General features: G+C 41.4%; 3 long non-coding RNA genes across 13 annotated transcripts; all 3 read left to right on the top strand.

Moving 5' to 3' along the window:
- The first annotated feature begins 60,434 nt into the window (after positions 1–60,434).
- LOC115485599 (uncharacterized) lies at positions 60,435–124,940 on the top strand. 11 transcript variants are annotated; one of them, XR_007778004.1, is made up of 14 exons: positions 60,449–60,636; positions 71,784–71,917; positions 74,538–74,662; positions 77,884–80,858; positions 92,799–92,917; positions 97,333–97,401; positions 97,861–98,079; positions 102,364–102,444; positions 103,707–103,809; positions 104,981–105,159; positions 106,322–106,477; positions 106,612–106,781; positions 114,048–114,327; positions 118,754–124,940. It is a non-coding gene; the product is annotated as an uncharacterized LOC115485599 (long non-coding RNA). The 11 variants fall into 11 exon arrangements; XR_007778003.1 differs by adding an exon at positions 70,203–70,262 and having other exon boundaries at positions 106,322–106,781; XR_007778007.1 differs by having other exon boundaries at positions 106,322–106,781; positions 118,754–118,958; positions 124,629–124,937.
- A 160-nt stretch (positions 124,941–125,100) lies between these two features.
- LOC108961682 (uncharacterized) lies at positions 125,101–191,897 on the top strand. The gene is made up of 13 exons (XR_007778015.1): positions 125,101–125,558; positions 127,172–127,340; positions 148,381–148,495; positions 150,664–150,807; positions 164,015–164,100; positions 165,504–165,616; positions 166,210–166,376; positions 167,778–167,844; positions 173,754–173,862; positions 180,476–180,618; positions 182,476–182,670; positions 184,521–184,710; positions 187,691–191,897. It is a non-coding gene; the product is annotated as an uncharacterized LOC108961682 (long non-coding RNA).
- Positions 191,898–244,677: 52,780 nt separating this feature from the next.
- Positions 244,678–247,794, top strand: LOC127059794 (uncharacterized). Its single transcript, XR_007777942.1, has 3 exons — positions 244,678–244,752; positions 247,173–247,232; positions 247,731–247,794. It is a non-coding gene; the product is annotated as an uncharacterized LOC127059794 (long non-coding RNA).
- Positions 247,795–288,358: the final 40,564 nt, after the last annotated feature.

Here is a 288,358-nt window from a genome sequence, read left to right as displayed (position 1 = left end):
GACAAACCCAACAAGAACAACAACTCAAAGCCCTCATTTTGAGCCTTCATTTGGTTGTGACAGGCAGCACTCATGTCTCTTCCCTCTGAGGATGTGAAGTGCAGGCAGCCAGGAACGTATACGAGGTAACCATTATGTTTAAGTCAACACAAGAACATGCCAGGAATGTTGCTGATGCTTTAAGAATGCACCTAATTAATTTAAAACTACTTCTGTGGGTATTATTCTCTAACCTAACCCTGAAAGCAATTGCCATTTCCTTTTTAACAGAGGTAAAGCAAAGCAGGGCTGCTCTATTTAGGTGGGAGAGCTGCCTGATTTTCAGGGCAGGTAAGGCAGATTAATAACAGGCCACTCATAAGAAGGTTTCAGATCTCACTGTCAGAGGGTAATAATTAATGATCAAATGTTAATGGAGATGCTGGGCTGTTGATGCCATTAATTCAGCTCAGTGGAGCCAGTCCTGCCCAGGACCTGCCACAGCTGTCACTGCATTTGCTTAATTATTCCGGGGCCTTCAGGCTCTTTTTCCCTTTTTCCTGCTAACTGCAGGACAGTATGTTTCCACTGAAGCAGAATTATGAAGAACGCCCCGATTCCCGGGCACTGCCTGCCCGGCTCCACACTCAGACCTACAGGCAACAGAGATGACCACAAAGTTAAACAAATAACCTCTCTCTGCCTCTCCACAAAGTCACTTTTTATTTTTTTTTTTTCCCCTAGAAAGAAGTGGGATGATTCAAAGTAGCTCAGGCTGAGAGGGTGGCAGGGCTGGGGGTGGCCTGGGTCAGTGGCTGGTGTTGTGGATGCTTTGCTGGCCTGGGGGCTTGGGAGTGCTGGTCCATACTGGCAGCTCATTTACAGATTTCTTCCTACCAGCTTAGACCAGCTAGTAAATTCCTAATTCCTTCCAGTTGAGAATTCCTACCTGCTGGTAGCCATCTGAGATATTCCCAGGGACAGTTATAATGAAGCATCAACCAGTTCTTTGTTGAATGTGAATGTTAAAGAGGGCAAGAGTGGCTGAATTCCAGTGAAGTCCCAAAATCTGGAGAGTGGTAATCCTTAGAGCAGCAGGCCAGGACTAGGGGTGAAAAATTGGTTATAAAAGGATGTTGTCATCAGACTTGGGGGTAGAGTACTGTGAGGTTTCAGTGTTTAACTCCACACACTCCTGTTAAAACTCAAGAAATATCCTTATCAGGCTTGCAAGAAATTTTTCAAACTTTCTTTTTAGTGTCTTGCCTCTTTTTCTGATGCAAACCCCCCTGATATTTCTCCCCATCCTTCCTAAAGGACATGCTACTTATTTTAATTGCCCTGCCTCTACCATCTCCCTAAGGAAAACCAAAACAAAAAATCCATGAATCCCCACAAAAAAAAAAAAAAAAACCCAAACAAACAAACAAAAAATAAAAAAACAGGCAGTTTTTTTTTTAAATTTCCAGTTTTAGGAGTGCTACATTTTAAAACCAGTCCAGTGTGTCTTGAGCTGCAAGGCTGGAATGCTTCTTGACTTGCTTCCAACCTGAAGTGCTTAAAAAAATGTGAAGCACTACAACAATTTTAAATCACTCTATACACTGCACATGGTGATTTAAAATAATTGAAGCTCTTCAAATTTTTATATGCCCTTGAATTTGGAAGTGATCAAGGTTCTGAGCATGTGCAATACACAATGATTTAAAATTATTAGAGCTCTTCAAATTTATCATAAGTGTTTCAGCTTGAAAGTGATAGGGAATCTGGACTTCAGCACTGTAAAGTGATTTAAAATTATCAGAGCACTACAGATGTTTTATAGGTGCTTTAATTTGGAACTGATCTCAGTCCTGGACTATACCAATGTATAGCATATTACTTTTAAAATCACTGAAGCAGTTTCATATTTTCCCAAACCGGTTTTCTTAAAGTCAAACATCTTTGATAATTTTAAAATACATTTTGTTGCAAGTGGCACTCTTTTAACAGAATATTTTACACTGTGTAATGGTAGCAGCAGTGATTGCAGTTGGGCTGCAGTTTGCCTCTGTGACTTTTTAAAAGGGATCAGAGGTTCACACACGGATGTTTTGTGGCTTTACCTTCCCAGCACATCTGCTGTGGAAGTGATGTAAACCCGGCATTGGAGATCCACACAGAACTTGTGCCCACAACCCAGAGAACACAGGTTCTGTCCATGTGGGCATAAATTAGGTGATAACCAGTGCAAATGGGTTTTTAAATGTGAAATTACCCAGTTTGGAGGTGTAAATACCCACCTGCTGCTGATCTCACCCGGATGATTCTGGTGTGCATCCTGGTGATTTCTTCTTGGATGTCTAAGGAGTCTTAGGAAAAGAGGATAAAGTAGTCTGGGATCTGAAATATGGAAAAATGAGTTTTTAGAAGAATTATTGCTGAATTCATAGCATCATAAAATCAAAGAATAGTTTGGGTTGGAAGAAACTTTACATATCTGCTTGTTTCACCCACCCTGTCAAAGACACAGACACCTCCCACAAGCTATGGGCTTTGCTCCAAGCATCTTCCAACCTGGCCTTGGACATTTCCAGGGATGGGGCAGCCACAGCTCCTTTGGGCAGCAAGGAGTGTGGACTAAGCTATTGCCTACAAGTTTAGGTAATTACATAACTTACATAAACCTACTCTTTCCAAGTAAAAATGCCATAATATTTGTACTTAAAATAGCGTTTGAAGCTATAAGTATATTATTGAATTGTTTGGAAGACTTTGGTGCTGAGGTCTTTGTGTAATGTTTTTGTATCACTTTTAGCCATACTTAGACTGGAGCTGAGTCTTTGGTGCTGGGGTGAAGATGGCAAGGGCTTCAGGACAGCCCCCTTTCCCTTTGGGATAGCTGCTGGAAGCATTTCTGAAATTGTTTTTGTTGTGAGAGCTATGGAGGAGCCTTGTTTGCTGAAGATGACATAGATGTTTCTGGAAACTCGAGGTTGCTGGTTGTGGAGCAGGGACTAAAACAATCAGTGATCACTGTCCCTTCAGCATGGTCAGTGCTCACTTGAGTGGTCATTGTCCTCCTTTTCCTGCTTCTCAAATATTCCCTAATTTTCACCTAAGGCTACGGTCACAGAGGCAAAATCTCTTTTTCTTTTTCTGTTGACTTCCTATTCTTGGCAAATATTTTAGTTTTGATTAAAGGGGAAAGAAAAAAAAAGTCGAGCAAATGAAAATTAACTCACACACAGAAAAGAACAACCTCCATTTGAATTAAAAATTTCTAACACAGAGGAGTCATTTGACCTGTGCTCTAGTTCTCTGACTCTCCAAGTCACTGTGAGAGTAGAAATTTAACAGGATTAGGAATAAAAGATTCTAATAATAGCAAGTATTTTACATTTAGGATTATGATGGAAGATACCATCATTAACCTTAGCCCTAGGACTTGTTCTAACACCATTAACATCCTGACCTAGAGCTTAACACCATCCTATTTTCCTGGGTTGGTGAAATACTTGGCTTTGTCTTAAGTTTTCCTTTTTTTTTCCTTATTACAAAAAGCAAGTGGAACAGTTTGTGTTTGCTTAATGTTTTAAGGTCTTTCTCTTTTGATGTTTCTCCTTTGGGATAAGAAGCTTATGATGAGAGGGGGAACAGCAGTCATCCTTTGCAGGTTTAGGAGAGGGATATTTAAATGCAGGAGGTTTAGTTAGGTGGCCTATTTCTGCTGCAGATCAATGGTGTTGAGGGCTTGGCTGCCCTTTGTACTTGGGAAATCTCTTGCTGGATGTGTGAAGTCGGGAGCACAAAGCCATACATGGGCAGCAAAGTAAATTGCTTCATATTAAAATATCCTCCGTGATTTTTGTCTGCAAAGGGGCTGATTTGGGGTTGACAAGCTATGGGTTTTGGAGCTAAACCAATGTTTTGAGTGGGGTATACTTCAATTCTGGGTTTTGCCTGATTTTTGGGGTTGAACCCAGACTCAGAGTCCACCTGCTTTGGGGTTAGAGCCTCTGCCTGCCTTTAAGGGGTAGGAAAGTTGAGGAGGGGGATGTGGGGAAGGCATTGCTGGGTAATGCAGTGCATCCAACACTTATTTCTACAGATTTTCTCATGCACCATTTCTGATAAAAACATATTTTAACATCAGTTCTGTCATATGGTACCACAAGGTAAAGCAAAGAGTTTGAGAGAAAGTTGTGTAATTTATGCTCTGTCAATATTTCAGCATTTCAAAGCAGCAAATCTAAGAGCTTTAATCACAGCATTCAAGAATATTTAAGTATTTAAATATTCTGGTATCAAGAATATTTAAGTCATGATGACCCTTTTGTACTTTTCCACTGGTTGCTGGGTTTGCCATACCAGGGTCTGTGTCTCTCTCTGGCAGAAGGTGTTAGAGCTTCTTGGATGGCACCAAATGCCAAGATTTTATTCCCAGCTGAAACGTGGTGTGACAGAGCAGGACAGGGTCCTTTCTTCCTCACCTCTGGCAAGCAGTGGCTCAGAGATAAAAGTCACTCTTGCAAGTTAAATCCACCACCCCCAAGACCCAGTATTGTCCCACATTACCTGTCATGGGCCAGGCTCACAAGTGCTTGGCTCAATCTAACTCAGGTCATGTTTGGAGCAGAATGAGCTCATCCAGGCTAAGAACCTGGCTATGCACAGTGTCCTTTTGTTGATCTCTAGGAATTGCTACAAAGATTTTGTTAACCTCAAGTTACTGGCCAAAAACTTTGGGTTTTTTTTTTTTTGCTGGTGGTGTTGACCCACTTGTCCCCACCTTGTGAGTACAGGGATGATGGGCAGTGGAGCAGAATAATTACACTTCAGGCATGTAATGTTGTGAATAATTTGTACTCCAAACTAGATCCTGCTTAGGGAGGATATAAAAGGAATTTTAATACACAAATCATCTTTAATGGATATTGTCAAAAAATAGTGAGAACTCAACTCCTCCCCCATATTCCTATTCCATTTACAAAGTGTATGAGAAATTACAGTCTTAATAAACACAGAAAAGTGACAAATTGTTGCAGCATGAAGTGAACGATGATATATGGATACCACAAATCCTTAATTAGGTAGGTTTTATTTAAAGTTGACATAAATTGCATTTTTCTAATTAATTTTTTACCTGTTCAAAGAACTTGTTTTCTTCTGCAGTTGAAAGGACATGTTACTTGGCCATTGCTTTTTTTTTTTTTTTTTAACAAAAAGAGAGTCCTAAAACAATATGAGGTACATTATTTTTTATATGCAGTGGTAACAGACTTGCACTTTTAATTTGACTGTGTTAAATGTTATGGAAGAAGCAGGTCACATGAGGGTGAACTGTCTTTATTGTTATCCTAATATGTTTAAAGGGAGACATTCAAGCCATACTAATTTGTGTGATAATAACACCCTCATCTGGGCGGTCCCAAGCCGAGGAAATCACTTCATCTCATTCAGCCTTTTGCTGAGTTATATTACATGTATTACCATGCATTAGCAGGCTATGTAAATTTGCTGTCCTCTGAATGACAGTTTATTATGGTGGTGCCTCATAGGTAGAGTGGTGCAGGCATCTTAAAGCAGGTTTTCCTCTTCAAAATATGCATGTTTTTTGAATTCGAAAACCGAAAAGTAATTATTTGAAAATGGCAATTCTTCCACTGGTGGGGGAAAGCTGTCAGTTGTTATTAAGAGGGCTCCAAAGGTCTGTGACAATTGGTTTTGTTTTCCAAGCTGAGCTCTGTTTCAAGCTGGTTTCAGTTGTGTGTGGAGGTTTTGCTTCCCCGAGAGAAGAGAAAGTGAGGAAATTCAGTCACTAGAGCCATTTTGCACGGTGAATGTGTATTTTCTCATGCAGCAGCTCCATCCCTGCAAGAATATGCTCATGGTGAAGTCAAACCACTGAGGTTTCCCTGAAAATTCAAGTTGAGTGAGGCTTTTCCCTGTGTGGGGAAAAAATGGTGCAGTGGTCGTGGATGGGCAGCATGTTGGTTCTTCTGCTTGGGTGAGGATGTCTGCCCAGAAATACCTGCAATCCAGTTAATTGTGGCATCCCTGGAAATCTTCTACAGCAGTTGTGTTTCTGACAAAGCATTTCCACCTGGCACAGCAGGGCTTGCTCATAAACTGAATTATTATCAGATGAAGACTGTTTATTTAACTTCATTTTTGATATTCTTTCTCCCTCCCTTAATTTATTCTTTTTGTAAGTGAAAACTTCAAAGGCTGCTGGGCATTGTGTTTCCATGAAAAACTCTGAATCTTTTCTGTAAGTTAACCTATTAAAAGCAAATAAAATAGTTAAAAAAATGCAAACCACCAACCAAAAACCCAAAAAAATCCCAACAAAACCCCTAAACTCCTTCACACCTTGTAAGCATCTTTAACAATTCATGCTTCAAAAAATGTCTATTAAATGGTGTTTTCATGGAACCCAAGTAATTTTGGTGACAGTTTTATAAAAGTTGCAGCTGTGTACTGTTATTTTAAGATTCTTCCAGAGGCTGATTATATCATAGCCTAGGTTAAAGAGATGTTGAATACATGCTTAGAGATTGGCAAAAAAATGAATTCACAGGTTAAAGTACTTAGGATGTGCATGAAAAGAATCTCAAAGATTCTTAGAAAATTGCAAACGCCGTTTAGTTTATTCAAATAAAAAATACTGTCCCAGGGAAGATTCAGTACCTGAAAATTGTCTTTATGTATAGAAAATTATAAACCTAAGTCAAAAAAACGGTGACCAATGGATGAATTTCCTAGAGGGTGTTATGATCTGGTTTGTAGGAAACATATCTATTTTTTGTTGAGTATTTTTATGGTGAGGATTTTTTTAAAAATAATGAAACGAAATTTGTTGTCTCTCAAGTGCGTGGCCCAAGGAAGCAGAGGACGAGCCAGTTGTGCCCTGCTGTGCCTCATGGGTTTCACAGCTCTGCCTGGCTCCTCTGTGTGTGTGTGTTGTGGCAAAAAGCCCATGAACAAGCTATGGATGGAGCATTTGCCTCCTGAATTTTTGTGCTTTTGTTGATTTGTCACATAAATGTTATATAAATGTAGCTTTCTATGTGTTAATATTACATACTGCTGAGGTGCTCGCAGTCCCCTCAGCATTCAGAAGGACTATTTAAAAATTAACTAAAAAGCAGGTTCCACCATTTTATGGCATTACCTGGTTTAACGTGAGCACATGAATTATTAACTGGCTGTCTCGTTAAGTACAAGATCAGTGCCTTTTCCTGTACATGGGGAGAAAAAAAAGCATGCAATGCAGGAGTACTCTGTAAAGCAGTAGGAAAATAAAATAATAATAATAATAAAACCCAACAAGTTCAAAAGTGAATATGTAGTGTGGGCCTTGTGTGACTTCTTGTGAGGCAGAGGGGCCTTGCCTCAAACCAGGTGAGCCCTCATTGCCAAAGTGCTCATCAAATAAAAGCTACAGAAGTTTGCATGTTTCCAAACTTATTTGGATGATGAGGAATTTGAGCTGAATAATTTATGTAGAGCAAATGCTGTGAATGCCTGTGAACTATATTTCTGCCCTACCTGTAGAAATCATTTAACCCCAGCATGGTGCATTGACAGTGGCTTTTGGAATTGCCTCTGCAAACACCTACAGTTCTTAGAGCTCATCACATCAACTGCCTCAAACAGAGGTGAGGGGCTCAGCTTTCCCATCAGATGATGCCTGGAAAACAGATATCTATCTCTGTTCCAGGGAAAGCACTCTCCTTTAAAATCTACAGTGTGAAACAGGCTCTACAGTGTGAAGCAGTGTTTTATTGTCAATCCCCTTGGAGTAAGAGAAATCAGCCTAAAACTGAAGAAACAGAAATATTCTAAAATCCATTTATAAGCAGATTGCCTCTTAGGTTCAAATTGTCTCCATATCATGAATAAATGTAGGTCTGTCACAAAACTGCTGTAATCCGGTACCTGAAGTGGGGAAGTCTAGGGGTTCATGACTGGCAAAGTCCTTAATATGTACTAGAAATCACTGGGCATTTCTACTTTTCTCATGATACTTGGAAATAGAGGAACCAGGGGCGTGATAAGTTTCTGCTTTCTGAAAATGAAATGCCAGCATCATTCCAGGAAGCCAAGTATGTTTTTAATATTCTGAAAAAACTGAGTTGAGAAGTCCTGTCTCTACACGGTGGTATTGGTACATTTGACCTGAGCAAATATTAACTAAAGAGCTGTTGAAGCAGTGGAGTTCAGAGGGAAATGAAAAGTGTTCCTGGAGGGTCATTCCCTGTCCCTCCTCAGCTCAGCCACTGCCCTTTCCCTTTATCTTCTGCTACCAAAGACTTGCACTGATCAGGGCCTGTGCACACGAGTTCCTGATGAAATGATAGCCCCCCTGTCCTCAATATTACTGTATTGGGTTTTGCTCTTGTCATTTCATCACTTCTGCCTACCCTATCCTTCCCTTTTTTTTTTTTTTTTTTTTTTTTTTTTTTTTTTAATTTTGTAAAGATTGCCTTAGAATCCCAGCTCTGTCAGAAATGGCCACTTCTTCCCCCATACCATTTAGAACTCACATGGAGCCAAAAATCTGCAGTATTTGTTCATCAGCTACAGGGAAGATGGAGAGCAGCTGTTTTTTTCTTGTGAAAGGCAGGAAAAAAGTGAGAGCAAAGCATTAACTTATTTCTTAACTGTATTTATATAATTGTGTGATTTTTTTTTGTTTATTTTTGGGGTGTTTTTCCTTTCAAGCTTTTTCCCTGTTCCGAGCTGTAATTTTTTTGTGGAGAAGATTCACTTTTCTTTTTCCTTAGACATTCTTAACCTGTGGCTTGTGCATGGGGCTCCTGGTTGTCTAGCTGATTTTAAACCTTTTTGAGTGTGGAGCAATATTTTGTTCCCAATGATCTGGATTGAACTAGGACATTCTCTATCCTCACATGAAATTCTGTGCTTAAATCACACCATATAAAATCTGCATCTCAGCAAAATCTTCGGGCTGCAGCAGTGCACAACTGCAAACTCCCCCAGGACCGAAGCATCCCCCAAATTGTGGCAAATTTCCCACAAAGTCCTGCAAATTGCAACAAAATTCATGGGAAAAGAGACAGGAAGTGATTTTCCCTGCCTGGGGAGAACTGTTGTAGAGGTCTGACCTGCAGGTTCTCACAAAAGTTGGAGGGGAAAAAAAAAAAAACATTTTAATGTTGCACCATGGAATATCCCTCTTTTTTCTATTCCCTATTTAGGGGTAAAGCACTAAAAATGTAGTATGTGTTTTAGATGTTTATTTTTCACTGGTGTGATGCAGCTACAGGTCCGTGTAATAGTACAGCAAAAGACAGGGGTCCTGGGTAACAGGACTGCTGCTGATTGTACCCCTCCTGTTCTACCTACAACTTGTCGGCTCCCCAAAGTGGCACTGCCTGAACCACTGCCATTTCAAATATTAGCAGAAAGCCACATACTCCTTCATGCTTCGGTTATAAAGGGAGTGCATAAATTATTTAACTGGGAGAAAGTATTGCATTAATATATTTACACTTCTAATGCATTTACAGAAACGTGCTCCTCCCTGGTGAGAATAATAAAGCATCGGTGTAAAGTTGCACCGGAGACACAACTGCGGATTGCGAGGAGTTCTACCCAGGGAAGCAGCCCCTTTTCATCCTCTTCTTGGAGGTGGTTGCTGCATTTTTAGAGCAAGACACAGCTGCCTGCTGTACCCTTGCTGGAGCTCTGCCAGAGCCTGCTTTTCCCTCAAGAAACATGTGGTTGTTATACATCCGTCTATTTTGCCTCGCTGCTCCCTTCATCTCAAGGGCAACTGCTCTCTGCAGATCACTCGTACCCTCCCAAACTGAGTTTGGGATAATGGCCCCGTGGATGCCATGTGTCTTAATCTGATTGCCAATGTCAACTCAAAGGAATGTGCTCCCCTAAAAGTCTTCTAATTTAAGTGCACCGAGGCTTTTGCACTAGTCTAGTTAAGTAGCACCCAGGCTTGTGATCTGCTTAAGCTTATGTTTCACAGGTACAGCTAGAATTCTGAAATATTTTAAACCATATGCCTGTTTGCCTCAAAGAAGAGGCTCTGTTTTTTAAATTTCATTTAATCCTTTCTGGTTTTACACTTTAAGGCAATGGATTCTCAGCTGCTGCAAAAGCATTGAAATTAGAGTCCAGATTAACCACAGATTTCAAGAATAGTATCAACGCTGAAAGTGGTTTTGAATGGGATGTGGGTGTTTACTGGGAATGTTCTGCTGCACCAAACCCACTCTTGGGCTGGATAGGGACTGAGTTAATAAAGCAGTGAGCCAAAATGATCAGGGAATACTGCAGGCTCATGTGTGTCCGGTGGCTGTGGTCTCAGTTTACTTGCCAGAACAGAAATGGGAGTAGGAAATGGCCACCCTGAATAGAGATCGTGTGTGCTGTCCACACTTTTTCACAGAGCCAGTGGAGTTACCTGGCAGGGTTATGTGAGTAGTGGGCAGTGGGCAGTGACAGCTTTCTGATGTGCTTTCCCATCCTCCTGTGACTGCAGCTCATGGAACTCCAGAGATAAGGATTTATAAAGAGATACCTTTAATGCATGTGTTGAGCCACTCCTGGCACGAGGCTTTGGTGGAAAGGAACTGGTGTGTCTGTTTCATCAGGAAAGGCTTCTCAGATACAGGTTAGGGGTTTGGATCAAAGCTGGGAAAGAGGAGGTTAAGGGACAGGGCTGGTGTAGCCAGGTTTGGTGTCCTGACCCGTTCGTGTGGGAATGGAGCCCACCACTGTGATTTCTGCTTTTGCTGCTGTGGGGTTGCAGAACTGCTCTGGTAGAATTTAGAGAAGACTGTTAATTTCTATTTATACTTTCACCAACATTTCTTGTCCTGTTCTTTACTTTCTTTGTGACTAGACCTGAACAGGTAAATAATGAATGTGTTTCAAGCGTGCTGCTGGCTGCAGGAAAATAACTCCACCTTCAATTTGTACTCTAAGTAGAATGAATTAATCTTCCAGTCTGAATTCCATTATATTTTTCTTTTTTAAGTCAGTACGTGAGAAACCAAGGCAAAGCCACTCTGAGTGTGGATTCACTGCTGAGAGTTGGAGACTTTCTCTTGCTGCCCTGACCTAGACTTTTGCTGTTGACCAAGCCCTGAGCAACCTGGTCTAGTGGAAGGTTTCCTTGCCCATGGCACGGTATGGAAAGAGAAGATCTTTAAGGTCCCTTTTAAACTAAGTCTTTCTGTGATTCTGTGAAAGTGCATCTATGTTAATACTTAAACTCTGAGGGGACTTGCCAACAGCTCTTGGCAATTTTGTTGTTAATGTTATTTTGATCATGCCCATATAGCACCAAAAAGTACATACATTTACTAAAAATATTAACGAATATCTAAAAAAAATCTAAAACAAATTAAGCCAAGCAAACCTTCTCTCTCTCAAGCCTGAAGTTCAATGGAAACATTTCTGATGCTTTCTTTTTAATAGGATAAAGATGTGCACTACAGTGCAACTGGATTTATGACAGAATGACCCTGTGTTCATTTACTGTTTCCAGGAGAGCAGCAGCCTTCAGCAGGCTCTTCCCAGCTTCCTGAAAGGTGTTACAGCTCTGCCTCAGAGGTCTCATATCCAGGATAACAGTGATTTACCTTATTTACTTGGAGCTGACCTCCCCTTTAGTACACTGCTCCTTCACTTAGTCAGCTCGATGGGTGCCAGATATTGTTCTCCTGCAGGAAGTTCTTCCTGGAATTCTGCAGCAAACCAAAGGCTGGGAGAGTGGGAAAATGAAAATAAGGTCAACTTTCCCTTAGGACTAGAGAATAGAAGAAATACAGACACCATTTGAGACCTCCTTCCCAGAAAAATAGAAGCTACAAAAATGGCCAGATTACACAAACTGATTCCAGTACATAACTAGTTCTTACCATTCCTTTTTTTTTTCCCCTAAGATGAATTTCACCTAGCCTGTGTTTTAAAGGAAAGAGTAAAATGATTTATGTCTAGAAAAAATGCATTTGGAGATTTTTGTCTGATTGTAGTATGTAGAAATATTAATATGTACTGAGTATTACTCAATACAATCAAGAATTTGCAAAATCAGGGGCACGGCAGATAGCTTGCGTAAGGCAGAGTAGCATTATTTATTTGTGCTAAGAATTGCACTTTTAGTCCAACTTCAAATAAGCAAATATTCCTGGCAGGTCTTAGCTAACACCCTCCTTGCTATCCAGGGAAAATGTGAGGCATCCCTGAGAAGTCCCACAGTTTGAGCCATGCTGAACATGCAGCAGTGACAGGCTGAATGAATATATAGATTTTTAGGATATTTATGGTTCCTTTCACCCCACTTGGCCCCAGTTTCCAGAAATTATGAATCATAGTTTTTGATAAAACAGAAAGTAGAAGCAGCGAGGAAAAAGACGTCGTCCATATTTCCTAGGAATTGTTGCTGAGCGTCGGTTTGTCAAACACGTCTCCTCTTCACATCTATCTTCACTTTCTCAAAGAGGGCCTGGAGAAAGCTTTGGGTCTGCTTTTTAAGATACAGAGGTTACTGACAAATTGCAGAACGGTGATAAAAACCCAAGATGACGATGAGGAGGACAGGAATACTGCAGAGTTTGGGCAATAAAAAGAGACAGAGTTGAAAAGTTACCAAGGAATGTTTCAGAGAAACAAAGGATGTGGTCTTGGGGTCTCCAGAGAGTGCAGCTATTTCATTATATTCTGGTCCTATTATCACTTTTGTTTCGTTCCAGGGAGATTTTCAGCAACTTAAGGAATAGATTTTGGGGCCAGCTATGCGTGCACTCAACTCCTCTTGAATTCCACTGGAGTTACTTGTGGGCAACAGAGGGCAAATGTGGCCTTTGGTGGAAGATTTCTGTAGCCAGCTTGCAGTGTCAATATATCCACACAAAAATGCAAGTATCCAAAAGCGACTGCTTTGACCTCTCATTAACATGAAAGGCTCTCAAAGTGATGGGGATGTGTTACTTACATTTTTTTTCTCAATAACTCCGATTTTGAGGCCCTTTCTATCCCTTATGTGTCATAATCATAACTTTTTTATTTATTTATTTTTTATTCATTGCACCAGCAAGCACACTCAGTCTCTGTAAAACTGCCACTAGAGTCCCTGTCAGGTACTGTTCCAATTTTACAGCAAATTTCCTGTTTTATGGATTCTTTTCTGAAAAACTCCTCATGGTATTTTCCAAAGAACATGAACTTTCCTTTAAAACACAAGCAACTGCTGTCCTGTAAATCACATTTTCCTTTAGCCCTGAGTTTGTCTTTATTTTTGATCTCAAAAATTGTTGGTATTATTTCTTAAATGTTTTATTTCTATTTTGTGTGTTTCTTGGTAGAGTTGTTATTTTGGAGTTTCTTGAAAATATATATTTTATTATGTTTATCTGATTACGTAGATGTTTTTAAGATATGAGAATAAATCTTATCTACAAACCCCTCCCTCTGCTCAGGCTGTAGTTAAGACACATGTACAGGATATCACAATTTGAAGTGTGCAAGGCATTTGTGTTTTAATTAGAATCTTAGAGGAGAAACTTGTTCACATGAATTACTAGCTGGATTTTTAGCGGGTTGTATAAATGGTGACAAATTAGATCTTTGTATTCAGGGAGAGTGTGGAGTTACTTGGTGAAAATCACTACATATGTTAAATCTTTTCAGTGTCTGCTATAAATATTGAAGATATGTGGGTATGAAATTGTATGAGCGCAAACGACCCAAGAGTAATTAAAATATTTGATCTGCTTCTGTTTGCTGCAAAAAGGAAAAAAAAAAATCTGATTTTTAGACTGCCTTTAAAAGAAAAAAAAATGTGAGGAGAAGATAAGAAACTTCCTCTTACAGCATCAAGGCTTGTGGTGAAATAGGGCAGGGCAGATAAGGTTCAAAGCAGTTAAGAGAAACCCTTGCAAACCCTGAAGGGCAGCACTTGGTTCATACCCTGATTTCAGTGGTGAGATACCTGAGACACTTTCCCTGTAAACACATGGATTTATCCCAGTGATTTCTGTGTATATTTGTTCCCTACGTTTACTTTATGTGCATATTTGTTTTATGCAAGAATCTGTCTAGCTGAAAATACTTAAAATATTCCTCCTCAAATAAGAGATACTGTTGGAGGTGGTTCTTGCAGGTGATGTGCTAAAATTTTGGGGTTGTGAAGGTCTGTGATGTCTTAGTAACTTGAACTAGAGCGCTGGAAGACTTGGTGTTTTTCCACCCAAAAAATGATTGCCTGTCTGTGTGTTTGGCCAGAGAAATTAAAGCTGCTGGCAAGAAAGTGGCTTTTGAGAAAAATAGTTCTTAGATTCGGTGGAATGTGCAAAGGACATTGCATTAGTTATTGGTGAACTGCTCATGCTTGGAAAAATACCCTAATATGTCTGTCTCGAGTACAAGTGCTCATCTTCAAAAATGACACCTCTATTAAATTAACTTATTTCTGCCAGCCTCTTGTTTACTTAGGGCTGCTTTTGCTGTTCCATAAAATGCCAATAATGGAGAAGACTTACGTCATCTCCTTTGACATGTGCTCTTTGATGTGTTTTTATCCCATATGTACAAGAAAGGATTTAGGTCTTCTGATTAGCTGAAAAGACTTGAGTTTTGCTTTTTGCTTGCATGTCCTTATGACCTCCAGCTCCAATGGTGCTGGATCTTTTCAGTGGCAAATTGAAGGGAAAAGCAGCAGCAGGTATCTGCTTGCTGGGAATCAGTATAGGTATGTAAGTGTGCATGAACCTATGGATGTATATTTATATATATATTCACAACATATAAATATATTATCTACTTTTAGTTTTTTAAGAGGGGTGGTATTAAAATAATAAATGTCCTTAAAGATTAATTTAATCCCTACAAGGCTGTTAAAGGTCTTCAAACAAACAGTGATATGACTCTTCTTGAAGGATATGGAGATTAGCTTCATTTCTAGGCATGAACTCAACAAGAGTTTCCACTGGTAAACTTTTATGGGAGTTGTTCCCAGGGCTTTGGACAAGTTTAGGCAGCAAATCTCTACTGCTTTAGCTGGCTCTTGAATAATTCTTGCTGTGCTGAAGTGCTGTATGCCCCATGTGTGGAGTTAGCTGTGAGTACACGGAAATTTACTTTGCTTATAATATATTATTTTTTTAATTTCATCCATGTCTCTCAGCTTATTCAGACTTCCCCTGGTCTGATGGACTGCTTTTAGTGAGGACTAAAACTTAAAGAGAGTGCTTTGCCAGTGCCCTAAAAAATCTTAGGTGGTAGTAGTGACATGTCCTTAAATATCAAATGACAATTTAGCAGGGACAATCTTTTCTTATTCATTTAAGCAACCTCACCTTGAGGGCAAAGGTGTTTGCCAAAATATGGATACTGATTTAACGCCATGGGCAGTGGAGGGAGGGCTGCAGCCTCCAGTGCGCACCCTGGATGCACACAGCAATTAGAGCAAGGAACTTTTTGACTGTAGGAGGCACTGAATTAATCCCAACACCAAAGGGATCTTCTCTAGTTTGCTCTCTCTTTTTAACTTATTGATCAATTTGTTCTTGTAAACCTACTTAAGGATTCTTGGTAAACCTAATTAGTGGTTCTTTTACCTTTTGCTTCTGATAAGCTTGCCCTCTGTGTTTTTAGCAAGTTTTGTTTTCTTCCACTATTTAGGAACGTTTCCTTATGTTCAAGAGTTGCATTCGGGAAGTAAATGAATTTACTCCAGTATTGTCTCAGGAGCTACTGAAATTCAAAATGCAGCACTCAGCAATAACTCTAGGAGAAAAAAGGAGTTAAACCTGGGAAGAACAAGTACCTTCCATTGTCTGTTCTGTAGGTACGACTCTGTAAGGTGTATATATATATTTTTTATTGTGGATAAATAACTCCTGAATATTTCCATAGCAATTCTCATTGCTTGAATAGGCCTCTTGACTGCTTTTCTGCTTTCTGGTTTGAGCGTTTACAGACAATCTTGGCAAAACCCCTCTCCTACACTGGCTCTCTATGAACATCTCCCTTCAAGTATCATGCAGATGAAGAAAAAAGAATTGGTGCCTGGGTTTGTTTGTTGTGGTTTGGGTCCCACGGCCGCTCGCGCTGAGCCAGCGCATGAGGTTCGTCACTCCTTGAGCGCCAGGAGAAAGGAAGCTGCTGCTGCAGGGAAATCCGGGAGCTTCCTCTTCCTGCTGGTCAGCCTCTTTCTTCCCAAGCTTGGCCCCTTTCCCAATGGGCTGCTAAGAGCTCAAAGCTCACTGGATGAAATCCTGGCCTAATTAAAACCGGTGCCAAACCTCCCATTGACTCCGAGGCTCTCGCCCAGCGCGTCATCGCATCCAAGGCGCGCCTCGCTCCATTGTTTATTGGATTGTTCCGATGGCTTTTCTTGGGCACTGCTCAAACGGCTCACAGCTCTCCTCCCCCACGGACAGGCAGCCAGTCCAAACCCAGCTCATCATCAGTTTTATCAGTTTTAGCACAATATCTTTGTAAATTAGGCCGAAACAAGTCCCAGATTCTCAGCGGTTCCTGCAGTCTGGAAGTGTGGACTTTTCTGGATTCATTTTGTTCTGCTTGTGTGGAGAGGCTGGGAGATCCCCGTGTGATGCCTCCTTGCACTGTAATTATACACGTGCAAATTTTGGCAATGGGAATACATTAAAGAGCTGGTGGACACGGTAGGGGGATGGAAAAGGAAAGGGTTGAGTCCAGAAAGTATCAGATGCAGCTTTGACAAAGCAAAAAGTATCCCAGTTCTCATATGGTACAGTACAGAGGCAATGTCCATGTTGATGTAAGAATTTTGTAGGAATTTACTCTTTGGAGTTGTTGATGTGAAAAGCAGTTAAACTTGAAGAAACTGATTATTAGTAACTGAAAATGTTGATTTCTTAGAGCATTAATTTTTTTCCCCTTTGACTTTCATAGTATATTTGTGTTGGTTTTGCTTTGGTTTCTTTTTTTGAGGAAAAGGAGCCTTTTCACTTGATTAAGCCATCTACTTGAACTTGTTTGGTGCCATGTGTTATAAAAACAGAAGCAGATATAAACATAAAACAAATGATTAAGCAAGTGAAAAGAATCCTGAAATAAAATATTCAGACTTGATTTGTGAGTGGGTCACTCTGTGGTCCCTCTGACCTCAAACACAACAGCAAAACATGTTCTTGGAAACCACTGGAAAGTAAATAGTGCTCTTGGCTGGTGGTGCTGAGGGACTGGGTCCTGCCTGTGTCCTGAGCATCTATGCTGACCTCTGCAGATCCCTTGTCAGGTTGTATTCCCAGGTTCTTCCTCCAGGAAAACGATTTGTAAACCATTCTGGAAATGCTTTCAATTGAAACTCTTTATATTTTTTTCCTACGACTGCTTTAGCAAAGATGGGATAAAGGTGTTTTATGTGGGGAATTTGATCTGCATCAGGAGTTGTATGTTGAGACACGTACAAGGAGTGCTTCCAAAAGAGACAAGACCAGGTCCTGCCTTCCTCAGGGGTGAGAATCTCTGATACAATTGATGGGCTTTGAGATGTGCATGAGGGGTAGTACTGGTAGTACAAACCACCAGCCCACTTGAGAGCTGGTGAGCCCTTTGGTTTTTGTGTAGGAGAGCATGGAATGCCTTTAATTTGTCATTTACTCTTGGTCCTACAGGATGAATCTGAGTATGCCACAGCTTTTGTTTGCAGAGTAATTTTTGAACCGTGTAGTGCAGAAAAGCAGGAGAAAGGAGACTGAAGCATCAGGAATTCCCCTGAAAATGAGCTTCTTATCTCCTTTAAAAAAAAAAGGCAAGTGAGAGAAATTATTTCATAGATTTAATAAACAGTTCAAAGTCTCCTGCAGGCCCTCTCATAGTATGCATGTTTTTCATTGTTCTTTAATGAGTAAATGACCCGTTAATGTGCATGAGAACATATCAGAAGCACATGGCAGTGAAGAAGCTTGGGTTGTAGTAGATTTGATCAAAGATTTTCAAATCTGACCCCAAGTATTTGATGAAAAAGATTAACATGGAGACAATTTAGCAAACAAATACGGCATTAAGAGCCAAGAGACAGGCTGAGGGAATTGAAGGCTCCAGATTGCCCACATAAAGAATATCATTAAACATAAAGAAAACAAAGCCAGGATAAATGTCTGCGATGTGGAGTCCCACGCAACAGGACTTGTGCTGTCAATTGATTTTTTTTTTTTTTTTTTTTTTATGCTATTTTCAATATAATATGTAATTCTTATCTTTTCTTCCCAAATAATAATAATAATAAAAAGTTCTTCCTGTGACCTGGGTTCTAACCATGTTACTCTAAGCATTTAAAAAGATTTCTGGAGCAGAATTGGTTAATTAGTGCTTTGTGTTACATATGACCCAACCAGAGATAAAAAGGTTTAAAGGTCTCTTGTAACCCTGCAATGCCATTTGTAACACAAAAATAACCCCCTTTCATTACTGGCATGCCACTGTAGCAGGCAGGTTATTTTTTCCCTTCGCTGCAATGAGGGCAGCTTTCGCATCAGAAGAATTCTTGGCAAATTAATGCGCTACCTCTTGGGCTAATTAAATTAGAAAGGATCAAAAATACAGAGCAGCTTTTGTGGTGGACACAATGTTGTGCTTCATGCATCTTGCTCAGAGAGGAATTTCTGCCATTTAGCCCCTTTTTGCCTCTAGCAGCGTTCTGGACTCTCTAACACAGTCAAGTTCCTAATTTGCCTCAATGAGAGAGAATTATTAACTGATAATAAGAAAAGGAGCATTCACAGCTCCAGGCTGGGCTGTGTGGAAAAGGGTGAACTACACAGCACCTGAAGCACATGCAATTTTTATTAATTCCTGCCTAAAACAACGCATTCAGGAGTAAAATTGCTGTGCAAATGACAAAAACAATTATAATTTTGATTCTTCGGTTCTGAAAATATGAACTGCTTTATCTTAAATATGACTAGATTAAACTAGTAATAAGTTCACCTCTCCTTGAGCCTGCACAGAGCAGTTTTGGTTGTGGCAAGTGCATTTCATTTTGAAGCTGGTTCCACTTAAATTGATTGTTCTTGTCTTTAGAAGTATTTTTGAGAGCGAGCGAGGTGCAGTTTTTCATTTATGCTGGCGACGCGAAAGGCAAAACTGCTTTTACTCATTGCAAATAGAAATTGTGCTGCTTGGAGAGAGCAATCTATACAATAAAAGGTATTAAAGTGGACCTAGGATAATGCAAAGCAATGCAGCAAGAGTGCCCGTAGATGGACATAAGGTTACAGTAGGATATTCTTGGGTTTTTTTATCCCAAGAGCCATTTCTTGTTTGCTGAGAGAGATGTTCCCTAACAGGCATTGCTGTCAGAGTTGGACTGGACTGTGCCCCTCTTCCAAATGCAATTAATGGCCATGACCAAGCAGGCCTTGCTCTGCCTGCTCTTAGGCAGGGGAAACATTTATTAAAGATAATGGGGGGAGTTGGCTGGACAGGGAGAAATGGCATGAAGACCCTTCATGTAAAGCTTAAAAACAAGTATTTGTCCAAGAACTACTAAAATTTCTTTGCTTTTGAGATGTTGAAACCTCTGCTTGCTGTTTTCCTATGCAGATACTATTTTTCTGTGGTCAGTATTTTTGCCCTTAATGGTTGCACTCGCTGCCGTACTGGAGTCTGCAAAACTTTCCAGGCTCATCTCTATCTGATTTATTTTTTGATTTCAAGCAAATGTGTTTTTATGTGTGTCTAAAAAAGATAAATTCCAAGATTTTGAAATAGTCAGGAGGGCAGGTATTGCAAGTTGCAGCAGCTTCAGGGTAGCAGCAGCCCTTCACTAATGATTCACATGGAGTTTGAAAATAGAGAGATTTAGATTTTCTTTTTCAGGAAAGCAAAACTGTGCTTTTTTAATAATTTTTATTTCATCAGCAAGCTCAGCATCTCCTCAAATGACTTTTGCATATATTTAATCTGGAGGGGGGAAAAGCACAAGTGAAAATCTGGAGTTTGGGTATTTTTTTGGGAACATCTGAAGCATGAACCAACGTGTGGCACATGAGGTTCATGTGACTTGTGACTCTGTCTGCATTTCTATAATAATTATTATATTAATAATAATGTTGCAATGAGAAACCACAGTTGTAAAGGCAGTCCCTGTACTGGAAAAACTTGGAAACTGAAAAATTGTGGAAGAGAAAACAGTAGAGGGAAGGGAGGGTTGTGGAAGAAACAGGCTTGGCTACAGGAAGCAGGAGGGAAGCAGTGGGGTGGGAGCAGGATAGAACCTGGTACCTAGTCCCACCACCTGTGCTCTGCTCCTGCTGCTCATCTAAAAACATAAAAATCTTTGGGCAGGCTTGAGGGAGGGGAAAAACCACTGTGAATGAGAGGATTTAAAAACTGATCTCATGTATTCCCTGTTTCCTTGAAGGTAAAAACCCTCAAAAACAAACAGTCCAAGAAACACTGCAGAGAGTCCAATTATTTCAGTTAATTACTTTTGAAATAAACTATTCTTGATATCTGTAAAGGTGGGAGATTGACGCATTTTACAGCTTTTTCATTTGTTTTCTTTTTCTTTTGTCTCTAACATTACAGTACTGATTAAACAAACCTTCATGGAACATTTAGGGCTGCCAAAGAACCTGGGGGTCTGTGATACTGTCCTGAGAGCACTGGGCTGTGTGCTGGGGTTGTGCCTGTTTATTTGTGAAGCTGTGAAGAGGAGGGGGAAATGAAACCCTGTGTTGTTTGGGGCTTGGAAGCCACCTGATCTAGTGGAAGGTGTCCCTGCCATGGGCAGGAGGTTTGGAATGAGGTGGCCTTTAAAGTCCCTTTAACCCAAACCATTCCATGATTTCCAGATGCTTAGTGAGGGATCAGTGAGGCTCTTGTGGTGCACTGTGGTGGAGTATAAGCATGAATAGAAGGCAAAATAAAATTATAGGAAAGTAATTTCTTGACTAGAACTGAAAAATATTTTAATCAAATCATTCAGGAGTGGGAATGATCTCTTACAAGTCTGTAGAAGTCTTTTGAAATATTATTTCCTGTACACTCATTAGAGCAATCTGTTAAAAGGAAATGATGATTATGCACATAATTTAGGAAAGAGAAGAAAAACTAGGATATTTCAAGCAAAGCTGAAAGGTTTGTACTAGTCAATCATTATGAAAAGAGAAACTCCTGACTCTGCATTTATATGTTTACATGAAATCATTTTGTGGAATAATCACTTTCTGATTCTAGATCCTTACCAGGAAAATTGGGAAGCTTGTGCCCAGTGATGACCAGACTGCAGTTAATTTTTAGCCTTATCTGAAGTTTACTTTCCAGGACCTTCCACAGCACTTGGATGCAGAGTTCTGTATCCAGGTGGCTCCCAGTACTGTAGGACTGGACAGGAAAATCTTCTCATGAAATGTCCCATGTACAGGCAGAAAAATGAAACCCTGGCTAGGTTCTGATTGCTTTTTATGGTTTGTGATGTGAAATGAGGCTTTTGGCAAAGAAACCATCCATGAATGGGATAGGGATAAAGGGATAGGGAGCCCACTGTACTGATCCTTTATTCCCAGGTCTCCTATGCTCGGTGCTGGCCCATTTTACATTTGGCTTGCACTGTAGCATCTTCTGGGATATTATTATTAATGTTTCAGTGATTTAAATAAAATAGTTTGCACATCAGATTACCACGTGGACAAAAAGTGAAGCAACCCCATGAAAGCTGCAAAAGTGCCACCTATATGCAAGCAATTGTCTCCATAATGGAAAATATGAGGGATATAAATAATGATAATAATGGAAGGGTATAGTGGTTTAAGTTAAATAAATTGAAGTTTTTCTGCTGCTACAACTGCATCTCCCAGTTAGCAAATTGCAATGAGATGCTTGGGATTGTAAATCCATCTTTCCTTGGGTCAGTCCTGTGAGAGAAGCAGCCTTGGGAGACTCAGGCAGGACCAAAGGGACTCAGCACTGCAGGGAGCCTGGATCTTCTTCCCCAGAGGTCACCTCCTTACCCCAAACATATGCACGCTTTCCTTGAGCAAATTTTGTTGATGTCTGTTTGCTAAACAAATGTTGTCCTAAATACACAAACTGTTGCATGGTTTCAAAGAAAAACCAGTTTGGTACTGATGATTCACTCCCTGAGGCTCTGCCCAGGCAGAGTGATTCCCTTCTGATTTTCTTTCTCTTTTTTTCTTTTCTTTTTTTTCCCCATGAAATTTCATTTCCTGGCAGTTGCAACATTTCTGAGCTGTATTGTTTGCAGTGGGGAATCCCTCTTTTAGAGGCATGCTAAAGTAGATTTAGCTGGTGGCTGGGTGTGATGGAGATGTGGGTTTAAATTTAAGTTTTCCTTAACTTGGAGGTCAGTAATGAAAAAATGTACTCTGAGTCTGAAAGGCTGGATCTCGTCCTGGGTGTGGGTTAATTGAGGGCTCTTCTGCTCTGCATGGGGAACTGAGGCCTTGGAATCTTGGAAAAAGGCCTGGCTGGATGGAATTCTGAGCAACCTGGTCTGGGGGAAAGTGTCCCTGCTCAAGATAGGGAGGTTGGAATGAGATAAGATTTCAGGCCCTTTCCAGAAGTTCTGTTTTGTTTCCAGTCCAAAGGCATTTTGGGATGATGTAAATTGCTGTAAAAGGAAATTCATTCCATAGTTCTGCTCTTGGATCCCACTGCAAGCTCAGGATTGTGTGAGGGCTTTGCATCTGTATCTGAGCCTTGTGTAGGGTTGTTCCAGCAAGGCACCAAAGAGGGATGCTGTCACTTTTTGGGCAAATGTTTGTCACAGGAATATTGTCCCTGCTGCTTTTTCTCATCTTTGGTATCCTTCTGGGAAATAAATCAGTTTGCAAGTGACACAAATTCTAGAGGAACTAAGGCAACAGAGAAAATTTTGGTGTCCTGACACCACATTTTGGGTTATTTTTGACTTTTTTTTTTTTTTTTGCTCTCCATCTCTGAAATTGCTAATAACAGATGCTTGAATTCTAGTCCAGTGAAAAATTCCAATTGATTTCAAAAGCAGTTGGATTGGATCCTAGCATCAGTTTGGCACCTATGAAAATACAAACATATGCAAGAGCCTCACTTTCAACTGCTCTCAAAAACAATACTAAAAAAACCCCAAATCAACAGTAAAAAATTTGAAAATACTGATTTAGAAGAAAATTCTTCGATATTTACAGACATTTCAGATAGGGAATGTAGGGTACTGATAACAGTTTTGGACAAAAATTTGAATAAAGGCTATATTGTCCATTAGTCATGGAATTGCCTTTGACCTCGTCATCCTACTTTTTTGTGGGTTTTATATTTAGGAGTCCTTGGTTCTGAAGGCATCACACTTTGGCTCAGATGTTTGATTTGGATTTACTCTTGGGGTGTTCTCTCTAGCTGGGCTCAAGCATATGGTTTGATTTTCAAGTGGAGTGACACCACTTCTTACAAATGCACATTACTCATTCCCCATGCAAGTTCAATAAAATCATGGCATCTTTTATTTTTTATTTAAAGCTGACAAAGAAGTCATACTTAAAAACCAATCTAGGAAATTACTTCATTGTCAAAATTATTTCCTCTGATCTTTTCCATGCTTTAATTTTTATATTATTCTTACTGTAGCTGTGGTGGTGGACTTTTACCACTGGAATGAATGGGAAAATGACATCATAGTAAAATGTCATGTTTTTTCAGCTCTTAAATGGCTGAACTACAATTAATCAAAATTGGTGTGATTTTTATGAAGTGATATGACAAATAATTTAGGATTTTAATTGCTACATGAAAAGCCTTATTTTTTTAAAGGCATAAACATTTAGGAATACCTTTTTTTAAGAAAATAAGAACTGCAGAAATTTGATGTTATCGAGCTATTCTAACATCAAATATTGCATGTATGGTGTGAAATGGTAAACACAATGTTGTTAAGAGATGTCTTATTTTCTTAGCCCTGTCTGGGAGGATGATGTGAATAACTCTCTGCAAAAGATATCTTGTTTGATGTGAAGTTGCACTGAGCAGTCTATGGGATGGCAGCCTGCCAATCAGTGATCCATTTTCTAGAAACCGAGTTTGAGGCCGTGCCAACCAGTCCCATACATCTTATCTCCAGCATCACAGTGCAGCCTCGTAATTCCTGCAAAATTATGTTTGACGTTAAATTATAAACCCTTAGTGTAATAATAAAAAAAATAAATAACCCTAAAAGCAAATTAAAAATTATGTTTTCACTGGAGCAGGTTATAAGCCCACTAGAAATGTGATCTGTAGTCACCAGTCTGTGGGCAAAATTCCATTTCTCAAGCAGTGTTTTTTTTTTTTTTTTTTTCCCCCTCTCTACCAAGCAAAAAAAAAGCTGTAATTCAGAAAATTAAGTTTTGGTTAGGGCAAAGAGGTATTTTTTTTAATTTGAAGTGATGGATATGAACCTTTTTAAAATTAAAATAACAAGTCAGATGTGATGCAAGAGGGTTATCTCTACCAGATCCCTACCTATCACTTTAGCTTTGTTCTAAAAAGTGGGGATTTTGCAGGAAAAAGTAGTGAAGAGGTAGAGCAAATGCTTTCCAGATGCTGTCCCAGGACCAAAATCTTGTTGTGTGACCTGTGCAGAGTCTAGTGCTGCCAGGGGCAGGTTTGGGGAGGCAGAGCTTCTTTCTGCCCCATGGATGTGATGGAAATGTCATTGTGAGCAAAAGCTCACAAACAAACTTCAACCTTCAGAGGCCGAGAGAGAGAAGGATTGGTTATAACTAAAGTTAACCATAGCCATAAGAAAAATTTTATTTATCGGTGTAAATTTCATAAATTATCCCAGGGTGTATTGTGACATCTTTGTAACAGGCTAGTTTTATATTTAAACTTAAAAATTTGATTTCCAACATAATTTAGGAGGATTACTTATTTTCAGAAATATTTTGAAATTAAGATTTCCAGGAAACATTTATACATCTCCTCTCATAACCAAAATTCTATGTCAGTTTCACACTTTTCCTGGTTTCCTGATATCATCTGGCAGGATGAGTTTGCAACATTAAAGGCTGGCAATATTAAAATTTTGGTGAACTTTCTGTACACAATTATAAAAGTTGGTCATATAAGCAAAAAAAGATAATTGGAATACTTCTGAACAGTCTAAGACTGTTGGCATGTAAAATTCTTCTCATTAACTAGAATTCAAGCTCCAGTGAGAATGGTTTTTAGGAGGCCTTCTGTGCCCAAACATATGAAAATTAATCCAAAATCACTTAAAATGTGACTTTAACTTGCTTTACAGAGCAGACTTCTCTTTAAGCTTGTACCTTGAAGATTTCTTAGCACCTCTAAGTTCATACTTATCACAAACCCAGCAAGGTGTTCATGTTTATTTATAAAGGCCTGAAAAGAGTTTATTCACTTTGAATTCATTCTTAATTTTTTTTAAATTTGTCCTTAAATTGTATCTTTGTGCAGCCATAATGAACAAATTGTGTTAACACCAATATTGGGAGCTCATCCATTTAAAGGCCCCATCCTGGTCCATGTCAGTCTTCTCCTTGCCTGGTGGTGCCCATCATTCCCCAAAAAAGGTCGGGATGAGCTCCATTCTCCAGGGCAGGCATGGGGCAGTGCAGATTTCCGTGGCAGTGGTGCTCCTGAGCCTCCATGAGGCAGCAGCAGGCGCCTCTTCCCTGCTGAGACCCAAGCTGAGACCTCAGGACCATTGCCAGGTAACCCCAAAGAGTGTGTGCGCATCTTCAAGTGCCAAATTAATTCCAGCAATGGAGATTAATTTCCTAGCGTGTTTTGGGGAGGAAGAGGTGAATTAATTGCTGTGGACACCACAACACCCTCCAAAGCCTACAGTCAGACCTGGGCTCAGATTAGCATGGAACCAGTTGTAATTGGGCTCTGCTTCTTTGTCATTCAAGAGCTCTTTTGCATGACAACAGGATACTCACATCTCCAAGGGATACCTTTGGCACTTCCACTGCTCTCATTTCTTTGCACACCCCTGATCATTACTGAAATCCTGGAAGCAAAGCAGGGTGTGGGGAGGTCTGTCTGTCTGCTTTATTTCACCTAAGCAAACTCTGCGCTCCCTCCTTGGCACAGGAAGCATTTACAAAAGTTGTTTAAAGAGCAATTGCTCTTCTTCACTGGGCATGCTGGTCTTTGCTTGGAATTTAAATCAGGTTTGTGGCTCAGGAGGGGAATGTGGGGCTTCTGAGCTGTGTTTATGAGCTCAGTGCTGCTGCTGGGCCTCAGAGAAGGAGGTCTCACTGGACTGGCTGTGTGTTTAGGCAGCTCTGTAGCCCCATATTGCTCTTCACCATTAAAATTGTGTGCAGAAGACAGAATTAGGAGGTTTAAAAATGCATAATGTCAATAAGCTCTGAATGCTGTCAAGTAAATACAATTGTATTGTTGAAAGTGGAGATCCTAGAACCACTCTGGTGCAGAAAGTGGGCCCTGTGTCTGTGGCAGAAAAGTTTAACTCAGACTGAAAGCCCCCAGTTGGGGTCTGCACTGCCTGCACTTGATTTTGTTGCTCCCTATATGTTTCCTGGGTGTTTTGCTATGAAGTCTCACTCTCTTTATCTGTCTTGACAGATGGAATCAGTAAATGTTACATTATCAAGTTTTATCTAAAAATGTCTCCCATTGATAGCGCATTTATATCGTGTCATAATAGCTCTTTGTACCAAAGCAGGGGGAGCTGGGAAAATCCTAACTAGTGAGTAAGCTTTCATTTTTGAAGTAGTAAAAAAGTTCTTTGTTCTACAGCATCCTATTTTTAGAGTGAACTTAATTAAAGTGAGTTAGGAATTTTGAAATCTGGAATAGGAAAAATTGGGTCATTATTAATTATTATGTATATAATAAATCCAGGGGCTGTGGTCTTTTTTCTTCACAATGCACGTATGTCTTCTCCTTCCTCACAGGCATTTTCCATTACCAGAGGAATCAACTTCCCTTCTCCAAGGCCCTGGCTTAGCAACTTGCTGAGCTGGGAATCGAGCTGTGAGCACACAAGGAGGACTTTTTTGGGGGGTTCACTCCAGACCTTGTCAAGGGCATTTCTGTGCTGAATTATACATAGCACCCTGTCAAAACCCAGTTTTTCTAATGCATCTCTGCAGCCACTTTCCCTCCTCCCAGTCCTTCAACACCTTCTCCCTTTCACCTGCTCCCTGTCAGTCTGCAGTCAAGGAATGCAGGTTTCTGTAAATGGGAAGGTGAAGCTCTCAGGACCACAGGGAGTAATAATGTCCCCAGCTCATATTATTTTCTGGTGGTGTTCATATCCCCTAATCAATATAATTCATGTTGGATTTCTCTCCCCTTTTTCTTCCTCTGACTCTTTTTCAGAGTCAGCATTCCTCTTGTCAACTCCTTTTTTATTCATGTTTTCTTTCTCCCCATCACCCCCAGCTCCTGAGCTCCCTTGTCACCTCTCTGACCTGGATCCTTTCCTGTAGATGCTTGGTCCTACTGTGAGCTCCCACCTGCCAAATCGCCACCTCTGCTGCTGCCACATGTGTACAGCAACGTTCACATCTGGACAGATGTGGCCTGTCCATGTCACCTGGGCTTTTCTTTGCTTCTGGATGCCTGGAGAAGGGAGCGCCCAGGTAAAGCGAGGCAGAATTGCCTCGATGCAAACAACTCATCTGCAGCTCCTGGGCTTGGAGAAGCAAATAGGATCTTTTCCAACTTGTGCCACAATTTCCATTCCTGTGTGAGCCATAAAACACTGAGGAAAGCTGAATTACTCTTTTTATAAATAGTTTCTAACAAGAAAATGGAAATGCCATTCTACCTTTATTTTTTGAGTGTAGTTTTAAAAACTCTCAAGGTTTTATTACATCATCTTTTGAGAAATGAGGAAACACTGGGATATCAGTGGTTTTTCTCTCCCCTTCTCTCAAACTTGTCTGTACTCTTCAGGTGGAGTTTAGTACTGTTTGAGCTTTCCACAAAGATTTCCTAAATAATTTGTTCTAACTATGCCATGTTGGTAAGAGATTCTTCTGGTTTTACAGGCATTGCTAAACTGCCAGGGCTGCACTGGTTTGTGCTATTCAATATCTGTTTTTACCCTCATAATTCTTGGATTATTCCCTGTGACATCTTGTCAAATCTCTTCAGTTTGGACTCTTGTAAATGATGCCCCTTGGGTTTCTCTGAGTGCCTACAAACAGACAGGAAATGTTCAGCAGTGATTAAAACCCATCAATATACTCTGTCAAGTAGCTGCTGTATTTAAAACTATAGCAGTGGGAAAAAGTGGGGAGGTAAAGTAATTCTGATGTTTATTTCTAGGCTACATAAGAGGACTCAAATACCTATACACATACACCTATAAATATATATGAAAAATAATGCACTTAGAAGAATGAAAAAATAAATACTAAGTAACTCACAATTTGTATTTTGACTTGTGAACCTCTGGTTTATTTTAATTGTAGGTAAATTGCTGTATGAATATTGGAGTGTAAAAGTAAATACAAAAAGAAAGAAAAGGAACATTAACTGCAGCCCATTTTTTTTTTTTTTCACTTGGATATTTATTTTCCATAGGTGATGTGCAGTTGGAATGAAATTATGGATAGAGAGATTACTGTTATTGCTATCAGCTTTCCAGTAACAGGTAAAGGGTAATTCTTTCCTAGGACAAATTTTCTCTGTGGCAAATATCAGTTTTGAACTGCTGCTCTGAGGCTTCAAATTTGTATCTGATGGATGGAGAGAAAAAGCTTTTAATCTGCTCTTACATGGCATTAGAAGGAATTCTTCTAAAGTTACACATGCAGATCAGCTGCATGTTGAGGAGGAAAATAGAAAAAATAAAATATAAGAAAAGGTTGTTTTTTCTCTCCAAACCATGCATAAATCTCTTGATAAATCCAGTGCTGAAGATCATGCTTTGCCCATGCAGTAACACACCCTCTGTATAATTTTTACAACCCATCAACAGATACGTTGCACGCTCTCAGGAAGTGTGTTGATTTAAGAATTTTGGTGCTGTGGGGGCAGATTTTCAAGGAAGATCATGTTGAGAAGTGCAAGGACTACCTCAGGGGCCATGCCTCTTGTTCACTTGTCTCTGCTTTTAGATCAAGAGGGTGCAGCTTATTTCGAAAAGATCCGAACTTTGCTTTGAATTGCCTGTCCAGGAATGATTTAGCCACAAGTTAGGTTTTTTTTCCTCACTCTGGAGGTTTTAAACATGAATGGAAAGGTGGTTGAAAGGTAAATCCTGTTGTATTTCAGGTTTCTAGAGCCTTCTGCAGCAAACCCTTCCAGCCACGTGTGTCAGCTCTGTGTTTGGGGCTGTTCATTAATTCAGCTTCAGAACCCCCAAACTGCTCTTAGAGGTGTTCATCTTTTCAGGAAGGAAGAGGGTGAGAGGACACAAACAAAGTGATTGCATCCAAATTTTAAAACCAGAGCCAAATTTCAGGAGCTATTAAATTCAAGGGATGTGACTTTAGGTGCCTGTTTATTTTAGAGAGAGTGGCAGACAAGGTTTAGATCACTGGTCACTCAGACTCCCAAACTTTGGGATCACAGCTTGGGTCTGGTCGGGAATTTAGTCCTCTCCTTTTCCTTGGTGCATTGCACATAAAGCCTGCCTTTTACTAAGGCCTTAACTACCTGCTGCAGACACTCCTTGCTGCCTGTAGACAGCAATATTCAGTTTGCCAACCTAGTACTTCCATCTAGACTTGACAATGACTGCTTAGATACATTTAAATAAAATGATAGACTAGAGTTCAACCAAGAAGTGTTGAGCTAATTCCATTCCATAAGGGAAGAAATAAGATTAAAATCCAGAAGGGACCCCCCCCCTCCCTCTCCCATTTCTCCAGAATTACCATCAGCCATGAGATTATCTCCAAGGTTTCCTGGAAATGCACAAGCCCAAAGCATGCCACGAACATCTACCCTTGAATGGAATGATCCATCACTCATTCAAACAAACAAAACCCCTTCTGAGCCTAATATCCTTAGTGTCATCGTTAATTATGATATGCAATCATAATCATTTTGGAGGTAGACCTGGGGTTAATTTGGCCAATCAACTGCTGATCATTAACAGTGGCCTATTGAAGTGCATGAAAATGATCCCCTGTAGTTGCTACACGTATGAGGGAAGGAATACATTGTGTTCTTTTTTCCTACAGGCTGTGTGCCAAAATATTCCTTTTCCCTGAGACTCCAATTCACAATTACTGGATACTTTTAGCCCTTATCGTTTTTTATGAACAGGTGGATAGGAAATTGTTTTGGCATAAAATAAACAGGGAGAGGTGCTGCAAAGGGTTGTCTCCGTTTTAAAGGCTTGTTGCCAGCCTTTTATTATTATTTTTTTTAATCTTTCCAGTTTTCTTTTTATGGCAGGCTTTGAAATAATATGCAGGTTTGTTTTGTCAGAAGCAAGAAGAAGGGGTCTTTTGTGGCATTCAGTTGTGTCACTCTCCTTCTACCTGTGCTGACACTGTGCTGCTCCTCAGGACCTTTGCTTCATTTGACTGGTGAAAACTGATCTGAGCAAAACCCCAGAAGTAGAAAAAGATGTGTCAAAATCTGAAATCTCTGCTTTTTGTGTTTGAGCATCCACAGAGCAGTTAAAGCCTGTTACCATATGTATGTATATGCTAATGTACCTGTAAAATGGAGAGGGATGTTTATTTGAAAATATCAATAAAGCCAAAATATTTTTCAGTTTCACAACATCACGGAGTATACAGTTGTGAAGGAAACAGTTTAAAATTACGAAAATTTGAAATATTCCTTTGGTATTTGAGTGGATAGGCCTGCAGGATCCATCTTAATTTAATTAATTGTGTGTCCTGCGATTTGATCACCTTGAGTGAAATCACAAAGTAAGTTGTTTATATATGAAGCTATAAATGAAAACAAGTGAATCCAAGAGGCTCCTTTCCACTGATAAATTAATAAGTGGTGGACAATGACTTTAATGTAAGAGCTGATTTTCAGATAGTGGGAGGCTGAATAAAATTAGATGTCTACAGCAAACATCTCTTTTTCCCACATCTAAAGAAGGATTTCCCAAATCAAGGCCACCAATCACAAGTTATGTTTTAACCACAGTGAATTGAAGTGGTTTAAAGTAACAGAAGGAAAAAAATTATATGAATGATCACATCAATTCTTTCTCTCCTCTGTTTCAGGATTAAAGGGAAAAGAGATGCTGTATCTGAAATGGAACAAGGGAGTGATATAGTGAAAGGCAAAAAAAAAAGCTACAGTTGGAGGATATTTTGATTATTTTAAAAACCATTTTTGCCCGTGTGCTAGTGCCGAGGAAACATGAATGGGCACCAGCGTCTATTTTTAATGAAAGAAAAGAGTTGATTCACTCTCAGGCAGCAGCAACGTAACTTATTTTCTAGCAGCAAGAGCCAAGCATATGGTATTCATCATTAGCAGTAGCAACAGAAGCCGTTTCTGCCGGGCTGGGGCTGCAGAGCCCCGCTCCAGCGGCGAGCCCTGCCTCCTGGGCTCCCACCTTCCTCTGGCAGCCCTGCCCTGGCACCACTCCTCCTTTCCTAGGGCTTCCCTAAACACAGAGCCCACACAAGATTGAGGGAATAAAAGTGGAAATATTTATTGAGGGGCCTTCAGGTACGTTAAGGGCAGATGAACCCTCCCTGAGGGGCTACACCCAAAAGGGACTGTGGGTCATGAGTTTCTCACACTTTTTAAGTTTGATCCATTTGCATAATGTGTGTCAATCTTCCAATTGCAGCTCCAGGTAATGAAGTCGTTTACCCCAAGTTTGCTTCTCCCCCAACTCACTTTATTTATACTTCTCCAGACCTGGACAGTGAGGTGTCCTCGATTCCCAGGCCTAGAGAGGAATTGCTTTGTCTAACCAATATGGGAAGGCAGTAGCTAACACTCCATATGGAGTTTGGAGTTATAAAGAATTGCAGGATTACAGATATATGGAAAATATAAAAGCTAAAATCCTACAGCATCACTATCAGTGCCCATGGCCCCAGAGTGTCATCCAAGATTCCAAACCCATGAGCTGCTCTTGTATTTGTGGCCTTCTCAGTGAAACCAAATCCATAATTAATGGTGTTCTACCTTTGTTTGCCCCTTTTTCGTGCAGCTGGTTGTGAGCTGTATTCATCTACAGGCCTATCAGGTCCATCTGAAGAAGCACTATGTGACAAGAAGAGCTTTTTATTTATTTTTCCCACCTCCTCTCTTAGTAATTGGCTGGGCAGCTTGGAGATGTGAATCAAAGCTGGAGCTGTCAGTGAGCAGCTTTTAAAATGTCCTTACCATTCCCCATTATCATTATGCTTACACACTACACCAGCAGCTAAGCTTTGGCTTGATAGCCACAGCCATCATCTCTATTCCTCTATAGCTTTCAAAATGTTCCTGTAAAACAGAAATTCCTGGCACTGCATCAGGATGGAGACAAATGTTTAATATCCATGTTACTAATGGTAAAACTGAGACACAGCTTGTTCTAAGTGGCCAAACCCAAGTGTGTCATGCAGTGAGAGATCTCCACGTGGCTAGCAGCTCTGCTGGGTCCCTGTCACACCAGCCCTTCTAGAACAGCCCAACTCCTGCCCCTGCAGACCCCTCAGTTCACTCATCAATGACCTTGGGTGTGCTCTCAGCAGCTACTGTGGCTCTGCATTATATTCTACTTGAGATGAGAGGAGGTTTATTCAGCTATCTGTATGCAGATATCAAGCTGGATGGCAAACTTTTTGCTGCCTTGCAGTGGGGTTTGGAGTGGGGAAAACTTGAGCTCTGGGCTTTATTGTATTTGCGGATACTGAGCGGTTTGGAGATGAGGTGCATGTAAATTGTTTATAAGAGTAGAGTTGTTAAAATTGCACATAAGCTACAAAAAAGGTGGGCTGAGGCCCTGGCACAAGCTGCCCAGAGAAGCTGTGGCTGCTTCATCCCTGGAAATGTCCGAGGCCAGGCTGGACAAAGCTTGGAGCAACCTGGGATAGGGGAAGGTGTCCCTGCCCATGGCAATGGGTGGAATGAAATGAGCTTTAAGGTGCTTTCCAATCTAACCTATTCAATGATTTTATAATAAATTGCAACCTTTATTGCCTGTTTACACTCTCCTTCACAACTTTTAGTCTTCTGAAAAGTCACTTATTCCTTAACATCAAGCTTTCTTCTGTTCCTTTCTGTATTCATTTAAACTGAGAGATGAATCCAACCACGAGTTGGCCTGGGAGCACTCTATTGTTGTTGTCCTCAAAATTCCAATTCAGTTTGTACTTTGTTTTTACAAAATCCCATGATATTGAGTAAAACATTGTTATGTTGTTGTGTTACTAGATTGTGTCAAATCAGGAAAATAATTGGAGGCTGCCATTCATCTCAGAATATTTTAATTAGTGGATTTCTTTCTCTGTCTTAAATAACAAACAACTTCCTCCTTGAAACTAGAAAAGTATGGAGAGCCTCATTAGTTCAGTCTCTGTGTTGCAATTGTGCACTGCTAGAAATTTAAATCTGTGACTGAAAGGTGAGTTTTGCTTTCAGTACCTTTATGTTCTTGTCTCCCCCTTCCTTCACCATCCTCCAGTTTTCCATGTGAAACACAATGCTTTTATCTTTGTGTTAAAAGCTGGTTTGGAATGATGGTAAGATTATGTGAATACCAATACAGGTATTTTGTTCTCTAAAGGGAAGGCAATGTCGGTTCTGGTCTTTAAATATGTACAACAGTTTATGACTTCCATGAAATATTGGAGGAATGCAGAGATGAGAAGTTTAGCAGTATGGTAAGAAAGCCAAAATCCAAACAATGCTTCAAAGGCTTTAAAAATAAATCTTTATGTTGGTGTTGACAAAACTGAAGTAGTGCCATTTGAGACAGATTTTTCCATTGAGAGGCAATTTCAAAAGAGCAATTATATTCATATTTGGCCAAAGTGGTGTCCTATCTGGGGCCACCTAGATGCAGAGCAAGAAGAATTAATGCACCAGCCTCTATCCAGAGCCAAGGGACCTCTGTTGCTTCCAAGGAAAATTCCCCTCTCACATGAAATCTTGTAGAAGAGCTGATGATTTATTCCATAGTAAAAAAACCTCCCAGATACTGTGAGATGAAAAAAAAATTCTGTATTTCTGCTTTGGACCATTTTGCTCACCAAAATTTGGGTGTCTGCTTGGCTGAGGCAAACCATTAGTCCTTGTTTGGTACCAAGGTCTGAAACTCATTAGTGCAACAAATTAATAGTTTAGGGCAAGCTTTAGGTGTGTGGGTTTTTTTTTTTCCTTTTTTTTAATGATATGCTATTTCTTCTTTGTTCCCTTTGAATCCTTTCAATCCTTGTGAATATTTGTAAGAGAACTGAATTGACTCAGTTTTTTTCTTGAAAAGGAAGATGTGATGGGTCCAGCCTCTGAGGTCAGGTGTTGTTGAATGGCCATCCAGGAAATCCTGTGATCCACTAAATAAGGTGGTAAATTTTATCTGCCAGTCTCAAAACTTGCAGAAAAGCAGAAGCAATTGAGATAGTCAATGAAATTGGAAGGAAAAAAAAATACAAACCAAAAAACTAGGGAAAAATGTGGAAAGCAGAGAATTTCCCTTGCAAATCTAAGGCTATAGATTTCCATCCTTACTTGCACCTCTTGGGGAGAGGAAGAGGAGGGGAATTAGATCAGGTGGCTCTGCTCTGCCCTGCCCTTTTATTCCCTGGGGAAGAGGGGATGCAGCATCCTGGACCTTCAGACTTATGGCTGTAAAGGGATGGTCTGAGCACTTTGGAGATTTGGTGGGAGCAGGCAAATTTTTACCAGTTTTTGTTGCCAAGCTACACACCACAAATGTGCCTGTAAGCCCTGAGAAATAAATATGACTGCAGCTTTGTTGTTTTTATGCCACTTATAAACAGACACAGCCAGTCAACCAGCTTTTATAAATTATAATTTTAAACTGAAAACATAATTTGAGGTCAAGGCTGCTGCTCTGATTTCCAGGAATATTTTTTTTCTTTTAATTCCCTGATTTTTTACCTCTTCCTCCATCATGAACTTGTACCCATGTTCAAATATTCGAAGCAGAAGTAAATGAGGAATAAGGAGTACTATTCTTAGAGGGTAAAAGATGAGGATTTCAAATTAAATTGTAGGGTGTTTGAGCTCTTTGAGCAACTTCATGTTTTCCTGAGGTAAAAGGTATGCAGCCCTTCAGATTTTGTTGCTGCATTTTGGGACTTCAGCTGCAGACATGTTTGTGTGCAGCCAAAATGGCCTTTGCAGCACATTGGGAACAAAGATTTCAAATCAGTTGTTTAAATTAAAAAGCTCCCTAAATTCCTAACAGCAATTCTGATACTGCTGTAAAATTCTCCCAAAATGAAAGGCATGGTGCTTGCATCCCTGATATTGGTAGTAGATATAAGAATTTGTAAGAACTTTTACTAATTAATCTCAACTGTTTATTTAAATTGAACAATATTTGCTTTTGTTGTTTATCATGCAGATGTCCTCCCTTTAGGGTTTTTTTTTTCCCTTTTAAGCTTTTAAGGCTTTTTATTGCTGCCTAATCCCTTCCAACGTACTGTATATCACATTTATGAAATGTATGGGTAGCAGAGAGCAGCAGACAACTTTGTTTTTAGACAAAGACCCCAGGATAAGGGGCAATGTTTTTCCCCTCACAGGTGATGGAGTACGTACAAAGAATGCAGCGGATAATGGCAGTCCTGTCCTCTGAACAGATGGTGATGGTCCTGTTGCTAGGATAAGGCCTGAAGAATTTAGTTTTTAATTCCACATTATTTGCCTCAGTGCCATGAATATCCCTAGGTTTCCTCGGGCAAAAATACAACAAATACACAGAAAGAGAAAGAGAAGTGACATGCGGATAGAAAAGGAGACAGAGCACGGGAAAGGACTGGAGCCAGGTCAATAGAAGCTTTTGGGAAAATGTCTGCTCAGCTGTCTGCAATCACCTGGGTTTGAAAGGCAGGCAGGAAGGAAGATTGGTTTGGCATGAGAACGAGGCCTTTGATGCTTTAGATACCACAGAGAAAAATACGCATTTCTTCCCATTAGAAGTCTGTTGACTTTCCTAATTAAGATAAACATGTTTCTGAAGAAGTTAGCTCTCACAGTACTACATTTGTAAAAACAACCATGCTTTTAAAATATATACACAGACAAGGACGTGTGCCAAGAACTAGTGCTGGTGTGGTCTTACAAATCACTTTACAGGAATATTTTTAAATCATTGCTTTATTTAAAAGTGAGTGGATTTCATTCCCTCCAGTCAATTAAATATCTAATTTCAACTCAAGTAGATAATAACCAAAGTATTTTTATATAAATGAATGAACAGTTAGAAAACTGTTAAACACACAGCCCTCAAGCATGAAAAATATATTCGTTTAACTGTTTTATTCTTTTATCACTAATTTACTACAGAGATTTTTGCACTTACATCATTTTCAGTTTTGGCACTGGGGGAAAGAAATCTTATTTAAAAAAATTAATTCAGATTGAAATTCTCAAAGATGCCTGTGCCACCTGAATTATTCCATCAAACATATTAAGGGATGTGGTGGATGGTGCTGGTGGAGTTGTGATTTTTCCACAATTGCAATTTTGAAAATAAAAACAAACAAACCAAAACTGTGAAAACTCCCAGTGACCCAGTTCCCACAACAAAGCACATGTTAAATGTTAAAGACCATGTTGAATTCATAAAAGGATACAGTGCCTGTAAAATGTCCAATACCTGGGGTTTGGGGGATTAATTGCAATATTCTCCCCTTTCTTGGTGCCTGCACAAAGCCAGTCTGCATTAAGTGATTTAAAGGAGCCCCATATCAGATGCTCTGGCATTGGTGAGTGTCTGGTTCAAATTGCTGATTTTTCCTCCATAGTGATTCTGGTAATTGGGATGTGATCCATGCCATCCTCAAAAATTGTCCTCAAAAATCGATAGAATTTAATTTTATCAATAATGGGTTGTAATGTTTCAGACAGGGTTTCAAAACCAGCTCATTTGGAACAGAAACTTTTCCTGGTCTTCAAGAAGTTTCTGTTTTCATTATCTTTCCAGAAATATTATTAAGTAATATAAAATGGATCAGAATTTATTGATATTCAATTCTCTATGCATCACATTGTCTGGGAACCTGATAATCACCAAACAAGCAAGAAAATAATCACAAACACACTCTCACTAATACATTCTATTTCCAAGCACTGCTTTATTTTTACCTCAATTTTTGGTGAAATTGATGATTTGTTCATAGAATTTCTTCTCCCTCATCTTCATCATCTTGAAAAATATTCAACCAGCTTGTTGAATATTTGTTTTCTTTCTTAGCACCTCTAGATGTTACCTGGCTGTTCTCAATTCTCATTTTTCAGGGCATAGTCACTTGTTCTACCACATTCAGAGGATTAATAGAATTTCGCTCAATATTAGATGTTCATCAGAGAGATGTCTTGGGCACAGATGACATCTGACTACCTGAGGGACACAACTCCAAACTCTGTGTTTTGGTGAGGCTGCTGAATAGATGCATTTTTCAGTTTATTGTATGAAATGATGGGGTGAATTTGGTTCACAGCCCTTCATGTGTAAATAAATAAAAATACCTCTGAAACTTGATCGGAGATGAAAGAAACCATTTCCGTCGGAGAGAGGCAGAAGTGGTTTCCCATGCCGTGTGCTTTGTGATACACACAGAAGCCTTTGTGGCTCATCTTGTTTATCCTTCCTATTCTGAGCAGGAGTCAGACACAAGCCTTAAAATGGGATAATGTGTCACTTCTGACATTGCTCTTTTGCTGTAGTTTGTGTTCTTTCCTTAAATATTGGCTGTTCTTTTAGAAGCCCGTTGTGACGGGAGATGTATGTGCTATTCTCCTCAATTTCTGGTTCTTATACTATCATACTCTGTGATGGTTTCAGATTGTTAGGATGGAACTCAGATTAGAAAATGTTTTATGTTTTAATCTCGTTACAATGGTACATGAATTTCCTCAAAAACCGAGTTTTCTTTGCTTTCTAATCTTAGACCAATTTTTTTTTTTTAATACAAAAGCAAAAGGTGCCAGTGGCACAGCTACCTCATGTAATGAAACACATAGATTTCTCTTCTACTTATTTTATTTCTTGCATTCATCATTCATATTTAATGCCACAGGCATTTGACTTCTTAATTCCCTGTATTGAATTGAAGAGGCATGCACAGCATGCACTCCAGTTTAATGACTGGTAATTTTTCTTCATTGATGACACACTTTTTCACCTGGAAAACTTGTGGTGCCAAACTTCCTCTCACATGTGTGTTGCAGTCAGTATCCTTAACAAGGTGGTGATGGCTGGAGAGAGGAATGACTGGAAAGTGTAAGGTCCTAACCTTAAATGCCTCTTGAACTGAGAGAACATTAGTCTAAGGGTTTTTGTGGTGATAGATATGTATATATTTAATATTTTTTTCTGCAGTTGAACCTCAGTTACTGTTTTCTCTCCTGCTGGCTCTAGGACATACCTCTTTGCTTATTCATTTTTTTTTGGTGAGCCAAAATTCAAGTAATACACAACTTTCCCGCCCTAAGATAATTAACATTAATCTGCTGAGTAGGTTTGGCAATAATATCTCCAACAAAAAGGTTTTGTAGACTTCAGCAGGACTAGAAGATCACATGAAGGATAAATTACAGTGTCTGACGTCAGTATTTTGGACAAAGATATGATGGACTAAGCACTATCCTGAACATTATTGTTTATTTACAGACATCTCACAGGACTGTTGTAGTTAGGGTTAGTTACTTGTAAAAACTCAAGCTTTGGAATAAAATATTCTGCAGAACTACAAAGCATTAAGGCCGTTATAAGAACATTGCACCTTTCCAGGTTTTCAAAGCACTTTAGAAGCATTTGCCAACCCTCATAGCACTGAAACATGGGAAGTCTTATCTTTTATTGATTTCCCAAGTGGGTTGACTGAGACGTTGAAGAGTCCTGGTTTGCTAACTGTGAGCACTCTGATAGCCAAATGCAACGTCTGAAGGAAAACAAAAAATGACACTGAACTTCCCCTCCAACTATTACAGGGAAACCTTTTGGAGAGCTTCCCCCAGGAAAAAGAGGGAAAGACACAGGGATGAAGTTGCTTGGTTATTCAGGCAGAGCATTCCAGCATGGGAGCAGGAGGATGTGGAGGGATTTTGCAATTAAAGTCAGCTCCAGAGTGGATATCCTTCTTTCAAAACTTGCCAAGGTGTGTGTTTTTCATGAGGATAGGTGGCATGTGGATGGATGGGGAGAGGATTTTTTTGGAAGAGGAGTGCTAGGTAAAAGAATAAGTCCAGTTTGGTTCCTTGTGCTCCAGGAAAGGTGGATGTTTCTGATCCTTTTCAATCTAACATCACTTTTTCAGCAAGCTCCAAGAAGTGAAAGTTATAGTTGAGTGAGTGCAGTGATCATGAGAAAATGAGTGTTATTCTATTCATCAGTGGTGATTTAACTGTAGTCTTGGTAATAGCCTTGAAATTTTCCTTTGGAATATATCCTAAAGGACTAAAAAATAATTTAATGGTACATGTTGGAAAAGATCTGCAAACATTTCAACATAGAAGTACAAAGCTAATGTCTGGGAGGGATTTCAGAGGTCATCTAGCTGCAACTCCTGTCCCAAGGCAGGAGCAGCTCTACCTAAAATGTGCTTTGGTTGTCAGGTGTTTTTTAGCCTTGGAAATTTTCCATTATTTTCATAAATTTCCAATAGTTCTCCCTTCCACCCCCCCACCCTTGAAGATCCTAATGTATTTAGTGTTCTGATTTCTCTTTAGCAGTTAGAAATGTCTCAGAAAGTGGTTATTAATAAATCATTAAAAGTTTGCATCTCATTTCATTTCCTTGCTGCCCTACTACTATTTATTTCCAGCCACAGTCCAAAGTCATTTTGAAAACAGGAGGAATCTTTCAAAACTGAATCAAGTCTAAATGATGGGTGTAAACCCAGAGAATTTTTTCCTTTTCCTGGAATGCTCTTTGTTATTCAAGCTATTTGCTTAGATTAAAGATTTCTTAGCCTGATCTTGTTTTATCTGGCATTGGTGAAGAAGAAATAATCTTGCATGCAAGGCTTTACAAGCTGCATATCTTGAACGTGGAGTCACTTCACCAGTAGGGCTTTCCTGGGAATAGGGAATAGCAAGGTTGAATATAAGGCTTGATAACTACAGATATTTTCAGTAGCACCAAAGGAGGTATGGGAAGTGATGAAAAAACTTATGAAAGGTAAACGGACTATAATTCATACTAAATATCTCCCCTTGTGCAGAAGCTCTTTTTAAATTACTCAGATAAATGAGCTCATTTATGGAATATTTTGTACTGCATGAACTTATATGGGCACCTGTCATGTATATATATTTTTAATACTGAACTCATATAGACGGCTTAAAGTCCCCCTTGCCCTTTAGTAAATTTAAATCTCCCACAAAGCTGCTGTACAGTAGTCATAAAGAAACATTTATGGTTCAACATAATTTCCCTTCATTTCTTTTTCTCTTTCTTTAAAAAAAAAAAGGCAGTTTAAAAGTAATAAAGCACTTCCTTCTGTAAATCTTTGATCTTTTTTCTTCCTAAGGGAAGATTAATTTGTAAATATGCTAATGGATTTGTATAATATGAAACCTTCATAAGAAAAACTACATTAGTTCATATGAATGAACACATCTATCTTATTCAATTTATAAACTAATGGCTGAGAGCATCAACAATGCATTCTGCTCAGTCTCATGTCCAAAATCACTGCCTGTGATTCAAAGACAGCACTGAATTTTGCAAAAAAATATAAGTTTGGCCAATTTTATTTTCCCTATTTTTTTTTTTTTAATTTGTTTGCAATAGTGAGATTTGCTGCTGCTCCAGCCAGGTGAGTACCCTGCTCTGAAGAAATCCTGTGTGGTGGGAGTTGCATTATGTGGATGTAATGCACCCAGCTGCATTCCTGATGAATCCTGGTGGTTTCCAGCAGGGTGCTGAGCCTGTAAGCACAGGGATCCCTCAGACAGGCACCCTCAGAAGCTGAATGGCAGCAAAGAGTTCATCCAGGTTGCTTACATAGCTGAGAAGCTGACTCTCACCGGCTCCTCCCTGGGACAGTGACCCTGCCACTTTCCTTCCAGCTGGAAGCCCTGGAGGATGTTGGTTCCAGCACTGCAGGCTGTGATCCTTGTAGATCCCTTCCAGCTCAGGACATTCTGTGTCTCTCTATTTCCCAAGCCACTGTGGCTGCACTGGGCCCAGACTGCCTTCCCTGCTCTGGGACAGGAGGAGATGGGACATGGGCAAGGACTTCATGGGGGATTCCACCCAAGCTGCACACAAGAGCAGCAAAAAGTGGTTCACTGGAAAGTTTTCATACTCTGTGTCCTGGGTGCCTCTAGGCAATGCAGAGCTCCTTCCTCATTCCCCTTTTCTCTCCCCAAGCCCACATTTCACCTCTTCCCATGTTTTTGCCTTTGATTTATTCTGGTGCTTGGCTGAGAAGCCATGAAGGGTTGAGGCTTACTCCAGCCCTGCCTGCCAGTGAGGCTGTGGCACCTCTTCTGGGACAGTGGGACAGTGGAGAGGACACAGAGTGGCTGGGACAGAACCTTCTGTGTCCATCATTTTCTTTCTGACCAGGTCTCTTTACTCTTTAATTTTCTCTGTGATCTTTTCCTCCTGGTGTTCCTCTCCTCTTTTCTCTTGTGAATGAAACAATCCGAATAGAAATGACATTATGAAGTGAATGTAAAAATCAGGGTCTGTGTGTTGATTCAGAGGGGCTGGGCTGTACGAGAGCGTGGTCCAGCCATGGCACCCCAGCCCACAGGGAAATGCTGCTCTTAACCATGGGCTCATCTCTCTGCCTCTCCACAAGAAAGAGATCCTCACACTTTGCTTTATTCCCTTCAATATTTTTAAATAAAAGTGTGTGTGGAGGATTTAAATTGACTTTGAATTTAGCCCTAATTTTGATCCAATTCTGTTTGTAGCATGGAGCTCAGTGCCGGAGGAGTCTGAGCGGTGCCCTTGTACCTCTAAGCACCTCTAAGCTTTACATGGTGATTTTTCAGGCCTGGTTTATTAAGGTAAGCACAGATATGTTGAACTTCAAGCCAGCATAGCCAATGAAGGATTGTTTGATGTGCTGGGGGTACTCAGTGCTGCCGTTGTTAGCAGCCTCTTTTCCCAAGGGCTGACAGATTTGTGTCCGGCTCCAGCCCGTGCCTTTCATCCTGCTGCCATAAACAAAAGGTGTGCATTTCTCCAGGCGTGGAGCTTACCCAGACTCCTTCCCTCATTTGATGCTATCGTGCTCTGGATAAGAATAGAATTGTAATGTGCACCTTGAGGCAGGAGAGAAGGAGCACAGGGAGGCGACCCACAGCTGATTCCTAATAGGGGTGGGTGGGAAGGAAGTGTCAAATGCTGCTCAGAATAGATGAATATTACAAAGGGGTCTGGAAAGATCAGAAATAAAAGCGATTCAGATCTTTTTTTTTCCCCCTTTCTTTTCTGTCCAGGACATTCTTTCCAGGGCTTCTCAATAAGAGTGGGGATGGAGGGTGAGCAGAGGGAAACTGGTGGGAGAGACGTCGCTGCTGTAATGAACAGAGCTGAGCCTGCAATGCCAGAGAGTCTGTTCTCTTTAAAAAAGAAAAGGCAGGGGGCTGGAGGGAGGTTCAGGCTTTTCTCTAGCAAACTTTTCTTCCCAACAGTCAAAAATAATAGAAAGTAGACATAGAAGAGATCTGTTAATTGATCTTGTCCATATCTTGCCCAACACAGGGTTATTCCCTGCAGCATATTTACTAGTGCTGAGTTCAGCTTTGTTTTTAAAACCTCCAGTGACAATCTCCCGAGGGAAGTGGTGAAAGCCTGACTCTACAGCCTACTACATCTCCTTGTCGATCTGTTTTGCAGAGGGAGACTCTCACAAACCAGGAAATATTTTCTGACGTTCAGCCTACACCCCTCTTTTTTTTTTTTCATTTCTGTCTTATTAATTCTATTTATACTCCTCTGTATCATGCACAATAATGTCCTTCCAGGAGCACATCACGAGTTCTACCACCAAAAGGTTATGTTCTTAAGAAAGAAGAGCTTTGCCTCATGTTTTCTTCTCAAAGTAAATGCATAATTTAATTCCCTAATCTATTGCTGGCTCATAGGTGGTTGTTAAACAACTGCAGGTAATTTTGGGTAAGCCTCTAAACTCAAGATATTCTACATAAAGAGCAACTAAATCAATAGGATGAATCCTTAACACTTTTTAAAATTTAATTTCTAATATCTTTTTTTTTTTTTTCTTGCTTCACTTCATCAGTAGAAGCCTTTCTGCAAAGCATGTCCTTTCTCATTGCCTTTCCCCCACTCCTAATCTTAGCACAAGATCATGATTTGGTCAAGGTCCTATTTAAATAGTTTTGGGGTTGCCAGCATGGTGTGTTCTGATATTCAGATCTCATAATCCAATTTTGAAATTAAAGAGCTTGGGGCAAAAACACTCGCACAACTGAAATGCATGTTTCTGAGCACTGCCAGTGTTTTCTTAAGGATAATATACCAAACCTCCCCTTTCTCTTCCCAATTAATACAACAAATGTCGTGCACAAAATCTCCCTTTTTAACTCGTGCCCCGTGTGAGCACGAGAAGCAGCGGAAATGTAAGCTGAGCTGTGATTTCAGGGAAGGTATCTGAATTCCAGCTGAATGCAGAAAATATGCAGAAGAGCAACTGATTTATAGCACCTCATTTGCTGTCTTAGCAGAACGATGTTCTCTGTATTCCCAACAATAAAAGCAACAGCAAGGAAAAAATAAGTCAGTGTGTTTCCCCCCATACCAAGGCTTTTCCTCCCCTCTGCCCAAGCCATTATTTCAAGTTTCTCAGTATTAAATCTAAAGGTTCATCAACTCACATCTTTACAGCTCTGTCTTTCTGTATACAGGACCCTGTCTGCCTGTTTCCTCTATTGCACTATTTTGTTTGTACTACTGTAATCATTTTGCTGGCCCAGATCTGTGTGGGTGTGCTGGCAGCTTTACAACAAAGTTACATGGGAACTGAGTTAAGGTTGAATATTTATTAGAAGAAGCCATCTGGCGTCAGGCTGTCTGTACAGGGGGGCTTATTTCTTTAGTAGTCTCTCCTTTTTCTTTCTAGCTCTTCCTCCCTCTCTCTCCGTTTCTCATTTACGTGCCGCATATATGTGAAAAGTGGAACACACATCTTGACATATTGATTTGATTCTTGATATTTATAGCAATTAACCCCGCTCATGTGATTATCCCTGTCGCCTCACCCCATACCTCTCTTTCTCCCCCGCTCTGTTCCCGTGGTGGGGGATGCTGGGGGTCTGTTCCCATGGTGGCAGCCCCCCGGATGCTGCAGGGCTCCCTTCCCTCTCGTGCTGCTTCCCACAGCTCCAGGCAGCTCCAGTTTTGCTTAAACATCTCCCTCCTGCTCCTTCCACACTTTCCCTCCTCCAGCTCGTGAGCTCATAAAAGAGTGCTGCGCTCCAAAAAACTCCCGGCTCACCATATTAAACAAACTGGCCAGCAGAAGGGTGTCCGTGCTATTTCACCATTTGTATGACATCGCCAGGCTTCAAAGTGCAGCCCTAAATTGCCAAAAGATGTTTACTTTACTTGCTTAAGAGCTCCTCGTAATTCAATTGTTCTCTCTCCCGCAGTAGAAACACACATGTATCCTGAGCCCTGCTCTTGTGAGCTCCCACTAGTTATTTACCCACGGGCTTTCCTCCGTTGTTTTCTACACAGTGCTTGACTTTTCTATTTTTTTATTTCTTTTTGCAGGGGCTTCTGTCTCAAGGTAATTTGTTTTTTCTGGGGTGCTCAACCACAAGGACCTTGAAACACGCAGCTGTCTGGCTGCCTTTTTCCCCCCCTCAGTGACAGACAATTAGTGTTTTTTCCAAAATAATAAATTTTTTCCTCTTTCTTTTTTTATTTTGTTTTTAAACATGCACAAAGTTGGACATCCAAAATTGTTGGTCACCTTGGAAAACCTTGACCTATTTTTCCTAGCAGGCCAGGGAAGCTGATGCAGTCAAGCTGGCAGCCCTTTCCCACCATTCCTGAATTTTGTAAGCTAATATTCCGGCCTCACAGCCTTGCATAACCTCCTTGCTCGTCGGTGTGGTGGTTTTGGTGGTGATGCCAGGTGGGAGAAGAGGAGCACTGGGCAGCAGAGATTCTTTCCACTGACACAAACAGTGAGTCACTACTGTCCTGTGATTATTCCCTGGCCTTCTTTTGCCAAATTTGCCTGTGGGGATGAAAGGAAAGTCCTTTCTCCATGACCTGTGCCGGGGGTTAGCAGCCTCCCAAGCTCTGGCACAGCCCAACACGTGGGCTGGTTTTGAGCGGGGCAAAGCAAGGAATGAGGGCTGGGAGCCATGGAGGCTCCAAGGATGTAAACTGGGAGATGTGGTGGCTCCCAGCCTCAGCCTCCCACTGCCTTTCTGCTGGTTGGGTGATTGGCAGCCTGTTGTCTCCTCCCCCAGGTAGTGTCTCTGGGCTTGTCATGTCTTGCTGTGTGTTTAATCTGGGAAAGAAAAAAATAAGGATTTTTCTGTGTGGTGCCATAGGATGGATGAGCAACAGCTCTGCTAGCGGGAAATGGAAGGGGAGGGGAGCAAGGAGTGGGAGCAATGCAAGGAGGAGAAGGTTGTGAGGGATGGGTGATGAAGGAGGATGGAGAGAGGAGCGGCTGAGTTCAGCTTCCTTCCTCTTTTCTGAGTTTAAGGGAAGGACACGGCTCATTTTCACTAGCCCGTGGTAATTCTTTATCTGTAATATGAAAGGGGGCCAAGACAAGTGCTCTGGTGAGCACCAGTGGTCTTAGCTCCTGATTCTCCATCAAAATGGGAGAGACTGAATCATGCAGGCTTTGTTTTCCATGTTTTCCATGCCTTGTGCACAAAGACATGAGGCAACCCTGGGTCTGGAGCCCACCAAATTTCCATTGCTCAGCATCCTGGAAGGGCTGTGCTTACATCAGTGGGCAACAGATATTGATGTTGCTGCTGCTGTTAATTCATTTGTCCTTAGGCAAATGAAGTCACCTTATGTCATCCTGCATAGTGGTGATGGTTTTCTACAAGTATTGCAAAGCAAAGGCTGCTGTTGGTAGTAGAATTCTGTGAGATGCTCAGAAGAAAAGTTGTGTAAAGGTTGTTCCTTTGCCAGGCCCACAAGTTTGGCAGTGATGCTTTCTCACTGGTATAAACCCTATTTTATGTACCAAAGAAGGGACAGAACTGCTCATTACTAGTGTGAACAAAATCTATAAAAAGAGAGTTGAGTTCAGGTTTGCTTTAAAGCTTTTTGCACTTATCAACTTCCCATGCTCTCTGGACAGGCAGCCTGAGTATTAATCTCTGGTGAAATATGTCAGTGCTTGCCCTGGGCTGGTGTTACACAGACCAGACCAGATCAGATAATGCCTGAGCAAGGACAGTGATGGGGCAGCAGCTTCTGACAGGGATGAGAAAGCAGCCCTGAGACAGGATGAGTGTTCAGGATGGAGCAGGGCACGGGGGAACCTCAGACTGAGTACTTTAGGCAGTGAGTACTGTCACCAATTAAAATAACCATAAAAAGCCAGACATTCCTCACTGGAATAACTCATAGCAGATCCCCAGCCCTGAGTTACCTTTCAGCAGAGCTTTGTGAGGGAGCCCTGGCTTCTGCAATGTGTAGATCTGATCAGGAAAGGGGGCAGAGAAAAGCTTTTTTCCCATCCCAGACCACACCATCTCATTAGTGTCACTCTGTGATGCCCCCCCCTTCTCAGGCTCTTTCCCCATTTCTGAATCCAGCACAGCTTTTCAGCAATCCATTTTTTAGTGTCCCAGGGAACAACCCTTCTGACTGATCTGGGGATAAACTCACAAAGCTGGTGACTGGCAGCATCACCTGTCAGCTCTCCTGTCCTATAAAAATTGGCCAAATTTGGCCCACTGTCTTCCAGGCACGGACTGGGAACTCCCCCAGAACAGAGGAAAGAGGACACAGAAATGCAGACCAAGAAAGCAGAACCAATGAACCCCCTCAGCCCTTTGCTAAAAAAAAAAAAAAATCACACTCAGAAATTCCCAGAGAAGTTAATCTAATGTGTAAGCACAAAGTAGGGGAATGTGTTTTAATGTGTGTCTTCGAGATGACAAGTAGCTTGATTTCCAGTACCAGAAGAGAGTAAATACTTTAGTTTTGTCTGTTCCCACCTTTCCAGGCAGTCATTAAAAAGTTTCTTTTGACCCTTTTTCCTGTTTGATCAAATTTGCCAAACTGTAGCTAAACTTACTACTTTTGTTTTTAAACACGTGAGTGTAAAGGTGCTGGCGTGCATTTGAATGAAAAATAAAAGTTTATTAATAATAGCAAAGTAAAATACAGACTTCAAAACATGAATCCAGGCCCTGTGATTTGTCTTGGAAGAGCTGAGGATCAGAGCTGTAGTAGGACCACGTGGCCCCTGTGGTGGAGCAAACCCTCCCAGCCCCACGGTTATTCAGGGAGAGAGCCAAGTGACACAGTTAAATAACAACTGTGCTAAAACCCTCCTTGCTTTAGTGCTTTGTGAAAAAAGATGAGGTTGTGACAAGAATGTGTCTATTTTGAATTTTTGTGTATGAAGTGTTTTGATACCAAACCCAGTCTGTGCAGTATCCATATTCTGTTCTAATGACGGTTTTTTACTGCAGTGAAACATCCTTGGGATCCTAAAACTTATTTTTTCAGATGTTAGAGTGCCCAAACAGGCCAGCTACAGATAAGACCCTTTTATTAGAGGGATTTTTCTTCATCCCCCATCCCTCAGAGCGCCCTGGCTGCTCCCATGGGGCTGCACCAGCCCCAGATCCTCCACTTATGAAACAGAGCGTGGTTTAAAACCCAAACTCTTCTCTCTACTGCTCGTTTAGTCCAACAAAATGTGTTTTATTGTTGTTTCTTGACTTTTTCTTTGCAGACACAATTCCTCTGGGCTATTGTTATTTCAACAAAAGAGGGGGAGGATAGGCTCAGAGAGTCACTCTGTGGCTTTCTGGTGAGGAATTAAGAAATACTCTAACAGTTTAATAATGATAATCTCCAAATAGTTCATAACGGCATTAGGGGTAATTAATGACATTTGAACAGTAAGAGTACTTAATCCCTAGGGAAATGTGATAACCACAATTTTATTTACATCTGAAGTTGTTTCAAAGGTAAAGGAAAAAGAGTAATCTGTTCTGAAAATGGTTTCGTACTTGCAGTCTTTCAGATTTTTTTTCCTTAATTTATTGTAAGCAAATAAAAATAATAGCTTTTTTTGCCAATAATAAAAGCTGCATTCCATGTTAGATACAGCATTAGGTTAAAAATAAAGAGGAACTCTTATATGTTTCCTGTGGGATTAAGATTTTCTGAAAATTATAAATCACCAGTGATACTGTGGTTTACAAAGAAGGATAACTTCTTCTAAAAAGACCCACATATTTACATTTTAAAAACATTTTTCATGGCCTTTAGAGCCATTAAAACAACTTAAATAATGTTGAGGATAAATGCTGCGTGCTACCTTTTATGTTTAAGCAGAACTTCTTATTTTCTCTCCACGCAGCTGACCTCCCTAAACCTTTGAACAACGCTGTTACATCCTTTTGCGCTTTCACATTTTTACAATGAGGGGAAAAAGAACTCCTGTGATAGTTTTGGAGATAATACTCGAAGCAGCCCTGATTCAGATGTTTAGCTTTGGAAAGTCAACAGAAGGAAAAGGCTTTCGTTGACCTTGGGTTTTGAGAATAAATAGGATAACACCTGATTCAAGGCAGGAAGCTTTGGTTGGGGTAAATATGCAGAGCAAAGCAGAGGGTGTCAATCCACTTTAGCATTTGAATGCAGCCTCTGCTCTTTTGGTTATGCTCTTGAGCCTGTTTCTACTTTTGGCTCTTGCATTCCACAGAACTTCTGTAAAATCAGCAGGGACAGTGCTAATAAATTTATAATGTTGTTTTGTATTTCTGAACATAGTACCTCAGTAATTAGGTGAAATATTTATGATGAATATAAAACAATGCAAATTCATTTGTTTGCCTGAAAGCCAGCTTGTTATTTATTTAGATTTATCTTTGAATGATTCTTAAATTGAATCACAGTATGAATGAGAGTGATATTTAAAGCAGAGAAAATTTGCTATAGTGTATTGATGCATTACACTGTATTAGCTAGTGTTAAAGCTATGCAGAAGATAATTTAAAAAAAACACAGGAACCAAAAAAACCCACTTTGATCTGAGAATAATTCCTTTTTTGTCTGATTTTTGGTAGGAATTCCACAAGCTGAATCAATTCCCCACGGATGAAATCTTTAATAGATCTTATGTTTCATTATAGCAAGCTCTACATATGTGAACTGGATCCTGAATTACAGGACAGGTGGGAGTAGGTTCAGCATAATGTGATCTAATTTTCACCTCAGCTGGCTGTGTTTTCCTTCATGGGCTACTACTTCCAGTAGTTTTTGTCATTTACTATTTTCAGTCCTCTAACTAATTCTAATCCAATGAATGTAGTGACCTATGAAAGGAAATGTCTGTGCAAAGAGTCCCTGTGTTGATGATTATGAACTAAATTGTTTACTTCGTTTGGATATTTTTTTCCCTTCCCTAAGTGAAAAATATCTTCCAAAAATAACTTCCTTTGCAAACATAATACTGTTGTTCTCCTCAGCTTTCTGCTTGACAGTCATCATGTTCATATCATGACTAAAGAAGGTTATCTTAAGGTAAAAAAAAAAGGAAAATACATGTATTTAGTTTGAAAAGGATGTTTTATTTTGAAGCCCTTTTGTGAGAAAGTGTGCATCCACTAATAGGAGCAGCTATAGATTTTTATGGTATTTTATCTGATTTTGGGTGGACTGCTAAGGTGCTGAAAAATTATAGAGGATCACAGCTGGGAAGACTTCACTAATAAGCACCTCAGCAGTGTGTGATATGAAAATATCTTCTGCTCCTCGCTTGGTCTTGGTTTTGGCAAAAAAACTCTGAGTAATCAAAGGTGACCAAATTTTTTTGGCAAAAAAACCCTGAGTAATCAAAGGTGACCAACTCTTACATGAGTTGACCAAATATACTTTCCATAAGGTTCTGTCTCACTGTCAACACCTGGGTGTTTGGAGAGCATATGGACATTACTTGGGAGCTTTATTTCTCAGTTTTATCATCATTTTATGTTTATTTTATGAGCGTATAAATAGATTTTAAAATAGCTTTGCCTCATTCCACGACGACATCTAGGCTGTGATGTTCAGACCGAGAGCAGGGCTCCTGGACAGAGGCAGGAATGAAGTTTTTACCTTATGGTGTCTTATGTTGCCACCAAATGTGCTGCCACCAGAGCACACGGACTGAGATACAGGAGCAGGTGGGGACAGGAATGAGCTCTGTGTGTCATCTGGGACATGCTCAGCCCAAGGTGGAGATGGGCACCTGCAAGGATTTGGCATTTCTGTATTTTGTTGGCTTCCCAATATCTTAAGAGGGCTAGAGAACACCTGGGGCCTCTCCATAAAGAAATGGGAAATCTGCTTACCTGGGATATGGAGAAGGCCGAGCTACTCCAGGACTTTTTTTGGCTGAGTTTTCACTGTGAAGTGCTCCAGTCACACCACCCAAAGTGCAGAAGGCAAAGGCAGGGACTGGGGGGATAGAGAACCACCCAGCACAGAAAATCAGGTGGGAGATCATCCAAAGGAGAAGCTGCACAAGCCATGGAACCTGAGGAGACACACTGGTGTGTGGCCTGAGGGAACTGGTGGATGGAGCTGTTGGGCCCCTGCCCATCGTGTTTGAGAAGCCATGGCAGTCCAGCAAAGATCCCACTGTCTGCAAAGGTGAAACAGAACCTCCATTTTTAAAAGGGGGAAAAAAGGGAGGTGCTCAGTGAGATGATGGAGGGGATCCTCCTGGAAACCATGCAGAGAAAAAGGAGGTGATTTGTGACAACCAGCATGGATTCACTACAGGCAAACAGTGCCTGATGTGATAGGGTTAGAGTGTTGTGGATAAGGAAAGAGTGACTGACTTCATCTACCCAGATCTGGGCAGAGGATTTGATGCTGTCCTGCAGGACATCCTTGTCTCTAAACTGGAGAGATTTAAAGGACTGCATTTTCAATAAATCACCCATGCCTGCTGCTCACTTTCTGGGCTCTTAAAAATTATCTGAAACATGCTGAAAACATAGAGGAGTGCTCAGTAAATTTAGTTGGCTTGAAATGTGCTACTGCGTGTTACTATGAGAATGCTGTTCGGAGTCTCTTGCTGCCACACGCGTCTTTGGGAAAACAATTTCCTTTTTGGAAATGCAAATCAGGCACTATGGTTTGATGCCATAGCAGTACTGGGAAGTTTGAGTCTGATACAGAAATATTAGTCACAGAAGAGGTAATTGAGTGCTGTGCTATGAAATTTATTACTGAAGAAATTTCATTTGTGATTCCGCCTTAGAAAATTAAAATCCACTCATGATGGGCAGTCCTTGTCCCTTTTCCTGTTCCTATGCTAAAAGGTCTTGCTAAATTTCCTTCTTTACAGGCATTCCCAGGAAAAAGATGAAGTTGTCAGCTTGAGTAAGTACAGCAATGCTCCTCCTCTTCAAACCCCAGTGGGATGAAATTTTCAGCTTTTTTTCATTTTTAAGATATAAAAAATTATTTCTCCTGGTGGATTGCCCATATGGAGAGATTTAAAGAAATATATGAGGCATATTCATAGCAAAGAACAAGCAAACATTCCCACTCTCTCCATTACTTTTGATTAAAAAAAAGGTATTTTTGAGCAAATCTCATCATTTCAGTGCTGTCTCAAAGCTTCAGCGCCCTGAGCTGGCAATGGCACAGAGGTGGGGGTGTGCTCTGGAATGGGATGGGAGGTGAAGTCCTGTGATCATTTTCAGAAAGGAGGCTAAAAAAACCCTCTTTGAAGGAATATTTTGGCTAATGTTATATTTCCTGATATTCCCGGATCACATGTGCTGTGGAGTCACAAGATTGTTCAAAAATCTAAAAATAGACCTCAAAATACTCAAAATAGGACCTCAGTGGTATAAATAACAATTTAAAGTAGGGTGCAGAAATAGCTTGTGTTATTTATTTCTGTGTCTCTGTGGTGGGGCAGTTTTGGCAGAGGTGCTCCAGCCCACGCTGTCGCTCCTTGGTCTGTGCTGCTCCTCTGGGCTCCCCCATCCCACTCCAGACCCCGAATCACCATGACACTCATGGCTGTGGTTGGACTTCAGGAGCATTGCATGGTTTGGGTTGGAGGGGACCCTGAAGATTGTCATTGCAACCCCCTGCCATGGGCAGGGACACCTTCCACTATCCCAGGCTGCTCCAAGCCCCATTACCTGGCCTTGGACACTTCCAGGAATGAGGCAGCCACAGCTTCTCTGGGCAATCTGTGCCATGGCCTCTCCATCCTCACAGTAAAGATTTTTTTCCTAATAACTAGTCTAAACCCATTCTCCTACAGTTTGGAGCCATTCCTCTTTGTCCTGTCACTCCAGCCTCTTGCAAATAGTCCCTTTCCATCTTTTCTGTAGGTTCCCTTCTGGTTCTGAAAGGCTGGAACTAGGTCACACTAAAGATTCTCTTCTCCAGGGTGAGCATTCCCAATGCTTTCAGCATTTCCTCGTAGATTTGCTCCATCTCTGGAATTTGCTCTGTGGTCTCCTCTAGACTCCCAACAGCTCCATGTCCTTCCTGTGCTGGGGATAGCAGAGCTGAAGGCAGCGCTGCCTGGACTCACCAGGCTGGAGGAGAGGGGCAGGATGACCTCCCCAACCATTTGCTCAGTATAAATAGAAATATTTTATTGAGCAGACACACCAACCTTTTGGCCTTGTTTTGCTGATGTCATTTTCAAAAAGTAGTTGGAAATGGCCCATGAGAAGTTAAAAGTGCATTTATTCTGAGAAAAAATAAAAAAGGAAAATTAACAATATTTTTTTTTTTTATAATAATGACTTGAAATGTCAGATGGGCTTTGCTATTAGGCCCTCAGCATGTTTTTAGTGAGGGGACTACTTGTTCTCCCTCCACCCCCACAAGAAATCCACCCCAAACCCACATTTATGTTGTTAATAGCATAACTGCCTCAGCCCTAAGATGTGATCCTCTGCTGTGGTTGACAGTGCTGGGGAAATAGCTGGCTAAGTGATTCTTGGATTTTAAACCACAAAATGCTGATCATGAGTCCAACGTTCACTTTTCAACTTTGGGAGGATCAGGATTTTGACCTCAGGAAAGGCACAGTGCCTGTACTCATTAACATCTTGTGGATATCTTTTTCTTTAAAGGAAGTTTTATAGGAATAGGCCATAAGACATAAAGGAAATAAAAGTCACAGACTATAAGCTAGTAGTGAAGTCATGGTAATAATGAAGAATGACAAAAAAGTAAAAAGGAGAACTCAGAAACAAAATTTTACCCAGAAATTGCACTGCAGATATTTTCACTGCTCTTATTGGCTTTCCAAAACTTGTGCTAACAGAGTTTTGTGTCCATAGATTTAAGTGGAGATCAGATACTATGCCAGTAGCAAAAATTTGCTTTAATTACAAGATGAAAATAATTTTTTAGTGGAAATTGAAGTCGTTTAGGTCTCAATCCTGCAAAGAGTTTTATGCTTGTGTTTAATTAGTGTTAATGTCTCTAAGTAGTCCCATGATGAATCCTATTGATGAAAATGGTGCTGCTCAGTTTGGGTACAGCTAAACATAAAAATATGTCTTTGCAGGGTTAAAGCTTGGTTTGCAATTGCACAGATTGATTTTTCACTCGAGGTCTTGAAAGCTTGAGTGCTGTGTTACAAATACATTTGGATTTTACTGTTTTATTGTCCTGGTCACTGAGATAAAGGCTGGGTGTAGTAACCTGTTGATTCAAGTACTCACAGTCCTTGCTCTTGTATTTAAGAAAAGGTTTTGAACCCTTTCCATTCCCCTGGTCTGATTTCCACCCTCTCTTAGCCTGCCATTCCCACCAAAGAAAGTATTTTCTCTGTCTCTCAGAGTAAAGCAAAGCAAAAGCAAATTATTCAGAGTAGCCACCTACTTCTGTAGTTTAGATCATGTAATCAAAGAACAAGAGCACTACAGAATGATGGAACATTCATTTCAGATAGCAAATGATTTATCAGATACTGAGAGGAACAGTGTCTTCAGTGTTTTGAGAAACAGTGATCCCTGCTTATCAGTTGGTTACAGTGAAAAGGTCAAATATTCTGAATTTTTGATTGCACGCTGCCTTTGCTGTAACTCAATACTTCTCCCAAATTAAAAAACAAATGAGGCCAGAAGATGTTTGTCCCATTAGCAATGTGTAAGTGAAAGTCTGCAAATAATTAGATATCTAGGATACAGTAAACTGGTAAACATCTTAAATTATTAAAGATATTAATAAGGAGCACTTATTTTTCCAACTAAGAAATGATTTTCTGATGAAAGGGAGAAAAATTATTCTGTGTCAGTGAAAAATTTCTACATGCTGATGCTAAAAAGCCCATGAAATTAAGTAAATTTCCAAGTGATAAAACTTGTTGTCCTGGAAGAACATATATTTATATATATATATATGTATATATATATATATTTGAGAGACACCTGTTCCCATCATCTCTCTGAAACTTTCAAATTTCTATTACAATTTTTCTTGAAATTCAGACTATCAAAGTGACTCCTTTCACTAGGATTGCACACCCAGGTTGAGAAGCTTTGGGTGGGGTTGTGTCTCTGGGGATAATTCATTATGAGTTATGCCAGACTAAAAATAGACTTTTTCCCTGCCTGGTGTTCTATCTGCCTTTGTTCTGCTGTGAACATAAGGAGAAATATTAACTCCCTTACATTAAAAAATGCCTGTATATTCTTGTTTTGCTGCATGATGAAGGCTGGAAAAAAAAGCTTTATTTTATTTATTTTCCTCTGAGCATCTTCCCAGTGCTATTTTACCATCAACCACTAATGTTGAATATTTTTAACTTCCTTCTCTCTCTTTTCCTCCCAACAGCACCACATCAACCAAATCTACAGGCGTTCTTCAGAATAAACCCTTTCAATCATGAACACCATTTCATATTTGAAATTACCCTCCTGATGGACCTGCCCCAAATCTCCTTTGTGGTGAGGAAAATATTTCCTTACAAAACTGCAGTCCTGCCACTGCACTTATTGCCAACATCTGGAGGCTTCCTTGCTTTTTCATGGGATTTTCCTGACCCAATGCAGCCTGTGGTGGTGCTGGAGAAGAAATGTGGATGTGCTGCAGAAACTCCTGCAGCTGAAAGAAGGAAAAGCAGGCGAAGAAATGGAGGGTGTCTTCATCAATAGAAAGCAAAACATAACTGGAATTAAATGCACATCTGCCAGTGATGGTGGAGGTAAGGCAAAATTATAAATATTGACAAGAGAGACCCTGTCCTGCCTGGGCTGGCAGGTGAAGTCACAGAGACAAGAGTTGTGTCATCACCTTTGGTTAAGATGTTTCAGTGAACCTGGTGAAAAGGAAGAGGTGAAACTTACTCCAGTGCTGAAGACAAACCTTTCTTACCTTCTCTGGTTACTGGTAGGTTGGAAAGGAAATTTCTTTTTTAGGTAACTTCATCTAAAGTGTGACATCATCTCTTATACTTTCTAAAATTTCCTTTGTGGTTAGAATAATATACTGTAAGCACGTTAGATCTGTACTTCACTCTCCATTGGTTTATATTAAAATACTGAGTTAAGCTGAAGACATCTGTGCTTTTCTTCAAAGTCTCCAACAAGATTTTAAACCAAAATCAAGGTTTCAAATCAAACTTTTAGACTGGATTCTTACACTTCATTAATCAGTGTTCTGTGGGCAATATAGAATAAGTTGGCTGAAAATAGTTTGCCTTGGTTGGCGGTTTTCTATGGTTTCTACAACCATGAAAAAAACCCCAAAAAACATAGAATATAATTTTTTTAGTGTTTAATTCCTCAAAGTGGTGAAAATAAGTACCCTTTTCATCAAGATATTTGAAAAGACAAATATCTTGAGTCTTGCTGGATATTAAGATCCTTAAGCAAATAACCAGTGTGTCTTCCGAGAGAATTTCTGTGAAAAGGCTTTATCTCTCTTGACCACTGCTCTCCTATCATATCCTACACATCCTGTCCTGCCTTTGCTGGCCACAAGGTGCTTGAAATGTTTTGGTTTTTTTTTTTTTTAAATCATTGCCTGACCAGTCTTCATTTGTTTGTATTTTCTGCAGGAAGACTCCCCACCAAGGGCTGAATTTGGTGCTTGGCAAGGTAAGGTGGAGGATTTGGAGAATCTCTGCTGAGATGATTTCCCTGTGAGCAGAGTGAAAATCAGGAATAATTCTGCAAGAAATTTGGGCTGATTTAAGGGAAAATTTGGGGGGATGAGAAGTGACCACCTGCGGGCTGCAGAGAGAGGAACAGAAGGGCAATGAGCAGGAGGGATAAAACATGAAATAACTGGGTCAGAACCATGATATCTCACAAGAGATTGTGTTTAGCCAGGCATATCAAAGGCTGTGTCTTCTCTAGCGTGATGTGTGCCTCTCCCTTCCCTCACCTGGTGTTTAGCCTTTCCCTGTGATGGTGCATGCACTGCTCCAGCTGTCACACACAGTGTGTCACCAAACCAGTGGCTGCTCCTCACCCTGTGTCCCCCAGCTCCTCCTGGCTTGGTGAGTTCACTCTGATCTCAATGTCTTCAGCTGCTGTCCTCCACACAGGGGACCCAGCCACTGCTGGATCAGGCCCGTGGAAATGCTGACCATCTTCAGTTTAGCTCCAGATTATCAGTCTGGGGTTTGGAGTGCAAGGTCTTTGATCCCCATGGAGGAGCAGGGCACATGACACATGCATGGGCAGCTGGAGGGCAGAGGGACCAGGAGAGGTTTCACCAGCAAAGGAGTTGAGAAATAGAGAAGAGGATTGTTGCACTGCTGGTTCTGAGAGAGAAAAAAACTCTCCAAAAGACAAAAAACCAAAGTTCTGCAGTTGATTTATATTTCTATTATGGGCTTATCCTGTTAACTTGTTCTTAGAGAAGAGCTGTTCCCTGAGGTACAATTTATCCTTTTTAGAAACTCTCCTCCCCCAAGGAGAGTTGCAACAGTGGAAAGAACAAAAGTTGGGACGGTGTTTGAAGGAGGAATCTAAGAAAAGTGATTGAGCAGCTGGATTCAAGGCTGCATGAAAAGGAAAACTCTTCTGGGTGCAGGCACTCAGTGTAAATAGTTGAGAAGCACTTGTTTCTCAAAGAGGATGGCTTCATAAGAGTTGTAATGGCCATTTTAGAGGTTTTCACCCAATTGCTGTTAAGGTGGTGTTTTGAGAACTACAAAAAAGAAAATGAGGAATGATTCTAACTATTCAGGTCGCTCTGGTTTGCATCTTCTCCATGGGGAACACAGAGGATGTCAACGTAGCAGGGGATTGGAGGGGTGCAGGGGATATGAAAGAGAAAGTTGAGTGAAGAGCTTGAAGGATACAGGAGACCTCTGCATCCACGAGGACACAGCTGCTGAGTCAGGCCCGTGGCTACGTGCACACTCAAGAAATTCACATGTGCTGATAGAAAACAGATTTAAAAGGTAATCGTGAAATTGCTTCAGAGCTCTGGATGTGTTTGGAAGGTTGTGACTGGTTGTCAGTGATGTCATAACCATATTTATTATAGCTCATAAATGGATGGGTCTGACTGTTTTCCTTATTTTAATGTATAAATTGCAGTTTATAATGGCAATAAAACACGCCAGGCTGTGCATTTCAGGGTGATTATTGCATTTCTCAGGTGGTTAAAGTTACTCTAACTGCCTTTTAGCTCAGATTTCAATAGTATTTGCCCAGTGTTCAGGCCATTTTTACTTGTATTTTTATGTACAAACCTCAAATTAAAGTGTTTTATTGCTTTTTAATTAAAATGTTGAAGTGTAAAGAAGGAATGGTCACAGGCAGATAGAAAGGCACAGCAGTAAGTGTTTAGATGTGTGAGAAGGGAGATGGGGAGAGGAGAGGCTGCAGAGCCTGTCACGGTTTTTGGGTATTTTACAGGTACCCACTACTGGTTCCAGTAAACACAAGGCTGAATGGAAACATTTGTGAGCCAAAGGCATCCGTGTCTGCCTCGTAAAATCTCAAACTGAGAAATGAGGGATTAAATGGCTGCGAACCTTTAATTAAGTGTTCAGCACCAACGTGCCCTCCTGCTGGGGCTGAGCCCTGCTGATTGTCCCCACACAGGAGCTTGTGGGGAGCTCAAGGTGTTCCTGATTTTCTAGACAGAGAGAAGTGCTGTGCTCTCCCTCTCTGAGACATCGAGATCCAAAACCAGGGGCAATGGTGGGTTTTTAGTGGAATGCAGTTATTCTGGGAGAAGCAAATTCCTGGGTATGTGAGTGAATTAATGCACCAGTTTGGGCAAGCGCAGGGTGAAAGATCTGCTCTTGAAATCCTTTTGGGTGATGTCACGTCTAAGAGTCTGCAAAGCACCAAAGTCCTGGTGTCACGTGTGTGTGTGTGTGGAGTGGTGGCCTCGGAGTGAAGGGAAGGACAGACACACCAGGACACTGGGACAGGCTGGAGATGGGCCCACCACCATTCCATTCCTCCACACCCTGACTGACACCACCTTGCTCTTCCTCTAACTCCAAGTCCTGGACCAACCCACCAGTGTAAAACTGGCAGTGCCAGGTTGGTCTCGATGACCTAAGAGGTCTTTTCCAGTCCAAATGATTCTGTGGGATGCTGAATTGCTGGAGGTGAGGCTCCTTCCTGCCTTGGTCCTGTGAGTTCCTCAGAGAGTGTTGAAAGTGTGTGGCACAGCAGGACAGAGGTTCCACAAGGCTCCTGCTCCTCTGCAAGGCTCTGAATCTGACAAAAGTTATGGCCATGTCTCAGGTTTGTGGTTCTATTTCAATTTTAGGAGTTTCCATCTTGAGGCAGGGCCATTGCAGCACTTTGGGTGTGTTGGGTTTTGCAGTCCATGATTGGTGAGGGGTTGGATATTTGTGTAGAGAGTTACAGAATCATTTAGGCTGGAAAAGATTTCCAAAACCATTGACCCAGCCTATGACCAATCCCCGACTTGTCACCCAGACCAGAGCACTGAGTACCACGTCCAGTTGTTCCTTGGACACCTTCAGGGATGGGGAATCCTCCACCATCTCTCTGGGGAGCCCCTTACAGTGTTTGGATGCTGCACACAGTCCAAGGTCTTTAATTGGGATTATCTCTTCTGGAATGGGTGTCAGAGGGCTCTAGTTTGTATCATATTGGTACAATTTTAAATAAATTAAGAACTAAAATCATGACTATTCACATGGGTAAGGGCATGAGTATTATAAATTTAAAATAGGGATTGAGTCTTTCATTAAAGAGAAAAAACCCTCCACCCAAGCAGACCAAAACCCAACTGGTCTTGCTGCCTAATTTTACACAAAAAATGTATGTAAAATAATTTTTACAAGCAGGTTTTTTTTTTCCCCCCACCATTGTTTCCCCTATCTTTATTTCTATTTCTCCTGTGCAAAATATCCCTCTTGCATACCTCCCCTTTCCTTCCCATGCAAGAATGGAAGAAATGCTTAATGGGAACCAAAGCACATTAGGAATATTAAGGAAAAATTACAGTATATACACTATGAAATGAAATGCATCTTTTGTGAATAAATCCCCCCAGAAATCTTATATTTCCAGGCATCCACTTACATACCTTCATGTAACAACTTATACATTCGTAAAACATTCATTGAAAGCAGCTCTGCAGTTTTATAGAAAACAACATGCCAGGGATGCAAGAATCTTGCCAGTTCTGTGAAAAATGACACCAATTAAAGCTTAAATTGCTTGTTTTCTCATAAGGTACATATTTTCATAACTTTGAAATCAAATAATTGCTGCTTTTATATTAAATACAATAAAACAAAAAGGATGCTAGTTTAGAGGAACTGCTACAAGCATTTTAATATAATTTTCCCACCATTTAAAGTCACAAAATATGGAAAACAAGTCAAGTATGCAAAGTTCCAAGGAGATAGAGAAACTCCTTCAGATTATTACATCATTTGTCTTTTGTGTCAGGAAATGTGTATGTGATTTCATTGTTTGATTAAATGCCAAAAAAAAAGGCATATTGCACTTATCTAACTGATTACAGATTTTATTCATCTGAAAAAGTATTTGTTCGTACTTTGACATTAGAAGGCAATATTTTTTTTAATGCTCCAAACAAGCATTTTCAAAAAAAAATTATAATCCTAACTTCCCAGGCTTGCTTTTTATTTTGTATTAACAATGCACTGTACTAAAATTTCCCATACTGGAACACAGTCCCCAGTGGTTTTCAAGCTATAAACTGAGTAAACAGTCCCTTTCTTATTGAGTGTCTGTGTGAGTGCATGTTGTTTCTGGAATACATCATATTCATTTGCAGAAACCCTGTGTATGGATCTTTAACACTTTTCCCCCCTTTTTTTTTCCGAGGTACCTAGAATAATGGCTTTTTAAGACAGTAATAAAGCCGTGTAACTTGTGGGGAAAAGCACACTGTGGCTCACAATCTGAATTAAACGTGTGTCATTGGGGGTAAGTTTCATTTAAAATACCTATTTCTGCTAATTATTCAAAATGCTAATGCTGTGCTGCTGTACTATCTCTGATTTGTGTTAGCATGTTTCTGGCAATGCTGCGCTAAGAATATAAGAAAATCAACTAAAAATATTTCTGCGTTGAGTTCCTTGGGTGTTTTTAGTGAGAGCAGGGAAAGGTGGCACTTATCGGTGACATTTTTTGGACTCTCACCATATCAGGGTTGACAAACTAAGATTTACATAATGAAGAAACCTTAAAAAAAACCTCAGCAGAAATAATTTGAGGAGAAACACGAAGCTTCATCTAGGGACTTCAAGGTCAGATACCATTGGCCTGGCCTCCATTAACCCCCACAGGAAATCTTCCAGAATCCTTATTTTATCTTGAGTGGGTGTTCCCAAACTATCAGTCTTTTTCTTTTTTTTTTTTTTTTTTTTTTTTTTTTCCCTCCACCAAAATAGAGACACAGTTTCCTTTAAAAGACATGAATTTCATCTGGTAGAACATTTTAACAATGTTTACATGCCACGGAGAAATTTGCAGGGAGAATGGTGATATTTTAAATTGCTCTATTAACAAAACTCTGCCTAAATTTGGAAGAGGGGAAAAAGATTTGAGAACTTAGTAAGCGATTAATAGTAAGATATTAAAAGACAGCTAAGCGTTCTCAGTCACTGGGGAAAATAAACTGGGATGGTATAATGAGATCCCTACAGTCTTGTGATCAATCCAAAGTAGCAAGAATGTAATACCAATGGGTTAACTAATTATTTGTATATATTTAAAAAGTCTCTCAGTAGTCTGAATCGTGTCCAGGGTGAATGCTGAGGAGTACATGCTCTATTATTAACCCATTAGTATTGTGCTTTCGGTGTTCTTTGGCAACAAAAAGCTCCAACAGGAATAAACTGTCTAAAATATGTGTCTTTTTAATAAAGTGGGTATTTTTTTTTTGGTGGGGAGGGAGAGTGTATCTTATTTATAGTGTCATTTTAAACTCAAGTTACAACGTCTTAGATTTAAGAGACGGGCCAGCAATGCAGGCAAGGGTGTCTCCTGCAAGGAGACAGAGATTAATGCCATGTGTACTGATGATTCTCCACCACAATTTAGGATTCTGGTGGCGCCATGACGCCCGTTTTTTATGGTGGTTTGCCAAGAGAAAATTACTTAAACCAATTGTGAATGCATTCCTGTTATACTTTTACACAACCACATTTCTGTACATAAATAGCATAATGAGTATTTTTTAAATGATCTCTCGTTCCAGATTCACCTACTTTGCATAAAACGTCAAGCACAGGATGAGGGGAGTTGAGGTTTTGTTTGTGCTTTTCTTTGACTTTTTTTCTTTTTCCTAACTGAGAAAGGTTTTCACATGGGAATATACTTTTTTTTTCCCCCCTCCTTCTTTCTCCATGACAACTGACCACAATTGAAGTAGATTCTTCTTAACATACTGTAATGTGAGAATTTTCTTCAGCTGGAGGGTGTTTTAGTTCCTAAATTGAAAAGCTGTTCTACTTCACTGCATAAAATGTGAACATGAGTGTTAGGATCAGTACCTTTGCCAGGTAGGAATTGGGACAGGGACAGCTTGAAGGCCCTCAAAACCAGAAGTTTTTAAGACTTTAAACACATCTGAGTTTGAAGGCTGACTTGTTCTAAGCTGAAATGTTCTAAGCCCAACACAACATCCTGATATTAAGGAGAGTGTACATCAGGCAAGCAGAATATTTTTTTTTTTTTAGAGTTTTTTCTAACTTCACAATTGTTTTTATCAATTTACTTGTTTCAAAATTTTGCAAAGAGTGCATTTTTTCTTTTTTGCCCCAGTCTATGAAGAGGGGCTTCTGGAGCTGTCTATTTCATGGTGTTATTTTTGTGAGCCTGCTGTAGGTCAATAAAGCAAGATTTATTGGTGGCTTATAGAAATGCTGGTATTCTAATCATTGCTGTATTTTTAGGAGTGAGTCTCTTTGTTGCCTGCGCCTCTCAATCTGTCTCCATGAGTTTGATTCCTGGTTGTGTTCCTATTTGAAGGCAATTCTCAAGTGCAAGTGTGTTCATGCTGGGTGAGGGAGCTCGCAGAGCTGCTCAATCCCTCTGAGGATTTTGAAAACTCCAAATGAAATGAAGTATCTGGAGTGATATTTAATGGGAGGAGGGCTGTGGGTGAGGATGATGGGCTTGGAGGCTGCCTCTGCTTCTGGTTTTGCTGTGCACTGAAAGATTTGTAATTCTTTTAAAGTCAGTGGCTTCCTACTGTGACTGTGAGAACTATGGTAATCAAGCCTGAAGCATTTGAATGACAATGTTGTCATGTTTAAATATTAATCTGAGTGGAGCAGATAGAGATATATTGCTGGGAGAGAACAATGTGTGTCTATAAATAAGGTCTTTGACCAAGGCCAGAATGAGCACTCTCCCCTCATCCTTAGGCATGGAAAGTTCTTCCTGGTCTGACAGAAGGCTTGGAGGGGTCTGATAAATAAAAATCTTTAGTCAGAGTTGTAGTTTTCATGGAGAAAATGTCAATGTGTGTGCTGAGGAGAGGGTTTTGTTTGCTTTCTTACAACCATTGCTACAAATAATGGAGTTCACACAAAACATGGCAAAGCAGCTGGTCTATCCATATTTCCATTTTTATGGAGCTCATGGTAGAGAGGTGTTTACTAAGCAGACCTCTACACAAAAAAAGGCAGTGTCCAACACCTCTGTGTGTTCTTTATCATAATATTTTGGTTTGGAAATTAGAGATTGATTTAAAATTGTGGCACTTGGAAAATAATTTCCTCTTGATGTGCAATTAAGTTTGGTGTTTAAGCATAACTTCAGTGTCAGAATAATAGATTTCTGCTGCTCTGTGTGGTTCCTGCAGTTAATACATCCAGTTGTATTAATATTGGCTGTTACTCTGGTGCAAATATGTGGGGTAGTCTTGGAAGTAAACTTGCTCTGAAAATTGGGGAAATATTCCAGGAAAAATGAAGGAGGAGGGCTAGGACACTAAACAGTTTGGTAGTCAGGGCAGAGGAAGAGGTTTTCCAGCAATTTAGGGGCAATTACTGGAAATTATGAAGGTCTAGCAGTGTGGAAGGAGAGGGAGGACTTTGGAAAAGAGATGGAAAGGCCAAGTACACAGGACAGAGAGGTCAAGAGGAAGATTGGCAGGACAGCCAAAGAGTTTTCCTCCAGAGAGAAGCAGAAAGGGATGACTTCCTAAAATAGAAAGCCCAAAGAGTATCATCAAAGGATTCAGCTGTGGGAAACCTGTCCAGCTAAAGAGGCAGCAAGTCTCAGATGTTTATTGTTTTTTGGAACTCTGCAAGATGTAAATCAGTCAATTTCAATTAAAATAAAATGTTTAGAATCAGAATAACAAATTTGCCTTTCAGATTTTCTTCAGGAAGCTTTTGCTACAGTTCAAAAAACCCAAGGTTATCTCAGGGTCTTAAAATGTCAGAAAATGGAGACTTGCAATAAGAAAAAGTTAGAATTTAAATTCTGAAATATAAACTGTAGCCCACTGTGACTCTTATCACTGGGTGACATTTTCAGGCTCACTCATTTCTTAACTGCTCAAGTACCTTTATGATCACCTGTCATATGTGTGTCACTAATGTCAGCTTGAAAAATCAGGGTTTGCAGTTAGGATTTTGCAGCAACAAGTAATATCTGTTACTTTTTTCAAGTGTTGGAGATAATAGAGTGTACATCAACTGCTGCTGCTGGAGAAACATTGACTTGTGGTGTAGCTATGCTTGATAGCTCAATTATTCATTGCTTTGTTACTTTTTGCTTTTATAAAATTGGTTTCTGTCAGGTTTGAAGTATGTCAGCTCAAGATCCAAACATGGATCATACTTGCAAAGTCAGCTGTACAAAAGTCTTCACTTAATGAACGTGTTTGCTTTACTTTTGTGCTTCTATAAATAATGAATAATGTAAATTTCCAAGGTCTAGGGTCCTTTTCCCAGAGGGGAGGTAGTTCTGGTGCAGGAATAGAGAAAGTTAAATCATTGCTGCTTCTGCTGAGGGCTCTGCAGCTTTATGTGAGATGTTCTCTGGAACACCTTACTCAAGGAAACTTACATTTTTGGCTGCCACATGTATGGAGAAGGCACATATATAATAAGGCAAGGCTTGGGTGTTTGTGGGAGTTATACCCATACCTATCACAAAGCCTTTTTCTACAGGCCTCTGGCTTAAGGGGAAACTAAAACATTCTGCCTCTAATGCATAAATGTTTGTTTGACACTTTTGTCATATTATCTGGGTAGCCCCAGAAAAACTTGATGCTGTGGTATTTATCGATTTTATATCCAGGATAAAGAGGAAGAAGCTACCATTTTGCCAAAATAGACATTCAAGCCTTCAGCCTTTTGGTGAGAGTTGAGACATTTCCACACTAGTACGTAAGCAGGAAAAGAAATCCAAAATGTCCTTGTAAGGAAGCATCTGTTTACTAACGATGCTTGGCTGTCCCAGTCAGCCCTGTGAACTGGGCTGATAGTAACAGGATTTCAGAGGAAAAGAGGCAGAGTATTTGGATGAATTTACATTAATTTAACAGTAGCAAATTTTAGTAGAGCAGACAGACCTGTGTCTGAGATTCTGAGAGCTGTGCTGCAGAACAATAATCCTAGAACAATGATACCTAGGTTGTTTTCAGTGGGACCAAAGCTCACATTTGGTCAATTAATCTACACTTTCTAGTTAACCACGAAGTTTTGCACACCATCTCCCCACCAATCCAATACTGGTTCTATCCCTAATTTGAAGAGCAGAGCTTTCAGGGAGGGCTCTGGGAAAGGAGCAACCAAGCCACACTGTCATGTTCAGCTGACACAGCTGTTTATTGTACAACCTCTCCTCCCTGCTGGGACTATTGCCACGGATGATTTAAGTGTGTTTGCACTCCTGGTGGGTGCAGGAGCCTTGCTGGGCCGTCTCTACTGGGACCAGTGACAGAACAGGGCATCAGTTGTGCTCGCTGCTTGGCACACCCATGCAATGCCAAGAGTGAGGAAATTAAAATCTAATGCTCCTCAAATGGGCAGCCTGACTCATAATGGAGATGGGGCAGCGAGCCTGGGTATGTCAGGAACATCATTTTAACCCGACAAGACACATGTAACCAGGCATGACACGCTGCCCTGCTGGCACGGGCGCCCCAGAAACAAAGGCAGTTTGCTGCAAATCAGATTCCCCTCACCCCAAACAAATTTCAGTTTGCAGGATTTCATGATTAACAGGCTTTCTAGGATATTTACAACTTTCTGGAGAGAAGGCCTTTTTTTTGTCTTTTTTTTTTTTTTTAGTAAGAATAAAAGTTAAATGGAACACACACATTGCCTTTGAAATGTAGCCATAGCAAGGTCATATATTTAGGTGTTACATATTAAAATATTGATTTTTTTAGAATATAAAACCCCTGCTTACAATAAATACAATGCAAGTCATAACCTTTATTATAAAAATATTCCAGTGTTCCACAGTAAAGGGTCATTAACATTGCTATACTGTAGGATTTGATCATTACTGGAGGATACTATGTTTTGTTTTTAATCAGGCAGTGATTTATATAGAAACTTATTAACAACCAAGATATGGCTCATTTCTGATCTCTGACACGCTTAAAAGATGTTGCAAATTAAGGGATTGATCCTGTAGATCTCTGAGCTGATAGGAAGAAATGTCAATAAGCAAAGTGCTCGCTCTGTCACTGGCCTGTACCTTGCACATCAGTAGATGTGCAGCACATACTGGGGGAAGCTGAGATGCTAGAGCTGTCCTGATCCCAGCCATTCCAAAGTCCCTGTACTTTAGAGGGACTTTACAAGCATATGATTCTTTCTTTTGTTTTAATTCTGGATGAACTCTGGTTGAGAGTTGCTTTTGCTTTGAAGTGGAGGAAGCCTCACCCCTAAGGATGCGTTGGGATGTTCTCACTTGAGGTGTTGGCTTTGCAAGCTCTGGTACTCAGTGTGTGTGGGCAGACATTGTGAAGGGGCACCTGGGGAATGGAGAGCTTTGGGAAGGGCTGGTGGTGAGCAAAGGTGGCTGGGGGGCATGGCTGTGAAGCTGAGAGACAGCAGGGAGATGGTGTCCATCCCACACAGATTCTCCAGCTCCTCCTAGTGAGGACAAGCTCCTCGTAGTAAGGAGCTCACAAGCCTCTTTAGTGGGGAAAGTAGACTTTGGTGGGGCTTCTTCCAACTCAAGATATGCTTGATTCTCTGTGCTGAAAATTCAGCCTCGTAGTGACAAGGGCAGTTCGTACAAACAGCTTGGTGTGATCACTTATCACGCCTTTAATTAATTAATTAATCAATTAAAATTATTCAGGTTGCATCACGTCACTCTCCTGGAGTAGTTCAGCCAGAAGGTTTGTGCTGGGTACTCTTGGCTCCTGCCAGCATCAGCAGTGCTCACAGAACTACTCTCAGGGACAAGAAATAGTGTCCCCACCCAGTATGACACAGCCCACCCTCCTGGAACGTGGATCCTCCTGCTGTGCTGGGACCTCCTTTGGGATGGCAACAGCAGAGCCAAGGGTGCTGAGGGCAGGGAAGTGCCACATGGCAGTTAAAATGACTGCTGGAAATGGAGAGTTCCTAGCTGAAAAAAACTTTCCATCATATAAGTCCCTTTATGTGAGGAAATCTGTGATGTCGAATGTTACCCAAGAAAATTTCATAGAGGGGAGCAAAATCTTCCTGTGCCAGAATGATCCTGCTACACATGCATTACTTATTAACATGGGTGAGTTTGGTTTGAGGGGTTTTTAAAATATTTTTTTTTTTTTTTTAGGTAGTGAATGTTTTCCATTATTTTAATTGGGAAAAGCCTGATAAAAGCAAATGTACACTTCACGTGTTGGAGAACACGCTACAGCTTTTTTTATTCTCATGTGAAACCTGCTTATATGTCACTTTATATGATTTTCTTTTTAAATTTTATTAGCTGAGTTTTAGTGCTCTTTAAAGTAAAAGTGATAGCAACCAGGTGCATTATGGGGTAGATGACACAACCCTGCCAACACACCTACGTGAATAATTCCCACATTTCCAGGCTCAGCCGTTTGTGCAGGACCAGGCAGATGTTTTGTGCTTCTGATGCGCAGAAGGCTCTCAGGCAGACACCACCAGTCTGATTTTGCAACCATAAACTATATTTCACTCTTCTAAAGTGAAATACAGCAATTAAAAAAAAAGGTTTGCTGATTTACATTTCTGTTCACATAATTTTTCTCTAATACTTTTTGGTTCTGATGAGAATTTTAAAAATTAAACAATATATCAAACCCCCCTACCTTACTTGCTTTCCATGGCTACTCAAATAGAGAGAATGCAAGCTTGCCTCTTGAACAACCAAAAATAAATGTATGAATTTTTGAGGATAATGAGAGGCACAAACTGCACCCCATGCAGTCACTGCTGCCTGTACCTACACGAGCCTGTTACTGCTTAAAATTTTATATGGTTATTTCTTTTTAAACACCTCAGCAGATTGAAGCAAAGACTTTTGCAACTTGAGTTTAAAGAAAAAAAAAAAAAAAAAAGAAAAAAATAAAGAAAAAGCCCTATATTCTTTTTTCTTCAAGCCTTTGATCCTGACTCTCCAGTCGTGGGAACCAGGAGAAGTCATCTCCTGTGAACTGTGAGTAGGAAGCTGCGAGGGAATCAGCAGATGAGTTTGAAGGTTAGGCCTTGTTTATGCTGGGGATTAAGTCATTTGTGGTCAGTACCCAACGCAGCTGGGCTGCTGCAGGCTCCCAGCTCCCATCAGATGACATTCCTGCAGGGAGAATCAGGGGCATTTCACTCCCCACCAGAACAGGGTGAATCCAGACCTGCTCCTGTCCTCGTGTTCCCGACGTGTCAGATTGGAGCAGAGCTCCTTGGATGAATGGAAAACTTCAGAGAATAAAAGGGTGCTGGAAGGGATTGATCAAAACCATAATTTTATGGGTGTAGCAATAAACAGCCAAGCCAAGCCCGAGCTGCAGAAAAGCTACTCTGTGTTTCTCAAAGTCCTGAAGGAAAAAACAAACAGCAGATAGGGAAGTGAAAGGGGAAAAAACCTCCTGAATTCCTGCAATGCTCTGCCTGTGGGACCATTTCAAATATCTGCCTGCATTTGGGAATGTCCTGGGTTGTGCTCTGAAAGTTTTAGAGGTTTTCCAAAGGTGGTTTTATTGTCAACCACTATTAGGGTAGATTTACTTTTTTCTAGCAGGCACATGGTTAACATCTTTCTGTGCTTCTAAATATAAACTCTCTTCCCAGTAGTATTATCCAGGTCTCATTCCTCCTCTATTTCTCTTCATTTTTTTTTTTTTTTCTGTTCCTCTCCCTCTTTCTCCCTCTGTCACTGTGGATTTGATGAGGCTCCAAGTTACAACTGGATGCTGTTGAGATCTGTGCCGAGTTGCACCAACACTCTCTGTAAAGTTTTACTTTCGTGGAGTGCTATACAGTGATTTTTTATGTGTCTAAGAAATGGAAACATTTTGTCTCGTATTAAAAAAAAAAAAAGAGAAAGAAATATTTTTATACTGTGCTCCATTCACAGACCACATCAGAGGTATTCTAAGAATAGAATAGATCAAATATATTTTATGGAAATATAATGAGAAAAGGATGTGTTCCCAAAACTCACTCTGAACAAAGGAATGCAACATAGTCAGGAATACTTTAATGCGCCTAACAATTTTCTCATGTGAAAGGCTGAAGGAACAGTCTTGGTTTGAAGAAATCTTCCAATTCTCCCCAGGCACCCTGAACTGGAAATCAGAACTAGGAAAGCTATATATTACAAAAAAAGAAAATGTATGGAAAAAGTGACTGAGGGCATTAACCATAAAAGACGTTTTGAAAAGAAAAATAACATCAATATGAAACATTTTGTCATGTTTCATTTCATTGATCATATATTTATTTTATGTGCTCTGGAGCGCTGAAGCTCAGATGTAACTACATTTCAGGAGCCTCATGTTAGACCTGTCATTTTCTTTGGGGTGAAAGCTAAATAGCAAGGAAAAAAAAAATAGAATAGATTGCAATTATTAGATTTGTGTTGGATTCCATTGGATTCTGCTTAAAAACTTCAAAAAAACAAAAAACAAACTAAAGCCTGGAAAAAGAGACATTACATTAACAGCTATTAAAGGCACTGCCTGTGGGACAGATAGAGAAGTAGGAGGTACACCTACAATGTAAAATAATGCATCTTTTCCACGGTAATGCAATATGTTCACCTTAAATAGGGTTGTAATTAAACCTGCCACTGTTGATTAGATCAACCATGTAGGAAAGATGCATTTGTATTAGTTCTAATTAAATCTCTTTTAGACAAGTTGGAGTTTTGGATTGGTTTTTCCACTCCCCAATACAATAAACATGTATTTCAAATGCTGCACATGGCTACCCTGTAGTAGATATCTGCTTAAAAGCCTTTTCTTAGCTGGTCTCTCATCCCATGTTTCTTCTGCCTCAGGACTGAACTTTCTTTCTAGGCAAAACCCTCAATGATTTAAATTTGGATTTTTACAGGAGCATGATGGATGGAATCAGGCCACTGTGAGCACCATAAAAAATTTTGCTTTAGCATTGGTAAGGAAAAATATTTATTATAACTCAGGTCTTTGAGTCTTAATGTGTTTTCCAAGAAACATAAGGTTGGTTCAGAAGTTCCTGGTGGAGAGAAGTGGGGTAGGGAAGGCCTGAGCTTGAGGAGCCCTGGCAGGTTGTGGCACACTCTTGCTGCTTTCTCCAGTGGTGGGTGGCATTACTCACACTCAGCATCTTTGAAGGCTGCTGGTCTAAAACCCAGTGAGAGCCACGGTGTTCTCAGAACCCCCTGCTGGAGTCTGACACCCTGTTAGATATATAAGCTGTACTCTCCTTGGACTTTCTGGAGTGAGGATTTTGGCACTAGATGGAAATTTTCAGGTATGTCAAGCAAGGCAATCTATAAATGCTAACGAGGTCCCACTGTGGTGGTAATCTCTCTGGGGGCATTTTGTGCAGTTCAGGGCTCTGAGCAGGCTTTCAGAGGTGTGAGTCCAGGGGAATATCACCAGCCTTCCTCTCAGTTCATCAGCCCTCCCCTCAGGGCAGAGCAGGTTGTAGGCACACAGTGAAAATGAAAGGATTGGAGACTTTGGGCTCCTTTCTGGTGCTGATGGGCTTTTGGGCTTTCTCCTTGCCAAGGTGCTGGTGGCTTTGTGTGGATACATGCCAAAACCCTTTCTCCAAGGCAGGATGAGTCTGGAGTGCAGAGGTCCATCCCTGGGACTGTCCCCAGGATGGGATGATGGCCAGAGATGCTGATTCACCTCTGGGCACAGCGTGGCTCTGCTCCTTTGGACTCCTCCCTTACTGCCAGCAGCCAAGTGGGTCAGGAATTGTGATCGTGGCTCTGTGGATGCCAAACTTTATTTCTGAAACAACCCAAGTGCACTGAAAACCTCCAGGAACCAAGGGTGCTCTGTTTTACATTGTAACACAACTGGAGAAAAAAAAATAGCTTGTGCTATGTTTTCATATTGATTTTCCTTCTCTCAGTGCAGCATTTTCATTTTAAATGGCAGCAGACTGAGGCACAGAATGGGAAGGAATGTTCTGAGCTCTGCAACTGGGAAAAGAGCCTGGTCTTCTGATTTTGTGTCCGTGTTATCCAATTAAATTTTGTCACTGTCCTGTGATTTTGTGTCCAGTGCAGTATTGCTTCCACAGAAAAGCTAATTACTAAATAAGTATGAAAGTGCCTATGTTTAATTATGACTATACAGTATAGTAGTAATTCAAGAGGAAGATATTTTTTTCCCTAAAATTTTTTTAGTCAATATGAAGGAAAAGTTTCTGCTGATTTTTATTTGTCACAAGATAGAAAGAAAATTATTTCATGAACTATATTTACTGCCATTGAAATAAATTTAACTTCTGTCTTTCTATCTTCAACAGAAAACTTGAAAATTAGTTTGTTGGGTTTTATTGCTTCTTTTTATCTCATAAGCATTTTCTTCAAGTACCATTAAATAATGTTACAATTTTCAGAATATCAGTTATCAGGTGGTAAAAGTTTAATTTTTGGTTTTATGTTGTGTGTTTTGTCCTCTTTGTATTTCTTAGCTGAGGGGGAAATTTTCTACCTTCAAGAAACCTGATATTTTGGACCAGATCCCTGTCTGAACAGGTTGTATGCTGCCCTTTTCAAAATCAAGCTATCAGAGGATGCCCTTCAGCTGAAGTGTTAAGAGGACTTGGTGAGCTTAACATGTTTCGCCTGCTTAATTTAATTTGGAAAAATTCAACCAGAAAATGAAGTTATTAACAGGTTGGTACATTCAGAGATAAGATGATGTCACAGGAAAGCAGTCAAGTGGGCAGCTTGTCAAAATATAAAATATGTATCTGTCAGAATCAAATGATAGATAAGCTGTGGCTGGGTGTAGGATGCAGTGAAAATAGTGTGCTAAAAATTGAAGCTGAATCCCACCAGTCTGGAGCACAAGTTTTAGTAACTATTGTGGTGAGCAGAAATACAACAATCCTGGGGACGTGAACTGTGCTGCTTGAACACATTGCTGTGAGCAATTTCTGGCCAGTAGCCTGAAATTCATCACCATGAGACCTCCAAGGGTCAGCAGGGACCTTGGAAGTGTGGCTGTTCCAACAGATGGGGACTGGGACCAGCCATGGGGTCCCCAATGTCAGAGGACCTGGAGCTGCTGGAGAGAGCCCAGAGGAGCCAGGAGCTGCTACAGGGTTGGAGCCCCTCTGGAGCCAGGCTGGGAGAGCTGGGAATGTTCCCCTGGAGAAGGGAAGGCTCCAGGGAGAGCTCAGTGCCCTTTCCAGGGCCTAAAGGGGCTCCAGGAGAGCTGGAGAGGGACTGGGGATAAGGGATGGAGGGACAGGACCCAGGGAATGGCTTCACACTGACAGTGAGTAGATTTAGATTAGAGATTAGGAAGAAATTCTTCCCTGTGAGGGCCTGGGGTGGTGCCCAGAGAAGCTGTGGCTGTCCTTGGATCCCTGGAAGCATCCAAGGCCAGGTTGGATGGAGCTTGGAGCAGCATGGGACAGTGATGATGTCCCTGCCTGTGACAGGAGAGTTGGAACAAGATGAGCCTCAATGCTCCCTTCCAACCAAACCATTCAATGATTCAATAACTGAAATTGAGACCCCCCCTTAGCTCAGATAGGCCAAAACGAGCATTAGTAAATCTTCCCTGGGTAACTTGGAAACTTTTGAGGACTTAAAATGTGAAGATAATCTGTCTGGCCAATGTAATGAGCATTTCTGAGTTGGAGAGGTCAGATGAAAGAGAGGAGTCTTCAGTGCATTCTCCAGGAACGTGTACGTGTCGTGTTCCATCACAGCGCCCTTCCTGCCTTCTGGCTTGTCATCTCAAAGAGCTGGCACCAGGAGGGTAAAGCTAATAAACTTGGGAATTTTGAATGGCAATTTGGAGTCTTGTATGAGCCAAACAGAATAGGCCACTTAGCAAGGAATGCAGTTGAGCTCCCAAATATTGTGATGGCAAAATGAAAGAAATACCATTACAATGAAAGTCAGCATTGTGTTATCATTGAATTTGAGAAAATGACCCTGTTTGTGTGGAACTTCATTCACTGCAAGTTGCAAAACTGAGCTTAAAGGCTGTAAACTCTTGGGGACAGCTCATGGAATGTGTCTGTTTGCTCGGGATCTTCCATGATGCAGAGTTTGTGATGGGAATTCTCAGGACTAACAGAATACAAAGAGTAGAAGCCCTAAATAAAATGCTGCTCTTATATTTAAAGGTCAGAAGGGACTGGTCTGACCCCTTGATCTATTTGCCATAGTGCTTTTTTCACTAATATCACCATGATATTTCCAATTTATGCTTCAGCTCAAATAGTTCCTAAAGTCTCAGCTTGAGATATATTCTTCCTTGGGAAAAATAACTAATAAGTTTTCCTATTGTAAATTTTTTTCATTATAGAAAATATTTCTCACTTAAATTTCTTTAGTCTTCTGACCTTCAGAATTTGATTCTTATTATTTATGCCTGAACAAAATTAACTTTTATCAAAATCCTTCTCTTTCATAAATAAAACAGGTGGAGTTTAAATCTGTAATGGCTCTTAAAAATTGTCAATTTTTATTTTGTTTTTTTTTCTCCCCGAGTTAATTCCAACCAGTTTTCTAGGCATTTTATTGTGTTATTTTCAGAACGAAGTATTTTTGGGTTTAGTTTGGTGAGGATTTTTTTTTGTTTTTTAATAGTTTCCCCGGTGCTGTATACTGGGGAGACAGCAACACTCTGCTGTTGTTATCCTCCATTTTATGTACTCAAGGATCACATTCTTCCTTTGGAACTTCAAGATGTTGGCATTTTATGTGCTATACTTAGTCTATATCATGCTAATTTTTTATTTAACAATAGTTGCAATGGTGATACAGAATGATGTATAGTACTGCTGTACAAATTTAAAACATTGTAGATATGTATAAACTCCAAAAGTGGAACATATAATGCATTTTTTGATTAAAATCTGAAAATAAATCACAAATATCCCAGCATGAGGAGCTCTGTTTTAGACTTCTGTAACGACAATGCTCTTGTAATTGAAAGAAAAAAAGAAAAAGGAAATTTGGGAGACTGTTAGTCTACATGTGGCATACGTCTTTTCCCTTGAATTGAAAAAAAAAAAAAAAAGCCCATTGACACATTTGGACCAAAAAACCCTTTTCTGCATATGTTTTATATATGTGGGTTTATTACACAGATCATGTGTCTTAATTAGGTAATTTATATTGTGTTATCCAAAGAAGATGTTCTTGTTCAACTGGATACACAATGAAAGTTTCAAGAGAACTCATTAATCCTGTGTTTACAGAGATCAGAGCATGGCCATGGAATAACAACAGCTACAAACATATCTCTGTGTGCTGAGGCAGTTACCCACGAGATGGTGTTCCCTGGATAATTGTGTTTGTAAATATAGATGGATACACAACACAGGTAGGGATGAATCATATCTTTAGTTGGAATTTTTCTTCTAATTCTCTTCCCAAAGCTAAATATATTAAATTTTATCCACTGTGCATCTTTTGAAGCAAAAATTTGATGACAAATCAAACTGATCTCAGAGAGGCAAGTTCAGTCACTTTGTTATCTCAGACAATTTGAGCACTGATGTTTCAGTGGGGTAATGGCAACTTGAATTTGAGCTCTCCTGACCTGTTTTTTCCTCCTTCCCACAGAACCTTGATACTTCCTAAATGAATATTTTGTTTCCTTGTACCAATCTGACACTGTTCACCCAGAAACTGAAGCTAGTTATCGCTGGTTAGGCTAATTAAGATTTCTTGGTTTCTCTCCCCCTTTGTCATTAAGCTGGATTTGAGCTTCACATACCCTTGCAATTACTTTGAAATTCCAAGTCTCCTTGCAAATACTTTGAGAAATCTGAAAGCTAAATGGTTCCCAAGTTTAAAATAGGATGTTCCCTAGTTGAAAGGCAAAAAAGCAATATTGTTATATTTGTATTCTGATGAAATTCATTATGTACAATATAATTTGTGTCTCCATAACAATCTACTCTTCTTCAATTAGGGATTAAGCTAGATACTGTATTTTCTCTAGATCTTTTTAGTTATTTTTTTTTTCATTGAAAATACAGAAGGAATTCGAAGTGTTTGTAACTGGCAGTAAAATATATGTTTGCAGAGTTTTTCTTCTGTTTATTGTAAATCAGCTACAGAACAGCAATCCATGGCATCAATCCAGGAAACTGAGAATATAAAGTTAGGCACTAAAAAAAGAGCAAAAAATCATGTTTATAAATCTCCATGAACATCTTCCTTGCTATGCAGTGAGGACCTGCTCCAGCTCTCTTTGAAGTCAGCAAGGAAACTCCCACCAACTTCCAGTGGGATTTGGCCCAGACCCTGATTTCCCACATTTGTGCCCAGTTTGGGCTGGGATGGTGCAGGCAGAGCGCTGTAACTGAAGGGGTTGGTGCAAGGACCAGTGCAGTGGGCAAGGAAGGTGAGGAGATAAAGGAGTTTATCACACCAATTCCATTATTCATGGGAACACGAGCCCTGGAAATGGTGCCACATTGGTGGCCAATTTGTGGATGTGCTGCAAGCCCTCACTGCTGTCCACAATTCCAGCCCTCTGAAGAACATCTGAAACGTAACCTAGGAGAAATCTGTTGTAATTTGCTCTCCTGCTCTCTGTATTTATAAGCCTACAATATTGTAAGTTTTTGCTGTGGGTGGACAAGCAACATCCACTCATATCAAAGCAGATACAAGTACAGATAAATATAACTTTATACATTCATTTTTATATAACTTATGCAAATGTATGCACAAGTTAGTCACAGTCCCCAGGCTGGCAGCAGCTCTGATGTGGCCATTGTTGTAGCTCATTTTGGACACCAGTGTTGGTGGACAGTCCTCCAAGCTTGTGTGAGTTTGTCTGCCTGAGCAAGGTTTGGCTGGATGGAGATGGCAGGATGGGACAGAGAAGGGCACAGTCAGGGCAGTTCTTCATCTCTCCAGCCAAGGTGTGGCTTAGGCAAACTGCATGTGAGGGATCCCGGTGTTTTTTCTCTTGAGGGCATTAGCAAGAAGGGTTGAATGAAAACTGAGGCCCAAGGAGCTGGCAGAAGCCCTCACTGGCATCTGTATATCCACAGAATGATTTGGGTTAAAGATGATCTCCCTTGCCACGGGCAGGGACATCTTCCACTAGACCAGGATGCTCAGAGCCCCATCCAACCCTCAGCTTCATCTCCTCATCAGCCACCTCCTGTGACAGCTAGAGCGTTGCTCTCCACCTTTTAAATTAAACAAAACATTATCTCTTACCCCATTACACCACTGGTTGCTCCAGAAAAGAGGAGTTTTCTTTAGCACTTGCTGTACTGACCATCTTCAAAAACAAATCAAAGATTATAGACGCAGCAGCTTATTGTTCTTTTCTGTATGAACTTATCTGTTCCCCAAAGACTAAACAGAACAAAAGGGACAGTTTTGGTATGCCGGGTTCAATTGTCAAAATTAGTATTCTTAATGTTCTTCCTTATTTTAAACACCCATGAATAACTTGGTCCCTACTGCTTAGATTATAGATTTTAGTGTATGAATTTTAATAATTCTAATTAATGGTGCTATCTTTATTATATTACTTTGTACTTGGGTTCACTCTTTCATCACAAGATCTCAAAGCACTCTATTAAGCTGCACCAAATCTTTGTAAAGTAGATGAATTTTAGCCTATTGAGTTTATGTATTGGGTAAGTGTAGTAAAGGGAATGAACAGTTTTTCCAAAGTTCATTTCAGAGCTTTGCATTGATTCTCTGCAATATTTAAACACCGGGAAAATTAGGCTCCAGAAAACTTGACTCCCACTTCTCCCACTAAATTATGGATCTCTTTACTCCCCATTTTGAATTTCAAGTAATCTTTGAAAAATTTGAATTCTTGAGTCTTCAAATATGAATAGTGATAATTATATCAATATTATTAATATGCACTATTAAAAGAAATCTGCATTTGCAAAGCTTTGATGTGCTTACAAAACCTGAACTTTTAAATGAAAGTGTGTTTTTAAATCACGTTATGTATTACAGAAATCTGTTAAGACAGTCTCACAAAGATCTGCATATGCTCAGAGCAATGATGCACGTGCTCCTGCAGCTATGCCCTGGGAGCATCACAGATATCTGATGGAATAGACCTGCTCAGCACCTCACAGGGTTTTCCTCAAACCACTTTTGTTGTGTTTGTTAATTATGATAATTTTAAGAATCTGTTTGATGTGTGTGTGTGTGTATATATATATAAAAATTACCACTTGAAGATTCTGTCTGCTAAATCCACACCAGATCCACACCAGATATCTGTGGTGGACTGTTATCTCTGATAATCTCACTCTTTAAATCCACCAATTACTGCTGATATTGTCGTACTTTTCTTAAAAGTTCTTCCTCTCCTTTCCCACTACTCTACACTAAGCTGAGAGCTGGTCATTCACCACATGGATTTCTTTCTTCTGAACGATTTTCATATTTAAGACTTGTTAAATAGTTCAAACTGCTACTTCATTACTCTTTCTTTTCCATTTGGGCATTTTAAGACACTTACTTAGCTGCTTTAAAAATAATAAAATTGTGACCTTTAGTTGACATTCCAAGCTCATGTTTTGATGGCTGTGCTTATATTTTCAGGCTGCTGCCTAGGAAAATCAAGACTAACTGAACTGACTAATTCTGAGTGCTTACCTCCTTTCAATGCTTTTTTGGGATGGGGAGTTTTAGTCTAAAGGAACATGTTTAAGAACCAGTCTCTGCCCAGGCTGCTGAAGGCAGAAGATGCCTGAGAGTGAAACAAAAATGTTTTGAAGAGCAGGATGGTACTCCCTGTCTCTTCTGCACTAACCACCAACAGCTGGAGAACAGGCTGCAAGAGGCAGGAGGACCACATCTCATGGACATGTGAGCAAAGGCTTGAGGCTTAGCAAAGTTTCCAGGGAAAGGTACAGGAGTTTTGTTACCTTTGCTTGATTGTACTTAAATATAATAGAACTTCTACAGATCTTTGCAAAATATGTAAGTTGCAGTCGGTGGACTTTCTATTTCAGGTAAGTGTGGCAATATGTGGGGTTTTTTTTAGTTTATGGCTATTTTTATGAAATTTCTGAACAATGCAGCTAAGCAGCAACAGGGGGAGGGCTTAGGTGGGAGGCGGAGATAAGAAAAATTGGGGGAAAGACAAAAGGATGTGTGTAGGTGTCCAGGGAGTCTTCAGACTTTTGCACTGTGACTTCAAACCCTGGCATCAGTGAGTTCTACCTATTCCAGCAGCAGTTTTGGTCAGGGCAGCTGTATATGGGAGGATGTCCCATTGCAATTTATGATTCCCAGTAGTGATGGCACAGTGCCTGTACCTATCTGGTTCCAGTTCATATGTGGTCAGAACATGTTTGATCTCCTTCAGAAGACAAGGAGCATCCCACTGCCACCTTAATGTCATCCACTCTGGCATCTGCTGACACATCTGGTGGTGGCTGGTGTTGGAGACATTACAGTGGACGTGTTGGGAAACCCATCTGGCTCAGGATGAGAGTTTTTCTGCTCCTCTGTGCTGCACAGCATTGGGGGATCTGGAAGTCCTTCATGCTCTGACCTTTTGGAAGTTGAAATTCTTGGTGCAGGGCTGTCACTGAAAAAACAGCACTTCCTGCTTAAAACTTTGTGAGGCATATTTTTATTTTAATTGTGTACTTATAACCACTTGTTAAAAATTGGGTATTTTTAACTATTACCTCAGACCATTGTATTTTAGTATAAAACCCACCCTTTGTTTGTCTGTGATACTCTTTTGCAGAACGTAGTTATGTGGGGATAGTGTTGACTAGTAATTATTTACTTGGTCAGACTGGTTAGTTTACCCTCAAACCATGCATTTTGTTTTAGCAGTGGCATCTTAAATAGTTATTTAGAGAAGAAGAGCTGCAGGAGACAGAAACTTCACAGAGGAGGGGAAGAAAAAAAAATCCAAATAAAAAAAAAAAAAAAACACCAACCAACCCACCACACACAAGTTGGAAGGGCTTAGAATAAATTATTGCATGTCATTCTGTGGGAAAATCTCCCCGTACGGATGCTGTGTTGTTCGCAATGTGAGTGCCAGATCCACTCAGCTCTGCTTTGCACTTCTGTCACCCTTATCACTCATGAGACAATCCTCTTCTACTGTAAGTGCTACCCCCAGCGGCATGTACTCATTTATAGGACTCGCATGCTCGTGCTGAAGTCAGGCACCCAGGAGGCACAGGATGAATTGACAGTATAGGCAGATGCTTTCAGCAAAGGAACCAGGATGTTAAAAGAGCTTCAGCGTGGTTATTGTTTTGCCAGGCAAATCCATGTACTTGTCATCAAGGTGTTCAGGAGTATTTCAGCCTCGTCGTACAAGCTGAATACAAGAGCTGTAATCAAGAGTTACATCATTTGGTGAGACAAGACCTTGAGGAATACAGCAAAGGGAAATGTGCATAATTAGAACAGTTCAGTTACAAGGGAAAGGGGCTTTGATAGTGTTAGAAATGCAGCTGAAACATGCAGCCTCCATTGCCCTGTCATCAGGCATTAGATGGTAGATGTCAACGGGCCAGGGGGATCTCAGGATCCAATGAAGGAGCCTGGGGTTCTCTCTTTCAACCTTTCCAACCCTCAGGAAAACATCTAAGGTGACCATCTGCTGAGCCACAAGGTCTCCTTCTCCGTTTGTGGGCAAGCACCAAACCAGAGATTAAAATAAGAGGCACTAACTGAAAAATGAAAAAATTAAAAAGCAGTTTGTTTTGATAGCTTTTCTCAGAAAAGAATGCTGAGAAATAGGAGCATGACCAATTCCTCTGCCACCTCAAAATTCCTGTAAGGGAAGAGGCTGACATGAAGAGGGGCCAGACATGGTGACAGGGAACACGTCGTAGGTCGTCAAATGCCTCGGGGCCAAAGCACTTCCCATGGTGATTTCCACACTAACAAAGTTGCCAAAATCCTTCCTAGAAATTGCAGTTGGGGGAATAAAAAAAAACAACAAAACAACTTTAGTGACACCCGTTCTAAGTATGCAACATCCAGCCTGCTTTATTTAGATTTTTCACAAAATATTTATCACTGCCATAGTGATATCTATCCTAAAAAAAGAGACGATGTTTCAAAGCAATTTGACCTTCTCTAGACCCTATCCAGAGACATCTCTATTCTTACACGTGTATTATTGGCAAATGTTTTGAATTTTTGAGTTTGTAGAGGAAAATGTTTAACATCTCAGGGATTCTTGAGCCATGGGAGACTGCTTTCCACCCACCACTGAGTAGGTTACCAGACAATACTTAATGTTTAGGTATCAAATATTTTGTAACTATCCCTGAATATTCAGTGAGTTAATTATGTTTCTTCTCTTTGCCTTTTCATTATTCTGTTTAATGAAAGGCAAATCTTGCTGGCGAGGCAGCGTGTCAGTGGGGCATTTCCAAGGAACCCCTCTAAAGGAGTGCTGGAGGAAGGATTTCAGCACTGATGCTCTTCCAAGACATCAGCACCAACTGGCATCACTGGCATTCATCTTTTGGGTGAGACTATGGCTGGAATCCTCTCTCTCTCAAATCAAACACTGCAGCAGGACCCTGCAGGTGAGTGCTTCTAAAATGTTCTGATTTTGTCATGATATAAAACTCAAGTTTAGAGCTTTTTTTCCTTGAGGCTGCTGGCTGAGCCCTGCTGGGTGCTGTGGAACGCCAGCAGTGCTATGAATATCAGGAATGCTAATAATGGGGTCCCATTTCTAACTTGGGAACAAAGGTTTCATTGCGTGCACATAACTTCCACGGGCAAGCATTCCTCTTGTCTTGCTGGATGTGGGGTGTGGCTCTGCGTGAATAACCCCAGTCCTTTAAAAGAGTACTGGAAGACAGTCAAAGAATTGTTTCTTTGCCAATAACCGTAGTGTGGGGAGGCGCCAGGCTCAGGTTTTAATCCTGCAAATGATTCCAATGCAGGGAAGGAGGTAAATATAGAGTGCAATCTGAGATCTTGGTCTTCGTTGGGTTTGGAGGTCTATGTACTGGGGGTTTTATTGCTGTGCTCTTGAGGGTTTTTTTAAATTTCATTTTTTAGGAGTTTAATTAATTTATCCTAATTTTCTCTGGACAATTAATAGTGTTGCTTGTTACTAATTGACTCCAGGGTGTTTGATACGTTTAAGCCAATGGCAGAGGTCAGAGGAAGGGTATCTAAAGACCGCATGGAGAGCATCTGCATACTTGATCTTGTTTGCACCAGATTCCTGGCTCTCGCTGTCTTAGGGATACCCAAGAGGGTCACAGTTGTCATAAGCATGTCTTAAGTGGGTGCTTCAGAATTGTCCTGGGATGGTATTGAGCCAATCCAGCAGCTTCCTCGCGTGAAGTATGCACAGCGGAAGAGGGAGCAAGGGAGGAGGAATGCGTGGCATTCCCCTCCGTCTCTCTGGCACAATTGTCCTGGTGGTCCTGTTTCAGCTGGTGGAATCCAGAACAGCCCTGTGGCTGTGCTAGGGCACGTGAAGCTCCTTTTTCTGACCCTTATATGGCACAGGATAGCAGCACGACTGGCGGGGTGGGTTTGCGGCTCCTTTTCCTCTCTGCTCAGCCACAACGAGCCCAAATGTGACGTGTTTAGGAATCTGGCCCTATATTTCCAAACTCCATGCAAATATGGTAATAATAGCTAAACTGACATTTGCTTTCACTTCTGTATAGTATGTCTTTAATATGATTACTACCCTTAACATTTAAAGGAACTTTGACAGTTATGTAATCCCTTCAACATTTAAGTACAACAGGAATTTATTATTAAGTGCAGTGGCTGGAAATGGAGCACTTTTTTCATTCACACTATAAACAGTTATGTTGGATTAGTAATCCTGCTTGTCAGAGTTGTTCACTGTTTGATATTAATCAGTAGGTTTATGAAAGGTGCAATAGAAGGCAAAAATGAGCAGTGGAGAAGTTGTAAACCTTGGTTCCATAAAATCAGACTCTATGTATTGCTCAGGTTTAGAACATTTCTTGCAGTGACCTCAGACTGAGGAGAAAGGAAAGGCTGCATTATGGTAGTGGTGCCTCTAACTGTCTTTTGGTAAACATATATTTAGTTCCTTGCTATAAAAATGCAATATCTGGTAGTGATAAAAGCCCAGTCTTTTGAGAACATTTTCAGGTTGTTTTGTAAAGAGCATGTTTTTCAGATTGTTGTGTAGATCAAGCATGATACAACCTAGCAAAACACTTAATGATCAAATATTACATGACAAAATGAATACCGTCTCCTTTTGGTGCTTATCCACTATTAAAATCATGTGCAAATCACTTCACCTGAATATTTCTACCTAATTTGTGGGTTGTTATCTTTGAGCTACATAATTAATTTCTGTATCTTGCAAACACTGTTGCACTGCAGGTTTGTTGTTGATTTTTTTTTCCTTTTCTTTTTGAACACTTCTGAGTCTCTAGTACATATTCATGCAGCACGTACAGAGGAGCCAGGTCCTGTGCTTGGAAATGTCATCCTGTGAGATCTTTAGATGATCAAAGTGACAATGACACCATTGTAATGCAACATGTCTTCAAACAGCGCATAATGAATTACCATGATTGGTTAATGAACATGCATGATTAATGAAACAAAATATAGACATATAATAAAGGTTTTTTGTAAATGTCAGTCATCTTCCTTGTTCAAATGCTTCTGGATATGTCCCTTATGCACCTTGCAGAACAGTTGACACGTATATATCTATAGGTAAACTGTAGTGAAATCAAGATACAATATATAACCTTTCACTTAGAAGTGAAAATAAGTTTGAATGGCATATTTGACAGGTTTCAATGCCTAGGTTTGTTTCAAGTTAATTTTCCCCCCGTTTCTGAAATCTTGCTTATTACAGCTTTGTTTTGGCATTGATAAAAAAGAAATCTTCATTGAATAACATTGGACTTTGTTAAACTATGTATATCTTTCGCTGATCGCTTTTAAAGCAACGTGGCATTAGCTTTTTAAATTCTTGGGGCTAAATTTAGCATTTACTTATGGTAGGATCAAAAGTGTCAGAAATCTGCATCACTGCCTCATTATCAATCACTGGGATATTTTGGGAGAAGCAGTTTGATTTGCATTGTCGGACCTCCTACCTAGCATCACAGAAGGCTGTGCATCAATAAAATTAACTTTTGTCACTCAAACTAAATTGGGCTGAGGCGCCCCTGCCAGAACAGCTCATGTGCGTGCAAGGAGCGCGACTGATCCCGGAAACGCTCGAACCTTGTTTGGGAAGGCAGAAAAAAATAATTAATCCCCTTCTGGGTGTTGTCCCAGAGCTTTTTTTATGTCTCAAAAGAAATCCAGCAGGAAGGTGATAGATCCCCCTCACACAGAGCCAGAAAAAGGAAAGGTCTGGATCCAACCAGTCCGGCAATGGGCTGGACCAGATCTGGCCTGCTCCATCGCGGTGTGCCGAGCCCTGCCCAGCTGTGCCTCACCTGTGGAAGCCTTGGAGCTGTGATTTACAGTGCAGCCGCCCTTTGCTCAGCTCCCTGTTGCTCTGGAGGAAGTTGCTGCAGCTCTTTGCAGAACAGAACATACCTCTCATCTCCTGCCAGCTCTGCAGAGCAGAGCAGTTCCCGACGGCAGGATCACCACCCTCGTCGCCTCCTCCATCGCTCGCCAAGCGGGAGACGCTGCTCTTCCAACATCTGGAGGTCTGGTCTGCAGCATGGGGTGCCTGGGGTTCACACGCTCCCCTTCTCCATGGATCTAGTTCCAGCCGTGCTGAGAGCCTTCCCCAGTGAAGCCCAGCATGGCTGGCTGTCCTTGCTGCCAGCAGGCCACGGCAGCAAGGCAATAAAAAGACAAAAAGTCACTGCCTTCAACATCTATTATTTTTTGCTGGAGGTTGTATGAGCCAGAGTGGAGGGAGGTGAATGTGTCCTGCCTGGCTGCATCCTGCCTTGCAGACAACCCACGCAAGAGACAGAGTTGACTTTTCTTGGGCCTTTTGGCAGAAGAAACAATTCTGTTAAGTCTTACCCATTCTGAAGCACTTTGTGTGGTTTCAAGACAAAAGTGAGCGTATGTTCCTAGGCATCAGCTTCTAAATAACAGACCATCATTCAGTTACTGCTTTTTTCACCTCTCCTCTCCAAAATTTCTTTCAGGTGCTCAGCACTGTGCTGTAATTATGCACGATATCAGCTGCTAAAGATATGTCCATAGTACATTCAGTCCTCCTTCCTCCTGTGAATTCATCCACAACCCACTGATAGGTCCTCATCCATGTTTACAGATAGATTTTGGTATTCTTTTGTTATTCATGATGAAGAATGGTAGTTTTCTGTGTTTCTGGGGTTTTGGTTGGTTTGTTTGGGATTTAAGTTGTTCCGTAGCTGCAGCTTACCCCAGGAACTGAAGAAATCACTGAGCTTTTTATCCCCTCAGGAAAAAGGTAACAATTTTTGGAGAGACTGCAAAAAGGCAGGATTAGGGGATTTCAGAAAATGTAAACCTTTTCCTTTTTGTGTTGTACAGGTCTTTCCAAGACGTCATTCCAAAGGAAAGTGTGCTACTGTAGTGTAGATGGATGAAAAGTTTAAATTTGAGTTTGAACAAAGTCACTACATGTGCACTCTTCGTCATTTAAATAATTGTTTCAGTATCATCTGTGAAGCAAATATTTAGACTTTGATCTACTTTGAAAACCAGATAGTTCTTGAAAATTTTCCTAAGCATTTTCCCATTTCCTGAGCCAAGGAAATGATTTTTCAAAGCCTAAGTCAGCTTGTTTTATCTCAGAGGAAATAATGTTATTTTAGTGTACCTGGTAGGGCCAACTGAAATATTAAGAAACCTCAAATGCTCACTTTTGTACAAAGGGTAAATCCAAACAGGACAAAATAATTTTTTTTAAACTCTTAAGCAAATGTAATTTACAGATTTGCACTGTCTTTTCAATAATATTCTTCAAATTCTAATTAACAAGTAAACCAGGCCACATGCAAATTCAAATAAAATTTTATTAAATTTTATCAAATTAATGGTATGGGACATGAAAGGAAATAATCTTAAAAATATCGGCAGAACACTCATTAGTAATAATCCTAATTGACTTCTCTTTGCTCTGTACTACTGTGGGGGCTTGGACAAATCAGTCAGAAATAAAGAGATGGACTCACAAGAATTGCACTCTGTGCTGGGTGAGAAATAGCTTCAAGAGGTTGAACTATTTCATGGCAAGATCTGAGCCAAAATATTAAGAAAGGCAACATTTGGTAAAATAGCTTTCACTTTTTCAATGCCTATTACAATCGAACTTCAGTTTGACATTACAAAATAACTCGTATTTTTCCAAACTTTTTAAAATTTAAAATTGCTTGTTAAAGTAATTGCAGGAAGAAAAGTGGGAGGCTCCATTAAAAAAACTGTTCACCTCTGACATATGTGGTCCTGGTGTAGGTCATTTTGACTAATCATGGGATGAGCTCTGCTGATGTTTCGAACCAAGTTCCAAAGATGAATTAGAGGCATCACTTGGAAACAGATTTTACAACTGGAAGTGAATAAATTGCAAAAAATCTAATCCTGAAGACAAAATTAATTAGTATGAGAGCAATCTATCAAAGCATCCATAAAAATAGAAAAGCTACCACTTGTTTGAAGCAGAGAGTCCCTTCCTTTCCCTTCACTGTTTATCCTTCAAAACAGAAGGTAATTTCTAATATTTGCACACAATGTTTTTTCTTTAAATTTATTCATTTGTAACTGACTCTAAGCAGTCTCTCTGTCTGAAAGGCATTTGTAACACCACCTAACTTCTTCCTACTGTTTTCTAGGTTAAGAGTATCCCTAGGTATCCATCCAGGGCATACTTATTCAATGGTTAGAAAGTGCACCAAACTGTTGTCTAGTGTAGACTTTATTTTAGGAGCAAACATAAACACGAAGAAACTATAATCCTGGTGTAATGTAGGAATCTAATTAAGACTAATGAGGCAACATTAAATTTAATGTATGATGCATTTTATATGCCTTACCATTAGAGCTGCAGCAAGCTGTTCATCAGAGCGTCGAACTTTGGTGAATAAGCCCCTCAAGGCATTGTTAAACAATATGGGCTCAGGCCTTCTCCTGCCCATTAGGTTGTGTTGGGCTTGGAAAAATTTAGATATAAATGGAAATTTGGGTAGGGGGGAAGAAAACGGGGGAGGCCTCAAGAAGTTCTGCCCATCTTTGAATGGCTCAGCAGGCTGATAAAAAGGGAAGATAAATGGATGGCTGCATGTGACACCCTCAAGGAGGTACCAGGCTGGGACAGAAGGGAGGAGGGCCGAGTGTAATGTGTGAACTGCTGTTTGAGAGGCACCTATAGCAACGGGAGTGGGAAAAGGCTCGGATTTAAGTGACACAGTTTATCAAGAAGAATTGGCCTGGTGATCATTGCCTAACAGCTAATTGACAGTACGGTTCTTTTTTTTCTTTCTTTGTTTTTTTTTAATTCTTATTAAATTCAAGAAGTTCAGTTAGTCCTTACATGTATTTAACTGTGCAGAAAAATAGAAGTATAGCTCCAGATATAGATTTCGCTCTCCAGAATTGAAATTGAAGACTACTCCAATAATACAAACAAAACTTTTGACAATGATTTTTCAGGTAATCCTTCATAGATTCCAAGTCCCCATTACTGGAGGGATTTAAGACTTGTAGATGTGGCACTTGGGGACATGGGTTAGTGTTGGCCTTGGCAGTGATGAGCTAACAGTTCGACTTGATCTCAGAGGGCTTTCCCAACCTAAATGATTTTGTATTTGCTTTAACATGTAGGGAAATATACAAGATATAATGAAGGTAAAGATGAGTTTGAATGAAGAATGCTGCTGAGGAATGGGGAGATTTTTGGAGGAACATGTAATGAGTTGACTTCATAGGTTTGCAGTATAAACTGATACTATGGTGATGGGTCGGAAGTGCAGGCAGAGCTGCAGCCTGGACAAGTTCATGGGCCCTGGTGTTAATTGGTGCTTGCCAGCTGCTGTGAGACTGGGCCAGCCATGGGAAGAAGGTGAGGTAAGGAGGATTTAGTTGGTGTGGGGAGAGGGGATGGGGAGGGCTGGTGTCAAAGTGCACTTCAACCCTGCTGCTCCAAAAGCTGAGTTTCAGTCTACTACATCCTGGAAATTCATTCCAGTTTATATTATTACATGTGTTAGTGATGGCTTGAGTGTTTGAGACTTTGAAGTATTTAATCTACACATGAAATTGGAATTTTTTTTTCTTTCTTTCTTTTCTTTTTTCCTGTGGAATATAGTCATGGAAACCTGTAGTCTGTGCTGGAAAATAAGTGACTGGGAATGTTCCTCAGTCACTAACTTGCTGCAAGACATTATTGTAAGTGCAAGCACCAAATTATACTTTTGACAACAAACAAATGTCATGTGCTAGGCTGGAATTAGAGATTCAGCAGTCAGGCTGGTCTGAGGAAAAAGAAGGAATGTCAGGGTCACTGGCAGTGGTGCTACAGGAAAATTGCAAAGGTACCTATTGCACAGGTTTGGGCTGGGGGAATGAGTTATTCCTTGCAGAAACATCAGAGAGCACCATGAAAGCTCAGCTGGGGCAAGAAAAGAAAACAATGCTGCCAGAGGGGCTTCGGGGGGGTGGGAAGGAGCGACGTGTTCACAAGTGTTTGGGGATTGACCTCACTCAGCTGCTATGGAAGTGTGGGTGGGGGGCACGACTTCAAGGCCAGCAGATGTAGGCTGATGCTGAGAGTTTTTACAGTCCCCTGGTGTGTGGGGGACATGCTGGGACCACCCCATCGTACCTGACCCAGCTGCCTGAGGGATGGAGAGAAAAAGCACAGGCAAGGGGGGGTGGTTTTCCCACCACAACCTGCTCTGCTCTTTCCCTTCCCAAAGGGAATGCCTTTGTGCCCCTACCTGTACAAACCTGAGTGAGGTTTACGCTGTTTTGTCTGTTCCTTGTTCAGTGCTGAGCTGAAGGTAGATGGAGAATGAATTCAAGCAGGGAGATGTGAAGGTTTATGGAAGCAGACATCTCCTGTGACCCCTCCATTCCTCTTCCCCTTGTGCTCTGTAGTCGTCTATCCATAGGAAAAAAAAAGCCCAGCAAACCTCAGAAAGTGCAAATTTATTGCTAAGGGAGTGATTATTTTAATTTTATTGTTCCTTCTCCAACATCCTTCTAATTTCATTAACAGCAATTCCTGATCTTTCTTGTGACAGAGCTAGAACTACGTACACTTTTTAAAGCACATGTGTAGGTCATATTTTTTCCCTTTAGGATTTTGTCTTTTCTTTGACCAAGTCACACTCTGCTCAGCTTTTGCCAGCTGGGTGCTCTCTTCCTGTGTTTGGATGCTGTGGATCAGAGTTCTGGCATGTCCTCCCAGCTTGGCTTCACTGATCTGGCCTCCAGGGCAGCCTGTGCCCCACTGGGGTTTGTAACACACAGGTTTAAACACATATTGCAACCAAATCAGGGCTAAGACATTTGCAAGCCTCCTTAAATCCCACCTCTTGTTGTTTAACTCAATTCTAGGGAAAATGTGATAGATAAACCTACCTGCCTTTCCTAGTTGTGTATGAGTGTTGTTTGGATTTAGGTCAAATTCCTTGAATGAGATAAACATCCTTTTTATCTCGGCGTCCTGTTGCAAATGGCTTTTCCTTTAGGAATGGATTCTCACCCTCCTCTGCAGCCAACTTCCTTCTGCTTTCCCACTGAAACAACCTTGGTATTACCATAGCTTGGGATTTCTGTCTGGGATGTTAGGACAAACAAGGATGGCATAAACTTTGGGAAGTGTTTGGTCTGCTAGAAAAGCATCAGATGAGCTCCAAATAGGATTCATAAATTGTTCAGGGATCTGGTGGTTGTCAGAACTCCTTAGTTCTATTTACTGCCAACGTGGCCACAATGCAGTGGGAACTGCTAACTTTCCTGGTGCAGTGTTTTTCCTGCTGGGGTGTGGGATGTGTTCTCAAAATCCATCTGGCCATTACTTGTTTCCCTGTCACAACAAGCAGTCAAGGTGGTTTTTACATAACCAGCCTTCTGATCGAAGAAAAGAGGTGATTCTTGCCCAAAACTGTTGCAGGGCTTCCTCCATCCCTGCCTCTTTGGCTGAGCTCAGCTCCTGCAGGCACTGAGCTGGCTCAGGGAAGGGTTAGTCTGTGTCTGCTCCCTTGAACCTCTTCCCTCTGTAGGGAGCCTCTTTTAAAAAGTAAATCACCAGCGATGATCTGGGAGAGACTGATCCTCCTCACCTCTTCAATAGGTAAATTGCCTTTTTAGAAGAGTGATCCATGCTCCTGTCCTCATTTTTCATATCTCACTTTAAAAAAAAAAAAAAAAAAAAAAAAAAAAAACAGAAAAGAAAAAATAATCTTCCAGGGACTTTGACTTAAGCAAAGGCACTTTAGAGTCTTTTTCTAATGTCATTCTAAAGTTAAAAAACAATTTGACTTCAAGGGAGATACAGCCCAATTTTTTAAAAACTTAATAGGATTAGTCATGGGAACTATTTTTAGCAAAAGTTCAACTTTATCCATGTATTTTAATGTGGGAAAAGTGTGTCCTTTTCCCTCTGCTAATGTTTGATGTATTCCAGCCCTCCTGTGAGTGTGTTTGAGTATCTTAGGGGCTCTGGAGTGGAGGAGAACTTCCTCTCGGATTCTCTCTGTTTTCTTTCGTGAAAATGACATTCCTAAGCTGTTTCACTTTCTGACAGGAAATGGAGCCTTGCCAAAAATGATTAAAGTCCAAGAAAGCATAACAGTTCCAAAGCTGCAGCAGTTCTTTAGGAGTCCCGAGTTTGACATTGTGTCAAACAAATGTGAAATATTGTTTAATAAATTTGAATAATACAGGGAAAGGGAAAAATGGTTCTTGGCTTATAATGCTGGTGCTCTTTATTAAGTCTGTAAAGGCCTGCCTAGCTCTAATAAATTGAAATATATACATAAATATACTTGTGCATGGATAACAGTTTAATATTGTAATATATAATGAACGGCCCACAGGCACCCCCCACATGCAGACATTGATTTATTCGTGCTATGGCCATATATATATTGATATGTGTGTGTAGACTCCCTCACAAGTTTGTATATATTTATACACGGAATTACCATTCGCAGGCAACTCCTGTGCCTGCTTCATATAAGAAATATCACAAGCATTATTTATAAGGTGTGATGTGACATTATGACTTTATAAAAATACTAATCTAATGCTAGATAAAATACAATTGTTAACGGTTTCTCAATGGTTTGTAATTCTGTGTTTGTTTAAAGGAATTATTTTGAGGCTTTTGCAAATGCTAAATTACCTTACCATGTAACTCCAGCGTTACTAGAAGGGCTGTGCTGAGGCTCAGGAAAGCGGTGGGAATTCTGTGGCACCCAAGAACCTGGCTCTGCCACCTCTACCCATTTAACAACTCTCTCTGCCAGGAGGGCTTCCAATCACTGAGAGTTTGACAGTTTTCAATATTAGGGTATTAACGCAACAGCTCTATCAAAATGAGCCAGACTTCTAAGAAATTCCTGTGCCGTCAAACCCAAGTGTGAAAAAGTCCTGCCAGGCTCCAGTAGTCCTAAGGTTACTTCTCAGAATCCACAAACACCCTTCAGCATTTGTAACTTGGCTTCCAATTTTTTTTTTGGATTTTGGTTGTACTGCACTCACAAAAACCACATTTTTAAGTTGCTTTCTGGCCACAAGACCAGGAATTTAGTTTCTTACTTTTTCTTCTTGATTTTAATTTAAAAGTTGGATTACATCATCACCAGATTTCAGGAGCTCTGAATTTTAAAATTAGTCTAATGACTTAAGGCTCAATAAAACTGGGACAGTTGGCAACTTTTCTAGAAAACATGAGAAGTTGCTTTGTTGGTTCTTGCAAGCAAACTTCACTTGTTTTCCCTCTATCAGATACATTACTCCTCCACCAAAATATATCAAATATTTAGGAACATATAAAATAATAAAAATATCCTCCTGACACGTCTCGAAGGCAAAACAATCTTTAAGTGAGGTGCGTTTCAAAGCAAAGCTGTGGGAAAGGTTTCTATTTTTCATCCTTTGTATGGAACAGTCGTGCTATTTGATTAAAAAGGAGTTCCTCTTTAATAGTTTTTCTAATGGCATTTGAGATTTCAGGTGGGTGAAGTTGAGCCGGGACCGTCGGTGCCACCATTCACCGAGGACAGCGATTCGTGGCCGCTTTTCAGCCGAGCTAAATTGATCAGACAAGTCAGTCAATGTCATTGAGCACTATTTGTCACTTCATAAGCAGCTACAATCTGCTGCTCTATAAATGCAGAAGGACCGTCGAATAAATCACATCAACCAGTGGGAGTAGATAGTATCCCTTCATCCATAATTGGAGCGGTCCTCTCCTGTCACATTCGCTCATTCCCCGCGATTCCGGCGCGGATTGACACTGACAAAGAAAGAGCAGCCGCTGTCAGAGGAGCTGGAGTCTGTCTGCTGCTCTGCTCTCCCCACTAATAGATATCTATCATAATATTGTATTAACATCACAAAAAATCAGACTTATAGCTCCGCTATCTGGGTGTATCCATGACATATGTAGGGGTTTCTCCTGGATTGCGGGGAAGGCTGATTGATGCAAAAGGAAAGCTCCTGATTAAAACCACTTACCAAATCCATCAGCCACAGGAATATTTACTGCTGTGTGTGCTGCTGGTTTCACAGACAAAAATATGATTAAAAAATAAATAAAATAACGAGAACGTGATTTGTTCTAAATAGACCTTCTAGAAATGTGTTAATTGTTATTTGCTGGTGCAGGGATATGTCGTGGAATTATTCCTATGAAGTGGTTTTATGGTTATATAGTTACCAAAATAATTAAGGAAATAGAACACCTTGAAAAAATATTATTGTCTGTTTAGAAAAAAAAAGGCCCCAAATTTCTCTCTGGTTCCTGGCTGTTTTCGCAAGTATGTATTTTCTAAGTGAACAGATGAAATCAGAAGAGAGTATTTATTACAAAGGTGTTCCAGGCTAGGAACTTTTTTTCCTGGAGAAACGCTGTATGGTTTTTACCAGGAATATGTTGGATTAATCAGCTCTCTCAGTCCTGGAGAGAAATCACAGTGGAATACCCAAACTGCTGTGTAGTCACATGTAAATCTCTCTGACAACCTGGAGGCACGGATCATTTGTTCAGCGTTTGGTTCCAACAACAAGCTCGTGGAGGAAAATACCTTGTTTGCTTAGAAAAAGATTGTAGCTGAATACGTAATTGCTGAGAACAGAGCACTGGGATCCCAGGTTTCCAGGATGAGGATCTGGATCCTTTATTTTGCAGGAGAAAAAGGCTTCAATCAGTTTTCCTGTGTGTAAACAAAGCTTCACGTTTCATGTCTTGTGGGAAAGTAGTGAAATTCTTTCTTTTTAAAGGTGCTCGGTGTAAATGTCATGTTCCTGGCTGGAGTCTTTCCTGGGCCCAAAGGCAAAGCCTAATATCAAATGTTTGCTACAATTTTCAGTCTGGAACGTCTCTTGACCCGTGTGCACAGATGATGAACAATTTCTCCTTTCTGGGTTGGCTTCTTTGCCTCTTGGTGCAGAAGTTGTCCTGAAAGCATGCCAGGAACCTAAGTCATAGGTAAGCAGTAGAAATTATTTTATCTATGAAAGATGCAGTTCTGTTAATATTCACATAAATTCCACTAGAAGTACAGTTCAAAAGAAAACTCAAAGCAGTAGATCACAAAAGTATTCATCATTAAATACAAGACTTTGACTTGTTTTTCGATTGAAATAACAGAAATGTTATGCTTAAAACCAAAATGTGAGACAAATCCACGTGCATTGGAGAACTGAACAGCATCCAGAGGAGGCAGCTTACACAGGAGCGCATTCATTGTCAACATCTGATACTGAAAAGGTCAATAGTTAATTAAATAATCCATCACCTTAGGATAGAGAGCCGTCCTCACTTCTGACAATCAATGGCAGAAGTATTAAAAGGTCAGAAAATGAGTTACTATATATTGTGTTTTCTTACTGTGTGTTATAAAGATGTGGCTTGTGTTGAATGGTTTGGGCATGAAGACAGGTGGGAAGAAATATTAGCTGTTGCCCAAATATTTTCTTAGATGCTCTTTTACCAGGCTTCTTTATGTGTGGGCTTCTGAATCGATGGACCTCAAAGATGTAGTAAACTTTTACCATGACAATTTAAGACTGCATCACAGAATTTATAACACCCTTTCTTTAATTATCAGTGTCTTTTCAGGAGCATTTTTCTCCTGTGCTGTTTGAGTATATGCTGGGTTAAACTGGGTGAGCGTGCTGATATTCAGATTTTGTTTAGCTACGGGGTAGAGTTACTTTGGGAGCCCAAGAAGGTTTTTTTTTGGGAGCCCAGCAGTTTTTTGGTGCTTATGTCCTAGATCTGGTGGGTATAGCAGGGTAAACAAAGTCTACTCAATGACAGCTGATTGTGTCGTTCTGCAAGGTTATGACGTGTACCTGGTCCCAGGGTTATCTTCATGAATAATTGCATTAATTATTAAAGGGTTATGTTTTTGAGCAATGAGTGTTTATAATTAATTTTAGTTTAAATTAATTAAAATACTGGTGTTGCTATAAAAATTTTTTGCTTTTTCTGATCATCTTTTGCAAAAAGCTTTCCCTCCCTGGTTTTGGGGCTATTCCTGCATTGTGTTTGTCAGATGATATGTGTGGGTGACTTGGTGCATTTTTCCATTCCTTTCTCAGGACAAGCTGAAGTTGTCTTGTTTTCTGAATGGAAACTGGGTTTCAACAACTGACTGATGTTTCTGTGCCCAGCACAGCTGGAAGGGGCTCCTTTGAGTGATGCCCTTCTCACCCTCTCCAACAAGCCCTTTATGTTGGGACCCTCCAAACTAGAGGAAGGGTTACAAATGCACCAGGACAGGGATGTGCTTCCCTCTTCTCCCACAGTGCAGGAACAATATGTATTTATTAATCCTCTCTCTGTTTCTAAATATTCTTAATTTTACTTTTGTTGTATGTAGCTTTTACTCTGAGTGTAAAAGTCACAGCGCTGAATTCGGACAACCATTATATGATTATTTTATCTCTCGCTATAAAGAGTTTTGAAAGACTTTGTATGAGAGGCAATATAAAAATAAATTGAATTGAACTATGGCTTCACCTCCCCACTTTTTTAGTGCAGAAACCTTTAGAGCAAAAACTGCAATATAAGGACAAAGGAGGAGATTAAGACTGTGTCATGAAAGAGGTGACGCTGGGTGACAGGTCCGACCCTGCCTGAGCAGTTGGGTGGGTTTGCACTCGGCTGTGTATTAATTAGATTTTAAGCATGTTCACAACTGGGGAAAAGCCTGTTTGTATTTTTAGTGGGAAGGTTATTTTAAGCCATGAGAAAGGTATTAGGTATTATCTACTGTGGTGCATTTATATAAACAAAGGTCTACCTGATGGCTGTGCAAACATCTGTTCTGTTCTTACCCAACATTGCACGGTTCATTAACACTTACCCTGTTGGCCTCTGAAAGGCCAGTTCTGGAAGCACATAATCTTACTTACAGATCCACAGTTGCAATAATTTGACTTTTAAAAGAAAATAGTCTTAGCTTGGGGGTAATGACAGGTTTCTTTGCTGTTTTTTGTTTGTTTAGTGTGTGTGAGTCCCACAGTAAAAATATGATTTTCTGTTTTACAATGCCAGCTCAATAAATTACATTAATAAATGGATCCTGGTTCATGAGAAGTGCTGTATTTTGACAATATCAGCCAACCTTACCATTTGTTTAAGCAGGAAAAGTGGGGAGCCAAAATAAAGCTGTTACAGAAGAAATCTCAAGAATGTTTATGAAACTTTGCTCTAGCTACATTTATTAGGAGTAGAAGAGTAGTCTTAATTTGTCATGCAGAATTCCAGGGGAGTGAGTAATTTCTAGAGCTTCTCTAAATGCCAGGACTTATTATTTTTCTGCAGTAATTTGTTTGTAAACACGGACTAAATTGTATAGGTTGCAATGTGACAAAAAGGTATCTAGGATTTGTCATCTTCTGCTAACAGCTGTTGGCTTCATTTTATAGCATCTCATGGGGTTTTTTGGATAAATGCTCTGCTGATGGCAAGCAAAAGCACCCTGAGGATCTCCAATGGTGGGCACACACAAAGTTTAACTGTAATAAGCTGTTTGCCAGGGATTTGCTCTCCAATGGATCTGCTCCCCCGGGTCGCAGCAATTCCCACCAGGGTGTCCATGTGTCACCTTCAGAGAAATCCACACTGAACAGGAGGCAAACTCCAGGCAAGATGGTAATCTCCCTTCTGGCAGGGAGAATTTTATGATGTGAAGAAGGGAATCAGAGCTTCCTAGGGAGGATTTTTAAGGGAATGGAGCTCATGAATTTTACTTGCCAGTTTCCCTGGTGCTGCAGGAACCCAGGATATTTTTTTTTGTCATCCCCAGCTCTCTTTCTTATCTTGTGACATACTGTAGTTGTGGGCTTTTGTCCTTTATTTGGTAGTCTGAGGAAACATCTTTCTTTGTGGTGCACCTGCAGAGCCTGCGTTCATGGTTGGACTCAATGACCTCAGAGGTCTTTCCCAACCTTAATGATCCTAGTGAGCAGTGGAGATGGAGCTGATGCTGAGGGCCTCAAATCAACCACATTTGTCTTTTGGGGCTAGCCTTGGACTGAGTGTCACCCCTGGCACTGATGGACTGCTTTGGGTTTGCCCTTGCTGTGCAGCAGCATTTTAGTGCCATTGCAAGGGCACTCAGCAAGTGGTTTCCAGACACCTCTCTGCAGTCAGATGGGCAGCAGGGACTGGGAGATGTCTTTCAGAAGTTCGCTCTTGACTCCGGAGAAAATTCCTGCACAAACACACACCTGAACATTAGACAATGTTTTGTGGCCTTCCCTTACATAGCATGATGAGCTGTGCCCTCAAAACTCTTCAATATGAGGTGTTTCTAGCTTGCTGAAAATCATTCCCATGCCTTCACTCAGTCTTTGTGCAGGAGGTGAATTTCTCCATAGGTGCCATCAGTGCATCCCTAGGCTGAATGTGAGCACAGCAGAAACCTCAGTAAATTCATGGAAACCACATTTTAGGCCCATTATTACCTCAGGAGGGACATGAGCCTGCCTGCACTGAACATGTGCTTTCTTGAATCCTTTCAGAGGTTTTTCATATGTGAGTAATGTGGCAGTGACTGAAGCAGCACATCAGTTCTCATGGTCCCCTGCTCCCCAGATCGATTACACCCTGTCACACCAGCGCAGCAGAAGTCATCGTCTGAGGGGAAAACCCACTCGTTTCTCACTGCATTCCCAGCCCCTTCAGAACCTCTGCCAGCACATGCTAGCTCTGATAACATTTTAAGATACTGCTCTGCTGAAATGAAAGCCTTGCTTGCAAGGCCACGCTGTCTGAAGTTCTCCCATCCCTCATTTAAATCCAGTGTAATTAGCCCGACTGCAGACCTTGTTGTTATACATGCTGAAGTATAATGGCTGCTATTATAGCAGCTTGCAGCAGCAAAGATATATGATTTTGAACGATATGTCAAGGAAAAATAAACATGTTTCATTTCTTCATTAGATAATGTTTATTTATAGCACAATATATATCTACCTCCACTGTACCATTAAAGTTTTGACTGCCTTTTAACTATAAAATTTGATATTGTTGTGGCAGCTGCACTACTCAAATGATTGCTATAGTACAGCTGTTATCAAAGAGTAAGATTTATAGCTGCCCTACATGGTGTAAAGATATGTACATATTTACTTTGTGTTTTACTACTTGTGTCCTATATTTTAATGACACAAGGTGAGATGAAATAGTGAAATAATAAACTCTTTTTGCTGCCTCAAAAGCAAATGGCGCTATTTGTTTAAAGTTTGGTGTTAAATTATCTATTGTGCCATGATAATTTTTTTTTCTCTCTGCTATTTTGGTTTATTTAAATATACTTTATATGTTAGTAGCAATCTTAGGGGTTTTTTTGTTTTGTTTTGGTTTTTTTTACTGTTTTCACTTTTCAGAGAAGTGCTCTGGCACTGGAGTGAGAACGACATGCTTGATGAAACATGTCAAGCTACATTATATTGTAGGTAAGGATCAATATTTTAACCCTTGGGTAGGTTGTTGGAGCACAGTGAGCAGCACCTTCCCTCATTGGTGCTTTTCTAGGAAAATCACATTTATGTGTGAATAGGGCACCAATATCCCCTTTTATGGGGCTGCTGTCCCACATGACCCTATTGCTGTTGCAGCAGGTCCCTGGGCAATGCACCACGTATGAAAAGAGGATCAGAAATTCTCTTGGTAAAGGAAGGGGTGAGAAACTCTGCCCAGCTCAATGGCCAGATCCTGACCATCAGCACAAATCATTTATAGCCAGGTCTGAGCTCTCCTGCCCTAACCCAAGGCTAGTTTCCATGAGATTCAGATTTTCTAACCACAGCATTTGCAGAGTAGGAACCTTTGGCTGCTGTTTTGATTTTTTTTAGTGACCAATGTCTTTTTACAGATCCTTCTTTTTTTTTTCCCCCCCACTGGTTGGATCTCAGTCAACAAGGACTGCCTAATCAAAAGGGCCTGCAAGCAGAATTGGGTTGTTTCGTGAAGGCTGAGGTCCTTCAGCAGAAATGTGACATAGATAGGATGCAGTGGATAGTCCTGTAATCCTGTAAATTCTCCTGTACAACAGGAGAATTTAAAATTCAAATGTTCTCTGAAACTCTGAAACCAGAAGGAAACAAAAGGAGAAATCCAACTACAGAGGAGAGGTGAGTGATAGACTTTACATTCTTATTTAATTTTAATGACCTGCTCTGTGCACCTTTACTTGGTTGATGTTGAGTCCAGTCCTGTCTGTGTGAAATTCAATTATGTTGCATTTTTTTGAGTAGGGAAGTGCATTTTTTTTTGTTTCCCCTTAAGAAAATCCATAAGGCAGTATTCCCCACTCTAGTCTGTGTTGAGTCAGCCATGCATTTGTGTTTCCTACCAAACTCTTTTATGTATTAAATCTATTAAATTTATCTTTTTCTTGCAATTTTTCTTTTTTTGAGAAACAGGAAAACATAAACTAGAGCAGTTTACTTATCTGCTCTCCTTTGAACTCACTTCTGCCTGTTGCCTTGAACATTTCCTATGCCTGCAGTAGGTACTTTTACCTCTCCACCATGTTTTTAATATATGAATGAAATTAAGAGAGGGTTTGAGATAACTCCAGCTGGAAGAGCTGAGCACTGGACAACTCCATGTCCACAGGTTCTTGCTGAAGATGCACACTGCATGTCATGGACTGGAATGTCAGGACTCTGCCAGGTTCTAATGCATGGTGCCACCTCTTTTGATTTGGTAGGGAAATAAATTCCTCATGTTTTATTGATTTTTAGCTTCTGTACCTTTATTTTTTTGCCACTGAGTATGGTTTGAAAGTCATGTAAAAATGTAGTGAAAACGGCTTTCTTATGAGGTCTCTTTTCCTTCTGGATTTTCTCATATCATAAATCCAAAAACAGACTTTTGTCTTGATATTTTGGTATTCCTATTTTTTTTTTCCTGACACAGACAAAAAAGTCTATGGCAAATTAAAACAGAAAAAAAAATAGAAGAAAAATGAGAACTTCATGTCTTGTAAAAGATTTGGCTCTACGTTTGAGAAAATCTCCATGCTTCCTATTATTTTACTCAGCCATGCCTACCATGAGATTACTTTGCCTTGGGGTGATGGCTTGCAGGATTTACTCAAGCATTACTTCTTATCAAAACTTTGACCAGCAACTTGGTGATCACTGGAGTCCCCAAGCACAGACTTTACAGGGAACTTACAGGCTCAGTTAAAATCCAAATTACTTTAAATTAGGCAAGCAAGCTACCAGTAAAGCAGATATGGCATGTGAGTTGACATCAGGTAAAGCAGAAGTGATAATTAATAACCCAACAATTTGGATGGGTCATTGGGCCAGCTCTGCTCGATCAATGGCTGCTGTCTCTGTGCATTTTGGCTGAAGCTGCACCAAGAAAAAGGGGCCCTTTTGTGAAAACCACTCTGCCCAGGCCAGACAGAGGTGCTACACCACATCTGTCCTACCAATTCCAAGCTTTTTGCAGAGGTAGGGCCAGCTCCATAGGTATGGAGACCAGTATTTTGGATTAATTCACCCTAAATGAGCTTAGTATTAGTTTTCAGTCCTTTCACTTCTTTTTTCTCTAAAACCCTGCCAGATATTACTGAAGATCAGATTTTGCAATTGCAGAGTAACCACATCCTAATCCAGGGTTTTCCTGCTAATCAGAAACAATTTTTCTCTTGTCGGTCGTGTTCACTTAATTCATTTTGTCTTAACTCTTTCACTACACTTAACAGAAGATAGGTGCCTAAAATTTTCACCTCTGCTCATATGGGGAGCTCTTACACTGACCAGACACCAACAGTAACTTTCATATTATGTTACAAAAATATTCTTTGAGCATCTTAAGCACATGATTCTTCGAGGTTCAGGAAACAGGAATGAAAACCAGTAGCTCTGCTATAAAGACTTCTGCATCATCTGTTGAGTCCATTTTCCTTATTTAAAGTAGACAGGGAAAAAAAAAAGAGAACCATAAAGAAGATAGAAAATAAGTAGCTGAAAAACCCACTGAAATAACACACCCACTAAAATAATGAAGTCATAAACACAAGGAAAATTTGTGTTAAGGCTACAAAAATACTTTACCTCAGTTCCCTCGGGGCTTGTCTTTACAAGACACAAGGCCCTTTTCACTTTGAGAAGAATCCAAGACGCTCAGCTGCATTTCCAAGGCTGGGCAATACTTAAAGAAAATACTGTAAGGCTGCAATGTCTGGTCTGAACCAGGACCCTGCTTGAAAAAGCTTTACAAATAAGCTAGAGCAGAGGTTTGACTTGAAGTATATCTGCCATCAGCTGATGGCCAATTAGCTGATTAATTATAGGGCTGATCCCTGAATGAGGGTCCATCATCCCAGAGCAACCTTTAAAAACTCAAATGTTGAGTGTCTCAACTGGGTGACTCTTTCTTTGAAGCTGAACAAAAGCAAAACTCATAGAGCAATATTTTGTTTATCCTTTCTCAGGCACTGTGTCACTGTTTTGTTCTTCATAAATATGTTCCTAACAGAGAAAGTTTTGGGTTGGAAAGGACCTAAAAGATCATCTAAACTAAAATCTCCCTCTTTCTCTCTGCCATCTCTTTGCTTCTGCATATTTCCAGAGGGATACAAGTCTCTTGCTCCCACACACTGATGAGGTGATGCCGTATTTGCAGAACTAGCACTGACTCTGGTTTGCATTCACTGAAGCTGTAGTGATACAGTCCTACATAGCTCTGTCTTTGCAATATCTATGCCATGGTTGTCTCCTAGGTCTTAGAAGTTCTTCCCGGTGTCACACAAAATCAGCATTTCCTGTGACCGGAGTCAATAAAATTATTTATGTGAGTAAATACTGCTGATTATGAAAAGCAATTGTGTATTTTAGTGATCATGGCCATACTTTGACCAGAAGTATTTCGACACTTCAGCAAAGTGCCAGATTTCCAGCAGGGTTTGTAACTCAGTGCCTTTGATTTTAAATCTTGTGGCCAGGTTTTTATTGTGCTGAACACCCAAGGAGCTCTGGGAGTGCTGAGCTCTGTGCTGGGGAGGGAAGGGAGGCCCTGGGGAAATCCTGCTCTGCCTTGGGCAGCGTGGCAGTGGCTGCTGGGGTGATCCCTCCCCAGGCTCCAGCCACATGCAGCTCTGTCCTGCAGTCATGACTGCACGTGTGGGTGGCACAAAGAGGAGCTTGGAATGTTTTTAGGGACGTTTCCTCTTTCTTCATGTGTCGCATTAGACAGGGTTGCAGCGTTATCTGATAAAACAAATCTCAGCATCTCTTTGAAGAAAATGCTTCTGTGAGAGGGTTTTTGCAGATACATAAAGCTGGACTTGTGTTTGAAACCACAGAGAGGGGGCTGGACACAGCTGTAGAGGTGGCACAGAAGTGATTTCACAAGGCCTCCATCTCCCCCTCCGTGTGACAGCCAGGATGTGTTGCACCAACAACATCCCTGTCCTCCTTCCCACAGAAAAGGTTTCACCTTTTTCTGACCTCATGGCAGGAAAGAACCTTTCTGACTAATATTCACTAAGGCAATGGTTCTCCTTAGAGATTCAAAATGAAAATAGTTTTGCCTTTTTAATCACCTTTTAACAATGCAGCAAAGCCATTGCTAAGTTGAACTGAAATTATTTTCTTATGGTGTATAAAAGAGGAGAAAAGTGTTCATATTGTCTTTGGACACTCTTACTTTAGTGACAGAATTGAATATATACTATTATGAAAAGACATTTATAATCTCTTAAATTCACCCTTTCTCTATCTGATCTGGCATTTGCTGCCTCTATGCTGGTGACCATATGTGTGTGCTATAGATCAGTGTGCATGTGTTATGTGGAAGGAGGAAGAGGGCTGACCGACTAAATCCATCAGAAACAAATATGATACAGCACCAATCTGCTGCAATGCTTTTCTCAGTGTCCAAAACCTCTCCTTTCCATCAGGGCCTCTCAGTTCTGCTGCATTTTCCAGAGCTCTGTTTCTGTTTTAAAAATTTTATTTTGTTTTATACATATATATCACTATATTCTAAAATTTTAAACTTTCGTTTTTTTACTACAAGATATTATATATTTTTCATTATATACTTTTATTTAATTATATACCTATAATTTTAGTTTTATAAATTAATTTTGGAAAGTTTTTTTAAGGCTTTAGGTTAAATGTAGTGTTTTCTTGGGGATTGGAGTTTGTTAGTAAAGAAAGTCTAAAATTTAGCATGTGTGACTCTAACACATTTCCACCCTGAAAAAGGGGTGGATGTAACAAGAAATACATTTTGTCAAGGCTGGTTTGGGAAATATTTTGGGGGTTGAGTTCAATTTTCTGTAAATTTTCTCTTTGTTCTGTTTTTGTTTCTGTTTTATTTGTTTATCTGTCTTTCTGCTTGTGGGGTTTGTTTGTTTGTGGGTTCTGTCTTGTTATGATTTTCTTCCATAGGTGAAACAGGACAGGAATTCTGTCTCAGCCATGGGAAATGTCCTTTCCAAGCACATGAGGAAGTCTGTTTTGCAGCAGCAGGTAAGATGATCCATTGCTTGACACTGCAAAACAACCCAGTATCACCCAGGTCAAGGGGCCGTGTGTCCAACTTGTAAAATTTCTCATCTGCTCCTTTTGCTCTGGAGGGAGAGGGACTTGGTGTTCATTGCCCCTTCTATCTGTAAGATTTCTGCTAGAGATTTAAAATATGCAACTTCTCTACTCCTACAGCAAAGCCCAGTGCAAATCTTATCTCAGAGATGTCTTCTGCAAAAAATAACGAGTAAAAAATCCTGCTATAAATGAAAGTCCCTTCCTAACACATAGCAGTGGCTGCATTCTCTTTACTGTTTCACTTTGATATTTCTGTCTGAAATGGCCACTCAAGCTAATGCATAAAAACCCCCAAAATCACATTTGTGTCAGTTTTCTGACTTGCTGTTCAGAGGTCTGCAGCTTTTCCATAGCACCTGGAGATAATTTAAGATGTTGGTCCTTTTCAGTAGGTGCAGGAAGTGTGGGTCAGTTGTCAGCATCTGTCGCTCTGTTAGGTACAAATGCCTCATTTCTGGGCATAGAAAATTCCCAGCAGTTTTTTTTTAGGTGAGACACAGGTGTAATTGTGAAATCATTAAGACTGGAAAAGACCTTTAAGACCCTTAAGTCCAGTCATCAACCCAGCACCACCACCATGTGATCCACTAAACCATTTCCCCATGTGCAATATCCACGTTATTTTTGAAAACTCCAAGGATGGTGATTCCATCCACACTTCCCTGGGAAGCCTGATCCAATACTTTTCAACCATTCCCATGAAAAACATTTTCCTAATACCTAACCTAAACCTCACCTGGTGCAATTTGAGGCTGTTTTGTCCCGTCCCTTGCTACCTTGGAGAGGAAACTGAGCCCACCTCACCAAAATCTTATTTCATAGGATTGTAGAGAGCTATAAATGTCCCCTGAGCTTCCTTTTCTGCAGCCTAAATAACCCCAGCTCCCCCAGCCACTCCTCATCAGACTTGTGTCCCAGACCCAAACCCCACTGTCTTAAATTAACATGTAAAAAAGGGAATTATATACTTTTCCACAATAGCTATCTCTTATTAAAAAGCACAGAATTTTCTAAATATTTCACGTGATTTCTCATGGAATTCAAAATAATCTGTTTCCTGTTTTTGCTGGGGTGATTTATTGTTCCTGGTCACGTGAGTTGCAGGGAATATGTAAACTGGAATTTGAAGCAAGGATGGTATAATGCATTTCAGGATACACCTTGACAGAGGCATTAATTCACTGCAGGTTCTCTCCACATGGAATCTCTGTACTTTTATGACATGTACAGTTGGTTGTAATGCCATACTGGGTATCATGTATAACATCAAAGAGCTAAGTGAGTATAAAGGTATGTTGTATTTCTTCAGTTCATGTCAACAAAATCCTTTTTAACCTTGGATACCTCTTGCTTAAAATCTTTAGCTGGTCTTGCACTTTTATTTGCAGCATATCTGTCCAAAAATAATATTTGTAACAGGAAAATGGAATGACTAGGATATCTTCCTTTTTTTTTTTTTTTTTTTGTTGTTTTTGTTACAGTCTTAAATTATTTAACTCTTAGGTGTCCTTGGAAGGCAGACAAAAGTCTACCAAATAAAGTTAAGTTCTTGGAGCTCATCAGCTTGCTTTCCACACTGTCATGAAATTGTTGTCTTAAATTGGGCTGCTTCCCAAACGAAATTTTCCTGCACTGAGATAACGTCCCACAGCAGATTTTCTGAAGCCCTCAGAGATTATTGCTGGGCCAGCATTGCAGGCTTTGCTGAGTGAACCAGCAGAGGGTTTCTTTGTGGACAGGACTAAGCAAGGCAGAGAAAAGCCAGGTGTGACCTGGGAGCTGTGGAGATGCTTTCACACAGAACGTGAACCCAGGGAGACAGATCCTCCTGAGGAGGAGGGATTGCTCTCAGGGGCATCCTCTGAGCAGTAATGTGGGTAGAATCACATAATCATAGAATGGTTTGGGTTGGAAGGGAACATAAAACTCATCTTGTTCCAATCCCTGTGTGGGCAGGGACGCCTTCCACCAGGCCAGGCTGCTCCAAGCCCTGTCCAACCTGGCCTTGGTAGTCTGAGCATCTGAATCCTTTAGGAACAGCCTAAGCAAAGGAGTCTGGATGGGAAAGCCCTCCTGAAGCTGGTGTTTGCTGAGCTGAGGTGTACATTCATGGGAAAGGTGTGGACAGGCCTGGATCAAACCCCTGTATTCTCTGCTTCCTTTGGAGGTGACCCTGAAATTCCCCAGACAGGAATGATCAGGCTGCCCTCCCCAAAAGAAGACAAAGGGGATGATTGTCCAACCTTTGCCCGTGCTGATGAGTAGTTACCATTAGCTGGCAAAATGTGTCAGGAGCTGGAAGAGATTTTGTTTGACCAAATAGTTTAAAATAGTGGTTGGAATTGAAACCAGCTGCTGCAGATACTGGCCTTTGCAGTAATGCAATTACAACAGTCTTTACACTTTCTATATCGCTGCTTTTAGCAAGGCAAATGACATTCAGGAATTTATTTTTGTGCAGTGTATCTGAGAAGTGCCCATCTCTGAGGTGGACAGATGCCAGTGGGGACATCACGTACCGTGTAACAGATTTCAGCTGGAGGCTCGGAAATGTCGCAGGATCCACAGAATCCTTGAAGAACAGAGAGGACCTGAGCTTCTGATGTGTCACTCAAAGGAGAGGCTGTACATGACACATAGGTTGCTTTATACCACTCTCTAACTCGGTGTGCTTATGCAAAGAAGTGCATGTGGGATCGATGGCATATGGTATATTAAGAAAGAATAACACCAGATTTTTAAAAAATGTATTCACCCATTAAATGGTGTAAATTAAAGTAAGCTGTCAAAATGACAGCACAATAATGCCATCTTTGCAACAGCACATACTGCAGCACAGTTAAATCATATCACTTTTGGGGAAGAATTACAGATGAGATCCAAGAAAAAATTGCTTTTGAAATGCAATTCTTTGTTAGTTAAGAATCATCATTGCTAGCCAGGATCCCCTATAAACACATAAAGCACACAGTCACTGTAATAAATCATGATAATTTATATCACAGCTAATTCTGGGGAAGTAGCATCAGGGGTTATACTTCAGATACACTTCATATTACTCAAACTGTAATTATTTTCATTAAAATATAAAATTGCTTACAGCCAAGTTACTTGAAACACACAGCATTGCACATTTAACCATGTACACAACAGTGCCACAAGAGTTCAAAATAAGTAAAGTCAAGTGTTAAATAACAGCACTTATACTTTTTAATTGCATATCTTTGCAGACACAATCAATGCACTTTTAATATTCCTTTTAGTGAAACGTTGGACTGGCTTTTTCAATCATCGTCATGTTGATTAAAAGTCAATGTCAAAATAAACTTGAGAAAATACTGTTAGGTGCTTGTAAGCACAGCCTCTCTAATGGTTTGTGCATGTCAAGAGGGCAGATTTTATTCCAGGAGGAGAAAGGGAAATGCTTCGTTTGTGCGAAGGCGAGCGGTGGAAGGCTGAAGAGTTTGAACGTTTTCAAGTGTAATAATTTATAAAACCACTCGCTCTCTAGTGCCTTTCTCTAACAATCTCAATGGGTTCTACAAACAGTAATTAATTACAGCCTCCAACACCTCTGAGAGGTAAATACAGGCAGTATGAGGTGCTCTTCATCTGTCTGTGGAACAGAGCAACCCTACAAATCTCTGGAAGATACAGGGGCTGCAGGAGACCTTTCCTCTTGGGAAGATATATCTATCTATCTATACCTTAGATATATCTATCTTCATTAAACTCAGTCAGAAAATGAGTAATGAAATGCATCCTAAAGACTGGTTTTTTTTTTTTTTTTTTTCCCTGAAAGATCATCCTCCATTCTCTGCAAAGGATGGGGTTTTATAGCAGGGTAGAATCAAAGCTGGGAGCTAAAAATGTCATCACCTGTTTGCTTCAAAAGTCAGGTGACAATGGCGAATGATGCAGAGAATTCCAGAAAAAGAAAAGAAGCATGTGCTTTCAGGTGTGCAAATGGCCCTTGAAGTGTGAGCATACAGAACTTGACTCTAGCCCCAGTTTTCAATAATTTCTTTATAAAATAATGGTATAAATCTCCTGGTGAACTTTTCTTGATGCAGGTCTTGTCCATTCCTGCAGATACCATCAAGATTCTGAAAATCTGCGGCACAGCGGAATCTTTTGGGTTCTGTAAGCAAACTGTGCGTTCAGCCTGGAAGAAGGGCCCAAGCAGGCTGACCAAGAACTCTTCTCTTGGAGGAGTTTTTCCAGATGGCCTTTCCAGCAACTGTTTCCCATGGCAATTCCAGGTGAGTTTTGAACCTGAGCCTGCCTCCTACATTTCACAGTTTTGTTGTCTTTGCTTTTGGTGTCTTTGACATATTGAACCTCTAATTTTCATTTAGGCTGAGCCATCTCCATCTTTTCTAAGTCAGGCAGTAGTGAGTCCTCAGTTTGCTTGATATCATAATCCTCATTTCTCCTGAAGTGGAACAGTCCAAGTTATTCTTATGATCAAAAAAAATGGAGGAGCTGGTTTTCTCAGTCCTTATTGTGTATTCTCACAAACTGGGGAGCACCAGGAGTGTTGGAATTAAGGAACTAAGACATGGAGATTAGGGCTAAATCTCAGCACTGAACTTTTTGACGTCTAACTGATGTCAGCAAAACTTTTTCCCAGCTTTCCCATGCCTGTTGTGCAACGTTACAGGGAGCTGAGGATGACATTCAGCAGTCTTCTCAGGAATTTCAGAGGAAGAGTGATCATTAGGAAAGAAAGATCGGGACAACTCTCTGGCTTTGTGGATTAAGATGTTTTCATGGAAGTAAAAATGCATATGAATTCAGCAGTGAGGGAAGGGATTTGGACTCTGGCATTTAGGCAGGGCAGTTGGTTGCCATCATTGTTTCCTGACTATGTGACAGTGAGCTTGAGCTGGAGAAGTTTCTTGTGCCATGTCCCTGAAGGGAAAATCCTAGTGGGTCCTGTATCCAATGCCTGAGGTGCTGCCCCAGTGAAAAACAACCTCGTGGAGAGTGCAAACATCTTTGTGCAGGAATGATACTTTCCTAGGAGAACCTGAAAGTCTCCAGGTAAATCCAAAATATAAAAATGTGAAAGCTCTCACAATGCTGAATGAATTTCCCAAGCACAACATCTCTGGAGAGAGCAAAGCAGATCTGCACCTCGTGTGTGGACATACTCTGTCCACATTTGATTTGGAGAATTTTTTGTCCATTTAGATTAGATATTAAGAAGAAATTAGGTGGTGAGGCTCTGGCAAAAATTTTCCAGAGAAGCTGTGGCTGCTTCCCATCTCTGGAAGTGTCCAAGGCCAGGTTGGATAGAGCTTGGAGAGACCTGGGACAGTGGAAGGTGTCCCTGACCATGGCAGGGGGTGGAACTGGATGAGATTTAAGGTCATTTCCGACCCAAACCAATTCTATGACTTGTCCTGTCACTTATATGTAAATAAAAAGTGCATTATTTCATCCCTTCCACCATTTGTTAATTTTAGAACCTTGACAATGAGAGACTAAAATAGAAGAAAACAGGTAAAGTGGTGGAAAGCAGCAGAATTATTTCAGATTGTATGAGATACCAGTAATCTCCCCAGGAATGTAACTTTTTTTAGTTCAAGTTGACATTTAAATTGCATTTTGTGCTGGAAAGAAAAGTCAGTGGGAGAAGAAGGATATCAAATGGAGTAGTGGCACATGTGGTGAGTCACATTTGCTATTATTTTGTAAGTATTATAAAAATATATCTGATTTTATTGGAATTGACAGAAAATTATTAAAAATTTGAGATAAAGTTTTCCTTTGGTAAACTGTGCCTTACAGATGGCACATCAGAGAAAATTCTCTTCTTGTTAAGAAATCAAAACAGTTCAGGGAACACGGCAGCATCAGGATAATAATAGTTGACAGGTACAGTGGCTGTGAACAAACACCCATATCATGGTATCTGAGATACCACATTTTCCCCACTAAAATTAAACCATGAGCTCTCTTTGACAATGCTCTGTTAATTATATGCCAACATTTGCTTCAGTTTGGCTTAATACTGATTTTATTCCCTGACTTGCAGGCCTTTTTGGAGTTCACCAGGGATGTTTGGTCAGAAAGCTCTTTCCACTCCTCAAATCTATCCCAAGTAGAGCTCCAGCAACTGCTGGACACAGATGGGAGAACCAAATCCAACATAACCCTGTAGTAACCCTGGCGCCTGACCCATGTGTTTGTGTTGAGCTGTGCAATTTTCACTGCATCTAAACTCAAATTATATTCTATGCCTAATGTGGCAATGGATTAAACATTTTTTAAACTGCATGGATTAGGACAAGAGTATTTTTATGATGATGATTTGCTGTTTCAGAATGAAATCAAACTGATAGTAAAATTGACAAAGTCCTAACATAAAATACTGACAAAAAAGGTAATCAGTCTATGGGTACATTTGTCAAACCCCTTGATTAAATTGGTGTTTAAAGCAATAACAGCTACTATTTATATAACAATATATTGCATTTTTATGCACAGTGGAGAATTAGACAAAATATCATGTGTCAATGAGTGCCACTTCAAGTAAGGTAATTAATTGCTTCAAGCAAGGTAATTAATTCTATAGTAAATAAATCTGTGGTATTAGACAATTTCAAAGTTAATGCAGTGCTTTTTTCTCCACATAAGGCCTGAATTATAGAGGAGTCTGTTCTCCTGCTGACTCTCAGTGTCTCCACCTCCCACAGGTGTTTTTAGGGGAAATAACTCCCCAGTTTTAGTTTGTCCCAAAAATATGTATCAAAATTATTGAGACCCCCTGATTCATTCAAGGAAGGATTCTGCATCTTGATGGGATCAGCCACTAAGGGTTAGGACTTGGATGTTACTTTTAGGCTTTCCAGTAATGCCAGAACTACCATGGCTTTCGGAGCATAACAGTCATTCCAAGAAAAAAAAAAAAAGGAGTTCTCTTCTACCCCCTCTTCTCCTTCTCTTGCCATGCCATTACAGGGGAAACCTGCATTCGTTCTGCTCAGCAGAGATAATTACAGTCTGATAGTCTTAATGAATGAGTTTATATAGAAATGTTATCACTGTGACAGTCGAGAACAGGCTGGAGCACATGTGTGGTGAGGAGACCAGAAGCTGTGCTTGAATATACATGAGAGCACGAGCAGCATCAAGCTTAATTCTTCTTAAACTCCTTAAATCGTAGCCTGGGATGCACAGGAAGCCTTGCAGTTGCTCTCTGCTTCCAAAACGTGAGGGGGAAGTGAAATTAGCATAGATAAAAGTAAACCTAAAAGATATGTATCTGTGCTGGCATGCAGAACGGCAGGGTCAGTGAAATCATTCAAACACTGGGCTTGGATTCAGCATATTCAGAAGGTAAAACATCAAAACTGGGGAGAAACAGGCCAGGGAGAAACGGTGCAGCAGGAAGAACAGAAATACTGAATAAACCCTGAAGCTTTTCAGAATTACTACTTCCAGTGAGGAGGAGTATCATGAGAACATGGGGAAAAAAAAGGCCTGCAGAGCCCTATTTTTGGTGGTGCTGATCACCACTGTGTTATCTCCCAGAGCTGTCTCCTTGCAGAGCTCCCACAAGATTTCACTCATCTTTTTATGCCACATGTAGGGCCCAGAGCAGCCAAGGGTGTTGGGGCACTGCCACCCCCAGCAGCAGCTTCTGCTCCAGGCAGCACAAATGGTTGAAGCACCATCAACCCTTCTCAGCCACTTCCTCTCTAACATCATCTTCCAGCCTCAGAAAACAAGATGTCATGAATGAAAGAAACCACCAAAGTAAGTTCTCTGAATGGCCCAGATAGAATTGCTGTCCTTACCAGTGAGAATGTTTCTTCAGTGAGATTTTCTCCATTACTGCGAAAATGGCACCAGAGAAATCAGAAAGCTCTATTTTCTCACTGATTTATCAAATATAAATCAGGCATTAGTGATCAGGTGGAAAGAAGGTGCCAGACCCAGAGTGTATGCCAGGCAATGAGATTCTTTCCACTGACTGGAGTGAATTTTGGATCAAACATTTGGAAGTATGGGCTGAAACACAGCACAATATAGAGGAGAAATGTCAAGTTTGATTGCTGCTGGAAGCATAAGAAAGCAGTGCTGCTGCTCCAGAGGCTGAGGCAGGAGCTGAGAAGATTAGCATGGAGTTGACAAGCTACCCTGGCTTGGGGGGTCCATTGGAAGTTTCTTCTTGTGGAATTCTTCAGATCCCAATCTCCTCTGTTATGCTGTCTCTATAGAACCTGGAAATTCCTAATAGAAAAAAAAGCTTTATTGTGGCTTTCTGCAGCAAATATAAAGGAAGGGAAACTGAAAAATAGAAATGAGAGGGAAAATCCAAGGAAAAGCAGCTCCAATCATCCTTTTCCTAGCCACCTGTGGTGTGTCCATGCTCCAGAGCAGGGCTCATGTAGATCAGAGATGGACCAAATCCAGAAAGGTTTGCTAAAGCCCAAATAAAAAGGGATAAGGATCTGACTCACCACTTCCTCTGGTATTTTGAAAAGCCTTAGCTACATGGCCATGGCTTTCCAAATCCAATCCAACCCTTCCTTCCCACCCGGCGCCTGCTCCGCCGCGCGTTCCGAGGCGAGCTGTTCTCATGACTCACGGGGACGGCTGACCACCATTCTCAACTGTGCTCCTTCTTACACATTTGGTACAAAGAAGGCAAAAAAAGAGATCCATATTCCAGTTTTATGGAGACACAAGCACATACACAGCAACGCTTGATCTGAAGCCAGCTAATGGAGAGGATATGTTGAAACCACCAGGCATATTGTTATGAGGAGAACAATAGATATTGGCAACATTGTTTGATCCGTGTGCCAAGGGTAAAATTAAAGCCGTATGTTCACCCCACCAGACACAGATTGTGGATGGATGTTTACGTAAACAAAGGGTTTGCTAAACTGTGTTATCATTTTCTTCCTTTGGCTCTCCAACTTCTAGGCCAGGTACATCAATAAACTCTTTTCTGGAAGAGTCTGGAAGAACCACATCAAGAGCAACAGTTGCACGAAGCCTTGGTTGATTACCATGTGGATATATAATAATTTCTTTTCTTCCCTTAACCTCTTAGAATAGCAGCAATCAGAGCCAACCCCTTTATTCTTGCAGGGAAAAAACCTCCTCTATGAGGATCCTAGAAGTTTTTCAAGAGAGCTGGGGGACCGGATCAAGAATAAGCTGTAGCAAAAGTTTTCCTATTTCCTACCTGTGCTACCCAGCATCCCAACCTGGCGTGGCTTGTGGCGTTGTTAAAGCAATTGGTAGAAAATGAATCTGGAAAATTTCCCGGAGTGTACAGCTGCCCTTTTAACTTACACCTCACCAACCCAGCCCAAGTCAAGGAACCGACATGTGGTGTGCGCTCCTGCGGGAGCCGCGGGAGCACAAATACAGCTGTGCAGATCTGGCACACGGGGTTTTTGATTTCATATTTGCTCCCTGGCCAGGCAGCAGTGAGCTTTCAGGGAAGAATTACCCATTACTGTCTTGTACAGAAAGAATAAGGCAGGGGGGGAAAAAAAGGAAAAATCTTTCTAGGGTTTATCAAGCGTTGTTGTCCAAAGCTCCAGGCTGGAATTTGCTACAAGTAGCTTGTGCATTACTCAGATGTGAACACAGAGCTCTTTTGGGGTGTGTGATTAATGTCGGTCTCCCAGGAATTTTATAGAAATTCCTGATAAATGTGGGTGCATTGAAAATCTCTCACTTTTTTTGGCTTTGGTTGCCTATCTATAAAATGACCAAAATTTCTCAATTTAAGGAGTTACAGGGGAAGCCTGGTGTATTTGCTTTTTTCATTATTTTTAAAGTTTTTTAAGAGTGGCTGCTATATTTTAATAACTTTATTAATTTATAATTAATTTTAAAAAGAATAAAAACTATAAAAAGGCTGTTGCCATCTGGTTCAGAGCATGAGTCTGGGACTATACACTACATTAACACAAAAATTCCTGATTGCTCTAAACCAGAATTAGATATTTATAAATGCCCGTATCTTCGATTTCTTTGTGGAAAACACCCAAGTCAAAGAAACTTTATTAAAAAACTTGCAGCGACAAATTTTCTCCCTTTCTGCCTGATATCAGCAGCTGCTCTGCTTCAGAAAATGCATACAGCAATTTTCAGGGTTATCTCTGTATTTCTGGCTGGCACCGACACTTTTGGCAGAGATTACTTGCAAGGAAGAGTCTGCTACATCTTATAGGTCCTACTTTGAAAACAGGCAGTCACTGAAAAGATATATCATCTTCATTCTACTCTGGCAGTTAGCAGGAGGACTGATCACTAAACTGGTCTAATTCAGCTCTTCTCAATCACTTGCAGAGATGAGAAAGTTGTTGGAGAGATATCACCTGGAGGCTCTGGGATTTTCTTCTGAAGTCATTCTGAATTAGCTGCTAATGGGGAGCTTTCTTTGATAGCTCTTTTATAATTAAATGCAGCTGGATGGAAATCAACCACAAAGGGAACTCAAGTTTGTTTATCATTACTTCTGACTTTGTTAGCAGATGTTTTCCGAGTACCGTGGTAGCTTGTTTAATTTGTCTCCGTGTAATGTGAAGCAGGTAAACTTTGATTAATAAACTGACAAGTACATTCCTTAATTTATTTTAGAAGTTTCCATCTATGTCTGTTATAGCACATGTGCCAAATCCCAAAAGGAAGAAAATAACTGTTTGTGTTTGACTTTTGCTGTTATTTCTAAGTCTAAGGCCAGATGAAAACGTGCTTGTTGGTAACACAGCCTTCACCTTTAACGGGCACAACCACCAGCAAACTTCTGCCATGTGTGAAAACTGCACGTCACATTTCCCACTGGGCTGTTCTGTGTTAATTTATGAACAAGAATTCACCTTGGTTTACAGGTTGTTTATTTTTCTATTAATTCCACTGGAAATACCCCTTATTTTTGGGCTTAGTATGTGCCCACCCTCACTAATTGTGGTAGATGACTGTATGCCCTCAGTTATGCATGTGTAGTTTATATTTGATGTTGTCAGTAAACAGTTGTCTTAGAAAAATGCTTAAATGCAAGTATAAACAACTCAACTTGAATGCTTAAATGCATTTTTTTCCTAAGTGAGACATCTATGTGTGAAATTCAAAATCTTGGCCAGAGCCTTTTTGCTGAGCAGATTTGAGTGTCCAGTGCTTTAACTGAATTATTTGAAAATCCTGCAGTGTTCCAAGCAGCATTTTAAATTAAATAGATGGTCCACTTCCTGCAAAGTGTTTCAGATTAACATCTTGGGGATAGTCACTAAAACTGCATAGGAAATACATATGCAGCAGTTGGTTCCCATACATAAGATGAACGGCTTCTTTCTTATCTTCCTTTCTGTACTGCATGTTTTCCTTCTTTCTCTCTCCCATTTATCTGCTTCTAATCTGCAAGAAAATTATTTCTGCCTCTGTCTAGCCTGATCTCCTACATTGCAGAGCTGACCCTACTTCAATTTGTAGCATTTATTCACTGCTCTTTTTTTTTTCTTCTTTTTTTTTTTTTAATCTGCCCTTTCTAACAGCGAGGACTCGGACATCTGCTTCCCATCAGGGTGTGAAGTGTGAAGCATCAGGTTTTTGTAGCTGTCCCACTATTAAGTGAAGGCTGCCCTCCTCACCCTGGCCCGTGTCAAGGCCACTTCCCTGGGCTCTGCACACCTGATCTGGGCACTGCTCTTTGCTGGCTGGGATTGTGGAAATGAGAGGTTTAGCAATGGAAGGATTGAGAGGAAAGCCAGCACTGGCTTCACAGACACAGGACTGCCAGGGGGTTGGGCAGAGCTGTGAGCACCTCACATTCAGGTGAGATAAAATTACCAACACCTCAACCCAGCTACCAGTTTGTGCTGTCACTCCTGCTGGTTATTTCTGGTCTTCAGTGACAACCTAGATATTTTCTGAATACTTGGTGACTCTCTCAATTTTTGTTACTTGAAACTCAACAGGTTTAACCTTACAACAGTTCTTTGTACTTGATATAAACAGCCTGTTTGTTGTTTCCTATTCTGCAGCTTTAGAAGTTGCTTTTCAGTAATTGCTTTGTAATTATTTTTTAACTATCCTTAATGAGTCAGAAATAGAACTGACAATAATTCTTGCTTTTTAGAGCAAACATGTTGAAATGACCCTTCCACAAGAGGAAAAGAAAATCCCCGTTACCTCACCTGCTACATTTTCTTGTGAGATTGTTTGTGCTTCAGAGGACTATTGAGGATCTTTGATAACAAAGTGAAATACAAGTTGCAGCAAACTAATAAGAGAGTCTTTTTGAAAGGACAATTAAATCTAATTCAGTGGACCTTGTCCTGATTTGTGGCTGTTTGGTAAAGTCAGCTGTGAACTACCACTACTTGTGTGCCTCCTGCCAACAAGGAGTGCCCAAAAAGCAGAATCACCCAGTAACTGCTGGGTGACTCTGGTTTCAGGGATTTGGATACCTGAGCTCACAGCCCTGAAACCTGATCACGGGGACACTGGCATGTGGGGCTGTCTTGCTGCAATAATGGGTTCTGTGGGCCTGAGCTAATATTTTAACTACAGGGAGACATTGGATAAGCAGAAGATGATGTGTGGAAAAAAGAAAAACCTTCCTGAGTCATCCTTTTTTCGAGCAGAACGAGACATGAAATAGTAAATAGTGGATATTTTACTCTGCCTTTACGTTTCCAAGACGGGGTAACGTTGCAAGCTCTCCTTACAAACCCAGAGTTAAGGGATTAGCAGAACCACAAGGTTTCCTCTATATTCACAATCCAAGAAGCAGATTAAAAAAAGGATATACCATTTGATCAGCAGCTTCCTGCATATGGAAATCCTAGGTCACCTTGCTGTTCCTTGATGTCTAAAGCCTGCTCTTAGGTTTCTGGGAGGAAAACGTGTGTTTTGCTACAGTTTTAAGGACAAAGACACTGGAATTTAGCAGTGCTGGGATAAGCCAAGAAGTCGAGCGCCAAGCCCACGCGGGTCACCAGGGAGGGTCACCACAGCCTGGTCAGGTGGTGGCTGCTGAGATGGTTCTGTTTGCAACATTTTCACACATATTTATTCAATAAGGCTTTGTTTTACTGAAGCTGAGAAACACTATGCAGCATTATCCTGATTTTGAAGTGACAGTGCCTAGGGGACTTCAGTAAAGGATTTGAAGGCAATTGAATCTGAAAAGTAAAGCTTTGTGATTGCTTAGTTATTTTTTGAAGCCGTGCTTACATTTAAGATTTACGTACAGAAACAGACTATATCAATAGTAGTGAAGTGGTTTCAGGCCAAGCCTTTTTCAAAGAAACTTATGAACAGAAGGTCATTTCAGAGTTCTTTCTTCTCTTGCAAAGAGACAAACACAAATCCCACCTCGCTGTATTTGTATAATATATAATACATTATTATGCTGCTGCATTTTAGTAAGTGCTTGTACTTCCACAAAAATATCTAGAGCTTCATTCTTGATTATAGTGCACTGCCAACTGCAAGTAAAAGCAATTGTTATCCTCAGAGTTTCAGTGACCTATTAGGAAGATATAAATTGTGACAAGATTTTTTTTTCCTCTCTGTAAACTTCTGAAGCCTCGTCTTACACTGTCTAAACCCCATCTTAAAAATACATAACACAGAGATTTTCCGAATCCTCTGATGATACTACGATATTGAATCATCTTTATATTATTATATAAAGTATCATTGTTTTCAGTATCTTTCATAAAAGCTGTTTTGACCTTCAGATTAAAGGATCCATATGGATTTCCAAATGCAAAAGTTGGAGCTCCTGTTTTAAAAACTGGAGCTCCGGTTCGGCACGCAGACATCAGATGTGCTTCCACTTGAAAAAACGCAATTGTAGCAGCCTATATCCCGTCTGAATTTTTCTCCTGGGTAAACTCTTATAAATGAGTGCATCGTGCATAATGAGGATTGGAGGTTAGCTGCTTCCAGTGAATTCCTTTTCAAAGTGCAAGAAAGAAGCAGCAAGGAGGAGAAATCCATTGGTATTTGAGCTCTGTAGGATGAAGAGGTTTGCTGCTGGGGGAAGATCAAGAGGAGGCAGTAGGAATATTTTGGGCACTTCTGAAGGAGAGATGGAGACCATCTGGTAGAGAGGATGCTTAAAGGAAGAATGCCAGGACAGAGATAAAAGTAAAGGGAAAGGAAATAGTGACTGAGTAACATCAAAGAGCCAGGCTGACTATAGAGCAGAAATGAAGTAGTAGCAGTGACCCAGCATAGGCAAATCACGATACGAACGGTGACACCGGGCGACCGATCCATAGGATTCTGCGAAGGCTCAGGGGAAAAGCTCAGTGTTTTAATTTCAGGAAAGTCTCCAGGAAAGTGGTGTTGACATCTTTGGAAGCCTTATAATTTAAAACTGATGCAGTAAGCAGGGTTCCTGCTGTTTCAGAAATACTGTCCTGGAGTCTAATCCAGATACTGTCACTGTAGCAGAATTTCAAATGGAGAGACGCCAGGAAGAATGTTTCTCCCCTCTTCAGCATCAGCATCTTTTCATTTGAATGATGTGAAGGGTATTAGAAGTTTCCGTTGAATTGCCTCCTAAGGCTCGTGTCCTGAAGCCATGGTTGGTGTGTGGTCCCTCCCTGTGTTGAGCTGGAGCTGATCTCATGTGAAAAAGGGAGATGCTGGTTTTGCTTTGCTTCTGCTGAAGCAGAATAGCTGTTGGCCAGCCCTTTTCTCTTGCCAAAGCCTGGAAAACCTTTCTGTCACTGGAATTCCATCCAGAGGGAAACTATGACAATCCCCATGGTTTCTTTGGGCAAAACAATGAAGAGTAAAGTCTGCTATTCCCTCGTGTCTTGGTTCTCCTTAGCATTGCTTCTCATCAGCCCTAAAGGCAGGGAGTCAGGGCAGGTGATAAATATAATTGTAAAGGCTGTGCTCCTGTCTCTCTCCACCTTCCTTCTTCCCATCTGCCTTTAGGAAGAAACTTTCAGCATCCTAGAGAAACTGTGCTTTTTGAGGCTAAATACCTCTGTGGATTCAAATTCAAGGCCTGAAATAATCTCTTGAGGTTTCCCCCCCACTTTTTTTTTTTTTTTTTTTTTTTTTTTTTTTTTTGTTAACAAAACTTGTGTGCTGCTTTTTAACTAAAGTCAGTCCAAGGAAAGAAAAAGAAGAAAGTACTTCCACAGAGTGATTAATCCCATCTTAAAACAAGTGTGTAAGACAGGTAGGATAAGTCTCTCTCTGAAAATGCCAATCTGTCACCACTATCTATAGAAGGAGCCTTCACGAGTAGCTTGGAGTAGGTGTTTGACTTTTACACAGTTAAATTTAGACAAGATGATTGCCACTTTATAAGTCAAAGTGTTTGTTTATCAATGATTAACCATAATAGAATGAAAAGTTATGAGAGATAACAAAAGCAAAAATATAATGCCATTGATGGAGATATCACATCATAAGAAATAGCAGTGACAAATGCAGATGGTTAACATTTACATCCCCATTGTTTTTATTTTACTGTTAAATCTTCCCAGATTTTAGATCTCGTTTGATCTGAAGAAGGAAAAATTCGCCTCTGCTTTGGCATAAGCAAAAACTGCTGAACACCAGTAGGGTAAAGAAGTGATTTGTCCTGGAAATGTCAATTCTTATGTGCAGGGTCATTAATCCATAAAATGAATTTGCAAACATTTATAAGTTTCCTTTGGTGTTGTTGGTGTCTCACTTGTCATGCTTCTGCCTGGGCTCTAAATGAAGATTGTACTCAGAAGATCCTGCAAGGCTTGTGCTGACAGGATTTGGTTTTGCATCTCTTGACCCAATGTACACAATCAGTTACACTGAAATAAACACTCTTGTCATTTAGGAGAATTAATCCTATTTCAGGCTGTTCCCCAAGGCCTCCGTTGCATATGATGCTTTCACCATTCATTACCATATTGCAGAAATAAATAGATAAAATTCATTTTTCCTTTACAAAAATTAATTCTTGACTATAGTGTAGTTTGCAAAGTTGGTAAAGCTTGCAAAAAAATCCTGCAACACCTCAGTAGTGCTCAGAAGCTTCAGCATATTGGGACGCTAAGAATTTTAAACAAAGTTGGGAAAAGCATATGGTATATATGGACGGGAAATCCTGTGGTAGTTTTGATTTCACAAAGAAAAAAAGTAACTGCTTAGGTTCATAAATCTGTTGTATGCAGTATTCAAATAGAAATATTCATGATCTTAGCTTTCCTCTTTTTTTTTTTTTTAATGTTGCTTTCAAGTACAGATGGGCCCATACCACAAGTTTGGGATCCAGATTTGGATTTGGACCTGACGTTTATCAGAGTTTGGGAACAGCTGAACCCAGCATCTGAGGTCAGGCTCTGGAGGAATTAACAGCCTGCTGCAAAGACCTGGATGGAGTGGAACTGCCCCACATTTCAAGGCATAGGTGTGGAAAATACAAGGACTTGGTTTGACCTGTCTCTAAGGTATTTCAATTTTAAAATGAAAGACTTTTAGTGAAGTGGGAGGCTGTGATTATTGTTGTGCCTGAAGGATGAAATTGCATATGGGGATCCGATTGACTGAGTGCTGTTGGAGATTGTAACAAGAGACAGGAACTGCCTAAAATGGTTTCAAGCTTAAATACTTGTCCAAGGTCAATAGGAGTATCTGTGAGAAAGTATTGAGATCCCTGATTTATTATCCAGTACTTTCACCACAAAAGGGTTGTCTCAGTGTAATTCTTGACTTGTTCTAGAAGAGGATAAAACACCTTAATAACACCATACACCTAGGTGCAGAAAGAGACATAGGTGCAAATGCTTCGAGTTCCTCTTCAGGCTACAAATCCCTCATATTACCAAGATTAATGGCTTCTAATCCGTTTTTAAATGTTCCATGTGGATAGTGAAGGCGTAACTATCAAAACACTGTAAAATCATAATGTCTGTGTAGCTATAAATTACTGTTTTCAAAATGAGCTGGAGGTCTCCAACTTATTCCTAAGTGCAAATTCTTAGATGGTATAAAATTGCTCCAAAAGATGACTAGGAGCAAGTTTTCTGGCTTTTGCCAAAGAGAAGCCAATTATGGGTCTACCTACTAGCTCTATAGCAGTGTCTGTCTTGGTGACACTGAAATTGTCCTAAACAGTATAAATTGGATAGATCAAAATAATTTCAGATCATTCTGAGATTGATTGAAAGGCATGAGGCTTTTTGCATATTTCTTTGATATGTTTTGTGCTTTCCATTTGTCAAGTTCTGAACTACTTTGTATGAGACTGATGATGAATTCAACTCATGTTAAAGTATGAGTTCCATGACAGATTGTTTTAAAAAAAAAGTTATATTGGCTTAGAGTATTTTCTTAAGTGGAATTAATACATGGCATTCCAGAAAACAGGTAAAAGAGAACTTTCAACTCATTATTATTTGATTTAAACACATATGCAATTATTACTTCTAAAGAAAATAAAAAAACCCCATGATTTAAAAGATCATTAGGATAGTCTTTTGTGGGGCACAGAAAAAACCTTTACAGATGTTATAGGCTCTTTGGGGTTATGCTTAAATAAAAATTTGGAGAAGTGCCTCATTTGAATTTATACTCCCTTTGTGGTCCATCAAAAAGGATTCATCTCTTATTCAAATGACGAGTCAATATGTTAGTCAGATCAAATACCATTAATAAGATGCTAAAAATGCTTCTGAGGAACAGGGGGATTTCTTTAACAAGCCATAAAGTGCTTTTTAATCCATTTTTGACTTGTTAAATTCTTTGTGATTCTCACAACTGTTCCATCGTGACGCAGTTTCAATCCTTTGTGCAGATGGAAAAAATCAAGGTGTAAATCAAGGGCAGTGCACGCATATTGCTTTCCCCTCCAACATTTCCCAAAACCACTGTGGTCCTCCTTGTGCTTTTCTATCTCCTGTCTATTTAAGACACTGCTGCTGGTCAGTGTTTTGGGTGGATAAAGCTGTATTTGATGAGATTGCCAAATCACAGACCCCAAAATTTGCTAAAGACACAAAACAACATAAAAGAATGAAACTCTGTCTCTTCCTTAGGACAGAGGTAGGAGACTTTGAAGAGAAGAGATGCTCCTGGTGTGCTGAGAGAAGGAAAACCTGGATTCTCAGCTTTGCCATCAGTGCTCTGCTCTGCAGAGCCATTTGCTGAGTTTTCTGTCTGTGGAAGGTGGCCCAGTATTGCAGTTTTGCTGCAGACACAGCTGCACGGGGCCCAGGGACGTAGGAGTTCTCCAGATATATCTCTCTATCAGTGGCAAGAAATGCTGAGTAGATGCAGATATTATGAAGAGGCTGATGAGGGGGTGCTTTTTTTGCATATCTTCCTGGTCACATCAGTAGAGAAATATTCTCCTTAGCTCTGAGTTCAAAGAATGATCCTTAACGTTCATCTGATGCCCAGGATATATTTTCCAACAGCTTGTTTTACTTCTATTTTGCTTATATTTTCCTCAGCCTGTTTTGTTTCAGTTGAAGGTTCATACCATTCCCTTTTTTTTTTTTTTTTCCTTTAGCTGAACATGTTAAAGTTTTGGGATGTGAACTACAATCAGAAACTAAAAAGCTGCTTAAAAGAAAAAAGTAAAAGTGGTTTTTTGATAAGCATTTTATTTTTCCTGACTTTTCTCACCTCTGAAGAGATCAGAATAAGTCAAAATTCAAAATTCACTAACAAATCTTTGTAGATTACCCTGAAAATGGCTTATGAAAAAATGGGTCATGACTTCTTTTATTTGCTGAAAGCAAATATGACCATCTGATGGTCAATATGACCATATGACCAATGCATCTGACCATCCCTATAATTTCTGACTGAATTTGTGGCTGATGACAAAGAGCATTGTGACAAGTTTATCTCTAAATTTTGCGTGGAACAGGGGGCACCAGCCCACAATGTACTTTATTCTATAAATGTAAATTAGTTCATTCATTAAAATAAATTTTTCAGGATTAGGTCTGTGACTATCAACTATTTGGGATGGGGAAAATAAATAGCAATATTTAATAAACACACAGTGCACTAAGATTGTATTTATTAGACTTCTGACATTTTTATAAAGAAGTCTTTGGAGCTGGGGCAACAACTGGTGCAGGTAAATTTCCTACATTGTGAAAAGATCTGGTATTTAGTTTATGGGAAGCAGGCCTGAGCAGATGTGAAAAGTTCAAATAAAGGAAGGCCAGATAAAACGCACTTTTGTGTCTGGAAAATCAAAACAGATGTTATTATTCAACCACAAAAAAATCTATTTGCACTTAAGTAGCATTAGGTGTCTGACTAGTTCCATTTCTTTTTTTTAGTGAAAACAACAAAATGATTATAAAATTATATAGGCTGATAAAGTGCCTTAAAATGTTACCAATGGACTGAATTGTTAGCTAATAGCAAAAACCAGAGCAGATCTTACAAGACCAATAGAAACATGAGTAAATCTGTTTTTGAAGGGAAAATTAAGGAAGAAGCAGCAAACTTGAATGGACTCTCCTCTCTGAACCCCTGATGTACATCAGAGAAATGGTGATTTAAGATGGGTGGATTTTACACTGCCCATAATATTTTCTGGAGGCCTGCCCATATGGAAAGGTTGATGCTGGCAGAGGATGACAGGTGCTGGAGATCCTCAGGAGCCCTTGACAACAAGAAAACACTTGCAGAGTGTGAATGTTGCCAAATAGTCTTGCAAATTATTTCTGATTAAAAGAAAATTCAATTTGGTTTCAGAAATGTACGTGTCAAAGGGACACCTAAAATAGTATAGGAGAACCAAAATGGGTATTTCTGTCTGTGAAAACCTGCTCATGTGGGCAACAGAAATAATATTTTTTTCTGGAAAGCTGATCTGATTTGTAGAGACTTTGTTGGCCTGACACGTTTCTGCTCTTGCTTGCTGGGACTCAGAGGTAAATTAAGAGTAGGTCCTGTTGGCTTGCTGGAGTTGGTAAAACTTGTCAGTAAATTTGGGACTTGCAGGCTGCTGCTTCCCTCTTCAATGGGAAATGGAGTCTAAGACATTTCTACCCCAAGAGTGGCAAAAGAGAGGACAGAGCTGCATTTTGTTGCAGTTGTTTGAGTTGCTGCAGGAGCACTGAGGGTTTGCATGGTTGGGAGGACGTTGTGTAACAACAGAGCTTTTTTTGTTTACACTGTTATTCAATGTTTGGTCGTTGCTCCTCCTCTTCCCTGTCTTCAGCACCACCAGCTCTGATTCCCATTAACCTCCTGTCTCACGTCCAGGCCACCCTTCCAGTTCTGATTCTTTTCCTAAGGTGGAGCTGCCCTGCAGTGGGAGATGGAGACTTGAGATGTCCTGGACATGAGGTCTCTCCCCAACCCTCCTTTGTTTCCTGTCACATTTAGGGGGAAAATTCACACAGATCTGCTCTGAAGAACTGGATTTCCAATGCAGAGATGAGTGGTAAAACCAAGGCTTGGCTATCCCACCTCATTTTTAGGGTTAGGGGCCTTGTTCAGTGAACCTGTAGCTCATTTATTCTCTGCCTGAATGTTCCTAGAGCCCATTATTGCTCTGCAGTCTCCTCTCTCACATTAAAATTATGGGGACCTACCTCTTATTTTAATTAAAGATTATTGCCACTGATTTGGGCTCTTCCCAGGTCTTAGAGCTCTGTGGTTAGTAGTCATCAGTGATAATTCCTCTCAATATCTGGGATTTTAGGAAAAAAAGCTTTGTATCTAGGTCACATGGGTCTTCTGCACTTTTCCTTTATTTAAAAATGAAGAGGTGCCAGAGGCCACACCTTGTGGAGAGGTGAGTGCTTAGCCATGATTCATATGTTTATGAACCTGTTGTTCTTGGGAAGAGTTCAAAACTGAAAAAAAACCCCACTCAAAAGTGAAAAAAACCCACTCAAAACATGATTAAATATTAATTCTAAAGGTGAATGCCTGGTTGGCTTTCAGGCAATGTCAGGTTCCTACAGTTGAAAATCAAAAGGTTTTTAAAGATCTGAAATTCCTATTAAAATCTGTGGTTTAGCAGCCTAAATCCAATTGAAATGCAGTGTAATTAAGACTTCCAAGGCACTTGAGGTTTGTTTCTAAGAAATTATGACCTGTAGGCAACTTGCAGCATTTTCAAGGGACTATGTAATTTTAAAACTATGAATACTGGTCATTTCTGTCAGGGACCTTAGAAAACCTCTGTAAAAATGCATATTCCTTAACAAAAAACTTATTTTTTGTGGTACCAACACCCAGCTAACACAGCTTCTCACTTGAACAGGTCCCTCATAGTTTCACAGAGATTGTTGTTGAGCTATTCCTGTGAAGGTGGAAAAAATATTATGTGAGAAAAGGCGGTGGAATCATTTGTCTTTGACTTCTTTCCTCATGGAGATGCTAAGTATCCCACTGATGCAAAAGGGTCGGAGAGAGCAAAATGTGCAAATAATTTAATAAAAAGAATTGTAAGACAGAAACTCACCAGAGTAAGGACAATAGAGTAGAAAATGCCATAAAAGATAATAGGCTTAGATGAATTGGCATGTGTTAGCGATTATGCAATCACTCATTTCCCACAGATTTCTTTTTATAGGAAACCTTGGAAAATCCCTGAAGAACTGACCGAGTCATTTAACCACAACAGGTTTCTTTTCAACATGGCTGGGAGTGGGCGAGGAATATTTTCACATATTTGTGCACTGCTGGCTTGTTTGGAAGGGCTGGAAGCAGCAGAGGACGACGGAGGACGGTGACTCAGCCCCGCGGCGAGCGGGGCCTCCTGCCACCCTCCACATGGGGACCAGCCAGCCCAGATCCAAGTGGGAACAATCTCATGTGATCAGGAGCTTTGAGGTTTGGTCCGTGGCTGATGAGATAGGTGCTGTAGAGGCTGAGGAGAGGGGTTTTTGCTCCCAGATCCGGGTTGGATGTGAATCCCTCTGGCTCGCAGGGAGCAGCTGAGCTCTCCTCAGTCACTGGCAGAAGCAGTCCTTTGCTTCCTTGCTGTCACAGGCTGTTTAAATACTTGTGTTTCTGACAGCAATTTTCCTTCACCACTGGGCTAAGGAAAACAAGACCTTGAGCTGCACTTCTGAGTTTCTTAAAGATTTGTTTTTCTCCTTTCTTTCTTTTTTTTTCTATTTTTTCTTTTCAAACAGGCTGTTTTCCTTGCATTCTTCAGAGCAGCTTCTCACAGCCTCAAAATGTCCCTGCTGCTTCGAGATGTGTCACTGGTGGAGTCACCCTTCACCCTTGCTCCAATCCCAGCCCCCTCGTGTGTGTGACGTCTCTCTCAGATTCTCTTTCTGCTGAAGCCTCCTGGTGCTGGACCCGATGATCCTGGAGAGTCCTTTCCAATTTGGGATGCTCCATGACTCCACCATTTGCTCTGCTCAGCCCAGTGGAACAAACATGCCCAAGCCACAATGGTGAAGGGAGGAAATGAACAAGTTTGTAGAGTTTCATGGAGATTCGTGGCCCTAAAAAACGGCACCCTGGATCAGGGAAGGTCAAATGGGGTTTAATCACATCCATTTCATAAGAACCTTCAAAGCATAAATTTGCTGGCATCACTGAAATGATCTTAGTTGGGTGCAAGGTTTTATTCTTTTTTCAATATAAGTAGCAATATGAAATGCTGAAAGGCTTTGCATTCCAAGTCATTTTAAAAGAATGAAAAATAAAATCATTTGGAGGATCTGGATCTCCCTCATGTTTTAGCTTTCAAATCCAGAATTCTGATGTCTGAGAGATGTAATAAATCAAAAGCATTCACCAGGTTACAGACATTTCTGAATATGAAGTAGTTTATTATTAGAAAAAAAAAAAACAAAACAAAAGAAAGCTGCCACTAAATCCTGCAAGTGATTAAAAATGGTCATTAAGAGCATTTGCAAATATTTATCTTAGCTTAAGTTAGATGGGCACAATTCTGACTGAGACATGATTTTTTCCCCCTTTTAGCTGCATTACTAAGCCAGCTATGAATAGCAATGTTTTCATTTTTTAAGAAACATTCTCTCTTCTCAGTTTCAGCTCTCTCCTGTTGGAATTTGACCTGCAGTACTTGGAAAAAAAAAATCAAACAGGTGAGGGGATATCCTAGAGAGTTTGATCAACCCCTTCTCAAAATACCAATACCTTACTAAACCTTTCCTCTTCCTTCAAAATATCAACAAACAACATCAAAACCAGCTTGCTGTCCTCTGCAGAAGGGTGGGCCCCTGATGGTGGGGCTCACCTGGTGGCTTCAGGTCACCCAAAATGGTCCAGAGTCGAGGGTTGTGCCTGAGTTTGTTTCTCCCACAGTATCTGAGCTGATCATGGTTGCATGAAATAAGAAAAGCAGTCAGCTCCAGTTGGCTCAGGGCAGAGCTTCTAAAAGAGAAAATTTCTTGACAGTCACACAATAAATTTTAAAAAGTTGTCATCAGTGAAAGCTGCGCATGATGGTTCTCACCTACGTTTGATCAAAAAAGGCTCATGATTTCAGGTTCCTTTGAATTGGTCACTGAAAATGGTGCTGCTATCTCTGCTCCTATTTTGGTTCTCTTAGAATCATAGAATGCTTTGGGTTGGAAGGGACCTTAAAGTTCATCTTATTCCAGCCTCCCTGCCAGGGACACCTCCCACTATCCCAGGTTGCTCCAAGCCCCATCCAACCTGGCCTTGGACACTCTCAGGGATCCAGGGGCAGCCACAGCTTCTCTGGGCACCCTCACAATCCTCACAGGGAACAATTTCCTCCTAAAATCTATCCTAAATCTACTCTTCTTCAGCCTAAAGGCATCCACCCTTGCCCAAAGTCCCTTTCCATTTCTCCTGGAACCCCTTTAGGCACTTGAAGTGTCTCTAAGGTCTTCCCAAAACCTTCTCCAGGCTGAGCAACTCCAACTATCTCAGTCTGTTGCCCCCCTTCAGTTTTTCCATGGTTTTTATCTGTGATTACAGTCTCTGTGCATGCCCTCAGTGGCCAGGATGCCAAGTTTTAAAGTCTTTTGAGAGTATTTCTGAAATATTTTTGCAGTTAGAAAAGGTAAACTGCGAGTTGCCCGTCGTGTTTCCTTCCACAGGACGTGGACACCAGCCGGAGTTCCTCTTGCAGCAGTGCACTGAACCAATCAATGCCTGTGATTCTGAAGCAGTGTTAATCTAAAGCAACGAGTTCTGAATAATGTTTATTAACTGTATTTTAATGACTTGTCAGTTTTCTAAAACACATGCTGAAGTATTTTAGAAATCACTTAGTAAATGCAGTTTTAATTCTGCTCCCATATTCACGGGCTGCTACTTACTTTGAAAAAAAAGAGAGATTAGAAGGTTCAGATTTAGAGCAGCAAATTGCTCTGCTAATCTGCAGGTATTTCTCTTCTTGATATGGCCACTAATGTCTAATCTTAGCAACGCAGGCTCCATCATTGTGCTTTTTCATTAGAGCTGCAGTGAACTGTGTGCCAGGGACTTGAACTCTGGTGACAAGCTGCTCCGAGCCTGCGAGCTTTCACAGGAAAATGTTCTGTGAGAGTCTAAAATGATCCTGTTAAGTTTGTGCAAAAGATGGGGAGTTCACCATATGAGCTCTGGAAGGAGCAGAGTGCGTGTGAACCCCTGGGCAGCGTGGGGTTAGGGCTGGCCACGGACAGGAGTCTGTGCCGTGAAAAATGCTCAAACCTTTTAATTCGTTTCCATTCTCATGAGACAGAAAAAAGAAAACCTTGGGAATTATATTCTCTTCGGCAAAATGTCGTGGAACAAGGCTATGGAGCACGTCTTTCCTTCTGGATGCTCTCAGCAATGTTGGGAATGTCTTCGGAGTTGGGATTTGGACCTGGACCCCCCGCCACCCCTTGGGCGTGTACATCAGGCTATGGGTGAGTCTGGATTGGCTTCTTCTGTCATTCCTCTGGCTATCCAAGCCCCTCATCCCAGACTTAAAATCCTGGCAATGACACTTGAGAAAAAGCTACATTTCTGTGAAAGTTTCAGTGCTATAATAATTTTTTGATCAGCTGGAGTTTTGGAGAACTCTTTTTGCTGGAGGTTTTAATGGTTGTGCCTGGTCTGTGACCTCAGTGTTATGATGTGCCCTTGTGTGACTCGCTGTCCCTCTCCTTGGAGCATGGAACAGACTGGTTTTGGTACAGAGCTCAGTAACGAGAGAGGGTCATTGATATTTATTTCCTTATAAACTGGGGTGCTGCTCTTGAAAGGGAGCAATTTGGAAATCCTCACCTAGAGGTGAGAAGTACTTCCAGGGGGTTATTCACCAGGTATTGCTTGTATTTTATTTTGTATTGCTTATATTGCCTGTTTTTCCAGTTTTTCCTGTTACTTGAACTTTGCCTTCCTATATTCCTTCATTGTTTCCAGTATTTCTGTGTTTCTGCAGCCAAGTGACCATGCAGGCTGCTCCCAAAATGCTCAGAGCTTATCCACTTCCCCGTAGAACAATCTCCTCTATCTTTGTGGTTTTCCTCTGTCTCTATACTCTCATAATTTCTTTTTCATAATCTTTCATCTTACTCATTCCAAGTATGTACTAGTTTTGATCCTCCCCTAGAAACTTATTTCTCAGTTCCTTTGCTCCTCAGACAAAGGGATTAAAGATATTCTTTTAAACCAGTGGTCATTTGACCATGGACTTTAAAGGCAGTGAAGCTCTTGAGGACCAAAATGGTGAATACAGCCCAAAATCAGCCTTGATTTATTATTTTTAAACTTTATAAGTCTAAACCTCTACTTTCTGTTTCTCTGCTTGGACCTTTGGCCCACTGCGTGAAGAATTCTGGGTGTGGGGGGCACTGAAAGAAATCACCATCACTTTCCAGAGCAGACTTCAAAGGAAAGCTCACTTTTCCCATTGCTTTTTATCTTTTTCCTATTCCTAGTGCTTACTCCTTTTTTTTTTCCCATGCTGCTGTTCTAATTTTTTTTCCCACTTTTAATTTTTCCCACTTTTTTTTTTCCTGCTTCAAACTTTAATTAGGCTCATGAGCTTGATCACCAGGTGGGTTTTCCCCAAGCTTCCACAGCAATGCTTTCCAATCAGCAGCAGACTTGCAAGGGAATTTTGTTAAGCTGCAGATAGGAGATGGGAGCCCAGCGTGACCGGTGTGCTCCATTGCTAAGTGGTTTTTATATCTGGTGCATTTGCCAAGAAGGATTTTATATTTAATTATTTTTAAGCAGGTGGGCTTGAAAGCCCCTGATCAGTAGGGTTACCAGAGGGTGAGTGAGAGAAGAGGGATGTGGTGTTAGCCAGGGGAATGATTCATACCTCTGAAGTTAACCAAATGCTCGTGTATCTCGAGGAGGCAGCTCTGCAGCTTCCAATTGCCTTTTCTGGGGAAAATGCAGTGTAGGGGAAAATAAAGGAGAAAAAAAAATATATATAAGAAAAAAAAAAAAAATCCCTGGATTCAATTCTGGAGAATTCCAGCAGATGTGAAGTTCAGAGCTAGGAAGGAAGATTGGCTCGCACCTTTTGGGAGTTTTGTGCATAGTTTTCCTGGGCAGGTTCTTACAGTGTAAGCTTTTCCTGTCTCAAATGCTAAGTAGCATAAAATATGAGCTATTGGGGTAAATTGCAGTTTTTGCAGCCTTTTCTTGGTGTATTTGCATATTCAGAATCTGCCTTGGGTTTTTCTCATTTTTATTCTTATTCTTTCAAAAGAACATTTACCTGGAGAAGGGCTTAGTTCTGAGTGCACAAAATAAGCATTTTCTCTGCAGTTGACTTTAATCCTAGCAAAAGAATTAGCACTCAGAGCAGAAAACCTTCTTTGGGTCCTACAGGGCATAAGAACATCTCAGGTACTGGCTGCTGGTTTAATAAAAGGATAGGATTTCCATTTACTTCAGGCAGGCTTAATGTATTGTTCTTGTAGTGAGACAGTCAGAATGAGTCAGGAGCCAAAGAATACACTTTATAGACACAAATAATCGTAAATTCAGAATGTCACCTTTAGGCAGAGGCATTTTTATTATTGTTAGTGGAGCTGCTGAGTAGGTTTGATGTTTTATTCTCTTGAGTACTAAATGTTCCAGAGTACCACAGCCCTATCTTTATCAGGCTCACAAGGAGGGAGCACAGCCAAACTTGCTTCCTATACTTCTCTATGATTGATAGCAGATGGCATGCTTTAAAATAAACCTATCCATTAGCAGTCCTCAGTGTTTTTACTCAAGGCATTTACAACTGTCTCAACCAGAAAACACATTCTCTCCACAAGCTCGTTTCAGTCTGCAACAGCTGTACAGGTGCAAATCTTTCATTAACTCTTAAACCATGGTGAAATAAGTGCTGCACTGTATTTTATTTTTAGTGGAGGAGCTTGTTCTTCAGTGGCAGAGTGGATTCTGTTCTCCCTTTGCATGTGGCAGAGGTTTGTGTTTATAAACTGATATTGAATTACGGGAGGTTTTAATTTAATTTTTTCTTTTAAATATTTTTTTTTCCCAAGTCCTCTATAAACCTTTAGGACGTACTATTGCCATGAGATAAACGTGGCTGTCTGTAGGTATACAGAAAAAATTGGTGAAGTAGCAATACTGAAGGGATGGCAATACAGGGCTGGGATTCCTGTGGGACAGCAGCCTCCTCCTTCCCTGTGGCATCACCTGGAGTGGCAGCACTGGCTGGAGCCTGATGGGGGAGAGGCTGCAGGTGTCCCCCATCCCTGCCTCACCATGGGGTTATTTTTTTTCTCTATCCTGGTCTATTTGGGTTATTTTTCTCTATCCTGACTTATTGGAGAGATGCAGCGAGGCACACACTCGCATGCCCACACACACACATACATTTTCAACCTGATTCTGAGCTCATTGCTGGCAGGATACTCCATAAATAAATTGCTAAAACCTGTCCCTCTATTCCAGTTTTTTTGCCTAGATTTCTATGCAACACTCATAAAGGCTGTTAAAATTTATCCAGCTGTCCTTCCAATACAATGAACTCCCAAGAACCTCCCCAAACATTAGTACACTACCAGCAAGAGCTTAAAATATTAGTAGCAAATCTTTAATATTAGCATTTAGCATTAATATTAGACAAGATCTTAAAATATTAGAGCCAGATAAAAGAGTATTAACAGGGGTATAGGAGTCATTAGGCAGTATAACCATCACTGATTAAATGGATGCTGAAACTTTAACACGCAAACCAGTTCAGATGATAAGAACTTCACAGAGACAAGAGGAACCTTTCATTTAAAAGGAAGTTGGAGAGAGGAAGGTTAGGGATTTGAAAGCTGGTAAATAAAACAACACAGCGGGAGAAGTTATATAGAACGTGCTGTCTTGTTAGTGGTGATCATGTCCTATGTTATTTTTCTTAAGCTGAAAAGATAAAACAAGAAGACAGGCAATATTCTGTCACAAATAAATGGAAATTGGGGCATTTTTTGTATAAATCCAAAGTAGCAGGAGAAAAATACAAATGTGCTCTCAGCACTGTAAGTCTGTGTAGGGTAAAGGAGGTGCTAAAATGATTTAGCATGATGGACTGCAGATACCATGTTCTTTTTATGGCACAGCAAGCAAAATCCAGGGAATTTGAACTTGATGGCACCGAGCTGGGGTAGTAGTGCCAAAGTGGGGAGCAGAGCTGCAGTGGGGCAGCCCCTGAGCAGGACTGAGCTCTGGGGGGGCCGCAGGGACCAGCCCTGGTACAGCTCTGCCCTGTAAGCACCTGGAGAATTTGGTGCTAAATGAAACAGGAGAGAAAAAAAAAACAAGGCCAGCTGTAGACATAAGAAGTTTAAGAGCATCAGCACTTGCTTCCAGCTAATCTCTTTTGATGACTCCTGTAAGCAGCCACGGCTGGTCGTTGCTGTTAATTATTCAAAGCCCCACACCAGTTCTGCAGCTGAGTGGTGCAAGAGGATGTGCAGTGTCCCCATTTCTCAGTCAGACTGGGGGAAAGGCATGAGACATCGCTGAGTGACATCCTGTTTTCCACACAGGAAAGGTGAGACTGGGAGAGGCAGCAGCTGACCCCATTCCACAGCCACAGTGTCACCCTGAAACCTCTCCTCTTCCTGGGGGGTCTGATGAGCTGGACGCAGGGCAGGATTCATCAGGGTCGTGTTGTATCTTAAAAGTATGAGTGGGATGGCTTTTTCTGAAGGTTCAGGACTGCATTCTTGCATGTCGATTAATAATCCAAAAAACCCATGATTGCACTCATTAGTGCTCCATCAGAGGAGGAAACAGAGGGAAGAGCAGGCACCTCAGGATCTACATGGTATCCAACATATCCTCAGGATACCAGACTTTAAAAGGCCAAGATTCTCCATATTTTCCCCCAACAGAAAGATGGGGGCAAATTTTTAGCAGGGCCTGCAGTGATGGGATGAGGGATAAACTGAAAGGGTTTTGGTTTATCTTGGAGATAAGGAAGTTTTAATAAGGGAGGTAAGACAGTGAGAAAGGTTGTCCTGAGAAATGGTGGCTGCCCTGCTCCTGGTCAGGCTGGATGGGACTCTGAGCTACATGGTCTAGTTGAAAACGTCCCTGTCTGTTGGAAGGAGTTTGGACTAGATGGCCTTTAAAGGTCCCTATCTGAAGATATAGAAAACTCTTCCCAGAAAACAATCTACTCTAAAAGGATCTGTTCTAGAGACAACAGCATTGGTGTGTGGGATGGGTGTCTGTTGATGCCCAGCCTATATATATGTATATTTATATATACACACACACATACTTTTCATTATGTAATTTTTCGGTTTCATTATAGCAAATAGAATTTATTTCATTATAGCTTTTGGAGATGCTGATGGTTTGGTTTTTTGGGTTTTTTTTTTGTGATACTGGCTTTTTGCTTGTGGTCCAGGACTGGTCCCATCCACACAGACAGATCCTTTAGCCTGAAGCAGAAAGTCTAAAACACTTGTCAAAAATGGCTGCTCTGTTTGGTCCACTGGTATTTTTGGGGGAAGATATCTCAAGGCCATTCCTGATGGGATTAGGAACTTGTGAAGAAAGCTTTGCATAAAATATCTTCTTCAATAAGCATAATCTGCTACTTTTGGTTGTCGCTGACCTCACTGTGGTTGTTTCCAGGAGTCAAGGTGCACAGGTGCCCAAATATCTAAATATTGGCTCATATGTTCTCCTGAAAGGCAGGGAAATATCTCTCTTTATTTTTCTAAATGGGAGTCATATTCATTCCCTCAGTTAAACATATTCTTAAGCACTGTATGAGCTTGGGGCCAAAGAACACAGTTTATTATGATACCACAGGTTACTGCGAATTATGTAGGGCCTTTAAAGCAATAGTTTCATTTAGTAAATGAAAAAAGAAAAATCCTTTTATTGCCCCTCCAAACCCTTTATTTATTAATGACCTAGAAGGATGTGATGTTGTTATTATTAAGAAATGAACAAATTTTGCCTGGACGGGGTCCAGCACACTCGGAACTGGTGTTGCCTTCTAATAGCTCCTTTTTCTGAATGCAGGAATAAGTCCCAATTCCATGTCTGAGCTGGTAAATGGAGGGTAGCCAAGGGGGACAGGGAAGGGGAGGGTGGAGAGGGGCTACACTTAATCCCCAGAGGATTTGCCCTTTCTATGAGTAAGATGGATTTCTGATGCTGGTCTCCATGCCCTTCATAGCAGTGCTGCCAGTAGTAAATTTGTGCTTGAAGAACCCCCCATGCCCCCTGCTTTCTTGCCAAAACTTAACTAAAATAAAATAAATCATATTTTGGAGAGCTAATTATACAGCCAAATAGCAGAAAGGTATTGAAAAACTGTTGTGTGCCTAACATTAAATGAATTTAAATTGGCAGTAAAGAACACACGCTCTAAAAATAAATGCAGTAGTATGGGCAAGAGGAAGTAATGGAATTTAAACAAAAATGTAATGCCAAACATTGGGACTGGTATTCAGGCCCCTTGCAGACCTAAAACTGCGCATCCATTGCACACAAACTTTCGCAGTTTAAATATTCTGAGTTAAATTTGCTGGTTTACCATTTTGTTGTATTTCTTGGAGAAATAAAATATCAGGGGAATGCAGTATTCCTGCCTTCAATTGCGTTACAAAAGGTGTATGCAAGTCCTCTTTAAGGGAAGAACAGCTTGAGGCTGGGGGGATTTAAAAGCAGCTAAGAAACAAGGTACAGCCTAAACAGAAGCGAAACATTAAGAGAAGAGAGAAGCAAAGGGGGGAAAAAAAAAACCCCAACAAATCCCCCAACTTTAGGAGAAGATTAAAAAAGTTTCCCAAAGGATCAGCATCCTTGAGATTAAACATTCCCATATGCAGGCTGACAATTTAAAATGTGGGTCTTATAAACGATAAGGAGGAAATAGTGAGAAATGCAACCTTAAATATTTTGAAGCACGACTTCCTGTATTATGTGGCAGTTGGCAAAACTTTCCGGGGAAAGATGCACGCTGCAAGCCCAAGTGGTGAGGTGCATGAGCTTTCCTAAAGGTTCCCTCCTGTTGCTTAGTAGTTTGGTGTCCAAAAGCTTCCACACCTTTGGAGTAGCATTGCAATATCCCTTCAACATTGCTTTTAATCTCAAAGACAGATGTTTTAGATCAATCGCTCAAAACGAAACAGTTTAGCAGTCAGAAAACACTGTCAGGAAAGATTTGTTGTAAGGAAGACAAAACCGTGAAATAAAATTGAACTTTTATCCCCATTTGGATGGGAACTGTGCTTGGCTGGGAATCCCAAGGGGAGGAAGGCAGTGGCCTATCATGTGTTGAAAAAACAAACAGATGACAGTGCTCTGCAGCAATCAAGCAAACGCTGCTTCTGGGAAATGGTGTGATCACCATTGTTCAGTGCTGCAGCACCCAAAAGAAAGAAAATTATTGAAAAAAGGAAGGTGGCCTTGTGACTGGGGTGAGGGAAGACAGGCCAAGCTGCTGCCAATGGGCTTGAGTTCCTGCTGGCCCTGGAAAGCCCATGTTTTCCTTGTGGTTAAGGTGTGACACAGCAAGTCTTGGCAGAGTGTCTGGGCTTTGTTTTCCAGGGTTGTTCAGAACCAGGAATGATGAACGCACCAGCAGTGGAGGGTGTCAGTATTTCCTGGATGCAAGAGCTCTTCTAATGGCACATCTTCCCTGTGAAGATGGGCAGGCCCTGGCACAGGGTTCCCAGAGGAGCTGTGGCTGCCCCTGGATCCCTGGAAGTGTCGAAGGCCAGGTTGGCAAGGGCTTGCAGCACCCTGGTCTAATGGAGAGTGTCTCTGCCCATGACAGGGGTGGGAACAGATGAGCTTTAAGGCCCCTTCCAACTCAAATAATTCTTAGATCTGAAGATCTTTTTATTTCTGAAAATCCAATGCATTGAGGGGCAGTGCCACTCAGGTAAATAGCCACAAACTCTGTGCATCCATCCAGTAGAACAGAAGTGACTCTTTCACGACATCCCCACCCTCCTAGACAAAATCAGTATCTTCCTGCCTATTTCTAGATATTTTACAGCAGAAATATTAAAATGTACTCTTTCCTATAAGGCCTTGTTTTGCTTTGTGTCCCGTGGTGGCCTGTTCATATGCTGAGCTGGAGCTCTGCTTGGCAGCATCTTTTGTGGTCTAACCATATTGCAGTGTGGTACCTGTTTGGAAACGGCAAATATTCCTACCAGGGATGGTGTCTTGGAACTAGTTCCAAGTCCCTTTGTCCCCCCCATCCATGCTTGAGTGCACCACTTGCTTTTCTCTTGCCTTGTACTTCGCTTTGGGAGGTTTTTGCAGAGTGGTGCCTTTCCCTGCCCGCCTCCCTCCGTATCCTCTGTGCTGGATGAGTTTGCATTGTGTGGTGTTTTCCTCTTCATTTATTGCAAACAAATCTGGTCTCTGCCATTTGTTTACTCTTATACTCTGTCTTTATGCCTTGGTATGCATTTTTAATTAGATGCGCTTCAGTTCTTTCACTGCTTGTTAACACTTTCGTATGGTAAGTACCGTCTCCACCAGTCCTGCGAGCCCTCTCCCTGCTTAGGAAATTCGGATTTGCTTCTCCTAGCCTCGATTATCATTTGATACACAGGCTTGTTCCCTGGCTGGCCTGTCTGCTTAGTGCTTACATTCCCATCCTGGACTTTTAAGGTTGTTCCTCTACACAGCCGGCATAATCCAAGTGACCTTATTCTGCTTAAAAATATTCTGCATACAGAGAAATAGTGTTTTCGCTATTTGTCTGGGCTGTTTCCGGACTTCTGCAGCTCCATTTTGGATGCCTGACATGGAGAAGTCCTGGACAAAGCCCGCAGTGTGTGCAGATCAACTGCCTGCATTGTGAGAAGTTCTTCTGCACACGCAGAGCGGGTCCCAGGGATCAGGAATGCGCCGAATTAGCCCTGAATGCGTTGGCCATCAGTCCTGTGAATGGAGGATGGATGTGTCTGGAGGGGAATACTGGAGTCCCAAACACATGACAGCTTTCAAGAACTGCATCTTTCCTGAGTGCCAGTATTGTTAAAGCATAAAATTACTCCTTTTTTTTTTCCCTTTTTTTTTTTTTTTTTTTGCAATGGTGTGAACCCATTCGTGCTTCCACTGTTCTCTCTTGCCTCTACATCTGACTCACGCCACAGGCAAAGGACTTCATCCTAACTCCCCTCTATGCCATCAGCTTTCTGGAGATGATCTGGGAACTGGGATGGAAAAACTTGACCCCACTCCACCCTTTCCTTCCAATTTACCCACCCTGCTGCAGCACTTGCCTTGTGTTGCAGAACCTGCATGATCTCCAGGATTTCATACCCTGCTGAGGGACTGCAAGGTTAAAAAGTGACTAAAATGGCTATTTCCATCTCAGATAGACTTCCCTGACCCCACTCTCTGGCTGGGGGTGAGGTTGCCAAAGGCCACAATTCACTTCAGAGTGCATAGTGATCGATATCTGCAGAAGCCAGTGCCTGGATTTGCTCCCTTTCCCCTGCCACTGCTGTATTTCACAACACGAAGCCAAGAAACATTTCTCCTCCCTTCCAAGACGAAGGGGGAGGAAAAAAAAAGGAAAAAGTCTTGTCTCCACACTTCCTCCCACCAGGAGGGCATTGTGCTTGGCCTCTGCTCCACTTTTTGTTATAAATTTGCATGGTGTGATGTTTGCTTTGGCCGGTGTGGTGGCAGGGCAGCCGCTGGCACGCTGACACCACGACCGGCTCCTTTGCTGAGGACAGGCCAGGCCAGGGTCCTCCCAGCCCTCTGCAGCATTGGAGAGGAGATGCTTGGTCTCTGGGAGGCTTCAGGAGGTGGAACACCCTCTCGGAGGGTTTGGGATGAGGAGGGCTGGATTTTGCACCAAAATGTGGCGAATGTTGGTGGCAGGGGCAGGGAGCTGGGTGCTGAGCCTGCGGAAAAGCATCGCTCCACGGAGCAGCCTCGCGCTGGCAGGGACACGCAGCACATGGACTAATGGGTCTTTTCCACTTTAATTTCTACTCTAAAATGACTCTTTGTTACTGTTCTCAGACTCGGCGCCAACCGTCACGCCACACACCAGATCTTTCTTTCTTCTCTGCCCTTAGCTTTGCAGAGAAGCCTTTAAAACAAACAAACACAAAACTGTGAGAAACCGAGGGAAGATATGGACTGGCCCACTCGTTAGTGCTGGAATGTGGAAACTATGAAGACATCTTTTTTTATTACCAATGCTGGAAAGCACAGTCACTGAGTGGGCTGGGATACAATTTATACTACATGCAGTAGTTAAAAAAAACTGCAAAAATGGGTGTAACCCTGGGCTGTGGTTCAACTGGCCTTTCAGCCCCCACTTGAGATCGGGCCATCCCAGGGGGAAACTGTGGTTTGGAATAAGAGCATGCATTTAATTTCACTCGGAGAACTTATTGGAGTTGGCACTTCAAGAAAGAAGCTGAAGTATATTTTTTGTCATGATTAGTGGCCCCCCTCACCACCACGTTTGGTTATGTTGGAAGCTGAAAAGTTAAATTCTTATAAAATGATGATTTACAGTCCGTGATTATCCAGGTAGGGTGCGTGGATTGCGCCAGCTTGGTCATGGGACTCCAATCTCATCCTATTTCATTGCTGTGAGAAAATAAAACTAGAATGTAAAAAAGCTGAAAACACATCCTCTGATTGCTCAGGGAATTTTCTTAGTCATACGTTATCTTTCCTAGTAGTTTCAGTTATTTTGTCTCCACTAAAACCCAAAGCAAAACACTGCCCTGACACTTTCCCCTTGATTTTGGATCCGCAGGGGCCGCATTTATTTTTATCTCGTGTCGTCTTTTCCCCTATGGTTCTGCAAATCCGTGGAATAGGGGGCAAAGGGAAGAGGCAATTTTAAAGCCAGCAAATTCCAGTGGAAGGTTTCTCCAGTTGCTCTGAGCAGGAATATCCTGGGTGCTGCTGTGGAGATGGGGCTGCCTCCAAATAGCACAGGGGTAGGTGCCAAGTGGCGAGGTTGAATATTTTCCTTGTAGACACATAACTTTGCCCACAGGATTGAAGTCTCTTGCCTTAATGCTCTGCTAAGCTTCTCAGGAAGTACAAAGCTGTGCCCAAGGAAGCACACGTTAGGGAAATGTGTCTCCTTATGATCAGCTGCCGGAGAAAACCTCGGTGTGGAAAGGGTTTGGTGGTGGGTGAAGTGTGAGGCTCATGAGAAAGATTTTGGAGAAAATAAGGGGCATCAGCATTTCATAGCTTTTCCCAACAATCTTTTGCTGTTTCAATTTTGATATGCTGCTAATTTTTTTTGGTTTTGTTTTGTTTTATTCTCCTTCTCTCCTTCTCCCTCCCTCTAGGGAATTATTTTGAAATACTAAAATCTATTTTATTTCAAATGTATCTAGTTTCTTTCCCCTCCCTCCACCTCTGCCCTAATACAACAATATTTCCTTGAACCTGTACTTAACTCTTTTGTACCGTAGTAGATACTCCATGGGTTCCCTAGCTAAAAATCCAACAGGAGTAACACTGGATGGGCTTTGTGAGCAAACATGAGTGTGCATGTGCGGATGTAAGATGTGTAGAACCATAGAATATAAAGTCATTAAGGTTGGAAAAGACCTCCAGCATCCCTGAATCCAACATCTGACTGATCTCCACCTCTCCAATTAAACCAGAGCACTGAGTGCCACACCCAGTCATTCCTCAGACACCTTCAGGGATGGTGACTCCACCACCTCCTGGGCAGCTTGATCACCTTTTCAGAGAAGAAATTCTTCCCAATGTCCAAGCTGAACCTCCCCGGGCACAGCCTGAGTCAGTTTCCACTTGTTCTGTAGTTGCAGGCAGCTTTGTAAGTTTTACAGAAAAAGTTGGAGTTAGCCAGAGTATATGGCACATGTAGGAGCCTCCTGCCAGGGCTGTGCTGGGTTACTCAATGCAATTTGTGGTCAATGTCTGGAATCACATTCAACGCTTGTTTGCTCTTCCTTTGAGTACCATTGCTCTGCTCATTACTGCAACGAATTAACCACAGCCTCTAATCTTCTGTGAGGCCTGAACTTTCTGCATCCAGCAAGACACTGGAACCCTCTCCTTGCATGATGTGTCAGGGGGCTCTAAATGCATCCTTAAATGCTGCTTAAACTAGGATGAGCTTAAATATCTATTTAAGCTTGTCTCTGTTTTGGGATGAGGAGATGAGGGCTTGAATATTTATGAAAAAAAAAGTCATTTAGGTGCAGGGTCCCAGGTTTGGAAAACTTGGTCCATGAAATATATGCAGTGAGGGTGCTTGTGGTTATATAAGATAACAAAATTCATAGCTCATTTGGATTAATCTCTCAAGTTACTAGGGCCATGTTGTGTTCACATTCACGTTGCCTGATTATGAATTTATATTGCAGTTTTTCAACCTAATAGACATACATGGTTTAAAATGCCTGACAAGGGCTATAGGGCTTGGAGTATAAACTCTGTCCTCTACTTTCATGAAGCTCCATATGGAAGCCTGACCTTCCTTAGGAGGGGCCGAGCCTCTCCCATGTCAGTCTGCACAGAAACTGCCCATCTGAATGCCAAAGTAAGTAGAATAAATTATTTCCTTAAGATACACATTCGAATGTGCTTAACCTCAGCGCTCTTTTTCACGTGTTCAATTCATTTATGAATTCTCTGGAAGTCGAGGTTTTTTTGTTCAAACTTTTGGACTCCTTGTGATCTGGCTGGAAACTGGAGCAAGCACATGGAGCCTGGGATGTAACCAGAAAATGCCGTGTGAAAACGAGGACTGCTGGGAGCAGCATCTTTGTTAAATTCCAGCTACCCCGAACTTGTTCCTTGCTGCTCGAGCCCTGAGCTCGCTGCTCGTAGGACTCTGTGTGCAGTCTGATTTGATTTCTGAGCCCAGCTAAGGGAAAGAGTTAAGCTTGTTCTCCCCTTCTCGTTGGCAGAAAGTTTGCAGTTTAAAATTACATACTGACTCTGGTGTAGAGACACAAGAAATTATAGAGCAGACACTGTCCAGGACAACGTATAATTTAAAATGTACTAAAGAATGTATACCACATGGCAAAGTAAGTGAAGTGCTTCTTCAAATATAAGTGTTTTGCATAGAAAGGCTGTAATTATCCACTCCTAGGGAAATGTTTGCATTCATTCTAAATCAATATTTACTATTCATCTCTTGTGTTCAACAAAACAAGGATTTAACATTTTTTTGTTTTAATGAGGTACTAAGACTACAATAATACTACAATGTAATTGTCTTGATACAAAATATTGCTAAATTGCGTTGCTATTTCGGGAGCAAACAGTTTTTAAGAGGAGGGGTGTCCCTGTTTGTGAGATGTTACTGCAGTAACACACAATTCAAACCCAGCCAAGCAGGGAGACTCACCAGTTCCAAAGAGCTGTTAAAGCCTCCTCTCTGTTCAGGCCCTTAACTGGGATCATTCGGGTGAGTCCTCTGTTTCCCCCGAAAGTATCAGCCTCTTTATAATGATTCCTTTTCAGCTGGCATCTCAACAACCACAACAACGATGAGATTTCTTTCCCTGGTTTTAAGCTTGGCTGTGTTTTTTTTTATTTTTGCCCCCCTCCCAGCGTCTTTCAGCCAGGCAGCAGCAGCTGAGGGCTGGCAGTAATTGGGCTGCAGCCATCTCTGCACTCTGGCTCAAACCTGTTGATGCAAATGGAGTTTCCTGAACTTCACCCTCCTGGGAAAATCTCGGGGTGGGGGATGAGGAAGTTTGCAGGATGATATCAGAGCTAGGCCCTTTATCTTTTTCAATGAACTGATCTACCTTGAAAAACTTTGATGTGGTACTTGGGGAGGGCATGGCAAAGAAAAAAACTCCTAAAATTGCATGGGAAAGTCACTGCCCGTGGTGAGGGGGGGTTGGAATCAGATGATTTTAAGGTCCCTTCCAACCCAAACCATTCTATGATTCCTGCACCAGGATTCGGGAGGAATGAGAGCATCTGAGAAGGATCAGAGTCTCTGGGAGGAACAGCACATTTAATCACAGCCTGTGGCACTGCTATTCTGTGGTTAGGAGGATGTCCTTGCATCAAGCATCCCTCTCTTTGAATTTACCTGGCATGTCTTAAGAAGTAATTCTCAAACTTCTCCAACTTCAAAAAAACCCAACAAGCATGCATTTTTGGCACTGCTGTGGCTCCATGTGAATCAAATCAGATAACTGGAAACACTTTAGTTGGAAAATCCTTTAAAATCCTTTTCTTTAATCTCTACTTTTTATTCTTGCACACTGCCCACCGTATTCCAGGCTCTGGCCTACCCTTCCCAACACTAAATGCTTCCACTTCTGCTGCTGAAATTCACAGTACAAGCATAAGCTCTTGAGTGGATTTCAATCTTGTGCTCAAGCAGACCATCCTGTATTTTTTCCCTGAGTCTGAAGTCATTCTTGTCCTCTTAGAAAATCATGCACATAAATGGGGTCAATAGCCCTGAGAGAAGAACAGTCTCTTTCCCCAGCAAATGTTATTGTAACTGGTGCTTTAATTCTCCAGATATCACTCTCGGTGTTCTGGGTAACAAAGGGCTGTGCAGTGCCTAATCATTCAGCAGTGATCCAGGGAAAAAGCAGAAGGTTAAGAGCAAGTTCCTAAAGTCTGTAAAATCAATGGGACGCTAGAAAGGGAACTGAAGTGTACCAGAAGGGACCTCTTGAGGGTCATTAAAAAAAGCAGAAACTGATTATGAACAGAGCTTTTACCCTAAGAACTGGAGGGGGCCAGCAAAATCATTCTGCTGCACTCCAGTTAAATGTCTAATAGTGGAGGCATTTTCTGCACAGCCCATAAAGGATAATGAGGATGCCTTTGATAGCTTTCAAGAAAGTTGTTCTCATCAGTGTTCACAAAAACATGATCTGGGCAAGCACTCTCTGCTCATACAGCCCATGGTGATCCTACACAGAGGGTGAAAGGGAAGATGGCAGCCCAAAGCTCTGCATCCCACCCCTGAAATGCATCCTGTCAGTCACATGTGGGAAAAATGGGATCCACCTGACAGGATGATGCAAGCTGCAGCAGTGATGAAGCTTGGTATTGCCTACTGGCATGGAGCCTCACCTTCCCGCAATGGGAGACGTAAGGAGAGGTGACAAAATTGTGTGACTTCCCCCAGAATGAGTGAGGAGTAGTGGTTTGTCCTAGAACTTATTGAAATCGATTGCCAATGGCAAAGTTTGGACTGGAATCTAATTTCTTTCTGCTCAGTTTGTGTGTTGGGAAAGCAACCCGTGGCAGTGGGAATTGGAATGTTTGTTCTCCTCCTGTCTCTGACCCTGGTCCTCTGTGTGGCTCTGGGTGAGTCACAGCTTTGCTGTGATTCAGTTTCACAATGAAGCACATTAGTATGATCCAACTTGCAGATCTTACCAGTGTACTCTAAGAATGATTTGTAAAAAAAAAATTTAAGTGGAATTGTGTTTTAGAAGTTAAATTAAAGTTTTATTCGTCACCTTAACATAGAGATCTGGCTCATAGAGAGCAAACTCTGCTCTGATTTTAGACTACAGAGCAGCTCTGTTGGGGAAAAATACCAGAAACCTTTCTAGTAAGAATGAACTTTGAATTCTTTGTACTTCAGACGAAACAAACCTTTTCTCCAGAAACAGGCGTTCACAGGGATGAACTGAATATGAGTCAGTCCAACAGTTCTACAGCCAAATTGTGAAACTTTTGTGTCATTGCCCTGTGATTCCAGCTATCTTCAATTAATAGCAAAAAATGCAGGAAATTCAGGTGGAAGGAATGCATGGAAATTGAAGTCAAAGAAAAATATTCGTCGTGGCCTTGGCAAAGTGAGTTTTCTAAGCTGAAGGAGCTTTTAAGCAATTAGCATCTGCTGTGTGCAATTACTGAGTGACACGCAGCCCCAGATGGAGGGCTCAGCAGCCAGTGGCCATCTGGATTTTGGTCTCTACCAAGGGTACACTCTGTTCTGGGCTTCACCTGGCCCAGGAGACAGCCCTCCCTCTGCCCCACATTGCGCAGTCAACCTTGAGTCATTGGTGGGGGAAACAGTGAGACAATTCCTCCAGGTCTCTCAGGTCCAGAGCTTTCTGAAGTCACCGGAAAGATTATGACTGGAGATGCTGACCTCTGAATTGATGCATTGCCCCCAGCTTTCCAAAATGAGGTAAGTTACTGGGCTAAAATCCACCTCTCAGCTGTAAAAGTGGCTTGATGTGCACCAGCCTCTGGAGGGACGTATGGCTTGGGAGACTTGGCATCTGAAATTACACAAAGAAAATCAGCTCTTAAAGGGAGAATTTTGTCAACAGGCTTTTTTATTTACAAAAAAATGCAATTAAATTTTTCTTAGAAGTGCTGAGATGTATCAGACACAGCCACAGAGACTAATTCTCTGAAGTAAAGTAGTTCTAAAAGTGAAACTACAGTTCAGTTTTGTGAAATTCAAAGAATAAAAAAATCAAAACCAACTGACAAACAGTTTCTGACTACTCTGTGTCTAAAAATGGGCCAACCTCATTTGGTCTATTTAAAAATTGTGAACCCATAATGCTCATATGCCAAGTTCAGCATGATGAAAATGAAAACGGTTGAGGTATAAACCCTTGGAAAACAGGGTTTATAATGGAAACAGTAATTGACTCTCAAATACCGCATCAAAAATACAATGCTATAAAACAAAGCCTCGTTTTTGGGATCCCAGCTCTGCTTCTGACCTCAGGTTGGCAGACAATCACCTCACCACAGAGCTAACTGATGGTTATAGGTTTGGTGTTTTTGTTGTTAGTTGTTTTATCTTTTTTTTCTTTTTTTTTAATGCAAGCGGAACATGGCAAGTGAGGAAAATTTATAGGAGCAAAGCAAAATTGGCCAACAGTTCAAAAGTTCTCTCTTGTAAGCTTTTGATATTTTTCCTAATCACTGATTCTCTCTCAACTCCTAAGACTGAGGAGATGCCACGATTCTGCTCTGGGTGAACATTTTATTTTGGCTGATGATTTTGTCCACTTCAGCCCTACAAACAGTTTAACTGTTCCTTCCAAGGTCACAAATTTGGTTATCCTGAATGGAGAAGACCAAAAAAGACCAATATCTTTGCAGCTGTTGACTTTCTTGCTCTGCATGACTTTAACAGAGAGGAGAGGAAAAGCAAATGTTCCATTGATCTCATTAAAGATGCTTCCCAGAGCCTTTGCCTGGGCTGAGCCAGGGTGCTACTTTTCCTGCCAGTTATGGCTCCCATGACATCTTGTAATTTTGGGCTGCACAGAAATCACCAGTTCTAGCTGAAAATGTCATCAAAGGTGGTGAAATAGGGAAAAATCAGGAAGTTCAACAGGGAAGAACCACCAGTCAACTGTGGTTGGTAAACACATGTGTGGACATGTTAAATGAAAATACCCTGAGATCTGCTTGCATTTAATCAAAAAAAAAATTAGAAAAAAAGGATACATTCTACCAAGGCAATTAAAGTACTTTAAAAATTGCTGCTGTTCTGTGCAGCAATAGATTGTCAAATTCATATTTTCTCAAGTATTGAAGGACATACAGCAGAAACATTTTTTATCCATAAATGGTCTTTCAGCTACAGATTAAAAATAAAAGTAACTGCTTTGTTTTTTTCAGGCACTGAAGATGATACAGAGCCATAATCTTTGGTATTGGTAGAGCTGCACCTTCCCCACTGCCAGTTCTGCAGTGGCTGCAGTGGTGTTTGCAGCTGGACCAGATGGGTGCACAGCTTTGTTGGTGATCACTGTTGGAGCTTTTCAAATCCAAGGAAATAGGTCATGGACATTCCAGAAATATAATTTATGTCTTCTTGGGCAAGCTTCCCAGTGATGGTCCCATGGGCACTCTTTTTTTCTTACCTTTAGCCACTGAGCACCTTTCATTTCAAACTATCCTATTGATGTCAGTGCAGAGAAGCTGGAACCCAACCCAGAATATTATTGGTAAAGCTTTTTTTTTCCTGGAATAGAGAAAATTTACCTTTACTGGCAACCAGGTCTTTATTCAAATGCTGCTCCTTGTGAAAATGATTGGGAAATTGCCAGTGCAAACAACAAATAAAGACTCCAAGAATTGGCCCTTTATGATGAGTGATTTATGATTTATGCTCTAAACCATATAACCTACGTATTTCTATTTGGATTTTGAAAAACAAGCCAGGAAAAAAACAACAATAGCTTAGGAAAAAAAATGTGTACAGTGGTGGAATGTTAGTACAGTCATTGGCAAAGCATCAAATAGAGATAAGGCTCGATTCTATAGGGATGTCAACATTTTTTAAAGCAATCACTGTGAAATAAATCTGAGAATGTATATTTAAATTATAAGAAAAACACACAGCCTGAATATGCATTCTGTAGTTAACTGCTCCCTGTTGTTTTGGGCTCTTGTCCTGCTTTAGAGCAATTTTTGAGGAGGAAAATCCTGACTGGAGCACAAGTCACATTTCAAATCCTATTTTAGGTGGTTTGTACTAGTGGATTTCCCTATTTTCCTTATCATTTTTCTTTGATTTGCTTTTTTAGGAGCATTATCCAACTCAGCTTGGCACGGCTCAAGTGCACAACTGCAACCTTTTCCATGACCCAAAAGTCAGTGCCACTCTGTGGGCTGGCAGTTTGCAAATAAAACATATCCTTAATGAAGTGTGGAAGCTCCTGTTCTTTTCCTTCCTCAGGAGACGTGCCTTAATCTCTGGCTCAGAGCCTTGTCAAATGCTGCAGTACAGAACTGGCAAGCTCAATGCTGCTAATGGATTGAAACCTCCACCAGGTTGTTCATTTCTAGAGGGTTTGTATTTTTTTTTTTTTTTTTTTTTTTTACTGCTTTCCCACTTTTTTTTCCCCCCTCAAACACTGCAGCAACCAAAGCATCACTCCAGCCCTCAGTCTTCCATTATGATTGGTTAGGGACCTCAGTGACAACTCTACTGTTCACCTAAGAGAAATTTAAATTATGCCACTATAATGTACCAAGGGTTTGGTTGCTTATGTAGGTCAATTATTAAGGGAAAAAATAAGATTAAAACCAGGGGGCTGTTCTGTGTGTTTGAAGTTATTCCCGAAGATATAAAGCCGTGCTATTAACACTTATAACTTGTGACAGGTTCTCTAAGTCACAGGCATTTTGTCTTTTCTACAGCAGAAACTGGAAATGTTTGGATTTTCACTTTTATTTTCTCTTTTATTTTCTTTTTTCTCAGAAAGTGATGATAATCTAGTGAAAAAGATTTGAATAAGATGACTAAATTCACAAAAAATGCAGTACTGGTGAATATTATAGATTTTTTTTTTTTGTTTTCTGGATCTGTCTGACTAATATTGAGACAAGATGATAGCTGTGGCATAATTTGTGATAAATGGATAAATTAAGAAAACTCTGTATTTCTTTTCAAAATTTGGATTTTTAAAATTCTTTTTCTTATAACACACACATGATATGTGATCTCAGACTATATTTTTTAAAAATGCTGGGGTTTATACATCTGAAGAAAATGATACCTCAGAATGGACCTCTTTACTGAGTCATTTTGAGAGGAGTCCAGGCTATGAGGGTGCAAAATGCAAAGCATATTTTCAGCATGGTGGGAAACAACCTGTATTGCAACCTGTTGCTGTCCACAGTTTGAGAACTTTTACATCACAGGAAAAAAAAAAAAAAAAGGCAAAAAAAAACAAGTAAAAAAGGGGGAAAAAAGCAATTATTCGATCCCTCCTGCTAGGGGCAGGAATTTGTAGTGTTGCTTAGTCTCTGTTAACCTGGTTCTGTCAATGTCAATAACTCCATGACACCCTGGGAGGAGGGAAAGCCGTGGGATGCCGGGTACTTGGGTGCTAAATCGTTATCAAACAATGTGTGTGAGGTGGCACCGTGTGCTCCCTGCCTTTGTGCCTCTGCTCCTCGCAAGCACAGGGGGAAAGTAGGTTACCCTCAGCTCTGCTGGTGGATGGAAGGGGTGAAAAGGGGGTTTTTCACATTCCTGCCTTTTTAGAGCCACTCTCTGGCACGTTGCTGGAGGGGCCTTGGTGTGATTTCTCTCCGAGCAGATGGAAGTCAGGTTTTCCCAGCAATGCCTTGGTAAATCGTGGGGTTTATTGTTATAACAAGGTTGGAAAAGCCCTCTAAGGTCATAGATTCCAACCATTCCCCTTGGCACTGCCAAGGCCACCACTAACCCATGTGCCCGGGGGCCACACCCACACATCTTTGATCCCTCCAGGGATCTCCACCAGAGCCTTGAGGAGGCTGCTCCAATGTCCAGAAGGATTTGCACCTCTGTTCTCCACAAAAATTCTCTGCATCCCTGGGAACTATTCTTTTTGAACTTATTTCCATCAGTAAGGAATTTGTATAACCTTTGACGACCCTCATTATTTCCCCTCTAGAGGATTTTATTAAGGAAAGAGTGGGAACATCCTTGTATCATCTCACAGAGATGGTCTACACCCCCTGGAGCAGCTCAGCAGCTGCAGGTTACCTGAAAACACTTTTGAGCTGCCTGCTAGAAGAAATGGTTTGCAGACTGTGAAGGCAACAGATTTAGGAAAGGAAATAGGATATGATATGGAAACTGACCCAGCTGTGAAGGGTTATAGTAATTTTTGACTATCTCTTCTTAGAAGGTTCAGTTTTATGTTAAATCTTGGGTGTCTAGAGCGCCTTGAAAGAAGACTGAAAGGACCTAGGAATCAAAGGAAATTTGAATCCTAGGAATCAAAAAGAAATTTGTGGAGGAGATCAGATGTTCCAAAGAAGTTGAAGCTAAGAGGCAGAAACAGTGTGAGCTGTCTGGAGTGGGGAAAGGCATGAGTGGAGAGACTAAAACCTGTTTGTTACACTTGTGCAAGGATTCACTAAAGAGTTTAACGTGAGGTGAGAGGACTTGAGGAGCTGCTGGGAGGTGGCTGAATTATTTAGCTGCTGGATTTTGGATGAATGGCTGTGGACTTTGGAGTGCAAAGTGTGGATCACATCCCAGTGAAGGGAATCCTCACAGAGCTATTCTCCTCTGCCTGCACAGACCTTGACTGGTGGTAAAGGCCCAAAGTGGCTAAGACAAGTTTTAATGCAAAGCCTCCAGCTGTAGATCAATGTTTGAGGTAAATGGCTTTAACTGTTCATTATGGAAACTTCATTCTGAGAACAACTGCAAGTTTAAAAGTGAAAGTGAGATTTGGCAAGCAGCATCCATACTTAATCAGTCACACCGCGACTTCCGTGCTTAAGATGGAGGTTGCAGCTTGTTTGTTCTGAGAATTCAGTGTATTCATTCATCATGTTTATTCAAATCAGGGCTTCTGAGGAGTAATGACAACGTTATTGTGCAGAATTACCCGCTGTGGTTTAAAAAATGCACCTGCCAGTATGAAAATCTGGGAATCTGGTGATGGCAGGTTGAAAAAGAGTTCAGTGTTACCCTGTGAAAAGCAACAGAGCACAAGCTCCCGTGACTACCTTGACAACAGCAACCTGTATTTGTAACTTTGCATTTCCTCTTTATCTCAGCAGGCTTATGGCCATACCACTAAATGTGAACTTTATTGTCAGCACTGGAAATGTGGGCCCTATCACAAGGCCCACATTAGGAGGCACCTGGCTAATTGCTGCACAATTAATTCAGGTACTACTTTTTATTTTCTCTAGGAAAAACAAAGTTTCATTATTATCTTTGCTTTTGCAGAGAAATGCATTTCCTTGACGACTTAGAGCTGCATACATCTCTTCCTTTCTGAATTTCTTTACATTTTATTAAGGCACTTTACCTCTTCTAAGGCATGATTATTATTAAGAAGAACATACACTGTCTGTAGGAATAGTTATTGGGTTTTTTCTCTGTTCCTATAGAGGTCCCATTGCCAGTTTCTCCTCCGCCTCCTCAGAATTAAAAAAAAAAAATAGAAGTAACAATAGCAGTCTTGCTGTTTTCTCCCTTCCAAGTAGGTAGAAGAAAATTACTTGATTAGATTATAGGGTTTGTATATGTGTTTAAAGAATTTATTGTGGCAAATCTATACTAGAGCCAAAATGATTAATGGTAATTAATGTTCCCACGTTTAATAACAAAAGAATTAATAGAGAGCAGCCACTTACCATAAAGTGTTTCCTTGACATTTCTCACTAAAAATAAAATTTCTGAGCATGCCACGTGGATTTTTGGGAAAGAAGAAAGAGAAAGATTAAGCAAGGATCTCACTGTAATTTAAACCATTATTTCTCTGACAGCTTTTTATCTCCTGTCTGGAAGAAATAAACATATTAAATTTTTTATTAAAATAGTTAGGCTTTGTGAGAGTACTTTTTTCCCCAGTGCAATAATAAATATTTATTTGTGCCAGAAACAAAGAAGTTTCTCTGCGAGGCTTTTACTGATGCTTAGCCAAAGGTAGGATTCTCTTAACCTCATAAATACAGCTCTTGTGCAGAAATTTTTGATGTATAAGTAACATTCCTGCAGAGACTGGGTCACCCACTGGTATTGATCACCTGCCTCGCTGTCCTCCTTTGACTGTTGTTTAGGGAGGATGAAGTGCCCCACATCAATTAAAGAACAGCTCCAAAACACAGAGTTAAACCACAGCCACAGTGAATTTCCAAATAAATAACAAAGGCTTTCCAGCAAAGATCTTCAGCCATACGGGCTGGACACTGGATGTGGCCAGAGAAGGAGTTTATCGTGACCCAGCGAGCTCTTGCAAAATCCTCCTTCTGTTGCCTGTGCTCTGCCTATCCCCTGTTGTGTTCCATTGGCATGGCTTTAAATATCACCTCCTACCCAGCAGCGTGGCTGGATGGAGTGGCAGGAGACTGGTGTTAGGCTCTCACATCAGAAAGGGGATTGCATCCATTTGGGAAAAAGCTCTTGGCCAAACTGTCCGGTACGGAGTGAAATTCCATCCTTTTGAAGGGAAAAAAAAAGAAAAAGAAAAAAAAAGCAGGGCATGAAAAGAAAAATACTGTCAGATGTCCATGTACTATTAGCACAGAATAATTTATACTGAATTCTGCTCTCACTGTTTTGGTAGATCTGGATGTGCTCTGCCTGTGATCTGGATGTGGCTGGGGTTTCTCTGTCTGTGCTTCTGGCAAATGTGGTCAGTGTTTAACCCAGACTGTATTTTTGTGCTTGCCATCTGCTTAATTCTGAATGTCAGATCCACAACTGGCCTGGTAGTTATTGCTATTCAGCTATTTTGAACCCAGCTCAGTGCAGCAGATAGGAGAGGATGTACTGGTTGTGTGAAAATGTCATTTGAGCTGAGCCTCTTCCCAAGAGTTAAACCCAAGTCTTCCTGTGAAAATAATGAGAAAGTATGATTGTCCTATTTTTTCTTTATTGAGTTGTTTTCTCCAATTTTGTGCCTTCTTGGCTTTGTTGCAATTAGGAAAAAAAAGAAAGAAAGGAAATCTAGTAAAGGCTGAGCATGTAAGAGTTTTCCATCTGGTTGGAATACCTAGTCAATGGGCATGCCACACTAATTTTTTACTAAGTAATTTTCAGAAAGATTCTTGGTTTTCAGGTGTGGAAAAACTTCAATATGTGACTTAACTGGAAATGTTTAACTAAAGAGGGTTATTAAGCTCCCTACTTTAACCCTTCCAGCCTTTCTTATACAGTCAGGCTGCTCAGATTCTTGTTTGGAGCATCTAATAAAATAATTGGAAATGGTTTTGATGACTCACTATAACTTAGAAATTTGGATGCAATGCACGAATGCTGGGAAAACTGCTTACAGTTATTTCATGTTAAGAAAATTACTTAACACTCACAGTTATTGGTATTCTTCACAGGTCTGATTCAGTCTTACAGTTTTGATGTCTCAAATAAAGGTCAGCACCTTAACAAGGAGCACATTCACAAGTGGATGAGACAAGCAGGGGCTGGAGAAGACATCTGCCTCCAAACTCCTGATGGACCTCAAGGACCTGTGTCTGGTAGGAGAACTGCTGCAGGAGGGGAGAGAGAGCTCAGAAGATGTTTGGTTTTTTTTTTTGGTGGTTTTTTTTTTTTTTTTTTTTGGTTTTTTTTTGTGGGTGAAACTCAGGTCATGTTGGGTGCAATTTGCCCATCTCTTGGGGCAGGAGTACCCTTTGAGGTCAGAGGTGTTTTGTGGCTGCAGAAATTTGTCCAGATCAAAAAATGGCCATTTTATGTCAGAGGCTGGGGGAAAGATGTGGGGGGGAAGGCTTGTAAGGGTGTGATCTGTCCCCTAGGCTACAGGGCATTTCCAAGACATGGCCCCCACTGCAGGAGGCTGAGATCAAAAAGGGCTCTGGTGGGATTGGAAAGAGGTTTTTCCTTACTCTTCTTGGATGATGTGCCCAGTCCCTCCTTTGAAAATGGTGTTGCATGTGCTCCACTGCTCCAGCTGGCTGAAAGGTAGCTCTGCCTGCCAGGCCAGCAATGGGAGAGTGCAGGTGGCCACCCTTGGAGGAGACTTTTTGTTTCTTCACCCCAGTGAAATCCTTCTGCTCAGAAAAGGTCAAGTAAAATATGCATACAGGTGAATAAATCTATTACACAGAGCTACCCAAAACCATTTATCCAAACCCTCTCTGCCAGAGATTAAAATGTTAAGGTATGTCTGACTGTAACCCATTTATTGTTCATGAATTCACAATCCTCCTGGACGTCCCCGGGTGCCAGGTTTTGCTTATGGATCTCTGAACCAGCCGAAGGAAATGTAAAATCAAATGTAGACAGACAGCTCCCTCTCGAATACATATCCACAGAGGCTGAGGAACACTTGTTATGCTAGCAAGGGTGTGGAATAAATTAAGCTGAGGAGATTTGCTCTGGACCCACCTATTTGAGACAGGAGGCTTTGTGTGCCCCGCCAGAGCCGGTCCTGCGGGAGCGGCCGTCACCACGGAGCAGACAGGTGGATCTGGAGATGCTCGGGCTCGCAGCGTGGCACAGCACCAGCAGATCAATATTTCATGTGAAGGCTGTTGCAGCCCCTCACATGCATAATTTATCCCTGCTTTTGGGTACAGCTGGACGGGAGTCAAGCCGTGCTTCCAGGCTGCAGGGGGATTTAGAAGCGGGTCCAAGCATTTCAGATGGCCCTCACCTTCAAAACGGGGGCAATTCCAGAGCCAGGATCCAACTCTTTGCTTCCCCTCTCCTTTGCCCAACTCACAAACAAACGCTTTGGGGAGGTCTTTGAAATTTGTGTGGAATTACATTGACTTTCCCTCATTGTGGGCACACAGCAATGTTTGTACAGAACAGAATTGGGGCCCCAGAAAGAATTAAGCATTTCAGAGTTTAATTAAGTGCGCTAACAACACACGAGCGAAGTCAGCCTCGTAAAAGAGAACTTTATTGTACGAATTGACACAAAATAAAAGCCCTTTGGGACTAAATTAAAAAAAAAATCTTAAAAGAACCCCATGTTATGGGGAGTAACCCAGCCACCCTGGCTCATTTCAGTGAGCAAATATCTCTGCTTGGGATTTTTTTTACCCTGACAAATGATTAAATTCCAGAGGTACGATAGCAGCCGATGCCGGCGTAACAAGGTATGAGCAAGAGGGATTTGCTTTTGACTAGTTAAGAAATAAGCTTACTAATTCACAAATTTATTATAAGATTAGCCTTTAATACCTGGTAATCACCTTCGTCAAGGAAAATTTCATCTCTTCAAAAGGCAAATGAAATTTATAGATGGGTCTTGAGCCAAGCTCGTGGGTGGTAGACAACATTCAGGAGAGGTCCAGCCTTTCTCTCAGAGCAAGAGAAACAGAAACAAGACAGGCATGGCAAAATCTTAGATGCCGTGAGATTATTAACCTCTTTGCAGAAAACAGGTTTGATCTCTGTCAGGCTGTCCATTAATTTTGATGGAGGTACTTTTAAGATCTTATGTTTGCACTTCAGCAGGGCTGTTACAGCTAAATATGCAAGTAAAAATGTTTTCTCATAACATATCCAGACAAGTGTTCCCATTTCAAAGGTGATGTTGTCATATAGACATAAGAACATCAGTATTTGCTAGTCTTGATATTATCTTCTTTGCAATAGCCCATCTGGACCTGAACTAAGAAATGCTCCCCATGTGCTAGGCTCATGCAAACATCTGGTACAAAAAGAGGCCTTTCTGCTCAAGGACTTTTAGCTCCAACTAATGAAAAAGGCAAAGTGTGGGAGAGAAAAAAAGGACAGAGAAGGAAAAAAAAAAAAAAAAAGATAACTTTTCACAGTCTCACCACTTTTGCTAACAGATGGAAGTTTGTCTCCTGACTCCCAGCTGAGTCCCTTTGCCAATAAAGGATATTGTGCAACTGTTGAGCACAAGTTTGTACCCAAGCCACTCATGCAATGATGTTGGGAACAGGTATGAGAGCAGCACAAGCCAGAAGTGGTTGTAAAGACAAATAACAAAACAAATACTCACTGTGTTGATGTCATTAGCTTTCAGATTCAAAAACTACAGGCTGAGGACAGTACTTTATGCACAGATGCTGAATCTGGAACTAGATTCTCCTCCCTGGGTACCAGGTACCACATCAGCTCTTGTACATTTCTGCAGAATCTAGGTGAAACTGGGACTTGAGAGTCAGCACCTGTGGGAAGGAGGAGCACAGTTAACATCAGTTCTGCATCCCTGAGATGCAGAATTCCAGAAGTCTCATTGCCACTGCAGATTCATCTTTTGGTATGAAGGATCTGAACATGGCCATCCTTTGCCAGAGTGCCTCAGTTTCCCCCAGGTGCTGGATCTCACATTCACCTCTTGGCTGAACCCAGGCCAGCGGAAATGTTCCTGTAGAGCCTCCCAGAAATGCTTAGGTTGGAAAATCTCTTTGAGATGATTGAACCCAACCATTCCCCAGCCCTGCCACCACAAGGCCATGTGCCCAGGTGCCACGTCCACATGGCTATTAAGTCCCTTGGGGGGCTGGGGACTCCCCCACTGCCCTGGACAAACCTTTTGGTGAAGAAATTTTTCCTAATATCCAAGCTAAACCTATGATTACAGTTTTTGCTGCAGCAGAGGCCTTCTCTTCATTCCCCTACCTGTCTCCAGCTGCCAATGTTTGCAGAAGTTACAGGAATTTAATTATCTTCAGGGCTTCTACCTCTCTATTAAATTGGATTGAAATAAGCCAATGAATTGGCAAGTGGTTAAGGAAGAAAAGATCTGGCAGACAGGGCCAGTGTGAAGGCTTCGTTGCTTCAGGAGAGTTGCCCAAAAAGAATTGAACCCAGAAAAGGGTGGGATTCTGAAAAGTATAGCAGCATGTGAACTGTAACACAGATTGTCTGGTAAAGGAGTGAGTGAGGGAAGGAGAACAAATAAAGGAATTAAGTAGAGAGGAAAGCAAAGGTCAAATGTCAGTCCCCTCCTTGGATGACCTGGGGAAAGAGATTATGATTGGGAATATATTGATGATTGGGAATCTATTCTTCCCCAGATTAAAAACCGGTTTCAAAGTCCAAACATTAGACAAAAGCTTGTTTATTCAATTTATTAAAAAATCTCAGCGTTAAGGTTCCCATTCCTTCACTTCTTATGGGTTTCTACACACTGCAGCAGGGCACAGAGAGTCTGCCCCAGAACTTTTGAGTATGGAGCACCCTGTGCTGAAGGTTCTTCTGGGGCTGGGACCTGCCTGGGCTCCTCCTGGAGAAGGGACAGGTGAAAAACCACTGTAGAAATCAACAGGCTTCACTGCACCAGAGATGGCAGAGGAGCAAATGGCTTCTCTCATATTTAAAGTGGCAATTTCAAAGCTAAAGGTGTTCCTGAGCAGACACAGGCAAGAGGCCTTTGGAAATTACTCAACAAAGTTATAGACCTTCCTGAACTTGAGCCAAGCAAAAATACTAGGACCTGAATCAAAAGGAAATATTTCATAGCTTGAATCCCTTTACATATCAATTTTTCTTTTCTGTTTGGAAATGCTTTTTTCCTCTTGCGGTTGAGATGAAAAGATGAAAGTATGATCACGATGTCGTGGAAGAATCATGTTTGGCCAGGTGATAACTGAGCATTTTGGATGGCCTGGTATTGGCTTTCATGGGTTTACACATCCCTGGGAGCTTCCAAGGCCAGGCTGGATGGGGCAACCTGGGACAGTGGAAGGTGTCCCTGCCATGGCAGGGGGTGGGCCAGCATGGTTTTTAATGTCCCCTCCAACCCAAACCATTCTGTGATTCTGTGTGCAACACCTACAGTTCTGCACATAAGTACACGTCCTTTCTCACTTTTTGTGCTATTTTTGTGTGTGTGTAAGTATTTGTGGTGGAATTGATAAATGAGAATCCCACTCCCCACAGGCACACAAGCATTGCTGGATCAAAGACTGGCAGCCAAGGTGAGAATTGATTTCTCAACACACTGATTTTAAAACTCAGTAAGTTTAACTCTTACTAGAGGTAGTTCAGTTTAAATTTCTGCTTTTCCCATGCTGGGTGCTTTCATCCCTCTTCCATGCATGAGGCTGGGATAAGCAGGATTTTGGGGAGGCTCACCTCCCACTCTTTGACTGAGAGCTGCAGCTCCACAGCAGTTTTCCTGCAGCCCACAGGTTGTAGCAAGTGTTCAGTCACACCAGCCCTCTGTGAGATTGTACCTGCATTATTTATTAGCCCACAGATGTAACTCTGTCCCTTTTCTCAACCCAGATTTAGTGACTGTGCATTCAGGGTCAATTCACCCTGCATGCTGTGAGGGTGGGGAGAGGCAGGGATTTTCCATGCCTGTTCCTTGGCTGGCTCTCAGCTCACTTCCCTTTCAGATTTGGGGGTTTACATGGATCCTTAGGCATTTGTGAGTTAAATCAAAGTATTCCTTGCAAAGAGGGAGGTGAACCTTTGTGGAGCATCAAAGCAGGTGGGCTGATCTGAGCAGAGGGTGTTCCCACACAACTGGTCATTCAGAATCAAGGTGCAGAATTTTAGAGTTTTGATATATAAAAACAACTAAATAAGGAACACAACACAGAAAACTGCAAGGCAAGCTTGAAAAACAGTCCATATACTCTGACGATGGAGCTAATTTTCTTCTTAATAATTCCGGCAGCAATTCCTAATAATTAGCTGATTTAATTTAGATTTGCATTTTGTCTTTTCAAAACTCTCCTGTTACAAATAGTTGAGGAACCTTGCCCTTAAAAAATGATGATATTATCCTGACAGCATGGGACTGCTGTTGGAGGAAAGATTTTGCCTAAAAGAGTTTCAGGAAGTTACAAAACTCCTTTACATGGCCTGTTGGATCTGTGTATGATTTCCAACATTACACAAAATAAATACCAGGAGACTGGTGTGGTTTATACAAGACTTTATAGAGAAAAAAAATCCACCCACCAGCTCCCTTGCTGAGGATTACAACCAGGTCTCTGCTGCCAAGTTCTCTGTTTAGGTAAAGCATGAGAAAATCTACCATTTTTTTAGAGCCACAAAAGGGGTGCTACAGGGGGGCAGAGAGAAGTTGACAGCTCTCACTGCTTAAAAGGCAGCTGTTCCTTCTCAGGTACTGTTATTAATAAACCCTAAGGTAATGTTTGCTCTGAAATATGTCTAATTGAAATAATTTACCCTAACCCTTAGAGAATTATGAAACTGTTTTCATCATGTTCACACACAGCAAAATAATTATGAGATGCCATATGGAAAAGACATCATGTGGTATATGTATTTCTGAATGTATACTTTTTGAAATGGTTCCCACAGATAAATCATACAGCTAATTTACAAAGAGGAGGTGGATAGTAGTTCTTAAGTATGCAGTTTAAGTTTAAAATGGTTTCAGGCTGGGTAAATTTACAGTGGTGATGACATGCAGTAATTGCACTGATCACAGGATGTATATCACAGAAGATGTCGATAATGCCATTAAGTTGCACTGCACAAAATGGAGAGAGAAAATTCTGCTGGTGACTTTCTGCTATTGCCATAAACCACCCCCCAAGCCTCTGCAGGTCCTGTGTGGTCCTGAGCTCATTTTGCAGCTGCTATGTACCTGACCAAAGCACTGGAAATGGTGCTCCATCCTCTGTGAGTCTCTGAGTTGTTCCTGATTTACACTTGGAAAGCTTTTAGCAAAGGGAAAGAACTCCTTAATAGATAAATTAATACACTTAAATATAGAAATTTATTTTGAATGAAGTTCTCAAGAGAACATCTGTTAAAATGCTGCTCCTCTCTGTCCATTCCTTGAAGGTTTTCCAAAAGGTTTTGTTCCTCACCTCTAGTTACCTGCATTATCTTGTGTATGGATGATTTATCTCTATGACTTGATGTATTTAGGTTTGATTATGTACAGGTATTCACAGGTTTGGTAGCAGGAGAATTCTGCAGGACACTTCTTGGTCTTTTTCCAGGAGTGATTGTGGTGGCTGATGAGACATCTGAGATTCTCTTCCTGCTAGTTAAGAAGTTTTGAAGGTGCTTTTTGAATAAGGAACTCTTATTAACATTTCTAGAAATCTGGCTGGAAATCAGGCTGTCTTGTCAGACTTCTGGTAGTTCTTGGTTCCAGATGGATGGAAGTAAAATCAGAATATGTCATTGCACCCTCTCTGTTTCACGTCCCAAACCAGCAAGGGACAGCGACACAAAGCTATTTCATTCTGTCCACTCCACTCTCTTTATCTTTAAGGAGCCTTCCCAAAAAAAGGGTAATTTTGAACTGCAGCACTTCAGATTTGCCTGTGTCTGAATTAGTTCATTATTTCTATGGTGATTAGTGAAATATTTGAAAGATGTGGAGTACACAAACTAATTCACCCTCAGCTCTGTTTTGCAAGAGCTATAGGCACGCACGGCATCTGCGATGTTTATCCCCCAGTAATGACATCATTACCCTGCATTACTGCTCTAGGTAGTGTATTTGTCAACAGCCAGGAGCTGATGAGCACAAGGAAAATATTTACTCAACTCCCGTGCTGTGGCATTACCCCAGCAATGCCATTTCAGGAAGATCACACTGCATTCCCGAGATTCGTGCTGCAGAAACCAAAAAAGCTTTGACATTTCCGTGCGTGTAACACCAGTCTTCAAACAACCACCTTTCAGAGACAGTAATTACAGTAATTCTGCTTTCAAAGGACAAATAAAAAATATATTAAAAAAAAAAGAAAGGGAAAATGATATTCCCTACAAATATCTAAAAGTGGGAGTTTTCCAATACCCTCCCTGCGTGTGGAGCGCTGGGCACATCCATATTTGATGTCTCCCTAATCTTCCCAGGAGTAACTACATAAGCCAATATTTACTCTCTCTGTCTGTACAGATACAGTGTCTGAATTCTGCTGCTGCTGCTGCATTAATGTGCAACTATTTAAACTGAGCTTTTCTGTCTCATCCCTGGGAGCTGCCTGCACGGGAGAGGTCTCGTCTCGTGCCTTCCCCCTCTCTGTTATTCCTGCTCTTGGATGAGAAATGTGAGGCTCTTTCTCTGCTTCTAACGTTGCACAGATGAAAAGGCAAGTTCCCCTTTTAGCAACTTCCAGTCATTTGTTTTTATGCTCACCCAAGGTGTATCACGGTTGGTGTTATTGCAGTGCCCTAAACCAAAAGTCACTTTTTTTTTTCTTTTTTTTTTTTTTTTTTCCCAGGAGTTACAGTAGATTATTATTTCACTACAGTGTCTGAAAGCATGAAATAGAGATTTATGATACTCTTGAGTTTTCCACTTCAATTCATGTAATGTGGGGAAGGTAAAGTGTCTCTAGCTGCACAGTATCCCTTTTTTCTCTTTGGAGCAGTGTGTGCTGTGTGATTAGAGGATAGTGAGAAGGTCACTGACCAAACTTTATCTTCCACACAGTTTCCCACAGAATGTATTCCTCCTAGGGAACATTTTCTCAGCTCAGGTTATTTCCAGAAATGTTCTCAAACCATAAGAGCAGTCCTTGCAGTAAAACATTTCATTCCCACTTTTTATCCTTTATCTAGCAGTGCAGTGTTGACAGCATTTATGTTTCTTCTATTGACTGGGCCAAGAACAACAGGATTAATGAGGTTGTCTCTTCATGAGTGCATTATGTTTTTTTCCTCTGACCTTTCAAACATGGGAATCTTCTGTTTGCAATATTTCTTAAGGAAGGAAAACCCCTTTCTACCAAAGCTGGTTTTGATGGTCCCCGTGCCTCTCGCCAACCTGTGGGCTGGAAGGAAACCGGGAAAAAGCAAAAGAGGGAATATCTTTATTTCCTCATCTTTTTGGAAGAGCTGTCTGGGGGGATGTGGGATGCTTTAAGGTTTTTCTCAAGCCTTGAAATTCTGATGATAAATCTTGCATGGCTGCCTAAGGACTATCGTGTTTCAGGAGCTGTTCAGGAGACGAGTGGACATTGCCCTGCTGGTTTAATTATTTATTTGTTATTTCCAAAGGGTAGCATGTGTTTAGACTGGAAAAGGAGGGGAAGGAGGAGCCACTGGATTCACAGCCTTCTACAGAACACTCTTGTGCTTTATCTTGCCTATTCCTGATTATTTTTGACACTGGGTAGCTGGAACACAATCAAGATAGGATCATTGCTAAGTGCAGCAGGACAGGGAACGTGAGGAATTTTCCCAAGGATAGGAGCACAAATATCTTTAAATACAACAAATAGCTTTGCAAATATGACATCTTTTAGCCAAGCTCCTCAAAATACTTCAATTAGATAAGTTAAACATAATTAAATTTTTACATAAGATCATTAGGGGCAGCTTATTCCCATTTTTCATCTGGGCAAACGGAGGGACAGGGAGCTGGAAAAGCTCCTACAAGCCCAAAAGTTATCTATATAGGCAGATCTCCAAACTGTTAATTTCCCTTTTAAGTTGTTTATTTGCCTTTTTGGTGGGAAAAGAAGCATCACAAACTTGTTGATTCACAGTTAGCATCTTAGGGGGCAGGAAAAAGGTAAAGGTGCTTTAGTGTCAGTCCTTTAATCTCTTCTTTCCAGCCCATGGTTATTGATGAAGAAATCTGCCTTTGTTTTGGATGGGGGGAAGTAGAAGAGGTTCTTTGGATGTGTTCATAGAGAGCTGTGTATGTGCATAAAAAATACAGAATTTATGAAAATATATAAATATAGAGATGCATAAAACTCAAAATACAACCTAAAAATGACTCTAAATAGAAGTGGAAACATGAGTGCTTGCAAACACTTGCAGAATATGTTTCCCAAAGGTGTGTAGTGCTGCTGCAAATAAGAAAACCCTTTGCCAAGTAGGAAAAACAGCTCTTACCTGCTGACTGATGGGAAAATGCATTGTCCAGGGAACTTGCTGAGCACTCCAGTGCTGGCTTTACTTCGTGTCCAGGGTGTAGAGGGCCAGGACTCTGGGCTGGGATCCAGGAGGGCCAGAGCTCAAGAACTGAGCTCAGGCTTTAAGCAAACTCGAGATCTCTGTGCGTGGATTCAGGTCATCCTGGGACTGTGAGATTGAGCTGAACTAGACTTGTGGACACAGCCAAATTCATCCATGGAAGGGAGCAGGAACAAATATTCCTGCTGGCTTTAATGATTTAAATAGTCCCACGTAGTAGGGACAGGCTGCTTTTGCAGGGTTTGGACTGAAAAAAGTGATCAGAGAAGCTAAGAAATTTCTAAGCAGCTCTTCAGAGTAATGTTTCATGAGATCTTGAAATATTTCCTCCTGTGAATAATATTTATGTAGTTTAAAAAATAATTAAACTGTGTATTGTCCTTACAGGAATTTTTGATATATAAGCATGATTACATGACATATCTCAAATTTGGGGTTCCTGGGCTTTGAGCATTTAAGTTTGATGCTTGAACCCTTATGTGCTTCATTTAGGATTTCTGGTGTAGCTGCCCTTATATAATAACCAGAGAGAGCATTTCATGAATCCACATTTCTCAGTGTTTGGGGAAGTTGAACAGAACTGTGATTCTATGAAATTCTTCTATTTACATTCTTTTCTCTTCCTTATTATAATATATGCACAAGTCTAAATCTGCTGAGTGTCACTGCTGTTTAGCAAGAATAACGTGGGTAACACCTAAAGAACCTGCAGTTTGTTTTATCCTCCCTTAAGCAGAAGAGCTCCCTGTCATACACTACTAAAATATTCTCATAAAGCCCCAAATATAAAGAATTTTTGGGTTGTAACCCTCAAGACTTTGAGATTTTTAAATCCTGGCACTCCAGGATTAAAAAAACCCACCCACGTATCTATCAGGGAAGGGTGAATACATGTTTGTGCAGTTTGCCTTATTTGCATTTGTTGGTAATTAATTAAAAAACATGAGTTTAATTAAACTTGGAGTTAGGGGATTCATTAAAATAAAAACAAAAAGCATTTCAGTTAAAAATGTAAAATAACGTGTTTGCCTGAGTTTGCTGGTGCAGCTTAAGGATTTGCAGCAGGAAAACTTTAGGGACTATCACCCTGCCCACAGTCAGAGAAGAGTTTCTGAACAAAGAGTCTTTGTCAGCAGATAAATTTCACCTTGTAGTTACTCAGATTGGAATAACAATGTTTGCCCTCAGTTTCTTTCTGGGCTGTCTGTGGCTATGAAAAAATGACAACCATAGAAGCCCAAAGGAAAGGGTTGCAGCATAACTGGAAGGAAGGTTATTAAAATAAGACAAAAATTAAAAAGCTTGAAGAGAAGAGGTATAACTCATCTAAAACTCCAGACTAAATTGCATCTACCTGTTCATACTATCATGAAAAGTTATTTCTCTTCTCAGTCTCTTAGGAACAACTCACTGCCTCTAGATTTTTCCCCTTTGAGAATCATGGAAGGGGCTTGGTTTCTAAGAAAAGGAATGTTAGAATGTCGAAAGCAAGAATAGAAAAAAAAAAAAATCACCTCAATAGAGAATTAAACATTTATTAAGTATTTTTCTCTGCTGCTTTTGATTTTGCCCCTCTTGCAGGACTGGGCTCATCCCTCCAGCAGAAATGTATGAACAGCAGAAACATTGAAGTTTTTGTAGTCTGTGTCATGAAAATTGTCCCCTAGAACAGAAGTGAAAGCTTTTACCCTCTCAGACTGAAGGGGTTTAGTGAAGATCTCCTGAAGCAGCCAGGTGGGATTTTTGCCTACAAGGACCTGCACATGCTGCTGGCTCCAGAGGCTTGGGACAGACAGATGTCACTGTCACTGCCACCTCTGCTCTCCTGGGGTGAGGGTGCTGCTGAAAAATCACTGACTTTCATCAAACTGCCTCAAAAATCAAGAATTTCTACTTTATTCTTTCCCTGAAGTATTTAATTTGGGGAGGAAACAATTAGAATAGCGGAATATAATACTCCCTAAAAAATTCCAAGTTGCATTCATTAGACTAATTTTCCCATTAAATTAATTTAAAACACCTCAGCAAGGAATATGAAATGCATACAAAAAGAAATCTCAATCTGCCTGGAGGTGCATCATGACAGTGGATTGGCACTGCCTGGCAGGATGTTGTAGGACAACTTTGGTGTGCAAAGGTACAGGTTTAAAAGAAAAAAAAAATCCCACAACAGAGAAATATTTGGTGTCTCTTTGAGATAAGAAACCATCTGTGGGTGCCCATTTCCTGCAGGGCTGGGCAGGAGGATCCCACTTTAGCAAAACACCTGCACCCGCTGGGGAAGGTGGCCCTGGCAGGCAGCAGATGCTCCACAGCTGAAGCCTTTCAAAGGAGACACCTTTAGAGCTCCTGCCCTGATGGGATAACTGAATCATCCATAAATAGTCTTTAAAGGGAGCATTGTCTGCCTCAAAAAAAAAAAAAAAAAAAAAAAGAAAAAAAAGAATGGAAAGGAAAACGAAGTAGGGGTTTTGTGTGTGGGTAAAGTAAATACGGGTGGAAATACATGACTTGTTAAAAGCTTTCTGAGGACCCCACACTCACGAAATCTTTTAGGTCATGTGTTTGCTTTCTGAAACATTTGGTAAGTAATAAGTGCCAAGGGACTATATGCACTCCATCTGGAATTAGCAGATTCCTCTTTGTTCAATTGTTCCTAAATTTGGAACCAGCCGACTTGTTTAAAAGTATTTTGATTTGCTTTTAAATAAATATGGGAGATAAACATAGCCCAGGACCAGGAAAGGTATGTTATTAGTCCTCTCCCTCTCTCCACACAACTCTTAAAGGGCCAATTCTGCTGTTTGCTGTTGGTTTATGGTAACAATTTGTTTGGAGTGGTCCATCACTTTTCTTCCATTTTTATAAATAGCATCAAAGAAATCAGAGCTGGGTGAAGAACTATCACTGAATCCACTCTGCTGCCAACACAGTCCTCTTTATTACAGAGTATTTTTTCCATTTATTTCTCCAGGTTAAACTTGAAATTAAGTTTAGAGCCTGTAGGGTCTAAGGATAGGTATAAATGTGAATGTAGATTTCACTCTCTTCCCCTTTCCTAACAAGAAAAATACCTCATTTTTCCTCATTTTCATCTCTGCCATCCCTGCACAAGGAAATGGCATGTCAAAAGATCAAGTAGATTCCTGCTCCTTGCAGGTGTTGCAGATTACTACCTCATCCCTGTAAAACTTTAATTTTTGCTTGGGGAAAGCAGAAAAGGAAGAGAAAAGCAACACTTCTCTTATCTTCCCTTATGTCTTATAACATCTAAGAGTCTGAGAACAGAACACCTGCTTGTCCTGTAGGCGTATGAAAAGAAACTGCATTTCCTTTAGGGCCTTTAAAATTTTTTTAGACACGGGCCTTTACAAAAATCTTTGAGAAAACACTTTAAAGACTTGAAAAAGCAAACTGGAATAACCCAAAATTCCACCGAATTCACCACAGAGAATTCAGCTGGAGGAAGAATTTCACCCCGAAAATGTTTTCAGTGAAAAGCTTGTAAAGCAGGGCTCAGGAAGGTTGTTCCATTTGGCATGTGAATAATTATGGAGAGGGGCAGATCTGTAGATTAGGGATCCCAGCCTAAGATGTTCAGCCTGTATGTGTTGGTCTGCATCCATGGATTGGAATGGAGCAATGCTTCCTTTACTCCAGCCGGGGATGGATGATCCCTCTCTCCACCGGCTGTGGAGGAGGCTTAGGGAGACTCTCCTTCCTAAGCCTTCCTGGCCTTCCTGAGCTGTGTCTTACCAAGCATTACAGAGCAGGATCAAAGTCTTTATCTGCTTCACGGCTGCTCAGAATTTCTTTTCATCCAAAGTTTATTCAGAGTATAAGCAAACATTTTATTTCTGCTTCCAGCTTTCCTAGGACTGCAAGCAGCGTGGCACGAGATACATATTTCCCTGTCTCTACAAGGCCTTTTTATTTGGTCTGGATACACATCTGTAAGTGTTTTCCCCTCTCATATATTCATATATACTGTAAGTCAAAGGAGCTTAAGTTTTCACTGCTTGCATTGCCTTGCAATCAGTGTTTCATGGGTGCTTTTGATGTGCTGCATCTCAGCAGCCTCAGGCCTTCTCTAAGTCACTGTTCTGACCTTCCCAGCAAGCAGGAACTGAAACTAGAGTGAAAGAATAGTGTGGGATACTCAAAACCTAACCACAGTCTCTTCTACCTCTTTTCCTATTGCAGTCAATCCTTGTTTTGAGGATCAAATTTGTATTTCCTGCAGGCTTGAGGGAAGTCTGTCAGCAGGATGAGATATCAGCATCACTCAGCAGGACCTGTTGAGGAGCCAGTGTTTGGGCTTGGCCCATCACAGGGCTGGTTTTTGCTTTTTAATTCTAATTTTGTGAGTATGAGCTGAGGAGCTGTGCCAAACCTTGTGGAGACTCTGTTGCATGGACACACTTTAGGCTAGGGCACTTCAGCATTTTTATGGCAATGGTGGGACTTGATGAACTCAGAGGTTGCTTCTAACCTTAATGATTTTGTGATTCCAGAACTCAAATTCTTAAAGAGAATGAGCCCTCAGCTCTAAGGAATGTAGTGCCACAGGTTGCTGGCTGTAGTTTATGTATTTAATTATATATGTGTGTATATATATATATGTTTATGCTGGAAAATATTTAGTTGAATCTGGTGATTTGAAAAGGAAAAGATTTAAAAACAGGGCCTGAAGGGGCTCCAGAAGAGCTGGAGAGAGACTTGGGACATGGGATGGAGGGACAGGACACAGGGAATGGCTCCCACTGCCAGAGGGCAGGGATGGGTGGGAGATTGGGAAAAATCCTTCCCTGTGAGGGTGGGGAGGCCCAGAGCAGCTGTGGCTGCCCCTGGATCCCTGGAAGTGTCCAAGGCCAGGTTGGACAGGGCTTGGAGCACCCTGGGGTAGTGGAAATTGTCCCTGCCCATGGCAGGGGGGGGACCTGATGACCTTCGTGGTCTCTTCCAACCCAAGTCATTCTGTGATGCCATGAAAATTCCATTATTTGTTTCCTTCAGTACCTGCAAGATGAGTAAATACACCTGCTAACATAAAATGTTGGTAATTGTAATAATTTTCTGATAATGTGTCCTGCACAAGGATTTTGGTAGGGCAAGAAATGAAGAAATATTCATTCTTGCTCCATAGAACTGAATTAAAACCTTGTCATTACCACCTGTGAGAGGGCTGAACCCCAGTTGCTCTGTAAGTGAGAGACCAGTGGTTTCTTTCTGTTTCTGGTTATTATTTATAAATTCTGAGCAAGCAATTTTGTTATGAGACTCAACTCATTTGCAGCTTGTGAATTTTTTTGACAATGCATATGTTCGTGCTTCACATTTTGTCATCTCCCTTTAGGAGACTACATGAACTTCCATCATTTCACTTGGGAAAATTTCTGATAGTTGGGCAAAACTTTCTTGGAAAAAGACGAAGAAACTCAGAGAACAAGCAGAAATATTGGATGGCAGGTGAGATGAACCTAAATTTTACAATGAAGGAAGAGGTTATCAAAGTTTCAATCTCACAAACTGTGGTTTCTTTTAAGGGGTTGAAGGCAAGTGGTTGTGGCAGGTCAGGTTATCACATTGTGCTATAGTTAGAACTCTGGGCTGGTTCCGTGCTGTTGTTTGTTGAGATGACTAAGTTGTCATTTTTAATTAGCTTTATGCTCCTCTCAAAGGCTAATTACTCTACTTTTTATCAAGAACACTTGATTGGTAATGACAAGGGTGCCATGGTTACGTATTTTTAGAGAATTCCCCAACCTGCACCATTATGTGGTTTCCTGTTCCCCCTGGATTCTTTGTGCAGTAAAGCCTTCAATAAAAATAATGGTTTAGAAAAAATGGAAGCTTACTGAAGGTATTGGTGGAATAAAGTACCTCTTGATTTCTTGTTGGCAAGAAGGACATTGTTAAAGTGTTTACTCAGTGTAAAAAGTATTATGCTTAATTTAGCTCCCTGTCAGTGACGCTCACATTGCTCTATTACCTTCACTGAAGTTACCTCAGAAAAACTGAGTTTGAGACCTTCCTTTTTCCCTCCTCTCATTTGTCTATAGATGTACATCCACCCTGATCATCATGGAAATATGCACTGAGCTGCATCCTTATTTCCAAGTGTGGATATTGCACAGCCAAACACTGATTTTCTGAGAGGCTTCACCACCTATTTTACCAATCCTGGGTCGGAGAGCCCTTGAGATAAACATGAGAGGTGTAGTCACAGGTGAAATCTCTCTCTTCCTTATCAACCTGTGGATTGCTCTAATCTGTTCTTGTTTCAAACAGCAGCAGCCCAAAAAGTGATGTTTCTGTGAAGGCTTCCTCAGTGGGGGGAGACAGCAATGGGAGACATAAATGTGACATTTTTTAGAAATACAGTTATACCCAGAGAAAGGCTGCATTTCTCCTGTTGATAAATACACATCAGATGTTTGGTAAACCAAGTTCTCCCAGGAGCTTGTCCTGAAAGAGGGAAAGACAACAATTTGGAGTCTACATCTGCAGCCTGAGCTGCTTTGGTGCCTGCTGCTGGAGAGAATCCCCTGCTCCACCAGCTTCCATGGGCTTCCCAAGGGCTTAGAGCTCTTCCCAAAGCAGAAACCCAAGAGGATCTAACGCTGTTCCTAATCCACTGCAAAGGCAAAGAGGGGACAGCCACCACCTTCCATTGCAGGGGGAAAGGGACTCTCTGGTGACAGCAGCTCTTGAGAGCAGGATCAGAGGAGAGATCCTCCTGACCTGAAGGTCGGTATGGTGGGGTGCTGGTATGGCACAGGTGTGTGTCCAAGCTGCCAGGAGGAGCTCCTGAAGGATGTGCTTGGCTGGGGAGCCCTGCTGGAATGTCAGCTGCAGCAACATGAGGGACATCCCTGTAACCAGGACATCCCTGTAACCAGGACATCCCTGTAACCAGGCAGCTGGAGATGTGAAGGAGCTCTGGAGCAAAGGCTCTCACAGTCCCTGTGTTTTGATGTTCTCCTTCTCAGAGCCAGACAGGGAATGCAGCAGCTCCAGCCACTGCAGCAGTGCAGTGTCAGTCCTTGCAGCCTACATGCAAAAATCACCTTCTTTACTGAGCATCTCGTCTCCCTAATGAGCCAGTAACACTTTGAGCTCTTGAGTAATTAAAGCAGTGCCACTGCTTCTTACTGATGTCAGCACCAAGGAGCAAGGAGAGAGACAGGTAAGGTAGACTGGCAACCTCTCTGGGAAACAGGCATTTGGTGCCCTGCTTCCTCTGCTGCCAGAAAATAGGAAAAAAATAAAATAGGACTGGATCCTGAAGGCGTCAAATGCCTAAATCCTATGGAATTCAAAGTAAGTGAGTGGCTAAATGCTGTGGGGATGTGGGCTTAATCTCTGTATGCCTCATCTGTCCTAGAAGTATAGTGATTCTTTCCTGTTCACAGTAAAGAAAAATAATACATAGTTGTAGAAAACAAGGTGTCTATTGCTATCTTTGAATGTATATATATTAAAAAAATATATATATAATATATATTATACATATAATATATATTTATATCTAAGCAAGACATATTTATTTACGTATTTATTTACTTTTTTACTTTATTATTTTACCTTTTTTTTTGAGTGATGGTTATGCTATAGTTTTCAATTTCAGAGAAAATGGAAAATCAAGACACAGTTTCCTCTCCAGAAGTTCACCAACAGCAAGGATTACCAAGAAGGTAAGGTAAGGGTTCAGCTTTTAGAAGTGAGACTAATAATATTCTCTCCTCAATGCAAAGCTGAGCCTATTTCACTTTCAGGCTAACTTTCAGCCTCTCTGATTTCTATGCCTTGCTTCCAGTATAAATAAATGATCCCACATTCCGTCATGATAACATATGCTCATGCAGAGCTCAAAATTAGAAGGAATATGAAGTGTTCTATTAATTGCATGAATGTTGATTGTTAAAATCATGTGCTAATTGGTAATATCTGTGTGCAGTAGGTTCCTGCAATATGTGTTAGATTACATTAGCTGTGCTCGTGACTCAGATATCAGCATTATGCCTTTCGTGGAAGGAGCTTTTTTAGGCTTTGTGTAATTGGGTTCTATAGATTATCAGTGTAGAAAAATTAGTAAAAGGGCATGTGAAGAGTTAGAGGCATGAGGAATCCTGAGCTTGAAAGATGCATCTGCTCCTCTTTCTCATGGTGTGCTTTTGCTCTCATCCTCTCCAAAGTAATTCTCACCGTGTTTGTCTTGAGGTAATTCCCAGGGAACCCAGCGCCTCACTGCCCTGGTGATCACATCTGGAAGTTGCCATCTTTTCTGAGTGGGCTTTCCCCCTTTTCAGTCTTTGCCTCCCCCAGGTTTTGATCCAAGAAGCATTCAGGTACACTGCAGATAAATGAGATTATCACTGTACTCACCTATCAGAGAGCACAGCTAGCAACACAACTCTCCTGTACCAGATGTGCTTCCTCTCCATTCCTAATCCCTAGGGGAAAATTCATATGGATCTGTTTTGTTCACTGATGTTTCCATTTTATTGAGTGCCACGAGTATTTATTTAAAAAGGCAAGGTAGAAGGAGCTGGGCTCGGAGCTAAATGTGGTGAGATGTGTGTGCTTGTAAGAAATGTGGTGGTTCTTTCCACTCTCTGTGTGACAGTCAGGAGGGCTGGGCTCCAAACTCACCCAGATCTGGGACTTTTCATCAGGAATCTAGTGACAGGACAAGGAGTGCTGGGTTCAAACTGAAAGAGGAGAAATTTAGGTTGGATATATGGAAAAAATCCTCCCCTGTGAGGGTGGAGAGGCCCTGGCACAGGGTGACCAGGGAAGCTGGGGCTGCCCCTGCATCCCTGGAAGTGTCCAAGGCCAGGCTGGATGGGGCTTGGAGCAAACTGGTCCACTGGAAAGTGTCCCTGCCCATGGCAGGATGTGGAACTGGATGATTTTTGAGGTCCATTCCAATCCAGACCAAGCAAGTTTTCATATTTTCATAAAGGAAGACAGAAAATTAAAAAAAAAAAAACCAAAAATATTGTTTTTAATTATTTAGAGAAATACCAGACAGTTTTTTCTGTTGTTACAAAAAAAATTAAATTAAACACTAAAACATTTCATGGGTTGCATTAGGAAACATATTCAGAATTGAATTCCTAACTAGCATAATTTTAATTCATTTTACAGTGGACCAGCTTGGTTATGATGCAGTGAATTAAAACAGGTTGTCTGAGAGGAAAAATGGATGCAGTTTTGGTAAAGAGAGCATTTACAGGAGTGTTAGAAGTCTTGAGTCTTATCAGGGCTGTTGCTCTAATATCTCTTGATTTACTGATCTTGAAACAGCAAAACCTCATGGGTCCATGAGCTTAATGTTGAGGCACACTTCATCAGTTGTCCTGAGAAATGCAAAGATTTAAGAGGAAATCAGTTTTAGCCCCCATCCAAAATGTTGACACTGAATCAAACAGAGCATGAACTATATACACAGTTTTAATTAAAAGAAAAACTGACAAATTACCAACATTCTAGTGTTCAGAAGATGGTTATCTGTTACAGAAATATGTTTTCTAATGCACATGCTCTCATACATGAAATAGTTTCTAGATTTATTTTATTATAATTGTAAACTATGGCACAAACACTTAATCTTACCTACTTAAAAAATGTAAAATGTTTTCCAATTTCTTAGCAAGTCTCCTTCCTCCCCCCACCTCTGATTCCCAAAGTGATGCATGGAAAAGGATTAACAAATTTAGCAGACAAGATGACCACTGGAAATATGTCAAAATACTAAAAAATAAAAAGAAAAATTCACCGGAAGGAAGTTGCTTACTAATTTTTTAAGATAAAAAAGTTAATTTAAAATGACTACCAGCCTTCCAAAGATTAATTGTCAAATTAAGTAGAGAGACATTCAGTGGTCAGTGGCTACCTGGGGGAATGAGCTGTTAAATTGCTTAGTTCAGTGCACATAATTTACAAAAAGATCAGCTCCTCTGTGGAAACTCTGCATATTCCAGGGAAGGTGAAGGAGGTCCCATGAGGACCCAGGCACTGGTGGGAGCATCTGGAGTAAATAGTGTGTGTTTCCAAGGAGGTGAAAGTAAACTGGGGAACAGAGCAAGTTGTTACTCCGTGGGGAATAGTAAAAATCAGTTTTCTCTCATTTCCTTTGGACTGTTAAAAAATTAGCTAAATATTTGGAGAGCCCCTTTTCACTTGGGCATGGAGTGATAGGACAAATGGGAATGGCTTTAAACTAACAGAGAGCAGGGTAAGATTAGATGTTAGAAATAAATTTTTGGGTGCTGAGGCCCTGGCACAGGTGCCCAGAGCAGCTGTGGGTGCTCCTGGATCCCTGGCAGTGCCCAAGGCCAGGCTGGACAGGGCTTGGAGCAGCCTGGGGTGGTAGAAGGTGTCCCTGTCATGGACGGGGGTGGAATGAGATGGACTTTAGGTCCTTTCCATGCCTTTCTGGGGTTCTGTGAACGGGCAAACCCTCCCCATCAGCCCATGGAGGCAGGGGAGGAGTGCTGAGAGCCCTCTGCCAGGCCAGACCCTGCCACTCTGAGCTCTGCTTTGTGCAGAGCCAGGGGAGCTCTGGAGCACCCAGAACTGAGGGACATCACTGATTTTGATGAAGCCAAGGGCAATCCAGCACAATGCTGCTCTTTCCCCATTATTCTTCCTTCCATTGTTCCATCGAGCAGGGCTGGCAGCCTGCAAGGGGATGTCACTGCAGAGCTCCCTGTCCTCCAGAGCCACTCTGGAGCACAGCTGAGGCCCACGAGGGGCTGGGGTGGCCCAGACAGTGATATCTGGGCTGTGGTGAGGAGGGCAGGCTGACTCTGACAGCAGGAGCCAGGGGTTGCTCCCAGTGGGCTTGGGATGCACCAGGAGTGCTGGTGCTGGGAGAGGAGAGATGTCTCCCAGCAGCAACCTCTTCCCAGTGCTGCTCTCTCCAATTTGCAGAGCTCCATCCTCCACAGAGGTGCCAGAAACACTCTGGGAGCCCAGTGCAGCCTCCCCAGAGCCTGCAGGGCCAGAACTGCTCCCAGGGGTCACTCCTGGCTTTTGCTGTCCATGGGCTCTGTGTGCAGCCCATGAGCATCAGGGTGGGCTGGAGGCTGCTCCTGCTTGACCATGCAGTGCATTTTTCTGGCCATTTACAAATATTTTTTGTGACCTATCAGGCCACTGGAGTGGCAGAAATTATTTCTGCCCTCCCTTTAAGAGCTATGTATCCCTGCTGTTAATCTACCCCATAAAAAAACCTTACATATATACTGTGAAAAATGTTATGCCTACTTAAGCAAGATAGTTGCCTGTAATAGTGCACCATAAAGCAATCTGAAATGTTTATTGTCTGTTCCTCAACTGCAGTTTTATTTCTTTTTTAGCAGTTTTTGTAGCTACAGGATTTTCTTCACTATGAAAGATTTAAAAGTTTTTCCTTTTCTCTGCAAGCCAACAGATTATTTGTCCAACAGATCCTCTTGTCAGTGCAGATACAGAATTTTTTACAAAACTTCCAGTTTCCTAAACTTTTTCCAGTAAAAAAACATTGTTTAAATCAATAGCAAGCCTTGATATGATAGGCTTTAGAGGGCAGCCTGACTTCCAAAGGAGCAGATAATGTTAAACAAGATGTCTTTTGTAAAGGCTTAAATAGGAAATCAGGAAAAGAAAAGGGAAAAAAAAAAAAAAAAGAAAAAAGGAATAAAAAAAAGCCAAGGTTAGGGGGTGGTAAAGATGTTGCTGCTGGATCTAACTCCAGAGACACAATGTGTATTTCATTGCCACGAATAAACTGTATCCAGGGAACGAGCAAATGAAAAAGTGAGGACAGGAGATATCTTATTTTTGTTGTTTGTTTCCAAAGAGTCCACCCCCACATAGGTCACTTGGAATTCATTTGTCTACATCCTGGACTGCACGTAGGGGAAAAAAAAATGCCTGGGATCTGAGAAAGAGGAATGCGATAGGGCATGGGAATCACAGCGTCACGGTGGTCACCAGAGCATAGCTTGGCTCCTCTTAAAACAAGCAAGCACCGTTGGACCTCTGCGAGAGCAGCAAAGCAGCCCTGCTATCAGGCTACCTATCAGAGCCTGAATGCTTGAGAAAAAGTGTGTGGGATTTCACCCAGAGCCTGGGGCGTTGCAGGGCTCTTGGAGCTGCTGCTTTCCTCTTGACATCCAGCGCTCCTCGGTGACCTCGGCAACAATCCAGTGTACTGTTACAGTTCATTTCAATAATTAAACAGTTCAGGGATGGCAGAGCTTTCTTGTTGTCAGTAGAAAAGCAAGGCTGCAGTTTGCTTCACTTTTTTTTTTTTTTTTCCCCCTCTCTTTCTCCCTTCTCCCTTCCCTCTGCTGAAATCCGAAGTGTTTGTTTTTAATTATATTAGCTAGAGACAATTAATTTCACAATCCGAACAAAAAAAAAAAAAAAATCACCGCGTTTTGTGAGAAGGACTGGCAACTGGTAAATGCAATTATTATTGTAGCACATTTTCAAAGGAAGAGATCCCAGCTCCAACAAAGTCATATGTATAAAATTTCAGTCATAGAATATAGTCTCAAACAGCAGATTTACTCTGCAAGAGATGGGAACTGCTCTCCCATCTGGAGCTATGTTCTGTTCATGCCACGTGGACCCATTTGATACCCGCTCTGAAAAAAACACCAGCCAGCACAACAGACCCCTGTCCATCAGCTCCTCCAAGGAGCTGCCTGATGTGCTCCTTTAAACTTGCCTGACGTAGAGATGATTAATACCAGCCCCTTTTTAAGCACAACCTCTCAACAACAACCTAAAACCCCCCTCCCCGTGCAAACAGCAGCATTTACATTTCTGCTGCTGGAGCAAAAAATGAAAATAATTCAACTTTATGCCTTGCAAAAATTTCCTACAATTAAAAACCTATTTTTTTGAGGCTCTGGCTGTGCCCCTTTCATTGCCCATCTGGCTGCCTCCCAGCTGCTCCCTGGCTGACTCCGTGCTCTGCCACCAGCAGGGCGGGAGCTGCGATCGCCAGCCTGCGTTCCCAGCGCTGGTCCTGCAGGATTCTGGGGCCACAGTCTGGCTTCACTTACACTGATTTACTTTTATGGGATTCAGTCAAAATGCTTCGGATTTATGCCGCTGAGGCAAACAGCAAAATTTAACTCCTCGGGTCGGGAGTGCTGGTGGGGATTCAGGTCCTTAGGGAATGTTTTCTGCCAGACCTGGTGACAGCAATGCCAGCCTCTGCTGTCACACTCCCATTCCTGATTTACATGCCTCACAGAGCTTTTACCTTTCCCCATTTCCTACCAGTGTCATTGACATAGGAATATTAAACCAAAATATACTGAGGCATGGCTCCCTTGGAAGCGGTGTCTGACATCCTTATTCCCGCTGAGCAGTGTTTCATTTCCCAAATACCTGAATCCTTCCAGTGGGACGGCTGCAGAGGGAAGACCAGATCCACAGAAAGGTTTCAACATAAGCTGTACTTAAATTGTAGGCCTGGTAGGTTATTTAACTTGAGTCAGGGGTTAGTCTTTGCAGCCTGCGTGGAGAAAGTTGGACATTGTGGATGGGGAAAGCACAGCTCTGGGAATCTAACCAGGGAAATATTTTTGTTCAACAGCTGGAGCATCCCAGAGGAAGAAGCACCCACTCCTTGGCACTGCAGTGGGTCCCCCTTTCCTGGTGCTCTCCTCAGGAACTACCCTGGTTCCAAGCACCACCTTGGCTGTGTAAGTACCATCCCAACCACAAAATCCCAGCTCCAATGTCTTGATTTTCCAGAGGGGCCCTATGGAGCCCTTGTTTTAAATCAATAAAAGAGAAACCTTTTACCCCTCCCCTACTAAAGGGAACCTTAAATCTCATCTTGTCCCATCCTGCCTGCCATGGCTGGGACACCTTCCTCTAAAACAGGTTTCTCCAAGCCCTGTCCAGCCTGGCCTTAACTCGCTGAGGTGTTGGTGGGCAGCAGCTCTTGTGGGATATGGGTGATGGTAACCTTTATTTCCACCCCCTTTTAGAGGCTGTCAAAACATTTTACATTAAAATAATCAGCAAGAAACAGTCTATGGGTTCCAAAGACCAAGTAACAGCTGTCAGAGGATTATTTTCTGTGTTAAAGATCTAAAGCAGGAGTTAAACACAGATCTGGCTTTAGGGGCTGCAGGTGAGGTTCTCAGCTTGCCCTTTGCAGTTCACACCTCCAAGCGTGACAAACCTCTCACCTCTTAATTTTTGGACTTGATGATCTTGGAGGTCTTTTCCAACCTTGATGATTCTGTGACCCACCAATCCTCCAGGAATCAGGAGGTAAAAGTATTCCCCGTGCACACGAATTTGCAAAGCAGAGATGCAGCTGCTAAAGGTGCAGCCACTTGAGGTGGAGCTGCTCTTGATCTCCAGGAGAGCTCCCCAGAACCTTGCAGAGCCATGCTGGTCTATGCCAACATCAGAGGGACCAGCCTTGCCCTTTTGCCTGTGCTTCTGATCCCTCTGCTTGCTCTGTTTTTGGAGGGAGGAGAAAACCTTGCAAGGCTGAAATGAAATATTAAGCCTCATTCTTTCCAGGTAAGTGCATGCCAAATCTCGCAATGATGTTGGCAGGCTCCCAAAGTTGCAAAATAATGAAGAAAACATTGAGTTTAGGACTCTGTGCCCATTTTAGCAGCATTCCTTGTAAGTGCAATTAAAGCTGCCACTGATTTGACCTCAGGAAACACAGCAAATATACACTGGAGCACTAAAAAATCACCTTGAAAGGGGATTGAAGTATACCCACAATCTTGCTCTTAAAAATAATAAATAAATTCATTATTTAAGGGCCATTGGAGTCCTTGTCTGCACATCCATGGTAGGTCAGGCCCAGCAGGAGCTGAGGTGCCTGGGATTAAAAGTAGCTTTCAGCATCTCTTGGGGTTGTGCTGAGTTGATTTGGTCTATGGATGTGTTATTTAACACCTGTTGATGCAGATTTTGCCCATATCTGGACCACCTGGGAGGGCACCTTCCCACAAGGCAGATCCAAATCTTGACTGCAGGATGGGACAAGAAAACAGTGCAGAGATGCACAAAGGCAGTTTAAGGGCAGTTGTGTCCTGCTGCCACTTGCCATTACCATTACTGATGAATGCTGGTGTTGCAGGGAGAGGCCTCTCATCATTTTTTGTTATCCTTTGGTCTCCACTATCCTATTTTTGCAGAAGTTAATGGCAGGTGCAACTTTCCTGGCTCCAGAGGTAGTGAAAATAAAGCATAAAGCATTGCAATATGTTATGGACTGTGGAATTCCCACAATGTAAGCCTGTTCTGGCTATAAGAGGCTGAAAACAAAGGTTTTGAGCTCTTATCCTTGAGGATATTTCACAGTAAGGTAAAAATGTCTCAGAGGAAAAGCAAAGATCCTTGGAGTCACTGTGGTGGCCTCACACATACCCTGCAGAAGACTGATTTCAATGATTTATTGTTCAAATTCATTTCCACCTACAAGGCAAAGGAAGAAGCTTTGCTTTTTCCCCTTTTTTTTTTAGATAACACCAGAAACACAGAAGCCCCTGGTGGCACCAGCAGGAGGGTTGCTGGTGCATCTGTGGGTGACACAGACCATCCACACTTTTTTCCTGACGCAGCTCTCTAATTCAGTGCAGAAGAATGACATGAGCTGCCTGAACATCTGTCAGAAACTGCAGCTGAGAAAAAAAAAAAATAAAAAATCTCCTTGGGAGACACCATGGAGCAGGAGAACTTGAACCTCCTGCCATTGGTTTCAGTGGCAGGGGCTCAGACCCACTGACCTCTGGTTGTCCCCTCAAAATAGACTGGGAAACCAGAATTTTATAGTTAGGTGGTTATTTCTTCTGGAGCCAGGAACTGCAATCCTAATGACATGATTACAGCACTGAAAAGTGATCTGAAGTAATAAAACAGAGGATATTTACCTTGAGGACAGTTGTGTTTTGATATATATTTAAGAGAAATAACATGCTTGGCTAAGACACTTTTAACATGTGGGGTTTTTTTTGATTGGGGATTTTTTTTTTCTTAATATATAAAGGTTTCCAAGCAGAGTGACTCATGAGAGCAGCACTCCAATTCCTGTTTCGTGAGCTGACTCTGTAGATGTGAACAGAGCTGCTGGGAACACAGGACCTGCTGCAAACATATTCCTGCTTATTAACCAGCAAATTTGTAGTCCTTCAGATTTATTCAGATTTTCAGGGTTTTTTCCTATGCTTCTGGTTGTGATAAATTTTATTGACAGTGAGCAGGAATTTGTTATTTTTTGCTGATGGCTGGGCAAAATATTCAGCAAGGGTAAGGCTGAGACATGGAAATAAGACTGGGCAAGGAGTTCTGATCTGTGGGTGCCTCTATCTGCTGCTGCACTCCATGTACTCACTTCTGAAAGCCTGGAAAGTTCTATCATGGGATAAGTGAAGTTTCCTGACTCCATTCCTGCAGTGAGGAGGCACCACAACCTCAGGTCTCTGCTGATGGAAGACTTTCTCCTACTTTGCATTGCAAATATATGTGTGACTAATTCAAACCCACTGCCTTTTTCCTACTTTCTTCCTCTCTAGTTTTCCCTTTCTCTGAAATAATGTTTGCTTCTCCCAGGCCTTGAGACCAACAGGTTCACTCACAGTGAACAGGTTTTCCTGGAGCTTCAGCTAAACTGAAGCTGTTGTGTTGGGTGGAATGAAATTTAAAACATTGATCATAAATTACAATTCGTAAATGTTTTTCCTAATTTCCATAGATTACTGGTTTCTTTACTTCTGTCTAGACTAAGTAGATCTATTTGAATTCTGGGTTTAGCACCTGGCTAAATCCTACTAACCTTCAGAAAATTTCACTCTACTTTATTCAACGAAAAAAGGCCAATCCCCCCAAGCACAACTAGAAACCATCAGAAAAACATAAAAAGCTCTGATTTATGTTGGATATCAGAGGAAATCATCTTATCCCCTCTGATATGCAATCTATGAATGCAAGATATTTTGGCTGACTCATGAGAGTCCCAGAATGGCACTAGATGTTGACAGATATATTAAGAAGAGCTAAGCAATTTTTTTTGCACCAAGGCAGAGGCAGGGGAGATGTATTCATTAGTTGTTGGTGAAATTACTGAAAGTGCTGCAATAAAGTTTGGTAAACTTTTTACCTTCCCTAATCACAGGCTTACCTGGGTCACGAGCATTAGTCATGGATATTCATTGCAAACTGCAAGCTCATAAAAGACAGCATATGGCAGCCCCCAAATTTCTTGCTATATAAAGTGAAATTCACAGTAATAACATCTGTGCAGAATTTAGAGCCCCACCAATTAAAGCGAGGTCAACGTGCCGAGGCAGAGATTGATGGCATTCTGCAAATCTTAAACGACAAGTTAAATAGGTATAAAATAAACAAACAACTTTATTTCCTATTAAAGAGCAGACAAGCAGGGTGAGAATGCTGAGCGCTCAGTAATGAGGGCTGAGAGGAGCAGGGCAATGCTGTGGGTTGTGGCTGGGCTGGGACTCAGACTCAGGGGTGCACATGGAGCAGGCTCTTGGTGCCTTTTTCGTGCTGGTATAACACAAATAACAAATAAATAACAAATGTAAACTGCTGGGCAGGACCCTGAAACCCCTGAGTTGTAAAATTCAGGCTAAAAAGTATTAAAAGAAGAAGGGGAAGATGCACGAGGAGTGGCTGAGGTCACTTGGTCTGTTCAGCTGGAGAAGAGGAGACTTATCCTGGACTACAACTTCAGGAGGGGCAGGTAACAGCTAAATTCTGGGTATAGGCAGGAGCACCTCCATCATAACTTAGGTTATAGATTGTTTGTTTTTCTTAAATAGGTGATGTAGGTTTTCTAAAGGGATTTATGCCCTGATTTTTCAGTGAGTTTCAATTTTTCAATTTTTGCAGGAAGAAAGAGTTAAATTGCAAGTGGTGACTAAAATCACTGAAATTGGGCTGACCCCACCATGGAGCTCTTCCTTTGACTCAGTTTGTCTGTTGTGTTGCACTTGAAATTTAGGTCAATAAAAACAAAAGTAGTGGAGAAAATATCCTATTTCAAAGGTGGAATTTATCCAAATCTGAAAGTAAAACTGAAAGGTTTTAAACGGAGATGAACTGAAAAAGATTAAATTATGCCTTCACCTGAAGCTGGGGTAGGTTCTCTCCTTTTAGGGCAGCGTGACCTTCAGGTCATTATCCAAAGAGATTCAGCTCAGACTTTCCCAGTTCACAGCCAGGATTTTTGCTCATGGTTTTCCACAATGCTGCACATGAACGTCTGAAGCAACATTTCCAACTCTGCAGCAGGGCAGGGGGAATGGGAGGGAAGGGGAATGTCTGCTTTGCTCAGCTGCGAAGCTGGAGACAAGGAAACTTGTGCTTGTTTGGGTTTTTTTCCCATGCAGTGAGAAAAACATGCAAATGAAGTGTGAAAGAGAAATTATTCTGAAAGCAGACAGGAGCAGCATCACTGAAAGAACAGGGCCATCAAGAGAATCCCAAATCCAGGGCACAGCGGAGAGAAATCACAGAAAGCTGGGACTGACACCACCACATTGATGGGCAAAGGGGATATTTTAAAGGGAATAATCAATGAAAAATAGACCTTTATATTTTTTTTAATTCTATGGAGATAATTTGGAAGAGGGTGGGTGAAGAAAGCTGTTATAAAATTCCAAAAACCTGCTACATCACCATTTCTCAACAGCCAAATCCTGCTCTTGTGTGTCTCCAGTCAGGCCAACCTAAATCATCTACTCCTGATTTAGTCATAGAGTTTTCTGTTTCCAAAGCAGGAAAAAGGCTGAAATACCTTGTTGGAAGGAGAAGTTGGGCAAGGGAAATATGTTCTGCTGACCAAAAAATGAAACCATGTGTGAACAAAGGAAATGCTGTACTGGTTATCTTTAAATCAATGTATTTATCAGCACTATTTTTTTACCAAGGGTTTTCCTGGCAAGCTCTTTGTTATCATAAAGGAAACTCATGGCTGGCAACTCTTTGTGGTGGTCATTCACTAAAAATGAGAATTTAGTATCTTCTGGCACTGTATCAATCTCCACTAGAGCCTTATGTATAAACTAACTCTGAATATTGACTCAAAATTTGGAACAGTGAGTGCATTTCTCAGCTTAGAGATGAGCCTGATCTCTTTTTCCTCCTGTAAAGAATAATAATGTCTTACTTAGAAGAACCTGCAATGTTTCTGGCCTGCTCTTAGTGTCCTGTACAGCTGAAACACTGGATTTTGTTAAGCAAGGAAAGAGACTTTTCTTAGCTTGGGAGTCATCCAGGGGGAAATAGGTATGGGATGGAAGCATGCAGGAAAGGCAATAGGTGATGATGTTCTTTAGACTGCACTTCCCAGCCAAGGTTGTATCATATTTCTTGGATTCCAAGGAACTTGGAACTGGGCAGTTTTCTGATGGATTTACAGCTTGGAAACGTTTTACCTCAAAGAACCCTGGTGTGCCAAGAGCCAGGAGTTTAAAGGAAGTGTCTTTGTTTTCAGAAAGATTCTGCTGGAAGTGGGTGAACTCAGCCTGTGGAGAGCTCTGCTCAGGTCCCCAGGGAATGGCCCCACATCCTGCCAGGACTGGGGCAGCCTCCTCTGTGTGAACCTTCTGCCTCCAGGGCTCCTCCTTTTACTAATCCCTGCGGCAATCTTGGTGGCAGAATTGTCCCAGGCCCCAGCAACAAGGTAGACCTGGAAGCTCTTGAATAATTTGGGACACAGCCAATGTCCCTTGTGCTGTCCCCATTGCTCTTGAACAGCTCAGCCCCAAAAATGAGCTTGCAGTGCTCAGCTCTTGCTCTATTTTGTTTCTGAACAAGGATTTTCAGACTTATTTTGGGACAAGGTTTGAAAAATTCTAAATTTTGATTTGCAATTAAAAAAGCCCCTCAAACCCACCCTAGCAACTTTCAACTTGAAACAACCACACCAAAAAAAAAAAAAAAATGCAGCCAGCTACAGATGTAATTCACAGGACTTTGCATATTTCCTGTTCAGTAAAGAGACTACAAACTTTGTAAAGGTAGAGGTGTTTGTGTGCAAAAATCAGCAGTTTCATTGACTCCTTTCCATTGTGATGCAGTTTCCATGTGAGTTACTGGTGGCACCTTGTTTCAGGTGTTTCAGTGGATGGTGAAGCCTGTGCTGTGTTTGTTTACTGGGTATTAATGGGTTAATTCTCATAAGGATGTTGTTTTAGAGGAGACAAAGTTTGCCAAGGTGGTGTCGAACGAGCAAATCCTAATGCTAAAGTTCTAAATCTGAAAATTTCATTTGAAAATGTTCATTATTACTCAATTTTGGTTTTTTTTTTTCCAAAGGTGTCTGTATTGAGCCATATCCCAGGAGCTGAGAGGAGCCTGGCCAGCACCACACATGATCAGAAATAGAAATCCTGAGCTCAGCCAGCAGTGATGGAAGAGTTTTGGCTGGATGGTGCACAAAAAGCTTTGTGCAGTCACAGGTTGGTGGTGGGAAACTTTGCCAAAGCAAAAAAATAATCCCTCTCAAAATTGCTCTCATGGTCATGTTGGGGATTTTGTTGCTTTTTGCTGTTTCTTTTTTATTTCTGAACAAAAAAAGGATTGAAGCCTTTCCAGGCTATTATTAACAACAATTATAATATAATAATTCTATATGCAGTTTTATGCATAATTTAATATACAGCATATTTAATACATGCACAATATTGTTTTATACATGCACAATATTATTTTATACATGCATATTACTATTTCATATGTACATAGATGCAATCATGTCAAAGTGCCCTGTTCAGGAGATACATTCCTGGCTTCCAAGCTCCTCAAAATGAGTTCAACCTGTGTGGCCCTGAGCAGAATGGCAGACAGGCATATTTTTTATTGCTGATTCCAACTCTCATAAATTCTTAACTTGCTTAGAATTCACCAGATTAAATGAAAAGTTACTGTAATTAGGGATTTATTAAAACATGAATCCTTGACCCAATAGAATATAATAACTCATTTGTTTCAAATAAGGCCTCTTTAATTGTTCCATCATTGGCCTGAGCAGCCCATGCAGTGCAGAGTCATGTGTGCTCTCCAAATCCACTTGCAAAATGCCCTGTGAAATCTTTGATCCCCACACCACTCTATAGGCAGAAGCCCCTAAAACAAAAATATGTCATTTTAATTAAAAATTCAAGTGCTGAAAGCCCTCACTATTCTGCACTACAAAGCAAAGTCTGTGAAAATGCTCTTTCTACACAAAAGGTTCTATTTTAACTTTTTTTGTGGAGAACCTTCCTTCTCTGTGTCTTCAAAACCAATAGTTATTGATTTACAATCTTATAAAACGGGACTGTAAAATCTTGTACCCTGGAACTATAAATAGATATTTTTAAAAGATATGAAAATTGCTCCCAAATCAGGTCTATATTAGGCACTAATCAGCAGAGAGCCATTTTGCAGGGGAATATAAACTGCACAAAATAATTCCCATTGAAAATGCAAAGAAATCTGAGACTGCACACAAACAATGCAGCCAGAATTAAGGAATTACCCATTCCTCCTCCCCATCTTTGAAATAAGCCTCCTCTTTTTATTTAATTGGTTGGCTGTAGAAAGCATATTGCTATATTTGGGTCCTGTTTCCCTGTATAAGAACAGTCCTACAAGGAATTCCCAGTAAAACAGCGTCGCAGTTCTGCAGTACATTAAAAAAAAATACCATTGGAAAGTGTTATCCAATGGGCAGATGTTAACTTAAAGTGCACATTGTTTGGAAAAGGAGTTAATTAACAAGTTATTAATTGGATAGAAAGTCTGAAACTGTTGTACTTCTAGCAAATACATAATTTTCTTCAAGTATTATTAAAGCGTTTTTGTTGTACCTATTAAAGATTCTTGTCTCTAAGTTAATTTCATTATGCTAATAAGCTATCATCGTTACAGAACCTAAGCTTTGATCCATGTTAATTGTCGTGATCTTCAAAGACAAAGTCACCACTTACTTTAAATGAATTTTACATCTTTTTAAAGAATCACACGGAAATTAGGGGAAGTAATTAATTTTTTATTATGTGTCTCAATATTTTTAAGGGAGGAAGTCAATGGTATTGGCTAGAATTCATTTTAACATTTAACTAGGGAAAACAGCATGAGGCAAAAAAACGTTCAGATGCAAAAGATTAAAGAAAATTTGAAACTGGGACCTAATTTGTCTTGATAAACTTTGGTGTTTAATATGCTTCTTTTGTTCTCAGTGTGAAACTGCAGGGTTTTGATTTGTAAAAACTTTTTGAAGAATTAATTCTTTCTAATTTTTATTCCTTTCTTTTCTTTCCTTGTACTCGGAGACAGTGGAGTTGACCTTCAAACCATAACACTTTTAAATATCTGTGAATATACAAGGTTAAATCTATTAGTGGTCTGAGATTAGCTGTTCTGCACTTGCAAAGTGTCTACCTTCTGCAGCAAATTTTATCTTCTGCTGAATGATAACGAGCTTACATCCACCCCACGAGTTTTCAACAAATAATGGGATATGTGTTGTAAGTGATCCATTCCTCTTTCCTTTAAGTGTTGGTTATTTTAACCCTTTGATGTTACACGAGGCTCAGTTCTGAGCCTGTAAGGCATTTTTCATGTTGAGATCAGGACCTGAATGTTTGCTCTGTCGTCACTGCTGGGATTGAAATTTGGCAGTTCTCCTTTAGCTTTTTCAGACCTACTTTGCAAGAAAAGTGGAAATAGGAATATAAAGGAAATATGTGTAAGAAAAGAAAAGTAACAAAAGTGGAAGGGTTGTGCTGTGTTTTCCTGACAGGATTCACTATTTAAAGCCCTGCTCTCTGTCGTATTTGCACAGTACAAGCATCCTGCTGCACTAGAAGTGAGAAGTGTTGCCTTTTTAAAAAGGCAGCAGACAAAAGTAATTTAAGGATGGTAGCAGCAATTGAAAGAACAGCCAGATTTACCCTCTTCCTCCTCCCTGGTTAGCAGCACATAAGTGTTGAAAATGCAAGAAACCCTCAAGTTTGAGCTGAACCTCGGATTTCTGCAGCAGACAGGTGGTGAGCTCAGCACCAGGATTTTCCAACATTAATGCTGAACTCATTTAGACTAACACCAGGCTTGAGTGACCCTCATCTGGATTTAACCTCTGCCCTGTCAATCCACAGACATACTTTCAGATCTCAACATCAGTTTTGCATTTTTTTAAATTTTTTTTTTTTTAGCATAGCTGACTTTAATCATTAAGCAGCTTTCATAACTGGAGCATATACATGTGCTGCTCAGTGCTCTTTGGTTTGTAATCTCAGGTTCTGCCCAAATAATCCCCAGCATCTGAGTGAATTGAGCTGAAGTCCAAAATTCTTTGATTGAGAGTGCAGTGATGATTTGGCTCTGCTGCTTTTCTCATTTTGTAGCAGGGGCTTTAGTGTGCTAAAAGGACAGATGTGTTGTTCATTATCATTATTATTAGTAGTAGTAGTATTAAGGTTGGGCTCATTGGTCTTGGAGGTCTTTTCCAAACTAAATAATTCTGTGATTCTCTTATTTTAATATTTGGGCATTTGTTGCAGCAGAGAATTTTTTATGAAACAGACTTTTTTTTGTTTATTGTATTTTTTTCAGTTTCTAGAGGTCACTCTTAATTAAATTCAGATATAAAATATTTATAGTTCTTCTGTTTTGATGCCATTTTGAAACACCTCAGGTTATGTGAGTATAAGGCATGGCATGAAGGCATAACCCACCCTGCTGTACAGAGAAGCCAGAGTTTCCTCACCAGTTTAATAAATCCAAGGAAGGTAGTGGCTCCCAAGCCATCCTCCTCTTGCCTGAGCAACTGAAAGGTGCAATTCTGCCTATCACATCTTTTCTTAATAAACATAACAGCACATAAATGTTTATGTAAATACACAGTTTAAAAGGACTCATCCCAGCAGCACTGTGCTTGTCAAGTGAGTCATTTTTTCACCTGGCAGGATGATGTTGTAAGGCTTAGTTGTCTTAACTAATCCTGGCTAAAAAGCAAAATTCTGTTTTGTAAGAAAATTCCTGGCCAGCTCTAATCTTAACCTCTTGCATGTCTGGAGCTTCTAAATCGATGTCACAGTTGTAATAGCTTTGAAAACCCATATGTTTGTAAACTAAATAAACCTTGATATTCAAAGGAGATGAAGACAAGAATTACATCTCTTGGCAGTGGTGCTCTGAGCTCCGTTTCAGCTCGTGTTGGCTCCTCATTTTTATGCCCGTGCACCACGCCAAATCTGCCTTATCTATGCAAACATATTAACACTGGCTGTTTGCTGAGGCTGTGATGCATCAGCCTCTTATCTGCAGTTCTGACCCTAATGTTACATAATAACTCAGGATCGGTGTTTCTTGATAGTTCACTGGGACCGCCTTCGCTTTCTCAACTCCTCACTGGGAGCTGCCTCTCCTACCCACTGACTAAATCAGCTCCTGGCTGCTCCCTGCCAGCTAAGGCACAGAGGCTGCCAAAAAGCTTCCTGCTCAAAGATCTCTGCATCCTCTCTGTGCCACGGGCCATCAGCCTGCAGCTCCAGTGTTTTTCACAGGTAATTCTCCCCATTGTATTGAACTTACATGGTCTGGCTCTAGGGATGCAGCCCCAGATCTTCCCAAAGTTGCCCCAAACCTCTGCTTATCCTGTTTTCTGTCATTAGACAGGCTTTAATATCTTACAACCAATGGGTGTTCTATTAATGTGTGAAAAAATTCTGCACTGAACATAATAAAAATGCCACCCTAAATACCATATATGAATACTGATAAGTGTTCCTAATACTGCCTACTAAGACTATTAATGGCAAAAGAAGAAAATAAATATTTGTCATCAGTTCTATCTGGCCGAAAGTCTTCCTTTAGGAATAGCATAACAGTATATAATTGCTTTAATTATCTTTTGGCCTATCCACAAAAGCTTGGTTCCATCTCTCTCCCCACAGAGTCCGAAAGAATATGCAAATTCTGTTCATTCCAGCTCTCAAAATAATAATAATAATTAAAAAAAAAAAAAGCCTGAAAAGAATCTTCTTTAGCTATTTAGGAAAGGCTTAGAAAACTTTCCTAAGTATGCCAAGAACTTTCTTATTTGTAGAAGATGTCCCCAAGCTCTTTGCTATTGTTCCGAGGTCCTGCCCTTGCCCAGTCTGGCTTCTCAGCATTCCTACAACAGCTCTGTTTATCCCCCTCTGCAGTGTGGAGCCTGCAAGTGTGGGAAACTGAGTCAAGCCCTTTAAACCTTCCAGACTCGGTTAGGAAGCCAAAAGCACAACATGTAAGAGTTTTTAGGGTTTCTCTCCTCTTAATGAGGAATTTGCAAGACCCAAGAGCTTCTATCGCTTCTCACGTCTGTAAATGTCTGTTAACAACCTCCAAGAAAACTCAGGAAAGCCAAAGGCTGGAGGGCTTTTGGAGGCTGGCTCTCCCAAACTTTCTGCTTCCAACCCACCCTTTGTCTGATATCACTGAAAAGAAACCCAGAACATGGACATGACAGTCTATGGGCCTGCGTGGCATTAAGGGTTGGTCTCTACTGCAAAATATTCATACTGCAGCTTCTCAATTCTTTCTCCTTTTTCCTCCCTGGCTATTAAAAATTCCACTTTTAATGCAAAGCAGAGCTGGAGTTCTGTGACCACCCTACGAGCGCAACAATCTGTAACTCAGTTATAGGAAATCATTCCCTTTAAACGAGACACTGAGGACATGATCCAAAACAGGATCTCCAGTATTCCATGACCTAGATGACAGCTGGATTGACCTGCCTATATTATGCTCGAAAGTAAAATGGAAAATGATCCAATTTTCCAATGTGTAAGTGAGAAAATATAAGTGAAAGGAAGTCAAAGAGCAGCCTCTGATGCTCAGTGGAGGTGGCCCTTTTGTTGGACAGATTTGTGCATAATTCCAGCACCTGGAGCTTAGAACTTTTAATCTTCAAAACTTCGGTTGGTGACTGGATATTACTCCCTTTTTTATCTGTCAGAGAAGTTAATGGTGCTCTGAAAAAGCTCTTTGATTTCCCTGTTTTCCAGAGCAGTTGATTATGAAAACGAAGCTTGACTCGAGACTTGCTGTGGGAATGGTATTCGAGCACTGGTTAAGTGCCAGAATGTGTTGGGAAGGAAGAGTTTCCAGAAAAATATCGTCCTGATTAAAACCTGATTTGACTGATTTTTCTCTATGCAAAGGGTTACCAGAATAGTAAGACAAAGTTGTTAGTCAGATTTTCCTTCCCTTACTTGATCGTTACCAGTGATGGTTTTATTGCTGCTTTTTGAATGATTATTGTAACAGCAACTCATCCACGAGCTACTTAGGTACCGCTTGCCTCACTCCTCACATGAAATGTGAAATGTCTTGTTGATGCCTGTCCTTGTTTGGCAATTTTTCCACAATGCCCTTTTATTCTTTATTATATGTTTAATTGGATATATGAGGAAAAGATGGGAAGAAAGCCGTAATACCAATGGGATTTTTGCTCCCTGCATTATGTTCTTCATGGAACCACCCTTGTGACTCTTAAGAGAAAGCAGCCCATCAAATGACAAAATTAAATCAGCAGACAGCAGAAGACAATTAAAAAAATGCTATTTTGATAATTGAAGGGATTTTACATTTTTATTTCTTTTTAAAGGCCATTTTTAAAGTTCATACATTTGGTTCTTTCCAAAAGATAATAAATACTGTGGGCAGACCATATTTGATAGTGGTTGAGTAAGATCTTTAAAAACGGCCATGGCCATGCTACCACTCTGTAAATATTGACTGAACAAACACCCACCACGGGATTTCTGTGAAGCTCGACTTCTTTTTTGTTCTCTCTTAGCCATGGATGTGGCTAAAACACCCCACTGTATTCTGAGAGTGCTGTCCTGCTCTTGGTAGGAGATCACAAGATGTTGGGGTTAACTGTCAGATGCTTTGCTCTTCTAAAGACCTTTGCCTTTTAACTAAATGCTTGCTTATCTTTCTAATTTAACATAGTCCTACATTCTTTTTGTAGTAATTTTGGACTATCTGATAACATATAATGGAAAACATGTTTATGTCTTCCCCTAGTTCTTGTTGCATATTTCAAATGCTTAGAACAACAATTTTCAGAAGCTTTCATTAAGGTTAATTTAAAAACTACATTAAATACAAACAGATTTTCTCACAAACAAAATGCAATGTGTACTTAACAGACTTCTGTATGTTATATTTGATAAACTACCTCATATAAATGCAAATTCTGACTTTCTGCCAGAACAAGGTGGTACAGAAAATATTTCTATTAAACAAATAATGCTGGGAGAGCAAACTTCAAGTTACGGTATGTTACGCTGAGAAAGATGATTTTTTTTTTTCACTGAGGTCAGATATATATTTATTTTATTTGCTCTGAGTACTTTGCTACTTCTACACTAAAGATGATGTAGCACAGCTCTATATAAAAGACAGGTACATGTATACATAGGATAAATACTCATTTTTAGCCCATTTCTTCGTTAATGTTATAGATGGGTATTGCTGGCTCCTTTTGCTTTACAGAACAGCGGCATGGGACGATGTCATGCTCTGAGCTGAGCGCCAAGACTGAGCCAGAAGGGTTGGGAAGAGGAGGAGCAGCCCTCACACCTGGAATTGCGAGGTGGGATCCGAACACAGAGCTTCCTTCGTGTGCATTCTGCGGGGTGCCAGCTCATGGCGCTGCCGTTGGACAGCGTTCACTCGGTAAAGGAGCGTGAAAAATAAAGCTGCCAGAGGCCACTAAAGAACATATGATGGAAACAAACTGAGTCACCACCAGTGGGGCTGACATTGTTGGTGGAAACTGGGACACCAGCGTGAGCCATTGTTCGCTGCACCTCGTCTGGTTTATGTAGCTGGCTGAGTTGAAAGCTGGATCGGCGCTAACCTTGGGCTTGGAGGGGAATTGGTGCCATGTGGTTTCAATTGTCCATGGATGCTTTCAGCTCCTACTGCCAGTAACGAGCTGTCCTCCAGGTCCTCCCACAGCCGTGGTGTTGTCCCAGCTCACCCTGATGGGGCTGTGGTGAGCACTGCTTCCTGATGTGGTCCCTTTCAGCAGGAGCTGCTCTGCAGTCTGCTGGGAGAGAGGGTTTATTCACTCTTCCCTCTGTCCCAGCAGCTGCAGAGAAGTTTTCCCTGAATACATTTTGCTGTGCAAAAGGGTTTTTTTTTTCTTTTTTGAGCTGGTTTCTTTCCTGACTTGGTGTGACGCTGCCCATGGTGCAGTTGTGGGAACATCTGAGGCTGTGAGCTGTTCTCTTGTGCTCTTTTCATTTGAAGGTTCTGCAGAGTGAGGCTCGTACTGGTTTCACCACCTATTTCCTGGTGCACACAGTTCTTGTCTGGGAGTGGTTTTTGTGGACATGGGGGTGATGAGACCCACAAAAATAATGAGAAACCACTTCAACCACCACCAAATTATGCCCGAGGCAAACTGCAACGGCTTTGTGACAGTGTCACCATGCTATCTTTGTGACAGAGATGGAGATAATGAGAATTAATTAATCGGTCTTTGATTAAAAAAAAAGAGGAGGGGGAAATCCTTGTGCTGTGATTCCGCTACAAAAAAACATGAAACTGGTGAGGTTTTTGTTTGATGTTACTTCTCAAAAGTAGGACAGGCTTTTGTAATGCAGAGCTGAGGGTTTCATGGCTGCTGGCTTGGTTACCCATCACTGATGGACCACAGGGGCAAGAGATCCTCACTTTGTAGTAAAACATGTTCAACACTAACACCACAGTACTGATGGAGATGTTTTTACTCTCACAGTGCAAAAAACTGTCTCTTATTCAAAGATCTTGCAAGTCCCAGGTACAATCTTGTTGGCTGGAGTCAACCCTGCCTTCTTTACAGTCCTGGGGGTGAAATTTTGTCTTGTAGTCTTTAGACTGATGGCTGAACCTTAGAAATTGATCTCTTATGATAAAACATGAACTACATGGTGCCAGTGTCTGACTGGAATTACAATTATCTAAGTAGATTCATTTGTATCCCTTTCATAGCAGCTTTTCTCTAGGCACAAGATTTTTCTGTGGGGCATGGGAAGAACTAAATTAATCTTATAAAGAGGAAGGGGTTTACACTGAAATCGATAGTTACAGAATTAACTGGGTAAATGACTTTTTCTTAATTCTTTCTCTTCTCAGAAGATGAAGTTTTGATGGGTACACAAATCCAATGGCTGCCAAAAAGCTGATATCACATGAAATATTTCATCTCAGCTGCGCTGAGCAAGTCTAGACTTTGGAATCAGTGAAAACTGAGAGTGTAAAAAATGTCAGTGTTGAAGCAGGGAAAAATGCCCTATTCTGGTTATTAACTGTGAGTAACAAATGAAGTTATGTTTTCAAAAGAAGTTGTCACTTCAGAAAGAGCTACGTGGCTCTCCTGGGCAGTTTTAAGGATAAGCCATATATGCAGTTTTAAGCTTGGATTTAGGTAGTTCACCAACACAGGGTGTTTGTATTATTTCAAAGAAGCAAAGCAGTGGATTACACAGGCACAAGCAGTAGGTTGAAATTTTTGATGCAGGCTTAGTGGCTGGTTTGATCTGCAAACCCCAGGGCCCAATTCCCAAGCCAAGCTCATTTCCCCCTGTGTGCCTTCAGTGCCCACTGCTCTCAGAGTCTCACTTTCAGCCAGGTGGAAACAATCTTTTAATTTTTCTCACCACCAAGCCTTCAACTTAACTTCAGCTGTTCTTCAGCTGCATTTAGGGGATGCAACCCCAAAGATGCTGCAGGTTTCCCAGCCCAGCCATAGCACTTCTGTGTAATGACAGTGGTAAAACCTTCTCACATGCAGTTCCAGAAATGAATTGTACCAAGAGCATCTATAAAAGCTGCAGCATCCCTGCAAAGAGCACATAATGTCATCATTTTTCAGTGGGTATCTTCTCTAAAGGCAAATAATCACTTTTCCCATTAATGGTTGGACTGAAACTTTTCCCTTCATTCCGATTTCAGCAAAGGTTAGGGGCAGAACATTTAACATGTGTATGGGGATGCTACAGGGTGACTCATGTGGCTTCCCACTGCAAATGGTGAAGGCAATATACTACCTAGGAAATTTTTTTTCCCCTCTCTATCCTGGGGACTATTTTCATTTTTACTTTTCCCTTTCACTCATTACTCCAGAAATTTTTACAAGGGCATACAGTGACAGGACAAGGGGGAAGAGTTTTTAACTAAAAGAGGGGAGGTTTAGGTTTGATGTTGGGAGGAAATTTTTTTGCTCAAAGGTTTGTGAGGCCCTGGCCCAGCTTGCCCAGAGCAGCACTGTCTGCCTCTGGATCCCTGGAAGTGTCCAAGGCCAGGTTGGATGGGGCTTGGAGCAACCTGGGACAGTGGAAGGTGTCCCTGCCCTTGGCAAGGGGATGGAATGAGATTATCTTTGACATCTCTTCCACCCCCAAACCATTAAGGCTTCTTCTGTGATTCTATGAAATTTGGTTCATCCTCTAAAGATGTTTTGCCTCCTACCAGCTTCTCAGACTCCTCTCTGCTGGGCACAAACCATGGTGGCACCAGCTCCTGGCTTACATCAGGTTCAGTGAATAATTTACACCAAAACCAGTGTCAGCATTGGAGTGTCCTTTCTCAAAGTGCTGTTAACCACCTTCATTCAGAGATACCACAGATTAATGCTGCTGTGATGAGCAAAGGAAATATTTCAGCAGTGAACCTTTCAACCACGTGCTCTCAGTTTAAAACCACACATATTTTGCCCAAGTCTATCTAACCTGTGCACTCACAGAGTTGCAGAAACTTAAATTATAAACACACATGTGTTAATGCCAGCTATCAACCTGCTCCAGGACCATCATGTTTGATTTCATATATTGTGCACTAAACCTCTGTAGGACAGATGTTCTGCTAGGGGGAATCCAGATGTAGTATCAACACCTGGCTTGCACTGGCTCCCACGGTGGGTTCTTGGATTAACATCTGAGACACCCACGACATACCTGTCCCTCATTCTGAATATGCCTTTTGCATTTGGGGACTTCCCCCTGGATTTCTTCCACTTGTTCACATAGGAATGTCAAACCCTGGCGTCTAAATCCCAGGTCAGGGTTAAAAACTTCAATTCCAAGCTGTCCCTTTATGCTGTCTGCTCACAAGCACCAGGTCACTGTTGCAAACTCTTTCCTTATTTGTTTCCAAGGAGCAATCAGAATCAGAGTCCTGAATACTCCAGGTTTTATGTTGGATGTTTCTCTCTAATTTGCAATTGGCCTTTAATTTGTCTAATTTGTCATTGGCCCCAATTAGCAGCAAGCTCCTGTCTCAGATGCAGCTTGTATCCATCTAGGAATTGTTTGGGAGAACCTTCACCATCTTGAGGACCAAGGGCCAAGTTCAATTCTCTTTGTGCTACATGTTAGCAACTCTTAAAGTTAAGACCACTGGGAACATTTAAATGCATTTAGTTATTTCCAGGCTCATAATTTCACTGTAAAACTTTGCTTTTAATGCATTCTTCCCTGTCCAATAAATTCACTTGTGTACAAGTTCTGATCTCAAATCAAAGTTTTAATTTACTCTTTTTTGTTTGTCAAAGAATATGATTCTGCTTTTCATTGCCCTGTGCTTTAAAAAATTACTTGTGTGTACTCCTTGCTACGATTTAGGGTATTTATGAATGGTTCTACATAAAAGGAATGAAAATAACTAATTATAATAATACCACTAAAAGCCATGGCTGGCTAGAAAGTGGAAATCCCTGCCCATTACATATTTTCTGGCTTTAGAAAAGAAATGAATCTAACTCTTGGATGAAAATTGAAAACCACAACATTTTTCATATGAAAGGATTTCCAAAAATATAATATTTTTAGAAATTCACAATTTAAGTTGCTGATAAAACTGAAATTGATTTGAAAAGTTCAACCAGTTATAAAGAAAGCCTTATTTCAGTGACACTGAGAGAAAACTCTTCAAGCCAAATACTGTTTTCCTTTTCATGGAGAGGACATTTTCTATTAGAAAAGTAATTTTGACAGAAAAGTCCTGATATGGTCTGCTAATTAGAGCATCTGGTGCACCCAGCTGGCCTAAGGTAAGAGCAGCTATGTGTATGGAGCAGCATTTGCCCAACCCATTCTTTCAGCTCCTAGGGAGAGGAGCCATCAGAGACTCCAAGAAATAATTCCAAATGTCCTTGCCATGAGCCAGGCCTTGCTCTTGTCCAGTCTGTGGCAAAAAAGAGGACTGGGACATGCCTATGGATGAGGAAACGTTTTCCTGTGATCATCCAGCAGAGAGACATCGCAGTGTTTGCCATCAGGATTCAGCAAGAGGTGAGACCAAGGGGTTCAATACCAGAAACACAGGGACCAACCTGACCCTGTCATGCCCTGAGCTCTCTGGAGAAGGCCAGCCAGTGGCAGTGAGGCATAAATGCCCACATAAATGCAGACATCCTGGTTTCTGCCTTGAGCCTCTAGGAACAAATGTAAGAGAGAATATTCTACTGAAAAGAAAAATATTTTATTTTATTTTATTTTATTTTATTTTATTTTATTTTATTTTATTTATATTTTATTTTATTTTTATTTTATATTATTTATATTTTATTTTATATTTATTTATTTTATTTATATTCTATTTATATTATTTTTATTTTATTTATATTATTTTTATTTTATTTTATTTTATTTATATTCTATTTATATTATTTTTATTTTATTTATATTATTTTTGTTTTATTTTATTTTATTTTATTTTATTTTTTTTTTATTTTATTTTATTTTATTTTTTATTTTATTGCTCTCATAAAATAGTAGAATGGTTTGGGTTCAAAGGGGCTTTAAAGATTATCTCATTACAAACCCTGCCACAGGATCATAGGCACCTTCCACTGCCCCAGGTTGCTCCAATCCCTGTCCAGCCTGGCCTTGGACACTTACAGGGATGGCATAGCCACAGTTTCTCTGGGCGCCCTGTGCCAGGGCCTCACCACCCTCACAAGGAATTCCTCCCTAATCTCCAGTCCAAACCCACTCTCTGTCAGTTTGAAGCCATTCCCCCTTGTCCTGTCACTCCAGGCCCTTGCAAATCATCTTCCCCCACCTTTCTTGCAGGCTCCCTTCAGGTCCTGGAAGGCCAAAATTAGATCACCCCAAAGCCTTCCATGTTTGGGGGAATATTTTGATGGGAAAATTTAGATTTTATCATTCTTGGTAAACTTTGTAACTCTAGATTTTTTTTTTTTTTTTTTTTGTAAATGTTAAAAATTTGTGGAGCCATACTTAAAAAAGTTAACGAGATGGGATCAGCAGGGGTCCTCTGAGCACTGGGTCACTCTCACGGCTCATGATCCCTTTTGTGGAGTGGTCAAGATCCATCTCCAGCAGCCTCTGAGGCTGCTGTTTTCTTCCATCCCTCATCCCTATGCTCTTGGGGGCCAGCAGTGGGACAGTTCACACTGCAGGTCCCCTTATCAGGCTTCTCCCAAAGCTCAATAATTCCCAGATTATATCCATTCCTATTTGGGTTATTTACAAATATTCTCCCTGCTTCTTTTAACCCTACTGATTTGTCTATAGACAGAAAATGCGTCTCACCCTTGGATTTATCAGGCTGAGCTTGCCCAGCTCCTTTGATCTCCTCTGACAACACCTGCAGGCTCCCCTCTGCTCACCTACAAGTCCCTCTTTGCAGATGTTCTCATCAGAATTAATCTGAACTGATACCAGGTTAACCTGACACATGCTACCTTCCAGAAACCCATATGGCAACGCTGCTCATCTTCTATTTACTTCCACATCCATGGATCTTTTTTTTCCTTCTTTCTGTTCTCATGCCCAGTTTTAAACACCATTTTTCCACCTGATGGGCTTGAACTTGAGACAATCTTTTCTCTTTCCCAAATGCACCTCTGTAAATCCTCATAGGAAATGCCCCGTGGTACGTTTCAATTTACTCCATTTCTCCAAATTTCACACAGTTTCTAGTCCAAGAACAAGTTTGTCATAATGAATTAATCTGTTATAGGGACAGACAAATATATATGAGAAAAAGCATATCTATGTACACAGAGAAATAAAATACACATAAAAATAGGTGTTTACATATAAGTATATCTATTTTTGAGAAGGGAAGTCTTATAGAAAAAGATATATATAACAAAAAATATGAACAAGTTTTAGTTGTCATCATATTTCTGGGTCAGGTTTGGGACATAATACTATCAGAGCATAGGAAAAATTTGTGGATTCAACTTTTCATGACAGGTAAATGGGAACTAGGTGCAAAACAGGAGATGGGATTAATGATTCTTAGAAAGTGACCCTATCCCCTGAAAGGAAGACACTGTTCTGAGTCACACTTGTTTAGTCAAGACTTGCTGCAGTCCTGCAATAATGAGTTTCACAAAGCCACTTTTTGCATAGTTAAGCAAATACACTGTTAATTTGAGAAAATGATAGTCAAAGCTCAATAAACATTGATAGGTACAGCATGTTATTTAGTCACATAAACTCTTTTTAACAAACTACTTTGAATCAACAGATAAAAATAATTCAAAATTAACTTGCTAGACTAAGCCCCTAAGTGCACGCACAGTTTCCATGGAAGTCAGCATGTTGTAGGGCAGAATTTAGTCTGTGTATTTAATTCATCTTAATCACTATTATTAATTCATAACTACTGTTTCCAGAAATGTATTCAGTTAGTTTTACATTAGTCAAAATCAATTGTATGTGATTTATTTTGATCATTCAAGATTACAGTTTTGATGTATTTGCTCTCATCCTCTACGTCAAGCCAGGGAAAGTGGGAATGTTTTGCTAAGGAAGAGCCACCTTCCATCCTCAAGTTAGGCTTTATTTCCCTTTATTGGGAGTTCACATATTCTTTGGAACAATCCTGGTTCTGGAAGGTTTTTACAGTGGGATGATGCAGTGGATAACTAAATGTCCTTGAGGTGTCCAGCTAGACCCTTGGTGGTGGTTCCAGGCCGGTGGCCCCAGGTGACACAGGTTCTCTGTTTGTAACTAGACTCAGAAATGGGAGAGTTGGCCAAAATCTGTCTCAGCACCATCAAACATGGTTCAAAACTGGCTGGATCTTACTTCATCCAGACCAGCAGCTTTCTGGAGACTGATTTCAAATAAAGTTCTTAGCTTCTTCTGGACCCCCACGTCTTCCTCTGTGCTGCAAGGAACACGATATCCTTGGGCAGACTTGGGGTTTTGGACAGGCCTGCAATGCTTTAGATATGGAAATTCACTTTGGAGAATTTCCATATCTGAAATTTCTTTGGTGCCTCCTGAGATTTCAGAGTGAGAAGAGTGTGTCAAGTGCTTCTTCAAGAAGGGCCAATTTTGGACACATAAGGGCACTGAACAGTTGGAGTTGGAGGAGACCTTAAAAATAATCCAGCTCATGGCCAGGGAACCTTTCCTAGAATTTATCCAGCCTGCAGGAAAAGTGACTCTGACATCTCCTACTTTTACAGGTGGCTTTGCTGGAAATCCTCATGGGAATAACTCAAAGACTCAGACCCTCAATTTACAAATGTAAGTGGTGCCTTCAGGTTGATGGAGGGTTTTGTTTGGCTGTTTTTCTTTTTCATTCCTCTGAGCCCCACTCAGGCTGTGTCTCCAGTTTGGACTCCCTTGTGCTCGTTGCAAGCTGGAAACACCACTAAGGAATAACCCTGGATGTTGAAGTCCATTCAACTCCAGTCCATGATTATACATCTTCTGAAGACTTTCATTACCTTCCCCACATATCTTTGTCTTTTCTCCCAGTCTTCCCAGTTAAGGATGACCATTTTGCAAAAAAAACAAAAAAAAACAAAAAAAAAAAAAAAAAAACCAACCAAACAAAACACTCCTATTTTTGTGTCTTTAATGGCATCTCCAGCCACAATTCTTTCTGGTGGAGGGAAGAATCCTGATGCTTAAACCTGGGATCCACTTGAGAGGAGCCTCCTTGGCTTTGCATGGCTCAGGGCTGTTGTACAGTGAGCTGGGTTAAGCTGAATTTGGTAAAGCTTTGGTGGAATTAAAACAGCATGCTCTGTACCAAGATGCCTTCACTTCCTGTGCCTTAATGTTCAATCCTATAGTATTGTGGATCTTAAAGATGATTGAGTTATTTTTAAACCACTGGATGTCTTCCAGTCACTCTATTTCACACTGGATTAATTATGTAAGAATACTGACTTGTTCGTCACTAATGTTACAACTTTTAAAAACAACATGCTGTTTAAATTCAAGCTTGGCAACTCTTGCCTGAATCCCCTCAAATTTATGGCACCACACCCATAGCATAATAAAATCTTTAGTAGTCCTTTGTCTTTTAGCTTGCCTTCTATTTTTTCTCAAGGGTGTTTTATGCTGGAAGATGCATACAAAAGTTGTCCAGATGTTATTTGTATCAGAGCAGAGATTTCAGTCCAGCTATCTGTGGTTGCAAATGTTTATTTTAATGGGTTATTGTGCAATCCTCGCTGCGCGGACCTCAGTGGCCTTATATGTACGTTCTCAGCCGTGCCAGCACATTGCTTTTGGAGATTTTTATTTTAGTCCAGTCACGGTGGAACTGGTCCCTGGGGGGAGCAAAAAATGTAACACCTGTAGGAGCCCGGGCGGTGTTTTGGCCGAGCTGGGTGCGAAGCTGGTGGGCGTTGGGTGGGAGCAGGGCTGAGACAAAGAGCTCAGCCTGGCCACCACGGGATGGATGTGCTGGGAGTTTATTTTACCGTAGCTGTTGCAACAAACACAAGGGTGGGTTTATCAAACATTTTTGGGAGCCTCGTAAAATCCTAACCGATGTTTCCTTGATGCTGGAGTAAATTGTTTATCTCGTAACTAAAACCACGCCGCGCGTACGCCAATTAGGGCGGCGGATTTCAGCTCATTAAGATAAATTTAAGATGAGAGTTTTGTTGTGTGCTGTAAGGAGTGGGAACCGTGGCAGGATGGAAATATCTGCAGAGCTGGGAGCTTTCCGTGGAGCCTGCGAGCTGAGCTAGGCAGTGCAAGGTGCTGAGGGCTCGTCTGCAGGCTCTGCTTTACCTGTGTGGGTCCTCTTGAGACCCAGGTCTCTCGTGGCAGAGAGTTTAAAGCTAAATTTTCATGCTAAAAGTGCTCAGCCTTGCATTTCCAAGAAATGTGAGCAAGCAAGATGACGGCAGTTAATGACAATGACAGTCATTTGCACATGCAAAAAATCAAGAGCATTTAACCTTTAAGAGAAAACAGCCATTATATTTTAATGTTGTTTTATGTATTAACAGTCACATATTATTTTGACGTGCTTAATTAATATAAATAAGCTTAAGCCATTGTACTGTCATTTAAACCCACATAATTTCCTTTTTGTAGGAATTTGTGTGTAATTTACACTGTTGCATTCAGCTCCCAATGTTCCAAGATCATGCTTCAAATAATTAGATTTCAAAAATACAATTGGAATTGTTCTTTGTCTTTTGATTTTTCTGCAGTAAACACATTTTGAACTTCTCAATAATAAGGACCAGGGGCTTGTTTTTAAAAGCCAAAGTCGATGTTTTGAAGCATCATATTATTCCTGGAGCATGGGCTTTGGTTAGATGGCCTGGTGAAATGGGCACCATCGGCAACACAGACCTTGTTTGTAGTTCTGCCCATCCTCACTTGTTTTCAACACTGTTCAATTGCAGAGGGCTGTTCCACTAGGAAATTAGCCCAAATAACTATCTTACTCTCAAATTGAAGGTATCATGTCAGAAGTGAGTGGCATCAATCCTGCCATGGAGATGACTTAATTTAGAGCCACTGGAAGCAGATAACAGATGGCTCTTCATAAATATGGGGCTGGGAATGGCAATAAATATTTGTGTTCATGAGAGAGTTGGGAGGATATGGGATGTGGCCTTTCCAGTGAGACCCCACTTTCCCTGTGCATGGTGCACCCCTGCAGGGCTCCTCCCTTGTGCCAGTCCCCAGAACAAAAAGGGCCAAACATTTAATCTTGGAGCTCCTCCATGCCAGGGAAATCCTGGGTGTGATAAATGGCAAATCCTGCAGGGACTGGGGCAATTCACATCCGTGAGATCCAGCTCTCCTTGGGCAGCAGGGTGGGAGCTGCAGGTCCCAGTGTTCCTGTGGTCACTCCACCTGTAGGTCGTGGTGATTGAAACCCTGCAGCAATGCCTGGGAAAAAGCAAATCCCTGTCTCAGGTCTTGGCAGGTGGCTCGGAAATCAATTGCTTTTCATTTATGTTCTGTAGAAAGTAAATGCATTTGTAAATTTGAAAGCAGCTGCTGACGCTCAGCAGTAAACCAAACCGATTTTGTTTTACAAAACCTTTGCTGTTTGGTCTTAACTGGTGGAGCTGCTCACGGATCCAGCACTGCTCTTCTCATTGAGGGGAAGATTTTGTCTAGCTGCCTCTGTGACATATGGTAATGCTTAGTGTGTGCTGTATGGCCTGGAGCCATACCACTGCAGCCTGTATGCTGCTCAGATCTCCCAGGCTAAGGGAATCAGGACGAGACAGCGTTTGAATGCAAGGGACCTCCTAGAAAAGTCAGAGTGCAATGTTTTCTGCCGGTAAGAGGACAGGATGTTCCTCCCTCAGGGCTGAGGCAATTCCCCACACGGGGCTAAGGTGACTGTACTCTCCCAGCCGTGGCTTTTTGGACCCGGATTATGAGAGACCACTAATGCGCCATAAAAGATCTCACAGCTCTCAGCCATGGGAAAACAGCAAACAATCCCACTTCCCAAGGTAACCCAGAGGAAGTGGTGGCGTGCAGGAAAGCACTGCGAGACCTTTTCTCATCTCGTTTCTGTGTTCCCATCACCACCTTCCCTTCTAGGGTGCAGCCAAGCCTGCTGAACAATCGCTGCCTGTTTCTCACACAGATTGCTCCCAGGCTCCCTGGGAAGCAGAGGGAATTCCAGAGGCACCCTCAGACCAGTCCAGCAGGCACAGAAACCCACCGGTGTCAGGGTGGGAAAGCAGGGAAGCAGCATGGCTCTCAGGGAGGCTTTGCAGCCTCTTCTTGGCAATGTTATTAATTCGTTCTGGGACGTTGGGAGACTCGTTTAACCTCTCTTTGTCTCAGATTCAAACCTCTACAAGCAGTTATTATAACATTTGGCTGCATTATGGCATTGTTGAAAGGCTTAATTAAATTAAGTGTTCTGAGATCTTTGAATGAAAGGTGCTATCCAAGTGAAAGCCTGTTGATGATGATGACTCCAAATTATGAGGCTAATTCCTTCACAAGTTTTACTCAGTCCTTGGTTAGACAAAGTTATTTTTAAACACTGTATTTGATGTAGTATTAAAATTGTTTGGCGAGTGCCATGTGCATAGACATGACATCTGACCCACAGTGGGAGGGATTTGTCACTGGAGGGTTTTAATGGCAGCAACCAACCACACATCAACCACACACGTCCTGCTGGTCACAAGCAGTTTTTAATTGTTTGTTTGGTTTGGTTTGGTTTTTATAAATTTATTTCAAGACCTTTATTGGGAAGAATTGCCAGGACTTTCAGTTATTTCAGGAGAAATGCAGTCTCAGGTGGGAAATTAAAAGGAGCTGCTCAATCAAAGTTCGTAGGTGTCTCAGCCAAGAGATGCATAAGCAGATGTCTTCTTTCTTCCAACCTGTCAGTGCCTCCCTAGAAAGACAACAAAGTTTGTTGGGGCTTTCACTAGCTGGTACCTTACCAACAGCAAGAAGGCAAAATGGCAAATATCTTTTTAAAATTTTTATTCTTTAGCAACCTATGCAAAAATTCCTCTGTTTTGGCAGGAGGTCTGTAGTCTTAAAACTTCTGTCTTTTCTTCCTACCTAAATTCTCCTCACCTGTTTCTTCAGGTCACCTTTGCCTCTACCAGAATCCCTGACACTCTTGTCCTCAGCACTTTGTCCTTTAGCATATTTTCCTCTTAATTTGAAATACACAGTTTTCCTGACTGCTTTTATCAGGAGGCTTTTTCAACCCTGATATTACCCTGTAACCACAAAAGTCTGCTGCCCCTCTCCCTCCTGCCATCCTTACCAAGTTATCAACCCTTCCAGCCTTTCCCACCAGTTCCAGTTTTCCTTTTCCAGTTTCCCTCTATGACACAAAACCCACCCTAGCAAATTCACCAGAACCAAGAGTGAACCATAAAATTGAAATACACCTCTAAGATCATGGAGTTCAAGACTTTGTGGGGATATTTTAAATGGGCTAATTGTTTGGCATGGGACCACATCTAAAGTCCGGGGTTCTTAAAGGTCTGCCTTACAGCCTATTATATAATATGTGATCCTTTCAATAGACAGGAAGGATGGTATTTTGGTGAAAGCCTCCAGGAGATCAGGATTCAGCTTCTAACTCTGCACACTTCCTGTGTGGTTTTGGGAAAGACACTTTGTGCCATAATTCCCCATCTGCAAACTAAAGATGATATTACATCCTGTTTCTCACCTTCTCCCTGCAAGCTCTGTAAAGCTGCAGAGCCTGTAAGCACTGTAGAGCAAATAATGTCACTTTTTAATGCAACACTCTCCACAATAGCATTTCAGTCTCAGCTGAAGACTAATGACTATTGTGGTGTTAATAATAAATAATAATTGTAATCATGCATAAGACTTTCACCTTACTTGCACTTAAGGTTGATTCTTCCAGACTTTGTGCAAGTTTACCTTGGAACCAGTCTGAGCAAAGAATAAACATATCAAACTGTGCTAAATAAGGTGGATTGCTTTTCTCATATGCTTTCTCTGTATTTGCTGAAGGACAATGAACAGTAGATTTAAGACCATCAAACTCATTTCACCTTTGTAATAGTTAAACTAATTAGTCTCAGAGATGAAAAACGCATTGCTCAGATTCCAGATAATCTTAAACAAAACACTTCATGCTGATTTTATTCTGCTTCTATCTGTGCAAAGATTAAACAAAACCCACAGTTGGTTTCATCTGCCAGGCTCTAAAAAAAATCATGTCACAGAAAGAGAAAGGGGGAAAATAAATCCAAGGCAAGGTTTGCAGTGCTCTGAGCTTGCTCATCCTTAGTTTATCTTCTGCAAATGAGCATATATAAAACAGTCCACCTACTGTTCTAGTTGCTACGATATAATGCAGTTCCACTGAATGATCCTGTTAACCTAACCTTCAATTTGCTGGGATTTGAACTCTGAATTACAGCTTACTAACATAGTTTAACAGCTGGTACAAGGGCTTCTTTTGAATTTTTAATCACATGAATTAAAGATTGCTGGAGATGCTTTTCAGACCTCCACTAGCACCGATCCAATGTACAGAAAGACAAGTATAGGTGGCCCCATGAGGATTAAGAGCACAAAGGTACTATGCCTTGTGAAGCTATGCTGCACTCTTTGCTTGCCAAATTAGGAATACTGGTGCAAATTATTCATGTGAAGATAAATTCACATTATGGCTCCAAATGGATTTAAAACCCCCTTTTTAGCTCACATTTTTATACACAGTGTGCATTGCCAGAGCACAGGTTTTGAAGATAAAGCGTAGTTTAGCAAAATGTTTCTTCTGTTCCAAGTGTAAAGGGAACATAGACGCTCGCACACAAAGCAAGAGAGAGAAAGAAATATATATAGAGTGATTGCAACTGATATCTGGAATGCAATGAAAACAAACACAACTGTCTGTGGATGTTTCAGGGTGGATGTAATCATTTGTTGCCGTCGTACAGCGTGCGGAATGCGCGTGTTTAGATTCTGCACTCTTTGTGTCTCCCGTTATTTATTCCAAGAAGATCTTTCTTATTGAGGATATTTCTCAGGGAAAAAAAAAAAAAAAAAGACAAAAATGTAGTTCAACTGGAAGCTTCTATACCCTGACACGCCAGCTGATGAGTGCTGTGAGAACTTGGGAAAACAGACCCTGCCTCCGAAGTTCACTACCCCTGCAAGCCTGAAGATCAGCAGAATAAAGTGGATGGAGTTGTTTAAACAAAGTAAGTAGGGGGAGGAAAAAAAAAAACTTAAAAAAAAAAAAAAAACTAAAAAAAAAAAAATTAGGGCAGCAGGAACAAGAAAGCATGTTGCTTCTTAATTATGCTGTGTTCTCTCTCTAATGGATTGGCCTCCCCACAAGCTCTAAGTAAAGCAACTGGCATGTGGCATCCTCTGCAGAGAGAGGAGCAGTGGCAAGTGTACAGCTGTTCGTGCTGACACACAGGTGTTGGATTTTTGGATCTGTTAGCTAGACAGATTTTTAAGGGTGTACGGGGGAATCATCTGCAGTTGTTGCACAGAAAGTGAGTTGTCCAAGAATACCAGAGTTAATTATTATGTAAATCCCGCTCCACAGCCAAGGCTCTGGGCAGGAGTTGGAGCTGTGTTCCCCCTGTGCCCTGCCAGCTCTGGGTCACTGATTTCCTTGCTGTGCCCTGCTCATGAAGTGGTGGGCTGGCAGTGATAGCTGTGGCAGGAAGGTCAGGTGGGGATGAGCAGCCGGGGTGACCCCTGCCCCTCTCAGCTGGCACGGGATCTCTGGGAAGATGGAGGTGGCCATGCCAAATCACTGAAGAGGTGATGCTGAAGCTTCAGGGATGCTTTTCACAGTCCTCAGGGAAAGCCTGAAGAGCAGCAGGTGGGGAGAGAGTTCAGGCAGACCTTTAGCAGTTTATTGTCCTTTTATCAACAGGACTTGCCCTGGTGCTGGGAGCTCATGCTGCACTAACAGTCCTGAGTACCACAGCAGCTTTGGGCAGTGTGCAGCTGGGGAAGAATGCATTCGAGTGGAAACAAGGAATATCATCTCCTACCAAACTCCCCCTGTGGAGAGGTGCTGATTTCTCCTTTCTCTTTTGCACCTGTGGGTGCCTTGGTTCCCTCAAATATTTGATTATTTGATATTATTTGATTTTCTGAAATAATAGATGCATTTCAGTTCAGAGCAGGGTGCCATGTTTTCTGTAAAGCACCAATATGTATCAAACTTTATATTTTTGATAATTTTTATACTTTTAATGAGCTGTCAGGTGAAGCAGAGGTGTCAAGAGTAACTGGAGGGATGTGACTGAACAAGGCCATGTTGGAAAGGGCTTTGAGCAGCCTGGTCTAGGGGAAGGTATCTCTGCCCATGGGGAGCAGGTTTGGAAAGAGTTGGACTTTAAATTTACTTCCAACCCCAACCATTCTATGATCTCAAGGTAAAAGGTTTTGATCAGCTGCAGTTTATGGGACAATTTCTCCTCCCTGTTGCTTCAGGGCTCATGGGGTGGATCAGAGGGCTGCTGATGGGTTTGCTCTCCACCTGCACCCAACAGCTCAAAGGCATAGATGCTACAACTTCTAATTTGGCCAATTTTAGACACAATTTCATCCTGATAGAAATTAATTTTTTTGGGTTTTTTTGTATGCTCTGGGACCCCTAGGTCGGCAGCCCTGCCAGGTGTGTGTGATTCTCTGCCTCCTGCTGCCGTGCTGGGCTCTGACCTGTCGAGGCTGCATCACTCTGGTGGTGGCTGAGCATCGCTCCCAGGGGCAGCGCCAGGGGAGCAGCAGGAGCAGCACGGGCAGCGTTAACGCTCTCCTGTAATTCAGATTTGAGTGATGAAACCCAAGAATGCAGAGCAGCTGGGAGCGGGTCTCAGAGTGCTGATAGTGGGCAGGCTGGGGAGTATCACATTTCTACCCGGGGAATAGGCTTTTTTCTTTTTTCTTTTTTTTTTCGTTCCCCGAGGGTTAAGTCTTTTGTTTTGTTTGTGCATATTCTGCTCTTAGTTTTGCTCTTTTCCCCGAAGTTCACAATAGGAAATAAATCAAATTCATCTCTTTTCCTTGCAGTTTCCCAGGGAGGAGGAGAGGAGCAACACCTCATCCCACCCTCCCGTGCCTCCCAGCCTCTCTGCCGACCTCCCGCTCTCTCCTGGCCCGGCCCCTCCGCGCAGCTCCAGAGCTCTGGATATTACCATCCATCACAGCAGCTCCGGTTCCAGCTCTTGCTAAACGCCTGAATTTCCCGCTGGCTCGATGAACAGCTTCCAGCTTGTGGTACATTGCTCAGCCACCGGGTGAATGGGGCTGAGCGTTCCTGTTTGGCTGCGAGCGCCGCGTTCACCTGAGCTCGCTGGCAGGATGAATGGTTCACCGCGGCTCTGCTGCTAACCCCCTTTGTGAACTAGCAGTGAGCCATGTACCTTAGTACAAAGGCCGACAGCTCCCTGGAAACTTAAATCCACTCTTTTTCCCCTTCCCTACCATAGGGAGCTATAAAAGAAAAGGACTTGGTTGGTAGGCATGTAATATAACAAAAACCCCTCTGTTGTGGCAAGATCCAGACTCCCCAGTAACAATGGGGATTATGCTCTCGCATCGAAAATGCAGTTGCTAGTTTTAACTGCAGTACCTTATTACAGATTCCTACAGAGCACATTTATGTCAGGGGCTTGGATGTTTAACTTAAGTCAAGCCTGGTAGCAAAGAGAGCTCGGCAACCTCTGGTTTGGGTTGGTTTTTTTCTCTTTTTTTTAACGTGGAGGGGAAAGATGCGGCTCGATTTGCTGCTGTGGTGCTACCTTTCCTCAAACCACTTCTCAGAGAGCTTTAAATAGTCTGACACTGGCACCGGGCAGGAGCTGGCAGAAGAATGGATTTTTTCATCTGATGGCTCGCCAGGGTTGTTTTCAAGAAGGAGAAGTAGAAGAAGAAGGGGAAAAAAAAAACCCAAAAAACCTTTTTGCATGCCAGTCATTCATTGCCTGCCAGTTCCCATGGTTCTCCTACGGATGGTAGCCACAGAACTATTCAAAGTACAGTAAATACTGGGGAAAGTGAAAAGAAACTCATGAAGCAGAGAACAGAGAAGGAAAAAGAGTTGGGTATGGGATACAGGGTAGTAAGAGTCACTTAGGGATTACTTTAGGACGTACCATGAATGCTTCACCCCGTGCCAGCAGTAGCTGGACCAGCACATTTTAGGGAGGACCTACCTCACTTCTGCAGGATGGGGAACCCAGCTGATGTCACAGCAGGTGGGGCAGAGGGGAGGCAGTGACTCTGCTCTGGGCTGTCCAGTATGGAAAAGAAGGGTGTTTACAATTTCATTTAGCTGCACTTGGGAAGTGTGTGCACAGTCCTCTGCATGGACTGCAGATCCCAGGGGACTTGTGCCATCACTCTCTTTTCTGTTCTTTCATCCTCTGGAGTGGAGTAAATGTTTGTGGTTTTTTTTAAATTTGAATTTTCTTCTTAATATTAATTATTATTTGATTCATAAGTCAGGGAAGAAAAAAAAAGAAAGGATATGAAGTGTGACATCCCATTCCTAGATGTGTCCAAGGCCAGGTTGGATGGGGCTTGGAGCAACCTGGGATAGTGGGAGGTGTCCCTGCCCATGGCAGGGGGTTTGAATGAGATTGGCTTTAAGGTTCCATCCAATCCAAATCAGTCCATGACTCTAAGTCTGGTAGTTTTCTTGACATGAACTCATTTTTCTTTCCTCCAGGGCAGGGAAGCTGTAGATGGAGATCTCTATGACGAGACCACTCGTGCAGGGGACATCTGCCTTGCCTTCTCTGTGTGTATCATATTTAACCCCCTGGGATGAGAGGTGATGTACCAGAGAAAGCAGAATTACCTCATTCCAAGCAGAACCTTCATAGAGATAGAGAGTTTATCACTATGGATTTTTCTGATACAGTTAAGCACAGGAAAGATGCTGAGATGGATCAAAACCTTCCTTCCCTGGGAGTGGTACAATGTGGTTTCCATACTGGTTTGCCTTTAATGCTTTCATTATCAAAATATCTTTTCTTTGACAAGTTGTTTGAAACCCTCAGATTTATTTGTTGTTTACATTAAGAGTTGCACAAATCAAACCATGCAGGATTGGATCAGAGGTTGGATTTCCACTGACTCAGATTAAAAGAAGTGGGAAGTCCCACTGGCCTGGGACAGTTCTGAGATTCATCTCTTGAGCTTCTTGTGCCTGAGGTTGGTACCTAACACAGACTCCTGGTCCCGTGACTTTTGTAATTCCAATTACTCTTCTGGTGCCATGTGAGGGTCTCCCCTGCATTCCTGTGTGTGTGGGACAGGTTTGTCCCCTGCTTTTGTACTCTTGTGTGAAATGAAAACTCAAGAGTTACTTATGCTATCAAATTATGTATGTTTAGGAAAAAAACGGCCACAAAATCCACCAAAAAACTCCAAAATCAAACTGGTTTTGAAGAGGAAGCTGCACTTGGAGAAGAGAGCCTAATAAGAGCTTTTAGGTGTCTTGAAGTCTGACTCTTGTGAAGATAAGAAGAACTACAAGTCATGGCAACATTTCTATTTCCCTGCAGTCACAGAAAGTGTTTGTAGTCGAGCAGAGTGGCTTTACAAGCAACAGGTGAAAGGCAGTGATGAGCACCTGCCCAAATCTGAGCACCAGCAGACTCTGAGGGTGCCGGTGAGACCCTCAGTGCTGTGCAACCACAAAGGGGGTGCTGGGGTGGCAGGGCCCTCTGGGGCTTGCTCAGCACATGCCCTGTGTTTGTGTAAAGAGCAGAGGGTCCCAGGGAGATGCTGACTGTCTCAGCAGCTCCCAGGCCCCTCTCTCACACAGCTGCAGCCCTGATTCCTCTCTGTTCCCAGGCTCTCCTCGCCAGTGAGAGTGCAGCAGGCACCTGGTGTGCTAAATAATCCTCCAGCAGCAGGCTCAGAGATCATTAACTCTTCCATCACCACGTCAGGGTGCTGTGCAGAGCACATGCCTGGCAGTGGGACAGGAGCCCCCAGGAACACCTGGGTTTCATTGGAGTGGGGCACTCGAGGAGCAGATCTAATGGACAGGGCAGCTTATTTCAGAGCAGAGCAAAGGGGGGAAAAAAGGCAGCCTGAAGTGTGGGTGGGTCTTCTCAAAACACCTGCAAGCAATATTGGAGAGGACAGATGTGAGGTGGAGATGTGAAAGGGTGAAAGTGTCTTGATCCCCACCTCAGCTGTAGGAAGGCAGGGAGCAGCATCAGGGGAGCGTTTGAGGGAGGTCAGGTCGAGCAGCAGGAGGCTGAGAGCTGCCTTTGCATCTCTAAAAGCGGAGGTTACTGTCAGCCTGGCTGCTCCTCAGTGCTGCACAGCAAAAGGTTGGGATGGGGAGCAATTGTCCCAGGAGACCAGGAACTCCTCTCACTGTCCACAATAGGGCTGGACATCAGGAAGCATTTCTGCACTGAAAAGGTCATCAGGCGTTGGAAGGGGCTCCCCAGGGAGCTGGTGAAGCCCCTGGAGGTGTTCCAGGAACCTCAGTGCTCTGGATTAGTTGTCAGGGTGGTGTTTGGTCAAAGGTTGAACTTGATGATCTTGGAGGTCCTTCCCAACCTAAACAATTCTGTGATTCTTTGATCCCTGTTACTGTTTCCTCCATCACAAGCTTTCCACTGGTTTAAGAGGCTCCTGCCCTTTTGTGCCCTCATTTCAAGAAGGATATATCTTTGTAACACTGAAAGAGGTGCACAAGGGAAAGGAGAGTTGACAATTACTCTCTTTAGAGCCTTCCTCTGACTCTCCATGCTCTTGGAAATGAAGGAGTGGGAGGAACACACTTGATGCAAGCATGTCCACTCCACACTAGTGCAGCAGGTTGTGCACTGACCCTGTGGAGCCTCCTTCATGCTCCTGATGGAAGGGGAATTGGCATCAAGAAATGCAGCTGGAAAAGATCTGCTACCCTACAAAATAAAATAAAGTAAGTGCTGCATATGTCTAAGGGGACAGGCCTGGGGTCTGCAATGGCACATTAAAAAAAAAACCCAACAAAAAAGTTCTACACACTGAGAAAACAGACATCTGGCCATCTGGGACCAAAATCTGACTTTGTTCTTGAGCTGATGAATAATTCAAAAGGCCAAACTGATATTCAAGTAGCAAAGTGTGGGTGTAGACCTCTCACTTCCCAATGCACCTACTGTGGGTAAGCCATTGTTCTGGATGACCAGTGCAATTCCAGGGACACACAGTGCTGGGAGAAAGACAGGAAATCTGTTTAAATACACCCCAGAAATGATGAGCTACAGGAAGGTTGTTTAAGAGAATTTGGCAGAGTGTCTGCTGCTGTTATCCCCTTCCTTCCTTGGTCCCAGCTCTCTGCCACGTTAAAGCAAGCAGGAGAGGTGGCCCTGTCAAGCTTTCAAAAGGCAGAATACTGAAAAGGTCAGAGTAGTAAACTATGACAGAGCATGTAAGTCATTATCATTCTAATATTGCCTCTGTAATGAGAATGAGAGCAGAGAAAATTATTGTGAAATACATTGTAAAACTTGGGAAAACCTAGTTCTATTGCTGCCTAAGTTCTTTAATGACCAGTAGATTCTATGTGTGTCTTTATAAACGTGCTCTGTAGCTTGAAGGAGGCTGAAAGAAGAAGATTTGTGTCAATTTCCATGGTAACTATTCATTTTTCCCCCCAACCATAAGGAAAACTCACACTGCTGCAAGGGGAGAAACTGAAGCAAACTAAAGAGCTTGGGGATTTTGTTTGATTTTTTGTTTGTTTTGTCGGTTTGTTTTTATTTAGGGTCTGTCAAAACTTTGAAATTAATTCCTGACATTGGAGTAGCACAAAAATGAGGGTGAGATATTTTTATTATATCTAGGTTCATGTAACTCATAAAAGTCCCATGCTGTATAATTTTATTGAGGTGATACTGGACTAGTTGCTAGAGATGCTTCTTTTGCAAAATATTGGTTGACTGATTACTTACAACTCCTTCTAGATTCATGAAGATAAAATAGTCAAAAAGTGGTGACATTGGGAGCACCAGGTGGTGGAAGATCTCATAGTAAAATAAAAAAGAGATTGAAGAAGCACCTGTGGAGGTAGGTCCCAATTAATTCTGGGTGTTCATTTGTGGGGGATTGCTGTGCTGAAATAAATCCCTCAGACCCACTCTCCATCCCTGCTGGGGGACACCAGACCAAGCAGCTGACGGGAACAGAAATGTCCTCAAGTTGTGCCAAGGGAGGTTTAGGTGGATATTAGGGAAAATTTCTTTACTGTCAAGGTAGTCAAACATTGGAACAGGCTGCCCAGGGCAGTGGTGGATTCCTCATCCCTGGAGGGATTTAAAAGCAGTGTAGAAGTGGCACTTGGGGACGTGGGTAGTGATGGCCTTGGCAGGGCTGGAGAATGGGGACTCAGTGATCTTAAGGATCTTTTCCAACTTAAGCAATTCTATGATTCTGTGCTTCTGCCTTATTCTGACATCCTGCAGCCTTTTATGCACTCAGAGGTTTAAATAAAGTGGATTATGGGTTGATTTCTGTAAACCGTGGAAAACTCCACTTGACTGGGTTTACAAGCTGGCTTTTGTCAGCTTGGCTTTCTTTGATATCTGAGACTGCAGATGAAAATACAAAATGAAAGGAAAGTTGTACCAAATGTGCAATACGTGGTTTCTACCAAGGAAGATGGCATTTCTGGGTAACTGCACACATTCAGGGCTTTGATCTTCTGGTGGGAGAAGCCACAGTCAGAAAGTGCTCACGGCATTTAAAAACGAAGTTGTGATCACAGGAATCACCTGTAATACATTCTGGCTCAGGTAATTTAGAGATTCTCTGAATTCTCTAATTCTCTGCTCATCTAGTTCCACCCCCTGCCATGGCAGGGACATCTTCCACTGTCCCAGATTGCTCCAAGCCCTGTCCAGCCTGGACTTGAACACTTCCAGGGATCCAGGGGCAGCCACAGCTGCTCTGGGCACCCTGTTCCAGGGCCTGCCCACCCAGAATTTCATCCTAATATCTAATCAAAACCTGCTCTCTTTCCATTTGAGGATATTCTACTTGTCCTGTCATTCCAGCTCCTTGTAAATAGTCTCCATTTTTCTTCTAGGTTCCTTTCAAGTACCGTAAGGCTGAAATTAGATCACCCCAAAGTCCTTCCTTGTATGGACACATGACAGTGGCTGTCTTGAGTTGGGCTGAATGTCCCTGGTGGGTTGGACTGAAGGTCCCTCAATGCCACTGCAGCCTCTGGCAGTGCCCATGAAATCAGGATAAGGGACACCTCCTCGGATTTCCTTGAAACACTTTTCTGGAAAGTAGTGATTCAAGATGGCTTTTGTTGGGAACATCTGGGATTTGGTTTCAGGCTCAGCTGCAGTGAATGTGAGGAAAAGTGTCTTCACGGTTAATTTTTAGCTTATGCGACAACATTTAACGGGGCTGTTGAAATGTTTAAAGGATGGCACACACAGAAGTGTTTGTGGCTCCTCAGTTGGTGAACAATCTGCCCTGACCACAGCATGAACTTGATTTATGTGAGAGGGCTGAAGTACCACAGGACACCAGAAATCCCTTGATCTCAAGGTTTTCTGGTTTTGGCAGAGTTTGCACAGGAACAAAAAACGTGTGAAAGTCCGTGAGCTGCTTGGCTCTTGCAGGGGAGGGAGGGGGTTCTGAGAAGCCAACTCTCATCCCACTCCTCACATTGGCAGGTAGCTGAAATCCTCCAAAAAGTCTTTATTCAAGGGATGTGAAGCACATGACTTGTTTTATAACCAGGTCATGGCCTTCAGAGGGAAATATTGAATTGAATCTGCCGTAGCAGGAAACTACTTCCCCTCACATGAATTTGACTAAATAAGTTCTGACTACTTAAAAATATCAGGCTGGAGGAGTAGTAAATGTCCAGTGGGAAGTGTGTGGTGCTGCAAGGGTTAACTGGAGCATCAGAGGTTTTCTGAGAAAGCAGTGGGGGGAAGAAATCTGTACCCAGATTCCAGATCCTGGTTCCAGCTGAGCTTCACGGGGTGAGCTTGACTCCTCTCTTTAAAAGGCAAAAACAATACAGTGCCCCAATTATTCTTTTATTTTGCAAAATGTCAAACTGCATGTGATCCATTTAATTTCTACAAGTGTTCCAAATGGGAGAGCTGTCTAGATGTTCCTTTAATTGAGCAATACCCTGCATAACAACTATAGTTTCAAACATCCCTGAAAAAGCTACATTAGACCTAATACACATCCAGAGCTTCAGTTAGACTCTAAACTCATTTTAGGAGTTAAAACTCTATTTAGCCTGTAGTTGGAACTCCTTACTGAACTCTCCTCATCTATATTTCCTTCAATCTAGCTTGCAAAATTGATGCCTTTTTTATTTTTTTCCCAAAGTTGTCTATAAGATCTTCCTCTGATGATGGATCTGTGCTGTACACTCACCTCCCAGAGCTGAGAAAAGGTCACTGGCAGTTCACTCTCTCCTTAAAATTTGAGAGAGTGAGTTTCTCTGCAGTACTAAAGTTACATATAGAAGCTGTGAGACATAAAAACAATATTGTGCCAGCTTGTCAGGAATTCACTGAGCAGCTGCCCCTCAGGTTTCTCATGGATGCATATGTGCATATATCTGGCATTTTCCAAACTGTAAAAGGTCTGAGAGGTAACTAAAACAACCAAAGCAATTTATTCACTGAGCAGAGGACACGGCCAAAGGAGTGAAAATCCTGTGGGGTTTTCTCCCCCCCACACACCTTTTCTTCTATTTTTTTCCCCTCACTGGCAAGAATGTGGACGTGGTTTGTCATCTTGTGGGCCTACCTATAGCAGTGCAAAGGTGAAATGCCTGAATATTAAGCCATAATCCATCATTGTACACACACTAATTACTTTCTGTCCTCCCCTCCTCTTGTCACCGTGGTCCAAAGCAGGTTTTCAGAGGCTGAGTACATTCATCTGAGATGTTTAGCTGCCACGCTCCACCGCATCCCTGTATGATCTGCCTGGGCTCAGGCCCCCAGAGGAAATTTGTGCATGCATACTGTATGTGAACTTTAGATAAATAAATAAACAGGAGAAACAGCTTCCAGATAATTGAAAGCGAGTGAAGGAGGGAGCAAAAAGAAAACAATTTCTCAGGGGAGAAGCAGGCTGAGGTGGCAGGTATGATTAAAATCCATATGATTTATGAGTAGGTGCATTACTAACATGACAAACCCTTAGTGTTCATTTGTTTTGTTCCATTTGACAATAAAGTTTCTTTTTTTCACCCACTTTTTTTTTTCCTTTCTTTCCCCCCCCCCTTCTTCTTTCTCCCTTCCTCTCTTTTTTTTTCTTTTTTTTTTTTTTTTTTCCCCTCCTTGTCTCCTTGCTGCAGGTTTTGCTCAGGAGTTAGCCACTCAGGAATTCCTAGTGCCTGACTGAGCAGTAATTTAGCAAGCTCTCTTGTGCTCTTTTCCTGTCAGCATTAACATGTCAATTCATTTTAATAGTCTGGGCATGCGCAGAGGGGATGCATTTTCTCAGTAGGTATCCCATGAGCCCACCCCGTGGTGCAGAAATGTGTTATAGCTTGTCTCAGGCCACAGAGACTTCAGCAGGTTTATTTTCATTATGGCCAAGCGTATTTGTTAAGACAAAGCATGAACAAGAGGGAAGAATGCACAAAAATGAGACTTTAAAATATTAAAGGGGGAATCTGTGTGTCTGGTTGGTAATTTATGACCTGTGCACAGAAGTGGTTAGGAAGGACTTCTTTGCATGATATCATTACATGGGTCCAGGAAAATGTGTGCTGCCACTTCCTCTGGTTTTTGGGAATTAAGTGATATCATGCCACATTAGGAATCATCTGCACTCATGATTAATAGGTGAATGGGCTTTTATATTAAACCAGAATTTACTTGCCATCCCACTTCTTAAAGAGCCTTCAGATAGGTTTGTATCTCATGTTTTGGCTCCAAGGGCTGTTCAGACCAAGAGCCAGCCCTTGGATTACAACATTATTTTTTTACCTGAAAAAAGTTGAATTTTTACACACTTTAAACCTGGGAGTAGGAATAGTAGATTCATGAGTAGGGAGAAGCAAAAAAATTAGAGAGATACCTCTTGGCATCTCAAATGACATGTTTCCAGATGCAACCCAAATTAAGCCAAGGTATTTTGGTTGTACAGTACCTTAGTGGAATTAAATATTTAAGCAGGCAGAGCTGTGGTATCAGCGTCCGTATGGTACAAATTCTTCTCCTGCCCAGCTGGACTCAGCTACATTATCTAAGTGACCTGAAAAAGGCAAAATCATGGTTTATTGTTAAAGGATTCTTTTAAGGAAAATGTACCTTTTTGTGGGAAGTCCTGCCTTTCTTACTCTCTGTAGGCAGGCACACAGAACTGCAGCATCCTCGAGCTCTGTTGGGAACATGCTGGTTCTGTTGTGGGGTAGGTGGAGAATTGTGCCAGGAATCTCAAGTCTGGCCTGGAGATTTCCTCTCATTCCACTGTGGAAGGAACAAACTAATTTTCCTCAAAAAAGGAATGCACCAAGTACCTTTTTAAGGAACAGGCTCTGCTCAGTGCTGGTCAGGAGGGCTTTTCTCAAAAGCACTTGGCACTAGAGCTCGAATGACAAAACATTGTGGCTCAGGGCTGTGGAAAAGCCAAACAAACCCCTGCTCTGAGCTGAGATGTGTCTGTCCACTGGTCAGAGAGTTGCTCTTTATGGCCTGAAAAAGCAAGCACAGTGACAGGGGAAATGCTGAGCTGCAGCTCCTGATGGACAGCACGTCTGCCAAAAGGAGCAGAGACATGGGCTGTGCTCAGGGCCTGGAGGGTAGCACAGGACTGCTGGGACTGGTTTCTGGTGAGCCATTCCTACAGCAGGAAAAAACATAGTTTAGGTAAAGGGAGCTCTCAGACTGTGCCCAACACCCTGAGAAATAATTGTATAGGTCAGGAAATATCAGGACATACCTGATCAGTGATTTATCAGTGAGAGGGTAAAAGTGTCCTGGATAGCTGTGTAATGAGTCACCAAACCACCTGTGGCCACAGACCTGTCCCTCTGGGAGGGTTATTTTGTGTTTGTGGCTGGTAGATCTCAAGGAGATCCTTCTCCTGGTTCTTTGAGGAATTTGGGCAATCTGTTCCAACATCTTTCAGTCAAGAATTTCCTCCTAACATCTAATCTAGATCTTGCCTCTTTAATTCAAAAAACATTCCCCTTGTCCTGTACCTATCTGCCTGTTTAAAAGGTCAGTCTCTGTTTTTTTATAAGCTCCTTATAAGTGTTTTATTTCCAGGATAAAATATAGATAGGTCTGGAGACAATCCGCCTAAGGTTGGAGGTGGGCTGGTATAAGTGACATTGAAATTTCGTCAGGTGTGCTTTTAGGAGGAGATGTGCATGTCCAGTAATTGAACTCTTTGGCCAAATTTTGCTTAAATTGGATTGCTGGCCAGGAGACACAACCTGTTTCTATAAATAATAGATAAGGTAGAGAAGACTTTTGAATCAACAGCCTCACAAGCACTGTGATCTCATCAGGTACCTGGAGGCAGGAGGAAAGAGAAAGAGGTGTCAAGAAGAGCCCAGCAGCAACAAAATGTTTAGTTCAGCTGCCTGTGTGACTTCTCCTAAATCTAATAAGTCACAGAGCCAAACTTTGCTCCGTGTGGGAGTTTTTCACTAATCAGAGTCCAGGAAAAGATGCACTGCCAGCTCTAGATAAGCGTGATAAGCAGAGGATGAGGTTTGGGAGCTGATTCCCATGTTCTGCCTTTTCCCATGGAGGCTAAGGGCTCATGAAAGGAGGTGCATCCATCTGTGCCAGACTTTACAAACACGTGCTCTCACCCTGAGAGTTTTACTGCCAAGTTGCTCTACCTTAAATCACTCTCAGGGAGGGTTTGAACTGTAATTCCTGTTGGGTTCTGGCAAAACCAGGAATAAAGATGTAAGAAGTGTCATGATTTGGTTCCTGAGAGAAAAAGCAGGGGAAGGGGGGAGTGTGGGGGCACTTTACAGCCACATGGCAGTTTCACCATGTGGGAAAAATGTCTTCTTAACTCTAAATAGCAAAATTGCAAAATCCTTTAGCATTTCAGGGAGATCAGTCACAGCAAAGAGCAACACAGGAGGCAGGGAAGGAAAACCTGAGGCTTTAGGAGCAAGACAGGCAAAGCTGCTTGAGGGAAGGGTGCATGGCATGAACTCCCCAACTTCACGTGGGCATGAACCTCCTGAATTTCCTGATCATCAAGAAGAGGCTCGGATTTCCCAGGGAATTTCCCAGCCCAATGGGGCAGGAGGACTCCTCCATCATTTCCCATCCACCACACAGCCAAGTGAAGAGAAAAGTAATTGCTTTGGGTAGGAGGCACAATAAGACATGAAATACAAGCATGTCTTTCGTAGAATTTCTGGGCCATAAAAAGTATTTTAATGACATCTGGTGCAGGGGCGTGTTGAAGCTTAATTAATTAATCCTTGCAAAAAACTCGGAAATTCTGGGATCAAAGGTGTTGCAGAAGTGCAAAATGCCATTATGGTACCTATAAATGTGTGCTTGTTAAGTTAAATGCTGTTTATTTATTGCCACTATATACTCGTTCAGCAGTGTATATCAAGTATTTTACGAACATTTTAAAAGTACAGGTTTTTATCACGTAAAGCTGTCCCTGCCTCAGCCCCCTGCACAGGCTGTCAGGTGCTGAATTTCAAACATGTAACTGAGTCTGATAATGCCTCCGCTTCTAGGTTAGTTTTATTATTATTATTATTTGTCTTTTGGTGTGTCTGAGGTGTTTTCCAGTCTGTAATATTAACATGGATGCTGCTGCACGAGAAGCAGAGATTATGCACAGTGGTCCATAGCCATGACTAAAACCTCCAAAATTAACTTCAGGCTTGGTTTCAGCTTGGTACGTGGTTGCAGTTTTCCCTTCCCTCTCTCTTCCTTTCTGTTCCTAGAATCATTAAGGTTGGAAAAAACCTCCAAGATGGAATTTCATCCTTTGACCAAACATAACCATGTCACAGAGTGCCCCATCCCCTCGTGCTTTGGACAACTCCAGGGCTGGTGACCCCACCACTGTACTGAGCAGCCTTTTCCATTCTTAACCCCCCTTTCAGTGCAGAAATTTTTCCCAATATCCAACCTGAACCTCCTCTGGAGAAACTTGAGACCATTTCCCCTTTTCTTATTCTATATTCTTAAATCTGTCCTACACAATTAAAAATAATTCACATATGTTTATAAAGTCCACGTATAATTTGACTTAACTCATTCAATCAAGCTCTCCCACCCACCTAGAATTTTTTGTCTGCTTGCTTTTTCATGTTTTCTTTTTTTCTTTCCCTGTGTAGAAATTTATAAATAATAGAAACCATAATCAATGCTGTGTTCCCACTAATTCAAAATTTAGTGTTGGAGATTGTTTACAAATCAGAGGAGCAATGCACGTGCATCCTCAGCAGTCAGTTGGAATGCAGGGTCTTTTTTTCCTCCTCTGTTTGAGTATGTTGTAAAATTATTCTTTCCCTTAGATTTATTTCAGCTTTTGTTAAATGATTGGCTTTATGGCTTCCCATAGTTACATGGAATCTTCTGGCTGACACCAGGAAAAAAAAAGTTTAGAAATGCACTCTCTGTGATTCATAGCAGCATTATTTAGACTAAATTTGTAGATTCTGTGCAGATGACAATAGCATCTTTGTAAGTCTTTTAAAATATAAATGAAATACGAGTTTTCTTTCAAGGTACAAAATGTCATTAAGGGCTCAGGTGGTTAAAATCAACATGAAAAATACATGCTGCATTTTCCCTCCTTAAATGCAATAATGTAATCAGATTTCAAGTCATCTTACCTACCTCACTTACAGCTTTATGGAGATTAATTAGTTTTTAGCCCCCAGTCACATGATCTCTTCTGACTGCCATTTAGCTACATTTGCTATCTGACTTGAACCTGTAAGCTGTCTCCAGCCCCAGAGGACAGATTAAATTTTAGTATTGGTTGCCTTCTTCCTTTGATTTAAAGGTAGATAGTTAGAGCCATAGTTCAATTATTCTTTGTTGTTAATTAGCCATGTGTTGTCATCATTTCTTTGGGCAAAGAGTTTGATGAAAGAGGTGAAAAATGGCTTAGGAGTAGGAGACAACTTTCATGTGTTTGAGGTGAAAAGGATTTTTCCCTATCAGGTGCAGGGCCATAAAAACACTTTAAATTCTCATCTGTATCACCCACCTCTCCCTGCTTTGTGTATGCCTGGCTTTTATGCACTGCTGATCGATAAGGTTACCTTCTCATTTCTGTAAAATGAGCTGGCCAGGGAGGAGGAGAGGAAATATTTCAGTTCTCTTCCCCAGGCAGGAGCGAGGAGAGTTTCTGTCCGTGTGGCTGTGACTTGGCTTTTGTTTTCTAAAAATTTCTCCTTAAATTAACTTGAACACTTTTTCTATAATGTGATTTTATGTAAAGGGAGTGTTTTATTCCTTCTTGAGAATGATTTCCAGGGCCATTTAATATCCAAATAAATTCCCTTCTTCTCTCCTAAGTGCATTAGAGACGAAACATGTAGATTGGATAAAACAGTGTGTAGACAAAATCCTGCCCTTAATTCTGGGTATCCTGTTTACTTCGGAGAAATCCTCCTTTCTCGAGTCAGAAAAGTACATTTTGGCCCATACTCTAAAAAGACACGAAATGGATAAGCTTCAGGAGGAAAATAGAAGGATTGTTTCTTCTGTTTGCGATTAAAAATAAAGTAAATAATAAAGGGATTTGACTAGTGTTGGTGCTTAGGATGGTGTATAACTGGGCTCCTCAGCATAGATAACAAAAGATCAAAGGGATCTCTGCCTCACAGAAGTAAAGGAGTTCTTGGAGTGAAGGCTGTGTGGCTTTTCCTTAGGTGAGGGCTGGAGGAGAGTTAAGATAACGAAGGTGTTATCTATTCCAGTTGAGAAAACACCAGAGCCAAACCCATCAGAGCCTTTATACGGACATTACATGTGGCTGCCTATTTGCCATTTGCTTCCTAAATTTCGTCTAATTTGCTCTTCAGCAAGCATTCACCTTGGTTAAATAGGGCTCTGCTCAGCAATATTCCGCAGAACCGCGGCGTTTCCTGGCTCCGGCCACCAAGGCTCTGCAGGATTTTCACTGCTCAGGTGTTGCAAAGCCTAATCCTTATTCAGGAACCAAAATGATCCACTTTCCTTGCCTGCGGTGCTTGGATCCCTGCCTTTGGCAGTAGCCCCAGACTCCTGCAGAAGATGAAGACATCCCTCCATGCCTATAGATGGAAAGGCGCCAACATGGATGCCATCAGAAGGACGCAGCTGAGCATATGCTGAGAAAATTGTGGCATCCATACTGTACATGGGGAAGGGCTGACTGAACACACCAGTTTGTTGAAGCTTATGGCCCTGAAAAGGAAACATAGGTTTCCTGTAAATGTCATTCAGGGATATGCTAACTGTTATTTCCTGGCGCTGGATCATGATGCTTTCAACACATTCTGTTCATCTACCTCTGCTGCCTGCCTGCCTGGCTGTGCACAGCGATAGCTCTCCTGTCTTCTCACCTTTCCCTCCTCCCTGAGCAAGGCTAAGGTAAGAGAGACTCAGGCAAAAGGGAAAAAAAATGGCTTGGGTATGGAGCACCAAGGGGAAAAAAAATTGAAAGGGATGGTTCGGTGTTTTGTGCCTTCCCCCAGTTGTCACCTTACTGGTGTGCTTTGGCTCCATCCCTTCGACTCCATTAGGAGGGATCTGGTCCCCTGGTGCCATTCTGCCATGGAATTCCATTTGCACAGATTGGTTTCAGCCTTAGTGCCCATGCCAGGGCTGCTCTGCCATAGAATCTTCAAGAGTTTCCCTCTGTGCCTCCTGCAGTGTGAGTTTTCTCCTCTTCTGCCTGCATTCCTCCTTTCCTCCTTTCCTCCAGGTGCTGTGTTTTGGTGTGGAGGCATCATCCAGTGGGATGGGGCAGCAAGGAGATGTGCAGTCAGAATCACACCTTCCACTTTGGGCTGGTACTTGGGCCTGGCTGCTCCTCCTTCCAGTGCAGAGAAATCAAAGGAAAAAAGGTAAACTCGTACAATTTATCTGCCAAGGGCATCCTCCCAAGCCAAGGGCACGGACCCTGAAATTTTTCCCTGGCTGTGTTATCTCCATTCCAGCTCCACATCAATGGAAAGTAGGTTTCTGTGTCTTGTTTTGGGGACTGAGGCCCCACTCCCTTTTGGCTCCCTCTGAAAGGCCCTGGTGATGGTGGAGGATCCGTACCCCGGGGCTTGCAGCCTCCTTCTCCCCTAAATTTTCAATATTTTCTAAATTTCTGTATCTATTCCCATACTTCATTTCTATATTGAATATTTTTATATTCCTAAAAATTCTATGTTCATGCACAGCACAAGAAAGTAGATTAAAGCTGGATACCAATATGCAAATCGAAGTCATGCCATAAATAACGCTTTAATTTACAAAGAAATCATAACATGAAACTAACCAGGTGCTCAAATCATATCAGGACAGTCTGGAAAACTGTAGTCGAAGCTCCAGGTGAAATCTGGTGAAGTTGTGGAGTCTTTGAAATGTTGACATCTCTTTTTAACTGCTGAAATATGGATACAAGCACTTATTTTTTTACTTTTTTGGGAGAGCTCTGACCTGAGTGTCACATGTCCCATTCAGTGAGAGTAAGAAACCAAAAAAAGCCTTTTTATCATTATTATTTTCAATTGGCATTTTCCTAAGAAAAAGCAATAAAATCCTGGGTTTTAAAAGAGAAAACCATTTCTACTTGAAATAGGAAGCATGGCTTGCCAAAATGCTGCAGCAAGACCCCCATGGTGGCAGGCAGGCAGCAGGGAGCAAGGAAAACCCCTCACTTTGGAAGGTGGTGCTCTGGATCAGACAGGGAAAGTGCAGGAAATGCAGGGAGAAGGTAGAGTTAAAGCAAGGACCAGCAGGACTGATTCCTGTGGAGAACATAAGAGATTCCAGGGGCTTGCTGGAGTCTGGTGGCCCACAGGGGCTCATCAGTAGCCATCCCCAGAGGTCTATGGCCCACTGGGGATCAACCACACCATGTGCATCTCCTGCCTGCTGTGGAGTTTGGGGTGCCCAGTTCTGGGTTCTCTTGCCCATCCTCCTGTTTCTCCTTGGAGGGTTTGAGGGCAGATGCTGAGTGTTTTTGGAAAATTGTGCCTCTTTGGAGCGTGCCGTTTCTCCACTTGTCAGGAGTGCAAACAAATCAGTGAAAAGCCAAAGAAAAGCCAGATTTTCACCACACAGATCTACTTTACAACTGGCTCTGAGCATGACCAGGTTTGCTTGCAGTGGAATCATCTCTGAGGCAAGTGCTTAACACAAGGAGCCAAAGGAAGCTTTGCTGAAGGGATGCCACTTCCAGCCATTCCCAGATGCAGAAGGAAGCAGCATTCCCTGTGTTTCCCTCCAGGAAACAATGATTCCTCATGTAGGCTGCATTATTAGATACCTGTTATTTACTAAGGCAGTTGAACTAAAGACCTGGGCACTAGTGGACCCAGTTCATGGATATTTATTGCACCAAATCCAATCTATAATATCGTGTCAGCCTTGTACCAAAGCAGGAGACAGTTGTATTTATGATTATTAGTACAATATTGAATCATCCTGAACCAATTACTGGTCCAATTACTGTGTCATTATTATCTTCTGAATAGGGCTTGATTTGTCTGTGATAAATATGATGCAATTAAACTACCTTTTTACATAATAAAACACTGCAGGTGTTTATTCTTAAGGGTTTACGGATACCAACAACCAATAGATTTAATTAAAAAAATCCTTGAAATAAATGTGAATTTCATTAAATTGTTCTAGCACTGGTGAATATTTTAAGGCTTTCTACCAAAAGATTCTCTCCCTATAATCTGTCTTAAAAGCTATGCTAAGTGCAGAAAAACAATGACCTCAGCTTTTTAATGTTTCAATAATTAATAACATTTCTTTAAAGAACGTGTAATTGGTCTGTAATAGTATAACTTAAGAAACAAAAAAGTTATGTGGGTCAAATTGCTATTACCGTTGTGTCAGTGTGAAGGATAAATGTATGCTGGCTTAACGAAAAATCTTCTTAAATTCAAATTTTCTGCTCCATAATTTTAAATTTAATCTTACTTTTTTAGCACTACAGCCATAAACATAATGTTGACTTCACTCCTGTTTGGTACCAGCAGTGGGTACAGAACTGTGTTGTGCTGGCTTTAGATTCTGAAAAGAACAGATCATTAGTACAAAATCCTACCTGGAATTATTTTGTGTCTCAGCACTGGGGATAAATAATTTGGCTATAAACCAGACAAAGTCAGTAGAGTGTAAATGGGAACAAACCCCATGGCTGGGCTGGGGTGTGCTGGTTGTCAGAAAGGAGAATCCTCCTTTCCCAGCTTTGTGCTGCAGAGTCTGGAGGAATGGTGATGTTGGTGTTGCCTTCTTCCTCCCTCCCACTGCTCAGTTCAGCACCTGAGCATCAAATTTGGGGTTATCTTGTGTGGCTGGGTTTGTCTTTTCTCTCTGTGGGTTGTGGCAGCACAGGATGTCAGGAGAAAGAGCAGGGCCCCTGGAAACAGCCCGGATGTTTGATATGGGACATTTTTTTCTGTGTTGGAGCAGAAAAGGCTCAAAATTTTTTTTTACCAACACTCGAAGCTGAGTCCAGGGCAGGAAGGAGTTTGTGGTGCAGTTTCAGAGGCACAGCAGGGAGGAGTGAAGCAGAGTTAGGTGGCAGCTCCAGAGGAAGTGTGATGCTGACCCACACCAAACTGGGCTTGCAGACCCCCAACGCTGCAGCAGGGAAGCTCCCAAGGCTCCAAAATAACCCTTGCATTTTCAGAATTGCTTTAGTGTCTGAATGGCATTTGGTCATTATCAGCTAGATCCTTTTATGCACACTTCCAGACATCTGTATTCTTTCCACTGAGTGCATTCTAAGCTGTGAGAAGCTTTAGCAGAGGATCTCTCCTGGCTGTCTAACCCTTCACAGGAGTGCCCATGGCTCTGTGGAACAGCATTTCAGGGCAGGATGCACCCCAGCTTCCCACCCTGAACTCTTAGGATGTGCCTCTGCACCTCCACAGCTTCACCTATTCCCTCCCATCCATCTTCCCTGCAGCACAGACCAGGCTGGATGATAAAATAAAGCTTTTTCAAAAGGTTTATTAAGCAAGACGTAAGGTCAGGCTTTTAGCTGGAAGGCTGGAAACGAAAGGTTACAAGCAAAACAAATACAAACACAATCCCAGCCTAAGCTTAAACAACTGGATTCCTTTTCAATTGCTTGGTCTGGTTTCTCAGATCCTGAAGACACACTGCAGCTGTTGGGATTTGAAGCATCCTAACTTCTGCCCTGAGTCCTGGAGCTGTGGGGAGGCACAGGCAGCTTGGCTTCCCTCCTCTTCCTCCATTTGCTGCAGCTCCTGGGGCACACTGACACTCTCCTGGTTTGAGACAAAACCTAATTTTTGGTGGAATGACCCTGCTGTAGACACAGCACATAGGCAGTGTGTGTTTCCTCCTCCTACCCCTCACCTCTTTGGGCTGCACCCAGTGCAGATCTGGCTGTTCCCATCCTAGAGACCAGATCTGGGTGCTCCCACCTTGGTTTTTCAGATGCTGATAAAGGCTTTGGGGGATGCTGGTGCCTTCAGCCCCATTTCAGTTCCTCATTCCCACCTCTGGGCTGCCTGCTGACCATTGTCACCCATCCTGGCTCCTATCATCCAGGAATGGAGTAATTCCTGCAGCATCCCTCTTGCTTGCTGTGTAGGACCCACCCAGGGGTCTGCACTGCCCTGCCACCCCCTGAGGGGTTTTGGCACCAAAACTGGAAGAAAGGATGAAGTTAATTGCATTTTCAGCTTGTTTGTGAAGTAAGACTGATTAGGGCAGAGAGTTGTAGTGAGGGACAGTGAAATAACCCAGGTCAGCTTTGTGCCTGGCTGGGGATGTTGCACCCTCTTGGATGATCATGGCCTGATTTAAATTTGTCACAGCCCTACTCTGGAGCACGAATCAATAAACCCTGAAACAGAAACACAGAGAGGAGAGCTAAATTATGGGAGGAAAAAAAAATCACCCCCCAATCAAATGACAATCTAATGGAAGCATCCTGGATGGCTAATTCTGATAATTCTTCCAAAGTAGCTGACACGTTTGGGATTTTACTGGAGCCCCTCTGCCATCAAGAGCTCGGGGCCCTGCTGGCACCCAGCATCAGCTTTGAGGTCTGTACCCCTGGGATGTGTCTGCCAGGGAGCACTAGGGAGCACAGCAGGTCTCAAAACCAAGAAGTATTAATGGGTGGATAATTGCCCACCTTGTAATAATTTACTGGGAACCCGATACTTTTATTGTTTGTCACAAACAACTCCATGGTGTAATAGTATAGGAAGTATCATTGGTGCTGTGAAAAAAGTGATGGTGCAAATTACACTTCTCTTTCTGCTGAATGGTGCTAAATAGCAGGGAGTTCCCATTCTTCTATTGCCAGGATTTCGATAATTGTAGATGTGCATTTGCAGGGATCAATTGATAATTTGGATCACATGCCATCAATATTTCATTTTCTCTATATTTTTAAATGAAAGGAAGAAGCCCAATTTCACAGTGGTGAGATTAAAAAAAGAATTTCATTTTGTTTTCCTGTCTGCTGTTAAGGAAGAAAGCTCATTTCTTGCAGCATAAAGGGATATTAATGAATGCAAAGAGCATTTTCCATATTGCAGGATAAAATTTACTGTTCTAACCAAAGATATTTTATATAAATTAAGAGTTTGTTTAAAAAAAATCGAAAATGGGAACTCAATTCTAGACAACACTTAATTTAAACTAAGTGTTAAAATAAAAGCAATAACACTGAGAATAAATTAATGAACTACAATTAACTATATTTACAATAAGTGGTTTGGTTAGAAACACCTATTCCCTGCACTGATAAAATAAAACCTGCATTCTGCAAAAGCTGAAATAAGTTAAATGAAGATGCTTTTAACAAGGTTATTACTTAAGCAGTGACAGGTTTACAGATTTTAGCACCATTGGGTTTTCACAGGAGCTGCAGCAAGTGCTAAAATAACACACACCTTCAGGTTCATTAAATTCACCAGTGTGATGAAATAACTGATATTTTTCTGTATTACTATAGTGCCTCAAAGAAATGGCTATAAATAAGATACACTAATAACAACTGTTTGCAGTGCTAAAACAATAAAATAATTCTTCCAGGCTTATATGCAAAGGAAGAAATAAGTGTAAGGCAGACTGTGGCAGAGTTATATCTGGTGGCTTTAATTCTGCTGGTGCCATGCCTTCAGCCATTTACTTATCATAGAAATGCCCTATAAAATGTTTTATCACTCATTGTGGCAGGAAGAAATTTGTTTAAAGGCTACATAAAGAGGGGGCTCCCGTCCCGAAATGCTCTCTAATCTGGTGTTTATTGGAGCATTTCTGAAGCCCAGCTTAGGCGAAGAACTGGTTTTTAAAAAGGAGCGTTTCAGATGGCAGTAAATCCCACATTATGCCCTGTTTGGGAAGGAACCAAGGCTGGGGGAAAAGAAGCAGATTTCTAATAAATCAATGGAGTGTGGCCTTTGGAGACCTGGGAGGCATATGGACGGTAATAGAGTATCCCAGGTTGTTCCGTGAGCGATTCCATCTGGATGAGGGCTCGGCGTTATTCGCAACCTCCTTCTCCCCTAGAACACCTCCAGTCTCCCCCGCAGCCCCTCTCTCAAATGTCAGACCACCTGGGATCCGCAGCTGTCGGGCTGAAAGCGGAGCTGCCAGGGCAGCCACAGCCCCGCTGCCGTCGCGGGAACTGCGGGAGTCGGGGCTCGCACCGGCTGTGGTGTCCAGCACTGGGCTCCCTTTTGTCTACAAACAGGGGCTCCATGGCTTTTATACAGAATGTCCTATTGCCAGCAGGACAAAGGGGAATGGCTTCAGCACGGAGGTCAGGTTTGGGTTAGAGATTAGGAAGAAATTTGTTGCTCAAAGAAGCAAGGACGGCATAAGTTGCCCAGAGAAGCTGGGCCTGTCCCATCCATGGAAGTGTTCTAGGCTCAGCTTGGATGGGGCTTGGACCAACATGGTCTGGTGAAAGATGTCCCTGCCCATGGCAGGAGGTTGGAATTGGATGAGTTTTAATGTCCTTTCCACCCCAACCTGTTCCATGGTTCCATGATTCTGTATATATGTGTGTGCATGTGTCTATGTGTGTGTATATATAAATATATATATTAACAGACGTGTTTAAAGTTATCTTTGCACACCTCAGCAGTTGGAATAACTGTTTGCAGCGCCTGGGTTTGGTCTCCATGTGGGTACTGTTCCCTCCATTCTAACAAAGTAGTCACTCTTGCAGTCAGAGGGTCTAAAACTAAACGGCCTTAATCAAACCCACAAGGTCTCAGGCTTGCTTCAGTTTTGCAATGCTGTATCTTTCCTCTGAGCAATTTGCAATTCTGTTCTCCGGTAGAATCACAGAATCACAGACTGTTTTGGGTTGGAAAGAACCTTAAACTCATCTCATTCTACTCCCTGCAATGGGCAGGGACACCTTCCACTTCCACTTCCAGGTTGCTCCAAGCCCCATCCATCCAGGCCTTGAGCAAGAGCTATGTCATATGGCCCTGGAGGACATGGTTTGGGGTGGGTTTGGCACTGTGACATTAACAGCTGGGTTTGATGATTTCAGAGGGCTTTTCCAGCCCTGACAATTCTGTGATCTGTAAGCTGCTGCTTTGCTCACCCTTAGGGAAGAGCGTGCAGCCCACCGTGCTCCAGAGGCACTGCTGAGTGAAGGAACTGCAGGGTGCACATCTCAGGTAAACAAGACACAAAGAACACATTACACCTGGGAAAAAAACTTTTAATTTCTCCACTTTCTTTATAACCCCCTTGGAACACCTCTCTGAGAAGAGCAATAGGGCCTTTTTATTGGTGAATATGCAGAGCCACAGCAAAATTAAATGATTCTGAGGCCTTCGACACAAAAGAGCTGTTACTGGCCCATAAATGAAAAAGATGCTTTTCATTACAAGTCCTTTATCTCAGGAGTTTCCCTCCCACCTGGAATTTACACAGCTCACACTCACCAATCTTTTGCAGCTGTTAATCCATCTAGATATTTTGTAAACTGCAGGGAACTTTGGGAGCAAGTCGGGTTTGAGTGCCTGGTGTTGTTAATAATTTATGCTTCATGTGAGAAGAAAATTGATCCGAAGCATCCTGGAGAGGCCAATCCATGCTGCCTCTGTGATCAGCTGAGAGACAAATTAAATGTGAGGAATGAATGGAAACATATCGTGGAGAAAAGCTGCACAGACCCACTTCAAGCCAGGAGGTGTAGAGCTGGTGAGGGCTGTCAAAGGCAAGAGCACGGTGTCCTTTGAAGCCTGGTCATGGAGACAAGGATGTGGGAAAAGATCCTGCAGCAAAAAGTGGTCAAAAGTTCTTAAGAGGAGGACGAGAGCAGCTCTGTTTCCTGCAGGCAGCACTCCAGATCAAACAGCTCTTTGTGGAAATGTTCAAAAACAACCCAAACCACCTCATCCTGGGTTAAAGATGAGCTCCAGTACCTGGGGCTGGATGGGAGGTCAAAGGAGGAACACTGGGGGACATCAGTAGATGCTGAGGCTGTGCTGGAGCTGCGAGATGGACCTGTTGTGTCAAAGGTAAGAGTTTACATTTTCTCCTAAGAAAGAAAAATGTTCAGAAAATAATCCCTAATGGAATCTGTGAAGCATTTGCTGAGCTTTAATTTCATCCTGGATGCGCTGATACATCCTTTGTTTCTCTTTGCTGTTCTTGTGTTTAAAGTAACTTCTACCAGAAGTCACACATATCTGACCCAGAAATACAAGAATTTCGCAGTCTCTGAGGAATTGTGCTGAAGGGAGGTTTTCTGGAGCTTTTCAGCTGAGAATGAAGCCTCCTGCCCATTTGTTTACCACTGAAGGGGCCCAGGAGAAGGACAAAATGCTGGAGTGGTGGGACAGAGGTCACTACAGGCACCTGCTGTTTCTGGAAGTTTCTGTTTTGAGGTCTGTGCTGACTTTGGACAGGTAAGTTACCATGGACTGGTAGAACTTTTTATCAGATGTTTTCCCTGTATCTTTTAATTGCTACACGTGAATAAGCATGTGAATGAATGCTAGAGGTAATTTTTGTCTTTGTAAGTGTGAACTGTATAGATAAATTAATCTACATATTTATGTGTCCTGATCAGTCTTGATACCCTACTTCCTAATGTGATAGTGTCACCTAAGTTGTGTCATACTTGGTTCAGGGCAGATTCATTAACTGTTCTTTCTGCCCTTCGAATGAGAACATGTTTCAGTGAGGTAAATCCAGAATAATCCCTTGATCAGGGAATCAGGTTCTTTTGCCATTCCTGCTTAAAAATACAGGGAAATACTTATACTCAAATAAAAATGAGATCTCTGACACTGAAAAATGCAGGGAATTAATATGGTATAGTGGGGCAGAATAATTGAATTACATGTTTGTACAAATTATTTTCTGTGTTCTAAAATCCAGGAATCATAGAATGGTTTGGGCTCAAGGCACCTCAAAGATCTCCTCATTCTATCCCTTGCCATGAGCAGGGAAACCTTCCACTAGGCCAGGTTGCTCCAAGCCTGGCGTTGGACATTTCCAGGGATCCAGGGGCAGCCACAGCTTCTCTGGGCACCTTGTGCCTGGGCCTTCCCCACCCTCACAGGGAAAAATTCAGTGGTGGCACGTTGTGGTCCCAAAACGTTACTGCTCTGGTCCTTGAAACACAAAATGATTGGACACAAAACAAATCTGTTGTTCACACCCTGCAAGCATCACATGCTAATCATTGTTGATTAGAAGAGTTGTTCTGCTCTGAACACACCTGGATGGAGCATCCATCCAGGTCACTGCATCCCTGCTTGTTCCTCTGCACCTGCGGTGTGGGATCACGAGGAGCAAACGCAGGCTGAGGGCAGGTGACCTGTGGAGCAATAAGCTGCCACCCTGGATTTTCAGTCCTTGGCTGCTCTCTGGAGATGCTGGTCAGGGTGCCAAGTTTAAAGCTGTTTCTAATGATTTGCCACTTTGCTGTTGAAACTGAAGTAGGAGTGGGAACACATCAGCTTTGGCCAACCAGCAATCGGTGCTCGAAGGCAATGAGCACCAAAATACTTTTTGGGCAAGATGTCAAATTTTTGCTATTTATTTTTTTTTTCTTTCCCTGCAGACTCAGTGGCTCCTGCAGCTTTTGCAGAGCGCCAGGTCCACAATCTGGTTTAGCAAAGGCCACTAGTCCATGTGCCTCTCCCATGGAGCCCACATGAAATCCAGAGTTTGAGAAGCAGAGTCAAGGTTTGGAACCATCAAATCCTAGAATGGTTTGGGTTGGAAGTGACCTTAAAGTGACCTTAAAGATGATCTCATTCCACCCCCTCCCTTGAGTAGGGACACCTTCTACTGTTCCAGGCTGCTCCAAGCCCTGTCCAACCTGGCCTTGGACATTTCCAGGGATCCAGGGGCAGCCACAGCTTCTCTGGACATCAGTTTCAGGGCCTCTCCACCCTCACAGGGAAGAATTTCTTCCTAATTTCTAATCTAACCCTGCTCTCCATCAGTGACTTATTTTTCCTTCATGACATCAGTGTACTAAGTCTGCTGGAGTTTTTAGGCACATTTAAATTGTGCATAATTGAACCCTGGAAAAGCACGCAGAGATCTTCTCCATTTCCTCTTTTATTGTTTTCATGAAGGTTTATCCTATCTCCATACAGCCAACATTCAAATATCCTTCAGGAAGGGGATGCTGGACCCTGGTTGAGAGTCTGGAGGTCTCTGCAGTGATTTTGAACAAGTTGTCTAGAAAAAGGACAAAGTCTCCTGGCTGAGAATTTGTGGCATGAAGGTCTGAGTAAGAGGAGCTGTACTTTCCATTGCATCACTGATGTATCAGTCCAGAGCTTTCCCACATCTCATAAGCTGTTTTGAGCCTGTGCAGTTAGCAGAGTGGGGAAAAAAGGAATTGAAGATGCAAAAATAAATATTAAAGCACGTAAGAATTAAATATCACCTATTCAAATAGCAATTATGCCGTTGAAAACAAGATCACCACACCTGTACAAGAAAAGACAACCAAGCCTAAAACATCTGTTTGGATCCACCTGCCAAGCACCTGTTCCTCTGTTTCAATGCCATTTGATTGCTGGAGATGTAGAGGCTCTTGTGAGGTAATGAGTGATTTTACATTATGCATGATTGAAAACAGGTGTTCTAATGCTGTACAATTCTATGCATGAATAATTCAGTTTGTTTAGAGCAAGATCTTTAAAAGAAATATGGTCTTTATTTTTTTTTATAAATATTAAGGTTATTCTCTGTAATGTATGGTGGATGGTCTTTTCAGCAGGCTCGCTGATGACCATTTTTGTATAATTTTATGGGTAGGAAATAACACCGTGAAAGGTAAAAAAAAAAATAATTATACCTAAAGCACATAAGCAATGGAAATTGAAAGCTTTCTTTAGCAGGGAGGGGGGAAAAAACCTGTCAGTGTTCTAAGGGGGAAAGCCAGATGACTTTTGGCAAAGGCTGCTTCTCACCACTAACAAAACAGCCCAAGAGCTTAATTATAGAGAGGGGTGAATGTGCCTCAGGGATAAGTAAGTAGCTAGTCCATCTCTTGGTCTGAATTCCAGCTGAGTCTGAATATGTTTAAGAATTTGTTTGGGTTTTGTTTTTCCTCTCTCTCTTTTTCCTCATGATTATGAAAAGGTTTCTCACACAGTTGTGTGCTTTGTGCTGATGGAAGATGCTGCAGACTCAGGTCTTTACCCACAGACCAGTTTCCATGCTGGGAACTGCAGGATAAATCAGCCCGTGCTCCTCATCATGGAGAATTCAGCAGGTGCTTGGGATCATCTCCCAAAGATGAAGGAGATGTGGAAGTCAAACTGAGAGGCACAGCTAGGCTTGCAGCATCCCCTCTGCCTCTTCCCAAGGTAAGCAGGGCAGCTGGAATGGCTTCAGCCACAGAGCTGGGATGAGATGAACTGGAGCAGCCAAAGGTTTTCCTGCCTCAATGTGTGTCTGCTCTCTCCTTGTTCCCTCAGACAGGGATGTGGTCTAGTTAAGTTTAGCAATAAGGTTTGTGTCTGTTGTGATGTTAGTTTTTATTATGGGAGTCTTCTGTGGTGGGCAATGAGGAATCCTGGTGAGGGTGAAGGGAGTGGAGAAAACTGAGAGTGAGCAGAGGATTTCAGAGCTTCCAGATCTTCCTGTCCATTGCTGTTGATGTGACAATGGCGTGGGAAGAGAGTAGAGGAGGAGAAGGGAAATGAAATTGTGGATTTGCAAGGAGGACTGAACAGAGGTTTCCCTCCTTCAGGTGGTTGATGCCCCATCCCTGGAAACATCCAAGGCCACTTTGGACAGGGCTCTGAGCAGCCTGGTCAAACTGAAGATGTCCCTGTTCAATACAGGGGAGTTAGACCGGGTGGCCTTTGAAGGTCCCTTCTAACCCAAACCATTCCATGATTCTAGGAAAGAAAAGAGGCTGAAATCCATTACTAAAAGCTGCTGTAGTTCACTGTGTTAATTAAAAAATGCACCATGGTGCAAGAGCACCAATTTTTTGATTGCTCACATATAACCTGAGCACTGGTTTGCATCCAGCGGCTGCAGAGGTTGCTGTAATAAACTTCAGCACATTTCTGTGGGTTCAGGAAATATAGGGAGGAAAATTCAAGAACCCAAAGCATCCAGGTGTGACCCAGGACCTCACTGGGGGAAACAGGGGCAGCTCAAACTGCTCAAACTCTGTCCCACACTGCTCAGGGCACATCAGGCCACAGTTCCTTCAGGCCCTAAAAGAAAACATTCTATGGCTAAACCTGGCTAAGATGCAGACCTTTAGGGGTTTAGCTGAAGTGGATCTGTAATCTTTCAGTGTTTTATATACAGTAAGTTACAGGAGACTGTAAATTAGAGTTTATAATACCCTATCCATTCAGCTACTGACAAAGTATCTAAGGTAATCTGACCTGCTTCACAGACCGCGAGAAAAATCCTCATGTAAAGTGAAAAAGATGAATTACAGAGAGGTGGAGGAATTTGTCTCAACTCAGATATTGGGGTAATTCCCACGTCAGGCAAAAGAATGTTTCACCAGGCTTTACTAGAATAAAGCTGGGGAGGTTGAATAGATGCAGCCCCAGAGGGCAAGGGATAAACTCTGCTCCCTTGGAGCCAATGACCATGCCACCAAAAACATGAGTGGGGATCAAAGTGAAGGGAATGAGGGAAGAGATCTCTGAGAGAAGAAAAACAGCAAGGACAAAACATTGTAGGGAAAAAGGGGTGGGGTTTTTTTTGGTGGTTATATTTTTTTTTCTGAAATGATAAAAAGAGGAACGCATCCTGGTACTCTGAGTTCCTGCAATAAGGAATTTTTTTTCCTTTCACTATCAGTTATTCTCCCCTTTAATAATAAGAAAATAACTGAAATCTCAACTTCATAAAATGTTGGATGAGGGGAGAAATGAAAAGGGGTGATTTTCTTTTGGGGTTGAAGATGCCTGGACTCCTGAGTGTTTATCTCAGATGATGGGAACTCACAGATCCCACTGGGCAGCTGTGAGAAAGGCAGGACATTCCTGCTCCTTCCTGACTTCTTCCCACTAGTTTGCAATCATGAGAGATACTGAAGGCCTCCTTCAGCTTGGTGGAGGAATTTCCTGTGGATCTACAGCTCTCTCCCTGCCCCCCTTCCCCTTCCCCAGTAACAGCTGTTTTATAGAACACCTTAGCTGATTGTTTTCAAATTAATGTTAGGGGGTATTTTCTGTTTTCTGCTTTAAATCCAGCACTCAACTCTCCCAGAAACACATCCTGCTCTTACCCCTGCCACACCTCTGTAGCAGTAAGAGAAGGCTCCAGTAGCTCCTCCACCTCTTTATTGACTATTTCCATCCCAACTATTTCCATTCCCTTTCTGGGTGCTGAAGTGACCCACTTGTCCTTGAGTTGAATCCTACAAGGGCAAAGTGTGTCTTGGCCATGTTCTGTGGGCCAGGTCAGGTGCCTGCAGGCAGGAGAGAAATTTTGGCTTTCTACCTCCATTCCTGTACTGCACGGTGTCAGAAGGAAACTGAGTCTTCCAGAAATTCATCCCAGAGAAAACCATCAGAGCTTCTGCCTTGCTGGGATACCTGTGGGATCCAGGGCTGTTAGGAGGTTTCCAGATGAGGCACTGAAAGATGAATGTGGAGCTCTCTGATATCTTTGCTGGATATGGAAACATTTAGTTTCTGAAACCTTTTGATGGACTCAGATGGAAGTTGTTCCATAAATCAAAAGTACGTATTTACCTTTTTATATACACCTCCTGTGATTTATTAGGTAACTGTTTCTTGTCATTGTGACCCTCCAAATTATTTGACTTTGGTTTTCTTTCAAGAACTAACCAGGCTATGATGAATCATGGAATCACAGGATGGTTTGAGTTAGAAAGGACCTTAAAGCTCATCTCATTCCACACCCTGCCATGGACAGGGACATCTTCCCCTATCCCAGGTTGCTCCAAACCCCATCCAGCCTGGCCTTGGGCACTTCCAGGGACCCAGGGGCAGCCACAGCTTCTCTGGACAACTTGTGTCAGGGTCCCACTACCCTCACAGGGAAGAATTTCTTCCTAATCTCTAATCAAAGTCTTCCTTTCTCCAATTTAAAACCAATTCCCCTGCTCCTATCAATACAGACCTGTGTGGAAGTCACCCTCCAACCTTCTGTGTGTCCCCTTTGTGTATTGGAATGCTGCTGTGAATATACAGGAATTTTTTCCATTGCTTACTGGGAGATCAGTTCCCTGATATCTCTGTTGCTACATCAGAGGTGACAGAACAAGATTCTTTCCCTCGGCACCAGTAGCCCCATTTCCCAAACCAGAAGTTCACTCCTTCTTACCCACAGTTAAAGCCCCTTTGAAACTGTCAAGAGTTGTTTCCACCTCTTTAATTTCGTTTTCAAACGAAATCCTCCACTCCTTTGTATGCAGAGGCTGCTGTGGCCTGGATCTCATCTTGTCTTCTAGTAACATCTTCCAGATTTGTTTTAAACTGATTAGACACTGCTGAAGAATCAGCTTCTCTCCCCCGGACAGTACAAAGCCAAGTGTTGACAGAGCTGGCTCGTGGCCATCGGCTCCGCGATGACGCAGCATCGCATCTCTTGACAGCCCCCATTTCGTTTGGGGCACTCTGAAACATTCACACACCCTGAAGAATTAAAATAAAATAAATTACAGAGTGTCAGGAATTATAAAAAGAAGTGTTGGCCTGACCAGAGAGCTGCATTAATTAGAGGACTTGTTCTTTACGCTGGAGTGAGGAATAAGAAAGTTATTTCTGCTGTTCTAGTGTGGCTGCAGTTTCTCTCTGAATTTTGGTTTTGAGAAACAGAAGATTATCCTTTTTATTGGGCTATGGAGAGAAATTACGGGGAATGAGCTGAGTGATTTTCAAATTCTCTCGGTAGGAGTAGGAAAGGAGGGAAATACTTGTCCTTCTTTAACTAAATAGCTTCCAGTGCAGTTTAGAACCAGGGGACAGTAATTTCTCAGCACAGGGATGTATTTAAGTCACTGGGATGGTACATATTTCCACCATCTAAATTATTTTCTAGATGGAATCATCCTGCCTTTAAGTATGAGGAGGAAATACAGAAGGTCACAGTAACAAATACTGTTTGGATTAATTTGTCCCTAAAGGTTAATAAAGCTCATCAAGAAATACACTGAAATGAAGCAAAGTTATCTCTAGCATTTGAGTCTTCCCATCACAGTGTCCTAAGAGATGTCCTGTGGTTTGACACATAATTAATATGTTTATTTATCTTTGGTTTTTTAGCATCCATCACCACAATAGCCAAATATAAACATTTCATCCTGTTTTGTAAAGAGCCTATGGTCCATTTTATTGCAACAGTCACTTTCCCAGCTCCCACCAGTGACACGGAGTAGATGCCTGGAAAAAAACCCACCAAATCCCTGAACTTTTCTCACCACTTTTGCTGGAAGCTGTTATGTTTACAAACTTGTGGAAAATGTGCCTCTTTTGCCTCCTTTGAGTGTCATGGGAACACAAACTGAGGTCTGATCCAGTAGCACTGCTCGGGGCTGCCCGGTGCATCTCGGGGGTCTCATAATCCACGAGGTTGTTCCAGAGTCCAGCTCAAAGTCACACTCTGCTTGCCAGCATCCAAGATCCCAAACAATTTTACAAATAACCTGGCGTGGCTATTAGAATCTGACAATTTTTCAGACAAAGAGAGCTAATATTTCTGCTATTTATTCATGTTAAAGGATTACAATGTCCTCATTACTCTCATTTTAACTTACAGGATTCCCAAGGAATATTTGTTAGAATTATTGGCTTTAGCTTATGCTGTTTGTAACTCACTTTTTATAGACTTGACTGGTCAGGTAATTTCCACAGTATTGTTCTTGGCTCCCTGACTGGATCCCATCCAAATTTTCAGAGTGCTTCTACAGAGATAATGGAGCACATTCCAGCATCCTGTGAAATGTCAGCTGAAAATCCAGTGTGAGATGTGTAGAGATAACCTGGGTAGAGTTGCCAGATGCTGTAATTTCTTGCTTGGGAGAACCAAACACCCTGAAGTTACCAAAACAGTTCTCCCATAAGAAGGAAAGGAAATGTAAAGAAAATGAGGAGGGTGAGGAAGGCAAAGTGTCCAAACACTGCAGTTTGATGCTTAAAATGTGGGGTTTCCTTATAGGAAAAGCAAATGCAGCACTATTGTTTTATACCAAAAGGAGCTGATGTGAGTAACAAACTCCCACTGTGTAAAGTATGAAATAATTTCTTTTTTGAGGAAATCCATAAATCCCACGTTAAAAAAAGAAAAAGAATACAAATGTAACTCTTATTTGAGTCCAATCAGCTGAGAAAAGCACGATGATAAAACCAGAATGAAATTGAAATTGAAAATGGCAAATAGCGGTTTTTGAAAAGTACTTTTGTGATATAATACATTTTTACCATGCATTGATACTTTTTTAAAAGGGGCCCACTGGGATAAGGAGGTCTCAGAGTTGTTTGATTTGGGTTATGCAACCTTCTTGAAGACTGGACAAGAAGATCCCCATACTTTCCTTCCAACCCTAACTCTTCTGTGATTCTCCTTTGAGGACATTTGAGAAAGTCAATCCTGAATGTTCAGAAATCTCCCTGCTTTTCATTATCCTTTTTTTTAGTTTTTCTTAACGAGGGCCAGAACCGTGTGCATGATTCTCTGTGATAGATTCACACGGGAGGTATTCTGGAACTGGCCAAGGACACACAGCATTTACAAGAAGGTCCTGACAAACATCCAAAAGTCCTTGTGAAGCTTCCATCTTAGATGACCCCACGGAATGTGAGAGAGCTTTCTTTGTAGGGGAATGGCATCTTCTGGCCAGAGTCATATCCAGAAATTCTGCTGTGCTTAACTCGTTCTTGAAATGCCCAGTGCAGTGAATTTAAGGGTGGAGGTAGGAATAACACGTTCGTGTTTTCTCAAGAAAGGAGCCAGGAGAGCCCTCAGGCTCTTTCTCTGGTTTTTTCCTACTCACAGAACTGCCTCTCTGGTAAACAGGGTTTCTGAGAAGATCATTTGGATATTTGAGGCCCTCATTCTGGAAAAATCAGAAGAATTTGGGTTATCTTCCTCGCTGACCTAAAAATAGCTGCAGTTAACAGCTTTTGGAAAGCCTATAGTTTTGAATACAGTCTTTCACTTGTGAAGGGGGCAAAGTTTATAATTTTGGGTGGAAATCATGAGAAAGTTAGCTGGTTCATCAGGGCTTTGTTTTGCCTTTTTTTGGATTTGTTCAAAATCAAAAGTCAAAGCGAAACTCGGGGGATGTGAACCCGCTTGAATCCAAACCAAGAGAGCGATGTGCCAGATCTCCCATGAACCAAAAACCACTGGGTTCTCACAGTCCTCGTCCAAACAAGAATGCACAAATATAAATCAAATATCCTCTTGTGCTCCTCACAGCTTTCACGGAAAACAAGGCAGAATATTAAAAAGGTCTGCTCAGTTTTGCTGCAGCAACTACCAAAATATCCTGTGATCATTCGATAGCTGGCAGTTAATATCCTGATCTATTCTCTTTCCTCGGTAATCCAGCCCTTTCCAGCTTACACTTGACGTTGGCATGCACAGCATAACCCTTCCTTGGTTGTACAATTTCACAGGGGAGACTCTGCACCATTCACAGTCCTTTACATCCCTGCTCGAGGAGCCAAGGAGGGAGATGGGTTTGCAATTATGTGAAAACTGCAAGCACCCTGAGCACTACAAAGACAGGATTCTTAACTGGTCTGTGGCAAGCTGGAGTACTGAGAAAATATTTAATGATATTTTTCCATGTGGTTCACCTTGTTTGAGAACAAAACCCTGCTCCTAAATGAGAGAAGAAAAAAAAAAAAAAAGAAAAAAAAATCAATGTTTTTCAGTGCTGTCACTCATCGTGCACCAAACAGTTTCTGAAGACGTAAAAAAAGAAAAGTGCTGGTCATGGAAGAACAGCAAAGGTTTCCTTTGTAACTAAGACACACTTGTTTGCAATAACATGTGTGCTTTTAAATGCTGCCAAGTTGCTGAGGCTATCTCTGCTAAATGTAATCTTTAAATATGTAAGTGTTAGAAAAAACAAGGTAATGTTCAAAAAATGTTAAAGTAAAAAAAAAGAAAAAAAGTTTGATCAGATGGTTAAAATCCAGTCAAACTGAAGACAACCTGTTTATGACCTTTCTATGCTAAAAGCTAAAAATGTCATTTTTTTTCCCCTGCAAGATTAATTGCCGTCACTTTGGGAGTAGTGAGCTGGACATTATTATATGATGTCAATTAATGATTAAAAAAAAGGTGGTTTGCAAATGTAGCACCACAGTCCCTGGTGCATTACATCATTTCTGAAAGATCTTAACACGTGATAAGCAAAGAACACTTTAACCTAAAAGTCCGAGTGTTACAACCTCGTTTTTGTTGTAACACCCTATGCACAACCTTTTGGCCTTGAAGTCAGCTGCAATAAAATGAAGAAGTCAAAAAGAAAAGGAAAAATAACCTCTTAGAAGGAGGAGACACCCTCCTGTCCTGCTGCCTGAGTGTTAATGCCACGGAATGAGTCACGGTGGAAAATTTGGTGTTGATCTGAGCTTGTGCACTGCTCTGAGCAAGTTCTGTCATCCAGACCTCCTGCTCTGCTCATAGGGTTGCTGTGATCCAGGTGTCATCCCCTGGACAATGCAGCTGTCTCTGCCAGAGCCCTGGAAATGTCACCTGCTGAACAGAACCACCCTTGCCCAGGTGTCATCCCCTGGACAATGCAGGTGTCTCTGCCAGAGCCCTGGAAATGTCACCTGCTGAACAGAACCACCCTTGCCTAGGTGTCATCCCCTGGACAATGCAGGTGTCTCTGCCAGAGCCCTGGAAATGTCACCTGCTGAACAGAACCACCCTTGCCCAGGCTCTGCTCTCCCTCACGGCGTAACGATGATCTCTTACAAACCTTATCCAATTCACCAGATTATTTAGGAGGGCTTTTACCTTTATTTTACATCTCCTCCCATCACATCCTTCCTTTGCAGCAGGTTTGATTTCTTTGTCAGTGCCACACACAATCCGACCCACTTTCTCTCCTAAGAGCTCTCCTCCACTTTTAGCGTCCAAACGCTGCCGAGGCTCCTTTGTAAACGAACGACACGCATTTAAAATACCTTTGTAATAATAAATACCACATGAACATATGTATCAAGCAAAGGATTTCAATTTTGATGACACTTGCTTCTCAAGAACAGACATTCTGGAAGAAAAAAACGCTGCCAGCCCCAAATTGATTGACATTTGTTTACTTAACTCTCTCTTCTTGAAAGTCTGCACACCTATTTCAACCTTGAACAGTTTCCAACTGTGGTATACTGGAACATTTTTTCATTTATTAAGTTCAGTGTTGCCAACCCAAACAAAGAGTAATCAGTGATGATCCAAGCAGACCAAGCTGTCTAGCACCATACAATGTATCTGCATGCTAATTTTCAAATTCCCTCACATTTCCAGAGAACTAATGGGATCATTTTCATTCTGTTACAGCAACTCAACAGTTACTGAATCACCATCTGTGTTTTCGTTAACCTGAATCAGATATAAATTCTGTTATTGCAAGGTAGAGCAGCTTGTTTAATGATTCTTAATCTTTTCTTTAATTAAATCATGCAGCCAACCTGAAAAATCTATCTTAATGCAAATTAGGAGCTTTTTTGGCATTCGCTTACAGTAATGCACTAATAAGGTTAATTTATGAAGGTTCTCTTCCAGTCTGTACAGATGATATTTGTTCGCTGCATATTTTTAGCATATTGTCCCTTTTTGTAATATTAAAAAAAAAATAATAATAAAAAAATGCTTATTTTCCCCTGCACAAAAGAGGGAGGCTGTGATCTGCTTATTGTTTATTAGAAAGTTAGAGCACAGAAAATGAAAATCAGCCTCTCCCTTCTGCGAGTATCAGGCTATGAGGATGCAAAGGCACAATTCGGGAGCCGACTGAATTAAAGGGCTTTGGCCAAGCATTTTCCTGCCTTTGGCTGCTGGAGATAAGGACCCTGCTCTGATAATCATCTTGAAGATATCAGGGGAGATAATTTGTCTAAAATCTCTTTTTTTCTTTTTTCCCTTTTTTCTCTTTTTTCCTTTTTCTTTTTTTCTTTTTTTTTCCTTTTTTCTTTATTCTTTTTTGTTTTTTTCTTTTTTTCTTTTTTTCTTCTTTAATTTTTTTCTTGTAGTGTGAATGAATAGTTTAAAGAGTAAATAATTCTTGTGAAATAAGCCTGAGTACATTTCTCAGTTGCACAATTGCTTCAGCTCTCAGCTCTGATGATCTCAGTCAAGAAAATCTCTGTCTTTGTGAGCATTCTTCCCAACTACAAAATGACTTGAAATCTGTTCAAGTTGCTGAGTAAAGAGTAAGCTTTTTTTTTTTTAATGCTTGTTTTTTTTTTTTTTTTAGGTTATTTTTCAACACCCACTAGTAAATGGGGATGGAGACTGTGAATTTCGACACACGGTCTTTGCTATTTAATTAAAATCACAGAGGCTGGACAGTTTTCAGCAAAGACATTTTTTTGCACTGGGAGACTGCAGATTCCTGAAATCAGACATTCTTTTCGTAAAAATTTGCCTGCTCAGGCTAGGAACGATTTATTTTATTTTACTTTGTTTTTCAGTTCTAGGAAAGGACTCCTCACCTCAGGCTGAAGACAGAGAGGTTCATTTCTCCTTGGCGAGAGGATTGCCCAAGCTCAGCATGGAGGGCAGGCTGGTGGGAAGGGCAATTCCATCTCAACCCCATCTTTTACCCCCAGTCAATATTTATTTTCCCTTTCCCTCCTCCCAGCTGGGCTCATTCCATGCCTGACTCTTTTAACTCTTTACCCAAATCCTGAACGTTTTGCCCAAGAATGCCTTCATGAAACTCTGTGTTTAATCAAAGCAAAGGGCACCGTGGAACAGCTTTGGGGTGGATGATTGAGGGGAACTTTCCTACAAGTTCCCTGGAAAAAATATGTCATGCTATCCATGGAATGATTCCTGACTTTTTAAGGATTCTGGCGTGGCTGTTTTGCTCTGATTTTAGGATATTTTTTTTTGCTTTACCCATGCCCATGTGGGGTTTTGCACCCATGGAATTTAGGAATGGGAGTTTTTCATCTTCCTTTCCCCCCGTTCGTTTTGGAAAACTGTCTTCCAGATGTTGGTAGTTTTTCTCTGTAATATTAGCACAGCAAGAATGACAAGTAATTGTTTTCCTCCCCATTTAATTGTACCTATGTGTTCTTAAGTCTATTACATGCTCCGCTTCATGCTTCACCCACTTTTAAAACATGCAGATAAATGAGTATCAGCAGAAGAATGTTTAAATGCAGGCCCAGGGTCTTGTACAACATCTTCTCTACAGGCTGCCTTACTAAAATTAGAAAAAAAAAAAAAGACAAAAGCCTCAAAAGAACAAAAAACTTAAAACAAAAGCATCAATTCTAAATTCTGGACTCTTTCCTGGGGGAAAAATATGGACAGATCTTTTTTCTCTTCTTTTTCAGCCACGCTTAAAACTATCTGCCACATTCCTTTAACAGTGAGAAGAAATGAATATTTTTCAATTTCATCCTGAAAAGGGATATTAGGTCAATCTCCTGTGTCTTTTTCTCATCTGTTTTCTCTTAATTTTATTGTTTTCTCTGAATTTTAGTCATTTTCCTGCACTTCTCAGAAGAGTGACCAATCTCTAGGGGACAGGGAAATATTTGACAGTGGCAATGGTTTCCTTAAATCAAATTGCAGCATTTTATCAGGTGTTAGAGAAACATTGCTCAAACAAGTGAATTATTAAACTGCTTCCTAATGAAAGTTCTCCTTAAGAAACCCCAAAAAATCAGAAGGTGAGCTATCAAGTAATGAAGATTTTTGCTTCACTATGAGAAAAATAGGGATGAAGGCTTTGCTGGAGATTTGTCCACCACTGAGGGGGAAAGGGAAAGAACATGATCCCATTTGACACTAAAAATCTTGCTGGGTTAATTACCACGTCCCTAAGCAGAGAAATGAAGGCAGGGAGGGCATTCTCATGATGACAACCTCTACCCAGTAGCAAGCTTTGCATTTTCCCCAGGCTGGAGACAATTTTGCCCTGACAAATCCAATCAGTGATACTCAGGCATACCCTCTGGAGCAAAGCTCCAATTTTTGAGGATACACAGGGCAAAAAAAGTTGCACTCCAGTAGGTCATTATTAAAATATTTACAGTATGGCTTGGCCAGTGCTGAAATGGCACAGCTGGCCTGAAGTCACATCAAGGTCCTCTGGCATTTGGGTGTTTCCCCAATGGCTTTGTGCAGTAAAGTGTTAAGTCCTCCTGAGCATTTTATGTATTTGAGGCAGTAACTTTAAAATAAAAAATTGCAACCTTAGAGCAAAGCTGCTATTTTGAGAATTTTAAGCCATTATTGACTCCTGTCAGATCAGTTTCTAGACTTATTGACTCTAGAAGTAAATATAGACTGAGAGAAAGCGAGGTCAAGTCAATATTTATCTTGCAGATCAATACATTTTGATACTAACCAAAAATTAAGCTCAATACATGCATATATTATATGCAACAAGGTTAGGAGAGATCCATTCAGAAAATTTGTCAATTTGAAATTTCCCCACGGAATCCAACCTTTCCTATTCAATTCCCATTAGAAAATCTGTCCCTTTAAGGGTGGTTAAGTGACAGGAATCACAATTCCACATCCTCCATTCAGATGAGGAGCAGAATAAGGAAAAAACAGTGAAAAGATGGGAATTTGGTTAAGGTGTTGGGAAGAGGCAGGTGAGTTATGGAGGTGTATATGGGGATTAAGGCAATATGGAATGTGATTTATGCAATATTCTTCCTGCAAGGCCACTTTGGATGGACCTTGGGACAACCTGGGCTAGTGGATCCCAGCCATGGCAAGGTTTGGAATGAGATGGTCATTAAAGTCCCTTCCAGCTCAAACAGTTCCATGGTTCTCTGATTCTAAATATGAAGAAAAGATGGAAGAATGTGGAGGTGATCTTACAGCAGGATGAGGCACCAGTTTTAAAAGGAGGGATGAGTTCCTGAGCTGCAGCACATGGGATGGAAGTCAGGCAGTGGTGGAAGTAAGGGACTTTTCTGTGTGGACTGAGCTGATATTTCCTGGCAAAGGGAGAAGAATTGTAAACTATGTAAAGATTTGAAAAGCCTAAAAAGCAGAAACCAAGTAATTTAATGTTTAACACTCCCACTTAACAATAAGACAAGAAAAGGGCAGCTTTGTCATCCACAGTCCGGCACAGCATGAAAATTTCATCTTCCCTTCCCTTCCCTTCCCTTCCCTTCCCTTTTTTTACACTTTTCCCTCCTTCTTTTATCCCCTTTTCTTTCTTCTTTTTCTTACTTTTTTCCTTTTATCTTTTTTTTACTCATTCTCCCCCCTTCTTTTTATTTTTTTCCTTACTTTGTTAACCCCTTCATTTTTTATTTTTGTTTTCTTTTTTTCCCTTCATTTTTCCCCCCTCCTTTTTTGTGGTTGGTTTTTTTCCCTTCATTTTCCCCCCTAAGCTCCCATCACAGCCCAGGATGCATTTGCACCCCAGATAACAGCAGTGACCTCACATTTACATGGCACCTCTCACCCCAAAGGATCTCCCAACGCTTTGCAGATTTAGCACAGGCTGCTCTCCACACTTGGAAATCCCTTCCCCTTCTGCTGGAGCCCAGGCAGCTCCTGCTGAGAGGAGCAGCACTTGCTGCACTCCCCAGCACTTCAGGGAAAGGGGGGATTCCCTCTCCAAAAAAGACCAAAAAAAAAAAAAAAATCCAGCAAGAATTTAGACAAGCTGAGTGTAATTACCCAAATCTGGAATTCAGCCAGAGCACTGCAGGTACAGTGGATACTTTCCCAGGAAAAGTTGGATGTGCATGACCAGGAGGAAAGGGCATAAAAGATAAAAGTGAGTGAATGCTCCCTGCCTTTTCAAACCACTGTTCTTTTCATCTGGGAAAAATATGTTATAAAAATAAAACCTGTGTGGCTGAGCAAAACCCTTCCTCAGAGGTAATTTCAAAGAGAGTGGAGATGATAAAATGATATATTAATTGGTAAAATATGATTTCGTTCAGAATAAAGTGGTGAATCTCACCAAATTTAGCTCTGCAAATGTAGCAAAGCAAATTCCTCATCCAGCATAAAAAGGTGGCATTTGTTTGATTTCGGTTTGATGAATTATTAATTTTATCACAGCTAAGATGACAGCTAATATTAGGACATTGAATTATTAATTTTCAAATGTGGCAATAAAAAAGCAGAACAAACACAAATGGAGACACATTTTAGGTGTGAGGTGACTTGCTTACATAATGTGTGTGAGAAAGCAGAACTGCAGAGACAGAGATTTAAACCTTGCCAAACAACTGCCCTTGCCTTCAAACCTCAGGTATGATTTTAGCCTTACTTCAGAAACACTCTTCCTGACTACTCTAATGTGCATGCTGGGTATTCTGCTCCTCCTGTTTTCTCCAGCCAAAAAGGGGTCTCCAGGTAATTTTTCTGGCTGTGGATACAGTTTTGGGGGCCAAAGAATAATAAGGGAATGTGCAAACCGAGGTAGAGCATAATCTTTCTTTCTTAGGTGATGAGCATTTCTTTGTTCTTTCTTTCTTCTGGAGGTGGGAGGGAGTGGGAGGGAGGAGGGAGGGCGGGAGGGCGGAGGGGGAGGGAGGAGGAGGAAGGGAGGTAGGAAGGACGGAAGGAAGGATGCGGACAGGAAGGACGGAAGGAAGGAAGTCGGACGGAAGGAGGAGCGGCGGAAGTGACAGGAAGGAAGTAGGCATGTCAGGACGTTAAGGACATTAAGGAAGGCATGCCGGAATGACGGAAGGCTTCACTTCCTTACTTCTGACTTCCTTCTTCTTCCTTCCTTCCTTCATCCTTCCTTCCTTCCTTCCTTCCTTCTCCTTTCCTTCCTCCTTTCCTTCCTCATTTCTTTCTCCTATTTTTTATTTTTAGGATGAACAGGTTGAAAAGTACAAGAGAATATTATTTAGTTTTTTTTTCTTTTGCTCCTCTTCCCTGCTGTTTTTTTCACCACTGCTTGTCATGTGGCACAGGGTAAATAAGCACTTCAGGGCTTGTTTCCTTAAAACTGTTTCTGTGAGGTTTCAGCCTTAAGAGCCAGCACAGGATTTATCTGGCTCCACTACTGCCCTACAGGCTAATACTGATTTTCCTGTCAAATGTCTCCTTTGCAAATATTCTTCCTTCCCAACTCTCCAAATGAAGATGGGAGCTTTGAAGTCTTTCTTATTCCATGGCAAAATAGTCAACAAAACATTTCCAAATGTCATACCTTTTTTTTTTTTTCTTTGTGAGAATCAGACACTGGTGCAATGCTGCCCCTGAATGCAGGGTGAAGCAGGGATCTGAAAATGAGCACAACTCGTGTCCATCAGGGATGCTGACAAGTATAGGTGGGTTTTTGAGGGCAGTATTCCCAGGCCAAAGAAGAGAAACAGCTGTCTGTCCCCAAGCCTCATTGGGAATTAATCCAGCTCAAAGCTGGATTAACTTCTATTTAAAAAAAAAAAGGCCACAAACTTGTATTCCACTGCCACATATGGTGATTATTTAGGCTACAAATATTAGGCAGGGCTAGCTGGTTGGGTACTAAAGAGAGACTGATTTAAATCACTTATTTTTATCCTGCTGACAAAAAGGGGTGGGGGAGAAAAAGCATCTGTCACCCATGTGAGTTCAGAGGGAGGCCATGGCAGAGGGACAAGGGCAGGAGGGGCTGGAGTGTCCCGAGGGAACGCGGTGTGAGAGCCCAGCTGTGCCCAGGAGGGTCTGCTCCACAGCCATGAGCTCACCTGGCTGCTGGAAAGGGGGGGAAAGATGAGCAGGGGTGGGAAAGCTGGGAGTTTGTTCCATGAACAGGGCATTCCTTGAGCTTTTATTGCAGTATCAGCCTCAATAGGTAGTTGAGACAACTGAAAGATGGCAAAAGCTCCACAGTTACAGCTAGCTCTGATTTCCACAACTCTTTATATCTCTAAAGCTTCTAAAAGAATCATCTTACCTTTATGTTCCCTACAGAAGGGATGCTGAACACTGGAGGAAGCTGATTTCTGCTCTGATCTCTCTGCTGATCCCAAGTGGGTTATTGCTGTGCTCAGAGTGGGAGGTGAGCCTCAGAGCTGGAGGGCAGGTAGGCTTTAAAGGGCAGCTTGCATGGGAAGGCCAAGAGGCATAAATTTATTCTCAATCCCACTGGGTCAGCCTGCTATTGCTCAGATGGCCTTGGACTTGCTGTGTGCTCACCTGAGAATTTCAGCAGGGACAAAAGCTTTTCAAGGTTTCAGAAGTTTTCAGGCGTGGCTGCGACCTGCAGTGCAGGTGTGGTGGGAGCTAAAGGCAACATCTGCTGCAGATGTGGGAGCACTCACAGCAAAATCCCCAACACAGGCTGGAGCTTTGGCTGTAAATACAGACCTGGATCAAGAGGAGAAGGAAATTTGTGGTGCTGGCCCAAGGAATGGGGTGTATTTGCCAATGTCCCTCTCGTAGGGAGGTGGTGGAGATAAAGTTCTGTTGTGGTTTTTGTTCACCAGTTTGAGATTTAGCTAATTTTGAGATTTACAAAACCAAGACAAATTTCTTGCTTAGATTCATTTTATCATGGAACTATGCTTCATTCTGCTAACTTTGAAAAGAAGCCTCTTTTTTTTTTCTTTTGGTTTTTTCTTTCATTGTTTGGGTTTTGTTTATTTTCCACTTCAGTGGGGCATTCCATGGTCACACTCCTGCCATGGCAAGAGAAGGGATTCATGTGTGTATTTCATTCATTCTTGCTTTACAGGTTCATGCACAACTCAGCCTTTTTCCCTCCTCCCATGCAAAATCAGTGGAGTTTATAACAAGAACAAAACCCCAAAATACAGCTGGTCACATCAGAGTGAGTTTCAAGATCTGCCTGACCGTGCTCAACCAAAATCTCTGCTCTGGGTTTGTACACAGTGGTGGGCATTAAATTACCCAAAATTCCAATATCTGCCATGAAGCAACTGTCTCCTAGTGGAGCCCAAAATCTTTTCGAGGGTTCTCCTCTCTTTAGGAGGAAGAGCCAAAAAGAATGAAAGGATAACCCAGTCTCACCACATTTTAAAGGTGATTCTGAGTGTGTGGGTTTGAATTCCTCTGGTTTCACACATTGCTGGTTATGTTGCCTATTATAAAGGATTCAGTAAGACACACTTTCTCCCAGTGGTATTTTATTTTGACACATCTCAAATGAAAATACAGCTCATTATTTTATACAGGATTCAAATGTGTTGTCACCTGGTTTTCATGCATTAAAATGTGGTTCATTTTTTGCTGTAGGTACATGAAAAAGCAGAATGAGTCCGTAATGAGCCTATTTAGTAATTTATTTATCTGGGTTTTTTGGTCATCCAAAATTGGGGCAAATGTCAGGCTTTTCTTCTTTCACAATGTGTCTGTGTTGAGAATGCCAGTGCTCTCTTGTCTGGCCCTGTTGCATTCTTTATCTTCATGGTTTGGCTCTCAAGAGGCATATTTAAATTGTCATAAACATAGTAAAACTTTTCAGGAGAAAACACTCAGAGACCTTGTTTATTTAAGTTTCAAAAATATTATTTATCATGCCCTGTAAAATATCATGTATCCATCCTCCAGGGACAGGGCAGCCTTTTCAAACCAGTCACAAGCTGAAAGTTTGTAGAGGATGCAAATTAGATGCTTGATTAAATAAAAACTGGTGTTAAGTCTGTGCCTGGTGAAGTTTCTGTAGGCACAGCAGCAATTAATGTGGGGCCAGCTAAGCAAATCTGTTGTGAACACGTTTCATTTTATGCAACATACATACACAGAAAGCATGAAATTTTGGCCCAGGTGGATGTGCCAGTCTGTTGAGATTACCTGATCCAGGAGGTGTTTAAAACTATGGAAACCACACGAGATCAATACTTCTCCAAACGTCTCTGGCACATTGAATGGGTTCTTTTCAAAGCAATGTGCTTCTTTTGCAAGGTTTCGACAATACCCAGTCCTTGTCTGGAAAAGGAGCCCATTGAAACTTGGGATTAACCAGAACCAACATTGCAGAGGTGGCCTCTGATCCCCACGCTTGAATTGCAGGCCTGGAGCAGGGTGCAGAGGCTGGATTTAGTCTGAGTTTTGTTTCATTTGCAGTAGAACGGCAGAGCTGGCAAGCTCAGGCACTACCAGTGCTTTGTGGAAGCTGACATATGAATTTGTTCTACAAATGTGCCAGGGACACACTGATCCAACAGTTAGATCACTTCCAGGAGACACAGAGTTGGATCTCTGAGCTGACTTCAAACTCTTTATTATTACTATCCAGTAAAATTAAAAATTCTGCATCAAGAAACCAGGTGATGAAAGCAGCACTCAGTGATGTGCCCTGAAAACGCTCCCATCCTCAAATGGATAAAATGAAATAAATAAATAGGCTAAAATATCCCAATCCTTCAAACACAGAAGGTCACACTCTCTCACGGCCTTTGGGACTGGAGGTTGCAGACAGATTTTGGGGGTTTGTGCTGGATTTTGGTGGGATAAAGTAACTGAAGTTGGTTTTGGTTGCAGGAAAGAGAAGGAATGTCTGTGGGAAGGATGGACAGGCCAACAGGACAAAAGAGAAAACAGGTAAGGCAGAAAATCCAGCGTTGTGTTGGGGTAACACTGCAGATTTATCACTCTTATGGAAGATCATTTTTAGCTCTTTTTGTCTTTTCCATATTTTTAAGTCTTAATCCTTGTGTATCACGACACACAGTTCCTTTTCTGCACTTCTGTTAAAGGCCACTAACTCTAAGTTCTGATGTCTTGACTGTTTTTACATTCCTGAATCTAACCTGCTGATAGTTGAACATGCTGTTTGAAGAAGAGGTCCCAAGGGAAACCACCATAGAAAGGAAATATATCAATAAGGAAATACTAGTAACTGTGATGTGATATCATTTGGGCTTTATTTCTGAATGGATCAGGGGAAGCTGGCCTGTCACTGCAAAAGGGAAAGGATATGGTAATTAACTCTGTCAGAAAATACTACATTAAAAATTCCTCCTTCTCTGGGATGAAAATATGTTTCTCGGAAAAAAAAAAAAATATAATTATGTGCTGATTTTAACTACTGTGTGACAGTGAAGGAAATAAGAGCTGCAGAGTCAAGGAGGAATCGTATGGTGTGTTCAGGCTGGGCTGGTGCTTCACACACCAACAGTCAGAGAGGAGAGTGGAGGGCAAAAAATGGGGAGCTGCTGTATCCTGGGTCATTAACATTGGTCACCTGGTGAGTTTTTCCACAGTGCCACTCACTTACTGTCCTGTGAGGAACTGAAGGAAATTTTTTCCTGATAGCTCTTCTCTAGTTCCTTTTGTATTTGAAGGTAGTGGAAAAAGAAGAGAGAACCCCCACTGACCTGCTGGATCCTGCTGCCTCCAGCAGCTCAATGACTTTTAAATCCATTTTAAAATTAAATAAACCCACAAAATTTCAGACACTTATTATCCATCCAAACTATACATGCAGTACAACTAATGCATTATTTCACTTATTGTGGGTTTATCCTCACAGTGATGTTGAAAACTCTGAGCATCCTTTTCAGAAATGCTGATAATTTAGGGAAAGAAAATCTGTTCTTTAATTTTCATAGACTCACAGAATGATTTGGGTTGGGAGGGAACTTAAAGCTCATCCATTTCCACCCCCTGCCATGGGCAGGGACACCTCCCACTGTCCCAGGATGCTGGGACACCCTGTCCAGCCTGGCCTTGGACACTTCCAGGGATCCAGGGACAGCCACAGCTGCTCTGGGCACCCTGTGCCAGGGCCTCACCACTGAGATTTTCTCCCTAATGTCCCATCTAGCCCTGCCCTCTGCGAGTTTGATTCTATTCCCCCTTGTCCTGTCACTTGTCCAGAGTCCTTCAAGCAGGCATGGACAAGGAATGGCTGGAATTTTTCCCATTGCTGGGAGCTCAGAGGACAAAGTAACCATCTCCTTACCAGCCTGTCTCTCCAAAGACAACAAAAACCAGCAGAAGTTGGTGAACAACTTTTCCTTTTGCATAAATTTGTTCCCTTTTCTTCTTCTTTTTTTTTTTAAATGTTTTTAATTCCCTTTTTACTTTCTTTTGCAGTTGCAAATGTTTTGAGAATCCATCATCTTCCCAGGTTGATGGCAAGGCCCTCGTGACCCAGCTGTGAGTCACCATTCCCAGCTGGGTGGCTCTGAAGAGAGACAAGAAGCTCAGATGTGTCCCTGATTCCCCACCAGCACAGGCCAGGAACATCTGTCTGCTCCTTCCCTTCCTTCAGACGCTCCCAAGGAGGGGGCAGACAGGCAAGCAGGAATATGAAAGGGAAAGGATCAACTGGCCATGTTATATTAGCCAACTTAAATAATTCCTCTTGGCTGTGGAAAGAGTCTTCCCATCCAAAGCTGCTTTTTTTTTTTTTTTTCCCTTTCCTTTATATTTTTTTCCCAAACAGGAACAATTTATTTCCACTTTTGGGCAGGTTCCTTGGCCAAGGGTGAGCTCTCCCCATTGCCTCTCACGAGCCACTTCCCTGTGCCCCCCAAGTGACCTCAGAAAGTGCCTCGGGGACCCAACTTTGGTGAATAGCAAAATCAAAATATGCAAATGGAGCCTGGATTATCCCATATATAATCATGCAAACATTTTTCCTGCACTGCTGCCTGTGCCCAGCTTCCTGCCCTACTGCTCTGAGTGCCTCAGCACTGTCTATAGCTGTTGAGCTGAAGCACCCGGGGATGGCTCCTGAAGCAGGAAGAGAGTTCAATCTGCAGGATGGTTTTTCCAGACACTTTCTTTCTCATTCCCCCACAAGATAGTTGCTATTCCTCCGGATTTCACTGTTGTAATTTGGATGCCTCTGCTTCAGAGCCAAGAGGAGATAAATGCCTCGTTCAGCCTCTTCAGTCCACTCTAGTTCTATTTTAGTTTGAGGAGCCTGTGCTACTTGGAGAGTGGGAGCAATTCCTGCCAATAACTCAATCTTTCTCTAAAGTTCAGCATCTCATGCTGGGGAAAAAAAAACCCAAAAAGTGAAAACTGAAACTACACTATGCAGTGCAGGGAGCTGAGTCCTGGAGTCAGGTTTGGGTGACAAAAAGTGTGCATCCTGAATTCCAGAATGGGTTGGGTTGGAAGGGACCTTAAAGATCATCCAGTTACACCCCCTGCCATGGCAGGGACACCTTCCACTATCCCAGGTTGCTCCAAGCCCCAGTGTCCAACCTGGCCTTGGACACTTCCAGGGATCCAGGGGCAGCCACAGCTTCTCTGGGCACCCTGTGCCAGGGTCTGCCCACCCTCCCAGGGAAGAATTTCTGCAATGTAGAAGTGATGAATTTCAGTTGGGAATTTTATCTCTTTATTTGTAATGCTCTATGCAGTATTTTGGGTATAGCAAAAGCCCAAACTCTATTTATTAAAAGAAAAAAATCCATAAAAATTTCCATTTTAAATTTGTAAGGAAAAAACCCTAAACTTCTGCGAGCAAATAATTTTTATAAAATTCTTTATATAGTTTGGCTCAATTTTTTTATAGAGTCTCAAGGAATGATGGATTTGCACAGCAAGCCCTCTGTCTAAGGCCATAGGAAAGCACTCCCTGTGCTACCCCAGTGGGTGTGAGATGGGAGCATCCTGCGGGCTGAGGAGCAAGGGGAGAGGAAGTGTCATCCACAATATCTGAACAATGAACAGAGCACCTTCCCACAAAGTCAATTATCCTTTCAAAACAACCATCACACACAATCAGGAACCAGATGTTGATATTGTGATATTAATCTAAAGGGAAGGTTGAATTTTACTATTTTTTAAATGTTGGCTTTTTGAGGATTAAGTGGGATATTTTCAATTTGTTGATAGAAGAGAGCCATATCCCCAAAGCCTGTTTGTTTCAAACTCAATAATTTTTTTTCTGGACAAAGCATGAAATGAAAAACCCAAAACTGTGAATCTCATTCTATTTGATTTGAGGTAAATGTTTCTAAAAAATACACATGCATCAAAAATTGTACATCCACCAGTGTGGACTGGGCTTGGAATAACCTGGTCCAGTGGAAGGTTTACCTGGTCTAGGGGTAGGGAATGGAATGATTTGGGTTGGAAGGGACCTTAAACCCCATCCCATCCCATCCCATCCCATCCCATCCCATCCCATCCCATCCCATCCCATCCCATCCCATCCCATCCCATCCCATCCCATCCCATCCCATCCCATCCCATCCCATCCCACCCCTGCAATGGGCAGGGACATCTTCCCCTCTTCCAGGTTGCTCCAAACCCCATCCAACCCGACCTTAGACACTTCCAGGTGTTCATTTTAATTAATGTTTATAACTGCAGCAGCCCCTGTGATCATTCAGAGACTTTTCTTATTTATCCAGTTGGACATCCTAAATTACTTTTATCACAATGCTGGAGAAATTATTGTCTTACCTCTCTTAGGACATGCTAGAGGGTTTATTCTCCCCTTGCTATCTAAGTAGTTATACTCATAAGTCCTTGTGCATTGAAAGCAGAATAGACTTTATATGCCCAGAAATTCCTTATGATTTCCAAGCTGTTATCCCCAAATCCTAATTAACCATTATTAAAAATAATGTGTCCTTTTTAGAATGTGAGACGTAGCAGCACGATAAGGTACGATGTGAAAATCCCAGATATCACATAGTGTAATTTTGCTGCTTTACTTTTCTCCTTTTATTAGAGACTTCCAACATACTGCTGCATTTCCATTCCAAGTGGCAGGATTCAATAGTATGTACTTTGCAAACTGCCAAAACAGAGCCATTGGATTTAGTTTCCTAATAATCAAACAACTGTAGAACGTGCCTGTACATGTCAGGGACTGAAGAAAGCAAATTTATACACAACACCCTGTATTTTGTGGATAGTGATAACCCACCCAAATCTAATTTAATCAAATATTTAAAGAGGTAATAATTAATTTTTAAAGAATTGAAGTGAACCGTAACTAGGAAGAAATGTTATTGTTTATTTTTAATGCCAGAACAGTATTCCTGATGCATTTTTAATATTTCATTAAGGCTGTAACTTTCATACTGTATTTTTTCAAGTTTTTGTATCTCAGTGATACTTTTTTTCCCTGAGCAGAGGTGAAATATTGCAGGCGAGCTCAAGGCTTGAACTGATACATTCTTTGAGGATCTTTTGTCATAACTAATTAAACACAACCAGAAGTATTTTTAAACAAGTTAAGACACAACACCTGGTTGGGAGCCAGGCGAGGGCTTCTTTTTTTAGCTTGTGGCTGTGTCCTTCCCATCAGATATAATTTTCTACCCTCTTTTTTGAGCTATTATTCATAATTCTTACTTTTTAGGAGAGGTATTTTCAAGCAGGGTTCTAAACCCCACCACCCCCTGTGCCCTCCAGAGCTCCAAACTGCTCTGTCTTGGTCTTTTGTTTTTTTGATGAAGTGTCTCTCACATTTCGAGCCTTTTATACTCAAAACTGTGGAAGGCTGTTTATTGCACTCTGGCTCCAGCCCTAGTTAAAGGTGTGAACTACCAAAGTGGAAGGGAGCACATGCACATTAACACTGCTGTGGGAAACATTGCCTGACAGATGGATGCATGTTAAATGGATGTTGGAAGGAAGGTGTTTGCAATAAAAATCTTGAGTATGGCATCAGAGGAAGACCACACACCATTTTCCAGCTTTATGTCTGCAGTATATAAGGGTCAAGCTTGTTATAGCCCTTGTGGGCTTTTTTTTTTTTTTTTTTGCTGTCACAGACTTTGCTCTGCTGCTCTCCACAGCTCTGACAAGAAGGTGAAGTATCAGGGTTCAAATGCCACATATAAGTGGTTCTATCTGAATTCATACTTACACAGACACATTTCTATTTGATATTTCACAGCAACATCTCCAAAGAAGGGCAGTGGAGCTGGAGAAGGCTCTGGAGCACCAGAAGTGGCTGGGGGGACCTCAGCCTGGAGAAGAGGGGGCTCAGGGGGGACCTTCTCCCTCTCCAGAACTCCCTGACAGGAGGGTGCAGCCAGGTGAGTCTTTGTCTCTCCTCCTCTGTATCAAGCAATAGGACAAGAGGAATGACCTCAAGTTGCATCAAGGGAAGTCTAGATTGGCTATCAAGGAAAGTTTCTTCATGGAAAGGGTTGGCCAGCCCTGGCACAGCTGCCCAGGGCAGTGGTGGAGTCCCCATCCCCAGAGGAATATAAAATGTGTGTGGATGTGACAGTGAGGAACACGGTTTAATGGTGGGCCTGATGATCCTTAAGATCTTTAGACCTAAGTGATTCAATGAAGCATCAATAATTTTGCTTCTATTTCAAATACACAGCTATTTCCAGGAGTCTACTCACAGGAGCTAGAGGATCTGAGAAGCTGTGGTATAAATTGTCAGCTCATTCAGTGAAAACATAACAAAATGGTCTAAGGATAAGTTGAGTTTCTCCAGTCTCAGTTACCAGGTCTTGATCTGTGGAGGATGAAGGAGATGTTCTTAACATCTCCCAAATGCAGAACTGGGAATTTGACATGCAGATCTTCCTTTTTTTGTGAAAATGTGTCTCTGAGCTACCCTGAGAGCTGAGGTGTTGAAATCCTGGCTGAGAATATATATCCAGGATTAGGTGCAGAGAACTTCAGTGGGAATAGTTATCTGGGATTTCTTAGGCATTCCTCTGGTTGGGAACTTGGTTATAAAAATTCTTCCTTTTTTGTCCCCAAGGTATTGTTGTCAGACACTTTACACCTGAAGACTTTTCTTTCCCATTATTGAACTTTTCCTAACCCAATGTGCAAGGAATTTGACTGGAAGCATGGCAGGGGAGAGGAGCTTTAGGCAAGAAGATGTCTCCTTATCTGACACGAAGTTGATGGATCCCTTAGCTGTTCCCTGTACACAAAATAAGACGTTCCAAGCAGAGAATTGTATTGTCTATATTTTTGCTCTTTTCCCAAAATATTTTTGGCTAAACTATCTCCTTCCTTCCTACACAAGGAAATTTTGCACCCTCTACCTTAGATGAACTGTTTTTTCTTTACGTATGGAGCTCTTTTTTAAACTGAGTTCATAGCTCAGTTTCCATTTGCTTCTTCTCGTTTTCAAACATCTACTCCAGGAATCCTTTCACCTGAGATTACCAAGGAAAAAATCCCCAAACACCTGAATAACAGCGATGTGCAGTTTACAACTTGTGGATTGGAATTTGTTTACATAAATTTGCAAATCTGAAAGGGTCTGTGGGCAGGGAAGAGAAGACTGCAGGCAGGGAACACAACACAAGTCTCAGGTTATTTGTGGTTTCGTCTATTCGTGCTCTAAGCTTGCTTGGCTTTGTGGAGATCACCTTACAATTGGTGTTTGTGCTATGACAATGGATGGTTCATAGGGTCTTAAAACATCCTGTTTTGATGGAAAGGAGGGCAAATTCTTCCTTCAAAACTTTTGAATTGGGGAGGAGCACTTGAAGCCACACAACTGGATTATGAACATCCACACCCACTGTACCAATGGTTCAAAAATCCTGTTTTCTCCCTCAGGCCCAGCTCCAGCAAGCACTTACACACATGCTTAACTTTATACACACGAGTAATCCCATCAGTTTAATGGGATTATTCCCATATGTGTAGTTACACACACATAAGTGTTTGCAGGATTGGGGTCTATTTCTCTCCCTGTGATTTGAAACCTATGGTAGAAAATGTTGTGTGCAAGTTTGGTATTGCTTAATGACCAAACATTAAAACTGAATTTTTCTGCTGAAACAAATGGGTCTGTGCCAGCTTGTCCTGTACTTTTCTGTGTGCAGTTTGAAGTCTCTAATTTTTTTTTCTCTAATTTGTGACTATCGCAGCATTAAAAGGGGATTGGAAAGATAATTAGAGAAAAAATATCAAGAGTGGAAATTCTCCATGTCTAGAGGTTGCTCTGTTCCAAATCTTGACTGAAAGCTTGAATTTCATTTAGAAAATGTTCAGGTGTGTGCAAAATATCCTCTTCTATAATGAAATAACTTGTAAATATTCCAGCTCTGAAGAAAAGGTTTGCCTTTCAAGTGTTTAAATATTGAAGTCTATATGCAAACAAATTTACAGGAGAAAAGTATTTCCAGGGAAAAATAAATAAATAATAATAAATAAATAAAATATATAAATCTGAATGCTCAGTGCAGGCAAACTTGCATGTAGAGGATGAGCACTACCAAAAAAAATATCCACCAACCAGTTTTTTAAAAAATAACTGAACTTACCCTTTCCTCTGACTTGGGGAGTTTACTTTTAATTTGAAATTCTGCAGCCAAGATATTATTTAAAAATTTAAGGCAAGTAACCATCTGCCATAAATGATAGAAACGGAATATAAATAAAATAGTGCTTGTAGTATTCCAATGGAAATCACATGCCAAACGCTCCCACAGCCGAGGCAGCAGCAATACTTTCAGATGTCAGGAACAAAGGCAGAGAGAGGAGGTGCTTTGGCCAGGACATGTTTTGCTGTGCATGGTGTCTCTTCTTGGCTGTCCTGAAAGACAACATTATTAAGCAATTTGGGCTGGAGCATCATTATGCCCCATGAAGAATTTAAGGAAGATCTTGACTTGAGCGTGCTGCAAGAGGAGTCCTGCTGTGCTATTTGGTGTAAAAGGATAATCAGTCTTATGCCACTGGCACACTGGAACACCTAATGGGATATGCTGGGCATCGATGTTCAAGGTTTTATATAAGGTAACAGCTGCCTTGGTCAGGCAGTTAATTAAATGTGTTAATTTTCCATACAGGCAGCAGTAGTGACAACAGATCCGAGTGGGATTTTATGACATTTCGGGGTTCCCTTATGTGATCACAGCGATGGAGCGCACCCACATCATCCTTCACATCCCTGCCTTCCCCCTTTGGACACGGGGAAATTTGGAAATTCACTCCCTGACTCCATGAATATTAGAGCAATGGTAATGCTCTGGTACCACTTACTGCATATTGCCAATTGTCCCAACTCCAGCCTTGAAAAGCTGTTTGGGCTTATTCCCGCTCCGATATTGGTTTAGTCAGAGATGCAGCAATTCATTTACAAGGCAAAAGTGCTTTTTATTTTCTCCCTCTATCTTACATTCCTTATTAGAAATGTTTAATGAGCAGATATGCAGCCTGGAAATAAAGCAGTATGATATTTTTGAATAGATAGTGTGTTCTTCAGATGTAGAATTACAGAAAATTATCTCCTTGTTCTTGATAGTTTGGCTTGTACAACGTTGCAGGATGACAAATTCAACCTTTTCTGTACATTATTACTTTCATAACATGGTAATAACTCAAATGCATCAAGAAAGAGAAGGTAAATGGGGACAATTCGTGAAAAGGACTGGGAGAACATATTTAGAAGTAATGGTCTGACAAATATGCAGACTGAATAATATAAATGAACTGAACAAGTTTCCTCCCCACCAACTGGATAATACAGTGTGAAGGAAAGTGGAAGAAATGCAAAATGCCAAGTTAGGCATGTGAGGACTGACCAAAAATGAGTCACTCTCCCACGCTTTTGGCTGACAATTCGAAATGTTTGTTTTTAGTTGATTGGGTAGCCACTAAAAGTATATGGCGAGCTTTGTTTGAATTTGATCTGTCACTTTTTTCTGATGGGTGACAATGATTTTATGACATATGTCAGACTGTGTCACATCACTCACAGCACATCAAGTCACGCTCTATCCCATCACTTCTGAAGGCAAGGATGCCACTCAACACGACGTGACGTGACGGGACAGAACGCAACTCAGCAGCTGAAAAAACAACGGGAAACTTCTGGAGGTGTGACATGGACCCCCAAAATTACCCTGGAATGAGCCTTGGGAAGATCCCAGCAGTCAGGTGTGCAAAATGGGGCAGCTGAGTGACTTCTGTCTTTGTGAAGGTGGGCTCTGAGTTACTCAGTGTAGAGAGGCAGTGAGTAGTTGCTCTGTTCATGGAGGGCATCTGTTGTTAGCCTAAAAGTGAGTTCTTCAAGAAGGAACTTCCTGGAAAGATGAGCTGTATGTCTGAAATGTGACAAGGCCAGAACTGTCTCTGACCTAAAAGGTTGCATGTCTTTAAGTGTTTTAGAGCTTTAAAAATTTCTGAAACCTCAGGGGATGTCCTAAGCATAAACATTACTTTAAGCCAGGATTTAGTTGGATGTGGTCTTCTAATATATTTCAAACAAAGATGGCTGCAATCTTTACGAGTTCTGCCCGAGTTTTCTAGCAATTATCTCCTTTCCTGTGCTATCTCCTGTCCAGTGTTTGTGTTGTATATGGTGTCTTATCTGTTTTTATGGACTGCAGCAAACTATTCCCATGTGCACACAAAAAGGACCTTCAGCTACATCCACAGCAGGATATTTCCATTTAAGCACACCACTTAAGCACAGAATGTGAAGTTCCCTCAATTTTTGAAGATTTCACTGGAAGAGCCTGAATTTCTTAGCTGACAGGATTACACCAGAGAAGTTTTCATGTAGGTGGAACATCTTTAGTCATGTGCATAACCAAAGATCAGGTCCTCGCTAACCCAAAGCCACACGTGGCTCATCAGTCCCAATAATCATTAGGTTTCTTGCACTGTTTGGTCAGTGGAGCCTCTGAACACAGTTTATCTGCATATTGCCAAATCAGGGATGGAAGCCCCATCCCTGGAAGTGTCCAAGGCCAGGTTGGATGGGGCTTGGAGCAACCTGAGATAGTAGAAAATGTCCCAGCCCTTGGAAGGGGGGTGGAACAAAACAGTCCCACTCTTAAGTTGGTGAGTACTGACATGATGTCCAGAAGACTGCTTGTGGCTCTGAAGTCAAACAGAAAGATGGACTCAGCTTTCTGAACTTTTGCACCACTCTCTTTTCTTGATTGCGTGTTAATGAGCTTCTTGTATATCCTTTACTTCTCTTCAGGTCTGATTTTCCCTGTTAATTAGCTTGGAAATCATCCTTGATATCTGGAGTTTTCATTATGCTCTAGGGCAGATGAGACCTGAGCAGAGTAACACCCACCCCCCATTCCTGGGTGATATTTTCCCATTGGAAAAAAAAAAAACCAACAAGTAAAACTGCAGCTCTCTACCTTTCTTTTCAAAATGCTGCTAAGTAATTTACAGCCTGAAAAACTTGAGATTCTTCCACCTTCCCTGCACACACCAACGAGGAACTCATGTAAATTCTCACTTTATTACCACACCTGTTAGAAATCACTGCTGCAACTTAGGTGTGAAAAAATGTGGCTGTCCTGTACCTAGTCAGGAATCCATCCCAGGCTGGGTGTGAGTGCATCACCACTGCTATAAAACAGACCCAACTACTTTGGTGACATTCACTGTTACTGTACGTTGACAAGTTCCCATTTAATTTACTACATATGGTTCCATGTCTCCATAGCTACTCTCGTGAATTCATTATTCATTAAATAAGTGATGAATTTACTTAAATATTGCGGCCACATGGCGGACACAAATGCATTCTAATATTATTAACACGTTGCCAACTTGCAACTCTTCGAAGTCTGAGTAAATGTTTTGACAAGAAGAGGCAGCAAGAACAAATAAGTAGTAGCAGCCTAGATGAAGTTCAGCCATAGTTCTAACAGCTTTAAAGTCTTAACAGTGTTTTCACTGGGGCAGTACCAGATAAATTGCTCTTATGTGTGCATACAAGAGACTAAAATTCCTTTGAAAGTTTATAATTTCTCATGGGAAAACACAACATAAAAGTTACTTTTACTCATAGAAAAACAACACCATATTTTCCTGTCAACCTTTGCTGTTGGGAATTTCAAACTTTTTGCATTTTTTCCCTGTGATTCTTTTTCGACCCAAGGGACAGGCATTTACAACATCATTTACTTTCAGCGTGTCTCTGTAAATCATTGTAATACTATCTATGGCTAGTGGGAAAAAAAAAAAAAAAAAAGCAGCACTCTCCATTTGGACTGACAAACCACTTTTCCAAGACCTCAATAGCAAAGCAAAATCTGCCATTTCAGCAGGGCAGCACTGACACGGTGAGACAGACAAAAGAAATGTATGTTATGAGGGCTTTTATATGAAGTTTTGTATTTAGAGGTTGTAATATTTGTTGGGAAATATCTATTGAACGGTGTTTTCTTGCAACAAAATATTCGGAATGTGTGGAGTATGAAACATATCTTGGTGGGAGAATTCTGATGCAAAAAGAAAACTACTTATATTTATTTCCTGGAAATGCCAACATATTTTATTCCTACCGTCCTTAAGGCCAGTTGTTGTCACTGTTGTTGTACAGGCTGAACAGTGTTGTCAGAGGTGAGGTGCTTTAAGCACAGACTGCCATAAAAAAAGCTGGAAACCTGTAGAGCCTTTCAGCCTCACTTTTTGAGACTGCTGCTAATATCAAGGCTCATTCAGTTTTACATTAGAACTTGATGACTTGCACATTGGTTGAACCTTCACCTTTTACAACCTTAATGGGGATTTATTAGCTATTTCACAGTGTGTAAATTTGAATCTAGGTCAGATGAGGAAGAAAAATAGGGCAAATCTGGGCCTTAAGTATAACCTGCATATAATATATCAGGATAAAAAAAAAAAGGTGCAAAATTAAACAGATGATTAAAAGTGTCTAGAGCAGGCAGAGTTTGAAAAAAGAGCTTGATAAATTAGGGGTGGATGTAGGATTTTTTTTTTTTTTCGAGTTCAAACTCAGGTGACTGGTGAAAGTCTGGTTTCCACACAAATTCAGCAGATTAAGGAGTTAAAATAGCTTGTTAACCTGTTTCTGCTAACTGCTCGCAAGAGGAAATGTAACACAGGTGTGTTTGATATTCACAAGATTAAAGCTTTTGTCTACCATCAAATGCTCACCACATTAAAGTGGTTTTAATGAGGTATTGGGAGATAATGAATGTAAGCCTCTAATTCAGGGCAGCAGAGACAGCCTGGCCCTGCTCTGACCCCGCTGCAGCCAGGTATCCAAACCAACAGATTAGTCACACTTTTACACCAAAAATGGGTGCAGAATGGAACAGCCACTACCTGCTGCTGTCCTGCCCTGCTAAAAATGCATCTGGTTCAGGTGCCTCGAGTGATTTGAAACTGACATCAGATATTCCCCATGTGATGGCACCCATCCCTTCAGGAAGATTATCTGGAGGGGGAAGGATTTTAATAATGTTTGTGCATGAAGTAGGCAAAAATGGCTACAAATTAATACTATTTATGTTATTAATGTTATCATTCGTTCTGGTACTCAGGGATGTTCAGAAAGTCAAGAGTTGGAGTGAATAAATGTTGGAAAGGTCCCTGTGGCTCACCCAGCTCCGTACTCGCTGCTCCATGGATCCAACCCTCCTGCTAAGCTAAGGTACGCTGCCTGTTTGCTCATTCTTAATAGAATAAGCTCCAAATAAAAATAAAATTAAGATCCTGAAAGGTTCTCCAAACCAGATTTATTTTGGCATGCATATGCAGGAAACTATGTACTGTAGCAAGTTTTAAATACTGTATTTGGACACTAATTCTCAACTGCCGTCATCAGTTTGCTGACAGCCATCTGCTTGGACCCTGCTCCTTCCTCCCGTTCAGCACCGTTAAAGTAAAATATTGACAGAAACAACTTCTGCAGCAAAAGTGGAAAAGTTAATAACATAACTGAAGTCACACAGGGATTTTTTTTTTTTTTCTTCTCTCTCTAATGTTCTGGAGCTCTCCTACAATTTCGTTTTACTCATGCCTTAATTTAGAAGTGTCCCACCCCAGCTTAAAAATAGGCCGTTGTGTAGCCAGCTATCTATAGATGGCACAGGTTCCTGAGGAGAGATCTAGAGCTGCAATGCTCCTGTAGAGTTCATGTGACTTCATGGGATGAGTAATACACATGCTCCTGGAGGGATGTTGTCAGTCAGAGCTGGGAAAAGGAGTCATCACAGTCAGGTTGTCACCGAGGCTGCCAAAACCTGCTACAGCAGGAGCAGCAGACTGATGGAATTCAGATTTACCTGCAGCAGTGATGTAGGGAGCCTGTGCAATGCTTCATGTCATTGCACACGGCTGGCTCGGAGCTCCTGGGGGTACCTGGACACTTCCAGGATGATCCTCAGCTTCCTTGGGCTGGGATTTTTTTTGTTCTGTACATGCCTTGTGATGATCCCCATGTTAATGAGTCTGAGATGCTCCAGTTCAGCACAGAGCAGGCTCCACCTTCAGCTCTTTGTGTGGAATGTCATTAAAGCTCTTGCACAGGTCATAGGGCAGTGCTCAATAAAAGACTTTGCCACTAATTATTTCAAAAAGGAAAGTGAACGTGAGCTCATGTACACACACACACAGATATACATTCACATCAATAATTTATTTGTCATACCTATTTATAATACATGAATCTTTTATGTTTTATGGTGATACCATCGCAGTTTGCAGATTTACATCTCTTATTAAATTCCCCACACAACAAAACACAGCACTATGGAAATATATAGCCCCACAAACTGATTCAAGATTTCTAATCCAAGTGGTCTCACTGTCTGCAATATTCCTTCCTAAATTGTGCCATTACATCCCACAAATCCACTTGCAATGAAAGGTAATTTCTTTTTATTCTCTCACAGCTTTGTGGGAGAGAGGAAGGAAGAATCTATCCCCTAAAGAACAGCACAACATTTTCCAGGCTGAAGTTTCTAACATGCACCACCTCCTCTGTGCTTCAGCAGACACAGACCCACCAGCCCTGTGAGAAGATGAGTGTGTTTACCATGTTGAAGAGATCAGCAGTAGATTTATTGGACAGAGTAAAGCCTTTGGGCAGATGAGAAAAATTCTAAAAAATCCAGTTTCCAAGCAGGAAATTTGAGGAGTGATGCAGAGATCGTGACAGGAGCTGAAAACTGCATGCAGAGACAATGCCTTTGTGTCAAATTTCACACGTGAAAACAGGAACAATACATATTTTGGAGGAATGTTTTCTATATTTGACCTGGTTTTTGGTTGGGTTTTTTTTTTTTCCCTGAAGAGAAAAAATAATTCAATCTGCTCATCACCCTGGGAGAGTGCAGTGACTCCCACTTCTTCCTGGTGCACAGCCCTCAGGTCAGTGTGTGGGTGAGGGAGGTGAGCCCCAGGCTCTCTGTGCTGGGCAGAGGGGTGAGAGGCTTCTTCTCCTCCCCTCTTCACTTCTGCCATCCCTGCTCTGTTTCCTCCCTCACTTTGGGGTCATCTCCTCAAAACCTGTTTGAAAGTCCTTCACCACAGTCCTCCAAGTGGTCAAGAACTCCAAATCCCTTTATAGACCATGGAGCTCTGTCTGTCCCCACATCTCAGGTGAAACATGCAGCCAGAAGTCCCCACTCTGCGCTACTTGAAGCTCCAAAAAAAATTGGTTTTCTCTTTAAGCAGCTCTCTGGACTGAAAGGTGAGGGTTCACTGTGAAAATAGGTATTATTTTAAACAGGCTGTCACACGTGTGGTGAGGATGGCTTACCAGCCTCACCAGGCTACCTTGCAGCTTCTCTTTTATGGTCTGAAAGTGGAGGTGCTGCTGCAGCCTCAGAAAGCCACAGGCAGAAACCACACAAAGAGATTAAAATGTGACAGGGAGAGGTGGGAGGAAATGCTCATTTTCTTGTGTGTGTTCTTCTGAAGGTAAACCTCCTGCACAGGTCCATGAGTTCCAGAATTTGTTTGAAAGCTTCTGTCTGTTTGGAATCTGATTGGGAATTTCTGTCTGCTTCCCAAAGGAAAAAAAAGCAGCACCAAACCCAAAGCATGGAAAGATACTCAGGAGAATCAAGCATGACAGGAAAACTTCTCAATGACATTGCAACTGCTTTACTCAACTATTTTCTCCTGCTCTCCATCTACAAGGTAAGAGGTGAAAGAGACCCAGCACAGCTTTGCTACCTCTGTGCACATTGGTGGAAGTCTGCAATATTTTTCTCAATTAAAATCCCTGGGAGATGTGGTAACATTTAGCTCAACCTGTTAAGGAAGGTCCTTTCTATCTCTGTTCTCACCAGCTCTGTGTGCTTCCCTGCTGTGAAGATCCTCGTGACTTTTTCCCTGTTCAGCCACTTGGAACATTTTGATATTTTAGAGCCACTTAGAACACTGAGATATTTTAGAAGTCACAGTGAATTCTGAGACACTTTGGACTGAAGATGGCATTTTTTAGTTTGGGTGGAACCATTTATTTTAATTTGCAAAGAAGTGTAGAACCAGGATTCCAGTGATCAAAATCCACCTCTGACGAGTGACGTGTGGCAAATTGTTTTGCTCTTGTTGCATCTTTAATGCAAGTGACCATAAGGTTCCTGAATATTTGACAGGAGGATGTATTTATTAAAGTGTTAATAGCACAAAAATGCATTGTTATAGCAGGCAGACACACTGTGAAAGAGTTTATAGCAAAAAAACCACAAGTTTTCAGAATTGGATTAGAAACATGATTTACCTGCAGGTAAATAAAACAATGAAGAGATAAAATATCAAGTGAATATCAAATAGAAGTGTTTGAGGCCAGGCTGGATGGGGCTTGGAGTAACCTGATCTAGCAGAAGGTGCTGGAACAAAGATGGTCCTTAAGGTCCATCCCATACCAAACAATTCTCAGGTTTTATGATTTTTATCATACATTTGGGATAATAAAAGAAAAAAGTATCTTGGTCATCTTCTAAACAAGTCAGAATATGGAAAAATCTTGTGGTCTGTTGTGGTGTGGCAACATCAGAGAGATCTGGACTCTGGTGTCCATTGGAGCTGCTCCAGAGGGGCAAAAGGCATCAGCCCATGTCTGCTGAGGGGATTCCTCTCTGTGAAACACTGGCCACGAGTCCAACCCAAAACCTGGAAAAGAAGAGGAAAATCACTCAAGGTCTTTTCTATATGCACATCCCAGGCAAGAGCAGCCCTAACACAAACTGCTGCCTGCTTTGGAGTCTCTGCTGCCAGCATTTGTGTCAGCTGAGCCTCCCAGGCTGACAGCTGACATTGCCAGAGGAGCTGCCAGAGTTCCACCAGAAAAGTGTCTCGGAAGGGAACATTCATTTTCCCAGCAAACCCAGCAAACCCATTTTCCCAGCAAAGCCAGTCCCTCTCCCTGACTGGCACATGTGAGAAATGCTCTGTGTGGCCTCCTCTGGTTGTGAGGTCACACCTTCCCTGAATGAGTTTCCTAAAAGTTTACAGCAAGTTTCCCTAGTGGCACAGGTGGGATCTCATGGATCTCCATTGTCATTGTCAGAGGACGGGGCTCCAATTTCTGATTAATGAAAATTGTAATTATGTACAGATTGTGGGGAGGGAGACAGGGATGCTTCCATGTTACTTTAAACAAAGAAGAGTTAAGGCCTTATCTTAACTATGCATTGGCACTGCAATGCGAAATGGTCATGCAAAATTAATTTTTAATGTGTTCAATTTATATTAAAAATTTCTGCAAGTGTGTGATTTTTTTTTTCTAAGGCTGGAGTGCTACTTCATTTACAATATTCCCTGAAGGTGTTTTTTTTTTTTAAAGACACTCTTAAACTGAAGCCATTTTAAGGGTTTTATGAGACATTATGTGAGCTTTCATATGCAAGTTAGTCGTTAAGTACCAGATATTATATTCTGTAATATGCTTAAGTGATATTAGAGGCTGTATATAGCCTGCAGTAATGGCTATTGCTGCTTTTTTAATTTATCAAGAAAATGTTGCTTAAATAAGGAGCAAATCAGTGCTTGGGTGTTAGAAAATATAAATGTAAAGGAAGTAACAATATTGTTGTGACATATTTTGTGCTCTCAGCTTCACTGGGGAGCAGAACCAGTGGCTGCTTTCTCCTACTCCTGCTGACACACATGGTAAGTCCCATATATAACATGCTGGACATATATAAAAAAGAGAAATTTTACCAAAGAGTCATTGCTCCTCATGACTTCATGAGAATTTACATCATGCCTCTGTTACCTGGATTTTCTTTTTTTTTAAATCATATGATTCCTGGCATTCAAACAAAGTAGCAGCTCACATTTGGACTTAAAGGAGTAAAGTCTTTGAATGTTCAGTCTACATAGAGAAATGCTTTTGTTAAGCTGGATTCAGTGGTAAAGCTATAAAAGAGGGAACAAAAAAAGAAATCACAAACCAACCCTAGCACAGTGAACAAACTTGCTACTTTTATCTCCACCCTCCCTCCTTTAATGTAAGAGGACGGAAAAAAGAGAAAGCTTTGAGCTGAAAAGTTTGTAGAAATCTAAAAGTGACTTGACTTTCCTTCCAGATGTGCCTCTTGCTCCTCGTCCTGACACCAGAATGAAGTCCATCTGTAGCTGTGCTGCAGAGAAGGGGAGCACAGGAGTGCTTTGGGCTGACAGCCCTTGGCAGTGACACCTCGTGCTGGCCACAGAGTCCCCCACCTGCTCTGACCCCTGTGTGGAGCCCAGCTGACTGCAGAGCTCACTCTGCTCAAAATATTCCTCCTCTAACCACGGACCCCTCTGCTGTGCCCAGCTGCAAACTCCCGCTCTCAGGCAGACTTGTGATTGAACAAATGTATTTCAAATGAAAAATAATCTTTTCCATTTTCTTCCCTTTTCCCAGCTGCTGATTCCCACCCTGATTCCTGTTCTGGAGCTGTGATTAATACTTCTTTTCCTTTTTTTTTTTTAAATCACATCATCCTTCTCTCTCTCTGCCTCTCCTCCCCCTCCTCTTCCCAGTCCTCCTCACAGCTGTGGATCCTCACTCCTCCTTCCAGTTGCCTCTGCTGTCGTCCTGCTCTCTTCCCTCCCCCAGCTCCCTTAAATATTTCAGAGGGAAATAATCCAGCTTCAGCCAGGCTTTATGGCACTGCCTCTCCTCTTGTCTGCACTTATCCTCTCCTGCTGCCTTTGGGAGGAACAAGGCCCTGGGCACCCTCAAATCCCTGGAATCAGCCTCCTTAACCAACCTGCCCGCAAACGAGCGCCAAGCTGGGCATCAAATGGGCAATGTGGACCCAGCCAGTGCTAGCCAAGGGATCTGGGGCTCTGAGTTTTGCAGGGAGCACATGGGGCTCCCCAAAGTGCTGCAGTGAAAGCCTGGGATAAACATCTCCAGGCTCCCACTGGCGCCTGGGCTCCGCCTGCTCGATGACCTCACGTGGAGTGCCTGAAATCCCCTGAATGCCAAAAATCAGGGGTCCAGAGGGAGCCTCTTGGCAAGCAGGAGATGGCCAGTGAGCAGAAGGCCAGTGCTCTGGGGGAGAGGAGGTCAGGATGGGGTGAGCTGCTTTCCCTTGCAGGACAGGCCCTGCCTCGCACGTTTTTTTAATGGTTTATGACCACTAAGAATTCTCTTTGTGGACCAAAAAAACTTGGCCCAAGCCTCTTAACTCTACAGCAGCTGTCAGGAGAACCATATTCACCAAAACACAGAAACATTCCCGTTTTCATCGCGAAATTCTCATTGATGGCTCCCCAGTCCAAGCATGAGGAAAACACAGCAGTCCCCGAGGGTGCTGATTTTGGTGTCTCCAGCTGAGGCATGGAGATTTCCTGTGGTTAGAGGACAAGCTGATGCTGTGATCTGCCCATTATCCCTTAACTGAGGTGACTTTTGAATTTCCCTGGGGGTGTCCCTGCCTTCACACCTTTTGTGGCAGAGCAAGCCACAAAGTTGGTTTAGTTTTGTTTTTTGATGAAACAAAACTAAACCAACGGATAAAGTGGTAAAAAATAGAATAAATCTCCCAACCCCTGAACCACCTCCTGTCCCTGCTCTGCACTGTGCTCCCTCCCCCGATGACCCCCAGCACCACTCATCTCTTTTCCACAGCCACTCCTGTGCTTCAGGAGCCAACTTTTAACCACCTTTAAGCTCTTTCGTATGGCCCAGACCATTTTACCCTTTCCCCAAGGATGTCTCTGCATGGAGGTTTCCTGTTAGTGTCCGTGTGGTCAAAGGGCAATTAGCCTTTTCTCCTGCAATTTGGAGCTTGAACTGGCTAATCTGTGTTAGGCAACACAAGCATCTGCTTCTCCTCTCCCTCCCACCCCCTGCTCATTCACACACAAAGCCTCATTATATTAATAAAATATTTTCCCATTCTTCACCTGATTAGCTGCCTGCACGTGCCCGTGAGCCCATTTTCCATGAAAAATGCCTGTGTGCATTTACACCCATACGTGCCAATGCACCTTCCCCTGATTATATACAAACAGATGTTTATATATAGAATGCATATTATAAATTTAAATTGATACGGGAACATAAATCTGAATAAATCACAGCTAAGCTGCAGCTTAAAATAAACATTCTGGGGAAAAAAAAAAAAAGCAAATAAACTTTTTTTTTTTTTCATTTTGGCAGAATGTTTATTTATTTAACAACAGCAATGCAGTTGCTTACACTTTCTACAAATGTTTTATCTCTTCTTCCTCCGCACCTGTCCCTGAGTGAATAGAGCCACATCTGTCTCATCTTGGCATAACAAGTACACATCTACATCTGTGAAAGATGATTCCATTTTTGAAGGAAACACTGTCTACTTTTACACTCCTGCAGCCTGCTAGAAATTATTACACAATGGATTTTGTGTCTTGCAGGAAGGCTGCTAAATAGTGAATAGCGAGTTTGGAAGTGTTACAACAAAAGTAATGCCCTACTTTAATAAATGGATGGCTAGATATAAATATATATTTATTCTAAACTTTATGGGTAAGAGAAGCCCACTGATTAATGTTACCTTCATTTCACTATTTCTGGTGTAGTGGACTCAGTTAAAAAGCTCAGGAAATGGGAACTGTAGAGTAGAGGGTAATAATAGGATACAGATGCTTTCACCCATCAGCTGCCATGTCAGAGCTCACATGAAGTTGATAATGACTGGAAAAAATACTTGGAAAAATCCTTCCCTGTGAGGATTGTGAGGACCTGGCACAGGGTGCCCAGAGAAGCTGTGGCTGCCCCTGGATCCCTGGAAGGGTCCAAGGCCAGGCTGGACAGGGCTTGGAGCAGCCTGGGAGAATGGAGTCCGCACTGACAGTGGGCTCTTGGTTGAGAGCAGCCATGTGCAGTCCAAGGTTATGTCATTAATGACATTCAGTAGCTCATTAAATAAATGAAGAGGTGAGTTTTGTCTAATAAGGGTTTAATGAGTTAAAGCTGTGAAATAGCCAAAAGCCTTTCTAGCAATACTGAACTGATGAGCAGCAGTGGTTTTGCAGCTCATCTTTCTTTTATGGGCTTGACTATCAAAGCTGAAGCAAAAATAAAGGAATGATGAAATGTCCTGAATTCCTCTGTTGGATTTTCCTCACCATTGCACCCAGCAGCTCTTGTAGTGATACACCAAAAGCTGTAAATCAGTGCAGGAGGGCAGACCACCCATTGAGCCATCGATCCATCATCCATCGATCCATCGATCCATCCATCCATCCATCCATCCATCGATCCATCCATCCATCCATCCATCCATCCATCCATCATCCATCCATCCATCCATCCATCCATCCATCCATCCATCCATCCATCCATCCATCCATCCATCCATCCATCCATCCATCCATCCATCCATCCATCCATCCATCCATCCATCCATCCATCCATCCATCCATCCATCCATCCATCCATCCATCCCTTCATCTTTCCTTAGTTCTCACCTGGAGGGATAACCCCAGGAAGAATATTAATCCAGGGAATTGCAGGACCTCTTCCACCTGTCACGGGCTGTGTTTTGCCCTGTGCCAACACGTTTGTGTCTGCTGACCAACCAGGTAAACAGCATGACAAAGAAATTTCACTGAAATTTCTGTGAAAGAAAAACAAGGCCTGGCCAGGAAATAAAACTTTTTTCTATGGAAAAAAATCTGTCTGTAGTAAAATTTTCATTCACTACTTCCCATCACTTCCTGACTATTTTTCATCTGTTTCCAGCCTGGATTTGTTGTGCAAAGTCTGAGAAGCCTTCCTTGCTTTTTCAGCCACCAAGAGTCTCCTAATTTAAAAAAAAAAAAAAAAAAAAAAAAAAAGTAAATGCATTATTTTTGAAGACAGATTTTCCTTCACTATGTTGCAGGACAGACACCAAAAGCAACACAGATTCACTATTTCAAAACAGTCTGAAATGTGCTCAGATCAAAAAGAAATCAATATCTCCATGATCATGATTTCAGATTTGAAATATTTTATATAGGAAAAGAAATTAGAACACATTATAAATTGCAATTAATTTAATGGTTTAAAACATATATAAAGATTTAAGGAGACATTATCCTGGTAGCTGTATCATTCTAAGAAAAGATCAATTGTTAATAGTTCAACAATCAGGACTGAATTTCTTTTATAGCAAGTTGGAAGGCAGAGCACAATTTGTCCTTCTGTGGATTTTATTGTGGTATTTGAGGTGTTGATATGCAGGTCTCAGATGCCATGATGCCCAGACCCCCTGCCTTTTTTCTTTTTCTTTTTTTTTTTTTTTTTTTTTTTTTTTTGCAGTGTTTCTCGTACTATCTTTAGGCTTTCTCAAAATCAGCTGCTTGATTTACCCATCCTTCCTGGGAATTTATGATTCATATCTTCCCTTCTTTTCCCTCCCCTCTCTTCTGCCAGACCTTTCCAACTCCCAACTGCTGTTCTGTCTTCTATATTAAGCACCCCAGGCTCTGATGTACTTGACAGTGCCCTGTACTTTTAACACACACACAAAAGCACTCTGGTGATCTGAGATATCTTCTGTAGTGTGACACACATACAACAACCTCAGACTCCAGACCTTCCCCAATCTTAATAAATGCCTTATATTGAAATTATTATCTTCTAAAATTTGTTTTATTATATTATCTTTAAAAGGGATGAAAAAAAAGAACATTGACAGTTATGTAATGTGCATTATTGACTTAATAGTTGTTCTGGTCTATTGGGTAAATATATAGCCAGGCAGTTTTTAAAAACACGTATTACAGACCCAAGAGACCAGAGAGACTCTGAAGCAGCTGTTCCAGTCTATTGGGTAAATATGTATTTAGGCAATTTTTCAAAATATGTTAAAACTCCTTCAGTGCCATTCTGGTCAATTGGTTAAATATGTATTTAGGCTTCTTTTATAAATGCCTTTTATGTAGCTGATAGACTGAAGGAACTGCAAGTGCTGAATATGTTTTCATAATTTGTACCTGTGGGTATCACAGGGAGTTGTTTCCTGCATTCCAGCTCCATCCCCTGCTGTCACAGCACTGAGGATGAGCTGGGTGTCACAGCCATCGTCACCAAGAGCAAACACAAATATTGCCACACCTGGAATGTCATTATTCCTGCTGATTGTCAGCCCTGCTCACTCAGAGTGATGCTCTCATCTATTTTTCCTCTCTGTCAGTGGACTGACACACTTTGCATTGTGCTCTGCTGGTTAGGCTGATGGATATTTTTAAACCAGGCATATTCAATATTCAGAGGCACAAAATGGCATTTTGAATCCCTGCGGTCAATTCTGGGGTTGTTTATACGAGTAAAGTTTAGCACATGCTTAAATATGAGCCAGATCAGGGCTCAACCAACAGAACTTAAATTGCTTTATTATTAAAAAAAAAATATATATATATGCCTCCAAAATCTTTTTAGGTGTTCAAGGTGATAGGAAAATCAAATCTGATGGCTGAGCTGTAACACAAGTTTCTGAAAGTCTTAATGTAAAGTGGCTGTGGCAGATGTGAACATGCTGGGGTTTGTAGAACTTCTGCTGTATTTCAGCTGAAGATTTATATTTACATCCAGTTCTTTCAGAGTGAGCTCTGGTGAGAATTTCATTCAGTGAGAGAAGGAGGGGCTGGGCTTAACTCAGTGGCTCAAGGAAGCTTTTCCAGGCTTGTTTCTGTTAAACCACAGCTTTCAAGACAATTATATTTGCTCCATGGTTCCCTCTTTGCCTTCCCTCCCTTTGTGGAGCAGACATCTCCATTGAACTGCTGTTGTAAATTAATCCAAATTTTATTGTTGCAAAACCAGGGCTAAATAAATACCTTCTTTTATCCCCACTGCATGAACTGACAGCATAAACTCTTTCTCAGTTTGTTCCTTAATGATAAATTATTAACTCTCCACGTAGAATCGATCATGTTCAGCCTCCAATGGTCTGCTCACCCACAGAATGTCTTCATTTTCCTGCGCTGATCATTATCTCAGGAAGAAAATTTTCATTATTTCAGGAGAGTCCTCAGCTTTCCTCGAAATCTGAGTTACTACTGGTAGTAGGTGGCTGGCCTTGACTTATGGTTAAGCTCTGGGGTTTTTTTCCCACCTCTTCATTCTCCCTTCCCAGCATAAATGTGATGTGTTACTCACCCACCCAACTACCAGAGAGATTGTCCTGTCTTGAGGTTTTTCTATTTTTCAGAAATTCTGAGATAGGTTAATCCAAGTTGTTATAATTTTCAGTTATTTTTATTCCTTATGTTTTTTCCTAAACAGCATTCTTAATAATAAAACTAGTGTAAATATTTCCCTCAATTGTTTTTAGAAAGCTGGGCTTGATGAGTTTGGGAGTCTTTCCCAACTTTAACGATTCTGTGATTCTCCTGTGGAAATGGAAAGGACAAACAGGAGAAGCTATGTGGGAAAAAGTGGGATACAAGTGTGTGCTCACACAGGTTCAAACACAGGTGTAAGAGCATATGGAGATGGAAATTAAAATTTGGTGTATAATGAAAAAATATGTATTTTAAACGGGCACTTGATAAACTGAAGATGTTCTTGTAGAAGTCCATGTGGACACTTTAATTCAGGCAAAGTGTAAACCTCTCCAGACTGGAGTAAAATGATGTCACCATTTCAAATAAATCAACTGGTTTGCATTAATACAAGTTTAATACAAGTTTAAATCAGAGGATTTCCAAAAGAAAAACAAATGTGGAAAAATATTGATAAGAATTCTGTCAGGGAATATTAATAAATGAAAATGTTGATAAGAACTCTGGATACATATGATGATTTATTGCCAAAATAAGTAACTTTATTATCCAAATTATTAGACCAGCTGTAATGCCAGGATAAAAATAACAGTGATGCTATGTCACTCGCATAATTTCATAAACAATGATCAAATCCCATCAGAATAAGAAACATCTTGTCTGTCAAAGATTACGAGATGCTTTCCAGATCCACCAGTACATCCAGGCCTTTCCATTAATCAGTGCCACTGAGGCTTTTTTCTTTTGAAATCCCTGAGCTGGATGCCCGGTGATGCTCTCAACAGGAACTGCTGCTGTGTAATAGACTCAAGCCTGAAATGTGATTCTATTTTTATGATACAAGGATCCCTGCTGGCTTAGGGGAGTGCTGGTGGATCCTGTGCCCACATCTGGATGTTGAGTTCGTTCTGTAGGAAAGGTGAAATTTCATTTTTTAATAATATTCCTGTTCCTTGGGGTTGGCAGAGGCTGAATGTGGTGAGGTTTTTTTTTTGTTTTGTTTTTATTCATCAACTCACTTTGTAAGTTATTGGTGAGGTTTTCCTTTTCATAGGATGCTCATGCCCTGCCAGGAGAAATGTGGGTAAACTGTAACTGGAGCTTCTGGAATAACATGGCCAAACTGCTGCACTCCTGCCCCTTTAAGCTGTTCATGGTGCTCTCCTAGATAAAATATGGAATTACCCATTTCTGTGGAAAAAAAACAACAGTACTGAGCCAAAGTGCTTAAAAAACATATTTAAAAAGGAAAAATTGGAATAAAACCTATTAATAAGTATTAATTATCTTTACAATACATAAAACATATAAAGAAGGAGCCCCTGCTGCTGCAGAGCAAGAAAGTGTTTGTGCTTGTGTGTGGCAGCTCTCAGAGAGGGCACGAGGATGGGTTAACCTTCCATCACCATAATTTAGTTTGGCAATTTCACTGATCATAAGAATATTCTTATTGTATCAAAATGTGTGACAGCTTTGTGATGGGCACAAATGGGGGATGAGATCAGACCCTGTTTCATTAGATTAAATGGAAATGTGATGTTTTCAACAGTCAAAAAACACTGGAGACATCTTCAAAGCTATCAGTGCCCATCTCTCCACAATCTCTGCTATGATCATTTTGTTCCCTTACCATTGATCTACTACAAAACTGAAAATTAATTTAAAGGAGGAAAGATCTTCAAATATTTATATCTGAATATTTGTGTGGGCAAAATGCAGGCTGAGCTAAGAGCCTGTTACACTCACCCAGATGAAAACTAAACCCAGAACACCTGCCAAAGCTCTGAAAAAGTAAAAATATGATTTTGCTCTGACTGCAGCGGACATGAAGGTCAGCCCAGGTCTTGAGTTCTCCTTCCAAACCTGTGTCCACCTATTTTCATTTTCCCTGCTGCAAAACTTCTTGCCTCTCTTGCCAGGAAAGTTTGCACGTGCAACCTTTGATTTGTGAAGGTGTCACTTGGCCAAAGCAACCAGAGCCCAGATGGGAAAGAGAAAAATGATGGCTGAGGTGGAGGTGCAGGTGAATACACAGGGGTACAGAGGAGATAGAGCACGTTGGGCAGCTCATTTGTCAGCTGAGCAGCAGCCCAGCCTTTCCTAGCAGACATTTACTTTGTTCCATGTGATATTAAGTAAATGCGATATCGTAAAACTGATAAAAGGAGTTGAGCTATTGAAACTGGCTGGACTCGAGCCACTTCTGTTCTCTGTCACCACCTGCAAGAGGGAAAAAATGGTGCTGCAAAATACCTGAGTCTACCACTCTTGCTGTGCTGGGTTTCCACTCAAAAGCACACACCAGCACAGTCAAGGTCTTCCTTGCCTTTGAAATTTGAGTCTTTCTTTCCTTACTCTGCTCTGGACACCACACACACACTGAAGTGGATATTCTCTATTACCACTCAGAGCTTTACTGTGTTTCTCTGGCCTCTGCAGTGCAGCAGTGGGAGAAGAAATCCCTCCTCAAGATTTCTCTGCCTGGGGAAAAGAAAAAGGTCCTTCTCAGTAATGAATAATGTGCACACCCACCATCGGCGCTGCCTCAAGAGGAGACCAGCACTGAAGAGTCCACTGGGTATGGCACAACACAGATCCACCACAGCCAGTGAGAGCAAGTCAAAAGGGGATTGAGGGAGGGAAACCCTCCTAGTGCCAAAAAGTGCTCTCCCACTCCTGTCTGTGGCACACATGGATGGACTGAGCTCAGCACATCTGAGCACAAGGTTTCTGCAGGAGCTGGTGAGCTCCAGGCTGGGGTCACAACTCAGCACTTCTCTGTCGGGGAGCAGAGACTCCATTCAGCTCTGTGGGATGCTCTCATGCACGTCCAAAAGCATAGATGTGGTTCTGGCAGGGCTTTTCTCTTTCTAATTTTAGTAAAATATTTACAAGAGAGAGGTCCTTCCGCACAGTACATCAGGCATTAGTAACTGATAAGAGAAAACATAAATTCTGGGCTTTAATCTTACATCGTATTATTCCAAAAACCACCTTGATATGCAATGATACCTTATAATATTGAATTTTAAAACCCCCCAACTTTTAGAACTGTTAGAGAGCATCTGTTTAAGGAAAATGGAACATCAGGCTCCTAATGTTGAGCCTAAAATTAGGTGACATTGTTTAAAGTACCTTCAGAATGCTTAATCTGATTTTTTTGTCCAGTCTAAGCACTTGAAAATCCCATGATAGGCATAGTTGTTTGATATATAAAACTTTAAGTATTTATGTCTCTAAAAGGCAAGTTTCCTTGCTTTTGAGAATTTTTCTTACTGGGAAGGCTTCCAAATCCCCTCTCATGTAGCTTCATGGAATTTTCTCAGCTCTTATGTTTGCTCCTTCTCCACACCTCTTCCCCAGTGCAGAGAGGCACATCTGTCTGTTTTCTGCCTTATCAAGCAGACATCTACATCTGCGAGGAAAACACCACTTCCTCAGCTAAAAACCTGTATCTGATTGTGGTAATAAAGCACTACTTCCTCAGTTCAAAACATTCATCAGACAGGACCAATTACTTCCAATGACTCATAGCAACAGGCAAAGCAACGCTCGTCTTTGCGGAGCCTTTGAACTTCCACCGCTTCAAAGGTGTCCTGAGACGTGGTTATGAGGAGATTGTCTAAAATTGCCAAATTACCAGGTTCCAAGCTTTGACGTTTGTTATTCTGAGTGATGAGACAAAGGAAAGCAGCTCGTTCATCCCTCTGAGAAATGTAAAGTGAAACAAAAAGATATTTCCTAGGCGAAGAGAGCTCTTAGCATGGTGAATTCTGGAACGTGAAACAGAAAAACGCTCGCTCCCTAAATTAATCAAATTACATAATTAGGTGATCAAACAATACACAACAATAATGCAAAATGCAAACAATATGAGCCAAAGCTACTGAGGGAATTTAATGGGCTTTTAATCACATCCTGGAGGTCGGAGCGGCTCAAAGTGTTATTAATGGGAATCGAAGTTTTTTACCTTCAGGTCACCAACTTGAATGTGGCACAGGTTGGTTCTGACTGAGCTTCATTTCCAGCTGGTGGCTACTGGGGGGCTTGTGGTCTCAGCAGCCTCATAGGAGAGGAATTTGCAGAATCCAACATGGGAATGTGCATCAGCTGCAGTGGGTCAAAGGGTGTCCAGCAGAAGACAGATGATCCAGGAGAAAACACAAGATTATGCAACTCAAAATTATTTCAGTAAATATTGCAGTACTTTCCACTACCTCCAAGTGTCATTAAATAATGTTCTGAATTTATTGTCTGAAATTGCCAAATTAATTATTTTTAATAATTCTATTTCCACTTTCCCTATGCTTTCCCTGTGTCCCTGAGGGTCTTGTCTCTCTCCTGACAAGCACCATGCCCAACGAGATGCAACAGCCTGATTGGTTAATAGTTAATTTTGGATGGGATGATCTCTAACTGTCCTTACAATTAAATTAACTTTGAAAAATGAAGTTAAAGTAGGAACCCCACACTGAGCATCATAAAGTATATTATTGTCACCTACTGACCCAAAGTTATTTGGGCATTCATGATGCACTGGTTATTTTATCTGGAATATTCCAATATTAAGACCAGGTTTAAATAAATATAGCTCTAATTCAGGAATGTATTTCTATTTGTTCTGTTTTCCTATCGAGACATTCAGTTTTAGTTTTGCCATTTTGTGGAGTTTTTACCTGTTTTCTTAACAATGAAGGTGAACAAGCACATATTTGGAGGGCGCAGGACAAGTGACAAGGATTATTGTGTTTTGTTACCAAGAAAGCTCACTGTCAAAATTCTGTGATGGGACTGGCCTGAACAAACACAAAACAATCCTATTCCCTATTTGGTGTAACCCTTCAACCATCTTTTCTTGCAAATATCTATATGTAAACAAGAAAATTAGGGTTCCATTAATATTTGGCAATAAAACTGCTGTTTCTCTACAAGTTTTGCCAGAAATATATTAATGCACCTACTCAAATAGAGAAATACAACAGCAGAGAGGCAGAGAAAATACATTTCAAAATCCCAGTTGTCTCAGTGGAGGTCTTTTCAGGGCTAGAAGTCACTTCTGGCTTTGGTAGGAAGCCTACAGGCACTTCTTTTTATGAGTAAGTTACATCTGTTCAGGCACTGCACTTTCCTAACACCATACTTTTGTTTTTTAGACTGAGGAGCCTTCAAGTCTAGCAGCTCAGATGCTTGCATCCGTCTGTACCCTTTTGGTTAAATACCTGTCACTTTAGGCAGCCTTCTCTGGCTCTCTGCTCCACACTGAGACTCAGATTGTCCCACTGACATGCTGCTGGCTCTCCCCTGGCACACAGGACAGTGCCACCAGCCCAAGACCTTCCACGTCACTCCAGGAAAGGAAACACAACCTGTCCCTGACAGTTTCTGCCTTTTCTTGTTTGTTAAACTCAAAGGATCTCCAAGAGTGTTTGATGGAGCAAAGAAACGTGGAGTGTCTGGTAGGTCCCCACTGGTTTCTGCGTCTTTGCTGGGCAGATTTGGGGGTTTCTGCCAGCAGAAAGAGCCACACCTGGCTTTGTAACCCTCTCTGATGAATGTTATGCACACAAAGCTCGTATTTTTCATGTTTGTCACAATACTTCCTACTGAACCCCTTCACCCTGTTTTAAGGAGTCAAGGAACAAGCACTTCTATGCAAAACTAGAGCATCAGGATAGCCCTGTGTCAACAGAAATGCACTCATCTCTAAAGGAACATATATGTTAAAAAGCAGTTATTTCTAAGAAACCATTGGTCACTCATCTGGAAAGACCAAGAAACTTAGTCAAAGTCTGTGTCAGATTTTTTTAATTGTCACTGAATCTAGACTAAGATTAACCCATTTTTCCTCTGCACCATTCTCTATGCCAAGGGTCAGCCTGTATTCTCCCATTCTCCCAGAGCACCACACATCCATATCCATAGAGACTTCATTGGTGACACCCTCACTACTTCAAAAAAAGTTTTAAATGCACTTCCCTTAAAAAATCAGCTACTACCATTATCATTACTCTTAAATATTGATTGTATCTCAGTGAAAGGGTCACCAGAGCGGGAGAGCCAACAAGCTCATAAATAGCCCATAAACTCCCTTTCATCTCAGGACAGTGAATGAGGAGGACCAGAGCACAAACAACTTTGGAGGGGCTGTGTGTGTTCTCCCTGCTCTGATACAACTCTGAGCGATGTTTCTTGTCATGCACCCAGCAGCTGGATTTACGAGCACGTCAGCGCCTGCATCTCAGCTGAGGATGCCCAGATGGGGAAACCCTCTCACCAGCACCATGAAATACCCATCTGCTGCCTATTAATATTCCCCAGGGAATTGTTGTTTCCTGCTGCCTGGTTCCTATGGTTGGTGTTGGCAGGCTGGGGTGGAGGAGCACAAACCAGAGTGGCTCTGGAGTGAGGATGAGGTCGAGCCGCTGTGGGACAGTGTCAATTTAAAGGATGTTCTTTGCAAGCTCTAAGATGGTCCATTCTCAGCAGAAAGAATATTGAAAAGCAAAACGTCCCTTATATATCCATTTGATCAAATAATACATTTATAGCCCTATTATTATATCAAGAGAAACAGTTAACTGAGACATGACATGTAACTGTTAAAAATTACACACCACCAAACATCAGTCAGGGACACTGAAAGGAAGAGTTGACGCTTATAAATAAAAAATGATGTAGAAATTAAACAAACAACCCATGGAGACTCTTTCAGGTTTTTTCTTTCCCCCCGTTTCTTATGTAAAACCACACAATAAATGGTCTTTGAGTTGCAGAGGTTTAATCTATGTGCAGAAAGGGAATTAGAGGCTGATTCAGGCTTTTTTTTTTTTTCCTTTCCTTTCCTGGAGGCCTCTTTTTTATTTTCTTTCCAGGTATTGATCGTGAAAGTGATATCACACCAGAAGGTGCATTGATATGGTGTTGAGTAACAGAAAACTGCAAAGACTCCTTACAGTATAATCAAAGCTTCTGTCCAAGCCCCCCACTCTGATGAAATCCAATCAATAGGGACGATTAAATGACACATACAGAGCCATCAATATTAAATACAATCCATTTCCTGTACAAGAGCAGGGCAATGTAAAGTGGACAAGATAAAACTTGAATAGGCAGGTTATTTACGATGCCTGTACAGTATTTAAGCAGTGATGAAAGCTGGGAGCACACACGATTTGCATATTAATCAAAAAAGCAAGCGAGCTTTTTGATGCACATAAAATAGAGTTTGGTGGGTTTGCAATGTTTCCAAACAATATTTTTTTTAAAAGTTATTTTTGGAGGAGAAAAGTCATAGAGGAGTCAGCTCCAAACTGAAAAACTGTAGATTCTACCATCTCTGATTTTAACGAGCCAGTGGGTTCTTACAGCATTTTTTCAGTATTCCACACCATTTCTCTGCTGCCTGCACATGGAAGAAAGGGTTTGAGATAATTCATTGCAACTTTAGGCTGAATTTTACCTCCAGAGGTGAGGAAGAGACCACCAAGAAGTGCCACAATTTCCCACCATGAGCAAAAATGCAGCATTGGAAGGCACCTCAAGGACCATCTCGTTCCACTCCTGCCATGGGCAGGGACACCTTCTGCTGGACCAGGCGGCTCCAAACCCCACCCAGCCTGGCCTTGGACACTTCCAGGGATTGGGCAGCCACCCCTGATTTCTGGGAGATTTTTGGATCTCCCAGTGGCTGTTAGGGTTGCCAGAGGGCCCATCAAAGGAAGGTTTTCCCCTGTGGAATTCCCTCATTACCCTCAGACACATTCTGTAGTGCTGTCCCTGGGCTAGGGAGAGCCCACCAGCTGAGATAAATGGTTTTTGGTTAACTCCCTACTCTTCTCTGCTGTGGCAGTCAAAATGCTCCCACCAGTTCTTACAGAGCCCATGTGTGGCAAACATTGAAAACCACCTCTAATAAATCAGGTTTCCTTCTCACACATTTCTTCACACCACAGCCTCACAACGTGCGGGTGAGGAAATGGCAAAATCAGAGATCTACTCTCAAAAGCAACAAATTGATAAAAACACAGAAATAGATTAAAAATGTGGATCTCCAGCAAATCAGGCCCTGAATCAGACTGTCTTTTGTTCTAGAAAAATAAGAGCAAGGATGAATGAATTCCCCTCAGGGGGAAAGACACAAAAGGAGCAGCAGATTGGTAGAAAGGTATCACTATGCTACCCCTGAGCACGCTGCTCTTTGCTTTTCACACATGAATCCTCATCATATTGATTGATAAATACAAATTATTTTCTCCCTTTTTTATTGTCAATTCATTCTTTTTTCAGCATTAAACTTTCACAGTATCTTTGAAGTGAACAGATAAAATTCCTTATCACCAAAACTTGCGCTGGTTTTAGTGGAAACCTAAAAGGACCATTGACAAGTTCAAACCTATTCATGTATTTATGTCCTTTGTTATACTGGGCCATAACTGGGTTTGGTATCTTCAGGATGAAAACCCTTCATCTTAACACAATTTTCAAGGATTTTTTAAAAAAACTCCTCAATAAAAGTTTTATAGAGAAAGTGAGCCTGAAAAATGTTCTTGGAGATGACACTACTCTCTGCCAGGACACTTTCACAAATACTGTGGGGACAGCAGGTTGTTTGCCAATGAAAAGCTACTTTCTCTTGACAAAATTGAAAATTGATGACAAAGTGATTGGGTATTTCTCAAAATGCTGTCAAATGTAATGACATTGGGTGTGTTCCAATTAGTTTTGTAGGCTTTCGAGATGCAGCTCTCTCTCCTTGCCTTCTGTGTAAAAAAACTTTGTGGCGTGAGTCTGGTCTGCTGAAGGACAGCTAGAGCTGCTACAGCTCCCAGAATTTGCTAGGGAATAAGGCTGCACTGACACATCTAGTCTGGACTAAATAATCAACTTTCACTTTGCAAAACTGGAGCTTTCTTGTCCGGTTTGACGCGACGTTATTCGCCCGTAGCACCGGTCCATGGGTCACGTTGCCACTAAGAGAGTAGGGGCAATTTGCTGAAAAAATAACTCATTATGTTTGGTAATTAACCACTTTCCTATAAAATCAGGGGTGCCACGAGGTGCCTGGGATGTGCTGAGCACCCCACCAGCAGGAGCAGAGGGGAGAGGGAAGACAAAAGCTCCACCAACGTCAACGTGTGTCCCCTTTAGGCTGTGGGAGCTGGAATGCAGGATCTCCCTCTCTCCCTCCTATCTGGAGCACAAATAACATAAAGCTGGGACAGGATTGATACGGAATGCTACATAAAATGTTTGCTTATAATTATTTCTAGCACCCTTTTGAAGCTTAGGGATAAAACATTTCTAATTATTCATCAGGCCGTTGGAACTCCTAGGCCTCTGTAATAGGGATTTAGCAGAACAACAAATAACATACAGGGATCCAGATGAAAGGAGTGAATTTGAAGGGATTATTACCATAAAAAAAGCAAATGACTATTTGATGGAGTTACAACAATGCAGAGAGTCAGACAGGGATAGAGAAATAATGCTAATTGATAAATACATAGCTGCTTAAGCTTCAATTTGAGCTGTGGAAGAGTTGTAAAACAAGTGATACCTGTAATTTCCTTCTTAAAAAAGATTCCTCTGTTTGAAATGCATATATAAGGAAAACCCCTCAAATGCAGCTTTTCTTCCCCCCTCCTCCCACTCCCACCATATTAAAGTCACAAGAAGTAATTCTTTCAAAGGCAGGACCATGAAATTTTTTGGCTGGCTTACAGCTGCATAAAGATTTGCTCCCCAGTTTAGGATGGGAGCCACAACATCTTCTGCAGGATCCTGTGATTTGCTCATGTAGGAACCTCGTGGGCCACAGGGAGCAATAGGCATCCAAAGAATGAAGAGGGGATTTTGTGTTCACTACCATAAACCATAAAATCACTGCCTCATCTGAATCAAAGCATGGCAAAGTAAAAGGCAAATCATAAAAAAATGACAACAAAACCCCATGAAAAACCCCCAAAGTCAGCAAAAGCAGGATTTTTGAACCATCTAAGAGGCAGTCATTCCTACTCTCTCATTTTTTTTTCAATAGAACAGGCAACCTTTAGGCACTTTGTCTTAAATAAAGACACATAAAATGGATAAGTGGAACCTAAAACACAAAATAGGATAAATATTCCATATTCAGTGCTGTTATAAGCAACGTCACCACCATCACACCAGTGATTCCACACAAAGATAGTTTTTTTGAGAATTCATAAGCTGTCTTGCCTAAAGGAGGGAAGGAAACAAATCTGACAGTGCAAATACATGCAGGAAAAAAAATAAAAAGGAAAAACTCAAAAAAAATCATGGATAGGAGACTTACCAGCTACTCTGCAAGCTGTGTGCTTCTTTATATCACAAATACTGGTTTAAAGGGCAAAGGTATGCAAAGCAGATGGATTGTGCCTATCTCTAAATCAGAATTTCAATGTAAGACGTTTTCCAACAGCTCAATAGAGTGGCTTAGAAGCTTTCTTCCCCTCCTTAATGAGGGGGTAAAACGGTAAAACGTTTGCATTATAAATTGCAGCTTAAAGAAATTATATTCAGACTCCTTTTTTTTTTTTAAAAAAAAAAAAAAAGAAGAGAAACCCCGTATGCTCTAGATTAGCAGGGGTGGATCGTCTTGTTGAGACTTGTGCTGCCAAAGCCTATTAAATTAATTCACATTTTATACACAGACATTACCATTTCCTCTGAACTATAACGTCCTTGGAGCATTACTCCGCAGAGAAATCCAAAATCCACTTTAGATGGGGCACAAAGGCACAGTTTGAGATTTACCTGTGTGACTTGTCTCGCAGGTGACAAGCATTAAGGAAGGAAATCTACACTTCTGTCAGATAAGCAGGAATTCCTGGTTCCTTAATTCACTTGAAAAGAAAGGATAATTACCCGAAGTAAATTTCTGCGCCCATCTCAAATGGACTCTAGGGACAATCCTGCAGATTAATGCTCTAAGAACATAAGATTCAGAAAGAGAACGTAGGGATGTATGAAATAGGATCTCTTTTAACAACCTGGATCAAAAACTGTATCCTGAACTGAGGGGAGGAAGGGGCAAACCCAGAGCAGCATTAATGCATTCTGCTGCCTCAGCAGAATCAGATCTTGACAATAACAATCACGATGATTTTTATAGGCTCACTTTTTTTCTCTACATTCTGATGGATCTGAGGGATTTCCACAACCTGAGTGCTTCAGGCAAGATCCTCAGGTGATGTAAATTGGCATTGTTTCTCTCATATGCCATCCCTTCACATCCTCTACAGCTTTTCTGCTCATCAGCAGTATCATCATCATCTGGTAACATTAATTAAATTTCCCTGTGTTTTATGCAATTCTGCCTCTGCCTCCTCCCCGCCTCAAATTGTTTTGATTTTGTTTCTTTTTTTTTTTTATTATTTATTTTTTTATTGCTGTTATTGCTCCACGTCTGCTGAGTAAATCTGCGGCGTGTTACTTTAAAAATGAAATAAAGCTTGTGTTCATAGTGACAGTCAATAACACTACAGCATTATAATCAATTGCTATTTGTAGCAGCAGGACTAGCAGTGGGGGCAGATCAGTGCAAATTACTGTCACTGTGTGCCGTCGTGTGGTGCAGCCAGCCTGGATCACGGGAGACAAACCATCCCAGATCCAGTGGGAGCACAGGGAGCTCAGTCCTACCTGCACAGCGTCACAGCCACGCACAAACACCAGGGGAAAGTGGTTATGAACCTGCAGGATGGAGAGGGAGGGGAAACAAATTAAATTAACCCAGTTGTGCTGCTGAGATCCCGGGCTAAACGGTCCTGCTTTCGTGAGGGGCTGGAGAATGGAGGATTACAAGTATCCAGGGATGTACAAAAAAGGTTGGATAGCTCTTTAGTGAGCGCCTGTGACGCCTCTGTTGTAGTTTAAACTGAGGGTTTGTGCAGACTCCTGTAAGCCATGGGGGTCTTCAGTTCAAAACACCTGTTAGGATAAATAATAATGCCAAAAATGAAATATAATAGCCCCCCCACACACACCCAGTCCTTCTGTAGAAGCAGGAGTGTTTGTTACTGCTATAGATCACAGTGATGCAATTTTTTGCCTGTGTTTCATCTGAGGAAAGAGATCCAGGCTCTGATCTCAGTGGGGGGAGAGAGCTGTTATCTCAGAGCTGGGCTCTGGGAGCAGCAGGTCAAACAGGTAATTTTAAAGATGGAGATACCCAATTTTTTGTGTCTCTCCTGCTTTCTCCTCCATGAATTTGGCAGTTTATTTGGAACCCCTGTGATCAGGAAGAAATGCAAATGGTGTTCAGTGGGGAGAGAAGAAACCTGATGCAGATCAAGGTCAGATCCTTTGGAAAAGAAAGCCTTGGCTAGCAAGCAGTGTATGGTTATGAAATGACATCTGATTACCTGGCTGAAGGGTGTCTTACTGATTTGGGAGGCTGCACTGCAAAACCCAGCCCCCTGTTTTGCTTTCTAGCAGGAAGGGGGAAGGAAAACCCGACCTCCAGGACCCCCCAGCTCCCCACACACCCTCCTGGAGAGGGTGATGCAGCAGCAAGGCCAATGCAAACACTGAGCTCACTTCTGGGACTGCTGCAAAGGATGACAATTTATTGCCCTTTTTAATGATAGAGTTTGTGATATGCACACTTGCCAACTGGGAACTGGAGTGAGATCAATGAGTTATTTTACATAGGTCCCTGTATTCTGGGCCAGAATGAAACTGTTGACCTAGAGGTGAAAGTCTCTAATTTTATTTCTAGTCCCTCTGAGTCATGTAGTCACCAGAAATAACACTGACAGCAATAAAACCAAGCAAACAAACAAAACCAAGCAAACATCAAATATGAAGGGAAAAGGGCTTTGCCAAAGAGGCTCAGCACACGTTTTGTGAGACGGCGTAATCTTTGACAGGGAAATCTGGACCATAAAAACCCCTCTCTCCTGGAGCCCAGGATTCTCCTCTGAAGACAAATGTTTTATGATAAATATTTCTGTGCCTGTGGAGCTTTGTGCGAAGCCGGACATGATATTTTTGGCAATGTCTGCGCGTCAGTAGGAATCTGAGAAAGTGTCACATTCTGTACTCGGGCTGGCCGGTTGGTGAGAGCCATGGGTTTGGATCTGCATGTCACACCTGTGATGGGCTGAGCAGAGCAGAGCCAGACAAACAGGAACATTTCTTCTCTTCAGCCTTTTTATCCACTTTAATCCACGACCTGAATCACAGAATTCGTGTAAAGTTGTGGTATCTGACTTCACCTCCCTGCTGCCAACTCTCTCCACCTTCCAAAAGCACAGAGCTGATGCCCTTGTATATTTTTAGATCCAACTTTTTTCCTGTTTAGCAAAATCAGAATTGCTCCTTCTTACTATTAATATTAATATGATTAATAATAATCATCATTATCATCATGGATTTTTCACTATGCCTGTAGAAGGTAGTTTCCAAAGGAAATTTCTATGTCTATTCCTGGCTAACAGGCAAAATGGTTTGGGAAAAATAATCTTCCACTCGAAGGCAGTTTAACTTCCAATAAGGACTTTTTTGGCTCACAGATTGTTAAGGAAAATTGCTTCGTTTAGCAACTGTAATTCCTACATTTAAATGAATGGGATTTTCCTTAAGAGAGATTTGAACTATGGAATTTTCCTTTGTTGGACAAGAATCAATGGAGTGTTTGCTGCTAATTAAACCAAATAAGTTAGCTGAAAGGGAAAATGAGTTGATTTTGAAGGAACTTCATACCACAATTGCAGTTTTGAGTAGAAGAGAATTTAATCTCATTTAATTATTTTTCCCTTAAATGTCAGGGTTCGTGCTTCTCTATTATTTTGAAGACTATCAGGGATCCCTCCCTGTCAGCGTAAGTCACTCAATTTCTGGGATCTGGGTCTGAATCTATTACCAGTGAAGGCAACGGGGTTTGGATTCAACCTTCACAGTCTGTGTTTTTTAAGGTCTCAGACAGCAAAGATTCAGCTCTCAAACACCCTGAGATCAATCACTAAATTCAGAAAACTGGAACACATGCACCGAAATCACCACATTCTGTAGTGACAAAATATTTTGCAGAAACGGGGCTGTGATGCTGCTAGTGGCTTGGTTTGACCTGATTTTCCTCTACACAAACAGAAAATGTCAATGGGAGACGCCGACAGCAGATTTCGTGGCTTTGGAATTTGATATTACTACGGATTTTAAAACATAAGGGGGAAATGCATAACAGCAAATGAATGCACTGCCTCATTTTTAACCTGCTCAGCAATTAAATGATTGCAATATTGAAATATTGCAGATCACTGTGGAGCAAAAGCACTGAATTCCTAATGTTTCTATGCATTTTATACCTCTAAACTCACATAAATTGAAAGCAATCTGAAGAAAAAAATTAATGTCGTGAAATATTCTCACTGTTGTGAAAATACTCTTTGAGAAAGACTTTTGGGTTAACTTTTTGGATTTTCTGGTGTTTGGGGAGTTTTGCTGTGTGACTGGAGCTGCAAAGTTAATAAAAATCTATATATACTTTTTTTCAGTGTGTCGTGTCTTTTTAAAATCTATTTTGAGGAGCGTAACCACTGGGATAAACAGCACAATACTGTCCTTAACATTATAAAAAAAAACCAAACTGTGTATTTTAGCTAGCTTGAAAGGGTCAAATGGCAGAAAAAAAAAATCACCTGTGATACAAAAATCTGGCTATTGCAATGATACAGAGTGTAATTCAATATATCTGTGTAGATATTGACCTTCTGCATTATTAATGGCTTTGAAAAGGCTACTGCTGTCTTGCAACTCTTGAACAGGTGGAAGCCACTGGAAACCCACCATTTATTGGCTTCTCTGAGCCAGATGACTTTCCAACTAAAAGCCAGTGTTTGCAGCCTGAACGGTAGAGGGAATCCTGATTTTTGTGGCTTGGTTGTTTTGGTATTTTTGTCTAAAGCTTCTTCTCTACTTCATCCCCTCCAAAAAAGATCCTATAGTAAAACAAGGATTAAATTTTCATTAAAAGTAGGAATTTTTTATTGTAAAAGCATTTAATTTGGATAGGAGACATTTGGAAATCCTTGTCTCTCCTTCTGAGTAGCCTTCAGCTTCAGAAAAATCCTCATTTATCTGAGGTATTTGGTGGCCCCAAGTCCCTGTTAGATACCTCAGATCTCCTGAAAGGCAGCTGAATCCCTGATTACAGAGCAGAAATCACAACAAAAATACTTTCTTCTCTCTGTATTCACCTTTCAACAATATTTTATGTGTTAATACCATGCCCACAGGTGATCCCAAAGCAGAGCATGGGGCTTCCCACACTAAAGGCACCAGAAATATATAATTGCAAATTCTGGCATCAGTTTCATTCCCTTGTTTTTGTTTCTTTTTTTTTTTTCCACCAACAACTAAATTCTGTTCTGTCACTGCAAGAATAAATATTCAGACATCACAAGGTATACCTGGTTGCACAACACTTTCAGTATTTATCTATTTTTATTTTCAGAATGCTGTGTTGATTAATTTACATATTTAAAAAATGAAACATGTTTCTTGTCTTCTAGGACCTTCAGAAAGATTTCTCATTAGATGAGCTAAATTTAAAAATATTCTTTTCCCCCCACCTTTATCAATTATATAATAGAGAAAATTAAAATGACCATAATGACACAGAATTTCTTTGCTGCTGTGGAAAAATCAGTTAAATATCAACCAATATTTTCCCAAATCTCTTGTGAATATTTCCCCTGAGGGCCGGATCCTGTGTGACTTTCAACATAGCAGAAGGAATTTATGTGCAAATCAACCATCAAGCATAAAACAACAATAGAGATGAGAGGAAAAAAACCCCAAAGAAATAAATAAAAAAGAAAAAAAATTCAAATTATGTCAAAATTCTAAATATACCATAAGAAAGATTGTAAAAAAACCCTATTTATATAGCTTTTCCTATGGCCATGTTACTGACATTTTTAAAAGGCAAATGTATTAGGGGAAACCTTAAAAAATAGTCAAGACCTAGGTAAGCTCACAGATCTCTGATTGTTTCTCCAAATTAAATTTGAATTCTGATTTTGTTTAAGCTATAGGAAAGCTCACAGATTCCTGGTTGTTTCTCCAAATTAAAACTGAATTCTGATTTTATTTAAGCTATAGGAAAGCTCACAGATTCCTGATTATTTGTCCAAATTAAAACTGAATTCTGATTTTACTTAAGGTTTCACAACTATTTTTGACCTTTTTTTTCCCAGAAGAGAAAAATGATATCTTTGTACTTCCAGGTTGACTGAGATATGGGATTCACAGAACTGGCACCAACACAGAACTTGCTCACATTTCCAAGAGTCATGACTGAAAACACGCAACAGAATTTAACTCAGTAAAAACATATGCAGTTAAAATGATGGTTCTCATTTTCTTCTAGTGCCATGTGTTCCAAAACAATGGCTCAGGGTGAATTATTGCTGCTGAGAGAAGCACCTTGTGGTGACTCACCAAAATATCTGGTCTGGACTTCCACAGAGAAATTCCCTCATCAGATTAGGAACAACTTTGTGTTTCACTCAAAGCGTGCTGGCTGGGCTGCAGCTCTTAGAGCAAGGCATGGAAATGCACCCAAAGACAGATCCTGCCCTTCACCCCAAGAGAACAGCTCGTTTCTGACACTGAGATTTAACAACAAATCCTGCTGGTGCAGGTGGAGGCAGCGGGCTGGAGTCAGGAGGTCTGGGCTGATCCCAGCTCTGCCAGCCCCTGGGTCATGGCTGGCCAGAGCTCTCAAAGTTCCCAGAGCCAATTGACTTCTAAGAGTAAGGGAAAATTTATCTCCAAATATTACTGGCACATTTGGTGTCATCTATAACATTGAACTGCTTCATAAGAGAGGTTGAAGCTGCTGATTCCTCGTGACACGAAGCTGTTGGAGTGGGAACAGATAGAGGATAAGGGGAATGGCTCCCCACTGCCAGAGGACAGGGTTAGGTGGGATATTGGGAAGGAATTCCTGGTTGGGAGGGTGGGGAGGACCTGGCACAGGGTGCCCACAGAAGCTGTGGCTGCCCCTGGATCCCTGGAAGGGTCCAAGGTCACTCTGGATGGGGCTTGGAGCAGCCTGGGATAGTGGGAGGTGTCCTGGCCATGGCAGGGTTGGGACAAGAAGATTTTTCAAATCCATTCCAACCCAAACCATTCTGTGAATCTGTGATTCATTTCTCTCCTCCCTAATACACATATGTGTGTGTTTGTAGTGCTTAAAGCACTACATTTTCACCTTTTTCTGCAGTTTCAGCAGGAAATCAGAGCCATCAGCATCACAAAGTGGGAAAGGAAGGCAGGGCCACCTGCTAGACATGGCTGCACCC

Source organism: Serinus canaria, chromosome 7 (assembly GCF_022539315.1).
Source record: "Serinus canaria isolate serCan28SL12 chromosome 7, serCan2020, whole genome shotgun sequence".
Lineage (NCBI taxonomy): Eukaryota > Metazoa > Chordata > Aves > Passeriformes > Fringillidae > Serinus > Serinus canaria.
The sequence above is the reverse complement of the archived record's forward strand: the minus strand, read 5'-3'. Positions and strand labels throughout refer to the sequence as shown.